This window comes from Panthera leo, chromosome A3, assembly GCF_018350215.1.
Source record: "Panthera leo isolate Ple1 chromosome A3, P.leo_Ple1_pat1.1, whole genome shotgun sequence".
Taxonomy (NCBI): Eukaryota; Metazoa; Chordata; class Mammalia; order Carnivora; family Felidae; genus Panthera; species Panthera leo.
In genome coordinates, this window is record NC_056681.1 from 90880257 (window position 1) to 91168614 (window position 288358).

General features: G+C 40.0%; 1 protein-coding gene across 1 annotated transcript; it reads right to left on the bottom strand.

Moving 5' to 3' along the window:
- Nucleotides 1-72087: 72087 nt before the first annotated feature.
- Nucleotides 72088-212703, bottom strand: TACR1 (tachykinin receptor 1). The gene is made up of 5 exons (XM_042932813.1): nucleotides 212042-212703; nucleotides 139291-139485; nucleotides 77561-77711; nucleotides 76302-76498; nucleotides 72088-75245 (listed from the first exon to the last, which is right to left on the bottom strand). Exons 1-5 carry the CDS (start codon nucleotides 212428-212430, stop codon nucleotides 74954-74956), a joined length of 1224 nt encoding a protein of 407 aa, XP_042788747.1. The 5' UTR covers nucleotides 212431-212703; the 3' UTR covers nucleotides 72088-74953.
- Between the last annotated feature and the right edge of the window lie 75655 nt (nucleotides 212704-288358).

The following is a 288358-nucleotide window of genomic DNA, read 5'->3' on the forward strand; positions in this document are numbered from 1 at the left end:
ATGTGATCCCTACATAATGAGTCTGTGGGCCCAAGGGAGTGTTTGGCCATAGCCAGATAAGAGGCAGCTCCTGTTGTAAGAGCTCCATACCCATGGGTCCCCAGTGGGAGAAGCTCCAAAGAAGGGAAAAAAAGAAAAGTCAAAACTGAGAACAACTTTGTGTAAAGCAAGCATCTGGAAGATCTGCGTCTGTCACACTCTAAGAAGCCATCTTCATAACCTCTGCACCAGCCACAGAAACTACCCTCTCTCTCCAGACCCTCTTCCCCCACATCTCAAGGTGGGGTGAGGGCATGGTCAGAAACCATAGCCAGCAAGTGGTTTGGAGAGGTTAGTGGGGAAGAGGGAAACAACCAAATCCACCCCTGCCCCAGCCCCAACAGCACCCACCTGCAGAAAACAGGCCCAGACTGACAGAAAAACAGAAATAGTACACTGGACAAGACTGGAGTTTTAGTTGTTACACTGAATGGTTAAATTACTAAAATGAGGTTTTCCTTATAAGTGAATGTGACTAGGGGCTTTCAAAATTATCTAGGAGTAGCTAGAAAACTATGGGACCTGCAAGCAATGTCATCCTAGAACAGAGCCAGAACAAATCCACAGTGTGAGTTTAAACAGAAGTGGTGGGAAAGAATGAACTTACTTTCTTCATGCACCCTGTTCCAACTGAATCTGGCTCCATCCCCAAAACAACACCCCCATATCGTGCCCAGACTTTTGTACCTTGCTTTTTACCTGGTGTTTTCTTACCAGCACACACATGCACCTATTTTTTAAAAATCCTTATTTATTTTGTGAGGGAGAATAAATGTGAGCAGGGGAGGAGCAGAGAGAGAGAGAGAGAGAGAGAGAGAGAGAGAGAGAATCCCAAGCAGGCTCTGTGCTATCAACACAGAGCCTGACAAGGGGGCTGATCCCACAAATGGGATCATGACCTGATCATTATTTATTGGTAAATAATTTGGATTTTTCCAATCCTTGCTTTCAAACAATGTTGCAGTGAATATCTATGTTCAGTTTTTTTTACTCACATGTGGGAAGATAGAATACATTTCTAGAAGTAAGATTGCTAAATTAACCAGTATGTAAAGTTTAAATTTATGATCCTCCAAAGAAATTGCACCAATTTGTATTGCTACCAACAGTTTCCTCATAACCATGCAGATACAGTGTGTCATCAGATATTTTCATCTTTGCCACTATGAAAGGTTAAAAAAATAGTACCTTGGTAATTCATAAATAATAAATAAGATTGAGCATCTTTTCTTATGTTTGTAAGTCATTTGTATTTATTTTTCTATAAATTGCATGTATATGTCTTTGTAGATTTTTAAAAATTGTGTTGTTAGCTATGTTTTTGACTCAGCCAGTGAGTGAGTGGGTAAGGAACAAGAGGGTGAGCTGAACCCCGTATGGGGGCATTGGAATGTGGCCAGGATCTTTAATCTGCTTTTTTCCCTTCCTTCTGTCATTGTGTTTGTGTCTAGACATCGGGGTTTGAAATTCGGCAAAAACCAGATTACCCTGGTTTTGTCTCCCCCTCCTACCCTGGCACCAAGCCCTCTGGGTACACATTGGGCAGAACCATGCAGGTGAGTGATGTTGTGCTACTAACAGAGGGAAAGGCACTGTGCAGGACCCTTCTCCACACTTCCCTGTGTCCTGGGAAGCCAGCCTGCAGGCCCTACATCACTGGGCTGCTTGCCCTCCAGCTGCTGGTTGGGTTGTCAGTGAGGAGCCCCACAGGAGATTGGAAGGAGATGGAAGCCAGTGTAGATTTCCTTTCTCCCTGTGGGATTGCCACAGTCTCCTTTGTACCTTGACCCAAGGTCTCAGTTATTTGCAACCACCTCGCAACTTAGCCACCCCATCTTTAGTTCCTTTATTCACACCTTCCCTCATCCCTTCCCGCCTATGGGTGAGATGGAGGCTATTTCTGATTTGGGGATACCACACTATTCCTTGTGAGTTCCCTACTTCTTGCCTACACCTTTGTAAATAGTCTCTTTAGTAAACTGCCCACAAATTGTCCAAAGTTGCACATGTTGTTTCTGTTTAGGGACTGTGACTGATGCAGGCACCTTGTGTTTAGCTGCATCCATTGGGTCCTATATCAGAAGGAAAGTGATTGAGCAGCACCCACAGCTGGTGTTAGAGTCTTCAGCCACGCCCAGGAGGGGCCACAGAGTAGTACCAGAGGCCAGTCAGCTCCATGCTGTCCCATAGAGCAGCCAGGACCAGGTGGATAAAGGCTATGGCACCCAGGCAGTGAGTGCTTTAGACCCTGGTGACCACAGAGCTGAGAAGGTTGTATTGAATGGATGGAGCTCTGGACCAGCAGAAGGGGTTCTGTGTCTGAGGAAGAGGTGACAGCCACACTGCAGCACTGTGACCCTTCCTGGGGCTTGGGAAATTCTGGCTTTGGTGAGGATCCCAAGGGTAAGAGAGATGAGGACTCAAGGAGAGCTGGGGGGTGAGGGGGAGAGGATGGGTTGGTGGTGGGGGGTGGGGTGGGGGAAGCTGACCAGAATGTCTCAGCTGTAGGGGGACTGGGCAAAGTTTGGGTCAAGTTCAAGGTATCCCTAAGAGACCGCTAGTGGGGCTGGTAGTGGGGCCCTGACTGGGTGAGATCCAAGAAGATGCTGGAACTAGGGAAGAGGTTAGGATGGTATAGCCAGCGGTGCAGCTTTCAGTCCCTGGCTCACATTCTGTGGTCTGGTAGGGGTCCAGACTATGAAGGAATCTCCTCCTTGCTGTTCCTGCAAGGCTTCAGGGAATCCCACATGCCCTCCACAGCCCTTCCTTCCTATCTGCAGCCCCAGTCAGTGTTTTGGCCCTTGTGCAAAGCAGCTCTGCTGGTCAGTGCTGCTTGTTACAGTTTTCCCAGGTGACTACGGTACTCACTGTAATGTCACAGTCCAAGAGTGACCCACTTTTTCTTTCCAGAAAACAGCTTAGGGCAGGCTTTCACAGAAGGTGTGGTGAGAAGAGGCAGTGATTACAATACAGAAAGGAAAATCCGAAGTACCTTGCAGAGTTTCTCCCTGGAGGTTTCTTTCCTCCCCCACCTCTGTCTCTAGCTCCTTGGCTGGGCCATCATTTTATTTTTCATTCATTCGTTCATTCATTCATTAATTCATTCATTTTATTGTGATAAAATACACATAACATCAAATTTACCACTTTGACCATTTTAAGTGTACAATTTAGTGGCATTAGTTGTATTCATAATTGTGCAACCATCATCACTCTCTATTTCCAGAACTTTTTCATCATCTTGAATAGAATTCTATACCCATTAAACAATAACTCCCCATACCTCCCTCCCCACAGCCCCCTGGTGATGTGTATTCCACTCCCATGAATGGGTGATCATTTTGCAGGATCTAGGTTAAGAGTTCTCCAGATGCTGGGTCCGGACCTCTACCTCTTCCAGGTCTGGACAGAGGAAAGCAGCTTGTTTTTCCTTTCTTCAAGATTAACAGAAAAAACCCAAAACAAAACAAAAAAGTGATGCAGCTTAGCATATAAAGCAGTATCTGTAATCTCTGAGTTACTATGTATGACAAATATGTGATTTAAGCAGAAAAAAAAGACACAGTTTAGTCAGTTTGTGCATTAACAGGAGTTACTGTTCTAGAGTGGAACAGTTTAACGTTGTACCAGTGGCCTCAACTTGTGCTTTTAAGAGGTGACCATCTGTCTGCTTGTTATAATGTCTGATCTCTCGTAATTCTCCAAATTTCTGCTTTCTGTTTGCTGTGGACTGGTAATCCAGACAGGTAAGCTTGTTACTGTGTGGTATAAAATAAGGTTGATAAATTCTGAATGAGAGCTTGAAGACTAATCCTGTAGGTAGAATGCGTTAATGTTAACACCATTGTTTTGGTTGTTTGGAGGCCTTTATGATGATGTTTTCTCAGACTTGACTTTCAGCTATATTCCAAGTAAATGAGGTGACCAAATAACCTAGTTCTAGGTTGGGGGTTTGTGGTGTATATTCTTGAAGGAACATGGCTGTGGTGGAATGGGGGAAGGGGATGTGGAGAGCAAAGAAAAGCCCTTGATGTAGCTTCTGGTCTCCTTAACTGTGTGTATTGGGTCCAGGATGTGATCACTTGTTATGTCCAAAGGGCAATGTGGCCATCAGACTTAGAAGAGGTGCTGTGGGCAGATGACCACCCTGATAGACTGGACCCCAGGCACAGTTCTGTGGGGGTCCTGGGCTCTTTGTTTTGGTGCCCTCCTTGATATTTAGACCACCCATCTCTGGGGTTTTTTTCCATGCTCCATTATTTGTCCCGGATCTTGATTTCTTACCTGAATCTACTATTTCTGAAATTTTTTCTTTTTTTTTTTTTTTTTCTTTCTTTCTTTCTTTCTTTCTTTCTTTCTTTCTTTCTTTCTTTCTTTCTTTCTTTCTTTCTTTCTTTCTTTCAATATCATCTTGCTTCATTCTGACTCCAGCCTTCATAGTAATATCATAAACCATCACTATTTTTGGTTCTGATGTCTTGGCACTTGCTTGGACTTGATAGGCCCAAGAGTTTCCTGAGCTTGAATAAAATCACATGGGACAGCCAACTGGTATATAGGGAGAGATGTATATTTTGCAGGTCATAAAGATCTAGCCAGAAGATTCTAAGAAATGTAGGGTTTAATGAAAAAATGGCTGGTGCTGTGCTAGCAAGCACCCATTTGTGGTCCCCAAACCAGACTCACAGTAAGTGGGTAATGGAATTCTGATACCATCTCTCCTCATTCTTAGAGAAGAAAACACAAGCCTCTGGGAGGAAAGATTCATGTCCCGAGGCAGGTGAAAGAGGGGATCTTCCTTGAGGAGCTCCTTATCTCTTCTCTATCCCTGTTGGTATTGCCAACTGACCTTCTAAAACCTTTTAGGAATGGGTGAGGTTGGAGGAGAGGGGCAGCAATACAGAGATTCTGAAAGGACTTTTGAATTAGAATTGCATTGTCTGCAAGAAGACAAGTTGTTTCTCCAGTGTTTGCTAGGTAGGTTCCTTTTTAGCCATTTACTCTTGCATGAGCAAGTGCTGACCCAGTGGGCCAGTTTGAAGTCTACCTGGGGAGTCCTGCAGGCAGATCTGTTAGCCTCACAAGGTGATGACTTAGCTCAGAGCAATACCACTGTCTTCAAGGCCCTGATATTGTCTACTGCCTAGATAATTTCAAACATGGTCTAGACCAGCAGTGTCTAGTAGAACTTTCTACAATGATGAAAAATTTCTGTCTGCCACCAAAAGAGTTTTCCCTAATATACTCTAGTCTGGGTTGGGGACCACAGATGGATGCTTGCTGGTGTAGCATCACCCATTTCCCAGTAAACCCCATGTTTCTTAGAATCTCCTGGTTAGATCTAGACAACCCAACCATCCTCTGTCCAGCTGGCTGTGAGGCCAGCGGGTTTTTCTGGCTCCAGCCAGATGCTGTGATTGCCTCCAGCATGCTTGGGTCACCTCTGTCCACAGCCCACATGCTGAGCCATTTGCTCTGCCTACTTTATATCCCACTTCTTGCCCAGTGCCTTATCTTCCTCACTTTCCAACCATGTTCCATCTTTAGTTGTGCTCGCTAAGAGGGACTTTGGAAAAATCATACTTCATAATATGTAAAACAGAAGCATCCAACAGAAGAGACTTGAAGGATGTAGCCCCTTGCTCTGAGGTACACTAGGTGATTTACCAGATTCTTCCAGCCCTGATCTTGCTCTCTATTAAGCTGAAATAGCAATTAGGGTAACAACAATAACATGAATGATAACAAGCATTCCTGCTGTCCTGCTAGAAAAATACAAAGAAATAAAACATGTAAAATGACTTTGAATAGTTAGAAATGCTCTAACAGTAAAGATATCAAATAGCTATCAAATCCTTGCTTTTCTGTCAGGCACTCCACCAGTAAATACTGCTCATTTTATCCATCCCTTATGCATTTTATTTCTCTTCCTTATTTTTTTCTGGGCCAAGTGTAGCTGATCAAAAAGTGCCTTGGACTGGACAAGCTTCCCTCTGATGGTCACCATCGAAGTGCTTTCTTGTTGTCTTCTTTCATCTGGGTCACATTCAGAAATAGCTTTCTAGCTGGTTTAAAGAAACAACTTTCAAATTACTTCATAGAAAAAAAAATCATAAAAAAAAATCAAGGCTCTGACACCTCACAAGGCTTTGTGTATCTGGCTGGCCATTTCCTGAAATGACATAAGATGACAGGCAAGGCTTTAGTGAACACATCCACCAAAGTTGGACAAGTGTCAAAGGACCCAGGACATTGAGGATGATTTAAAAAATCACTCAGGGCTCCAGTAAACACATTTTGAGGAGAGAATCTTACAGAGATTTTTATACAAAGTATTATCAGAAATATACTTTAAAAAATAACCAGAACATTTTCTTTCTTCATATTTTACAGCACATAGAAAGAATTATTTTAGGTGAGCAGACAGACACTGAAGGTACAGAACATAAAGAAAATTCTCTATAACTCATTTATCTTGCTGAATGTAGAAGGGTTGAATGACAGTTACAAATGACAGCCCTCCTAGGTATTCAATTTTCTGAGGTCTTTAAGTGAGGAAATGTATTTCTGGGAATATTTATATGATGATAACAAGTGGTGTTCAACTTTAGGTGATAAAAAATGGAGTTAATTAAAATATTTAAAAAATTTAAACTGGATTTGAAAGTTTTGTTTAAATATTTTCTGTTCATTGTTGGCATTAAAGAGAATGGCAGAGGGGGTGAAAGGGAAGAAGGCCATCTAGATGCTTAGATCAGGGCCCCAGAGGCATTGGGCCATACTGTCCATGGCTAGGTCTTTGTGTGCTGGAAATTCAGAGACAGTCTCATGAAAACCAAATCCACAGAAGACTTATGCATATGGGTACTCCTTACCTCTATAGGAAGAAGGACCTTGGAGGTCACCCCTGCATAAGGCTGTGGGCAAGGATGAGAAGGCACTTTTTTGCCCACTGTTACTGTCCTTGGTCTACCCCTTCTTGACCCACCCATGGCTTCCTTTGGCTGAGGTCCCTAGCTGGGCCATTTGAAGGACTTGTCTCTTCTACTTCATCTTAAACTTCAGTAGCTAGCTAGCATTGCCTAGGTTTTCCATCAGAAAACCAGATAAACTAGATAAACATGCTGTCTAGGGGAAGATGTTTCCACATAGGGAGAGAAAGAAGCAACCCCTATTATGTTCAGGTCTGTGTCATTGATTTGGTGCTCCCTACGGAGACCGAGGTCAAGGCTATTGACAAGTCATCTACACTTGCTCATGGAAGGACTTCATCAGGTTTTCCCTCTCTACCAGCCAAAATGCCAGTAAGGTGTGGGAGCTTTCTGGTTACTTGAAGGCATCTAGTAATTCCTGGATGGGCTTCATGATAATTACAATGTTTTGTTCTTTACTTTCCACTCAGTCTTCTAACCAAGATCCTCAAAAAAGAAGGGCAGGTGAGGTAGGGTCCTGCAGTTGCAGAATTCTAGTGACTCAGACAGCTGAAAACTATAGATCCTCATGAATTCTAGTTTCTCTGACCCTACTTAGGCTTGCATGGTCAAGGCCAATGCCCACAGAATAACACTGAGGGTCATCAGGGAGATCTGAGGTCTGATAGTCTCTGTCCTGTTGCTTCTTTTCTTGGGAGCTTATCCTGGTAGAGGTAGAGGTCAACCATCTGGTTTGGGGATGGGAGTTACTCACTGTCAAGCTTGCTTCCATCTTCCCAAGAGTCTACCTTGCAGGAGCCTGAACCATGGCAACTGGCAGAGCAATGCTGGATCAGGAAGCCCACCTCAGGCCAGCCATGCTGGCCACAACTTTTAGTTTCTTGAGCCCTCTCTTTATTATTTGCATATATGGTGTGTATGTGGTTTCATACATAATATGATGTATTAAATATTATATATAGCATATGTATTTTATATATATATTTGGGTGGTGAGTTCATGTGGGTGAATACAGGTAGATACTGTATATGTTACAATCTTAGCTAAAATCAGGGATATGTAATCTTAAGCTTTTCATTCATTTACTTATTAGTTCAAACAAGTATTTATTAAATGCTTAAGAGTGCATAACACTGTACTTAAGAATTAAGCTGGGGTGTGAGGCACAGAAAGGTAAAAAAAAAAAAAAAAAAAGACCCAAGTACCCTGTCTTCAAGAAACTCAGAATTTATGGGGGAGACAGGCATCAGATTTAAACCTGACAAAAATTGTCAAGAGAGAGGTGTAAATCAGGCAACATGAGCTTTATGATGAGAAAATGACCGGTTATCTCTGTGGGGATTAGGGACCATACCCATGAGGAGATAACCTTTGAGATAGCCTTGAAAGATGAATACAATTTCATTTTAACAGCTTATAAAAATAATTAGTCTTGGCAGCCAAGCTCTTAACAATTTGTATTTGTATGGCAGTTCCTGCTGACTGAGCAGCCTCACACACTTTATCTTATTTAATTGGAACAATAACTTTGCAAGGTTAAGTAAGGGGATATTACTATTATTTTTTAAAGGTCAGATTGAGGCTTAGAGAGCTTTTATGACTTGCCTCAGGCGACCTATTATTTAGCCAGGGGAGGAAAAGATATTGTGCAGCCAGTATCTTCGATCTGCAAGTATTTGAGAGCCCTTTCCCTGCCCACCCCTGTCTCCCGCCCCACACACCCTCTACCTTTCCAGAGGTGCATTCCAGGAGTTTGCCAATAGTTGGTCACTCATAGCCTTACCTACCAGCCTCAGGGACCATCGATGATTCTCCACGTGTTGTCCCTACCCCAGCAGCATCAACATCACCTAGGAGTTTGTTAGAAGTATAAAGTCTCAGACTTAGTTCCATACCTGCTGGATCAGAAATCCCAGCAGTCAGTGTTTCAACAAGCTTTCCAGGTGATTCTGATGCAGGTTCAAATGTGAGAACCACTGGCATAGGTGATTTAAATAACACAACTTTGAGGATACTCTTAAAATGGAATGAGTGCCCCCTTTGATAGCTCAGCTGGTAAAGTGGAGGACTGTAAAATGGAATGAAACATGAGAGCTGCCTCTTAAAAAACCCAATCAATCCTTACAGTATCAGATTAAGGCAAATTGTGTTTTCCTTTTCACTGTCTAGGGATTTTTATTGAGCAGGGTGATATGGCATAGGGCTGGAATAAATTTGGTATTAAAACTGCAGACACTTATTTCTCATTGAGAAAACCAAGATATACTCAAAGCCACAGGGAACATGGGGCTCAGTCCACAAAAGTCAAAGCCTCTCAGAGCTGAAATACGAGGTCATACATTACTTCAGAACACAGTGGGATGTGTTTCTGATAAGGGTTATCCACAAAAGAGGGCCCAACCCCAGTAACTTGTGAATCTGCTCTTGAGAACATGCAGGTTCTAAAGAAATTCAGCTGGGAAGTGGGAGAACTCCTGGTGTCATGGCATTTCATTCTTTTGAATATTTTGTGAGAAAAAAACAGAGGGATGAGGGTATTCTGTTACCATGGCAACTTGGAGAGGCCCAGGCTGGCTGATGACACTGTGGAGCTGACAAAGCTTGGCATCCTGATTCTAGATGAGAAAAATGGGGCTGTGGAGGCCTGGAGATTGGGTCAAAATGAATATTCTTTTATGCCTATATAGTTCTGCCACACTGCCTGATTTAAAAAAAAATTCATTAAATTAAACAGCTCGCACAGTGACTGTGATTGATGAACCCCTAATCGCATGTTCCCCTTACCTAGAAGGCACTCCACTTTGGTTTCTACCCTCCTTCACTGCAGAGCTCCCAACTCACTCTCTCAGGGTGGCCTTCCTTATGGTACCAGCCCTCAGCGAACCACAGCCCTGAAAGTCTCCCTCATGCCTCTTGTCCTGCGTACCAGTGTTTGTTTTTACATGTAAACTATCCCCTTCAGTGGGGACAAAAAAAGTGCCTTTGGGGTCTAAATAGCAAAACTGTCTATAACTTTTTTTCTCTTTTTTCTTTTAAAATAAAAATAGCTGGGGCGCCTGGGTGGCTCAGTCGGTTAAGGGTCATGATCTCGCGGTTTGTGGGTTCGAGCCCCGCATCTGGCCCTGTGCTGACAGCTCAGAGCCTGGAGCCTGCTTCAGATTCTGCATCTCCTTCTCTCTCTGTCCCTCCCTGCTCATGCTCTCTCTCCATCTCTCAAAAATAAATAAACATTAAAAAATTAAAAAAAATAGCTGACAGTTATTGAGTGCTTATTTTATACTACCCCATTGCTATTTAACATGTGGTCGAATGCCAACAGCATCAGCATCACATGCAAATTTGGTAAAAATGCAAATTTGAGGGTCCTCCCTGGACCTGCTCAATCAGAAATTCTGGAGCATGGGGTCTAAGAATCTCTTTTTATTTTTTATTTTTTTAATTTAAATTTAATTTTTTAAATGTTTATTTTTGAGAGAGAGAGAGACAGAGAGAGAGACAGAGACAGAGCACGAATGGGGGAGGAATAGAGAGAGGGAGACACAGAATCCAAAGCAGGCTCCAGGCTCGGAGCTGTCAGCACAGAGCCCGATGTGGGGCTTGAACCCATGAACTGTGAGATCATGACCTGAGCCAAAGTTGGACGCTTAACTGACTGAGCCACCCAGGCATCCCGGAAATCTCTTTTTAATAAGTGTTCCTTCCCGACTTTTGTGATTCTTATACACACCAAGTTTGAGAATCACCTTACTAGATGCATCTGAGTGCTTTGTAATTTTTCTCACTTAATTTTCATAACAATCCTTAACCTAAGAACTAGTATTACGTCCTCTACAGATGGGGACTGAGGCACAGAAAGAATGAGTAAATTGCTCAAGGTCCCTGAGGTGTATTATTTTCAAAGATGTTGACAACAATCATTCCTACTTTTCCAATATGACTTTGCCACTTCTAGCAAGAAGTGGGGTCTATTTCTCTTCTTGAATTGAACTCATCTGTAACTTGCTTTGACCAATGCAGTGCACTGAAAGCATATGGGGCACCTCCTGATGGTGGCTTTAGGATGCCTTGAAGTATTGTTGTTTTGTTTTTGTTTTTTAAAGTTTATTTATTTATTTTGAGAGAGAGAGAGCATGAGCTGGGGAGGGGCATAGAGGGAGGAGAGAGAATCCCAAGCAGGCTCCGCACTGATAGTGCAGAGCCCCATGTGGGGCTTGAACCCACATGGGTTCGTTAATATGAACCCAGCCGAAACCAAAATGCTTAACCAACTGGCACCCAGGCACCCCGCAGTATCTGTTTTTATTCTCCTAGTACCCTGACTTCCATGTAAAGAAAGAAGTCCAGGGTATCCTGCTGGAGAGGGAGGTCATATAGTAACAGGGACTGTGTAGAGAAAGAGGCCATGAGGAGGAGAACCACAGTGTGCCAGTGGACAGCCCTACCTAAGCCCAGTCCTGTGGGGAAGGCCATTTTGCAGGAGCTGTGGTAACACCACACGGAGCAGAGACTTGCTTGTTGAGTACTGCCTGAATTACTAGCCCACAAAGTGTGCACAGATAAAATGGTGTCATGTTAAGCCGCTGAGTGTTGGGATAGCTTGTTGTGCAGTGATAGATAATTGAAACAGTCATGTAATTTGCCAGCCATAGATCCTGGAGTCCAACCTAGGCAGTTGAGCTTTGTTGTATATCTTAACCATTGTTCCTTGTGTCACTTAATTAAAAAAAACTACACATGCTATTTTATTGCTATATAGGGCTTTAAACCCAAATTCCAATATAGAGAATCTGGTTAGTTTTGGTAAACCATGTAGCATATGTAGCACCCATTTTTTCCTACTAAGCTAGGTAATAATAATAATAACAATAATAGCTAACATGTATATAGTACTTATAATGTACCAGACAAATCCTGCTTTGAATATATTTTAATTTGCTAATTTTTTAACTTTTAAAATATATACTTAGATCATTGTTTTTTCAGCCTTTTAAAAATGCAAACATTTAAAGCTCTCTATTTTCTTCTAAGTACTATTTTAGCTGCATCCTAAAAATTTTGATATGTTATATTGTAATTATTTCATTTAGAATAGTTTGTAATTTCTGTTGTGATTTCTTATTTGACCTCGTGCTTTTGTTTTTTTAGAAACACGTTGCTTAATTTGTGATTTTTCGCATTATCTTTTTATTAATTCTTTCATTTTTTATTTTCCTATGGTTAGTGCGTATATTCTATATGCTTTCAAACATTTGAAGTTGATTGGGACTTATTTTATGCCTAGTATATTTTCGGTTTTGGCAAATGTTCTGTGTGTATGTACTTGAATAAAAATGTTCATACTACCATTGATGGCCGACTTCCATAAACTTTTGATATTGTTGTTGTAGATAATTATTCCCTTAAGGAAATTTTCCTTTACAGACTCCTTCAAATAAAGAAGGATTATGTTGTCTTGCAAGGGTCTGGAGGTCCAAGGTTGGGATGGGGGAGCATAACCATTTTTGAAGGCTTCTATTTTATCTTCAAAGTTTTTTGACTTGTGCTCTTGACTCACTAACATATCTGGGTTTACTCTGAGGTGGAATTATTTTCCTAACACATGCATCTGGAAAACACCACCTCCTAGAACAATGTCTGACACATAGAAGGCACACAGTATGTATTTGTTGAATGATTGAATGATTGAGTTGGTTGACCCTGTCTGCAGTCTCAGCCACAGAAGACTCTTCAAGGCTGCCATGGGCCTCACTGGTCATATGAGATGCTTCCCTAACATCTGCTTGGAAACCAGTGTTACAAATATGCAAATTATGATATCTCTAATGCAAGTGGGGTTCCTAGAGTTGTGCAGTATCTAGCATGGTCAGTTGCACCTGTGGCTCCAGCTGGGGCCAAGTGGACCTATTTTCAGCCTCCTGGTTAATCTTTTCCCCATATGAGCCAAGAGGTGGGAAAGCCCATACCTGTTGGGGGTTTCTCCTTAACTTGTCTGGACTCTAAGCAGAGGACCTGAATTCTCGTGAGCAGTGTTGCAGCAGGCAGCATGCCTCCATGGGGTAAGCCTTAGCCAAGTGGTTGTGTATAACTGTGAGTGTTCCCTACAAGGAAGACTGAAAGCAGGACTGTGATGTATCTTCACAGATGCTGAGAGTTTTATTTCGAATGGAATAAAATCAATAGTCCCATATGTCTCACTAAATTGAATATATAATTATAAATATTTCTACAAAGAAAACTCTATGCCCAAATGGTGATTTCTAGCAAATATTTTTAAAATGTTTTTATTTATTTTTGAGAGAGAGAGAGCATACAAGAGAGAGCAGGGGATGGGCAGAGAGAGAGAGAGGGAGACACAGAATCAGAAGCAGGTTCCAGGCTCTGAGCTGTCAGCACAGAGCCCGACGTGGAGCTCGAACCCACAGGCTGCAAGATCATGACCTGAGCCAAAGTCGGATGCTCAACCTACTGAGCCACCCAGGCACCCCTATTTCTAGCAAATATTTAAGGGAGAAATAATGTCAATTGTATATAAACTCTCTCAGAAGTTAGAAGAGGAGAGAATATTTTCCAACCCATTTTATGAGGTCTGCATTACTCTGGTATCCAAACCAGACAGACAGATGTAACAGGAAAAAAAATGTGGATTAATAACCCTCTGAATAGAGCCACAAAAATTCTTGACAATTAGGAAATCAAATACAACAATAAAAAAGGATAATATTTCATGACCAAGTAGGGTTTAGTTCTGAGAATGCAAGTTTGATTGAACATTCAAAAAAGTCAGTCCAATAATCATGTTAACAGAATAAAAGAGAAAAATCGAATAGCCATTTCAGTAGATGCAGAAAAGGATTTGAAAAAATGCAACACTCATTTGTGATTAAAAACTCTCAATTTTTAATACAATGGAAATACAAGGGAACTTCTTTAACCTTATAAAAGATATCTTAAAAAAACAATTGAATGAAAGTTCTTCATTCTTTGGTGACAGATCTAGGGTAATAATATCAGTACCTAACACCTATTGAATGTCATCCCCCAATTCAGTTTCTGTATAGATGTCATCTTATTTGATCCTCTGAATAACCTTGTCATACTACCATTATCCCATTTTTAGGATGAGAAAATGCACAGAGACATCAACTAACTTCCTTAAGCTCAGCTAATAAGGGGAGGAGCTAGGACAGACTGACTCCAGAACCCATGCACTTAACCATTGCATTGTACTTCCATCTTCCCATCTGAGGTTTGACTTTGTGGCATAAGCCAAAGAGCAAGAGTCTAAAGCAGACATTGAACACCGACCATGTAGTAGAAATACTTGTAGAGTTTTCAAAAGCCACGTAATGTCTTCAGGGCTGTTCCATTTTGTTGCATCAGCTGTACACAGTTATACTTGTTGGACCTGCATTTTAGATCCCCAACCTCTGAGATTCTGATTCTGTGGCACAAGGGTTTGGTGTGGGCATCTGCATTTTCAAAAATTCTGCAACTTGGGAAGAACCATCAGAGTAATTGTTTTCTGTGCTTGTTCCTGGATTGGGCACCATAACCTTAAGAAGCTTTGAGTATACCCTTTGCAAAGGAATTGCTGTCTTAAGTACCTTATTAAGGTTCAATTTCTCAGGCATGCTCCCAAGGATACATTCTGTGTTCATTATGTACCCAATATTCATTCACTATTGCTCTCTTTTTTCCCCAAATTTTTATTTAAATTCTAGTTGCTTAACATACAGTGCAATACACTTAGTTTCTAAGAAAACACAGATTTTGTTCAAAATGGCAATGTGACCAGTGAACAAACATTGCCCAGTTGTCCTTGCAGCTAAGGGTGGTCACGTGACATGGTTCTGGCCATTGAGATGTAAATACAAGTCTGCTAGGAATATATTTGGAAAGTTTTGCACTGATGAGCTGATACTCCAACCTCTAGACTTCTTAAGTCTAGGAAAAAATAATTCCCGCAAATATTTGTTTGTGTTTGTTACATGTAGCTAAACAGCTTTTTGCTAATTTGCTTTCAGTAAAAATTTACTGAGTACCTGGCTCTGTGTTGGCTGTCATGGACAAAACAGCGAATAAGCCAGAGTCTTTTCTTCAGGAAGCCCATGGTCAGGTTCAGAAGGAAAATAAAATAGTAATACACCCTGATAATAGCTACCATAGAGGTAAGCAACAGTGATCAGGATAATCAACTCTGAATGAGCCAAGAAGGCTACTGAAAGACGTCTGTGTTTTGAAAGAATGAACTGGAATTTGCTAGGTGGATTTAGGGTGAGGTGGCAGAAAGGACGTTTCTGATAGGTGGAAGAGCATGTGTGAATGTATGAAGTCTTGAAACAATATGGCGTGCTCAGACAGCTCAATATGGTTGACCTGTGGGCTGAAGGTAATGAATGAGAGCTGGACTGGCTCAGACAGGGTTATATGTGCCATTTCCTACCAGATGTGCCTGGTGTTGGGAGTCAACAAATTGTTTTTAGCAGGGAAGTGATTTGATAAGATCTATGTTTTTGAAATCTACTCTGGTGGCAGTGTGGGAAGTGGGCTGGAAAGTGATGAGACAGAGAGATGAGTTACAAAGCTATTTCATTATTAAGGCAAGAGAAGTCAAGAGCCCATGCCAGTGGCATAAGGCTGGGCAGGAAGGGATGTAGAGGAGATAAAGGCTTTTGCTTGCTATTTAAATTCCTTAAAATGACATTTTGGCCTTCTTTGAAGAGTTTGTTCATTGGGATTTTGTACTTCATATTAGGAGTTTTTAAATTTTTATTTAAATGTTCCATTTTTACTTATTTTACTGCCTTTTAGACTTGTGTTCTAGTAATACTTTCTGTTCCCAAATGATGGTGGTTGGTTGCCTTTTTCTCACTGGATTTTTTTCCTCAGTTCTACAAGGACCTTCTTGGCATCCACCTCTTGATCTTCATTCAATTCACAAGGGAAAGCTCAAGATTAATTCACAGGAGAGTTGCAGGTCAGAATCCTCCTCTGGAGATGGACTGTGTCCAGCACTGGCATCAGTTCTGGAGAACTGCTGGAAAAATACTGCTAGCTGTTGTTCTGTTTCTCTGAGAGGAAAATTATGACCTTAAATCATGTTCTCTATTATGTACACTGGAGGATGAGCACTTGGGAAGTTCAGCTCAGAGGGACAAATATAACCGTCTCCTCAGAATGTATTTTCAGAGAACACGTGTAAAGCACCAAACCTCCCCTTACATCTCTTTAGAGGGAGGAAGAAGAAAGATTCATACAAATGTTACAGCAATTCTTTTCATGTCACCTACCATTAGATAAAAGCTGTGAAACCAAACCAAAATGATTGACATGAACCCCTTCCTCCAAGTTCCCAGGTGATATGCTTTCCTGGCTTTCATCTGCAGGTAATTATAGGTGCACACACGTGTGAAGAGTTTGAATGGGGACTGATTAGGTGTATTGGTTTCCTATTGCTGCTGTAACAAATGACCGCAAAGTGGCTTAAAACAATATCATTTATCATCTTACAGTTCTGGAATTTGGAAACAGGGTCTTATGGGGTTAATATCAGATGTCAGCATAACTGTGTTCCTTCTGGAGGCAGTCGGGGAGAATCTGCTCCTGGCCCTTAACATCTTCTAGAGTTGCCCACTTTCCTTAGCTTGTAGCCACATCACTCTGCTTCTAGCATCACATCTCCTTCTCCGCCTTCCTCTTAAAGAACTTTTTAATTACATTGGGCCCATCTGGGTAATCCCGGATAACCTTTCCATCTCAAGATCCCTAACTTCATCATATCTGCAAAGTCCCTTTTATAAAGATAGCATTTCATAGGTTCTAGGGACTAGGGCATGGACATCTTTGGGGGAGCATTTTTCTGCCTCCCACATTGGACTCAAACCAGAGGGTCTTGTCTGAAACAAGTGCTTGGGAAACCAAGCCTGCTGCCACACAATGAAAGATGGAAAGTTGGAAGTAATGAATGATGGAGGTTATCTTACCTTCTAATCTCAATGAGGTTTTTGTCCCATAAAACCCAACTTTCCATTCATAGCAATTAATGCAATGTGGCATAATATATTTAAGAGTTGTTTTCTGTCTGCCTCTATCATTAAAGTATAAATTCCTTTAGGGCAGAGACTATGTGTATTGTGTTCATCACCATGCTGTTCATGCTTGGCTGTGGCAAACAGTGTGTGTAATCCCCCTACAGCTGCTCTACTTCTTTAGTGATCGAATTTCAATTTATTCCCAGGGTACTGTGCAGATCCCTAAGAAACAAACAGTGGGTATCTAAACCAATGAGGTAATCCTATTCTCTTCTGGTGATTGGTCTACAGGTGGCCATGTGACCTAGTTCTGGGGTTCTGGAAATATCCCGTGTTTCTACTCATCAGTCTTTAGCCCCCTGGTTTCTCCATCTTAGCAAGTTACCAAATGGGTAACTCCTGCTTTGTCTCTATGTCTTCAGACTGAATGTCTCAGTTATGAACTGTTTCCCCCTCTCAGATGCTTTTTGGAGCACAGCATCTCAAATTTGTACATTATTTGCATGCTGTAATCATTAGCAGAAGTCACTACTGTGTTTCATTTGGCTTGAGTGAATCCATTTTTTATGGCCTTCCCCTAAGGCAAGAGATAAGGCAAAATTGAATTTTAGGTCTTACAAAGTTAAAGACCTGTTCCTGGATTCTGGGGACCCCACAGAAGTGTCATTGGGTGGGAAGGTTTTTCCACCTGCCCACTCTGATATCTCTCTTCCTCTGGACTATAGCCCAGCAAAAATGAACCTTTTTAATGAGTAACCATAAAATTGAACATTCAAAGCTGTTATGTTTACATGATCAACAAGAGCACCTGCATCTTGCAGGATGATGAGAATTCAAGATTGATGCTGAAAAGGTGGCTCTAGTAATAGAAAGAGGCAAGAAGATGGGATATCTTTGGAGAGTAGGGATTTTAGAGAAAATCCTACAGTATAATGAAGCTATAGATACACTGCCTTCTCCTTAAGATCAAGTAGCCTGAGGGATTTGGCCACTCCTGGTCTAAATTCTTAAGGTAACTAAGCACTTTAAATGGGAGAATAACAAGTGTCTCTACTTCCACTTATGCACTACTGGTGGCAGTGGAGGCTGTGGAAATGCTTTGGGAGGCAACTTCGCAAAATGCATCAGGAGCTCTAAAAATATTTAAATTGTTTCACATAGAAATTCCACTTCCAGAAATAAGTCAGAAGGAGATAACCTCAAATAAGAAAAAGAATTAATAGGCACAGAAAAGTTTATTGCATTCCCTTATAATAAGAAAACATTGAACCAACGTAACTATTCAATGATAGGAGGATGGTTAATTAAATCATACTATATTCCCTTGATGAAATATTATCCAGTCGTGAAAATTTTAACTATGGAGATAATACCAACATAGAAATATAATGATGTAAATTTTATGCATGCTCTTGATTGCAATGCCCTAAAAATACTTAATCATGAAATCAAAGAGTGGAAGGGAATGCATAAAATGGGACATAGCTGTGTTAAGGTAGTGGAATTATTAGATTTTTTTCCTTTTATATTCCTATCCAGTGTAATGTTTGTATATGTTCTTTATAATATATAAAATAAATACATAAAATGCATATGCTCTAGGAATGGTTAAGAACTAGGGCAAGAACTAGCATTCATTGAGGGGCTATTATGTTTCAGCTTGGGCTAATATTATTTTACATATATTATCTGATATAACTTTCTTTTGTCTCCTAAGAGGTATCTGTATTTACATTTAAAAAAAATTTTTTTTAACATTTATTTATTTTTGAGACAGAGAGAGACAGAGCATGAACAGGGGAGAGTCAGAGAGAGGGAGACACAGAATCTGAAACAGGCTCCAGGCTCTGAGCTGTCAGCACAGAGCCCAACGCGGGGCTCGAACTCATGGACCGCGAGATCATGACCTGAGCCGAAGTCAGCTGCTTAACCGACTGAGCCACCCAGGTGCCCCTACATTTTTAAAAATTTTTTAAAATTTACATCTAACTTAGTTAGCATATAGTGCAACAATGATTTCAGGACTAGATTCCTTAATGCCCCTTACCCATTTAGCCCATCCTCCCTCCCAAAGCCCCTCCACTAACCCTCTGTTTGTTCTCCATATTTAAAAGTCTCTTATGTTTTGTCCCCCTCCCCGATTTTATATTATTTTTGCTTCCTTTCCCTTATGTTCATCTGTTCTGTGTCTTAACATCCTCATATGAGTGAAGTCAAATGATGTTTGTCTTTCTCTGACTAATTTCACTTAGCATAATACCTTCTAGTTCCATCCACGCAGTTGCAAATGGCAAGATTTCATTCTTCTTGATTGCAGAGTAATACTCCATTGTATACATATACCACATCTTTATCCATTCACCCGTCCATGGACATTCGGGCTCTTTCCATACTTTGGTTATTGTTGATAGTGCTTCTATAAACATTGCTGTCCCTTTGAAACAGCGTACGTGTATCCCTTGGATAAATACCTAGTAGTGCAATTGCTGGTTGTAGGGTAGTTCTATTTCCAATTTTTTGAAGAACCTCCATACTGTTTTCCAGAGTGGCTGCACCAGCTTGCATTCCCACCAGCAGTGCAAAAGAGATCCTCTTTCTCTGCATCCTCACCAATACCTGTTGTTGCCTGAGTTGTTAATGATAGCCATTCTGGCAGGTGTGAGGTGGTATCTCATTGTGGTTTTGATTTGTATTTCCCTCATGATGAGTGATGTTGAGCATTTTTTCATGTATTCGTCGGCCATCTGGATGTCTTCTTTGGAGAAGTGTCTATTCATGTCTTTTGCCCATTTCTTCACTGGATTATTTGTTTTTTGGGTGTTGAGTTTGATAAGTTCTGTATAGATTTTGGATACTAACCCTTTATATGATATGTTGTTTGCAAATAAGATATTCTTTTCCCATTCCATTGGTTGCCTTCTAGTTTTGCTGAGTGTTTCCTTTGCTGTGCAGAAGCTTTTTATTTTGGTGAAATCCCAATACTTCATGTTTGCTTTTGTTTCCCTTGCCTCCAGAGACGTGTTGAGTAAGAAATTGCTGCAGCCAGGGTCAAAGAGGTTTTTGCCTGCTTTCTCTTTGAGGATTTGGTGGCTTCCTGTCTTACATTGAGGTCTTTCATCCATTTTGAGTTTGTTTTTGTGTATGGTGTAAGAAAGTGGTCCAGGTTCATTCTTCTTCAGGTCACTGTCCAGTTTTCTCAGCACCACTTGCTGAAGAGACTGTCTTTATTCCATTGGATATTCTTTCCTGCTTTGTCAAAGATTAGTTGGCCATACATTTGTGGGTCCATTTCTGGTCTATATTCTGTTCCAATGATCTGAGTGTCTGTTCTTGTACCAGTACCATACTGTCTTGATGATGCAACTTTGTAGTATAGCTTGAAGTCCGGGATTGTGATGCTTCCTGCTTTGGTTTTCTTTTTCGAGATTTCTTTGGATATTTGGGGTCTTTTCTGGATCCATACAAATTTCAGAATTGTTTGTTCTAGCTCTGTGATGAATGCTGGTGTTATTTTGATATGGATTGCATTGAAAATGTAGATTGCTTTGGGTACTATTGACATTTTAACAATATTTGTTCTTCCTATCCAGAAGCATGAAATCTTTTTCCATTTTTTTTGTGTCTTCTTCAGTTTCTTTCATGAGCTTTCTATAGTTTTCAGTGTATAGAATTTTCACGTCTTTGGTTAGATTTATTCCTAGGTATTTTATGGTTTTTGGTGCAATTGTAAATGGGATCGATTCCTTGATTTCTCTGTCACCTCATTGTTGGTATATAGGAATGCAACTGATTTCTGTGCATTGATTTTATATCCTGCAACTTTGCTGAATTCATCAATCAGTTCTAGCAGTTTTTTGGTGGAATCTTTTGAGTTTTCCATATAGAGTATCATGTCATCTGCGAAGAGTGAAAGTTTGACCTCCTCTTGGCCGATTTGGATGCCTTTTATTTCTTTGTGTTGTCTGATTGCAGAGGCTAAGACTTCCAATGCTATGTTGAGTAACAGTGGTGAGAGTGGACATCCCTGTCTTGTTCCTAACCTTAGGGGGAAAGCTCTCAATTTTTCCCCATTGAGGATGATATTAGTGTTGGGTCGTTCATATCTGGCTTTTATGATCTCGATGTATGCTCCTTCTATCCCTACTTTCTTGAGGGTTTTGATCAAGAAAGGATGCTGTATTTTGTCAAATGCTTTCTCTGCACCTATTGAGAGGATCTTATGGTTCTTGTTCTTTCTTTTATTGATGTGATGAATCATGTGAATTGTTTTGCGGATATTGAACCAGACCTGCATTCCAGGTATAAATCCCCTTGGTGGTGGTGAATAATTTTCTTTACTGTATTGTTGGATCCAGTTGGCTCATATCTTGTTGAGGATTTTTGTATCCATATTCATCAGGGAAATTGGTCTATAGTTCTCCTTTTTAGTGGGGTCTCTGTCTGGTTTTGGAATCCAGGTAATGCTGGCTTCTAGAAAGAGTTTGGAAGTTTTCCTTCCATTTCTATTTTTTGGAACAGCTTCAAGATTTTAGGTGTTAACTCTTCCTTAAATGTTTGGTAGAATTCCCCTGGAAAGCCATCTGGCCCTGGACTCTTGTTTTTTTGGGGAGATTTTTGATGACTAATTCGATTTCCTTACTGGTTATGAGTCTGTTCAAACTTTATTTGTTCTTCTTTCAGCTTTGGTAGTTTATATGTATCTAGGAATTTGTCCATTTCTTCCAGATTGCCCATTTTATTGGTGTATAATTGCTCATAATATTCTCTTATTACTGTTTGTATTTCTGCAGTGTTGGTTGTGATCTCTCCTCTTTCATTCTTGATTTTATTCGTTTGGGTCATTTCCTTTTTCTTTTTGATCAAATTGACTAGTGATTTATCAATATTGTTGATTCTTTCAAAGAACCAGCTTCTGGTTTCATTGATCTGTTCTACTGTTTTTTTGTTTGTTCGTTTGTTTCGACAGCATTAATTTCTGCTGCAATCTTTATTATTTCCTGTCTTCTGTTGGTTTTGGGTTTTATTTGCTGTTCTTTTTCAGCTCTTTAAGGTGTAAGGTTAGGTTGTGTATTTGAGACCTTCCTTCTTTAGGAAGGCCTGGATTGCTATATACTTTGCTCTTATGACTGCCTTTCCTGAGTCCCAGAGGTTTTGGGTTGTGGTGTTCTCATTTTCATTGGCTTCCATGAATTTTTTAATTTCCTCTTTAACTTCTTGGTTATCCCATTCATTCTTTAGTAGGATTTTCTTCAGTCTCCAAGTATTTGTTACCTTTCCAAATTTTGGTCTTGTGGTTGAGTTTGAGTTTCATAGCGTCATGGTCTGAAAATATGCACAGTATGATCTTGATCTTTTTGCACTTGTTGAAGGCTGATTTGTGTCCCAGCATGTGGTGTATTCTGGAGAATGTTCCATATGCACTGGAGAAGAATGTATATTCTGCTGCTTTAGGATGAAATGTTCTGAATATATCTGTTAAGTCCATCTGGTCAAGTGTGTCATTCAAAGCCATTGTTTCCTTGTTGATTTTTTGATTAGATGATCTGTCCATTGTTGTGAGTGGAGTGTTGAAGTCTCCTACTATTATGGTGTTACTTTATGTTTATGTAATGAGTTTCTTTATGTTTGTGATTAATTGATTTATATATTTGGGTGCTTACACATTTGGTGCATAGATGTGTACAATTGTTAGGTCTTCTTGGTGGACCCCTTGATTTTGATATAATGCCCCCCTGCATCTCTTGATAACAGTCTTTATTTTAACGTCTAGATTTTCTGATATAAGTGTGGCTACTTCAGCTTTCTTTTGTTGACCATTAGCATGATAGATGGTTCTCCATCCCCTTATTTTCAATCTGAAGGTGTCTTTAGGTCTAAAGTGGGTCTCTTGTAAACAGCATATAGATGGATCTTGTTTTCTTATCCATTCTGTTAACCTGTATCTTTTGATTGGAGCATTGAGTCCATTGACGTTTAGAGTGACTACTTAAAGATATGAATTTATTGCCATTATGGTGCTTGTAGAATTGGAGTTTCTGGTGGTGTTCTCTGGTCCTTTCTAATCTTTGTTGCCTTTGCTATTTATTTATTTATTTATTTATTTATTTATTTATTTATATTTTCATCTTTTCTCTGCTCAGAGAGTCCCCCTTAAAATTTCTTGCAGGGCTGGTTTAGTGGTCACAAACTTTTAAAATTTTTGTTTTTCTGGGAAACTTTTTATCTCTGTTTCTATTTTGAATGACAGCCTTGCTGGATAACAAATTCTTGGCTGCATAGTTTTCTGATTCAGCACACTGAATATATCCTGCTACTCCTTTCTGGCCTGCCAAGTTTCTGTGGATAGGTCTGCTGCAAACCTGATCTGTCTTCCCTTGTAGGTTAGGGACTTTTTTTCCCTTGCTGCTACACGATTCTCTCCTTGCCTGAGTATTTAAGTATGATATACCTCGTTGATGGTCAATTTTTGTTGAATCTAATGGGAGTCCTTTGTCCTTCGTGGATTTTGATGTCTGTGTCTCTCCCCAGGTTAGGAAAGTTTTCCGCTATGATTTACTCACATAACAGTTCTACCCCTATCTCTCTCTCTTCCTCTTCTGGGACCCCTAATGTTCTGATGTTGTTCCTTTTTAATGAGTCACTGATTTCTCTAAGTCTTAAATCGTGCTCTTTTGTCTTAATCTCCCTCATTTTTTCTGCTTCATTATTCTCCATAAGTTTGTCTTCTATATCACTGATTCTCTGTTCTGCCTCATCCATTCTTGCTGCTGCAGCATCTATTCAAGATTGCAGCTCAGTTATAGCACTTTTTATTTCATCCTGACTAGCTTTTACTTCTTTTATCTCTGCAGAAAGGGATTCTGATCTATTTTCAATTCCAGTTAGTATTCTTATTATCGTGATTCTAAATTCTGTTTCAGTCATCTTGCTTTTATGTGTGTTGGTTAATTCCCTGGCTGTCATTTCTTCCTGCTCTTTCTTTTCGGGTGAATTCCTTCATTTCATCATTTGGAAGGGAGAAAAGGAATTAATTAGGTAAAAAATTAAAAGTAAAAAAATAAAATTAATAAAATATTTAAATTAAAAATTAAAAACACACACAGAAAAAAATCAAATAAATGATGCTGGATCCTAGGTGTGTTTTGGTCTGGGTGTTGAAGGGGCTTGCTAGATTAGAGAAAAATGGGGAAAGAAAAAGAAAATAAAAAAGGAAATTGTTTGAAAATTTGAAAAGATGAATACACTGAAGTAGACTAAAATGAAATGATGGAAGTAAAATATAATTTGAAAAAATTTACACAAAAGTAAAAAATATAGTAGAAAAAATTAAAGAAAAGCATTTTTAATAAAAATTGAAAATTGAATTTTTTCTCTTTCTGTATTCAAGAAAAAGAAAAGAAGCAAAAAAGAAAAAAGAAAAAAAATAAAAAGGAAAGAAAATTGAATAGATGGACTGGCAAACAGACCAAAATATGAGTGAAATTACTTTGTTTTCCCCTAGAAGTCAAACTATGAAGCGATTTATAGTCCATAAATTAAGCAGGAGGAGAGACTTGTGTTCCTGAAGAGTGAGGTTGGCCCAGTTGGGCAGGGCTTAGTGTAACGGCTCCATTCTCCATTAGATGGCGCTGCTTAGCTTACCGGGGTGGATTGTTGTGGTGCTTGTAGGTGAGGTACGTATGCGCATGTGTGGGAGCGGTGAAAATGGCATCACTCAGCTACCCAGTCTCTGCTATTGGAACTCTGTTCTCCTTGATCAGAATTGTGCACCTGTCCTTTGTTTTCAGCTTCTGTCCACTCCCTGCTTTTACACAGTTCGTGACAAAGCCCCAGGCAGCACCTCCCTCCTGAGTTTTGTCTCAGATGTGGCTGTTTTTCTGGACACCTTACTTCTGAGGGACTGCGGCTTTGACCTGTTCTGCCCCTCTGTCAAGGGTCTCACCGAGCAATGGCCGGGTGCCAGCTGCATCCAGGAACGTTTGGGGGCCGTGCTGCTGTGGGTGCCCAGAGACTGTGGCTGGGTGTCAGCCTTCCCCAGAAAAAGTTCAGGAGATAGTGTTGCTGCAGCATTTCAGGGATTATGGAAAATCACAACACACATCTGGCACCCGGCTTCACCCTTAACAACCTTGTTCTAGCACCAGCGAATGTGGTTGTTCTCCCAGGTCCATTGGGACCTTGCCTTTGGGGGACCCACACAGCTTCTACCAGGTGTTCTTCCAGCAGGGGACCACCTCTCTCCATGTGGCCTGAAGAACCCCAGACTCCACTTTGCTCCTGGGGACTCACCTTTCCTACCAGAGCACCACCTGGTATCGAGCTGCAGAGTTTCATACTCTTTGCTCCCCCTGTTTATAGTCCTAATGGAATTTAAACCCCCTCCTTTCTCCCTTTTTAGTTTAGTTCCTGTCACTGTTTCCACTTGTCTACTTTCTCTCCAGCTGCTTTTGTGGGGGGGGATTTTCCCATATTCTCCCCCCTCCCTGTCTTTGTTCTCTCTCCTCAGGCAAAAGTGGCCCCTCCCCTCTGCGGTTTCTCTTTTCCCAAGTTCACCTCTCCGTGCCACGTACCTGCTGAATTCTGTGGTTCAGGTTGTGAAGATTGTTGTGTTAATCCTCAGATTAGTGTTCTAGGTATGCAGGATGGTTTAGTGTTGGGCTGGCTGTATTTCATGGATGCAGGACACCAAAAATCTTCCATGCTTTTCCGCCATCTTGGCTCCTCCCCTCTGTCTTTACATTTTTAATGAGAGGAAACTGAAGCTGACAGAAGCTGATCAAGGATGAATAGAAGGTAGGAGGAGGGCAGATAAACAGCGTGATCATGATTTTCATAGTGGCGAGACAATTAAGGAGCGTCAGGAATTAGTCCATTCTATTCATTGGCTACATAAGATGATGGGTGCTAATTCTCTCTTTGGCTCATTTTCTTGTGTTTCTATTCCAGCAGAGAGTTGAGGGAGAACTATTTGCAGTACCCAAATAGACTGCCAGAATCCTTCACATCTTTTAGTGTCTTAGAGGGCCTCCTAGAATGGGTGACTTCTCATTGGGCATCACTTCAGCACTTGGAGAGACAGGATGTGATGTGAACTACACCTGTGAATTCTCAAACACACATTTCTTGGAGAGGGCTTAGAAACGGTGAGTCAATAAATATGTCGAAATGCTCAGACCAGAGACTTATGGGGCATCAGTTATGGGGTCCAAGAGAAGAGGGAAAAGGAAGTGCATGAGTACTAGAGAGCTGAGGAGGTGATGATAGGAATGGAGGAATCTGGGGAAATCAGAGAACAGATGTGATGAGAGTGAGGGCATCAGAGAGCTTGCAGAAGAGGAAATTATGGCTGGTATTAATGTCTACAGATGATGACATTTTCAGATTGTGACCCTGGAAATGTGTGCATATTAGCGACTGAATAGCATTTCCCTAAATTTATGTATTCAAGCTCCAATCCATGATGTGACTATAGTTGGAAATAGGGCCTTTAAAGAGGTAATTAAGGTAAAATGAGGTCATAATGGTGGGTTCCTAATCTAATAGGATTGGAGTCCTTATAAGAAGAGACACTGAAGAACTCTCTGTCCCTCCACATACACACAGAGGAAAAGTCATGTGAGAACACAGTGAGAGGGTGGCTGTCTACAAGCCAGGAAGAGAGCTCTCACTAGAAACCTTGATCATGGACTTTCAGTTTTCAGAACTGTGACAAAACAAATGTCTATTGTTTAAGCCACCCAGTCTGTGATATTTTATAATCACAGCCTGTGAGCAGACTTATACAGTGCCTAAATCAGAGTGGGATGGGAGATCTATGTAGCTAAGGTGGTCAAACTGTAAGGCTAATGTGTGGGATTCATCTATATGGATGAAAAATATTCCCATAAAGATGATTATAAAGTGAATGATAATGTTAGCTAAACTTACTAGGCACTTATGGACAAAGAAATCTTTTTTTTTTTTTTTTACAAAGAAATCTGCTAAACACTTTACATGCAATAACTCATTTAATCCTCTACCAGTTCCATGACATGGATACTACTATTTCATCCCCATGATACGTGGAAAGGCAATGAGGCACAGAGAAGTGAAGTAGCATGTCTAAAGTTACAGAGACAGACATAGAGGTGGTGCTTGAACAACACACTCGAGCTGTAGAGCCCACATCCTCAACCACTGCTCTGTATTAGGATATAGGACATGTTACAAGACAGGAGCCAAAGAAGGGATGTGCACAGAGAAGTGAAGGAAGAAAGATTCAGCAGAGTAATCAGCCAGAGCAGCTGGGCAAATCTGGGTGACTAGTAGATGATAGATGTAAGACGATGGCCTATTGCCTCTCATCCAGAGGGAGATAAAAACCTGTGGTGTGAGCTTGAAGGGATGCAGGATTTTTGTATGAGGATGAAAGAGAAATGATGTGGAGTCAGTGGGGCACTGGGCTCATATTCACACCACCTTGCACTTGTGCCCATCTCAGAGGGTTGTAGTGTGGCAGAAGCTTCATGTCAACAGTAGGTGCAGGCCGGGAAAGGTGCCTTGAAGACCTCTGCTGCAGGCAGAACTGGAGTTTCCTCCTGACCCACCCCTCAGGGATGGCCTGAGTTCTCAGCTCTCTGCAGTTCCAAGGAAGAGATGTTAGTGACATTCTCAAGCGTAGCAGTCTAGATCAAGTCAGGTGATATAAATCACACACTATGTTAAATGGGAGAAGTTTAATATAAGATTTATTAACTAAAATTAAAGAGTCACTATAAGATATAAGGAAACTTTATGATACCCTAGAACTGAGAGAGGGTACCCAAGAAAGGATAAACTTCGAAGGAGTTTAGACCTCATTGAAGAAGGTGTGATTCAGCTCACCTGGTAGCATAAAAGTTTTCTGGTTTGTCCAGTCTGAAGTGAGCAATAGGGTGAGCAATAGGCTAAGTTCTTGAATGCAGGTGTGGGAACAGGCAACCGGCAACTGGTGGCAATGGCAAGCAGTGGGATTCTGGACACTGACAGGGGCAGGAGGCCTTCAGACCATGTGGGCTGCATAGGGGTTTGCAGAAGCACTAGCAGCTCTCTGTGGATATAGATGCATAAGTCCTACTTACAATATCTACAACTTTAATACAGTCATAAGTTCAAGAGCAGCTTAGCTGGGTGGTTTTGGCTCAGGATCTCTTACGTGGTTACAGTCCAGATGTTGGCAGGGGCTGCAGTCATATGAAGATGTGACTGGAGGTGGAGGATTGAACTTCAAGGTGGTCATTTGTAAAAGGCTTCAGTTCCTCACTGGTTTTTGGTAGGAGGATTCAGTTCCTTGCCATATGCACCTCTCTATAGGCTGCTTGAGTGTCCTCATTAACCTGGTGTCTACCTTCCCCCAAAAGGAGCAACCCAAGAGACCAGCCAAGATGGAAGTCACAATGTCTTTTATGATCTGGTCTCCAGTGTCAAACCTCATTTCTGTTTATTCTGTTAGTTAGAAGTAAGTCACTAAGCTCATTCCATGTTCAAGGGGAGCAGAATTAGGCTCCACCTTATCAAAGGAGTACCAAAGAATTTGTGGATGTAATTTGAACAGAGATTCATGATTTTTCCATTGGTCAAGTCAACCTCATGGACGTTATCTGGTTTTGCATCATCTAGCTAGTATTATACCTGAGATGTTACTTACAACAGGTGTTTCAGTAGCAAAATGCTACCAATTGACAAAATGTAGCACTGGTGGTGAGAGAAGAGGCAGGAAGGAAGAGATCATGTGGAACGTCTCATCAGGGTACCAAGTGGGTGAATACACTTCAGGGCTTTCTGGAGAACTTGCACATAACCCAGTGTTGGGGCTGGCATTTGGATATCTGCTACTCACAGGGCTTCTGTGGCTGTAGTTAGCAGAGGAATTGCTTCCCTCCATTCTTCCTTTCTTTTCTGTCTTCTCTCTCTTTTCCTTTTCATGAGGAACATAAATGGGTAAGAAACAGCAAAACTAATAAGAAACAGTAAAACACTTCACAGTTGTTTTGAGGGTATCTCTCATGGTCTACATTTCTTAGAAGGCAGAGCCCGAAGCAAAACTTATGGCCTAATACTTTGTCGGGGGTGGGAACTAGTGGTGTGCTGGGCTAGCTTGTACTGACCGTCTCACAGGAACTGATTGTTTAATTTTCAGGGATTGTTGTTCAATACTGCCATGATGAAAATTAAGTTACATAAATTTCCAATTAAAGAAATTATATAAGAAACAAAAGTAATAACTAGCCTGAACTCACCACTTCCTAATTATATGACTAAATTTTCCTATTATCTATATTCTTGAGGTTATTTATGTTTATTATATGGATATGGTAAGGATAGCAAATAATGGTGTGCTAACTGTGCATCTCTTTCCAGTTGCACTTCCAGTGACATTATGTTAGCAGCCTGAAATCGGTCTTGGTGGGAGTATCTACCCCACAGAAATAGGCAAATAGTACAAATAAGGGCTTGACTTGTCTCGTTGACTCTCTAGAATCTAGAGTTGAGAGATGGAAGAAAGAAGTTAGTAATACAAATTAAACTTAAAAGCATGTCATGTCTGCAACCACTACATTGTGAATACAGCATGAAATTGAAATGGTCTTCCAGTATTCAAAAACTACTATCCAATATAACAAAGAAGTGTCTCTTACCATTGATAAATGAATGGAGTTCAAGCATATGGCTTTGTAGTTCCACTTCCATGTTGCTCATTCATTTAAATGAATGTATCAGTCAACATTTACAATGAAACAACACTTGGAAAGCCAGCTGTTGAACACTCACCAGCACCACACTGAGCAAACCCTGGGAACCAGGAGTGAGGGAAAAGGGGGAGCAAGGCAGGGAAGGGGGCAGCTCAAATACAAGGAAGTGTGAGTATATACTCCCCAGAATTGAAAATACCATCTCAAAGGAATATTTGCACACCCATGTTCACAGCAGCATGATTCATGATATCCAAGAGGTGGAAACAACCTAATGTCCATCCACATATGAATGAATATAGAAACTGTGATCTGTACACACAATGGAATATTATTCAGCCTTAGAAAAGAAGATAATCCTGTCTTAGGCTAAAAATATGGATGACACTTGAGGACCTGACACTAGATGAAATAATCCTGTCACAAAAGGACAAATACTTCATGATTCCACTTATATGAGGGATCTAAAGTAGTCATTCTTAGAAACTAGAATTGTGGTAGCCAGGTGCTGGGGAGGAGGGAAAAGGGGAGTTGTTCAAAGGGTATAGAGTTTCAGTTTTTCAAATGAAAAGATTCTAGAGTTCTTTTGCACAACAATGTGCATGTAGTCAATACTACTGCACTTAAAATTAGCTAAAATGGTAAATTTTATGTTATGTGCTTTTTTTAAAAAGATCTCAATTTGAAAGCAAAAGAGACAGAGAAAAAATACAAGGAGGTTTGTTACTTAGCTGATCACAGAGTCATAACAAGCACAGCTAATTGCTTGGTTTCATAGGATATTTTCTATGCACATAGTCTGCAAATAGTCTCTCTGGGGGAAAAAGGGAAAAGAAATGATCCCCCCAGCTCCGCCACCCACTATGTCTCCCACACCCATGAGGTGTCACTCCACCAAATTCTAGCTTGTGTCACTGGCCTCGCCAAGCAGCAGGCTGGTTTGTAGGGGAAGCCCTGTGCATTGAGCTTCCCAATCTGTGGCAGTGGTGGCAGCAGCAGTGACCTGAGCTGTTGGTAGCACCAGGAGCAAGGCACGTGGACAGACATGAATGGCGCAGAAGCTGAGACTGGTATAATGTTTGTGTGACCTCTTAATTTAAGCTGAAGTCAGGAGAAGAATTATATGAGAACATAGTTGTTTGTTTTCAGAAATGAGGAGGAAAACATAGGATTGCAAATTGGTGTGTGAGGGTGCTCACTGAGGAAGCCATTCATCAAAAAAGCAGATAGGTGCTGATGAGCCAGGTGAAATACTTCATGCAGAGGAAAAGCATTTTGATAGTTTCTATTCAGAGTCCCGTGCAGCAGAATAATGGCCAGTACTACCAGTGACTATTCTACTGTGGCTGTAGTAAGTAGTTTCCAAAATTCAACTAATGAATGGAAGAGAATTGTATTTACTAAAAGGGCATGATGTTGATGGGAACACATTTTAATTTTCAAAATATCACTTTGGAGAGTAAATTCATCAGTGTAACAGAGCTGGTTGGAGGCTAGATTTTATTATTCTCCACTCTTGGGAAATCAACAATGAAAAATAGGGTCAAATCCCTTTTACTTATATTGCATTTGCATTGTGTTTTGGAGAGTCGGGTGCGACGCTAATTAAGCTGAGCAAATTCTTGTGAGAACTACTTGCTTTTATTAGCAAGTGTTTATTAATCAAAAGGTTTTCCCTACATTTAATCTGTTGTCACAGCTACTCCCCAGGGTGTAGCAGTTTTTATTTCCATCCCTCTTTAGAGGTGCAGAAATTGACTGAAGTTCATCTAAATTGATCTAGAAATAGGAGAGATGATGGTTTCCCTTAACTATGGTTTAGGATCTTGTAACACGAGCAGTCCTTGGAAGAGTGAAGCAATTATTAAGACAATGTGGTTGTCATGAAGGTGTAATTGATCTCCTCTGCCTTTTTTGCTTCCCTGTCCCTTCAACCACTTGAGGTTGGAATCCCTGTAGCAACTCCAGAGATCTCTGATGTCTCCTAACTTTGAAAAGGGACTTTCTTCACCCCAGCGCCCACGTAGCTTTGCCATTCCTGGACAGCATCCAAGGGCTCAACGTTGCTCCTTCTCAGTTGCATTTCAGAGGCTGCTTCTCTGCTGATGAGACTATAGCAGGTCATACTCTCATCTAGACTGGAAACAAATCCCTTTTCAAGTTTTATGTCACCCAGAAAGCAAATGAGCCCATCAGTGACTGTGGTACTGTTATCAAGCCCAGATAAGACATTTATTGCAGGCTGAAGGGAAGGAAATCCGGTGCCTCTATGGCAGCTGTAGGACACTCCTGTCCCCTCACTCTCCACTTCCATCTTTCCTCGCTCTTACCCTTATCATTTAGCCCACACGGATCTGACTCCTGACTGCCAGCATCGGTATTTCCTTACCTGTGGTCTTTCCTGTGCAAGCTGCAAGTGGTCCCTACCCTCAGCAGCCCTTAACCAACTGCTAGGAGTTGATGTATCTATAAATACCCCACCTCTGTCCCCACTGGGTTGGGACAACCCTTAGGCATGAGATGTACACCCTCCCCCCCCCCCCCCCCCCCCCCATGCCCTGCTGCAGAGTTCCACAGTGGAATCAAGCCTCAGTGGCCCATAGATGTAACTTGCTTGAAAAATGCTCCTCCATGTGTTGGCTTCCTCCCTTCCTTGGCTCACTTTCCCACTCCTCTCTAGCAATGTTTCCTGAGATTCCACTTAGGAATACTGGCCTCAGGATTGGCTTCTTGAGGAACCCAGATGAAGATAGCCTCTAAAATCATAAGACAGATCTGAGCTGAATAAAAGACCAACCTTTATTTCCAAAAGAGCCCTTGCTGATTCATATTCATGTTAGCTGAGCTCTTCCCTGCCTGTCACAGGACTTCGATTTGCCCAGAGCTGAAGGGAATGTGGGTGTTGCAGTTCACCATACCTCCTAATTTTGCAAAGTTGCTTTTCAAAAGTCAGTTGTTCTCTATTCTTATCTATATTAGCTTTTTTGATGTAAAGTTTAATACATTGCATTGTATGGGAAAAGCAAGGAGGCTGAAATTTAGTGAGTTAATCCTTTTCCCCCTTTCTTTTCTCTAGTGATGGAAGCATTTTGGCATTTAGCCAAATCCCATTCATTTTGATGTATAGTTGAAAACATGAAAATAGATGAACTAAAGGCCTAACCCCCAAATTAGAAAAAAATGATGGCAAAGTACATGCAAGGAGAGCAGGAGGAAAACTATAGTGAAGATAAAAGCAGAAATTAATGAATTAAAATCCACAAAAATCATAGAATTGATAAATCAAAGAGCAGACTCTCTTAAAAGAACAATCAATTACATAAACCTCTGGCAAGTCTCTTTAAGAAAAAAGAAAACATAAACAAACAGTTAACTATTACAATATATCACATTAATAGAGTAAAGGATGCCTTTTTTTTTTTTTTATCACAGCCATTTTTCAACCTTGTTTGGAAGTTGTTATCCAGAATTACTCTAACTTCCATCCACAAACACAGGTTTTACGAGCAGAGATGATTGTAGAATTTCTAGGTAGGAAAAGCTAAGAGGACATATGCTTGTAGAATGAGGGTATTTGAAACTTTGATTGCCATTGTCCTGAGGTATACTAATGGAATTCTTCTGGGGTACTAGGTACATTAGCTATGCAGGGTTAAATAAGTTTATTTATTTTTATTTAAAAAAATGTTTATTTATTTATTTTGAGAGAGAGAGAGCGAGAGAGCATGAGTGGAGGAGGGGGAGAGAGAAGGGGAGAGAGAATCCCAAGCATGTTCCCTGCTGTCAGTGCAGAGCCCAACTTGGGGCTCGATCCCACAAACTATGAGATGATGACCTGAGCTGAAATCAAGAGCTGGACACCGACTGAGCCACCAGGCACCCCAGGGTTAAATACGTTTAACTAGGTTTCTTTACCATATGACTTTTCATAGCCCCCAACACTGAAGTGTAAGTTGTGAATCTATGAGAGGAAGATAAAGTACCAGCATTTTCCAAATTCCTGGGACACTCAGGTTCTGGGGACCATGGACTGGGCAACACTGTTCTAGGGATGAAGTGAGGCAAAAACTGAAAAGGAAGATAAAAGAAGAGCTGTAAGTTTATTTACAAAAATAAATCATTATTTTTAGCTGATGTGATTCTCTGTAAAATTTAAGAAAATCAATTGAAAAATGATATGACCAATTATAACATTAATAGCTTTACAATATGTCAGCAACACCAGTTAAAAATAAAATAGGAAAAATATCATATTTAAATAGCATTAAACATTTAAAATACCTAGGATTAAAGTTAATAAGAAATGTACTAGTCTGATATGAAGAAAACAAAAAAGGGTTCCTGAAGAGCAGAAAAGAACAAGTGAAGAATGTTTTCAGGGTTTTGAAGATACTAATTTCTCAAATTAAACTATGGGTATAACATAAACATAATTACACTATTTACGTGAATTTATAAGGAATTTAACACAATAATGATAAAAGTTACCTAAAGATTTTCTATTTTCATATTTGAAATAAAAATCTATATTTATTATTTTTATAATGAGAAAAAATATAGCTATAAAAAATAAATGAGTAAATACCGCTCAGAATTACTTGGAAAGGGAGTTGTATGAGGAGGACTTACCTTACTAGATATGAACATATATAAAAAGACTATAAAAATAAAACAATTAAAATGTTATGGTATGGGTTCAAGACATCCATATTCTAGAACACAAAATAGCTTAAAATGTAGTAAATAGGTCATCACAAATAAATAAGAAATAGATGAGTTATGTAGTAACTGGTGTTGATAAAATTGGTTATTTTCAAAAGTAATACACTTGGAACCTGACTTACAAGTATATGGATACACCTTAATAGTATATATGGATACACTTTACAGTGCTATATGTTAATCATATCTCAAGAAAATTTGAAAAAAAGCACATGTAAAGCCTTACTTGAAGCTTTACTTGAAGAAAACTGGTAAATATGTATTTAATCTCTGAATAGATAAGAGGTTTCCAAGTAGAAAATGATAGAATGAACAAAAAAGGGAAAACACAGATTTGGTTACATAGAATTTAAAAATATTCCACCTTATAAAACTATATAAATGAAAAGAAAGACAACAAATGGGGATTATGATTTAAAAAAAATTTTAATGTTTTTATTTTTTGAGATACAGAGAGAGAGAGAGCATGAAAGAGGGAGGGGCAGAGAGAGAGAGAGAGAGAGAGAGAGAGAGACACAACCTGAAGCAGGCTCCCGGCTCTGAGCTGTCATGACAGCACAGAGCCCAACACGGGACTCAAACTCATGGACCACGAGATCATGACCTCAGTTGAAGTCGGACGCTTAACTGACTGAGCCATCCAGGTGCCCTGAAGATTGTGATTTTTAATCATTTAGGTCCTCATAAAAATGATTTAAAAAATTCCAAGACCTCAGTTGAACGATGAACAAAGAATACAAAGATAGGAAATTCAGAGAAGAGAGATTATAAGTGGCTAAGAAACATAAAAAGTACACATCAACTTTGGTGTCACATAAATGCACAATAAAACAATAATGAATCACTAACTCTTGCTGGAAATTGGAAACTGTTTCCTGTCTGAGGCAGACATAGCCTGTTGTCATCTCCCTCATTCCGAATCTGTGTCCTCCTTCCTTCATAGTGCAGAATGCACAGGGATTACATATCCCAGTAACCCTTGCAGTTGAGTGCAGCCATTGGCTGGGTTGTAGCCAGCGGATTGTTAGTGGAAGTGATAGGGTCTTTTTTGGGCCTGGTGCATAAAAACCTCCCATGAAGAAATACACCATGCGTTTTGTTCCTTCTGACTGGTTGGAATGAAGGCAACCCCTTGAATGACCTTGGAAGACACATGTTGAAGAAAGCAAACAAAGCCTTATCAATTCTGGGTCCCTGAAAGACCTGCCTATTCACATGCCTACTATATTATGTGATCAAGAAATAAATTTCTGTTGTTTCTGAGCCACCACGCATTTTGGGGTTAACTTGTTATAGTAGTTAGCCTACGGTAACCAATCCAGCACCCCAGGAGACTTTGGACTTTCCCTGCCCTAAGAGACTGCTGCCAACACATGGGGCTTTGTGGGACACATCTTCCCTGTTGCAATATCTCAGCTCTGCCACTGTCGAGTGAAAGCAGTCATAGACAATGATGTGGAAATGTTGGGGTTTGGAGCCTAAGACCAAGAAAGAATTCTTGAGACATCTTCAATGCCAAAAGGTGTTTTTATTAAAGTATGGGGACAGGATCTGTGGGCAGAAAGAGCTGCACTGTGGTTGTGATGGGTGACTTATTATATACTTTCAAGTTGAGAGGGGGCTAGGGACAGCGTAAGTCTGTAAGGAATTTCAGAAGCAGGGTTTTCAGGACCTTGAGGAGCTGGTTATTTTTTGGAAAAGGTCATTTACTGCTGTCTAGTAAAACCTCGGTTATGAGATGCTTCAGATGTATATCAGTGGGCCCTATGCTTGGAGGATGATTGCTAACATATACTTGGGGGGTAGAGATAAAGCAAGTTTCCAAAGAAATTTTTGTATGTTTAAGTAGACTTATAGGATCTTGGAGGTCGGGATAATGTTAAGCTAAGATTGCCTTTTGCCCTTAGCAAAGTGTCATCATTAAGGCAGCTGAGTTCCTAGAGGAAGGTCACTCTGCCTATCTCAAGGACTTGTCAATGGGCTGTGAGTTGTAAGGAAATTTAATTTTTTTCTTTTGCCTTTGTTTCGCACATCAGACAATGGAAAATAAATAGCCGTGGCTGTGTTACACCAGAACTTTATTTGTGAAAATAAGTAGCTGGCAAGATATAGCCTTGGGGGCTACCAGAGCACAGCTCTATGCCTTTGGCCTAACTTACTTTCCTTCACAGCACTTACTACATGATATATCATATATGAAAGCTTCCTAAGAAGAGAAATGTTTTCTGTCTGTTCACTAGTTTATTTCCAGCATATAGAATAATGACTAGCTCATAATAGACCCTTGATAAGTATTTGCTGAATAATGATTATAGGTTTTGGTGAAATTGGCCCATTCATCTGCTGCTGCTGTAATTGTTAATTTTAGTATCATATTTCTGCAAAACATTATCGCAGAACTGGGTGCTCTCTTTTTGCCCACTGTTTCTCTTCATCTTACCTTATTGACATCTCACATGTTGTACACTTGCAACTACACAATAGCCACACCTCTTCCTTAGTGTGCTCTCTGTGAACAAATACATTCATCAAACTTATAAACACTTGGTGGGCATCTTCACAGAAGCGAACACCTCCGTTTGTAGTAATTTGGCCCTGGATGGTGATACTGGATATTTATTCTGCAGAACTGTAGTCTCTGCAGCGTAAACAGTCTCAGGCAACAATCACAAAATGATACCATTGTTTTTAAGTTTATTTATTTGAGAGAGAGAGAGAGAGAGAGAGAGAGAGAGAGGGGGAGAGAGTGCACAAGCTGGTAAGAGGCAGAGAGAAGGAGAGACAGAATCCCAAGAAGGCTCCATGCCATCAGCTCAGAGCCCAATGTAGGGCTCGAACTCACAGACTGTGAGATCATGACCTGTGCCAAGATTAAGAGTCAGACACTTAACCAACTGAGCCACCCAGGCACCCCCAAAATGACACCATTTGAAAAAAGAACAAAATAGTTTTTGGAGGGCAAGCATCTTATTGTCTGTAACCCAGGCAGGATACCCCTGACACATGGACAATGTGCCCATGTGGTATGTGTTTACCACAGAGACAGTGGAGGTCTCTTCATTAGTTCTCTTATTGTACAGAGGCATCTTTCTTCCACTTAAATGTTTCATATTTTGGGCTCCTGAAGACCAGAGACTCTGAAGTTATAGAATTCCAGTATTTTTTTAGGTGTTCATCTTACCTAAGGAAGAAAAAAAGCACCTCTGACATCTGGAAACTGGCCTGACCCAATCAGCTTTGGTGTTGTTGGGTGGTAGCCAGGCACCCATGGCTGGGTTGTGTTTGTCTGTTGGACATAAGCAATCTACAGAACACAGACATCAGGTAGGGCCACTCCGTGACTGACATGACATGAAACAAAACAAGGCCATTTAATAATTTTATGTGAGCTCAGACAAGAACAAGGCCACTGGGCCGCTCTATATTACCAAACCCCTCCTTGCCCCAGCTAATGAGTTATTGCTGCTGCTTTCCTCATTGTAGCTGCATCCCTGCTCCAGTCCGTGCTCCCTGTTGATGAAATATATTGAGATACCCAGTCACAAAATTGCCTGCACTTTCTGACAGTTTTCTGACACTGAGTGAATCTCTGCCTCTTTAAACCCTCCCCAAATCACCAAACCAAAGCCCCAATTCTGTAATAAGTTATTTTTAACACCCTCTTCCTGAGAGGCCCCACAATAGTCTGTGGCGTGTATTCTCCCTTGCTGCCACATGACACAAACCCAACATGTTTAACTACGGACATTCTTGTGGTGTCTGACTGTAGGGTGTTGACACGCCCAGAGGAGATAGGATGCCTTCTTAGGAGGGAAATTGCAGAGCTGCATTAGGGCTCCATGTCCTTCTGGAAAATTGCTAGAGTGAACATCAAACCTAATCTACTGATTTCTTTTTTTTAATGTTTATTTATTTATTTTGAGAGAGAGAGCGAGAGCATGAGCATGAGTGGGGAGGGGCAGAGAGGGGAGGAGGGGCAGAGAGAGAGAGAGAGAGTGAGAATCCCAAGCAGGCTTCATGCTGTCAGTTCAGAGCCTAACTTGGGCTCGATCCCATAAACCGTGAGATCATGACCTGAGTCAAGAGTGGACACTTAACTGGCTGAGCCACCCAGGCGCCCCTAATCTACCAATTTCTATCCTTGGAATTCTAACAGCAAGCTACATAATAGCATGGAGATACAGCCACAGCCATGTAATAGGAAATGAGGATAGTTTTTCTCCTCTGGAAGGAGGGAACATTTGGAACCTTAAAACATTTGGAACCTTAAAGTTAGGCAAACCATGGTGGACTGTCTCCATGCTGTTTCATGGGATCACTAAGACCTTATTGTGAAAGGATTTCAAGCAATTTGAGGAGAAACTTCACAGACAATGATGATGCAGTGGCACCCAGTCTGGCGTCTCTGCATCAAGCTGCCCCATTAATGAAGCATCTGTCTGCTGAAGGGTCATACTTGAAATAACCAGTCTAGCAGCTGGCAGTTCCTGCCCCTGCTCACCCTGATTATGAGTAAAGAGCTCAGGATAATTCTTGTGAACAATTTTAGGAGCTAGCAGGGTACATGTATCAGTCAGGATTCTCCAGAGAAACAGAGCCACTAGGGTGTGTGTGTGTGTGTGTGTGTGTGTGTGTGTGTGTACGTACGTAAAGAGCTGTATTTCAGTGAATTGACTTACGTCATTGTGGGGGCTGGCAAGTCTGAACTGTGTGGCTGGCCAGTAGGCTGGACACTCTTGGGCAGAAGCTAATGCTGCATCTTCAAGCAGAAGACTATTTTTCAGGGAAACCCCAGCTTTGCTCTTACGGCCTTTCAATTGATTGAATGAGGGCCATCCACATAATCAAGAATAGTCTCCATAAGTTGACTGATTATAGATTTAGCCACAACTTCAAAATACCTTCACACATAGATTAGTGTTTGATTGAATAACTGGGTACTATGGCCTTGTCAAGTTGACACATAGAACTGGCTGTCATGGTACAGCTCTTCTCCTGGGTAGTTAAGCCTCACTTTCCTGAGCAGGTAAGGAGGGGTGGGGCAAGGGTGTGAGGAGACAGGGATTCAGTTTACTCAGAACACATGTTGGTAACTTCTAGAAGTCAAGAGGTGAGAGACAGATTAGAAGAAGGGTCTGCTCATTTTCCTTCAAACACACATTGGGTAGCCAGAGCTCCTTGGTTTCCTCCAGTAGGACAGGCCAACTCCACTGCTGGGTTATGCAGGTGACTTGAGATGTTAGAGGTCAGAGTTATGGGTATTTTGTGGACACTACAGTGAAATAATCTATGTAAAGCACTTAGTGTTTAAAACGTTGGCTACTTTGTTGTTTTTTTAAAGCACTTATGTAAAGCACTTAGTTTTTAAAACATTGGCGTCTGGGTGGCTCAGTCAGTTGAGTGTCTGACTCTTGATTTTGGCTCAGATTATGATCTCACAGTTGTGAGATCGTGCCACACATTGAGGGTGGGGCACAGCCAGGAGTCTGCTTGGGATTCTCTCTCTCCTTCTCTCTCTGTCCCTCCCCCACTCATTCTGTCTCTCTCTCTCTCTCTCTCTCTCTCTCTCAAAATAAATAAACTTAAAAAAAAACATTGGCTACTTTATCATTATTAATATGTCTTTCCTTTCTTTTCTGCTTATGAGATTGCAGTCATCCTTTAGACTCAGCTCAAATGCCAGCCTCACGGCTGTCTTCTCTTCTTACTTCCCTGGTGATCTCAGATAGTCCTATGGCTATAAATACCATCTATTATGCTGATGCTTTTCAAGTTGATAACTCTGCTCTGACTTCTCCCTTGAACTCCATATTCAAATAACTAACTGCCTATATGATGTTTCCACTTGGATGACTATTAGGCATCTAAAATTTGACATGTCTCAAACAGAACTTTTGATTCTCTGACCCAAATATGCCCCTTCTGCAACCTTCCCCATCTCACAGGACGGCAGCTCTATTCTTGTTACTCAGGTCAAGAAGTTTGCAGTTATTATTGTCTCCTCTTTTTCTCTCACACTGACCTCCAATTCACCAGCAAATTCATTTGGCTCTACCTGCCAAATATAACTAGAAGCAGGTCACTTCTTTCCACCTCGGCTGCTCCCACCGTGGTCCAAGCCCCCTTCACATTCTGGGTTATTGCAGAAACCTTGCCACTGGTCTCGTCGTGTTCACCATTGCGCCCCTAGTGGCTGTTCTTAACACTGCAGCCAGAGTGATTGGAAACTTTCGTCCTTGCGTTACATCTCTGCTCAAAACAGACATCCTGGCTTTTCATTTTGCTTGAAATGAAATCTCAAGTTCCTAATGTGGCCTCTAAGGCCCCACGTGTTCTAGCAGTAACACCTCCTTCCCTCCCAAAGTAACATTGATGAATCTGACAAAAATAATGACTGAAAGAAGCCAAGTACAAGACAAAACTGTATGCTTTTATTTATATAAAGTCGTAAACAGGACTTACCTATGCTTGTATTCAGGATAGTGGCTGCTTTGGGAGGGTAACGGGTAACCTGTAAACGGGTATGTTCACTTAGTGACAAATCATCTAGCTGTAACCTTAACGATCGGTGCAACTTTTCTTTATGTTTGTTATACTTCAGGAAAAAAGTTTAAAATCACCCATGAGGTTTCAGATCTATAGGCTGAAAGAATTTTTTTGCAAGATTTAATTTTTAAGTAATCTCTATACCCAGTGTGGGGCTCAAACTCACACCCCAAGATCAAGAGTCACATGTTCTATCGACGGAGCCACCCAGGTACCCTAAAAGACTCCACTTTTACAAATTATTGCCCAGGTATTTTAAACCCTGTATTGGTGACTTCAGGGCATAAGATTGTAAGTCAGGATTGGCAAGCCCATGTCCCATGCCAACTCCACCCAGTTACTGATGGGTGCCTGGAGCATTGCCCAGAGAGGGGCTTGGGGTCAGTTTCTGGGCTCAGCAGCAGCAGTGTGCTATGGCCAAGAAGAGACTTATGTCATGATTGAGGGGGAGAGAATTGGCCACATGTGTGCTTAGTACTAGCTAGTCCCATTGATGGTATAGTCAGGTATAAGCCAATTTCTGTCTCACAAAACAGACCCTGATTTATGCCAACATAGAGCTTATTTGAGATTTCAGAAGCTCCATTATGAATCACAGACATTCCGTCAATCTCTCTGTCTCTGATTTCTTTGATGATCCACCAGTTTCTTAACCTTGCCACCATACCTCTCAAATAGCATCCTCTACACTTGAAGTGCTGTCAGGTTCTGGCAGCAACCACTTGAATAGCAGGTGTTCATTATTTCATCTTCCTTGTGTCCAGTCAGCCTCCAGCTGCCACACTGGCAGCCCACAGCCAGACCCCTAACCTTACATCCAGATGCCACCTTGGCCTGGGTAGCCAGGAGGCCCCCAAAATGCCACCAGAGATTGGTGGATGGCCTCCCCCTGCCTTGTGAACAGAGGACTACAATGGACAGATCTCTACTGTTAGCTAAAGTCCAGGTGGTTTGGCCTACCATAGTTATCCTTAAGCCTCTTTTCACTTCAGATGAAGGAGAGATGGGTGCCAAGATGCCCTTCTTCCTGTTCTTTAAACACAGGAAGCTTGCTTGCATCTTAACGTTTTTATACTTGCTGCTACCTTTGTTTAGGACATTCTACACATAGCCATCTCCTTCTTCTCATTTAGGTTTCGGCCTTCAAGTTGCTTCCTCAGAGAGGCCTTCTCTCACCACCCTGAGTCATTCATTATCTCACTAATTCATTCAACAAATATTGTTGGGCACCCACTCATTGCCACCGCTGTTCTCAGTGTAGTGATAAAGCAATGAACCAAGGGAAGCAACGGAAGCATATATCTACAGGGGAGAGTAGAACAGTTAGTAATTCAACATATAAATATATAAAGTAGCAGGTGGTGACAAATGCTGTGAAGAAAATTGCAAACAGGGCAAGGAGACAGGAAATGAGAACAGGGATAGGAGGAAGCGCCATTTGGGTCGGATAAGTTAGGGGAGGCCTCCTTGAGTAGGTGACAGTTGAAGCTGGATAAGGTGAGAGAATTAGCACAGGAAATGTCTGGGAAACAGCACTCCAGGCAGAGGGAGTAGCGAATGTGAGGGCCCTGAACAGGGCTGCTGCCTCTCCTCTAACATATGCTCTATCATGTTGTCCCATTTATTTTCTCCATAGTACCTACATAGTAAATAAATAAATAAATAGTTTATTATTTATGACTTACTTATTGTTTGTGTCATGTTAAGGAGGCTCAGTGAGAGCAAGAATCTTACTGACTGTTCACTGCTTTATTTCCTGTGCTTAGAATTGAGCTTTGTAAAAAACAAAACAAAACCAAAAAAACCATGCCCAATAAATGGGAATGACTTATTAACTTTCTGGTCAATGAGGCTCTCTTAATACAAGCCACAGAAACTTACAAAGAAAAATACAGCAAAACAAAACCAAGGAGAATTTATTGGAAGGAAGTGAGAGTTCACAGAATTACAGGCAAAGCTGGAGAACAGGACAACAAAGCCTTGGAAAGCAAAGGGCCGAAACCAGGGCAGTCCCTGTGGTCTACTTGCAGGAATGAATGGGCGTCCCCATGCAACTCTGCCGAGGATGTGACTCAGCTTCCCTGTTTCTCATCTTGTGACTCTTCTCTCAGGAATCCAATGGGACAAAGAGGCTGGCTTCATGGGCACACAACCATGCTTTGAAGAACGCCAGCTTGACTTAATGCTCTGCTGTTGCCATCTTGAAATTTTTAATAATCATTGAATAAGGGACTCCGCATTTTCATTCTAGTAAGACTTTAATTTGTTTAGAGAAGTTTTATGTTCACAGCAAAATTGAAAAGAAGGTACAGCAATTTCTAGTATGCTCCTGACCCCACACATGCACAACCTCCCCCATTATCAGCATCCCCCACCAGAGTGGTGCATTTGTTACAACTGATAAACCTACACTGACACATTATAATCACCCAAACTCCACTGGGTACATTAGGGTTTACTCTTTGCGGTATTCGTTCTGTATAACATCATGTATTCATCATCATGCTATCATATGGAGGATTTTCACTGCCCTAAAAATTCTCTGTCCTCAACCTATTCATCCCTCACCATGTCCCCCCACCCAAACCCTGGCAACCATTGATCATTTTACTGTCTCCATAGTTTTGCCTTTTCTAGAATGTCATATAGTGAAATCACGCAGTATTTAGTATTTTCTGATTGGCTTTTTTTCACCATGTAATAATATGCATTTTAGCTTCTTTTCTATCTTTTCATGGCTTGGTAGCCCATTTCTTTCTTTCTTTCTGTCTATCTATCTATCTATCTATCTATCTATCTATCATCTATTCATAAATATTTATTTTGAGAGAGAGAGAGAGCACACATGCACATGGGGGAGGAGCAGCAAGAGAGGGAGAGAGAGAATCTGCAGCAGGTTCCTCGCTGTCAGCACAAAGCCCCACACGGGTCTCGGTCTCATGAACCATGAGATCATGACCTGAGCTGAAGTCAACAGTTACATGCTTAAGTGACTGAGCCACCCAGGTGCCCTAGTGCTGGGCTAGTGCTGAATTTCCTTTCAATGCTGAATGATATTTCATTGTTTGGAGATACTACAGTTTATTTATCTATTAACCCACTGAAAGACATCCTGGTTGCTTCCAAGTTTGGGCATTATGAACAAAGTTGCTCTAAACGTCCAAGTACAGTTTTTGTATGACAGAAGTTTTCAACACTTTTTAGTAAGTACTGAATCATATGATAAGTGTGTGTCTAGTTTTGTAAAACAAAACAAAACAAGAAAACAAAACAAAAAAACCTGCCAAGATGACTTCTAAAGTGGCTGTCCCATTTTGCATTTCCACCAGCAATGAATGAGAGTTCCTGTTGCACCACGTTCTCCTTAGCATTTGGTGCTGTCAGTGTCTGGATATTGGCTGTTCTAGTAGGTATGTACTGGTACCTCAGTTGTTTCAGTTTGTATTTCCCTGATGATGTATGATGTGGAACATTGTTTCATTTGGTTATTTGCCACCTGTGTATCTTCTCTGGTGGGGTGTCTGCTCAGGTGTTTGACTCATTTGTAACTAGGGTTCTTATTATTGAGTTTTAATCATCTATTTTGGATAACAACCCTTTATCAGCTGTGTCTTGCAAATATTTTCAACCAATCTGTGGCTGTCTTCTCACTCTTTTGACATTGCCTTTTGCAGAGCAAACATTTTTAATTGTAATGAAGTCCTGCTTATCAATTATTTCTTTCATAGATTGTGCCTTTGGTGTTGCATCTAAAAAGTTATTGCCGTACCCAAGGTCATTTACGTTTTCTCCTATTTATCTTCTAGGAGTTTTATGGTTTCGCAGTTACATTTTTAAAATGTTAGAAAAGGAGTAATTCTTTTTGTAGGCATGGTAGTGATTCTTTTTGCTTTTTGTTTTCATTAGTACACATGTGTAACAAGGAAGTGGTCTGTGGAGCAACATTTTAGAAACTGCAAATATAGGTTTGAATTAAATACTAAAAAAAGATAAATCTTTGATCCATTTTGAGTTAATTTTTGTGACTGTAAGACCTGTGTCTAGATTAATTTCTTTTTTTCTTTAAAAAAAATTTAAAATGTATTTATTTATTTTTGAGATAGAGACAAAACACCAGCAAGGAAGGGAAAGAGAGAGAGGGAGACACAAAATCCGAAGCAGGATCCAGGCTCTGAGCTGTCAGCACAGAGCCTGACGTGGGGCTAGAACCCACGAACCATGAGTCAAAGTCAGATGGCCAGCCGACTGAGCCACCCAGGTGTCCCCCCCCCCCCCCCCGTTTTTTTGCATGTGATATCCAGTTGTTCCAGCATTATTTGTTCAAAAGACTGTCTTTGCTCCATTATATTGTCTTTGCTCCTTTGTCAAGAGTGATTGATTATATTTGGGGGGGGGGGGGTCTATATCTGGACTCTGTATTGATCTACTTGTCTGTTCTTTTGCCAATAATTCACTGTCTTGATTTTTGTCTCTTTATAGTAAGTCTTGAAATTGGGTAGTGTCAGTCCTTCAACTTTGTTCTTCTTCAATATTGTGTTGGCTGTTATGGGTACTTTACCTCCCTATAGAAACTTTAGAATTAATCTTTAGTATCCACAAAATAACTTGCTGGAATTTTGATTGGGATTGCATCAAGCCTGTAGATCAAGTTGGGAAGAACTGACACCTTGACAATATTGAATCTTCCTAATCATGAATATGGAATATCTCTCCTTTAATTTAGTTCCTCTTTGATTTTGTCATTAGAGATGTATAGTTTTCCTCATACAAATCTTATACATATTTTGTTAGATTTATATCTAAGTTTTTAATTTGGGAGGATGCTAATGTAAATGGTATTGTGTTCTCAACATGCAATTTCACTTGTTCATTGCTGGTATATAGGAAGGTGATTGAGTTTTGTATATTAACCTTATATCAGTGCATTTTCATTTTGCACTGCAAATTTGTGTGGTCATTCCTGGGGCCAGCTTGTGTTGTGCACCTACCCTTTTGTCAGAGAAGGGCAAGGGCAATATGCCTGGCAGCTCCCCCAAGGTTTTCCTAAAGGAAAATGGAGGGGAGCTGCTGGATTGGGATGGGAGGCAGGCATATATAGCAGTTATGCTGGAATTCAATTATATACTGGGTTTGTTAGGGGATAGAGGAAGTGGAATTGGCCATCTGTTTGTAAATTAGGAGACAAATCTTATGCCTATATCCACTCTCACCCATAAATGCTGTTTTACCCAGGCCAGGCAGGGTTTGGAAACCTGCTGTTTGTTTCTCAGTGTCTGTGAATGGTTTTCCCAATTGTTCCATGTGGTTCAGAGAGGGAGTTCCGAGTTCATGTATGTTGAATTCTTGTTTGTAAATTATATATAATGTAAAAAGTAGTATTTTCTCAAAAATTTTTTTTGTTTCATGAAAATCATAAGAAAAAATTAGTCTTAATTGTATGCATAATTATATATTATTTTAACTTCCCCTATGGTTCTATTTCTACCTCTCTGTGGTAAACTTTTGGGTTTCCAAAGGTGTATTCCCGTAGTTCTCTTGTATAGCATCCCACTTATTAGGCGCTTATTGGCACTTTTAAAAAAGTGTGCTACTGTTCTGTTCCTTTTTCATGGCAAGTTAAGGATAATTGTATGACTTTGGGTTCTGTTAATTGAATGGGCTTAAAAATATATAACCAGCTAAGTCCTAGAGACTTTGAAAACTCTCAGCCTGCTTTTATTGTTAAACGAGTTCCCCAGTTTTTGGTTCAATATGGCCAGCTGGCCACTCACTTTTACCTCCCTGCCCTCCCCAAATCCTACTGAAATGTCAGAAAAAGGAAGAGAAATGCATCCAAAAAAAGCACTGTAAATTGTAGACGTTGAGCATTTTTAAAAGATAGAAGGTAGATATAATCAAATGATGGAGAAATGAGCCTAGAGAAAATGGCAACTCTGAACAGTCTTGGGCATGAGTGGGTAGAGGGGTAAGAACCATTCTTCCTCATGGACTCTGGAGCACTTCTAAGCTTAGAGGCAACACAGTTTACCATGTCAGTGACAGAGAGCAGATGGTGAGAAAAATTGCAGCTTACAGAATAAATATATAAATCAACATATATATATATATATGGACATAATATATATATGGACATGTATACATGTATATACATATATATATATATGGACATAATATATATATGGACATGTATACATATATATACATATATATATATATATATATATATATGGACCTCCTACAATAAAACATCAAAATGCTCAGTAGGAAAATACATAAAAAGAATACAGAAAAAGGAATGAAAATGGTAAAAAAAAAACTATAAATAATGTGAACTTGACTAATAATCAGAAAATTGCAGATCGAAACTAAGCTGAGATATAATTTCTAGCTGAAGAGGTGTATTAGTCAAGGTTCTCTAGAAAAACAGAACCAATAGGCTGTGTAAGTGTGTGTGTGTGTGTGTGTGTGTGTGTGTGTAATAGATTTACTGTAAGGGATTGGCTCATGTGATATGTGGAGGCTGGCAAGTTGAAAACTTGCAGGGTGCGCGGGCAGGCTGGAGACCCAGGCAAGAACTAATGTTGCAGCTGCAATCTGAAGGCAGTGTGGGGGCAGAATTCCCTCTTCCTTGGGAGGCCTCAGTCTTTTTCTCCTAAGGTCTCCAACGGATACGAAGTCCTGCTCACATTATTGAGGGTCATCTGCTTCACTCAAGATCTACTGATTTCAACGTCAATTTCATCTACAAAACACTTTTAAAGCAAAATCTATCTAGATTGAGGTTTGACCAAATATTTGAGTACCATGGCCTCGCCAAATTAACACATAAAATTAACCATTACAATAGGCAATTTTTTTTTAAAGATTGATAATATACATTGCTTATAAGAAGTAAGAAAAAGAGAAATTCTTTTATATTGTTGGTGGGAGAGTCTATAGAATGACTGGGAACAGACAAAACAGCCATTTGGCAGTTTCTACAGAAATTTAAAATATGACATAACTTTCAGTCTAGACTGGTTTTGCTGGCTTGTCTCTGCTGGCTGTGTTGTTCCACCTGAAGTGACTGCTCCTGCCTTGGAGGCCCCTGTCCTACAACTTTTCCTTCTGGGTCCAGTAACTGCTCCCTTCCCTTGTGCCTTCAGGGCTGGGAGTGGCATTGGCTCCTGCTGCAGAGCTGTGCCCTGCACTGATGTAAACAATGCCCTTATTAGCCTTCTTCCCGGTCTCCTGATTTGAGTGTGCTCTTTCCTCCTGAGGCCTTGCCGGATACACCCAGGCATCATTCTGTGTTCTTCTCTCATCCTTTTTTTTTTTTTATTGTAATCTCCTGTCTACCACCAAGACATATCAGTAAAATCCTTTTTACTCTTACTTCCTCCTCCAACCACAGAACTAGTTTCTTAACAGACCATTATTATCTTTTGCCTGGATTTCTGAAAAACTTTCCTGTCTACTTTCCTTGCTTTCAATCTTGTCTTCCACCAGAACATTTTTCTGTTATTGCAAAAAGATCTTTCTCAGATGAAAACCTGATTGTACCGTATTTCTCTACTTAAAATCTTGCAATGGTTCTCCAATGCTCGTAGAATAAAACTCAGTCTCCTAAGTGAGGATTCTAGGTCCTGTGCTACCTGGCGCTTGCTCACACATGGCTCAATGGTTCCCATCTCACACAACTTAATGCTCCCTATCTTTCCCTGTGGCCCTCTATTAACTCACAACCAGGAAGTGCCAAGACAGAAGAGACAATACTAAGGATTATCTGTGCCCTAAACATGAGAGGTTCTTACCACCCAGCAAGCCCCTACTGGTTTTGAATAAACTCATTCCCAAATTAGAACTGCCATTCTCAACCCAGATGATACTGTCACCCTAACGACGGTCATCTGGAGTGTTCTCACAGCCTGACACCCACAGAGTTTTATAACACTCAAGAGTTACTGGACAGAATTTCTCCTGAGAAGACAGTGATACTCTCTGGACCTATGCTGTATAATGTAGTAACTACTAGTCATGTGTGGCCACTGAACACTTGAAATGTGGCTAGTGTAATTTGAGATGTGCTGTAAATGTAAAATACATGATTTTGAAGACTTAGTATGAAAAAAAGAGTGCAAAATATCTAAGTAATTTTTGTATTGATTGCCTGTTGAACTGATAATATTTGGTTATGTTGGGGTAAATAAAATAGATTGTTAGATTATGTCCACTTGAACCTTAAAATTTTTTTTTTTTTTTCAACGTTTATTTATTTTTGGGACAGAGAGAGACAGAGCATGAACGGGGGAGGGGCAGAGAGAGAGGGAGACACAGAATCGGAAACAGGCTCCAGGCTCCGAGCCATCAGCCCAGAGCCTGACGCGGGGCTCGAACTCACGGACCGCGAGATCGTGACCTGGCTGAAGTCGGATGCTTAACCGACTGCGCCACCCAGGCGCCCCTAAAATTTTTTTTTTTAATGTGGCTACTAGGATATTTACCACTACACCTGTGGCACACTGCTCTAGACCCTGCAGGTCCTGGCTACTCTAAGGGCTGTGGGTCAGCACCACCACCAGCAGTAACTGGGAGCTTGTCAGGGTCACAAATTTCAGCCCTGCTCCAAACCAGCTAGCTCAGATGCTGCAGTGTAAGAAGCAGCCCAGACTTCTTGCACATTACATATTCATATGCACAATGTACATATTCATATGCACATTACAGTTGACAAGTGCTTGTCTAAAGGGGAAGAGGTGCAATGAACAGAGACTTTGGTAATTCTTCCTGGATGCACACATTTATTACATCTCTTTATTCAAAGGCTCTAAGTGTGTTTTTTGCTTTGTGGGAGAGGGAGAAAAGAGTATCTCATTAGATAAGAAATTCTTTAAATCAGATGCACATTCCCAGACCCTAATCAAGCACTCTGAGCACAGAGGTTTAAGAGAAAGTAAACTGAACACATCAAGTCTTCAAAAACGATACAAATTCATGATAAATCAGACTGATCATTTGAAGCATAAACTTTCAGAGAGAAGAATCAGAACTCCTTTGGAACACTGATAAAGCTAGAGATTCTGAGCATTCAAAATTCAGATTGCAAGCACTGTTTCCAAGAACAGTTAGAGCCATTGCAGTGATCACAGAGTTGGTGTCCAGAATTCTGGAAGGTTTGCACTGAACTGCAGCATGAACTGGCTCAAAAAAATCTAACTGGAGTCACAAAAAGAAGTGCAGCTGGTTTTGATGTCCTTCTCTCTCAATTATTTTATGTTTAGTTATTTATTTTTCTGATGAAATCTGGATAATAACTACATTTATTATTAAACTTTAAACCATCTCTCCCAGGGAATTATAAGAATCTTAAGGGGGACAAGAACATATTTCTATGGTCATTATAGCTGCTAAAATAAACACTTGGCATTTCTAGACCCATTGCTTGAGGCAAACTGCAATACCAAATGCTTCTTAGATAAAAAGAGAGTTGTGGTATGCCTTGTTTATTCTGAATGCATTATTTTGGCTCTTATGGACAGCTATACTTATTTGCCAGAGAAAATAGAGTGTGAGAGTTACCCTGACCCCTCACAATACATATGTGTTTAAGGTCAAGTTATTCTATAAATAAAATATTTTCCTTTAATAATGTATTCATATTGCAGTAAGAGACACATACAGATGCTTATTCACAAAGATACCTCCTTCTGACATGGTTCCTGTAATAGCCAGGCATTCCCATTCTCTCTAAAGGCCTTGATGTTCTGGCCAAAAGGTTTTTCATTCAGGGCTCTCCCTGGATGGTATCCAATAACTCCATTTTTCTCAAAATATATGAATAGCCACTATATCCCAGGAAGTTTGGGAGAAGATATTTGGTTTCCAGAATTGTTCCAAATTTAGCCCAAGTGGTGTTGTGTTCTCAATCTGCATTCACCGATTCCTTAGACATAATGCTCTCAGGTTAAACTCAAAGTATGTATTTTTGTTTGTTTAACTAAGTTGATTTCTAATTTTCTTGTTTCCAAAAAGTTCTGAGGCAATTAGTATACAACAAAGCAAATAAAGTGGAAATAGAAAGTCAGTACACAAACAAATAAGTGGAAATAATATACTTATGACAAGATGATATCATCCTATGTAGAAGACCCAAATTCTACTGCACATTTCTGGAATCCAGGGATAAAAGGCAAGCAATAAATATTACCCTACTTATTATCAGGAAGTAGGAGGTATACTAGTTTCCCAATAGAGATAAAATTTTTCTGGCAGTAAATTCCAAAAGAAATTCTTAAGCAGAGATTAAGGAATATTGTGTGACATTGGGGTTAGATGGATTAATGATACTACCTTCCTCCTCAGGGATATGCAAAGACTAAATGAAGCAAAACATGCTAAGCCCTTAGAATTGTGAGTGGCACATAGTGAACTCAAACATTAACTGTTATCCTAATCATGATTATATAAAAATTATATATAAATTACATAGTAAAAACATTGATAATATTCACAGTGACTTTTATAGCAAATGTAGAAGTGTATTTCATTTAATTGTTTCTTGGAACAACTCTAGCCAAGAGCATGACATTAACACAACTCAATGAAGGTGGCCAACAGGAGCCACAGCTAATGTGGTCCAAGTGTGGGGCTGTCTGGTGTCCTCACTGGATCAAAGGACAGAACAGAGGAGAACTGGAGAAATGGTTGGATTGCACACCTCCTAGACCAGTAGTCCTCAGATATGATTCTTAGTCATCTGGTAAGCCATGAGGATCCTTTAGATGATCAGGGAATGAATCCAAAAAACCCAAGTTCTTATAGGCAAATGGCAGGCAATTCCATAGACTTTTAGTAAGTTGTTTACTAATAACTACTAGGTGTATTATTGAGGGTTACTAAAATTTGGTACCCAAGAAACTCACATTAATACTGTGCTAGAATTTCCCGAGGATTCTAATTCAGCATTCTGCCAATAAGTCTGATTACTCCACGGTGCCTGACAATGCTGCAAAGACCAGAGAGAGGGATGGCTTGTTATCTGTTTATCATTAACAGTATCCCAAGTTTATGGGATGGCAACTGAATGCAACTCTTCTTGATTCTTAAAGTATTAATTTTCTTTTCTGAGGGTTGTTTGGTTAACCCTACAATGTGTTATGATTTACATTTGCATCAAAGTATTGCTAAAGTTAATGTCTGTATAATTCCCTCGAAATGTGCTTGTGTTATCCTCGTGGTTCTTTGTCTATTGGAGTAGCTTTCTCTGACTAAGTGAGAGTCACAAAGGTTTGAGAGCAACTGCCTTAGATTCTCTTACCTGGATGTCGCACAGTCAACTGGACTATCACTCACTGCATGTTGCTCTGGAAACCAGCAAGGACAGGGTAAGGTTAACTCCCTAATGTATATTTATTTATTTATTCAGTAGATCTTTATTGAGTTAACCTATGTATTCTAAAATCAGCCCATTGTGCCAATACTGTACTGGGTATACGTTGTATGATAAAATGAACTTGAGCTCCTCATAGGACTTACAGTCTAACAGTGATACAAACTTAAAAATATAATACAAATAATTTATACTTGCAAGTGGGGATTGTGCCATGAAGAAAAATAACAGGATGGTATGAGAGAAAATAATGATGGGGTCTGTTTGAGGGGGAGATCTATTAATGTCAGAGGTTGGAGAAACATTTCCAAAGAAGTAGCATTTAATCAGAGATTTGAAGGATCAAGGGGTGTTGGCCAAGCAAAGAATGAAGAACAGTTCATTAAGAGAATGACTGGAAACCAGGTAAAATCCTTTCTAGAGCTCACTTATCTGTCTTCAGGCTTCATAATCATGGACAGAAATGATTTATGTGGCAAGATGATCTTTGCATAGTTATAATGCTTTTTCAAAACTTGTACCATTATTCTTCCAAATTAAACTGCGTAAAGCTGGTTCTGATCTATCTTGCTTGAAATTTATAGTTAGGTATTATATTCAGATTTTAGATTGTGTGCATACTCATATATTGTTACCTTTTGACAAGGGTCATACCTTGGAATTCTCATAAACTAGATAATGACTAACATTGTAACTTACAGTAATTCTGGCAACGGAAGGGTTAAGTAGAGTGGGGCATGGTTTAGAGACTAAATACAACCCTGGTTATTAGAACTAGGGCCTAAAGTCAGAATAAAAGACTAAGTTCAAGTTCAAGTTGAGTTGCCTCAGAACTGAATTAAGATCTATTAAATTTCACAAAAGGTCAAGAATAGCTTCAGAGCTGCCTTGGTCAAATAGCCCTCCTGGGAGAGTGGAGCCATCTGAGGACATAGAATTATACAGATTGTCATGTACACCAGTACAATCTTCTTGGAAACACTTGTTTCTTCCATTCTTGATGGCGAGTTTCACATGGGGACTTAAAAGGGTACATGTCCCCATGCTGGTGTTTCCCAAAGCCTGGTCCCAGAAACACATGTTTCAGAATCAGCTGTAGTTTTGGAGGCACCCCTCCAGAACAACTGAAACAGAGTTTCTGGATACTCTGCAATGACTATTTGAAATCTTCTATATGCTCTGCCAACCATTAGTTTGTAGCCCTGTTCCCCAACTTCCTGCCCCATTACCAGTGATGACCCTCCTTTCTGTTTCTTAGAGAAAATTGAAGCAATCAGCTAGAGGAATTTTTTTGATATCCTGCTTTCAGATCTCCTAACCTACCCTCACCTTTTGTCTCCCATCTTCCACCTGTGCTCTCTGCATGCCACCACCCTCCTGCTTTCCCAGACATTGTTTGCTACCTATTTTCTCTTCTCTCTCCTATGCATTCAAGTGCTCCTCAAAAGGATCATTCTTGTCGGCATTGAATTATGTCCAAGTCTCTTCTATTAAACAACAAATACAAATCAAAAATACCTTCCGTGGTCCCACATTCCCTCTAGTTACCACCATCTCTCCCTTTCCTTCTAAACTAGCCTTTAGGTCTGGGTCTTTATTTCTTCATCAAACATTTCTTCCACAGCTCACTGTGATCTGTTCATCTCAGGACCCCACTCAAACAATTCTTGCTATGGCCACCACTGATCTTTTCAACTAAACCCTCTGGGCATTTTCCATGTCCCCTCTTCCTCAGTTTGTTAGCAGCATTCAACATCACAGAATACTTTCCTTGAAACATTCTCTTTCATTGTTGGCTTCCTAGACACCACATTGTCCTGTTGTTGTTTTCTCTTTCTCAGCACAATGTGACTCCTCTTCTCCCCAGCTATTAAATGTTGCAGTTGATTACCTGATACTACCATACTTGGCAAGCTTATACATGCTCATGGCATCAACTGTCATCTATAATTGACCTGGAAATCAATGTCCTCAGCCCAGTCTGCTCCTGAGCTCCAAATCTGCATATCCAACAGTTTGCTGGTTATCTCCTTTGCTCTCTCTAAGTTACCTCATAATCAACATGTTTAAGATCAAACTCATAATATTTCTGCCTCTCCTCTCTCCCCAAGTTGATATCCCAGTGTTCCCTGTTTCAGTAAATGGCACTAACATTCAACTAATCACATGAGTAAGTATCACCAAATTCACCCTCGAGACCTCCTCTTTATCCGTAACCAGTGAAGTCCATCAACAAATAAATATTTCTCATACAGACTACAGAGGATTTCTCAAATCCATCCCCTTGTGTCCATCTCCTCTTATTTGAACTATAGAAATGGCCTCCTAATTGGTCTTCCCGTGGGTAGAGTGGTCTTCCAAAAGCAGATTGATCCTGTCACCTCAAATCTTTTGCTGACTTGCTTTGCTCTAAGACTGAAGGCCATAATGCTTATCAAGGCCCATAAGGGTGCCCAAAGTCCTCTGCCTCCTTCTCTTCCAGCCTTGCCTTTCACTATGTCTCCTCCTTCTTCCAGCCAGGCTCATTGGTCTTGTGATTTCAGTCCCTCAAATATGCTGTAATCCCTCCCATCACAGACCTTTCTCCAAGCCATTCATGTGCTTGACGAATACTCTTTCTCTCCTCTTTGTCTGGGTTACTCTTACTCCCCAGGGCCTCACTTTCTCAGAGAACACTCCCCTGCTCTTAGATGCTGGGTCCAGTTCCTTTGTAACAGAACCTTTCTTTCTCTAATAGCTCTTATCTCAGTTTTTAATTATGCCCTTCTTCATGGGATTATTTGATCAGCGTGTCTTTCCATTAGCCTGAAAGCTGCTTGCCAGTAGGATCCATGCCTTTTTTCACTCTCATTGCCTTCCTGATGCCCAGTACAGGGCCTGGTGTATTGTGGGAGTTCCAAGAATGAAAGGATGAGGAACTAGGCATGGCCAGACCTGAAGGAAGCTTCATATTGCTTTTCACAAGGACCATCAGAGATTATTTCTCGAATACCAAAGCACCAATGTGGCTTCTTTAGAAATTACTTATCATCTGAGAGGGAACATTTCTAGGAACTCAGTAAATGTTTGTTGAAAGGGTGAGTTTCGGGGAAGCTTGCTATTAGCCCTGCCCTGATTATGTAGCCAAGAAAGGGCATCCAAAGATCCTATATTCCTGCTCTCAATCACACACCAGGTGCTCCCTCTGCATTCACAATGTCTAGGGGCACATCACATTGTCTATTATCTGAAAAGGGATAAAATTGGAGATAGTTATGGTTTATAGTCTCTTTACTTGTAAAAAGAAAATATATCCAACTTCTGCTGCTTTTGTCTTAGTTACATATCAACTCCCCCCCACCCCCATCTCGCTCACTGTGCACATAAAAAATGTTGCTCTGACCTGTAGACTCCTTCCTTTGCTTGGATATGAATCTGGGTTGAACATAAGGGGAAAGTTGTAAATAATTGAAAAAAATCATAAAATTGGAATGAGTGTTGGGGCTGTATAAAAATAAATTGCGTTCCCATAAAATGCTCTGGGAATTGTTTTAGATTTCAGGGAAAACAGCTCCATCCTGAGCTGGATACAGTTCAACACTGGGGCCTCCCAGAAGTTGGCAGCTATGGCACATGTCTAGAAATATGGGAAGTAAAAATTCTGTACTTTAAGTCTGATTTTGCAAACTTGCCTGAAAGAAGACCAGAACAGAGGCGGGAGGTATGTGGAGGATAGTAAGCTACTCTGTGTTGGAGGGATAGTTTTGGAATGCTAGAAGGAAACACTGCGAATGGGGGCTCAGACACGGCAAAAGTGAAAAGTGGGTTGAGTTGTAACCCCCTCTTACATCTCCACCCTTTGTCCCTCTCCCTTCTGTGGCACCGACCCTGGAGTCTTTCTCTCAACTGCCTTCTTTATCCTAGTTCTTTGAGAGTCTACTTTGACTAAGTGAGGCAAGACTGTGTGTTAAGACCCCCTCCATTCACTTGCTTATAATTCATCCTTTCCTGTCAAAACCCTCTCTCACTGACTTTACAGTCTGTTTTCTGTTTAGGTTTTGTCTTACCCAGTGGTTCTATGGCCACCCGCATCACAATAACTGACATGTTTTTAAAATGCAGATCTACTAAGTCAGGATCTCTGGGAATGAAGCTAGGAATCTAGCTCTTGATAAACTCCCTAAGTGATATTTTATGCCCCTTAGGGTTTAAAACAATTGACTTGGTCCCTCCAGTTTCCAACTTCCTACTTCCTTTACTTGGGTATTGAATTCACCTTTCTTTCATGACTCAGCAATCCTGTGGACAATGATCTGGTTCAGGCTGTCTCCAGGACACCCTCCCTTTGTGCACCATTTTCACAGCCAGTCCAGTGATCCCCACCCCTCCATCCAATACCTAGCTGATAGAGAGTCTGGCCTGATAGAACATAGATTTTTAAGTTATTAGTTGTAAACATAAGATAATTGTCCTTCCCAGTGACATTTATCTTTCTAAAAGAAGGCTTTATCCTCCAGAGAAATGCATAACTAGGAAATTCTGTGCACCCAAGGCTAAATGTGCCAAGATTAATTACAGCTGGAAATCTTTGATAAGCAGTCTTCAAATCAGAGTTAGAACCTGGCCACATACCACACATAATTGTAAGAATGACTACAGAGAATATGAGGACAATTTACCCTTTGTAATGTTTTCCTGATGATTTAATGAGACTATGGAAGTTTGCTGCTCCTAGAAACAACATCTCTTGGTTAGCACTTTGGCGGTGTGTTTGGGGTATTCCTTCCAGCCTGGGCTGTGGCACCTTTAAAAGTAGGAGAGAGGCCTAGGAATACAGTGAATGAAAGACAGCAGAGGTCTTGCTCAAGACTGTGGGCTTTGTAATTGGGCAGCTCTGAGAGTCGGTCCTGGCAATAGGATCTCAAACAAGTCACTCTTTATGCCCCATTGTTCTCCTATTAAATTAAGACCAATGATAATATTTTATTTTATTTTATTTTTTATTTTTTAAAATTTACATCCAAATTAGTTAGCATATAATGCAACAATTATTTCAGGAGTAGATTACTTAGTGCCCCTTACCCGTTTAGCCCATCCACCCTCCCACAACCCCTCCAGTAACCCTCAGTTTGTTCTCCGTATTTATGAGTCTCTTATGTTTTGTTCCCCTCCCTGTTTTTATATTATTTTCTTTCCCTTCCCTTATGTTCATCTGTTTTGTCTCTTAAAGTCCTCATATGAGTGAAGTCATATGATTTTTGTCTTTCTCTGACTCATTTCACTTAATACCCTCCAGTTCCATCCACATAGCTGCAAATGGCAAGATTTCATTCTTTTTGATTGCTGAGTAATTCTCCATTGAATATATATACCACATCTTCTTTATCCATTCATCCATCGATGGACACTTGGGATCTTTCCATACTTTGCTATTGTTGATAGTGCTGCTATAAACATGGGGGTGCATGTGTCCTTTTGAAACAGCACACTTGTATCCCATGGATAAATGCCTATTAGTGCAATTGCTGGGTCATAGAGTAGTTCCAATTTTAGTTTTTTGAAGAACTTCCATACTGTTTTCCAGAGTGGCTGTGCCAGTTAGCATTCCCACCAACCATGCAAAATAGATCCTTTTTCTCCACATCCTCGCCAACATCTGTTGTTGCCTGAGTTGTTAATGTTAGCCATTCTGGCAGGTGTGAGGTGGTATCTCATTGTGGTTTTGATTTGTCTTTCCCTGATGGTGAGTAATGTTGAGCATTTTTTCATGTGTCGGTTGGCCATCTGGATGTGTTCTTTGAAGAAGTGTCTATTAATGTCTTTGCTCATTTCTTCACTGGATTATTTGTTTTTTGGGTGTTGAGTTTGATAAATTCTTTATTGATTTTGGATTCTAACCCTTTATCTGAAATGTCATTTGCAAATATCTTCTCCCATTCTGTCAGTTGCCTTTTAGTTTTGTTGATTGTTTCCTTTGCTGTGCAGAAGCTTTTTATTTTGATGAGGTCCCAGTAGTTCATTTTTGCTTTTGTTTCCCTTGCCTCTGGAGATGTGTTAAGTAAGAAGTTGCTGCAGCCAATGTCAAAGAGGTTTTTGCCTGCTTTCTCCTCGAGGGTTTTGATGGCTTCCTGTCTTACATTGAGGTCTTTCATCCATTTTGAGTTTATTTTTGTGTATGGTGTAAGAAAGTGGTCCAGGTTCATTCTTCTGCATGTCGCTGTCCAGTTTTCCCAGCACCACTTGCTGAAGAGACTGTCTTTATTCCATTGGATATTTTTTCCTGCTTTGTCAAAGATTAGTTGGCCATACGTTTGTGGGTCCATTTCTGGGCTCTCTATTCTGTTCCAATGATCTGAGTGTCTGTTCTTGTGCCAGTACCATACTGTCTTGATGATTACAGCTTTGTAGTATAGCTTGAAGTCTGGGATTGTGATGCTTCCTGCTTTGGTTTTCTTTTTCAAGATTTCTTTGGCTATTTGGGGTATTTTCTGGTTCCATACAAATTCCAGGATTATTTATTCTAGCTCTGTGAAGAATGCTTGTGTTATTTTGATATGGATTGCATTGAATATGTAGATTGCTTTGGGTACTATTGACATTTTAACAATATTTGTTCTTCCTATCCAGAAGCATGGAATCTTTTTCCATATTTTGAGTCTTCTTCAATTTCTTTCATAAGCTTTCTATAGTTTTCAGTGTATAGATTTTTCACGTCTTTGGTTAGATTTATTCCTAGGTATTTTATGGTCTTTTGTGCAACTGTAAATGGGATCGATTCCTTGATTTCTCTTTCTGTTACTTCATTTTTGGTGTATAGGAATGCAACCGATTTCTGTGCATTGATTATATATCCTGCAACTTTGCTGAATTCATGAATCAATTCTAGCAGTTTTTTGGTGGAATCTTTTGGGTTTTCCATACAGAGTATCATGTCATCTGTGAAGAGTGAAAATTTGACCTCCTCCTGGCAGATTTGGATGCCTTTTATTTCTTTGTGTTGTCTGATTGCAGAGGCTAAGACTTCCAATACTCTGTTGAATAACAGTGGTGACAGTGGACATCCCTGTCTTGTTCCTGACCTTAGGGGGAATGTTCTCAGTTTTTCCCCATTGAGGATGATATTAGCATTGGAGTGTTCATATATGGCTTTTATGATCTTGATGTATGCTTCTTCTGTCCCTACTTTCTTGAGGGTTTTGATCAAGAAAGGATGCTGTATTTTGTCAAATGCTTTCTCTGCACCTATTGAGAGGATCATATGGTTCTTGTTCTTTCTTTTATTGGTGTGATGAATCACGTGAATTGTTTTGCGGATATTGAACCAGACCTGCATTCCAGGTATAAATCCCACTTGGTCATGGTGAATAATTTTTTTACTGTATTGTTGGATCCAGTTGGGTCATATCTTGTTGAGGATTTTTGCATCCACATTCATCAGGGAAATTGGTCTATAGTTCTTTTTAGTGGGGTCTCTGTCTGGTTTTGGAATCCAGGTAATGCTGGCTTCCTAGAAAGAGTTTGGAAGTTTTCCTTCCATTTCTATTTTTTTGGAACAGCTTCAAGATTTTAGGTGTTAACTCTTCCTTCAATGTTTGGTAGAATTCCCCTGGAAAGCCATCTGGCCCTGGACTCTTGTTTTTTGGGGGAGATTTTTGATTACTAATTTGATTTTCTTACTGGTTATGAGTCTGTTCAAACTTCCTATTTGTTCCTCTTTCAGTTTTAGTAGTGTATATAGGTTTCTAGGAATTTGTCCATTTCTTCCAGATTGCCCATTTTATTGGCGTATAATTGCTCATAATATTCTCTTATTACTGTTTGTATTTCTGCTATGTTGGTTGTGATCTCTCCTCTTTCATTCTTGATTTTATTTATGTGGGTCCTTTCCTTTTTCTTTTTGGTCACACTGGCTAGTGGTTTATCAATTTTGTTAATTCTCTCAAAGAACCAGCTTCTGGTTTCATTGATCTGTTCTACTGTTTTTTTGTTTGTTCGTTTGTTTCGACAGCATTAATTTCTGCTGCAATCTTTATTATTTCCTGTCTTCTGTTGGTTTTGGGTTTTATTTGCTGTTCTTTTTCAGCTCTTTAAGGTGTAAGGTTAGGTTGTGTATTTGAGACCTTCCTTCTTTAGGAAGGCCTGGATTGCTATATACTTTGCTCTTATGACTGCCTTTCCTGAGTCCCAGAGGTTTTGGGTTGTGGTGTTCTCATTTTCATTGGCTTCCATGAATTTTTTAATTTCCTCTTTAACTTCTTGGTTATCCCATTCATTCTTTAGTAGGATTTTCTTCAGTCTCCAAGTATTTGTTACCTTTCCAAATTTTGGTCTTGTGGTTGAGTTTGAGTTTCATAGCGTCATGGTCTGAAAATATGCACAGTATGATCTTGGTCTTTTTGCACTTGTTGAAGGCTGATTTGTGTCCCAGTATGTGGTGTATTCTGGAGAATGTTCCATGTGCACTGGAGAAGAATGCATATTCTGCTGCTTTAGGATGAAATGTTCTGAATATATCTGTTAAGTCCATCTGGTCCAGTGTGTCATTCAAAGGCATTGTTTCCTTGTTGATTTTTTGATCAGATGATCTGTGCATTGCTGTGAGTGGGGTGTTGTGGTCTCCTACTATTACGGTATTACTATTGATGAGTTTCTTTATGTTTGTGATTAACTGATTTATATATTTGGGTGCTTACACATTTGGCACATAAATGTTTACAATTGTTAGGTCTTCTTGGTGGATAGACCCCTTGATTATGATATAATGCCCCTCTACATCTCTTGAAACAGTCTTTATTTTAACGTCTAGATTTTCTGATATAAGTATGGCTACTCCGGCTTTCTTTTGTTGACCATTAGCATGATAGATGGTTCTCTATCCCCTTATTTTCTTTTTTTTTTTTTTTTTAATTTTTTTTTTCAACGTTTTTTATTTATTTTTGGGACAGAGAGAGACAGAGCATGAACGGGGGAGGGGCAGAGAGAGAGGGAGACACAGAATCGGAAACAGGCTCCAGGCTCCGAGCCATCAGCCCAGAGCCTGACGCGGGGCTCGAACTCACGGACCGCGAGATCGTGACCTGGCTGAAGTCGGACGCTTAACCGACTGCGCCAACCAGGCGCCCCTATCCCCTTATTTTCAATCTGAAGGTGTCTTTAGGTCTAAAGTGGGTCTCTTGTAAACAGCATATAGATGGATCTTGTTTTCTTATCCATTCTGTTACCCTGTGTCTTTTGATTGGAGCATTGAACCCATTGATGTTTAGAGTGAGTTCTGAAAGATAATAGTCCTTTCTAGTCTTTGTTTCTTTGTCTTTATTTTCCTGTTTTTGTTTTTTTTTTTTTTTTTAATCTTTTCTTCCCTCAGAAAGTCTCCCTTAAAATTTCTTGCAGGGCTGGTTAGTGGTCACAAACTCCTTTAATTTTTGTTTGTCTGGGAAACTTTATCTCTCCTTCTATTTTGAATGACAGTATTGCTGGATAACAAATTCTTGGCTGCATAGTTTTCTGATTGAGCACATTGAATATATCCTGCCACTCCTTTCTGGCCCGCCAAGTTTCTGTGAAAAGTCTGCTACAAACCTGATCTGTCTTCCCTTGTAGGTTAAGGACTTTTTTTCCCTTGCTACTTCATGATTGTCTCCCTTGCCTGAGTATTTTGTGAATTTGAGTATGATATGTCTTGTTGATGGCCAATTTTTGTTGAAACTAATGGGGGTCCTCTGTGCTTCCTGGATTTTGATGTCTGTGTCTTTCCCCAGGTTAGGAACATTTTCTGCTATGATTTACTCACATAACCCTTCTACCCCTATTTCTCTCTCTTCCTTTCCTGGGACCCCTATGATTCTGATGTTGTTCCTTTTTAATGAGTCCCTGATTTCTCTAATTCTCAAATCATGCTCTTTTGCCTTAATCTCCCTCTTTTTTTCTGCTTCGTTATTCTCCGTAAGTTTGTCCACTATATCACTGATTCTCTGTTCTGCCTCATCCATCCTTGTTGCTGCAGCATCTATTCATGATGGCAGCTCAATTATGCCATTTTTTATTTCATCCTGACTAGTTTTTACTTCTTTTATCTCTGCAGAAAAGGAGTCTAATCTCTTTTCGACTCCAGCTAGTATTCTTATTATCGTGATTCTAAATTCTGGTTCAGACATCTTGCTTGTATCTGTGTTGATTAAATCCCTGGCGGTTGTTTCTTCGTGCTCTTTCTTTTAGGGTGAATTCCTTCCTTTCATCATTTTGAAGGGAGAAAAGGAATTAATGATGTAGAAAAAATAAAAAAATTAAAATTAAAAAATATTAAAATTAAAAAATTAAACACACACACACAAATCCAATAAATGATGGTAGATTCTAGGTGTGTTTTGGTCTGGGTGTTGAAAATGGTTTTATAGATTAGAGAAAAAAGAGGGGAAAGGAAATCGTTTGAGAATTTGAAAAAATGAGTACATTGAAGTAGACTAAAATGAAATGGTGGGAGTTAGAATTTGAAAAAATTAACACAAAAGTAAAAATAATAGTAGAAAAAAATTAAGGAAAATATTTTTAATAAAAAATTAAAAATAAAAATGAATTTTTTCCATTCTCGTATTCAAGAAAAAGAGAAAAAGAAAAGAAATGAAAAAGAGAAAAAAGAGGGAAAAATAAGGAAATAGTTTGAAAATTTGAAAAGGTGAATACAGTGTAGTAGACTAAAATAAAATGATAGAAATAAAATAGAATTTGAAAAAATTTTACATAAGAGGAAAAAATGTAGTAATAAAATTAAAGAAATATATTTTTAATAGAAAATGAAAGTAAAAATGAAATTTTTCTCTTTATTCAGGAAAAAGAAAAGAAATGAAAAAGAAAAAATAAAAAGAGAAAAAAGGAAATCGTTTGAAAATTTGAAAAAGTGAATACACTGAAGTATACTAAGATAAAATGATGAAAGTAAAATAGAATTTGAAAAAATTTACACAAAAGTAAAAAGTATAGTAAAAAAATAAAGAAAAATATTTTTTAATAAAAATTGTAAATAAAAATGAATTTTTTCTCTTTTTGTATTCAAGAAAAAAAAGAAGTGTAAAAGAGAAAAAAAAGAAAATTGAATAGATGGACCTGCTAACAGATTGAAGTAGGACTGAAATTGATTTGTTTTCCCCTAGAAGTCAGTCTATGTAGTGCTTTATAGTCCATAAACTAAGCTGGCGGTGAGACTTGTGTTCTTGAAGAGAGAGGTTGGCCCAGTTGGGTGGGGCTCAGTGTAACAGCTCCATTCTCCACTAGATGGCGCTGCTAGCCTACTGGGGTGGAGTGATGTGGTGGTCATAGTTTCGTATGTGCATGTGCGGGAGCGGTGAAAATGGCGTCACCCTACCCAGTCTCTAGTATCAGAACTCTGTTCTCCCTGATCAGCAATTATGCACCAATCCTCTGTCTTCAGCTTTCGTCCACTCCCCACTTTTTCACTGTCTGTGACCAAGCCCCAGGCAGTACCTCTCTCTCGAGTTTTGTCTCAGGTGTGGCTGTTTTCCCCGGCCCCTTACTTCTGAAGGCCTGCGCCTTTGACCTGTTCCACCCCTCTGCGGGAGGGTCTCACAGAGCAATGGCTGAATATTGCCTGCACCCAGGAACACCCACTGGACCCTGCTGTTGCTGGTGCCCCGAGACTGCAGCTAGGTGCCAGCCTGCCCCAGAAAAACTTCGCGAGACAGTGTAGCAGCATTTCAGGGATTATGGAAAATCACAACACACATCTGGCACCAGGATTCACCCTTAATGACCTTGCCCCAGCACTAGTGAATGTGGCCACCTTCTGGGGTCTGTTGGGACCAGGTGGCTTCAACAGTCTCTACCAAGTGCCCTTCCAGCAGTGGAACCGCTTTTCTCTGTGTGGCCCAAGAACCTCCCGGACCCCACTCTGTGCCTGGGTATTCACCTTCCCACCAGAGCACCTCCAGGTATGGAACTGCGGAGTTGCAGACTTTGCACTCCCCTTGTTTACAGTCTTAATGGAATTTAAACCCTCTCCTTTCTCCTTTCTCCCTTTTTTAGTTTAGTCCCTGTGGCTGTGTCCAATTTTCCACTTTCTCTCCAACTGCTTTTGGGGAGGGGTGCTTTTCCCGTATTCTCCCCCACCCAGTCTCTGTCCTCTCTCTGCCCGCAAAAGCACCTCCCTTCCTGCGGCTTCTCGCTCCCCAAGTTCACCTCTCCATTCCGCGTACCTGCTGAATTCTGTGGTTCAGGTTGTTCAGATTGTTGTGTTCATCCTCAGATCAGTTTTCTAGGTGTGCAGGATGGTTTAGTGTTGGTTTGGCTGCATTTCATGGATGTGAGACACACAAAAAACTTCCATGCTGTTCCACCATTGTGGCTCCTCCCCAAGCCAATGATAATATTGATTTCATGGCATGTGAAGATGAAATCTGATAATGCACATGAAATACTTGGCACAAGAGATCCGGAGCGTAAATCTTGTTATCACTGTTATCATCTTTATTATTACATTTGAGTTGGGAGAGGGGAGGAAGGAATTCTTCTGTTCTGCTTTTCAAACCTTCAAACTTCTAGAGCACACATTTCTGCTTTCACTCACATGTCCTTTTCCTTTATCAAACAAAGACCTTGGGGATATCGTATTCCATTCCCCTTCGCCTGCACCATGTTGTAAACAGATGCAGTACAGGTAACATGAACACCCAGGACCAAAGAGTTCCAAGCTTTAGGGGGATATATAGAAAAAGGCAAGGGCTGGTCACTCATCCTGGCTTCAAGATAGCTGGGAGTAAGTTTATGCTGGTGTAAAAGCTCAATGTCATCTTTTTTTTGAAAAATTAGCTGACAGAATCATGTCTTTTTCAGGCCATGGGACCATGAAGCCAGTGCAGTAAGAGAGGTCTTCCAGAACATGCAGAATAGGGTGTGGGTCTTCCCATTCTGCCTATTCTGGTCACCCTTTTGAGGACTTATTCTCAGTCCCTTAGGAGACATGGATACCAAATTCTGTGCTGGAAATCTACAAAAAGATCCATGACAGTCATCTGGTAGGGGTAAGAAGTTGCTGGGGCTTGATGCTTCTGAGCCAAGGCATCCAGTTCCAAATCCAAGGCCAGTGTAGATTGAAGCCAAGAGTGGTCCTGATAACCTAAAGTATCCGATGCAAAATAAATGCTTCTTATCCCATAGATATTGCCCTAGACAAGCACCTGAGCCTGCCCAGCCACAACTTGGCATCATCAGCAACATGAGAAGCAGAGAACCTTATTGTTTCTTAAAGAGAGGGCCTTGCATGGCATCTGTAGGTGGGCTGCTGGAAGACTGTGCCCTACAGTCTGCATATCTCTGGGTGGTGGGCATAGCCATACATTGATTTTCAGCCTACCAGTATGACAAGTCCCACTGAAATACTAGGACCATCATGAGGCATCTGGGAATTGGCAGAATATACACCATGATTAGGAATGTGGGATAGTCAGATAAGAGGTGGGGTGGTGAGGAAAAAGGCATAAGGAATCCATTGTGGATCCCCACCATTGGCTTGCATGATCAGACTGAGAGTTGTCCTGGTGGGAACAGAAGCACATGTGACTATATGTCCATAATGATAAGTCCCTATTTCCAGGCCCCATGTAGTCTTTATTTTATTTTATTTTATTTTATTTTATTTTATTTTATTTTATTTTTTAAAATTTATATCCAAGTCAGCATATAGTGCAACAATAATTTCAAGAGTAGATTCCTTAATGCCCCTTACCCATTTAGCCCATTCCCCCTTCCACAGCCCCTCCAGTAACCCTTTGTTTGTTCTCCATACTTAAGAGTCTCTTATGTCTTGTCTCTCTCCCTGTTTTTATATTTGCTTCCCTTATGTTCATCTGTTTTGTATCTTACAGTTCTCATATGAGTGAAATCATGATATTTGTCTTTCTCTGACTGACTAATTTTGCTTAGCATAATACACTCTAGTTCCATCCATGTAGTTGTAAATGGCAAGATTTCATTCTTTTTGATTGCTAAGTAATACTCCATTGTGTGTATATATATATATATATATATATATATATATATATATATATACACACACACCACATCTTCTTTATCCATTCATCCATCAATGGACATTTGGGCTCTTTCCATACTTTGGCTATTGTTGATAGTGGTTCTATAAACATTGGGGTGCATGTGCCCCTTTGAAACAGCACACCTGTATCTTGTGGATAAATGCCTAGTAGTGCAATTGCTGGGTCATAGGGTAGTTCTACTTTTAATTTTTTGAGGAACTTCCATACTGTTTTCCAGAGTGGCTGCACCAGCTTGCATTCCCACCAACAGTGCAAAAGAGATCCTTTTTCTCCACATTTTCGCCAACATCTGTTGTTGCCTGAATCGTTAATGTTAGCCATTCTGACAGGTGTGAGGTGGTATCTCATTGTGGTTTTGATTTGTATTTCCCTGATGATGAGTTATGTTGAGCATTTTTTCATGTATTGGTCAGCCATCTGGATGTCTTCTTTGGAGAAGTGTCTATTCATGTCTTTTGCCCATTTCTTCACTGGATTATTTGTTTTTTGGGTGTTGAGTTTGGTAAGTTCTGTATAGATTTTGGATACTAACCTTTATCTGATATGTTGTTTGCAAATAACATATTATTCTCCCATTCCATTGGTTGCCTTTTAGTTTTGCTGATTGTTTCCTTTGCTGTGCAGAAGCTTTTTATTTTGATGAGGTCCCAGTAGTTCATTTTTGCTTTTGTTTCCCTTGCCTCTGGAGATGTGTTGAGTAAGAAGTTGCTGCAGCCAATGTCAAAGAGGTTTCTGCCTGCTTTCTCCTCAAGGGATTTGATGGCTTCCTGTCTTACATTTGGGTCTTTCATCCATTTTGAGTTTATTTTTGTGTATGGTATAATAAAGTGGTCCAGGTTCATTCTTCTGCATGTCGCTGTCCAGTTTTCCCAGCACCACTTGCTGAAGAGACTGTCTTTATTCCATTGGATATTTTTTCCTTCTTTGTCAAAGATTAGTTGGCCATTCATTTGTGGGTCCATTTCTGGGTTCTCTATGCTGTTCCATTGATCTGAGTGTCTGGTTTTATGCCAGTACCATACTGTATTGATGATTACAGCTTTGTAATACAGCTTGAAGTCCGGGATTGTGATCAGGCCCCATGTATTCTAATGTGTGTCTTCCTTTCTTCAAACATATAACCAAAATGATGCCCAGGCACAGGAAAATCATGCTCATGGTATTGACTCCTAGGCTACTTCAAAGTGAGCTCCCTACCAGCTGGCAGGAATATACATAAAAGCATATAACCTTAGTGTTGGGTACTTCATTCATTTGAATCCTTAACCTGCGAATTTTTTTTTAACAATTGTTTATTTTTGAGACAGAGAGAGACAGAGCATGAACAGGGGAGGGTCAGAAAGAGAGGGAGACACAGAATCCGAAACAGGCTCCGGACTCTGAGCTGTCAGCACAGAGCCCAATGCAGGGCTCAAACTCATGGACCGCGAGATCATGACCTGAGCTGAAGTCAGACCCTTAACTGACTGAGCCACCCAGGTGCCCCTACCTGTGCATTTTTAATAGGGTCCTTTAGAGGGCAGCAGAGACAGTCCTATGGCACCCATGAGGAACCTGACCAGAGGTGGGGCTAGAGGTGGTGGTAGTCACATTCCACTGGGATTGCTGAGGGACTGGCATTTGATTTAGGAGGATTTGAAATTAACAGTAGAAAGGAGGATGTGGCTGATAAGGGAGTGGAACTTCATGACCTTAAAAACTTGGGGAGGTTTGAAAGTGAGTCATTGCAATGGGCAAACATTTCCTGTGAGTGATTGTGTCTGCTTTGCCACGGAGGAATATCCTAGGCTTAGGACTTTGTGATCTTTTAGTGACATTTAGTGAGGTATGGCATTGAGTGTGTTTTCTACCATCTCTGCTTTCACATTCCTCCCACTGGGCTATAGTGAACATCTGTCTATTCCTCTGGACTCGAGGGCAGAGACCAAGTGCTACAGAAATTTATATTCCCAAATCCCCCCAGCAGGGCACCTGCTACCTCATGGGTGCCAGGCAAATGTTTAGTGGATGAGGTTGAATTATCAGCTGCCAAATCTTGATAGGTATAAAATAAACTGAAAATGTCTTCTTCCCTTTTTGAGAAAGTGTTTGTATTGTCCCCAAATTTCTAAGGCCAAAACAGAACGATGATCATAATCATCCTTCACAGCATCTCTTTTTGACCATCTGGACCAATCAGGTGGCTGCCATCTTTAAGAAATAGTTATTGCCCCTAGGACCCTTCTGCCAAAACAAGTACCCCTCCAGGTGGTGGTTAAGGAACAAGAGGACAATGCGCATGGATCAGCGAGGATAAACCAAGTCCAGAAAGAACTTTGTGGGCAGTGAGCATGCACTGCCTTGCCCTTCTTCCTCCACTCTGTTTGGTGGTCTCTTCATACACTGATGTTCTCCAAATGGTTACACTGGCATGGTTAAGAGTTGAAGGCACAGGAATCTGGCAGCCCTCTGGAGATTGCCGTTCTTCCCTCCCAGCCTGGAGGCTGGATCTGTTATGTCAGCTGCTTCTTTTAAGTATAGGGACTAATTCAGGAGTTCTGTTCTGAGAGCATCTCAATTAAGGAAAGTGGGTGAGGGGGAGGTGGGGTTAGGGGATAAAGGGAAAGTGTGGGTGGGTGGGTACATGGACTGGGCAAGCGGGGATGTGGGGAGATGGGAAAGGGAAGTTGTTAGGGATGGTCGTTCTCACTATCACACCAAATCCTCTTTATTGATGAGCACACCAGGAAGGCATCCCAAGTAGTGGCATTAAAACCTAGAGATTTCATCGTGGTTTGTGAATTCGAGCCCCACTTCGGGCTCTGTCCTGACAGCTGGGAGCCTGGAACCTGCTTCGGATTCTGTGTCTCCCTCTCTTTCTGCCCCTCCCCTGCTCGTGCTCTCTCTCTCTCTCTCTCCCTCTCTCAAAAATAAATAAACATTAAAAAAAGTTAAAAAACAAACCTCAAAATTTCAGCAGGGAGAGTGTCAGGTGAGGGCTTCCAGGGATGGGAACAATGTTGGAGTAAAGCATGGAGAACAAAAGGAAACTGGAAATAAACAGAGGCAGAAAAAGGGAAAGGACACAGGTGTATGCAGTTCAGAGGACCTGGGTCTGAATCTGCATGAAAATCTCTGGAGCTGGTGTGACATATGCTGCTAACATGCCATGGAAGAGTGACAGGGCAGGGGCAGCCGCCCATCAAGCTCATGTCAGTGCTGATACCTGTGAGGTACTTGCTTCTAATCAGCAGTGTGTTCTCCTTCCTAGCTTTGCTGCTTGAGAGGGAGGCCAGGATCAAAAGTCTTTATGTTGAACGCAGTGCTTGTGAGATATGCCCTTCCAGGGCCTCATTCTCCTTCCTCCCTGTTTTCCTGAACTGGATACATGTAAAGGAGGGTGTCTCAGCACACTATGGGGGGATGGTCAGGAAAACAGTTTCTATAGCCAGATGCTCCCCTCACCTTTGAAGATGAATGAGGGGAACATGCCTGGAGTGTCCCCACCTGGCCCACCTCTGCCTGGGGTCTTGACTGAAATCCCCCCTAAGGTTCCAGAGCTAAGGAGATCTCAGATGCACTTGCATCTCACATACACTTGCACTCTGGCAGCCCCTGGGGGTGTATCACTATAGGCAGCTGTGGCTCCAAAAGCTAAGCGTCTGTGGTGTGTATGTGGGCCACATGTGCCCACACAGGACTAGATGAAACGTCTTTGCCTTTCCACTGGAAAATCTGTACTCCATAGCTGGTGTGATCTGTTTGCCCATAACTCAGGTTAGTCCTTCCTCACCTAACAAATACTAGTTTTCCCAGGGAGAAGTGTCAGCACACCCCTTAATCATGAATTTGGTGTTTTTACTGCCATGGACATCTTTAATGATGTTCTAACAGCTTTAACTCATCTGGGCATCTGGGGTGAATTATGATTTTGTTCCAAAGTGGTTTCCAGTTTCCAGGAGCTGCTCTGATTCTCCAGGGCAGCCTATACCTGTCACTGTGCTCTGAAGGTCTCAAGGCTGCTCATCCCTGTCCTATAAACACTATCATTTTTCTCCTTTTCTGTAGAATGGAGGGCGACTGATTTCTCTTGACAAGATTCAGGTTTTGCACCTCTTATTACACACATGCACACAAACACGCACTGGCGATGTGTTATGTATGACTTGTAGAAATCTTGAGGTGGTTTGTGTATCCCTGGAAGCTTCTACAAGAATATCAGTTTAAGGTGCTTTGGTTTAAATGGAAACATTCTTATTATTTGCATCTGATACTGCATATGCATATGCAGTTGGACAGTTGGGTAACTGTCCATATGCTCCTCAAAAGTCGCTCTTTCAATACCTTTACAACCTTTGTGTCATTGCAAGTCCACTGACAGCTCTCCCCGCTCTTTTGAGGGAGGTGCCTGAGAGGTGAGGTGGTATAAGGTGGCCCCAGTAAGTAGGAGGCAGGTTGCCAGGGTTCGCAGACATTACCATTAAGGTTTCGAGTTCTGCCAATTATTTCCTGACATGAGTTTTTATTTTTATTTTTTATTTTATTTTTTAACGTTTATTTATTTTTGAGACAGAGAGAGACAGAGCATGAACGGGGGAGGGGCAGAGAGAGAGGGAGACACAGAATCGGAAGCAGGCTCCAGGCTCTGAGCCATCAGCCCAGAGCCTGACGCGGGGCTCAAACTCATGGACTGCGAGATCGTGACCCAGGCTGAAGTCGGATGCTTAATCGACTGAACCACCCAGGCGCCCCTGACATGTGTTTTTAAAGACAGGGGGCTGGACCAAAGCTCTGGTGGCAGTCATGGGGGTCCCAGCTCTCATGTCCCTTCAAGAGAGAACTGGGGTTGGGGAGAATCATCTGGTAGCCTCCAGCTGCAGTGCCTCAGATGCAGCCCACTCTCTCCCAGGAGAGTTCCCAGTGACAACGTGTGGCAGGGGTGCCAGACCTGGCCATTTATGCCATTGGCAACTTTTTTTTAATGTTTATTTATTTTGAGAGGTTGGGGGGAGCAAACATGAGCAGGGGAGGGCAGAGAGTGAAGGAGAGAGAGAATCCCAAGCAGACTCTGCACTGTCAGCACAGAGCCTGACATGGGGCTTGATCCCATGAATCGTGAGATCATGACCTGAGCTGAAACCAAGAATCCAATGCTCAACCAACTGAGCCACCCAGGCTCCCCTCTATGGGAAAACTTTGATGTGGTTGCGCCATCTGAGACTTTTCATAGCTTCACCATGGTCTGAGGCTCTGCCTGCCCATCCTTCCCACCCCCTTTCATCACAGGTGTCACATCTGTGCTGTGCTTCAGGCTTCCCCTGCCTGCTTCTGCTTCCTCTCCTCTCTTTCCCAGGCGTCCCGCCAATAAACCTCTTGTACTTCTAACTCTGTTTTGGTATCTGTTCTGAAAGGGCCTGCATGGACACAGCTCTGTTCACAGGTGACATTGTTGGGCACTTCACACAATCCCACCTTACCTTCCCAGATCCCTACCTGCAAATAGCCACCAGTTTGCCAACCCATTTTGTCACAGAGTTAAAAGTCTATTAGGTGTTAGTTTCCATCCTTGTGGCTATGCAAGTGAGCAGGGTTCATCATACCATCCCATTCAGCATCCTGTAGGGTGCTGAGGTTCCCCAGGGATGAGACAGAGGCGTGAGATGGTCAAACACACACTTTATTTCTGTATGGAGATTCTTTCCAGGATCCCAGGCTGGATAACAGAAACCTCAGGAACGACCGCTGTCCACTTATAGACTCTTCTTGAAAACCAGGTCAATGAGGTCAGCTCCTGAGTCCCCTTTTCCCAGGAGACCTCTTAGTCCTTCCAAGAGAAAGGACATTCCAGTGTGTCTTCAAATTCTGGTGGGGGTGGGGAGGACAAGGATTCCTGGCCTTCAGTTCCTCCCAGAAAGGTCTCCCACCCACCCCTCAAATACTATGATTTGACTGAGTTTGTGATATATGTCTCAGCTCCTTTCTGTGACGAAATGAAGAGGAGGATTGGCACAGTACAAATAACACATTGACAGCAACTGGATCCCACTTTTTGGAAGTAACATAATAAAGATGGCCCCATGATATCTTATATTCTTTTACTACTGAACACTATACCAAGGAAAAACACTCGGGAGATAAACACAGGGTGACACATTTCTATAAAAATGAGACCCATGCACAGTGCAAATCATGGTGTTTCTCACACATGGGAGCTGACAACATTTTAATAAGTTCAATGGAGAATGGGTTAGAGGAAGGCTTGCTGGGCTCTCTCAGTAGGATGTTCTGCCATAGTTGAACTAGCCAGGACCATCCAATATTCTCTCTTCTTATGTGTGGTGTTGATGCTGTCCAACCACATCCCTTCAGTTCCCTTGGTGGCTCCCTTTGCAATGATCTCAGAGAGCTCATTGCAAAAGTCTCTCTGAAGGTGCTAGGTTTTGGCTTGATTACCGCTGTTGAGGGTAGGTCTTTAAAATCCTGGGGAGAATGTGCTTCTCAGTTGCCTCCATGCCTGATGGGTAGTCTCGACCTATTAGGACAGGTGAGCTAGCCACAAACCAGTCTGGTAGGTTCCTCAAGAGCGGAGGAGCTTTGTGTCCCCAGCTCAGGGCTAAGCACAGAGCAGGTACTCAACAAATTGTTGAATTCAACTCTAACCTCTTCAACAGAGAGGATGTTCCCAAGTCCTAGACACTTTTCTTCTTGGGTATTTTTTATAATCATTCTGGTTCCTTATATACCCCTCTGGAATGAATAACATGGTGCAGTTTTTATTGGAAGTATAATTAATGCTTTGGGCATTGATTTTTTTTTGCCCCTAAATTATGTCTTTCATCCATATGTCTACACTGAAATAACTTTATTTAATTTATTTAATCCTTCCCATGCTGCTCTGCAGAATGTGGCTATTGGGTTATTTTGGCGTATACTGTTGCTATACAACTTTCTCAGGGCTGCTGATGCCCTGGTAGGGTTATAGCCCTCATGGCTAGTAAAGGCTAGAGAGCCTGTGGGCAGCATTGGTCTCTGTCAACACCACAAATGCAGCACATGTGCATCCATTCTTCAAACCACAAGGAAGACATTCATGGATGTTACATGAGACTTCTGCTTTCAGCCACATCTGGACAAAGCACAAATCTGGGAGACATCAAGAAATTGTGTGCTCACCTGCTGGAAACCTCAAAGCTTTGCTGAGACATGGAGGATTAAATTCATGGCTCTTGGTAGACTGACTGTCCTGTGGGGTTGGTGGGTCTTCCCACCCCTTTCAGACAGGAGGCCAGTTAAGCCATGGGGGCAGGAAGGGAGATTCAGAGAATCTGAAGGGAAGATATAAGGTGGCCTCTTCCCACAAGTGGAGCTGCAGGGTCCAGCCTCCTTGCTCACTGGACATCTGAGAATAAAGCTAGAATAATAGAATAAAGCTGAGACTGCATTAGTGCCCCTGCCCTAAGATACCCCAAAAGGCCAGAGCAGGGAGCCCACATGTTTATCTTCCTTGATGGCATCTCCACCTGTGGAACTTGGCCTGCTAACACTTGATGGAGAGATGCAAACTTTGACATGAAGTCCTCTGCTCTGTCAAATACCAAAACGTTCCAGAAGAAGGAAAATACTCGTGGTTTTAGGATAAATCCGAGCATGTTTGATATGGATATTGACACGTTGTAGCAGTTGCTACTCTCCAGAAACAGGGTACTAAGTCACTAGACTTGCTGTTCTTATTCTTTTTGAGATTACCAATTGATAAAACTAACAAAAAACTCATACAATCCTTGAACCACTGAATGTTAAAAGGAGTACTTAGGTTATCTAGCTCAGCCCCATATTTTACAAATAAGGAAAGAGAGGCTCAGATAGATTAAGTATGGCACAGGCCTCCTGACTCTTGGTCTGTAGCAGACATTAGCTGGCATCACTGGACCTATTTTGCCATACTGGTTGTTCAGGACAGTCCCTGGGGATATAATCCACATGGACCTGAGGCTCTCAATCTCAAGAGGTGTTGATGCACTAAATATTGAGGTCTCTAAAGGAAGGCATCCATGCTTCCTTTTCATGGATGCTTAGAAGACAGAGTTAAACCTTTCCTTTGGATTTTATGTGGTTCCTTCTTTTGTTTACCCTGATGAGTGAAGGTTGATGTGATGTGCTCCACCAGCTAAAGGAGAATAATGTGAGCACGACTATGGACAACTTCACTGAAGTTCATGGAGGCTCCAGGCAAATCCAGGTGCTGTAGGATTCATCCCTAAATGAGCCCCCACATATAACCAAAGTTAATTTTAGAATCATGGAAGAGATTTAGGGGAAATCAAGTCCAACCTTGCCATTTTACAAGCTCAGAGAAGTTCAGCAGTTTGCCTTGGGTCACACAGCATGGAGGATATCAAAGTCATAGAAGAATCCAGATTTTTTTTTAAACTCAGGATTGGATGTTTTCCCTAAAAAATTCTGAACTTTTTCACAAACCCCAGTGTTAGGGAATTTCTGATGGTTTCTAGATCAAGGCATTATCCATGCATGAAGTGAAGCAAGACAAAAATGGTGGTGGCTGCCCCTGCTGAAGACCTGCCGTCTAGGAGAGCATGTTGGAGTAGAAGCTGAAGCTCTCTGTCATGGTCTTGGAGTTGCTGCGAGAGGAGCCATTGGAGGTCAGATCCAGGGACGAGGGTGTGGTCTTGGGACCATCCTCCAGCTCCTCCTCATGGGCCCCCACCACCGTGGAGATGGTGGTCTCCAGGCGGCTGACTTTATACACGCTGCCCTGGGTTTGGAGGTACCGGGTGGATTTCATTTCGAGCCCCTCGTAGTCGCCGGCACTGATAAAGGGGCAGCACCGGAAGGCATGCTTGAAGCCCAGGCGGAACCTGGAGAGACAGAAGATGGGAGAGGTGACCCTTTGGGACAGTCTGCTTCCAGAGGGCATTGTCACCACTATGTCAGCTCTTTAACGCATAGACAAGCCTAAGTATGACTCTCTGTTGTTATTGTTATTATTATTATTTAAAGCTTATTTATTTTGAGAGAGAGAGAGAGCAGGGGAGGGACAGAGAGAGAGGGAAAGAAAGAATCCCAAGCAGGCTCCACACTGTTGGTGCAGAGCCTGATGTGGGGCTTGAACCCATAAACTGTGAGATCATGACCTGAGCCGAAATCAAGAGTCCGACACTTAACTGACTGAGCCACCCAGGCACCCCGATGACCACCATTCCTGATGGGCTCTCCCTTCTCTTGCTTGTCTAAGGTTGGCTTCTTCTGCCAGAACAGCTCTCCTGATCAGTGTGACTAAGTAAGGGCCTTCCAGGCACTGATTCCTCTTTGCTTACCCTGTCCTGCTGGAACTGCTAGAAGAAACTGGGTAAAGCTGCCCAAATTGTATGATGAGATGAGATGGAAAGAGGAAAGTGAGAGGCCAGTGAAGGGAAAAGATGCCCTATGGAGAATGGTATTCTGCGGCCATCAATCTCTCTTTGTGTCTTACTCTCCCTGTCTCCCCCCCGCCGCCCCCCACTGCATGCACAGCCCCCTGTGCATGGATCCACAGGGCAGAGGGAACAAAATCACAGGCCATGAACTAGATCCAGCTTTCAGGCCTGTTTATATGCATCAATAACAGAGGTTTGTTTTTTTTTTAATGTGCACCCCCACCCCCACTAACTTAGTTGCCAGTGTCCAAAAGTCAGAAGATTCACACAAAAGTATGGATGTCTGGTTCTTCTTGGAGAAGAAAAACAAAGTCCACTTTGGGCTCATAAAGCTGCATGGCAATAATTAGTAGGGATGGAGTAGTGTGGTCTTTTTGCTGCAGTCCCTCCCACCCCCTCTTGTCTCACAAAGATTTTGCTCATTTAGGTTGGCTGTTTGGCTGCTATAGAGACAAATGATCTTGTCCCTGGAGAGAGTGTGGGGGATGAGGTCCTCACCTGTCATTGAGGCAGCAGTAGATGATAGGGTTGTACATGGTGGAGCTCATGGCCAGCCACATGATGGCCAGGTAGACCTGCTGAATAAACTTCTCAAGGTAGAGATCAGGGTTGATGTAGGGCAAGAGGAAGAAGATGTGGAATGGCAGCCAGCAGATGGCAAAGGTGCACACCACGACGATCATCATCTTGACCACCTGGCAGGAGGATGGGGCAGGTGAGGTCACCACCACAGCCAACTTTTCTCACGGCTACTTTCTCTCTCCTCCCATGCCCCTCACTGCACACAGTGTAGTGTGTGGTGGGAAGTGTCTATAATAACCCCTTTCGAGGAGGAGACAGGACCATTTATATGTGGTATCAAAGGACTTTGATTATATCAGTAGTTCTCAGAGTGTGGCTCCGGGACCAGCTTTGTAACCATCATTTGGGACTTGCCAGAAATGAGAATTCTTGGACCCCATCCCACACTTACAGAATCAGAAACCCTGGGGGTGAGACCCAGAATTCTGGTTTGACAAGCCCTTCAGATGACTTTGAAACACAGTCATGTTTGAGAACCTCTGTGTGATATCACCCCTCTGGGCAGTGGCTGCAGAAGCCAAGGGAGAGCAGACAATGACCCAGGGGAATGGGTATTCAGTGGGGAGAGACTCAGTAAGGAGGAGGAAGCAGTGAGGGCAGGGGGGTGGGGGAAGGTGGAGAGGAGGGGCCAGGGTAGTATCAGAGGAAAGAAGAGGAAGGGAGGCATCTGGACAGCTGCAGCTAGGGAGCACCAGATGGTTAAAAGGGATTTAAAAGGTTTTTTATAAATAGTAATGTGACCCACTGTTTCTGTTCTCCATCACTAGTTTTGTTCCTTTTAAAACTTTTTGATGTTTGAACCAAGTGAATGTATTATTTTGTCAAACTTTAATAATAAAAGAGGACTTAACTCTTCAATGCATTTGTAGTTAAGTGTGTGTGTGTGTGTGTGTGTGTGTGTGTGTGTGTGTGTGTGTGTTAATGGCTTGACAGGTTGCAATTACTCTTAAGGCAAGAAAGAAGTGGCTCTTGCCTATACAGGCAGGCCTAGGTTACAAATACAACCAAGAAAGATCTCTTCCCTCCTCTGTCCCACATCTCCTCTCCTCCTTCCACTGTTCCACAGACCCAGGGATGTTTTGTGCCTGCTGCCTCTGGGCCTCCTGAGGTTCTGAGGCTCATATGCTTGCCAGCCTGAGCCAGGGCGGGTTAGGTGCTGCTTGCTCTTTGCTTACCTTGCGCTTGGCAGAGACCTGCTCATGGTAACGGTCAGAGGAGTCCCCAGGGATCTCGCTGGCCCACAGTGTGATTCCCACAACAGTGTACGCATAGCCAATCACCAGCAAGGGGAGGAAGTAGATCAGCACAGTTACGCAGATGTGGTACCTGCAACAGGAAGGATGGGAGGGTTCAGTCTAAGGACAGGGATGGTCAAGGCTTGCCAACCACCTTTCTCAGCATTTGCCATTAATGAGCTTGGATGATAAGGCAGCATGGAGTCTGGCCACCTGCATTGGGTGGTTGGCTGATATATGAATGGATAAACTAGAGAAAGCAAATCTCTTCAACTTAGGTTTTTCTTGTGGACTTTTTCCATAATAGAGATTCCTGTTGAGATTGAAGAAAGAAAAAACATTGATGAAAGGGAACTGAATCTGTTGTATACTTATGACAATTTCAGTTGATGGTAAGTTCAATATTGCTTACATTCCCCCTCCAAAAAAAATGCAACCTTAGGCTGCATTAATAAAAGTGTATTCTCTAGAATGCAGGAGGTGTTTGTACCACTCGGTTAATTCCAGTCAGATTACATTTAGGCTGGGCTTTTGTGCAGGAGTGTAGACAAACTTGTACATTCAGGTGAGAACCACTAGGTGGTTGGTGAGCTCTCATTCTTTCTGTAGGACAAGTGGATTCACAGGTATAAGAATAATTAGCTTGGAGGAGAGAAACAAAATTTATCCTAGAACTAGGATCAGTGGGTGAAAGCCACAAAGTATAAGCTAATTCTAAGCCTGGCCCTTAAAAATATATCTGCAAATGGAAGCTTCCTGGGTCTCTGGGTTACAGCTTGCAAAATAGATACCAATTGACTTGAGTTTGACTGGGACAAATTGACATGGGCAGGAAATAAGCTTTTGCAGTATTAAACCACTGAGAATTTTTTCTCCAAGATTTTATCTAAATTCAAGTTAGTTAACACATAGTGTAGCATTGGTTTCAGGAGTAGGATTTAGTGATTCATCACTTACATACAACACCCAGTGCTCATCACAACAAGGCCCCTTCTTAGTACCCATCACCCATTTAGCCCATCCCCAACCTCCCCTCCAGCAACTCTCAGTTTGTTCTCTGTAATTAAGAGTCTCATGGTTTGCCTCCCTCTCTGTTTTTATCTTATTTCTGCTTCCCTTCTCCCATGTTCACTTGTTTTGTTTCTTAAGTTCCGCATATGAGTGAAATCATATGATATTTTCCTTTCTTTGACTGACTTATTTCACTTAGCTATAATACACTATAATACACTGTAGTTCCATTAACATCATTGCAAATGGCAAGATTTCATTCTTTTTGATGGCTGAGTAGTATATACATACCATATCTTCTTTATCCATTCATTAGTCAATGGACATTTGGGCTCTTTCCATAATTTGGCTATTGTTGATAAACTACTGAGATTTTGATGTTTGTTGCAACAACATAACTTATTCTATTTTGTTTAAGGCAAGTGTCCTTCTAAGTAGGATGCTTAAATAATTTTTTGAATTTTGAGAAAGGATATTTTTCTCAGTGAGTGCTTTGTATATCTGGTTAGTTATAGCCCTTTTCTCCTGATGTGAGTTTAATGGAGAGGATCCATTAGTAGTAATAGTAGTAATAATAGTGGGAACAGCTAATATTTCAGGGAGTTCACTCTAGATCGCTATGTTGATAATAATGTTAATGATAGTATTAATAGCAGAAACGATAGTTAGATTTTATTTAGTGAAGAGCACAATGCCACTCACTTTACCGTTATTCTTATTTAATCCTCAAAAAAAAATGATTAGGCGTGTACTATCATAATCCCATTCTGTAGATGAGGAAACTGAAGTTAAGAATTTAATTAACTTTCCCAAATTCACAGCAGGTAAAAAGAGGAGGGTGGAATAAGAAGGCAGGACTGTGACCCCAGAACCAGCTTTTTGTCACTGGAGAAAAGTCATCCAGTGATGACTCTGTTTATGCTTATTCTCTTAAATGATTTTTTTTCCAATAAAGAAAACCTACTTATTCATTTAATTTCTCTTTATCGGTACTATGTTTTCATTACTTCTTTGCAAAGCTCCACAGTTTTACTTATTCAGCTTCCTGTGAATATTAAAATTTGCAACTTGAAGACACTTGACGAGCTCTTAAATAATGCACAACAGCTTCAGCAAAGCAGGGTGCTGAGTGCATCCGTTTTGTGCAGACAGGCTGCTCCAACAGTCTCAACAGGCTGTTAAGGTCCCCCTTGATTTTCACCTCCTCTGGGAGCCTCTGGGTTCTCCAGTCACCATGGCAGTGAGTGCATACTGAGTTTCCTACCTGATCTCAACCTCTCCCCCGATTGCTGTACTTATCACTTGGATATAAGGGGACAGGGAGACCCTGGGAACCTTCAGGATACACCTGCTTCTCCTACGTGGAAGAATAGTCCTGCCTTATGCAAACCGATACTTAGTTGATGATCAAAACACAGTAGTTGAGCTTTGTGGGGCCAGTGCCTCAGAGTGCTGAGCATCTATATGGGAGTCAGGGACACGATGGAAGGACACTGCAGTCCAGTCACCGGTGCTCCTAACCCTGGACCAGTGGATCCCAAACTTGAGCCAGCTTCAGAATCACCTGGGGGAGCTTGTACAAACACAAAGGGCTGGACCCCACCTGGACTTTCCCACTTAACAAGTCTGGGGTGGGCTTGAGAATCTGCTTTCATAACAAATTCCCAGTTCATGCTGCTGCTGGTCCAGGTTCAGACTTTGAGAAACACTGTCCTAAACCAATGATTCTTGAGCCCGGAATCACATGAGAATCACCAGGGGAGCTTTTAAAATGATCAGTGCTCAGAGACACATTAAATTGGCCTTGATTGTAGAAGCAGGAAACCACAGCTGAGAAAAATTTCCCAAGTTATTCTTGCATATGGTTAGCACTGAGAAGCACTGTTTCAGGTCCAAGTCTGCAAGCCTGTTGGAACCCCATTGTTTGAGATTTTATGACTTCACTAAGATGTGTGTTAACCATATTTTTTAGTTTCTGTATCTGATGCTTTGAGGTCTAGGCCTTGTTGACCTGGAAAGGACTGTGCCTCTTTGGGTTAGTTAATTCCTAGAGATAACTCCTGCTAGTGTGCCTTTCCTATGCAAACTAACGAACCCAGGGCCTATACTCCCCACCCACTTGTTTTCTCAGGGGCTCTTACACTGTGGGATGCTATCCAGCTGCCATGGTCACCCCACGGCCACTTCAGACAGTCAGGGGCACAGAGCTCATGGAAATGATTCAAACTAGCCAATTCTAAGCCTGTTTATCCTGCCTCACCCATTCCTTCTCTGGAACACACAATAAAAGCCTTCCTGAAGTCTCCTGCGCTCTCTCTCTGCCCGTGGCCCTATGTGGTGCACTTGCCCCTTTGTCCTGGGAACTATGAGTAATAAACTATCTTTTCAATGGCAATCATGTCCTTATCTGTTGGCCTCACCATACTTGAATAGAATATAAAACATACACTTTAAAACAAAGTACCCTTTGGAAAAATCACAGATCAGACCATTAGGAAAATGCTAAAATGAATCAATAAACATAAATTATCAGCTTCTATTTTTTTAAAAGAAGGAAAAGTAATTTTCTTATTTGTAAACAACAAAAAGTATGAACTTAATTTCAGTTAAAAAGTACTTTAGTCAGGGAGAGCATTAACTTGTCCATTGTAGAACAGGGATAATTGAAAATAACACAGGAATATCACCCAGCAATTCCACTTCTAGATACATACCCAGAAGATTTGAAAGCAGGGGCTCAAATAGATACTTACACACCAATGTTCATAGCAGCACTATTTCCCATAGCCAAAAGGTGGAAGCAACCCAAATATCCCTCAAAAGTTGAGTGGATAAACCAAATGTGGTATATATTTACAATGGAATATTACTCAGCCATGAAAAGGAATGAAGTTCTAATACATACCACAACATGGGTAAACCTTGCAAACATGTTAAGTGGATAAGCCAGACACAAGAGGACAAATACTGGATGATTCCACTTAAATTAAATATCTAGAATAGGCAAATTCATAGAAACAGAAAGTGGAATAGAGGTTACCAAGGGCTGGGGAGAGGGGATGGAATAATAGGTACAGAATGTGGGATAATGGAAAAGTTCTGGAAATGGATCGTGGTGATGGTTGCAACAATATGGTGAATGTAAAATGGTAAATTTTATGTTATATGTATTTTATCACAATAAACTTAATTTAAAAAATCCATGAGAAAATTCTAGTGAAGCTGGGGTCTTACATCTCCAGATGAGTAGTTTTCTGCTCCCTTTGGGAGCCCCTCAACAATCTCCCTCCCTCCCTCCCAAATCATAAAAAAACAAACAAACCTGTAGGTTTGATTCTTGGATGGGATCAAAGGTAAAATGTATCCTCCTAAATCTTGCTCAGATAAGCCCCTTTTGCCTAGAAATTGCAAGTACTCGGGATGCCTGAGTAGTTCGGTTAAGTGGCTGACTTTGGCTCAGGTCATGATCTCACGGTTTATGAGTTTGAGCCCTGCATCTGGCTGTCTGTTGTCAGTGCAGAGCCTGCTTTGGATCCTCTGTCCCCTCCCCTCTCTCTGCCCCTCCCCCAACTTGTGCGTGCACGTGCACGCGCTCTTTCTCGCTCTCTCTTTCAAAAATAAACAAAAAATAAAAAATAAAAAAAGAATTGCAAATACTCAATCCAAAAAATGTCCAAGTTACTAAAAATTCTAAATGACTCTACATTAAAAAAGTTCAAAAAAATTCTAAGGTCAAATGAATGAAATTCCATCATTAGAAAAAATGAAAATAAATACATTTCTTCCATCTTGACACCTTCTTGAAGAAATTTTACCATATTCTTGTAGTTAACTGGAGATAATCCTGTTTTGTAATTTTTTTTTCCATAATCATTGTTTTAAAGAGCCCGCCAATGGAATTTCGTGTAATCTTATTATGTGAGGCTCCATGCTTTTTTTTTTTTTTTTTTTTTTTTTTTTTTTTTAATTCTCCAATCTGATATTCCTAGGTTCCTGCCAGGCAGGGTTTAATCAGCTCTCAGAGTTAGTATCCGCCTTGAGAGAAGAGAAGAAGGGGTCAGGGGTGCATCTGAAGTGAGTGAGAGAAAGGACCAGGAGTGACAGCAAGAGGCTGTGACAGCAGGGGTGGCTTGGTTCCCACTTGATGAGATATGTCGGTGGATTCCAATCATTAAATTTTGCCAGTGGACTTACCGGTACCCTCGGAAGGCAAGTGCATGCAACAACCTCCTACCTTTGTTCCCTCCAGGTCACCCCTCTAGAAGCGGCACATATTACAAGATAAAATTGCTGTATACAGACTGTGTCACCCCAAATCCTGCAGATTCGCCTGTCCTTAATGCCGTAATGCTCACTAATCCAGGTTTACTAACGTCTCACTATCTGGAGTCACTCATTGCTCAAGCACCAACAGTTCCAGTCTCTGAAATAGTCCTCAGCATCTGAAATCAGATAGATGGGTTTATTAAATCGTATCCAGTGTGTCTTCTAATGCACTTCATGGAGGCTCTAGGTGCCCTGAGGTGGGGGAGGAAGGGAGACAAGAGGGCAGAGCTCTGGGGTTCCTGCTGTCCCTCTAAACAAGCAACTCTGCTGGGTTTATATGTGGCTTTCTGTGGATCAGGTTGTTAGGTGGTGGTGGTGGGAGATTTCAGCTGTCACAGAAAGGTGGATGAGCACTGCTGTGCTTATCTGATTCAATGCGTTAACCCTCATTCATTGTGTCAGCCTTCTCTACAGTTTCCACACCATGTAATCAGCCCCTTACTTCTTGAATACCCCCTGTGACGTGCTGCTCACTAGCTATAAAGCCAGCACCATCGGCAATACCTGGAGCTTGTTAGAGACGAAGATTCTCAGTCCCCACCCTGGATGGGCCAAATCGGAAAATGTGTACTTTAATAAGACTTTCTGGTGATTCATGTGCAAGTTCAAGTTTGAAGCACAGTGCTCTCCATCTTGGCTGCACACTGGAATCACCTGGGGAATGTTGAAAACTTCCAGTGTGTGGTTTCCAGTCTCAGCTTCTGACTTAAGACTGGCCTGCAGTGCTGCCTGGGCATCAGAGTGTCAGAAGCTCTCCAGAGGGTTCTCCTTGTGGCTGGGGCTGAGAGTCATCGTCGTTGAGCCTACTCCTGCTGGCAGCTGTGACTGATGTCGTTCCTTCTTTAAGAACCTGTGGCCTGGTAGCTTTCACTACATCCTATGTCACAGGCAACAAGCTGAACCTGCCTCCTGGGATGGTCCTGCCAAGTTGAGATAACCAGGAACACGCCTGAGCCCTCTTTGCATCTCGGACTTGTGGGGCCACCCCTCGATAGACATGAGCTGAGCAGTACCCCCTTCCTGCCCTTCCTTGAGCAGCCCTCAGGCTGTCTCTTCCTCAAGCACAGTGCTAGATGCCTGCTTAACTTTTTACTTCCTTCCAAAAAATTGTCATCTTTGCAGATAAATGTGGTTTCTTCCTAGTAAAAGAAAAAAAAATCCATATATTTTTTTGCTCACTTTCACTTCTAGGCATTAGACCAAATCCCAAAGCCCTTGCAGTCCTATTGGAGACAAAAAGAAACTGCAGTCTACTAATTCATAAATTCTGTGGCCCTGTGTGAGGAATCCAAGCCTCTGTTCCCATTACCAGGAGCTCAGTCTTTGGGGGACACAGAGAAGTGCCGAAGAATGTAATATGGGAAGTGACTGACAGTGGCTACCTCTTCAAGTGGAGTGGAGACACTGAGAAAGGCGTCAGGGGCCTTTATAAATATATATAAAATATAAAAAATACATACATATGTAAACAATTTTTAAAATTACCCTGAAAACAGTAGGCATTTTGCTACTAAGTGCATGGAGAATAATGGGAATGCAGAAGTGAGACTCTCAACCAATCCAATCAGGGAAGCTTCCTGTAGGAGGTGTGCTTGGCCACGCCCTGATATGTGTGCAGGAGGTGGGCACTACAAGTGGTGAAAACAGCAAGTGCAAAGGCACCGAGGGAGGACCTTGGCATGATGCGGTGCTGTGCTGTGACTCAGACTAATGGAACATGGCTGTGTGAGGAAGTATCAGGAGACTTAGACAGAAAGGTAGACAGAGGACAAATCATGAAGTGCATTTTATGACATGCTGGAGAGTTTATAATGTATTTTGAAGTTGATGGGAAATCACAAAATGGTTTTAAACAGGGAGTGACATGATCAGATACTTGTGCTCTGGCCACAGTGGGGCTTGGATGGAAGCAGGAAAGGCTAGAGGCACCAGCCTTTAGGAAGCTGTGCAAGGAGCCAGGCTGGAAGCGGCAATGACCTGAGCTAGAGCCATGGCAGACTGGATGGATGGGGAGGAGAGGAAGACCCCAAGGGGTGCTGTGGCTGGGAGGAAAAGCTGGTGGGCTTGGCTGCCATTCGGCACTTTAGCTGGGTTTATGGCCTGTGTGAATGGGGGAGAGTGAGGCTGACTGTTGCAGGTATGGGGACCCGGGAGGAGGAGCAGGTTTGTTGGGGAGGTCAGCAAGCTGACGTTTGGACATGCTGACCTTCAGGGCAAGCAGTTGAATGTCTGAATCTGGCTGGAACTAGAACAAGAGGCCTGGGTGGAGATTAGATTTGGATCCCTTGGGTATCCCCAAACCCTGAGAAGATGAGGGGAGAGAGGGGGCTGGCAGAGGAGGCCCACATGAGGATGAGCCCAGGGCAGGAGGGAAGGAGGAGAGTGAGGGGTGGGAGGTGCAGGGCGGGGAGGGAGAGTCCAGGGTGGAGCCTGCCTGGGGGAGGAGTGTTGGGAGGCGGAGGTGGGATGAGGACAGGAACTTGCTCTGTGGTTTTGGAAATAGGAGGTCATGGGCAGATTCCATTTTTGTGGTGTGGTCAGCGATGATTAGAGCAGGTGGGCCAGCTGATGGGGAGTGAGGAGTGGGGGCAGTAAGTGGGGGCTCCATTCCTAAACTGCTGGGTCACAAAAGGGAGGGAGAGGTCAGGGGACAGAGAAAGACATTTGCATGGGATAACAAAGCCCTCGTGTACCCTCCCCTGCTTGTGACCAGTCTACCCTGGGATATAGAGATGTGAGGACATGTCCTCGCTGTCCTTGAGAGAGGGCTGGGATCATACTCCCATCAACTGCATCCAGGCATAAACTTGGGGCAGAAATGCCCCCAGGTCAGCCTCTTTCAGGATGTGCTGACCAATCAAGGCAGATGCTCAAGTGTATTCATTGAATTCACAGAAAAATTGGGTTCCCCAGATTCCTACCCCCAAATGGTGCTGCCTCCTGAAGGCAGTGGCTCAGCTCCTGCCAGTGAACAAGAGGAAATAAAACATATGTTTTTCTGCAGTCATTATCCAAACCACGCAAGTCAGAATTTTGATGTGTTCTTCTCCAGGCTCCTTTTTATGTTTTATCTGCTTCATTAGATGCTATGGTCCTTGGAGACAGAGCCCAGCGGTGTCCCTCTTTAATCACCCTTGCAGAACTGGCCCCAAGGAAACTCTTCATAGAAAGATACCATCTCAGGATTGGAAGGACATTAGAATTCTCACCCGCTCCATACCCACAGCCAGCAAGAAGCCCCCTTGAGGGCATCCTCTTGAATACCCCGCAGGCACAGAGCCCCAGGCCTGACCATTTTCCATTTCTTCATTTTTTTCTTCTTTCTTTCTTTCTTTCTTTCTTTCTTTCTTTCTTTCGCGAGCAAGCACAGGGTAGGGACAGAGGGAGAGAGAGAGAGAGAGAATCTTAAGCCCCATCTCAGGGCTTGATCCCATGACCCTGAGAACATGACTTGAGCCAAAATCAAGAATCAGACGCTTAACTGATTGAGCCACCCAGGCACCCCGATTTTGTAATCAATAGTTTTCTTGTTGCAAGCACTATATATTCATTGTGGATTTGAAAATACAGGCAAGCATTAAAAGAACACCTTTAGAAGTTCTTGTGAGCCCATGACCTAGAAATAAATCCTAATAAAGTTGACATCTTCCTATACCTAGCTGCACATTCACACTCTTACTTGTACATACATAAGTATATTTTATATTACTTCAAAAATAACACTGTGCCACAATCATCTTTTTATGTCAATGAATCTATTTCTTTGACAATGTTTCTAACCATGCCCCATATTATAGAAGTACATGGGTATTCAGCCTGCCTTCTAATTGGGACGTTTGAGTTATTTACAATGTTTTTATATTTAACTGATACTGTAATTAACATCTTCAATACATATCTTTGCTCTCATTCTCATTTCCCAACAATTAATTAGCCAGAATTAAAGTATTATTAAAGGTTTGGCATATATTGTCCCTCTTCAGAAAGTATCTGCTAACTTATGGCCTCTGGGCTTTCTCTTTTTCCTGCATGGTGGCACTGGGTGTTGGGATGTGTTAGTCTTTAACAACATGATAGCTTACTTTTAATATTCTTTATTCATTATAAATTGAAATTTTATAATTATGCCTTTTGTCATTGTCATTTTTTCTTTTCCAAATTGACCACTTGTATAATTCGCTCGATTTTACATGGGGTTGTTCATACAGTCCTTACTAATTTGTGAGAATTCTTTATGGCTTCTATCATATTATACTTAGAATTGCCTTTTCAATATCATAGTTATGAAAATATTCACCCCTGCTTTCTTCCAGTTTATTTATTTGATTATTTGTGTTGTAACTATTCAGTCCATCAGGGATCTATTTTGATGAGTGTTATGACAAAAGCTGCCACATTGTTTTCTTCACTAATTGTCTACAGCTTTCCCAGCACCGCTATTAGATATTGCGTCCTTTCCTTGCTGAATTGAAATTGTACTTATACCTTATACCACTAACATGTATCCTTGGCTCTGTTTGGGCTTTTGTTCCGTTTCCTTGATCTTTCTTTCTGGTGCTAGCTCCACACAATCTAGTTTTTGTGGCTTTGTAGTATATCATTTATCCATGGCAGTACAACTCTCGTATTATTTTACTCAGTTCTCCAATACGGAATATTTCTAGACCTTCTTAAGAAGAGGGTCAGGGGATAGTTTCAGTTATTTGCGGCCAGGATTTCAGCTTCCCAGAAGAAATCATATGGCAAATCCACTGGCCCAACCCTGCACTGGTTCTCATGATGTCCTGGTTTCAGAGTTTCTCTTGGTCAGCTCTCTCAGACAAAGAGAAAGGTCCTAAAGAGGATGTGTTGCCGGGAATGGCTCCAGAGTTTGGAAATGCTCTAAGAAGAGACATGTAAACAATGGACTCCCAAGCAGAAAGAAACCAAGCTCCCTTACCCACACCCCTCCTCCTTCCAGTCTGCTCATGGGAATAGGGTAGAGACAGGAGGACTATACCCCTGCCTGAAATTTTCACTGGGCTATATGTTAAAGAACAAAATAAACCCTGAATTACAAAGCTTCTGCAGACTTCATAATGCTGAGAGAAGAACATAAATCAGATGGCCCTTGGTTTAGCCGAGGACCTTATTGTGTTCAGGCACAAGAAGATAGGCTAGAAGTTTAATTTGAGGAAGGGAGACATATGCTCAACCTGTCTCTGCGTAAGAGAATATCAAGAGTATAGGTAACAAGAAAAAAAGAGAAAGATGAGAGATTAGGCATGAGAGGGAGGGGAGGGGGCCGGGAGAGACAGAGAGAACAAGAGTGAGCGTTCCTGAACCCCATGACTGAAAGCAGGGATTAGTAAAAGGGCACAGCCAGCAAGAGTTTGCCTGTGGTGAGGACTGTTCAACAGAGTACAAAGAACAGTGGTATCTGAGGGTAAATTCAAGAAGGTATTATCCTGTCTTGTGCTGTAATTCTCCAATTTCTATAATCACTCCTCTCATGTTCTGTAAACAGCCTCGACAACTCCACATCAGTGGGGCCTTGAGGAAATTGAGGAGGAGGAGTTGTTTCTGGAGTGGGGCCAAGGGGGCTGGTCTGAGCTAGTGGTGGCCAGGAAGATGCCGTGGTGGGTGAAGGTTCTTACTTCGGTGGGATAGGGAATGTGGTGGAGAAGGAGACTCTGTCTCAGGAGGCAGGGAGACAGAGAGGGAGCCCCTGAGTCTGTATTCCATTCCCTGGTCAATCTTCTCTGTCTGGCAGATGACATCAAATCATGTAGATATTCCTGGAATCCCCTTAGTAGTTTTGGAAGCCCCAACCACGCCAGACAGCCCAGATAGCGACGTTTGGGCAGACAATCACCACCAAGTGGCGCCAAACTGAAACCGGCACCCGGGCCAATCAGCATTTCCTTGAGAGTGCAGGCATTTCCCGGTAACAGGGGCCTTAAAGCATCGCGCATTTTATGTGCTTGCATTCGTTGCACAGGGCCCAAGTCACCACCCCCCCCCCCCCCCCCCCGCCATCCCTTACCATGTCATGATGCCATTTTCCAGTATGTACCTCGGTCCAGTGTTTACCAACGTAGCACGAGCTTTGCTAGCCTCTTTGGTTTATTACAATCCCATTGAGAACAAGACTGCATTTTTTGTCTGCGACATGTTTTTTACAAGTATTGGCAGGCACTGATGAATGTTTTGCTGATACAACTCACCCACCCTCAACCCCTCCAGATAGTTAATACGCTCTGCTTGAGGTTGGCAGACTATCACTTCAGCGAATCCACCTTGCTGGATGAGTAACCAAGGACAGATCTGGGATGTGCTTTTTGCCCTGGCTGCTGCAGCCTCTAATGAAATTGGAGTTGAGGGGGACTCAGATACATGCAGCAGAACTGATGCTTGTACTTTATCATTCTCTTGAACATTTAACATACAGTTACTTATGTATTTATTTTTTGGTGGGGCATTGTTTTAAAACTGCTCCAATCGGTGCCAAATGGTATCGGTTAACATTTCCTGATGTAAGTAAGTTGCACCATAAATGTACGTGTTGGCTGGTTTTTACACTCTCCCTTGTCCCTGGGATCTGAGGAACACTTAAAATAATCAAAACAATCCGAGTCATAATAGCCTGTCCACCCTGTCTGGACTAAGTTCCCAGACTCATGGTGCTCATGCCAAGTGCCCCTTCTCGTGCTGTGTCTGCAAAGTATCTCCTCTTCACAAAGCAAATCTTAGCACTAACACCTGCTAACAAATGGCCAGTTAGTGGCCATTTTCCTTTTCTTTGGGAGATATCTTCTGATGAAATCTAGTTTGAAGCATGGTACAATATAAACAGCTGTTGGCTTGTAAAAGATGTAGAAATTTCACATTGCCTGTGTGCAGTAGTTTCATTGTAAAGGTGTTTCTGCCAAGTGGATTTGTCTTTGTGTGATTACCTCTGGGACTTGGGGTAAGAGACAGTTATTGCTAACCCCATTTTAAATTGAAAAATTAAAGTACAGGGAAGGTAATTGCCTTGTTCAAGTCACTCAGGGTTGAAATGGGAATAGAAAACAGATCTGTCCTTTTCTCTTTGCAACCCTTTGCATTTTTTCCTCTTTCTGCTCAGATGAGCTCAGAAGAAGAATGGATAAATGTCATGCAGAGCAGGGAAACCATAGTTTTTAAAGAAGGAACACATACACCAAGCACAAAAATTATCCACAGCATTTGATAAAGGCAGGTAATTTATTGAAAAATAGCATAGCTAAAAACATCAGGCCTAGCATTCAAGTTCATCTACATGGATGACTTGGAATGTGGACAAGTCTTGGATTCCGGTTTACACCTGAATTCATTCTTGTATTTCTACTGTCGTTTCTTGTCTTGAACCCTGAGCCCAAAGAGGATCTCAATTGGCTGAAACATGTGGGAAAGACAAACACCCTACTTTCTGTTCCTCAGCCAAAAGTTAGTGTCTTCTTAGCATAGACACTAGACCATTATACTATGAGCCACACAGGCCGCCAGTTTGTAGCTTCCATTAACAAATTGACAATGCAATTTATGTGTCTCACAAAAAATATTCAAGGAGACTACATTAATCAATTTGAAATCGGATGGGGATTGTATATGAGAGGACAAACATTTTTAATGTGGGAGTATTGGTAGATTTTCATGCCTCTCCAAGCTGGCCAAAGAGAATCTAGTAATTTCTGCAACCAACTTTTATGAGCCTTTCCTCTTACAAAAAAATGGGTCTTTATTGCTGGAATAAAAGCTAAGCCGACCTGTGCCTTAGAGACAGACATTCTGTGTGGACTTGATGTGGGAAGGAGGTTCTGACTGGGGAGGGCCTGAAGGGGGCAGTGATGCGTATGAGAGCAGGAGGTAGGAGAAGATGAGGAATTGTTTGTGATTATTGCTGTGGACAACGGTTTTTGCCTACTTTTTAATAGCGTTCCTATCTTTATTACTTTTGCCTATTAAACTAGGCTTCCTACTAAGACCGATGCTTTGTTATTAAACAAAGTTCAAGACTGCTTGTTTTTGACGACTTTGACAGTTTTGAGTCAGGCATTTTGTAGAGTGTCCCTTAGCTGGGATTTGTCTAATGTTTTTCTCATTACAAGATGGGGGACATGGGTTTTTTGGAGGAAGACCCCAGAGGTAAGATGCCATTCTCATCACATAATACCAAGGGTACATGCTATTAATATGGCTTATCATTGTTGGTATTGATTTGGATCACTTGACTGAGGTAGCATTTGTCAGGTTTATCCATCCTAAAGCTACTCCCTGCCCCTTTCCATACTGTACTCTTTGGAAGAGAGTCACTACACACAGCCCACACTTGAGGATAGGGAGTTATGTTCCCCTTCCTGGACAGTAGGGTATCTACATAAATTATTTGGAATATTTCTGCATGGGATAATATGGGACCAATAGAATATTTGTCTGTTCTTCCTCACCTACTTGTTTATTCAATCCTTTATATAAATATGGACCTATGTATATGTATTCTATACCTTGGATTATAATCCAATACTACTTTATTTATTTTGTTCTAATTGCCCCAACTTCAGTCATTGGGAGCTCTTCTGATTGCCCCTCCATGTCTCTTGACTTCCAACATTGTTTGTTTGTGTGTGGAGGTGTGTGTGTTGGTTCCTTTTTGTTAAAGCCAAAATTAGAAACCAAGATCTGGGTACTGGGTGATACAAAGCCTCATTACCTTTTCCAAGTGCAACCATATTTATTTTGTCATTTTCTCCTGCCCACCTCCTTCCCTCCTGCCCCAGCCAATCCCCCTCAGAGTGAGTAAAATCATTCCAACTCTACATAAGAGGAAACTAAGGAACTGCCCTTCAAAGATCATGCAGCAGATCTCAAACGAGACCCTAAATCTCACACCTCTGAGTCTCAAGTTATTTCCCCATCACACCTATGCTCTGTACTCTGTGCTCCTCTGTGCCTCTGGGGAAGTTTCATGGGTTCAAGACTTCCTGCTCACTTAATCTGCACAGCAACCAGAGGAAATAGATGCTCCTATCTTTATCTCTACTCTGAAGGTGAGGAAGCTGAGACACAGTAGCTTCTGCATAGCTGTGCATCTGGTGAGTCGTGGTGGTGGAGGGGAATGGTCAGGTGTGGACCCAGGTCCCCTGACACCACACGGGACTCCGTGCTTTAGTCCTCCATGGCATGGGCTACAAACTACTGCCCATTGGTCAAGTCAGGTGACCACCTGTTTTCATAGGGTTTGTGAGCTAAGAATGATTTTTACATTTTTAAATGATAAAAAAAAAATCAAAAGAAGATTATTTCATGTCATGTGAAAATTATGTGAAATTCAGATTCAGGGACCATAAAAATTCAGGGACCATAAAAATCTCTTGGAACACAGCCATGCCCATTGCTTTAAGTATGTCAGCAACTGCTTTTGTGCTGCAGCGGCTGAGGGGAGGAGCTGCGGCAGAGACCCCAGGTCTTGCAAAGCCTGCAGTATTTACTACCGGCCTCTTAAAAGCCACGGGCCCCTGCTCCACTGCACTGTGAAGAGAAGGGGTTGGGTCACAGCCACTGCAGAGGAAAGCAGTGCTGGCCAGCGCAGTGCCTTCACCAGTCTCATTTATGCTCCTGGGCTGTGCTTCCTTGTGGCACCAGCCCTAGCCCCACCCTTCTTCAAGGGTAGCTCCAAGCTTCTGTTGGAAGCTTCTCTGGTCTTTTTAACCCCTCCAATTCCTCTGATCTTCCAGACCACTTTCCCTCGACTTAGTTTTTGATTACTTGACGCCTTATACTGTTCTTCATTCCATGCACACGAGCTTTATCTTCCAAGTTACCTGCAAGTTCTCTGAAAGCAGAAGCAGAGAGTATCTTTCTTCTCCACTCCCTAAATTATCACCCATAGATTAAGCTTGCCTGAAACCCAGCTCTGATCAGTGATACAAATGACCTCCCTGTTCAGGCTTCCATCTGCTTACCAGAGTAAGCATAAACTCCTTAGCAGGATGCTTAAAGCTCTCTGTAACATAATCTGCAACCCCTGCTCTTACTCATGAGCTGGTGCCCAGATCAGTGCTTGGAACCTGGTGGATGCTCAGGAAATGTTCCCTCCTGCTCTCACCCACATTGTTTTCTCTTATGCTCTTCCCACAGTGGAAAAGAACTGAGGACAGACTACTGGATTTGACAATGATGAGGTCACTCATGAGCAATTTCAGCGTCAGGATGGGGACAAAAGCAGATAGCAGGAACAAAGGAGTATGTCAATGAAAACTATAACTTCAGTGAGCATCACATAGATGTTTGTGCTGAGATGGGGTAGTGGTGAGGCAGCCAGGAGGCCAATGTTTAGTCTGGGGAGAGCTCTGCATGGATTTGTGAGTGAAGACAGGAGTCAATGGTGCTATAAAGAGGGGGTTAGCTGGGGATAGCTCAGAAGGAGCAGGACCAGGCCTCAAGTGTAGGGGGAGAGAGGGAAGGGAGGAAGGAAAGGTCCAGTTTCTGTCTTCTCGGTGGGGTTGAAATGAATAATCTGCTGAGTCAAAGATACAGGGAAGGAACAGAGACCTGAGGAGGGCAGCCACAGGAAGGCAACTCATGACATCAATATGGGAGGTGTTGGTAGGTTGCCGGCAGTGTGGACTAATACAGCTATACTTAGCCAGATTTCCTGATTTCTGCTGGCATTCCTGGGACGTGCAGGTATGCTAGGGGAAAAAAAATGTAAGAATATGAGGTGGGAGTGCAGAGGCTGCAGATGGGCCATGGACACTGTGGAAAATGTAGGGAGTGATGCCTTGGTGAAGTCATTTTTTGAGCTCCCCTTGGTTTAGCACCAACTGCAGGCCAGCAAGTTACCATGCATTACCCTGTTTAATGCCTACACCAATCTGTTAAGGTGGGGTTTCATTACCTCAGTTTTCCACTTAAATTTGAGGTGGACTGATATCACAGTACTAACATGAAGTTTGAGCTGGGATTTTAATCTCTTTCTCTTTTTCCACTCTACCATTCTGCCCTCACACCGTGGAAATGAGGTCCCAAGAGGCCCCAGGGTACCAGAGATTAAAGGAGTAAGAGAGGCCTTGAAGGGTTAAGAAACTCTTTAGCACTCTCACAGCTGTCCCATCCTGTGTCCCTCCTCATTATGAAGCCATTCACAGAACCCCTCCTGGCTGTCTCTTGTGTTCTGCTGAATTGTCGGTGAAAAGCAGAACCCTGAGGCCACCACTGTCCACCTGGGGGAACCACGGGCAGGTGGATGGAGGAGGCCACTTGTTGCATTCCTCTCTCTCCAGTCCCACAAAATCAGGAGTGGGAAGGGGACCGGTAAGGGTCCAACCTCAAAACCTCTTTGCTTTTCACTGTGACTCTCCAGCAAGAGCCCTGCTATGGACTCAATGTTTGTGTCCCCCAAATTCACATGTTAAAACCTTAACCCCCAATGGGATGGGATGGGAGGTGGAGTCTTTGGGAGGCAATTAGGTCCTGAGGGTGGAGCCCTCATGATAGGATGAGTGACCTCATAAGAAGAGGTGCAAGAGAGATAATCTGTCTGTACCAAGTATGGATACAGCAAGAAGGCGGTTCTCCTGGGTCTCGCCAGGAACGAAATAGGCAGGCACCTTAAGCTTAGACTTCCCAGCCTTTAGAACTGTGAGAAGTAAGTGTTGGTGGTTGTAGCCGCCCAGTGTATGATATTCTGTTGGCGGCAGCCCTAACTGACTGAGACAACCCAGGCTTATTCCAGACTCTGAGTTCATTCCTTGGGTCAAAACCTGTTTTGGTGCCAACTGGACAATAACAAAAATTTGTTTTAAAGATAGGAAATAAGTTGGCTTCCTGGGCCTAGGAGGAGAAAGCCTAGAGGTTTTTCCCATCGTGTGAAATCCCGTTGGCTGTCTTCCATCTCTATGGCTGTTGTTCTCAGATAGATTGCCTAAAACAAAAAATCACCATGGGCATGTTTTTAAAAAGCTGATTCCTGGGCCCCACCCCAGAGATTCTGAGGGAGGGCCTGGGACCTGAGTGTTAACCAGTGCCTCAGTGGTTCTGAGGCAGGTGGCCCCACCTACATGTGAAGACAACTCAAAGAGGGAACCCAAATCCATCTGCTTAAAACAGTATAGATCCGGATTCAAGTCTAGCTTAGAGCAATTGTCCAAATTCCTCCCTAGACAGATTAGTCAGTGAACTTTACTGCAGTTTGAAAGAAAATGGGTGTCTGTGGCACACAAAGATGTCTCTGGGGATGGCTGACTGGTTGGCTACAAGAGACCCCCAAAAGGCATTCACCTTGCTGAGCTCTTTCGAGTGCAGGAGCTGGCCCCAGGCTTCGGGCCCCAGAACCCTCATTTGTCAGCCTCAGAGGCATGGGCATGCTAACCGTGCTCTCAGGAATCTGATTTGTATGCCATCTTCTGGGAGAGGTATGATTGGTAAGCAGACCAGATGCTAGTGCTGGCCAGATCCACAGGCTGCAGATCACATAATCAGATGGGGCACTGGGAGGGTTGCTGGCTGAACGGGGCCTCCTGGCATCAGACTCCAAGAGGCTGAAATGCAGTGCACCCTCCTTCACAGTGGGGATCTGTCAGGGGTGCGAACACGCCTGCCCCCCCAGGGGACACCCGCAGCTCGTAAGTGCCTGGCACACAGCTGGTGTCCTGAGGATGGCTTAGCAAGGTGAGGTCAACTTCAGGACACTTTTGCTCAAGCCTTCAAGGTCTGTGGTTCACAGACGTCTACATTTCGTGGAAAAAGTTTAACAAAACTTGTGGACTGATGTAGGTTTTCTTTCTTTCTTTTTTTTTTTTCAGTCTCTTGCTGTGTCAAGTAAGGACATTACAAATACTAACCTAAGGTAAGCCAACCTAAGCTAAACCAAAGGAAACTAAGCTAAGCTACTGACTCCTGGCATCATTACTATATTCAGTAAGTTACATTTTAACTACGGAAAGATGTAAGGGCATAATTTCTGCAGAAGAGGCAGACCTTTAAATTAAAACATCTCACTACATTAAAAGAGAAAACTTCACTAGCCACCGGCATTTAGACTGGGTGTCTGGAAATCACTGAGAATCTGGCCATTGTTCAAGGACCATCATTCCGTGTTTGCCTGTGATCGCCATCCAGATGAGCTACCGTCCGTTGACTTCATTTCCCACTCCTGGCTCCCAACTGCATTGCAGCCCCCCACTCCCAGATGACCCTGACTGGGTGTTGAGGTGACCCCCAGCCCTGCAGCCTGGCTTGCACAGACAGCTCTTGCATCCTGTGTGTGGAAGTGCCCAGTGACATCTAAAGTCAGAGGGTGACTTCATTTCTGAGAGGAGGAGGAGGGATGAGAGGGGTTGTGACTGTCTGCAGGTCACCAGCCTTGGTTCCTGTGTCTTCTGTCTGACCACCTACCTCCGAGGGAGTGTGTGTGATAAGGGGCTGCACGTGATGTTGTTGCCAGCCAGAAAGGCAGCAACTGGTGTGAGCCCAGTTACTAAATGGGGTGAAGGCCAAAGAGAGAAAGAAACAAGAGGGACTGAAGGACGAGGGCATAGTGGTTGCTCACAGGTGAGGGTGCTCCAGGGACTTTCCTTGCCCAGAGTCAGGTGGGCGCCCACTGAACTGGTCTGGCGGGGAGGGAGCTGTTAGCCTGCGGGGAGGGTAGGCTGGCATAGGCTTCTCTGTCTGGAGATACTCAGGGGGAGGTAGGAAGACAGAGAAGAGAATCCCCCTGCCACTTCCTGAGACACTCTTCTGGCCATTTAATGGGATTCTGGGCAGATTCCTTTTTGGACTAAGAGACACAGGCCAAATAAAGCAAGGCTCCCAAACCTGCCGTTTGGGACCGTTTCTGCCAGGCAGGATGAGGCAATTACAGAATAGGTTCTCCTGGGCCCACCTGAGAAGCCCTTTCCTACCCTAGGGCTTTGAACCTGAACCTGAAGGCAACTTCACAATCCCTGAAGTGAATAAAGGATGCTTACAGTGGCCTCTTGCCATTCTGTGCTCTGCCCAAATAACAACAAAAAGATGTCTTGGAATTATATTGCACCTACAGTGTCTGAGATAAACCACACATATTAGAATTTAGGTCACTAATTAGTGACTATTTTTTAAAAGCATTTCTCATGTTACACTATTTACCAAACGGATGGAAGTATCAGACTACTTTCACAACAGGTGCAGCTGTGCGCATGCGCTCCCGCTAAATGCCAGCCCAGCTCACAAGAAGCACCAAGCCTATTTGCAAGATGAGGAACTGTTGACACAGGTGTTGACTTGTGCTGTCATAACTTGCTGCAAGGGAGAAAAACTGGCAGTGGTGGTTCCTGTCGTCTTTGTTCCCTGAAACCCCCAACTCTGGCAAGAGCCCCATTAAGTCTGCTTTGAGACACAGGCATCCATCAGGAGCTCCTGGGTGTACTCAGACCTTGTGGGGGAGGCAGAGTTTGGATTACATGTCCGCATAACGTGGCTCTATAGCATGTGGCTGATTCTCCCAGCAGACTGGCCCTGGGGCCTGTACCATTTTTGAGATGTGTTTTCGAGCCATCACATTTCCCCAGCCGGGGGAAACAGGGATTTTTAGAAAAACAGCTACTAAGAAACTGGCATACGATGCAATGTGATCCAGATTTTTCTTTTGAAGTAATAAATAAAATTCTTTCACTCACCTTATTCACTGAGAACAGGGATGGTCCTTTGGAGCAATGTTTTCAGGTGAGAAGGTAGTTCAGATTGCAGCTATATGCTGCCATCTGCCCCCATGGAGACCAGGCCTGTTTTGTGTGTGTGTGTGTGCGCACGCGCATGACAATTAGGCTCCTTGCATGGAGTAAAATGTTTTAGGACTAATAGGGTTGGAAGACAACAATATGTGTAGTGTGAGTATGTGACAAGCTTGTGGCTTGCTTGGGATTTTTTCTGGTTTTAAAACAAAAAGTCCTGCATCTGAGGAAACCTGTCAGTTCTAGGCAAATCCGAATGGTTGGTCACCTTAGATGTGGGGGCACTGTGAATCTGCTCCTCTTCCTAGTTGTCTCCTCTCTCACTGGCCTGTGATAGTGCTGATTATACACTACTTAAGATCCATTCCTTTGAGTGCAGACATTGTCCCGCATTAAAATGCAGACATCTTTGAGAGGGGTGACCCATTAAGCCATTACATCTAGAAGCAGCATTCTATGCAGCTGATCACTTCCTGCTCCTGAAACAACTATGTCCTTCCTCAGGAAAGGCAAATTCAGACCACAAAAAGATTGCATTTCACATTTACTAGATAAGCAAAAATAAAGAAGCCTGACAACACCAAATGTTAGCAAGGACATGGAACAAAAGGAGCTCTTATTCACTGCTGGTGAATGTGCACTGGAACACTCACTTTGGAAAACAATGATCTTAGGGGTGTTATCTTACAAAGTTGAACATGTACAAACCCGTTGATTTCACTTTAAGATATGTGCCCTAGAGAAACCCTTCTACTTGCAACTCAGGAATCATACATAAAAATGTTCACAGTAGCAAAAAGTGGGTAACCACCCAAGTGACAATGAGTAAAAGAATGGATAAATAAACTATGGAGTCCTTACACATGGAATAGTATGCAGCAGTTAAAACTAATAAACCACAGCTACATACAGTAACAGATAAATCTCAGAAACACAAGGTTAAGCAAAAAGTTTAAGCTAATCATGAAAACTACTTGAAGTAGGACACCATTTTTATTAAGGTGAAAATCAAGCAAAACTAAGCAATCTGTTGTTTAGGACTGCATACAGACCACATATGGGAGGGAAGGAAGGAGGATTTCTGTGGCTTAATAATGCTCTAGTTTACAAGATGCTCATCTCATGTTTCAAATTATTAATATGTCCCATTACTTATATATGTGCCATATACATTCATTTATAAAAATAAAAAATATACATAATAAATGTTCTAGGAAAATAAAAAGGTAGAAATAAAAAAACATGTCAATGATCATGATAAATGTAAAGAGACTAAATTCACTGGCTGAAAGGTTGGGACGGTAAGATTATATTTTAACAACAACAACAACAACAACAATGATTCCAGCTAAATGCTCTTTATGAAAGATACACATAAAACTTAAGGATACAGAAAGACTGAAAGGAAAAGGACAGAAGAAAATATTCCAATAAGAGGCACTATGTTAACATCAGACAAACAGACATTAAGGCACAAATTAGGAATATCTAATATCCTAATGTCCAACATTAGGAATCAAGAGAGTCTCTATAAAACCACCAGAAAGTTATAACTTATTTGAATCTGTACAACATAGCTCCACTATGTTATACTATGGGTATAAAGCAAAAGCTAACATTAATTACTAGGAGAAATGGATAAATGCACAAACACGGTGGGCAGGAGATTTTAACACCGCAAGTGAGTGGCAGACATAGGTTTGTGCTTGGATCTGCTCTGCTGTTCTGTCTCTCCTAATTTCCTATGTAATCTTGAGCAAGTCTTTTCCTCTTGCTAGACCTCAGTTTCTCATATCTGAAAAGAAGGGAGTGGGCCATTTGGGTCAGATTCTATGAAATACTCATACTCCCATGTCAGGCAGTGTCTGGGGAAAGACCTTGTCACATGATGGATTCTTCTGAGCCCTGTGGCAGCTGGTGCTCTTTACTCAGCAGGTCTTGGGAGAATCTATCACCTGCAGTTTTCCCTGACAGTTTCACCTCCCCAATTCCCCCCACCCCCATCCCAGGCAGCTTTACACATACAGAAGTTTATAAAGCTCTTTGTCAGCTGAAGAACAGCCTGGTCGATGCAACTTCTGGGAGCTCCATGTCTGGTTTGCCTCTTGAAGTCAATTAGGAGGTGACAGAGTGAGGAAGGCCGTCCAAGCCGCCTCCACTGGAAGGCTGGCATTAATACAGAGCAAATGCTTCTCCAAACGTGGAAAAGGCCATCTGTGAAAACTGGGAGTCTAAGCCTCCCTAAGTGGCAATTCCAAGTGCAGCATAAAGGGGCTAACTGGGCATGGCTAGTGTGGTAACAGGGGCTGGCTTTGCTGGCCTTGATTATCACTGTTGCATCACCGGGCTAGCTGTGGCTTGTCTCTGCATCTCTTCCTTATCTCTGTAGTGATGGGTTGGGTTCTCACCTCTGAGGCCTCCCCAGCTCTCATAGACACTGGAAACTCTAAGTCTTGGAGAGGTAACTCTTTTGTTTATTGACTATTTTCCTCAATAGGAAGACGGGAGGAAACTAGCATATACCAGGTGCCTACTAGATTCCAGATGCTTTATACAAGTAATTTCACATAGTTCTCACCACACACCTGTTATTACTTTAATTTTACTGATAGACCGAGGCTCTGGGAGGGAAGACTCTGGCAGTAATACTGACAGGATTCAAACTCAAGTCTTTTGACAAACAGAGACTGTGCTTTTTCCGCCAATCAACCGACAGTGGCTAGGACATCTCCCCTAAGAGGGGAGATGGTTCTGCTGTGAACTTTTCTTCCTATATGATGAAACTTTCAGAAGGGGCTAGAAGGAAGAAGAGATTGTTGGTAAATGCCTGACACAGTGCTACAAAAATCCATAAATATCTGATGATTGACTTGGTAACAACAAATACATGAATATCCTGGCTAGAGATCTTAGGAGGTCATCCCAAGGCAGAGAGACCTGTAGTCAACAGGTCAGCATGTGCGTTCATTCATTCCTTCACCCATTTGCCATTTTCTGTGCATTTACTGTGGAACAGGTCTGGGATGCTGGGGGTATAGTGATGAATAACGCGGACTCTGTCCCTGCTCTCTTCATTCACCTGCTAAATTCTTGGCAGCCTGAGTCCACTGAAAATTCAGAGGATTCATGGAGGGAAGAATGGTGGCTCAGAGCTGTCAAGTTGTGATGATCAAGAATACAAAACTCAATAATTAAGGAGCCCAGTATTAAATTCAGTGTCCCTGTTCAGATTCCATTTGGATTCTTGGTTATTGTCTCATTTGGGTTGGGAGTAATGGATTTTGCATGAATTTGCAAGTTGTGTGACCTTGAGTGAATCTCTAAACTTGCCAAATCTCAGTTTATGTATCTATAAAGTGCAGATTATGTTATAGTTCCCCTCATAGGAGTTTCTGAGAGGCAAATGAGATTGCTCATTTAAAGTGATATTTTCACTTTATTTAAAGCATATTTTCTCCTCTAGGATTTTGATGGTTTCCTGACTCACATTTAGATTTTTCATCCATTTTGAATTTATTTTTGTGTGTGGTGTAAGAAAGTGGTCCAGTTTCATTCTTCTGCATGTCACTGTTCAGTTTTCCCAGCACTGTTTACTGAAGTGACTGTCTTTTTTCCATGGGATACTCTTTCCTGCTTTGTCAAAGATTAGTTGGCCATACAATTTGTAGGTCCATTTCTGTTCCATTGATCTATGTGTCTGTTTTTGTGCCAGTGTCCTACTGTCTTGGTGATTACAGCTTTGTAATGCAGCTTGAAGTCCAGAATTGTTATGCCTCCAGCTTTGGTTTTCTTTTTCAACATTACTTTGGCTGTTCGGGTTCCATACAAATTTTGGATGTCTGTATCTATATATCTATATGATCTATATTTATATCTATATCTATATATATAATGGAATATTTCTCAGAGATAAAAAATGAAATCTTGCCACTTGCAACAATGTGGATGGAACTAGAATGTATTATCCTAAGCGAAATAAGTCAGAGAAAGACTATCATATGATTTCACTCATATGTGGAGTTTAAGAAACAAAACAGATGAACATAGGGAATGGGAAGGAAAAATAAGGTAAAAACAGAAAGAGAGGCAAACCATAAGAGACTCTTAAATACAGAGAACAAACTGTGGGTTGCTGAAGGGGAGGTTGGTTGGGGGATGGGCTAAATGGGTGATGGGTGTTAAGGAGGTCACTTGTTGAGATGAGCACTGGGTGTTACATGTAAGAGATGAATCCCTGGATCCTACTCCTGAAACCAATACTACACTGTATGTTAACTAATTTGAATTTAAATAAAGAAATTAAAGTAATTAAAAAACTAAATAAATAAATAAAAAATAAAGTGCCTAGCATAATACCAGGCTCACATAAGGGCTTGACAAAAACCCAACATTATTTAAAATAAAAAAAAACTTAATTTCTATTAGTTCCCTCTTGCCTCTGTTTTATTATTTCTCCTTTCTATTAAGATCCTTTTCTTCCAAGCAGAATATCCAATGTCATCTTGGTTTGCTTTCCCATGTTCTACCCCAACCTGTTTCAATCACACCATTCAACCACTTCCAACCTCATGGAGGCAGCACAGAGGTGTAACCAGGACCCTGGTAGGGATGTATTCAGGGGAACTAAAGATCTTCTTTGGGCATCAGAAAAGCAAACTGTAACTCATTTGTTCCTTTTCTGATAATTATGCTGTGTGCAAAATTCTTAGCACCATGACTTGCCTCTTGTAGATTCTGGATAGATGAGAGCTCTTTATCCCTAGTTCTTCTTCCCCTTCCCACCATCTTTTAATCTATTCCATCATAAATCCTGAAGATTCTCAGAATTATAAGGGGAAAATGTGACAAAACAGTTCTAAAGTTCAAGTGTAGTGAACATAGATGTTGAACCATACATCCACAAGCTCTCTGGCAAACCTAACAAAGCATCAAAATCCTGTCTGTACTTGAGGCCCCACCAATGACAGGGAGCTCACCACTTCACAAGGCAGCCTGTACCATTACTTCTCAGTAGTAATTATTCCTGAATTTATCTTTACATGGAAGCCACATGAAGTGCCTCCATGTCACTTCCATTCATTGGTCCTAGTTTTGCTCTCCAGAGTGACCCAAAGTCAGTCCCACACCTGCTCCATGTGGTAGCTTTTTACTCCCATTCTCCTATTCATCCCTTTCTGTCTCAACACATGATTACTACTGTAGGTTGTCCATCATAGTTGAAGGGGCTGTTGTAATAAGTCTTCTTAGCATGTATCTTTGTGTCTAGTCTCTCCCCTCCAGGCTTTCTTCCCTATTCTTTCCAGATTCTCTTCCCCAACCTGGATTACTTTCTCCTGGTTAAAGTTCAAATGTTGAACTTGGCCCGTGAGCCAATGCTACCACCTACCCTGTCCTTCATGCCCTCCACTGCTGGTCCCCAGCTGTCCAACCTGCCTTTCCTGCCTCATCTCTCACTGACTGTTTCCACCAGTGGTACCAGTGGTATCTCTAGTCACCATGGACAACTCGTTGCTAAGAATGCCTTGTGATTTTCTCCTTCCTTGTTTTCATTCATTCCATACTCATTCGTTCTCTGGAATGTTATCCTGCCTCACCCTCTATGTTCAAATGAGACTTATTTATATCTCAGGAGAAGTCTAGGTTGTGCTTCTAGACCTAATACATTTTTGTTCATTATAAAGTAAATCGTTTCCATCCATCCTGAGAGATTATTCTTCAGGGAGATGTCCCAGTTGTAGCAACATTCTGGAAGATGGATACCATGGTTGTCTCTGGGGTTATCTGAAGGGAAGAAGACTGAAAGTGGAGAAACCATTTCATTTCCTAAGCAGCCATGTCATGTCGGGCAGGCTGCTACCATCACAAGGTGCAGAGAAGGTTGCCAGAAGCTGGATTTGAAGTAATTAAGCTGATACTGACAGCTCACAGCACAGAAGGAGGTAGTTACTCTCCAATCTTACAGAAGATTGTTCCATGTCTATTACTTACACTTCAGGATATTAAGATTGGGACAGAGATAATTCTTACTGAAATTAGAAATCGAAATGCAATTAGAACTTCCTAATTAAGTTGTTATAAATATTTATAAGAGTATAATGCACATTTCAAATGGCTGTAACACTGAATGTCTCTTTGAATGTTCTGAGCAAGAAAAATGTAGTGCTCAGTCACTAATCCCTGAATTGGATCCCCAAAAGGCTGAAAACACACAGAGCACATACATGAAAACACACTCCCACACACACGATCATCATCTCTTCCCTTGAGCACCTGTCACCGTTGGTATGCTCAGAAACAGCTCTTCATTTGGACTTTTAATAGTCACACAGTCACTGGCCCATTGGGCCAGTTATAGCTACATTTTATAGTCTTTTTAACTCAGAACTTTGGAAATATGTTGCATTACCCACCATACAAGAACATTATTAGGAGGCTCAGGAAACTGATGTGGTGTCTAGAGCCATCACTTGGTTTAGGGAAGAAAACATTTTACTCTAGAGGTCAGAAGACCAGAACTTCAATTCTGGCTTATTTACTCACCAATCCTATGAACTTGAGTAAGTGTTTTCTCCTTTCATACTTTCAGACAGGGCTAATAGGAACATCTCTACCTTTGAGGGCTTTGGGGAGGATATGTAGAAATAACCAATGTGAAGTACTTAGGAAAGTTAAAAAAAAGAATGAGGCACCAGGTATTATTGTTGTTGATGTAATTACTACTCAGCCCAACTAGCTGATGGATTAGCACACACAGAAGAAACACTTCCTAAAGTGTAATACCTGAATGGGGAAGGTTGGAGGAGGGAAGCTGTGGGCAGGAGCTGAATGTGAAAATAGGGGATGTGCCATGAAAATGGATGGATTAGTCAGGAGGAGCCAGGGAGGAATCCTCTTCACAAAGCCAATTGGGAAAGTGCCCTGATTCCAGGCCACTGACAGACTGCTTGTGAGAACAATGGCATGTCAATCAATGCATCAGTCCCTCAACCCATCCCACCACAGATGCTGGGAGGAAGACAAAGAAGCACTAAGCCTGCCCCTGGGGGAAATTACCATTGAGTAGAGAAATATGATGTACACTCAGGAAACAGAATAAGACTGTATAATAAATGATGTGAAATTGTATAAAGGGAAAGCACATTAGTGCTGCTAGCCCTACCCTTATGCCCTGGGAAGAAGGGGTCACCATCTTGTGCCCTATGCTTTAGGACACATAGGTCCTTGTATGACCAGGCCCACCTACACAGATTGAAGAGTCTATGCCTTTCTTGGAGTCAAGAAGACATGCCCACAGGTGACCCCTTTACCCTTGTCATGCTGATGTACTTGGGACCCTGGAATTCCCTACAGCCTACTTCTAGGGCCTGTGTGGGCCTCTTGCTTTGGGATAGTCTTCCCAAGGATGGACAATGCTGCTTGTGTTGCCTGGGGTGGCCAAGGCACCAAGAAGTTGGGGAGGCACCAAGGCACCTGGGGTTGCTCTTGGGGGCTGGGGGTGGACAGAGCTTGGATTCAGAGATTGGGGTGTCACATGGGTAGGGGGCAGAGGCAGGGGTGCGAAGGGAAGTGGGCCAGGCTGAGAGCTAGAGGTTGGGCTGTCCTGCAAGGCCACGTTCCCACAAAGAACTCCAAGGATTAAAAGGTTCAGACTTGGCCTCCAGGTCCTTATTAAGGTATAAGTTTTCAAGATAAGAGGATAGAGATTTTAATTAATGTTTATTAGCTTGATTTATAATTTGTTAGTATTTATACAGGATATAGTGGCTGCACTCTTATTTTTGGCCTGCAAATGTTAGCAGCAGATCTGAGTGCTAAGGTAGTTCCAGAAGGGAGAGATCAACATTTCCTAAGCATCTGCATCACCTCAGGCAGACTGTTGCATCACAAGGTGCAGAGAAGATTGTCAGAAGCTTGATGTATCCATCAAGGCTGGGAAAGAATTCCAAGGCACATGAATGATTGAGGCAAGTCTTGGAGGTAATGAGGTGACCTGGCTGGAGTCAGTCATTGCTGATTCCTTCCAGCCTCTACCACTGTCGCTACTCCCCATGTGGCTAAATTCCTGACCATTTCTTTATATCTTACTGAAGTGCCACCTCCTCTATGAAGACTTCTCAGATTTTTTCATCCCATAAAATCACTTCTCTTTCCTGGTCCCTTTAAAATACTCTATCCACACCATCAACATGCACAACATTTTTTCAGAGAACATACTGTGTACATGGGCATTACTAGTTGGCAACCCTGTTGAGAATTTAATTGTGAAATAATAGTTTCAGAGATGTTAGCTTTGTCTCCCTAAAACTCAAACTTCCAGAGATCAAGAGCCCTTCAGCTAAACACAGAGTGATTACAAGAACTGTGGCAAGCTCATTCTGACAGCTCTGTGTTGTTTGGGTTGAGGAAAGGGCAAATGGAGAAGGAGGAACAATTACTGGTCTTAGACTTTTTGATCAAAGTTGCTTCTTGCAGCATAGGAACTGGGAACTTGTATCCTCCTGGGATTCCGAGGGCATAGCCCAAAGCTATGCATGTCGAGCCTAGACATTTATGTGAAGCCTCTTGTTTTATCTCCAAATTTCATGTAGATTTTATATTCTACTCCATGATACATTTTTGTATCTGTTAAATTTTTAAATTATTTATCACTGACTCTTGGAAGATTATCATGCCTGTTTTAAAGAGTGTGAATTATTCTCAGGCTAAGCACAGCACTTGGCACATGGTGGACATTCAATAAGTATTTGCTGAATGAATAAATGAACGAACAACACTGGGGAGTCTCATGTCCCCAGTCCATTTCATTATATTCCCTGGAGGAAGCATGCCAGGTTTGAGTAGCTGGGGATTACATCACTGTTTCAGTGGTCCATGCGTGAGAGAAAGGACCCAGTCAGAGTACTGGAAGTATAGGGGAAGGACAAATATGAGAGATGCTTCATAGGAAGAATAAACAGGAATAAAACACTGGCTGAAAATGGAGGCCAAGAGAATCAGAAATGGGGAAGTTTCAAAAGGGAAGGAATGTTTAATTCAGCTTTGCCATTTGAGTTTGTGATCATGGAAGATTCAGATACTCTAGGGTCATCTTTTCCAGGCAGAAGAAATTGTCAGCTCAACATGCAACAGGCAGAGAGTCACTATCACTGTGACCCGGAAAATATGAAAACTTCAATCTGATAGAAGAAACCATCACTGTCTAGACCCCATCCCGTCCAATATGGTAGCCACTGGCGACATAGGACCAGCAGGAATTGAGCTGTGCTGTAAGTGTAAAATACACACTGGATTTTGAGGAGAGTATATGCGCACACACACACCCATATCCACATTCAAAGAATATAAAATAGTCCATTAATAAATTTTAAATTGATTTACTATGTATATGTTAGGTTCAATAACATATACTATTAAAATTAATTTCATCTGTTTCTTTTTACTTTAAAAAATGTGGTTACTAGAAAATTTTAAATGATATATGTGTCTTGAATTTATAGTTTACATTATGTTTCTATTGGGCAGTGCTGGTTTAGACTGAGGAAGTAAGACAATTTGGTCACAGATCCAGGAAAAGAGATCCCAGTAGCTCTTCCCTAAGGACTACCAAGGACAAGCCTTTGCAAACTTCCCTCTGCAAAACAATGTTTATCTCTCTGGTGTATTTGGAACACACTGTTAATAGATGGTTGCAGAGAATGATCATCATTCACCACACACATCTGATAGGGTTTACTATTGAGAGAAGCTGTAGAAGTGTAAATTCGAATCGAAACTAATTAAAACCTTTGCCTAAAGAAGCCCTATCAGTCACAAACAACTTCAAGCAGACATGTGTGATTAAACTCTCTTTTGTGTTAGTCAACACTTACCCAGCTGTGTCTTCAGGTTGTCATGGACTCCTCCACCCCTTGCCATTTTAAACAGTAAATAATTGGACTTCTGCGCATCTCCTTGCCATTACTTAGCACTTCTCCCCTGCTGAGACCTGGTTCTTTAAATGAGTCTTATTCCCTTGGAGGATGTTGCTTAAATATCTGTCACCAGTTCTAGCAGATTTAGGATTCCAATCGCCTACTTCCTGTTTGTGGTATTTTCATGTAGCAAAGTGCTACATGGAGTTACATAGAGAACCTGTAAGGAACTTGGCCCCCCCGACCCCCAGCGACAGGCATCCAGGGATGTTTTGGGAATCCTTCCAAGGGAAATTCCCGTCTGTGGTGGAATGAGCTTCTCTCATCTGCAGTCCTGCCTTGCCTGGGTCCTTGCTTCTCTCTCTGACCTGTGCCTTGTAGTGTGGTCCTGTGGTGTGAGGCTCCAAGCCACCCCTCTAGTGACAGGTGGATAGGCGAAACCCAAACCCTCAATGTGGCCAGCAATGCTTTGTGTGACATGCCACCCCAGGCCACTCTCCCCTGCACCCACTCCAGCCACCCCCGCTGGCATTGGCTCTTGTCCCTGTCCTACTGCTTCCAGCCTTAGTGTCTCTCCTTGCAGTGCTTCCAGCTTGGAATGAGATCCTCTTCCCTCCTTCGTTAGGCACCAGCTCCTTCCCAAAACAGCCCCTCTTTCTTGAAACCTCCAACCTTTTAATTCGCTCTCATACAGGCCTGGGCTAGTCTTTCAAAGTGCTCATCACAGTTGATGACCTATGGTTTCTGTAGTTGTGTGCTTATTTGATGCCTTTGCCACTTGATTTCAAGCACCTGGAGGATGGGGATAATTTTTGTTTTGTTCACTGCTGTAGAGACTTAATAGCTATTTGTTGAATAAATTTATAAATGTGTTTGTTCTGTTCCCCCTGCAGACTGCCTGGAATAGCCCTAGTGGGGGTACTGACCGTGAGGCTGGGATGTGGGGGTGGAGAGACACATGGTCCTTCCTTCTTCCATCAGGTGGGGACCCCTAAGGCTATAGACCTTAGGGCAATGGTGGGGTAGCTAGGTCAGTTCCCAGCAAACACATGGAAAAGGTAGGACTTCTGGTGTAACCTGCACCTCTCAAACTTCCAGTCACTGCCCCCTTTCAATTCCTTGGTCCAAGCTACTTTCCTTCCTTCCCTGAGATTTCCTTCTCTTTGCATTTCAAATCTTCTCCCTTTCCCTGTAATTTTCTGCCCCAGCTGCTTTCAGCTTTTTCCCTCCCTTTCCATCTTTAAGCTAGTCTGGCAGTTTCCCACGGAGAGCTTCGAGCTCTCAGGGCATGTGGAGGTAATTTTCCATCTGATCATAGTGGTTTCTAGTTTTAATGCACCCGCATAAGGCAGCACAGGCTCAGCGAGCTATCTTGGAAGCTCATCATACGGTCCTCTCTTTGGCATAGCACACAGGGCTGGGGGCCTGGTACAGAGTTTCAGATAAGGCCACTGGTTAGAGCTCTTCATGTTCCAGAGATGGCATCTGCCACCACTTTTTACAGTAAGATACCTCATGGCTCACCTGATGCATAAATGCAAGATTTTTCATATGCTAGTTCTCCCTTCAAAGATATATCAGGAATCAGATCATTGCTCACCACCTCCAAAGGCAGCATCTTGGCCCAAGCCACTGCCATCTTTCTACAGAATGACTGTCATGCTCTCCTTGCTTCTGCCTTTGAGTCCCTAGTTCAGCACTGCATTCTGCATGATCTTATTGAAATGTAATTCCACCATGCCATTTCTCTGCTAAGATCCTCTAACATAAGGAAATGCTGCCATTTGAAACAACATGGATGGACCATGAGGGCATTGTGCTAAGTGAAATAAATCAGAGAAAGACATAGAGCATATGATCTCATTTATATGTAGAATCTAAACGAATTTATAAATCAAAAAATTTTTTAAAATGTTTTATTTATTTTTTAGAGAGAGAGATTGAGTACGAGTGGGGGAGGGGCAGAGAAAGAGGGAGATACAGAATCTGAAGCAGGCTCCAGGCTCTGAGCTGTCAGCACAGAGACCAATGTGGGGCTTGAACCCACAAGCTGTGATATCATGACCTGAGCCAAAGTCAGATGCTCAAATGACTGAGCTACCCAAACGCCCCAAAGAATCTATGCAAATTTAACTCATAGAAACGGAGTATAGATCAGTGGTTGCCAGAGACAGGGGAGCTGGGAGTGGGAGAAATGGATGAAGGTGGTCAAAAAGGTACAAACTTTCTGTTATAAGATAAATTAACCCTTGGGATGTCATGTACAGCATGATGACTATAGTTAACAATACTGTTTTGTGTGTTTGAAAGTTGCTAAGAGAGTAAGATCTTAAATGTTCTCATCACGCACAAAAAATTTGTAACTATGTGAGGTGATAGATAGATGTTAACTAAACTTACTGTGGTGATCATTTGGCAATATAAGCATATATCAAATCTTATGCTGTACATCTTAAACTAATACAACGTTATATGTTTAATTGTATCTCAATAAAATTGGGAGGAAAAAAGATCCTTCAGTGGATTACCCGCTGAGAGTGAAGGTGACATTCATGCAATTGCTCCCCACAACCTCCCTCTTACTGCTCTCCTATTGCTCATTCCACTCCTGCAAACACTGACTTCCTTCTGGTTCCTGGACTATGCCAAAAATGTTCCTTCCTCTGCACTATGTATTTGCTGTGTCCTCTGCCTGGAATGCCAGCTCTTCAGTGTGCACACGGCTCATTCTCATCTCCTCCAGGACTCTGCCCAAATGTGATCGTATCAATGTGTGGACCCTGCGTCTTTGTTCTAACCCTGTATTTGTCTCCTCTTGTCTTACCTCTCTGAAAACAGACAGGCACACTGTTGAGATTATGGGGAAACATTGTCTGGCTCAGAGCCCCCCTCCAGAAAATCAGCGCTCCAGCTTGAGGGCATCTGTAGATTTGTAAGAGACCACAGACACTAGGGCGATGGTTTTAAACTTTAAAAAAATAAATGGAACCCTTTCATCAAATGAAACCATATGTCGAAGATCTTACTTTGGCAAGTTTTAGAGAAATGAATTGTATGAACACATGAACACACTGCTGGGAATAGAAGCTGTCACTGTCTTAATTGACAGATTAAGCGAGTGAGGCCAAGCCAAAAGAAGTTAAATTCTTAGTGTAGGAGCTGGAAGCAGTGAGGGGAGACTGGGCTTGGAGGCCTTGGATTTGTCACTACCACTGCATGTCCCACCCTCCCCCCTCCCCCAACCAGAGTGCATTCTAAGGGTTTTATGAATACTAAAAAAGAAAAAGAAATTTCTAGAAAGCACAGCATTAAATGGCTTAAAAAGTCTGGCTTAAAATGAATGCACCAAATATGGCAGCTCATCACCACCCTCACCTCCATCAAATCTTTATCATTACTGTTAATCTAATTGTCTGCGTTGTATCACTTTGTCCAGAGGGATGGTATGAGGACTCATCGCATGCATTTGCTAAAACAAATGTAACTCCCCACCTCCTTCAGTTCTGCTCAAAGTTCACTTCTCAATGATATGACCATCCTACTGCAAAGTGGGACCCTCCTTTACCCTCCCCTGTTCTCTCATTCCACTCACTCCACCCTGCTTTGTTTTTCCCATAGCGCTTTTCACCTTCTAACATGTTTTATAATTTACTTATTTGTTGTTATTTTTTTTGCTCCCCTCTGCTAGAATGTAAACTCAGCATGTGCATCCCCTCTGTCTGTTAGCATTCCATTCTCCCTTCAAGTTCCAGTCAGGGCCCAACTTTCTTTCCTGGCTCTGGTTTGCATCCATTCTGCCTCCTGATTTCTCACACATTTCGGTGTTTGATAGAATTACTTATTGTAATCTTCCATTTCTTTTGTGCTTGGAAGTAGAAAAATAATTTCCCACTGAGCCTCCACTCCTAACTGTGCCATTACTCAATGGTGACCTTGGGAAATTATCCAACCACTCTGAACTTCAATCTCTCCATTTTATAAGAAGCTGAATTAGATGATATTCCAGTCCTCCCCAGATTTCACATTCTAAGAGATTAAAGCAATTTGATAGTAGCATCCATGAACAACAACAACAGCAACAACAACAACAACAACAACAACAACAACAACAACAGCTCCCATTCAGAAATGGGAGGACCCTTCAACTACACCATTTCCAATTCTCTCAATGATCCAATAAAGGAAGTACTATTATACCCACTTTACAAATTAGGAAAGTAATAACTCAGAACTTAAAAAACAATCAGACTTGCTTAAATGACTATCAGTGAGATAGGGCCTGGAGTCTATCTTGAGTCTGTCTAACTTCTAAGCCCATGTCCATTTTCCACTTTGACATGGTCTCTTGTATTATATTTCTTTTATATTACTTTTGGTTATGAATGAAAGACCTGGGCACAGTACATGGTCTGAGGTGACTTTTGAGTCATACTCCAAAAGAGAGGAATCCATTTGCCTTTTCTTGCTTGGCTCTGACACCTGACTGTTGCATGGGCTGGGCTGTACCCTCTAGGATCTCCTTGATGCTGGCAGTTGGGCAGAAGGCAGACACATGGGGAAGAAGTCATTGTTTTACTCACTAATGTATGACTGTGGACATGTTACATAAGTTTTATAAGCCTTAATTTACAAATTATTTTCATCTATTAAATAAGGACAATAGCATCTACCTCCTAGGATTATTAGGAGAAATTTAAACAAGGAGATGAGTGTAGCATCAGCATGTTGTGTTTTAAAGTTTTTTTAAAAAATTGTGATAAAATATCCACAACATAATATTTATCATCGTAACCATTTTTAAGCCTACAGTTCAGTGGTAATAAATACATTCATTTTGTTACGCAACAAACACCTATCTCCAGAACTCTTCTCATCTTGCAAAACTGAAACTACATGTGGTGTTTGTTTTTGTTCCAACTCAATATAGATGCAGAACTAAGCACACTTTCCAATTCTCTCAAAAGCACACACGCACACACACACACACACACACACGCACACACACGCACACACACACACACAGAGAGAGACAGAGACAGAGAGACAGAGAGACAGAGACAGACAGAGAGAGAGGCAAAGACCTCCCTGATGATCTTACAAGGTGATACAAGAGTGTTTAAATCACATTCACTGTAGCAAACAACTAAATGCCCACATTCTGCATTACCTTTCCCCAATCCTCACGGGTTCCCAACTCTTCCATTCCTTCCCAACTTCAAATACCACCCCACCTTTGATTATGCAGAATGCAATACCACCAGCTTTAATCTCCAAACTTATGTTTCCAACTCATTATGGTGCTCAGAAATCAAGGTCCCCAAAGTTAACAGGATTCACTCTCTTTGGACAGTAATTGGGATTATAAATAAAAAATATTATTTTCCTTATGCATTATCATCATCATTATCTTCATCATCAAAAACTCTGGTTGGTAAGCTGGAAGAGCAATTCAGAAAAAGACAGGACAGTTTAATCAATTTTCAAAAGAGTTACAGAAAAACAGATCAAGAGAATCCAATGCTGAATAAAGTAGCTCTGAAACGCAGCCTCCTAAGCTCACAAAGACTGAACCAACTACATCCAGCAACTGAAGCTCATCTATCACTCCACACTGGTTGAGTATACTGATCCTGCACCTACCCCAAATTCTGGGTGGGGTGAGGAGGTCTCCAAAGACCACTTGGCACTGTCTTACCAGGACGATCAGAGCCCTCCTCCCTGGGCTGATATGTGGGGTCCTCCATAACCTGGTTCATGAGACCAAGCTCAAAGAGCAACACTCCCTATCATGGACTGTCTGCCAGGAACTACCATATCAGTGTGACTACCTCTGGAGGATTCCTTCCAAGAATTAGGTGGAAATCCAATTTATCTGGATAGCTTTACATGAAAGCTATCTGGAGTTGTGGAGAAATGGAGAAATGGAATTAAAGCTACCAAAATAAGAAAATTCCTGATCAGGAGTCTTTGACTAGTCTTTGTCATCTACAGGCCAAGTTATTTTTTTGTGTGGTAAGCTAAATTTGTTTCTGATACCTTAGTGAGCAATAAATCACACCAACAATGGGTAGTATGCAACAACAGAAAGCAGACTGTGTATCTGGGCATGGGGTCCTTTAAAAGTACACAGGAGGAGAGGACAAGAGAAAGGGCAAATATGTTGCAATTTCATATTTACAATTCACAACAACCTACCAATGTTTAATTCTGACTTTCTTCTTCCTCACAAATTAATCTCCCATTTCCTCCTGTATGACTTTCCACAGAACCGAAAAAGGATTTACCTGAATATTGAAGATTTTATCTTCTATTTTTGCACAGTATCTATGCACCGTAGATCGTAGGAGTTAGAGATGAGGCAATGGAAGGGACAAGAGGTTTGTCAGCGACAGCTGTAAGCTTTGCTCTCTTAGCTAGATTTTCTCCATAATTAAACTTGGAGCAGAATGAATCCGATCTACTCTTAATCCCCCTGTGGAATTCTCAACAAATTCAAGACTGAGCTGGCTAAAGGCACTGACAACAGGCTATGGTGCAGGTATTAGAGATGAAAGGCCTTGATGTCTGGGAAGAATAGACAGGAGTCTTGCAGCCATTCAGTCTGCCCATCTGTACCACCAGATGCCTTGCATTTGGTAGTTGGTAATTCTAACTCTTTGTGCAGTTATGGCTGCCATTTTCTGTTTGATTTGTAACACCTCAGCTATTTGAGGAGGGAACTTACTGAAGGGTGAGGAACCTGGGATAACTTCATGGAAGAGGTGATATTTGATCTGAGTCTTGAGAGAGGATAGAGTTTGGATAAGCAGAGAGGGACGGTGTTTCATGGGGAAGAAAGCAGGGGCTGAGGTTTAGGCATTGGAATGAATGGATCAGTTTCAGAAGTGGAGGCCCATGAGATCTGTTGGATAGACTCACTGTGGTCACACTAGGGGAGACCTTGGATGCTCAGGTAAAAAAATCTGGGCTCCCTCTTAGGGCAGGGCTTCTGAGTCAGGACAGTTGGTGCTCATCTAATATCTCTGGGTTCCCCTTCATGTTGAAGGGGCCCTGTGAGTGTGCTCTGGCAAACAGGAATGTGGCACATCACTTTCACTCAGGTCACCTTGTCTGACCCCTCTGCCTCTTCTGACCCCTGGGTGCCTTTGAAAATTCTCCAGGTGATGCAGCTACAAGATGGCAGAATCTTCATTACCCAGGACCTCGACTGTAAACAGAAGGACCCAGGACACATGCTATGTGTGAGAAATAAGGTTTTGTTGTGATAAGGGCCTTAAGTTTGGCAGCAACCTGATAGTTTCTAAGGCTTGGGGTCAAGCAGAGTTGGGGGTTGTGGGTGGGTGAAGGGATATGTACAAGGTCACATCCTCTTCATCGATGAAGCTTCCTCTCATGTGCAATCAGATGGCGCGTTACTCTTCTGGGCCCTGGGGAGAGCAGTTGATTATAAATCTATGAATGCCTCTCCTTTTCGCTAGGCACCATCCCTCTCTCTGTGCTGCTCTTTGAACACCTTGGAACAGCGGGGTTGACATGGAGAGTGAGACACTTGAAAGGAAGTGTGATACTCTAGTTGAAGCGGGAGTTTAGGAACCAAGACCCTTTAGTTCTTTCCAAATATCAGCCAGTCAATGGAGATTCTTTAGAACTCCTAGTGCATCTGAGAATCCAGTTTGAAAATACCTTGGTAGCATGGAAAGTGCACAGGAATTGGATTTAGAAGATCTGGATTTGACTCCTGGCTCGACCAGTTACTAACTGCATGAATATGGGTAAATTTCTTCATCTCTCTAGGCCGCATTCTTCATGTGAAATTGGATACAATAACTGCACCTCCTACTGTACAGGCTATTGTGTGTGAATGACGCTTTGTGAACTGTGTAGAACTCTGCAAATATGTGTGGTTTGTTCATTATCATGCATGCATGGCTGCAAAGCTGTTTCAGTTGGGGCCTCGTTGCTCCCTGTTACATTGCTTATGTTGTACATTCCAGAACCTTCTCCCTTCTTTGTGTGGATGACCTTGCCTTCCGTTTCACAGAGACTATCAAGAACTTCCATCTTCTCTCTATACCTTTGTACATTCTCTTATTGTTCTCTCCCATTTCAGGGGAAGATAGTGTTTCTCTCTGTTCCAGCACCAAACCCTCCACTTGGGCTCGCAGCCCCATTTTAGCACAGCTTCATAACTGCTCCATCCATCAGCATCTATCTCCTATATTACAGTATTTCTGTCCTGTCAATCAGAGAATGTGTTCAAGTCTTGTACCCTAAAAAAATTCCCTTACCATATTGCCTCATAAGGCTAAGTCTTATCTTCTCTCCTTCTCTTTACTACATATACTTCTGAAAGAATAGCCCATGTTCTCCACTTCCACTCCCATGCCCACTTGGAGCAGGAAGAATGGAAGTAGATATTTGTGGCCACAATTAAAGGGACAGCTAACTTTTTGTGGGTGTGATGAATGTGGGTAAGGAAAGGGAGGTGGTTCTTCAGAATCTTTTATTCTGAGTAGGTACACAGTATCACCAACAGAAAACGTTTCACAGCCAGAGAACTAGACAAAATAACTCTGTAACTTTTCTTTACACTTTGGGTTTTCAACAACACTGCTGCTTCATTGATTTTTTTTATTGTAGGTGATGAAACTATTTCTGTTCTTTGAAGTGTATGAGTATATGAGTATTTGGAGACTTGAACCAAACATCCCCTCACCTAATAAATAGCACACTCAGGATAAGAGCTAACCTGGGTCTTTTAAAATAAATGACAAAACCATGGAACTCAACATGGGAAAAGCAAGGGCAGTGACAGATCATCATATGGGGGCAAGAGTCAAGTTTATGGGGGCCAAGCCAGTTGCAAGTACCCTTTCTCACTCCCAGTTTGGGATGAGCAGCCAACTACTGTTTTTGCCCTGGTTGGGGGGGGGGCACTCGATTTAGAGGCAGACATTATGTACCCACTAAATCCAAGAGAAAGACTGTATTTCTTCCTATTGCTCAGCTAGGACATGAACAAGTTGTTTCTCTCCTCTCTAGGGATCTGCATCAGGGTAGAGACATGGAGCGTTCAGTCTCTCAAATCTTTGCCTGCTCCTGGGTCTACCCAGATTTTCATCAGGCACCCCTGGTTGGTGGTGACAGCTAGTGGTATGTTGGTAACATATATCTTTGTAAAGAAAAATCCCTAATTGGTAGCATTCTGTGGTGTAAACACATTTGCCATGGCCAATTTCAAGCCACGCCATGATGTCACTGGATATGGAACTGGGAAGAGATGTGCACAGTTGGAAGCTGGAAGCACACTACTGAATAGGCCACACATTCTGTTAACTAGGTAGTAAACATACCATAGAAAATTTGAAAATCATGGAAATGCACGGTAGTTTGCAGAGAGAAAAATGTGCTAGGAGCTTTATTACCCCCCACAAATATAATTTGACATATTCCATTTTCAAAAAGGAAAACTATACATAGATTGCTTCCAATGTTTGGTTCTGCATATTTGTCATCATCATCCTGCAGTTTGGTTTCCTTTTTATGTCTACTGTAACATAAGCAGTGCCCCATGTTATTACAAATTTGTCCTAAACATTTTATTTCTTTAAAGAATTTTTTAAAGTTTATTTCTTTTGAGAGAGTGAGGGTGAGTGGAGGTGGGACAGAGAGAGAGGGAGAGAGAATCCCAAGCAAGCTTCTCGCTGTCAGCAGGGAGCCAGATGTGGGTCTTGATCTCACCAACTGTGAGATCATGATCTGAGCTGAGATTAAGGGTCAGACACTCAACTGACTGAGCCACCCAGGTGCCCCTATGCTAAACATTTTAGGAGCTGCTGAATATTCCAATGCATGAACAAACCAGTACATATCATGGGACATTGAGGTTGTTTCTGATTTGTGATAAAAAACAATCTTGTTTACCATAATAAACATCCTTAAATCTTCTAGAAATACTTCTGAGGAAGCCAAGGGAGCAGCTGTCCTATGAGTACCTCTGTGAATAGCTGCCTCCATATTGGCCAAACTCCGGGGGATCACAGGGCCTGAACTGAGGGACTCTTGTCTACTAAAAAACTTACAAGCATTGTCCCTGAAACCACATTCCTGTTGACCTTGCTCCCAACCATTAAGGTCACTCTACAAGTTGACTCTCATCTCCCTACTTCTGGGTTCATCCCATTAGCTAATCTAGTCTCTCTCACTTCCCTCTCCTGCTCTGCCTTTGAACTCCTCCTTTGCGGCACATAAACTCCCATCTATCCTCACAGTTTTAGGAATGTTCCTTCACTTCCAGCCTTACTAGAACCCTGGCTGGCCCCTGAAAACATGTGTTCTCTGTACCTCTGTTCTCTGTTTTTCTTCTCATTCTTACATTTACTCTCCTCAGAGCCAGGAGGTGGGTGCTCCTCATTGCCACTTCCAGACCACTTCCTCCTCTGTCCTATCAAATACTATCCCTTTGAGGAACATTTATCCAGCCACAAATCTCTCTCCTTCATTGCTGTCATCCTTCAATCTCCAGGTCACTCTTCCCTTGTCACTGAGGACTTTGCTCTAGCTGGAAGCTTTCTCCTCCATCCTGCCTCTGTCTCACCATGGTGACTTCTTTCTCCTGAGGAAGACTGCCCAGCACTCTGGCATCTCAGCTCTCAGACTACTTATCTGTCTCCTCAATTCAGTTATTGGTTATTGGCTTCCTGGTCACACCTAGAGAAAAGTGTATACCACTTTTGAGATATGGTTTTCAAACATCCCCTCCATACATATCTTGTCCATCCTCCTGCCTCACTTGCCAAAGAACCTCCACTGTCACAGTTCTGTCTCAATGGAACTCAAATAAATTGAGCCTGCCACTTTCTTCCTATCCTTCAGCCTCTTCAAGTTTTATTTCCCTCCTTGTCCATCAATATAATCACTCTTTGCAGCTGCCACCAATTCCCTTACCCTTTTCCACCCTGTATGATATTCACAGGATAGCATCTCAGGCCTAGATGAACGAACCACTCATATTCTTGTCTGCTGCTTCTCCAGATGCTGAACACTGGGAGAGGTTAGCAGAGCCAGACTGACTTGATTTTCAATTTCCAGGTTCCTTTCATTCCATGATACCATGACTCTACACCCTGAGTTCCTTTCCTATCCTGCTGGCCACTGGTTCACAGTCCCCTTGGCTGAGTCCTCCTATTCTTCTGACTTTCTCCTTTGTCCAGAACTTCCATGATTAACTCTCCCCAGGTGACTCATGTATCTCAAAGGTTGTAGAACCATCTATGAGCTCATGGCTCACATTTTTATATCTCTAACTCGAACTTCACTCATGAGCTAGACCCATATGTCCACTGGGATGCACCTCACAAAGTGTCTCATAACCACCTCTTGCTTCAGGGTTTTCTGTTCCAGAATTTACTCCCCACTGTTGTCAGGGTAAAGTCTAAATTCCTCAGTGGGTATACATGATCTCTAGCCTGGTATTTCTTCATTTATTCCCCATCCTGCCCCACCCTCCACACCACACACACATACACACACACACATCACTCAAATACACAGAATTTCTTCAGAGAGGCAGGAAAATATATAGTAGCTAATGAGTGAGTTCCATAGCTAGAGTTCCTGGATTCAAATTCTAGTTATGCCACTCACCACCTGGCAAATCTTGGACAATTTACCTACCTTATTGAGCTGCTATGAGGATGAAATGAGATGAGGCATGTAAAATTCTTGGTAGAGTGCCTGGAACACCATAGGGGCTTAATGAATGTTAGCAATTATCATTTTTAAAATTCAGTTTTTTCAGCATAACACATGATCTCTCTTTTACAGCATATTATTGCTTCAACCTGGAATTCTTTCTTCCACTGAACCCTGAATACCCTTAGCCCTGCCCCATCCCTACCACATGCTGTCTGACTAACTCAGACTCAACCTCCAGGACTCAGCCAGTTACCTACTTGATCTGTTGAACATTTCATGACCCCTTCTTTGTGCTCTCCTGGCACTGTAGGCTTTTTCTTGTAACACCTATCACCCACCACAGTATTTGCATGCACCTTTACCTCCCTGATTTCCTAGTAGACTCTGAGAGCATTGAGGGCAGGAGTGCATCTTGGCCATTGTTGTATTTCCAGCATAGTTCCTGCCATAAACTAAGTGTTCATAAATAGTTGTTAAGTGAATGAATGAAATGATAAACTGAGTAACCATAGCTCTCCTCTTTTAAGAAGAATAAATCAAAAGAGAAAGTTTATGGGAACTAGGAAGTAATTTTGCGATTCAGAGATGCAACCCCTAATTCACTAAATATCCTTGGTGATATGAATAAGTGTTCCCTGAAATGGATAACTACAAAAAAAAAAAAAAAACGATACTGGTGAAATAGCTAATTTTTGTACTCAGAAATATTCAATAAGATTCCATCTTTAAGAAACAAAAGGAAACTTACATTAAATGAGTTCCAACATCTAAATCTAGCCAACCATGATGAGAATCATGGTTGCTGAATTAAAAAAAAAAGAAAAGAATAGTAAACAACATATTGGACAAGGCAGAAAACTGAATTAGTCAGGCAGAGGACAACTTGACTATTTTCTGAGACTAACTTAGATAAAGGAAAACAGGTGAAAATAAAGGTATGACATATAATAGGAATAGAAGTGAGATTGCAAGAGACTCTAGTTACCAAAAAAAGATAAAGGAATAAAGAAAGATGTTGTATCTTTTTTTAAACAAGTTTTTCCAGAAGTGGTGCTGTAAGATTTTCATAATTGTAATAATAATTAAATAAGCAACTTAAGAAATAGTGGCTATCTGCATTTATTGGATGATTACTATGTACCAGACACTGTGCTAAGGGTTTTACATGCAGTATATCATCTAATCCTCCAATAATTCATGGTGTAGGTACTATTATTATTCCCAATTTTCATATGGCAAAAGTGAGGCTCAGAAGCAAAATGAAGCAATTTTCCCAAAGTCACATAGCTGGTGAATATTGGTCCTGCTGTGGATTACTTCAGGAGTGAGCTCTTGACCCATGTTCGGTAAATCATCATCATAATTCTATAACTTTACCTTAGAAATAAATGCCAGGCTCTCTTCAGCAACTAAAAGTAAAGACATGACCATATTTTCTGCCATATGGTTTGGCCAACAGCATGTTAGCAAATGCAGGGCAAGCAGAGATTTGAAAAGCACTGGTGCAATGGGGCTTATCCTCTCTTGCTGTTTTTGGAATCCAACCACCATGTGAAGAAAGCTTAGTGTTCCTGCCAGATGATGAGAAACTCATGGTTCAGACACCTCTGTGACCTAGGCTGGCAATCTTCTAAGTGCCAGATATGGAAGTAAGGGTTCCTAGGTTATCCAGCAGCCAGATGACCCACAGCTGACTGAAGACAGATGAGAGAGTCCTACAGAGTTCACTTGAGTTGACACAAACCAGATCAGGAAACCAATTCACAAAATCATGACCTACATGAATAGTTGTTACTTTCAATAACTGAGTTTTGGAATAGTTTGTTACTCAGCAGGTCTAACTGATACACTTTGCAAAGTCAGCTTCTATTATTTGCAGCCAAAAGAGTACTAATTATAATTGTAATTATAATAAAGTTAAAAATTTTTATATCTAAAATATAGGTTGGCCAGAAACTGTACAGTGACAATCCTGTTAGGGGAAAACATAATATTTCAATCCTGTTTGGATTTCCTAGATTAATATGTAATCTGATAAGTATCTTGGAATACATTTCAGGCTAGTCCCAAAAGAAGAAAACATTTTGACTTCAAACAACAAAAGAGTGACCGTTACAAAACTTAAAAAGACGCAGGATACTCCACCAATATACACCCAAACTATTTGTATGTATATGCAAGAGAAAGGTATTTTCAAATATGAAGGAAAGTACTCTTTTCTGCAAAGAAACTACCAAAAGACATGCCCTAGGACAATGAAAGATGAATCAAAATGAGAATTCAAAATCAGGAAGCCCTGGAGCTAATAAACTGGTGATGATTAATAAAACACAAGTATATAGAGACAACCATGGGTCATTGTTTATAAACCATAGTTATAAAATGGAAGAGAAAATACTTGTAAGACAGGTCTGTATCAGTTGTTCTCAACCTCTTTGGTCTTAGGGCCTTTTTACACTCAAAAAAAATTACTGAAGATCCCAAAGAGCTTTTGTTCATGTGGGTTCTACCTATCAATAGTTACAACACAAGAAACAAAAACTGAAGAAATTTGAGTGTTTGTTAAGTCGTTTAAAAATAACAGTAACACCTCTAGAGCCCAGATCTTTGTTTCTAATACCATTCTCCTGAGACAGAGGAAAGGAGCAGGAAGTATGATTTGCTATGATTTTCATCTTCCCTGCTCCCTCTCCGCTGTAGAGGGGAGATTAGAGATACTCAGAGCCCAGTCCCCCTTCTCTGGTCATCAGGGTTCATGACTACAAATGTTGAAGCCATTGGGAATCTGGGCAATGGCCCCTGAGCTGGCAGTTTCTTCCCCTGAGGCCTACTGCACATTCCAGAATTGAAAGGTTCAAGGTCTAGCCTTACCCATTCCCTCAAGCCCTTCCTTAGCATCACCGTGCAGCCTTCTGCACTGACAGATTCCTGACACTTGTTTTCCCTTGTGAGTCGTTCTTCTTCCATCTGGCTGCATCCTCCCTCTATCAGGTCTCAGGTGCTCAGCTACCTGAAAAACTTGGACCCTGTCCAATGGGTAACACCCTGCACTCATTTTCTAGAGCTGAAATGGGTTTCTACATTTTTCTGACAATTTTAGGGGCTATTCCAGAAGGAGAAGTAATTAACTATATTGGACTTAAACTAGAATATTATATTCAAATTTTGAAATGATCCCTTTAGGATATAGGAGTGCTGATGCATAGGGGCACACGTACCCCAATGTTTATAGCAGCACTTTCAACAATAGCCAAATTATGGAAAGAGCCTAAATGTCCATCAACTGATGGATGGATAAAGAAGATTTGGTTTATATATACAATGGAATACTACTTGGCAATGAGAAAGAATGAAATCTGGCCATTTGCAGCAACGTGGTTGGAACTGGAGGGTATTATGCTAAGTGAAATAAGTCCGTCAGACAAAGGCAGACACCATATGTTTTCACTCATATGTGGATCTTGAGAAACTTAACAGAAGACCATGGGGAGCGGTGGGGAGAAAAAAGTTACAAACAGAGAGGGAGGGAGGCAAACCATAAGAGACTCTTAAATACAGAGAACAAACTGAGGGTAGATGGGGGGGTGAGGGAGAGGAGCAAGTGGGTGATGGGCATTAAGGAGGGCACTTGCTGGGATGAGCACTGGGTGTTGTATGGAAACCAATTTGACAATAAATTATATTAAACAAAGAAATGATTCCCTTTATATTTTTCAGCTGGTAACCACAAATTAAAAACCAGTAATAGATATGGAAAATATTAAATAGAGAAAGGAATCCAAGCATATCACTAAAGAAAGCCAGCTAATGGTGAGGAAAGAGAGCAAGAGAAGAAAGGAACAGAGGAGAACTATAAAAACAATCATAAAAAAGTAACAAAATGGCAATAAGTACACACCTATCAAAATTACTTTGAATGTAAATGGACTGGACACTGTAATCAAAAGATGTAGAGTGACAGAATAGATAAAAATGTAAGACTCACCTATAAGAGACCCATTTCAAACCTAAAGATACATGCAGATTGGAAGTGAAAGGATGGAAAAGCATTTATCAGGCAAATGGAGGTGAAAAGAAAGCCTACATAGCAATACTTACATTGAACCAAATAAACTTTAAAATAAAGGCGATAACAAGAGATAAAGAAGGACACTATACAATAATAAAGGGAATAATTCAACAAGAAGATATAACAATTGTAAATATTTACTCAATATGGAAGCACCCAAATACATAAAGCAGCTAATAACAAACATAAAGGAAGAAAGTAATTGATAGTAATACAACAATAGTAGGGGACTTTAACACTCAACTTTCATCAGTGGATAGATCATCCAAGCAGAAAAATGTCAAGGAAACAGTGCCTTTGAATGACACATTGGATCAGTTGGGTCTAACATATATATTGAGAACATTCCATCCTAAAACATTCCGTCTACTTTTCAAGTGTACATGGAACATCCTCCAGAACAGATCACATATTAGACCACAAAACAAGTGCCAACAAATTAAAAAAGATTGAAGACATACCATGTATCTTTCCCGAACACAATGCTATGAAACTGGAAAGAAGTTACAAGAAAAAATCTGGAAAGAACACATAGAAATCTAGAAATACATGGAGGTTAAATAACACGCTACTGAACAATGAATAGGTCAACAAAGAAATCAAAGAAGACATAAAAAATGCATGGAGACAAAAGCAAATGAAAACAGAATAGTCCAAAATCTTTGGGATTCAGCAAAAGCTGTTCTACGGGGGAAGTTTATAGCAATAGAGGTCTACTTCAAGAAGCAAGAAAAATATCAAATAAACAACCCAACTTTATACCTAAAGGAGCTAGAAAAAGAACAAACAAAATCTGAAACTAGTATAGAAGGAATAATAAGATTAGGGCATACATAAACAAAATAAAAACAAAAACAAAAAAACTCCAGATCAATGAAACCAGGAGCTTGTTCTTTGAAAAAAAATCAGTAAAGTTGATAAACCTTTAGCTAGACTCATCAAGAAAAAAAAGGAAAGAGAACTCAAATAAACAAGATCAGAAATGAAAGAGGGAAAATAACAACTGACACTAAAGAAATACAAAGGATTGTAAGAGAATATTATGAAAAATTATATGCCAACAAATTGGATAACCTGGAAGAAATGGATAAATTTCTAGAAACATATAACTTCCCCAAACTGAATCAGGAAGAAATAGAAAATTTGAACAGATCAATTACCAGCAATGAAATTGCCTTAGTAATAATAAAAAAAGAAACAACAAACAAAAGTCCAGGACCAGATGGCTTCACAGGTGAATTATACCAACATTTAAAGAAGAATTAATACCTATGCTTCTCAAACTGTTCCAAAAAATACAAGAATAAGGAAAGCTTCCAAATTCATTCTATGAGGCCAACACAACATTTCTCTGATGCCAAAACCAAATAAAAGCACTACAAAAAAAAAAAAAAGAGAGAGAAAGAGAGAGAGAACTACAGGCCAACATCTCTGATGAACATAGTTGAAAGAATCCTCAATAAAATATTAGCTAACCAAATCCAACAATACATCAAAAATATCATTCACCATGATCAAGTGGGATTTATTCCTGGGATGCAAGGGTGGTTCAGTATTCACAAATCAATCAACGTGATACATCACATCAACAAGAGAAAGAATAAAAACCATATGATCATCTCAATAGATTCAGAAAAAGCATTTGACAAAGTACGACATCTACTCATGATAAAAGCCCTCAACCAAGTATGTTTAGAGAGAACATACGTCAACATAGAAAAGCACATATGAAGAGCCCATAGCTAACATCATACTCAATAATGAGAAACTGAAGAGTTTTTCCTTTAAGGTCAGGAACAGGACAAGGGTGTCCATTCTTACCACTTTTATTTAACATAGTGCTAGAAGTCCTAGTCACAGCAATCAGACAAGAAAAAGAAATAAAAGGCATTCAAATTAGTAAGGAAGTAAAACTTTCACTATTTTCAGATGACACGATACTATAGAAAACCATAAAGAGTACACCAAAAAACTACTAGAACCAATAAATGAATTCAGTAAGGTTGTAGGATACAAAATCAAGGTACAGAAATCCATTGCTCTTCTATACACTAATAATGAAGTAGCATAAAGAGAAGTTAAGAAAAACAATCCCATTTACAATTGCACCAAAAATAATAAAATACTTAGGATAAACTTAACCAAAGAGGTGAAAGACCTGTACTCTGAAAACTATAAAATACTGATGAAAGAAATTGAAGATGACAGAAACAAATGGAAAGACACTCCATGCTCATGGACTGGAAGAACAAATATTGCTAAAATGGCCATACTGCCCAAAGCAATCTATAGATGCAATGCAATCTTTATGAAAATACCAGCAGCATTTTTCACCAAATTGGAATATTTATTCCTAAAATTTTTATGGAGCCATAAAAGACCCCAAATATCCAAAGCAATCTTGAGAAAGAGGAACAGAACTGGAGTTATCACAATTCTAGATTTCAAGATATACTACAAAGCTCTAGTAATCAAAACAGTGTGTTCCCAACACAAAAATAGTGAGATCAACGTAACAGAATAGAGAGCCCAGAAATAAACCCAGAAAAGAGAGCCCAGAAATAGACAATTATATGGTCAATTAGTCTTCCACAAAGGAGGCGAGAAAATGCAGTGCAAAAAAGTCAGTCTCTTTAATAAATGGTATTGGGAAAACTTGACAGCTACATGCAAAAAAAATGAAACTGGACCACTTTCTGACACGATACAGAAAAATAAATTCAGAATGGATTAAAGACCTAAATGTAAGACTTGAAACCACAAAAATCCTGGAAGAGAGCACAGGCAGTAATTTCTGTGATATCGGCTGTAGCAACATTTTTCTAACTGTATCTCCTGAGGCAAGGGAAACAAAAGCAAAAATAAGTATTGAGACTATATCAAAATAAAAAGCTTCTGCACAACAGAGGAACAATCAACAAAACTAAAAGACAACCTACTGAATGGGAGAAGATACTGACATATCTGGTAGGGGTTAGTATCCAAATAATGTATCTAATTAAAGGTTAGTATCCAAAAAATATAAGGAACTTACACAACTCAACACCAAGAAAATAAATAATCTAATTTAAAAATTGGCAGAAGACATGAACAGACATTTCTCCAAGACATAAAGATGGCCAACAGACACATGAAAAGATGCTCAACATCACTCACCATTGGGGAAATACAAATCAAAACCACAATGAGATATCACCTCACGCCTTTCATAATGGCTAGAATCAAAAAAAACACAAGAAACAACAAGTGTTGGTGAGGATGTGGAAAAAAGGAGCCCTCTTTCACTGTTGGTGGGAATGCAAGCTTGTGCAACTACTGTGGAACAGTATGGAACTTCCTCAATGCAATTCCTATCAAAATAATGCCAGCATTCTTCACAGAACTAGAACAAACAATTCTAAAATTTGTGTGGAGTCACAAAAGACCCAGAACAGTCAAAATAATGCTGAAAAAGAAAACCAAAGCTGGAGGCATCACAATCCTGGACTTCAAGTTGTATTACAAAGCAGTATTCATTAAGACAGTATGGTATTCGCACAAAAAGAGATGACACATAGATCAATGGATCAGAATAGAAAACCCAGAAATGGACCCACAAACGTATGGCCAACTGATCTTTGACAAAGCAGGAAAGAATATCCAATGGAAAAAAGAGCCTCTTCAGCAGATAGTTCTGGGAAAATTGGACAGTGACATGCAGAAGAATGAAACCGGACCACTTTCTTATACCACACACAAAAATAAATTCAAAATGGATGAAAGACCTAAATGTCAGACAGGAAACCCTCAAAATCCTACAGGAAAAAACGGGCAACCTTGTGCAATGTTATTTTTAATGGCTGCAAAGTTTTTCTTTGTGTGGATGATATATTGATGATTTAATCAGTCCTGTATGATGGCATTTGTTTCTAATTTTACACTTATAAACCATGGTGATATCAATATCTTGCATATATATTCATGCCCTCTTGACTTTCTGTGTATAATTGCTGATCCAAATCAAGTGCATATTTAATCTTTTTAAGTTCTTATTTTAATTCCAGTTAGTTAACATACACTGTTATATTAGCTTCAGTACAGTATAGTGATTCCATATTCCATACATTATCCAGTGCTCATCATGACAAGTGCACTCCTTAATCCCCATCATCTGTTTAACTCATCCCCCCATTGCCTCCCCTTTGGTAACTATCAGTTTGTTCTCTATAGTTAAGAATCTGTTTTTTGGTCTCTCTTTCTCTCTCTTTCTGTTTTTCCCTTTGCTTCTAAGTGTCTATCAGTTGAATGGATAAAGAAGATGTGGTATATATAAATGTATATACAGTGAATATTATTCAGCCATAACAAAGAATGAAATCTTGCCATTTGTAACATGGATGGATCTAAAGAGTATAATGCTAAGTAAAATAAGTCAGTCAGAGATAAATACTATATAATTTCACTCTCAAGTGTATATTTAAAAACCTTGATGGATATTTTCAAACTGTCCTCCTGAAGACAGTGCTCATCTTCCCCACAACCTTGTTAACATTTAGAATTTTCTTTAAGTTTAATCTGGGCTAATAAAATAAAGAGAAAATTGGAATACAGTTTTTCATATCCTTTTATGAGCTATTAGTTTTTTGATTAAAAAAGCCTTATTCTTATTGATTAGTCAGAGCTTCTCTATGTTAATTATATTCATGGTTTGTCTCATACATTGTATTTTTCTCTTAATTTGTCATTTGCAGAACTTCCTCACAGAGTTTCTTTAATTTAAGAAATATATCTATATCTGTATTCAAACCAGCAATCTCTTTCATTTTGGATTTGCCTTTGATGTTAGGAAAACCCCTTCTCCATCCCAACTTACATGGAATTTATACTGGTCTTAAGTTGTGAGAAAGGAATACAGCTTTATGATTAGCCCAGAGGTTCCCCAGAATATGTTTTATGGACAATGTTTCTGTGGAATGTTAAAGATATTAATCAAAAGAAGGATTCTATGATCAAATAAGCTTGGGGAACATAAGGTTTAAACATAAGGTTTAAGGTGTCAGTTTTATTGACTTCGATACTTAATCAGGGTGGAGCCAATTTATTGCAGTTTAACTTGAAATAGGTAAACACTAGGAACAATCCAAATATACATGAAAATCATAGCAGATAAATAAATGATGTTTTATCCACATGGAGGAATACTACACAGCCGTAGAAAATGAGAATGCTTGCTCCATATGGTGAAAAAGGATATCTGAGATAAATTGTTTATTGAAAAAGCAAGATTCAGGTATATTATATATTTTGTACAAGAAACAAAACAAGATTATATACACAAAATTTTAAAGATAAGCATAAAGAAACTTTAGAAAGCTCCCAAGAAAGTAAGAACAGTGGCTAGAGGGAGAAATCTTCTACTGATTACCCTTTTACACTAACTGTTTATTTTAAACCACATGAATGTATTTCCTATGAAGATAAATTTAAAACATTTTTGAATGAAAAGCCTCTCAGAGGCTTCAATATGCTAATATATATTGTGACTCTCTCCAAGTTGTTGGCAGTGGTGGGTTACGCAGTTGCCTATAAAATCATTTGAGTTAGAAAATTCCACAGCATTTTGGTTGATCAGGTTTCCCTCCAAATTTATGGAATAATACTCACAGATATGACATGTCATCTGTAGCATATAGTAAAGACAACATTTTAGAGTCTTGGGTTTCTGTGTATGTGTATGGGTGTGTGATTTCTGTTCTGTTTTTCTATTGATTAATTCTATCCCCAGAAATGAGTATTTTCATATCTGGAAGAGCATGCCATTTCTTTTTTTTCTTTTTTTTCTTTTTTTTATTTTTTAATATATGAAATTTACTGTCAAATTGGTTTCCATACAACACCCAGTGCTCATCCCAAAAGGTTCCCTCCTCAATACCCATCACCCACCCTGCCCTCCCTCCCACCCCCCATCAACCCTCAGTTTGTTCTCAGTTTTTAACAGTCTCTTATGCTTTGGCTCTCTCCCACTCTAACCTCTTTTTTTTTTTTTTTCCCTTCCCCTCCCCCATGGGTTTCTGTTATGTTTCTCAGGATCCACATAAGAGTGAAACCATATGGTATCTGTCTTTCTCTGTATGGCTTATTTCACTTAGCATCACACTCTCCAGTTCCATCCATGTTGCTACAAAAGGCCATACTTCATTTTTTCTCATTGCCACGTAGTATTCCATTGTGTATATAAACCACAATTTCTTTATCCATTCATCAGTTGATGGACATTTAGGCTCTTTCCATAATTTGGCTATTGTTGAGAATGCCGCTATAAACATTGGGGTACAGGTGCCCCTATGCATCAGTACTCCTGTATCCCTTGGATAAATTCCTAGCAGTGCTATTGCTGGGTCATAGGGTAGGTCTATTTTTAATTTTCTGAGGAACCTCCACACTGCTTTCCAGAGCGGCTGCACCAATTTGCATTCCCACCAACAGTGCAAGAGGGTTCCTGTTTCTCCACATCCTCTCCAGCATCTATAGTCTCCTGATTTCTTCATTTTGGCCACTCTGACTGGCGTGAGGTGGTATCTGAGTGTGGTTTTGATTTGTATTTCCCTGATAAGGAGCGACGTTGAACATCTTTTCATGTGCCTGTTGGCCATCCGGATGTCTTCTTTAGAGAAGTGTCTATTCATGTTTTCTGCCCATTTCTTCACTGGGTTATTTGTTTTTCAGGTGTGGAGTTTGATGAAGAGCATGCCATTTCTTATCATTGTTTTTCATTACCTTGCTGATATCAAAATTAATTCTTCTTGTTCAAGGTTTTGTATTTTTTTCCAAAAACAAATTTTTATTTATTTATTTATTTATTTATTTATTTATTTATTTATTTATTTATTTATTAAAATTTACCTCCAAATTGGTTAGCATACAGTGCAACAATGATTTCAGGAGTAGGTTCCTTAGTGCCCCTTACCCATTTAGCCCATCCCCCCTCCCACAACCCCTCCAGTAACCCTCAGTTTGTTCTCCATATTTATGAGCCTCTTCTGTTTTGTTCCCCTCCCTGTTTTTATATTATTTTTGCTACCCTTCCCTTATGTTCATCTGTTTTGTCTCTTAAAGTCCTCATATGAGTGAAGTCATATGATTTTTGTCTTTCTCTGACTAATTTCACTTAGCATAATACCCTCCAGTCCCATCCATGTATTTGCAAATGGCAAGATTTCATTCTTTTTGATTGCTGAGTAATACTCCATTGTATATATGTACCACATCTTCTTTATCGATTCATCCATCGATGGACATTTGGGCTCTTTCCATACTTTGGCTATTGTTGATAGTGCTGCTATAAACATTGGGGTGCATGTGCCCCTTGGAACAGCACACCTGTATCCTGTGGATAAATGCCTAGCAGTGCAATTGCTGTGTTGTAGGGTAGTTCTATTTTTAGTTTTTTGAAGAACCTCCATACTGTTTTCCAGAGTGGCTGCACCAGCTTGCATTCCCATAATTTTTTAAGTTTATTTATTTATTTAGAGAGGGAGACAACAGGAGTGGGGGAAGAGCAGCTAGAGAGGGAGAGAGAGAATCCCAGGCTGGCTCTGTGCTGCCAGCACAAAACCCGATGTGGAGCTTGAACCCACAAAGCCATGAGATCATGACCTGAGCCAAAACCAAGAGCTGGACGCTTAACCGACTGAGCCACCCGGGCATCCACAATCTTTTCTTGAATTATTTTTACTCATTTATTATTTCAAATGATTTGCTTTATCAGTTACCTAAATATGTTTGTGGGAAGTTTGTGGAGAGCTGATAGCTTTATGGAATTATACAAAGACAGAAGGGTGTTTCCACCTTTTGACTATTGTGAATAATGCTGCGATGAATACTAGTGTACAAATAGCAGAAAAAAGATGGAAAAGGAGACTGTTTCCTATACGCCCTTAGATACTTTCCAGGGTTTGAGTCAAGTGAAATGCACTTCTCAAATATTCTCTTATGCCAATCAGTAAAGTCTAAAATAGCATGATGTTTTTCATTTTCTTCATGTAACTCCTATTTCTTAAATACTCAAAGTGTTATTTTGTTTCTGTTGTAAAGGAGATCTGTTATTCATTTATTTTCTCAAGGATTATTGCTGATATAAGCTATTGTTTCTTTAGTAGATATTACATTTTAACAAATTTATTTTGACATTTATTGAAACAGATATATGATGTTTTCCTTTTACCAATTAGTTGAATGAAATATAATAGATTTCCTGATAAGTTACTAACATTATTTGCTGGAAAAAGTCATGCTTAAAAACAAACCATTGTTATTTTAATATAATTTTGAATTTTGGGGGTGACTTTTAATTAGGTTCTTTGCATCTATGTTTGTAAATGGAATTGGCCTGAAGATTTGTTTTTGAAGTTCTCTGTCAGTTTTTTACAATTATGTTGTGCCAAATGCATATAACAAATTATCAAGTTCTCCATATGGGTCTGAACTCTTGAAGAGCTTATAGGGTATTTGAAAGAATTTCTCTGCAAAAATTTTGGTACCAGTGCCTTTTATAAATGTAATTCTTGAGCAGTATTTTCATCCCTCTCCCCTCGAGCAGCATCAATTTGATATTTGTGGTTTTGTAGGAAATCATCCATTTTTATCTTACTGTGAGTTACACTCTCTGGCCTGTGTGTGCTTTGTCCTCAGTCTAAGAGCAGCTGCTTTTGGAAGCTGATGGTGGCAGCCCAAAGGAATCTCCAACTAGGGTGGTGGGTTCCCATCTTTCTCAGGCCTACACTTTCCTCTCCTAATTAGGGGCTGCTAGTTTATGTCTTGCCCATGACAGTCCTTGGTGGCTGCCTCCTCTTTGGCTCTTTCTGCACAGTGTCTACCAGAAAACCGAGTGAAATTTCTGGCATTTGTATGGCAACCTTCCTAGTTTCTGCATTAATGCAGGCTTTTTTCCCCCTCCTCCTCCTCCTTCTTCCTTACTTTGCTCACTCTAATTTCTTTATGGAGTCAAGGTTGAGGGATTGTTTTTATGCTACCATCTTTCCCTGAAGTGTTAATGTACTTTTCATTCTTGGTTTAACTGCTTTTCATCAATAGCCGAGACAATACCAGGGGCCCTCAGCTGTATCTATAAATGTAGCAGGTGTCAGGGGAGGAGATTAATCATAACAGCTAGCATAAACAATCAGTCCCTGGAAACACGAATATGCTGACACCCCTTTGGCCAAGGCCTGGAAGAGCTTGGCAAAGGATACACATTTCTTTCCTTTCATTTATTTGTGAAATAGTCAAGGAGGTGGAAAATTTGAGAAGTAATGTTGCAGATACGTTTTCTGATATTCCCTTTCCCCCTCTTATTCTGTCAATTAGTTGACTTTCAGTTTTCAGTGCTGTTAATGAAATTAAAGATCTGTATAAATATAAAAATTTCAGCTAATTTCTGATGATGGAGTGTAACACATAAAAGACAAAATGCTGCAAAAAAATAACAACACATATTTTTATAGTCTTTGTTACAACTGGTACTTATAGAGAAATATATTAGAGTTAATATATACACATTCATGTACACTTCTACAAATTTTCTAAGTAACAGAGTCATGAATGATGCTATTTTCTGGCATCACCTCCTTCCCAAGTACTACTGATAATATTTGGAATTCAGGATAGGCATGTCTTTCTTCTTGCTACAACTCTACTGCATCGTTCGGTACATACAAGTTTAATTAATAGAAAATGATATATGACCAATATTAATAAATGATTCAGGAAAACTGAAATTCCCCTGGCTGTCTCAATCTTGTTCTTTTGGATGTCTTTCTCATTTTTCATCCTCATTACAGACTTTTTCTTGGCCTTGATGGTGGGCCCTCTGATAAAGAAATGTTGGCTCATTCATCTTCCTTGTCCTCAGGGGCCTTGCCCCTTCTGGGACCACTGCAAACTGACAGCCTGTATAGCATCCTCAAGTGTGAGTTTGGCTCTGAATGACTTTGAAAGCTATGGCACATTCCTCCGTGTTTTAACAGAACGGGGAAGTCTATGCATTTTTCAAAGCCAGTGGTTTCTCTTTTATACTTGTCCCTTCATGTGCATTTTTCTAGACCAGGAGGAGTCACTTTGGGTCACCCAGGAAGCCAGTCAATCCACTCCCCCTTCATAGGACTTCCTGGGCAGTGTCACAGTTCACCAGAGCAGCAGCAGCAAAGCTGGCAGCTTGCAAATTATGGCAGGATTCCCTTACAGATGATGATATTATTGCATTAATAATGAGCCCACATCTTCACTTTCATCAATGTTACAACATTAGGATATTTTCTATAACCATGCATTGTAAAAATAAGCAGAATGGCAGAGGACCCTGAAGTAGTCCCTGCAAGGATCTAGGAATATAGCTAGAAGCAGCTTATTTTAAAGCTTAGTGTTTTGGAGGCGCCTGGGTGGCTCAGTTGGTTAAGTATCTGACTTCAGCTCAGGTCATGATTTCATGGTTTGTGAGTTCCAGCCCTGCATCGGGCTTTGTGCTGGCAGTGTAGAGCCTGCTCAACGTCGCTCCTCATCAGGGAAATACAAATCAAAACCACACTCAGATATCACCTCACGCCAGTCAGAGTGGCCAAAATGAACAAATCAGGAGACTATAGATGCTGGTGAGGATGTGGAGAAACGGGAACCCTCTTGCACTGTTGGTGGGAATGCAAATTGGTGCAGCCACTCTGGAAAACAGTGTGGAGGTTCCTCAGAAAATTAAAAATAGATCTACCCTATGACCCAGCAATAGCACTGCTGGGAATTTACCCAAGGGATACAGGAGTACTGATGCATAGGGGCACTTGTACCCCAATGTTTATAGCAGCACTCTCAACAATAGCCAAATTATGGAAAGAGCCTAAATGTCCATCAACTGATGAATGGATAAAGGAATTGTAGTTTATATACACATTTGAGTACTACATGGCAATGAGAAAGAACGAAATATGGCCCTTTGTAGCAACGTGGATGGAACTGGAGAGTGTGATGCTAAATGAAATAAGCCATACAGAGAAAGACAGATACCATATGTTTTCACTCTTATGTGGACCCTGAGAAACTTAACAGAAACCCATGGGGGAGGGGAAGGAAAAAAAAAAAGAGGTTAGAGTGGGAGAGAGCCAAAGCATAAGAGACTGTTAAAAACTGAGAACAAACTGAGGGTTGATGGGGGGTGGGAGGGAGGGGAGGGTGGGTGATGGGTATTGAGGAGGGAACCTTTTGGGATGAGCACTGGGTGTTGTATGGAAACCAATTTGACAATAAATTTCATATATTGAAAAAAAAATGATTTTCCAGGAAATTGACCAAGTCTACCTGTAGCATTTTTTAGCCCAGAGGTATATGCTTATGAATACAGCAGCAAGGGATCAGGGCTGTGGAGACTGTCTGGGTCTTATTTTCTGGTGAACATTTGTCTCTCCCATCAGGGACAACATCTGTCCTATATTCTCTTGAACAAATTGGGAAAATTCCAGGTGGGCTTAAGCGTAAAAGTAAGCAAGGCAAAATGCACGAGGTCAAGTAAACATGAGAATGAAGTTGGCTTATTCAAAGGTAAATACTTATGAATAATATCATTCCAGGCAAAGTCCCACACCTCAAAAGGTAGTTTCTTATGAAGGAACTCTTAGGATTGTTCCAATGAGAGCAGTTTCTTAGGAGCTTGTAAAACCAAAACCCTTTGAATAACATTTAATTTTAAGTTAAAAAATATGAAACATACATTCCAGAAAAAGTGGATGAAAACAATTACCTGGTGTTAGGAGTAATTTTTAAGCAAACACTCATGCTACTACTATCTAGCTCAAGAAATATAATAGTGCCCGCCCCTCAGAAGCACCTCTAAGTGCATCTTCTTGATCACACCCCTTTCCTCCCATGAGAGATAAACATGCCGTTGCTTTCATGGTCCCTACTTCTTTGTTTGCATTTATAGTTTTGCCACCTACTGATGTGCCCTTGAAGATGTACTTTCATTTTGTTTTAAATTTTTGTTTGTAAGGGCCATCCATGTTGCATGGAAATACATTTTGTTCGTTGTATTAATTACATAGTATTCTGTAACATGCTTGTACCACAATTTTTACCCATTGTACTGATGATGGACATTTGGAGTATCTCCAATTCCAGGCATTAAAAAAAAACACTGATATGCTTTATATGCTAGATGTTTCTGGGTGTATACATGCGTGAATTTCTCCAGGGCAGTTACCCCTCAGTGAAACTGTGGGGTTATGGTGTATGGATAGTTTCTGCTTTTCTAGATACTACAAAACGTTTTCCAATATGGTTTTATCAATGTATACATCTAGCAGTCTACAAAGGTTCTCATTGTTTCCTAATTACACCGAAAGTTCTAAATTCTTAGTTGAGTCTGACTTCTTAACATTTGCTAGTCTAATAGGTGTGCAGTAAGATGTCACTGTGGTTTTAATTTATATTTGACTGGTGATGAATGAAGTTGTGTGCCTCCTCATGTATTATTGGTCATTTGGACATTTCTTTTTGTGAAGTGCATGTTCAAAACTTTTCCTTTCTTTTATTGGATTGCTTTTCTTTAATAGTGCTTAATTTAATCCATGTATTAATAAAGAATCTGAATGATGAATGATCAGGACTGGGGTTTCACCATGCAGCCAGAAGGCAAATGCAGCAATCTAAGATTTTTCACAAAACCCTTTTATATGGTTAGCTGACACAGATTTTTCATCAGGCAAATTGGGCTTAAGCACCTGCCCACCACACTGCCAGTCATCTGTCTGTGCATCCAGATCAATGAATGATGCTGATGGCTGTAGTTAACACTCACCAGTCTCTTCTCCTGTGCCTGGCACCGGGCTAAGCATGTGCCTTATTTACTTCTCTCAATACCTCTTTGTGGAATGTTCCATTAGGCTCAGAGGCTTAAATAACTTGACTGTGATGACTCAATTAGAGTGTGATATGGCTGGGAGTTGATCCTTCATTTAACTCCAGAGCCCATGTTCTTATCCTACTCTTTATACTGTCTTAAATGAGGTTTCTTTCTGGTTTCAAATTTGGGATTATTGTGTGCTTTGGAAATGGCAATCAGTTTTAGTAGAAGAGAATATAAGGGAGTACTTAGTTTAGAGCTAGTAAAAAAAATCCCTCAAAATATATCATAATGCATTATGAAGGATATTGACAAAAAATTGGCTTACATAAAGCTTACTATGCACTTGAGATATGTTCACTTCACTTCACAGTCTGTACGTGGATGGCAAATACGGATTCCTTTAACTTACTACTGCATCCATAAACAACTGACACATCTTGAATAGATAAAATCAGATGCTCTTCTCCAGACTCATTTTTTGAGGTTAAAATCATGAAATAAACATATGGTATTGTCTTTCTCTGACTTATTTCACTTACCATTATACTCTTTAGCTCCATCTGTGTTGTTGCAAATGGCAAGATACCATTATTTTTTATGGCCAAATAATATTCCTCTGTGTGTGTGTGTGTGTGTGTGTGTGTGTGCGTGTGTGTGTGTGTATACCTCACATTTTTATCCATTCACCCTCACTCATATATGGGATTTAAAAAACAAAACAAATGAGCAAAGGGGAAAAAAAGAGAGAGAGGGACAAACCAAGAAACTAGAGTGAACAAACTGAGGGTTACCAGAGGGGAGGTGGCTGTGAGGATGGGTGAAATAGGTGAGCACTTATCATGATGAGCACTAAGTAATATATAGAATTGTTGAATCACTGTTATGCTGTGTATCCCTGAAATAAACATAACACTGTATGTTAACTATACTGGAATTAAAATTTAAAACTTAATAAAAACAAATAAATAGAAAAGAAGTTTAAAAATCATGCAGTAAACAATGATGGCAAATCTAATCATGCATCCAGTACAGCCACCCTAAATTCTCCTAACCGACTGAGCCACCCAGGCGCCCTGCCCTAAATTCTCAAAGCAAGGAAATAAGACAATCTGGCACACTTTGTTGAGTCTCAAAGGGCTTTCTAGTCATTAATAAGCATAAAACAGCAGAATGTTCAAAAGTAAAACTTTAAATACTACTGTTTCTTGGACAAAACTCCAGAGATCTGTGGAAAAATAAACCTTTATTTCCACATTAAACTTTGAATTTGTTGGAAGATAAATGAACTATATTTTGAAGCAAAACTTTAGAATGGTGACCAGACTTGGAAAAGATCTTGATAATCAAAAGCTGTGCTATAGTCCACACAGTTGAGGGCAGTTTCTAAGCAGTTTATAATGGGATTTAATTCAGAGGGTTTTTATTTTTCCCTTTTCAGGGAACCTTCTGGTTTGAACACATTCGCAGGCCCTGTATGGTTTGCAAAGCTATGTTCTTTCTCCCGCTGAGACCCCGCTCAGGCTTGTGGTGTCATTTGAAAGAATAATTTCCAATGTCTCCTTCTAGGCTGAGCATTAATCCCCCCACTGCTTGATCGATTAAATCCCACTGCCTGTGTCTGGAAGGCGAAGTCTGAGCTTTATGTATTGCTTTCTGGCAAGCCCCATTTCCATGCTCCCCGGGACAGATGCAGCAGTATAACTCTATGCAACAGGCTTTTGGACCCTCAAATCTTGGGGGCAACAGGTAATGTCTCATGTAACCATCTAATGAGATTAAAGGCCTATAATGACTATACTGCTACCTGATGAATTCGGCTCGATAATAATATCTTGCCTTTTGTATGGCATTTAGTTGCTTACAAGGTGAGGATACATTATCTTGTTTGCTCTTCACAATAGTTGTTTATGGGAAGCAGTGTTTTATCATCTTGCATTTTAACAATGAGGGGAGATTGTTATCCTTGCCCAGAGTCACATAGCTGGTAATGGCAATCTTGTTATTAAAACATAGATCATCTGATTATTAACACCAGTGTACTTTTATGATTCACATAATAAATCCAAGATTGGAGGATTATAGAGAACTTTCAAAAGGACCCACATTATCCATGTGCTCTGAGTCCAGAAAACTGATGGTAATATAAATGTCACATTGCCGCTCACCTGGGCAGAATAAAACAAAGAATAAGCCATTTCAGTGTCACCTGTAGGAGAAGTAGACTTGGAGAAAATTGCCAGAATTTCTTTGGAAAACCTTAAATGTGATCAGTCAGGCCCCGGAAGATAAGCAGGCCTGCCTTGTAGGAAACTTGTAACTCATAAGGTCTCAGTGCCCTGGCCTTGCCTTCCTGTGCATTTTGAATGCACCTGGAATGCATTTTCCCCACCTGGAAAGCCCTAGAGGATAGGTGGTTTGGCTTGATTTTCCCCAGAGGGACATCCTGAGATAAAGATTCAAGTGCAAGTGACTTGGTTAGGGGGAGAAAGAGATACTAGTAGGGAGTGGGCCGGTGGTATAAGGAAAGGTGTGTCATTGAGCCAGCTGCCACTGGGGTGACTGGAGCTTAATCCCAAGACAAAACCTTGGGTATAGTGTAAAACCCACACTTCAGAGACATCCCACTTGAGAGGTGAGGGAGCTGGGGTGTTCATACACCAACTCCTATCAGTTGTTGAGAGCTGCTGCGTGCAGGGGATAATTCCCCCACCTTCTGGCATGCTGAGCAAGAGGGTAGAGTAGTGTTCTATAGGTGAGGAAAAGGCTCCCAGGCAAAGCAATGCAGACACTGGCAGGGCAGAGTTGTTGGTAAATGGTGGGAGGATATGGAAAAACACCTGGAGGGTAGGCTGTAATGGGATGCAAGTCTGACAATTTTTCTAATTTTCATTCAAAGTCCACAGTAGTATTTGGGATATAATAATCCCTTGATAATTATGGACATATCAACTTGACATCAAGAGTGGCTATGAGAAATGCTTATAGATGGACACTAAATCCTAACCAACAAAATAACATGAAAAGAAAGAAGAAATAAGAAAAGGCAAAAGAGGTACCGGGGAATCACCCCTACTCACACTTTCTCATAAATCTTGTTGGGATGCTCTGGCCATTCAATCATGCACACCACTCTGTTGGGCATGGTCTCCGTGGTCGAATAGTAGCCCTGGGGGAAGGCCAGCAGGAGAGCCAGGACCCAGATGACACAGATGACCACCTTGGTGGCCGTGGCTGACAACCGGGGCTGGAGGGGATGGATGATGGCCATGTACCTGGAACAGAGAAGAAAGGACAAATTTTTGACTTGGTCACCAAAATTTGCATTAGTGATTAGCATTGTTCCTATCAATGAAAAATTCCAGGGAAACCTTTGACTTCTGATGATTTTTACAACTATTTTCTGATCCCTTTTTGCATATTCTATCTTTAAGTTTTATGACTCTTAGGACATAAACCCCTAAAATCCATGAGAAAAGTCATCCAGGTTCTTAAGTATTTTAGAGCCCATCTAGCAACATTCTAGGAGAGAAGTTTTCATCACTAGAACACTCATGGTCTGTACCCAAGTATATATCAGTGGCCTACAGTAGAATTAGAAGAATAAGAACAATGTTGTAAATTTATTCAGTATAAACACTACCTTTATCCTTTTTGGATTAAAGAATAATGCTGATAGAAATAGTGGTTTTTAAAGTCTTTATGTGGCAATTTAAAAGGTGAGATGTAATTTAAAAGGTGGCAATTTAAAAGGTATATGGTGAGAAAGTAGTAGCCTAACAGTAAAACATCAGCCCCTGGATAAATCTTCAAGTTGAAGTTCTCTGAACATCTACAAGTCAGTGTGTGGCTCACAACACATGCTTCACGGAGGAAAGTCTCCATTTGCTGAAACAGACGCACTTAAGTTTATTATAGTCCAGGGTAGATGGAACGTCTACCCTGAAGGGAAACAGAGTGAATGATGACCCAGGACTTGGAATTGCTCCCTCCTCCATCTCCTCTCACCTGGGATGGAGCACTGAATGGTGCCAGTTGAACAAGTGTGTCCACCTCTGAAATGCAGCAGAGATCTTAGGAATAATAAATATTCCAATCAGCATTTCATACCAATTATAATCCCATCAATTCTGCATCTTCCCTTTTGAAAGGCATCCTGCCCTGCATGTTTTTCTTGCAAAATTTATGGATCCATCCCTTAAAATATGCATTTTTTTTGTCAGAGTAGAAATTATATCTCACCCTGCCTTTGGGACTTAAATATTATCTGACAAAGCCTCGTATGTGATTTTCTGACACGCAGGTATTTCTGGCTCCTGTGGGACAGAATGGTCAATGGAGACTTCAGAAATGAGCAGACAAATAGCATCCCAGCTGTCAGCTGTCTTCACATAATTCCACATAATTCTTTTTCTACACTCTTTGGACTCCTAGGATCTGTAGGCCAGAACTGGTGCCACGGTTGCAAGTAAAGCAATTTCATTCAGTATGTGCTCTACACACTCACACTGGCACCTGCTGCATGTGGAACACAGCTTTTCCTTCTTGGCTCCATGCTTCTAATTTCTTCAGGGAGAGTAGGCGCATAAATAAACAGCCACAAAACATGACAGTGGGATATGTGATCTCAAGTGGTAATCTGATAAATACCTTAGAGCCTTACTGAGGGTGAGGAGGTAATCAAGTTGGTATGGCAGGGGGACTGCTGGAGGGGCTTAAAGAGGTGTGCTTGCTGGATTTGGGACAAGTCTGCTGAGCGTCCAGCTTGAAGGGCCCGAAACATTCAGAGCCTTCCTCTCTTCTCTGTTATGATTAGATCTGACTCCCTGTCTGGGGAGCTTGATGGCTCAGTTTTTGCGAAGGTTCGTTTGAGTGTCCTATCATAATTCTCAATTTTTTTAAGTTTATTTATTTATTTTGAGAGAGACAGAGAATGCGTGAGTTGGGGAGGGGCAGAGAGAGAGAGAGAGAGAGAGAGAGAGAGAGAGAGAGAATCCCAAGCAGGCTCCACACTGCCAGCACTGAGCCCGATGCTGGGCTCAAACCCACAAAACCAGGAGATCATGACCTGAGCTGAAACCAAGAGTTAGACACTTAACCGACTGAGCCACCCAGGTGCCCCATAATCCTAAACTTCAAAATACTTTTCTGGGGCGCCTAGGTGGCTCAGTTGGTTAAGCATCTGACTTCAGTTCAGGTCATGATCTCACAGTTCGTGAATTCAAGCCCCATGTCAAGCTCTGTGTTGACAGCTCAGGGCCTGGAGCCTGTTTCAAATTCTCTCTCTCTCTCTCTCTCTCTCTCTCTCTCTCTCTCTATCTCTCTCTCTCTCTCCCCCCCCCTCACCTGCTCATGCTCTGTCTCTCTCTCTCTCTCTCAAAAATAAATAAATAAATATTTTAAAAAATTACAAAAATATAAAATAACTTTCTCTACATTTTCTTGCTAGGGACCTAGGCTTTCTTCTTTGGTCTTTTATAGTTATGCTCCCGAAGGTGTTCAGTGTGTAGAGGCTGGATATTAGGGTACCTCAGGTCAGCCTTTACATATATGATCAGAAGTGATAACCTTCAGGAAGGAACTCCCCAGAATATTTACCTTCTGCCTCTTTTGGAAAGTGAGCAGGCAGTCTGGAAGTCAGGAGAGAGTAGAATTAGGAATAGATTTGGAACAGATATTTTGGTGGGGGCAAGCAGTAATCTATAAATCTTTGGGCAAATCTCCTCAGTTGAGTTGGTGGCTATAAAGGTAATCATTCAGCTGTTCTCTAGAGCACCAAAAGGGCAAAGACGACTCTCAAGATACTGTGAATCAAGCATTGTCTGTCTTCTTTAGGTGACTTCAAGAGGAAACTAGCTGTTTCCTAGTGAGGTCCACTACATAATAGACCTGATGACCTTCCATCCTTGGGGTGGTCTCCTGAAAAAAACCCTGAGAAGTCCTGGTTTCCCTCCTGAAGGAATTTCTTGCTGCCTGAAGGCAATGAAGCACTGGTTTTGTCTTCAGTCATGCGGTGGCAGTGGATAGGGAACCCAGAAACAGAGCCGGCAGAGGTGAACTGTGAAACCACTATTGTCCTTTCCGATTTGGTGAAGAGCTGGACCTGGATAGTCAAGGCCAGAATCTCTTTGAATGTTTGCATTAATTTAGGATTTCTTGATCATTTCCCAGAGGCAAGATCTTTCCCCTACAAAGCTGGACACATAGCCATAAAGATGTCTTTCCTTTCCAGCACCATCCAGGCTTCTGCTCTCACTGTAGCTGTGCCATTCTCAGGCCTCTGCTCTCACTGTAGCTGTGCCATTCTCAGGAGCTTGAGACCCCACAGAGGACAACGTGCTAATTATATTGCCCTCTTTTAATATTATCTCAAACGCAAGATTTTAATTTTCATTTCACTCAGCATAAACATTCAATCTTAAATAAACATACCTTACAACCCATCCCCAACCCCACATTGGTGATACACTGTTCAGAATCAAATGTGACTAGGGCTTAAGGGGAACTGCATCAGCATATTGGTGATATAGCTCCAAATGGGTTGCAGAAAGTCATATTTTATCTTTATTGCAAAAATTACAACTTGGGAGCCCATTTCAGTTAACTCTGCCGTTTCTTGAGTGTAGGAGCCATTTCAGTGACAGATGAAAGCATTACGCACATAAAGCCAGAGAGAATACAGAAGATTGGCCTTAAAAAATGTATGTATTTTCATTTGTTCAGAATAGAACCATTTATAAATCTCTCTCTTTCCTTTCATTTTTTCTCCCCTTCCTTCCTTCCTTCTTTCTTTGGCAATCCTCACTTCTGGGGCTTAAGAGACACGCTTCTCTCTTATTTACACCAAACCTAGTACCACTCAGGTAACTTGTCCACTGATGAATGTGTGTTTTCTTTCCTGATGACCATTCTGAGCTTGGATTCCATTAATATACACTTATATAATTATTTGTAACCCCCCTGAACAATTCTTGCTTATTCAGTTATGAGTTATCATTGAGCAAGTGCTCTAAGCCTTAGGAAAACGCATTCAATAAATATTTATTGACTGCACTGTGCTCAAGAGACCAGAAGGCAGTCAATGAAACGTCCTCCTGGTTTACACATTAATCATCAGGCTGCCAGAGACAGGGGTCCGGAGGCTGTGTGGGGTGTGGATTATGTTTTCCACGTCAGGTTGCTCCAGTCCCACGGAGGGCCAGTGGCTCTGATTTGAATTGCATGTGGCCTCTGAGCTGAAACATAGCACCTGAGGTGCTATCTTCCTCTCGCGTGATCATGCTTTATAAAAAGAACTCTCCATAGAGTCCCTGAAATCTGGCAAAATATAAGGCTGCACATTTTTGTAAAGCCAGAGTGAAATAATATTACTGTGAAAAGGAATTCCAATCTTCTGACAATGCCCAGTATCCTCATAACGTCCTCTTGTACCAGCCCTAAATCACCTGGCAGAGAGGATGTCTTTCCTCTGCCAAGAGACCCGACCTCCCAGGCCCTTCCTCCAGGTCCAGTCCCTGCCCTCCTTTACCCCCACTCCCTCCCTCCTGGGATGGTAGAGTTTCTGTCAAGGGACTACATCTTCCTGGGTTCAAATGATGAGGAATAGTGGCAGCTGAGAGCATGGCTGCTATGGTCTGGTTCAAAAGTTGGCAATCTTTCTCTGTAAAGGGCCAGATAGTAAATATTCTAAGCTTTGTGGCCCATAAAGTTTCTTTCATAACTACTCAACTCTGCCTTTGTAGTGTGAAAGCAGACAAGGCAACTATTCATGACTGTGTGTCAGTAAGACATAATTTACAAAACTGGTGGTGGCTGGGCTTGACTGTGGGCCATAGTTTGCTGACCCTTGGTCTGGTTTATGGGAAGTGAAGAGCAGGAGGAATTAGAACCATAGGAGAACATGGTGTACTCTTCAGAAACACTCTTTAGCTTTGGCAGACTGAGGACTCTAAGACTTAAACTCACTGGGTGGATAGATCTTAATGCCCACAAGGAGTTAGTAAAGTGGTCAGCTACCATTCATGACCCATAATCCAGCCCCTTGTCTGAGTATAGTGGTCACTAACCCATGATGGTTTTACTCCTCCTGGATGGCTCCTACTTATTTTCATGAGTTGGCCCATTTATCATGTCCCATGACTGGGTTTAGGTGCCCTGCCTTTCCTGCTGTGAAGATCTCTAACCTTGTATGGACCACATTTCAGTTTATTTGCCTGTCTACCTTGTCTCGATTCATCCTTGACAGATTCTTTGGAGATGGCAGCTGCTGTGACTTATTCAAGCAGGTTTCCTTGGCTTCCCTCAGTGCCCAGGACATAGTAAATACTCAGTGAAAGCTTAATTGAATAAGTGAATATACAAATTTCTTGGTACATAGCAGGGGCTCCATAAATGGCTGTTGAATAAAAATAAATGCAACAGAACTACATTCTTACTATACCTTCATTCGTCCCAGTCTGAACATACGTGAGACTATTATGTGGGAATAATTATTCCTTAGTATTTTCTGTCATACAGACATCCAGGATAATCTTGCAGGAAGGGCTCACTGGACCTAGGTCTTCAGAAGTTCCTATCTCTTGACATTAAACCCTTAGGTAAATTCTCAATAAGTATTTGCTGACTAACTTCCACATTGACCACTATGTAGAAAATTCAGTCTTTCTACATGGCATCACCGTCCAACTCTTCCTCTGAACAAGAGGTTGCCCCATGCTTTTCCCTCCTACTACTCACCCCTTTCCATCCCAGGGAGCACCTGTTGGGGCGTTAGTTGGGGTTCTCTTCTAGGACATTTCTTTAATCATCAAAATCCTCATTTAGCCAGATCACTTGACCAGCAACTTTGTCCATTCAACTAAGCTTAAGCGTCACACAACTATAATCAAAGAGGCCTTTGAGCAGCCAACAGATGTGGCCTGAAGTTCACATACTACCAAAGCATTTTTGTTCATGGCAAAGCCCCTTGAGTCCTCACTGCTATGTTATGCACAATTCTAAGCATGACTTTTTGACCTCCAAACCCAACATAGATTCACATCACTGTTGGTGGACTCATTTCAAAAAGGGTTAGCTGACAGCAATGGCACAGTCAATAAAACCATAATAAACAGATGCAAAGACAAGTGGAACTGAGAGCCTGGAACAATTTAGAGTTAATTGAGTGGGGGGAATTTAGCTAACTGATGGCTGAGCTGTCCTGCCCTGTGTGTGATCAAAGGATCTATGTGGTCCAAAGGTGATGCAGATATAAAGTCTTCAGTCAGGGCTACCATAAAACTATGCATGACTTAGGCCTGAAATGAACTGTGGGGGAAAAAACAGTAAAGATCCAAACCAAGTACAATATCTGAAGGCTTCTACCTGTAGAGGTGGGCCAGATTTGCATGAAAACTTAAAGCAGGGGCACCTGAGACAGAAGGGTTGGGTGAGGGGAGGGGCGGTTCAGAGAACGGCATGTTCCCATCTCCTCCACCAGAGCACCCTCTCTTCTCCCACAGGCCTCCTTTCTTCACCAGATAAAGGCAGGATCATGTGAGTGAGGCACTCATTGCCAGGCTTGTACAAATACAGAGTTGGCTCTTTGTTGATAATTTTGATATTTTGCTCAGCATATATTTTCTGCGTTAATTTTTTAGATTTTAAAATATTGCATTAAAATATTTTATTTTGATTGCTGAATCATTTGTGCCAAACTTAAATTTGCACCCAAGGTTAATGCCTCCCTTGCCTCACCCTAATCCCGGCCCTGATAATATCTCCCACTCAAGTACATTAGGCGGGACAATCACTGGTGAAGTGAAATATACTTGGACTTAGGTAGTGGTGGGACTATTGTTCAATGTTTCTAGTCCCATCAACCACCTGATGAACAGTCAGTTATGCTGTGTCTTCTCCCTATAGCCTTGTAATGCCCAGGTCACCAGACCATGGTTGGCAGGGTTGATATGAGGCCTGGAAAATTATCACTAACATAAGCAGAATAGAGGCTGAATAATTCTACTGTATAGAGCAATTTGGACACTCTTTCTGTAGTGATTTTGCCTTTTGTTGTACATGCAAACCATCAACTATTTATTTTATTGACTGATTGGCTGATAGTGCTTTCTTAGTTAAAAAAAATTCTCTGACAGCAGTAATTTGTTAACAAACAAAAGTGTATGTTTAATGACAAATTATAGGCTTGATTTCTGCTTTTCACTAAAATTGATGATGAATGTATAACCTGAACAAAGGGATTGTAGACATGTACCTTCGTGTGAAAATCTGAGGACATAAATCTGCTGAAGAAGCAGCATCATCTCCACCAAAAACTTAGTAGTTATTTTAAGCCAATGTGTCCAAAGATGTTGATTTAACATATGCAGTGAAAATGGTGTGTTTGCCCATTACTCTGTGAACCCATTATTTTTCATTTAGAATAAATAAGTGTTCTAAATTAATTCCACCAATTTTCAGTTCTAATTTTTCTTGTGCATGTACAAAAGTTCCAGTGGTAGCTATTAGGATCTTGGCTCGGTTAGCAGAAGAACTTGGCAAATAGCTAAATGATTCTAATTTTATATGACTGTCATCAGATATTTCAAATAGGAAATCAGGTAATATCAATTATGGTTCAATTCTTTTGTAATCTAATTCATGGAGTCAAAGTTTTTGGAAGTAGAAACAACTGGTATTGTGAATATTATCATAAATTCACTTCAAATTTCAACAGGGAAGATAAATTGTTTTGTTTTTATACTAATGTGAATAAATGTGGTAAACATAATGTCCTTACTAAATTAAGAAACCTATGGAACAGAAATGTACTTGCAATAGATTGTGAGACATGTAACTTGCAAAACAAGCTCTGATACTTTATCAACTTAAAGCTGATGTTGTTGAAATTTACAAAAACTTTTGCAGGTGCAGGGTAACTGAACTAATTTCTTTTCTTCTTTTGGTAGTAAATTTGATGATGAATATAAAAATATACTTCAGTAGGATTTTGGACACGTTGACGCCTTTGACAAACTGTTTTGTGAATTAACCTATGTAATAGTACTAAACTTTTTGCACCTGAGTCCTCTCAGTTTTGGTTGCACTTGTTTAAGATTAGTTGAGTATCTTCAATTGCAAATATATTTTTTAAATGTTTTTTTTTTTTTTGGGGGGGAGAGAGAGAAAAAGCACATGGGCACAGGTGCGCAAGCTGGGGAGGGTGAGAGAGAGAGAGAGAGAGAGAGAGAATCCCAAGCAGGCTCTGCACTATTAGCATGGAGTCCAAGGCGGGGCTTGATCTCATGAACCATCATGAGATCATGACCTGACCTGAAATCAAGAGCTGGGAGCTCAACTGACTATGCCACCCAGGCACCCATAATGCAAATATTTTAAATGGAGTATCCCAAAATATGAGCTTCTGAAACTTTTAGAAATTTGTAATTTTTGAATACAAATATGATAAACAAAAAGACATTGAAATTTATCCCTATAAGGGCAAGAGAGGAACTGCGTAAAGTAAGCAATGGAAGCTCGAAGGTGTGCACAACTTAATTTTGGAATTCTTGAATTGCCTTTAGGAATATTTTGACCTGTGGAAAGACTCTTTTGATCTCTACTTTTTCAGTAAATAATTTGTACTCTGTCTCAGAATGGACTGGTATGAAATTGGGATGGATTATAATTTTGCAGTATCTAAATTTGGTAAATCAATAAAAAGAAACAGAGAGACAACCTATTTACTAACTTAGATAACTTAGTTTTGTCTCTTAAATCTATGTTTTTGTGTCTTTGTGCTGCCTTCTGGATACTTATTTTGGATCAATCTTCCAGTTCCCTGATTCTTTCTTCAGCATATGTAAGCTACTATTAGACCTGTCCGTTAATTTACATTTCAACTCTTATTATTTTTCATTTTTATAATTTTGACTTGCCTATATTTCAATATCCCTGGTCATTCTTTATATTATTCCCCTGGTCCTCATATTTTCAAGCTTTTTTTATAGGTTCTTTTATATTTCTTTATACATAATACACATAGTTTATATTCTGTCTCTGTTAATTCCAATAACTGAAGTATCTGTGGATCTGCTTCTAAAGGTTCTCACTCACATTGATTTATTTCATTATCTGTCTCATTTTGACTGCATTGTTTTCCATGGAACTTTATCTGTGAGAATTCATTGATGCCTGGATTGAAGGCGGTTTCCTTTAGAGATTTGCAGCAGTTTCTGCAAAGAACCTGGGAACACTTCCAGGTTGGGACCACTGCGAACTAGATTTCTGTGTGAGATTTTTTTTTTAGATCAATCAACTGATATGAGTTTGGCCTGCATACCATGTGTGGACTCCTTTTCTGCTGCAAACTTTCAAAGTATTTTTTTTTTTTCTGTTTACTCGGCACCACAATTAGAAATGAATAATTTTTCTTGTAGTCCCTGGCAGGGTAGGCATTTATTTGCAGGCCTTTTTTACACTGAGAATGTAGCCCTTTGTGTCTCAACTTTAAGCGAACTTACCCTGTTAGACAGCCCACAATGGGCAGGTCTTAGGCTTTGAGTCTTGTCCCTGGTACTTTACCTTGTGAGTCAAAGTCAAGATCAAATACCCTCAAGACAAAAGCTAGCTTTACTACTGTGTCCAATAATTAGAATTGCTGCCCTCATTTAAATTTTGACCTCAGTATTCCTGACTTTCTTGCATGGTAATGAATGCATTGAAGAAGTTTGTGTGTGTGTGTGTGTGTGTGTGTGTGTGTGTGTGTGTGTGTATGTGTGTGTGCGTGCACATGTGGTATTGTATCCAGAATTTTTTAATTTAAAAATCATCCAACCAGGATATCTAGTCTGTAATTTGGCTGAAAGAAGAAGTTATGATGTCTTATTTTTATTGTATTTTTTTGTTTTATTGTCAAATTATTTGGTGTAAAATTTCAAACAATACAGGAGGAGAAAAAGGGAAAGCCTCTCTCCCACTTCTGTTCCCTAAGAGAAACACCTAGCTAACATACTGAGCACTTGGGAAGTGCCAGGCTCCATTCTATGTGCTTTCGGTGTATTAACTCATTTTATCTTTCACCAACTCTTCAAGGTAGGCCATTTTTATGACCCTCATTTTCCAAATGAGCAAACTAGCTCAGAGAGGTCAAGTAACTCATCCACCAAGTAGTGGGGCTGGGTTTGAACTTGACCAGTCTGGCTTCAAAGCCTTTGTACTGCTTTGTCCCCCCCTCCCCCACCCGCCTTTTGCTTTGCTTTTATTTATTTTATTTTTTAAAAAAATTTTAATGTTTATTTTTTGAGAGAGAGAGAGAGATAGAGCGTGAGTGAGGGAGGGGCAGAGAGAGAGAGGAAGACACAGAATCCGAAGCAGTCTCCAGGCTCTGAGCTGTCAGCACAGAGCCCAACAGGGGGCTTGAACTCACAAACCCCGAGATCATAATGCATGAAGTTGGATGCATAACTGACTGAGCCACTCAAGTTCCCCTGCTTTGCTTTTATATTATGGCACTATCTAGGACTCTCATACCTACTGCTAATAATCGATGCAAGTCTTCTTTTCTCTGCACATATAAACCTATATATTCATACTTTTCCCTGATTGATTCCATCCATTCGGTAAACTTATGGATTCCTTTCTATGTGTCAGGTAAGAGTTCAATATGTCTCTGTTTTGAAAAAGTCTGTCTAGTGGGAGAGGCATACAGTTATACTGTAATGAAGACACAATGCCTGTGTACTGAAGGAAAGTTGCAATGTGTAGGAAGCATGGGGCAAATAGGTTGCCATTTTGGCCTGGGCACTGAGGTCAGGGAAGTCTCTCAGTGGAGTTGGTATTTAAATTTGACCCTGAAGGATATATTGGTGTGTACATCAGCAGAGAGCTGTATGTAACATACTTTTCTACGAGGAGGCAACAGCATATACAGAAGTCTGCTGACCTGAAAAGAAATGGCTTGTTTATAATCACTTTAAACATTTTATTAGATGTTTCTCAGGAAGGAGCAGCTAATACATCTTCTATTCTTACAAATCCCTGGCTGGGCCCAACATAGGCCCAACATAGGCCCGCAGTAATCACCCATTAATTGACTTAACTCACTCTCCCCCCAGTCTATTAAGCAAGCAGATGTTGGCCTCTAAGTTTGGTCCCTCCACATGTTGATGGAAAAACAAGGATAGAGGATTGAATGAGGAAGGACACGGTCCTGTGGTCTCTGTTGAGGAAAGTGCCCAGAGAGAAAGCTAGCATCCAAGGGAACATATGGAGGATGCTGAGACCAGGGCTGCCAAACAGAGCAAGATCCCAAGAGAGAGAAACATGCTTTCTAGAAAGCAAACACTCCTCAGGCCTGTGTTTACAGACCACCCTGTGGCCTGTCCTGCTGGTGATGTTGGACTTCCTCAGTCTGCATTGCCAGATGCTGGAGACCCTGCTGCCTGAATTAGGACTTTCTTCTTCCCAAGGAGTTCTCAGCACAGAACATACTTCTTTTCCTCTCCCCCTTGCTCTTACTTACTTCTTTTTCAGCTCTTTAATCTCTCTCAAAGTGATTTCTCAGTGTCAGTTTTCTCCTTGTGAAGTAAGGACATCTTTGTTGACGAACATTCCCAGAGGCAACATAGTATCTTCTCAGAGGCTCAGTGCCTAGTTTAAATCCGGCTACCAGGTGCAATAGACACACTGCATAAACGTCTGCACGTCAGCAAGACTGCCCAGATCCAGGGTCAGGTGCCCAGAAAGTATTCAAACAGCAAAAGGCTGATGAGGCAGTGGCCTCAGCTCAATAGCTGTTGTCTATAATGGAAGTGCTCAATTTACAACTTAAATAGTATTTCATGGGAAAAATATAAAGGGGAGCAGTATTCATTTCCCACAGTTCCCATGACTCTACTGAGACATTTAAGCATGACACTTGCTGAAACATGATGTCACAGACTGACAAGGGGCACTAAACTTCAGCCAACTACACATCAGACCTTCTCTAGGGTTTGCTGGAATGAACGGTCTCCCCTGCAGGGGACCCCAAGCCCCAGCTTGCCTGTGGAAGAGGAGCCCGATTCACCCTCTCCCCATCTCCCAGGACTCCCCCTCCATGCAGCATCCTGTTTCACTGCTTTTTTTTTTTTTTTTTTTTTTTACAAATGTCATTTCTGAGAGTGGTTGCTAGAGGCCCACCAGACAGCCACTGTAATAGCAAGGAACTAGCAGGGTGTTGTCAGAGGACAGAGCACCGGCTGTGAATGTGGGGACTGCACAGGAGACAGCATCTTCTCAAGCAAGAAGGAGCGGGTGGAGAAGGCAGGAGTTGGCAGGACAGGGGCATGTGGAGAGGGGACCAGGCACGTCATCTGACAGGGCACAGCCCACCAGCTAGCATTTCAAGTCGTCTGTCCAGCGTTCCTCTCTGGCCTTCGGAGTGGTGGTTGTTCCCTTGGGACGTGTGGGTTTGACTCTAAGGGGCTTGGCCCTCACTCCTTTCCAAACAGCCCACAGCAGGGGACTCAGCATTTCACTCACTGGTGCCTCAGAGTAACAAAAACAAAATCTCCTTGGACTAGGAGTCAGAAAGAACTGAATTCTAGTTTTGTAAATTTCTCTGCCCTGACTGGTGTGAGTTTCTGGCAAATCACCTCCTCTCTGCATCCTGACGTCCTTATTGGTGAGCAGTTTCTGTAGAGTTCTGTGAGGTCCGAGTACAAGTCTGGCTTTGAGTCTTGGCCCAGAAGGTGGAGCAGGGCTGCCGCTCCCAGCTCCTGAAGGCTTTCCCCCTTCACCCCTGTCCCACCTCACAGGACCTCTCAGCCAGCAGCTCTCAGAGTCCCCTCACTCCCATCAGAAAGGATCAAAGTCATAACAGGGGCTTTAATTTTTTTTTAATTTCATGTGCTCATGGTGAAAATCAAATAAGAAAATAAAAAACTGAGGCCTGGTAATCATTATAGAGGCATAGTTAGGCAGACTCCCCAAACAGGCTCCCCAAATAGGCCCCGGTAAGACAGGAAAAAAGGCAACTCATCAGGTGTGTTATGCCACCTTTGGAGCTTTAGATAGATCATGGACAAGTAGAGGTGGATGACAGCAGAGGGGGATGCCTGGCTGAACCCGTGGTGCCCACACTGGCTCAGGCAAGGACCTCAACGGATAAGGATGTCCTTACTACAAGTTTCTATGGTCCCTTAGGAGAAATTGTTAGGTCAACTATAAGTCACTATGAGAAGCATAGTGGATCAGGTGAGCATGTCCATGTTTCTTGCATGCTGATGGCACATGGGACCTCAGTGACTATGTAGGGCTGTTAGGGCAGTGAGGGGGATTAGAGGTTGTTTAGTGCAGTCCCTTCACTAGACATGGGAGCTCACCAAGGCCCAGAGAGGTGGCATGAAAAACGAAGGTCAAGTTTAAGGCTAAGTGGTAGCTCTGGAATTTCTATACTGGAAGGACTAAGGCGAAGATACTGGGTTGAAGGAAGGTGGGGGGATATCTTGAAGCTGCTTTTATGTAAGACTTTACATAAAACTGGAAAAATGTCACTTGTCTAGTTTAGCAAGTAGGAGGAAGGAGCTAGTGCAGCTGAGAGAGAACTAAAGCCACTCTTGGGCACCAACACGACTTCATGCCCAAGAACTCTGCTCCCCTGCTCTTCTCCACTAGATGTGGCCACCTGAACATTTTTAGGTGTAGGGGAAAGAAGACAGTTTCTCCTGTGTCCACAACAATGAGCCCACCGTCTGGACTAGGCAGCCCTACCCCCCCACCCCTGCCAGGGTCACGGGAAGCACTTGTGATAAGCGGAGTGGCGTTTGGCCTTGGCAACCGATGTTCACTGTATGGAGACACCTGCACTTCGATCTCATGCCCAGATTTGGAAGATCAGGAAAGTGATTTCTAGCAACAAACTCATTAGTACCAACCTCTATTACCCAAAAGCAATTTGGAGGGCTGATGAAATTCATTAAAATGGGATTTTCCTGATAATATTAACTACAAACAGAAAAGACAGTGACTTATGCCCAGCTTTGCAATGCCCTTGGGGAGGTGTGTGTGAAAGGATTCTCTCTCTCCCACTGAGTCTTGAAGGGCTCTGACCTTCTGGGACCTTTTCTGTGCCTAGGCGACAGGTGTCTCAAACAGATTAAAGACATTTGTTTAAACAGCTTTAATGGTTTTGTTTGTTTCATGACTACCCAGACAGCTTTTGAGGTCTCTCTTTCCAACATTTGCTTGCTTGCTTTTTCTTTTCTTTTCTTTTTTCTTTTCTTTCTTTCTTTCTTTCTTTCTCCCTTCCTTCCTTCCTTCTTTTCTTTCTTTCTTTCTTTCTTTCTTTCTTTCTTTCTTTCTTTCTTTTTTTACTATTCACTCTGAGTGGTTTAAATCCCCTGGGTGACTGACTAACTGACAGCTATGGCCATGGGCCACTCCAGGAGCTGTTGTCCAAAAGGAAACGGATGCTTTGTATTTCAAGTGGCTCCTGGAATCTCACTACAGTCCTGTCACCAAGTCTCGTTCCCCACCTGAAATGAAATGGGACACTTTGCTTCAACAGATTTGATATGGTGTTGTTGTTGTTGTTGTTTTAACATGGTTGGGGCAACATGTAGAAATGTTGTTCTGATATCGAATAATGTGCAGGAAGTTACTTCTCTACCCCCGCCCCCACTCTTGCTTATCTCTCTCCGGCTCCATCTTTAAGGGAGGGTTGGTGAAGATGTGAGGCTGAGAGATGGGATGAGGTCCAGCAAGGGGATGGAGGAGTCCATTAAAGCACCTGGGATAATGATGATTTGATTTCTACCAACATGTCTTTGCCATCAAGTCTCGTCTATTTACAGCTGCTTACTTCTGGGTATCCATTGGGTCAGAGAGCATCCACTCCTCCTCTGGGAAAGTAGTGCCCCTTCAGAGTCTCTGAGAACAGTGCCTTTTGTATCAGATATCCAGTTTATCATCCTCTGGGATATGATGAGCAGAGCCAGCTGGTGGGCCCACCCAAACTATGTTCTTTCCCTCTTCCTCAGTAACAAAACCTTAATTTGAGTCATGCAAGTTCTGGCCAAATGGATGTAAGTGGCAGGTTGTGTAAAAGTTCTAGGACAGAGTACTTTTCTCCCTTCTCCTTTCATCCTGTTTGCTGCCTACCACGTGGGTGCAATGATTGGAACCTCAGTGGTCACTCTGGACCATGAAGTGGTCTGAGCATGGAAGCCATGTGTGGGAGAGCAAAAAGAGAAGGAGTCCAGGCGTCTGATGGTTTCACAGAGCCATTATACCTGTCCTTCTGTGGCCACTGACTTTTTAGCATTTGCCTTCCTCTGGCATCCTTAGACTGTCAGCCTGCCTCCCTCTGGGACTATTTTATGTAATAGAATAAACCTCTGTGTGTTTAAAAGTAGTAATCAGTCCTCAGTTACTCTTAGCTGATGTGAATTCCAACTGATACCAGATTTTGGCTCTTGTAAGTAACAGAAACTAGAATAAGCCAGCCCCTACGGCAGGGGCTGGGGGTGCAGAGGCAGGGATCATAAATACAACCCCTGACTTTAGGGATCTCTGGTCTTATGAGGGTGAAAGACAGTAATCAACTAAACCTACAAATAAATGTTCAATTACAGCTGTGGCAAGAAGTAGGGCCATGATATTATGTAACAAGGGATATTTGGACAGCCTTGGGGGTGAGGAAACATTCTCTGAGGAAGTAACATTTGGACCGAGACCTATAAAGTGAGTTGGATCTGGTAGGTGAAGAGCGATATGGGAGTGGAGTCATTCCAGAGAGGCATGGAAAACAGCATGCTCAAAGGTCCTGCGGTGGGAGAGAGGTAGTATGTACAAGGTACAGGAGCACAGGGAGTGACAGGGAGGGGTGCGAGATAATGATACTAGCTAATACCACTGGGTGCTTACTCTGTACCAGGTGCTATTTTTAAGTGCTTTATGTCTATAAACCCATTTAATCTTCACAACAACCCAAACAGGTAGATACTGTTATGACCCACATTTCACATACGAGGAAACTAAGTTACAGAGGGATTAAGTAATGCACCCAATTTCATATTGTTACTAAGCAGTTTGAGTCCCCAGAAGCCAGTGAGCAGAGCAGTGAGCAGGGTGGGGAGGTGTCTTTACCCAGATGGGAATGGGAAGCCACTGTATGTTCTTAAGGTGAGAAGTAGGGTGGCCAGGTTTGCACTTTGAAGGGTCCAGTCCACTCTTGGTGCATGACAGCTTTGGGTGGGGTCATCTTAGACCTTCTGCCTCCAGTCTTCATGACCTCACAGGATATGTTCTCAGTAGAGATAGGCAGAAGAATGATGCTAAGTTATAAAAACCACAGTCCCCTGCATTCTATGTCCTAAGGGTTCTGTAGCTCAGGCCTCAAGAAGAACAGAGGTTACTAAGAGTCTGAATGAAGCCTCTGCAGGCATTGAGAAGTCCATCTACCATGCCTCCTTGCTCCAATGGGAGGGATGAGCAGAAGGCAGGCTGTCCCTTCTCTCCAAGTCACTGTGATAGCCTCTCACCCGGGACCAGGGGCCTTGGAGGCTGCAATGGCTCCCTGCTTGCTGACTGGCCTCCCTACCTACAGAGTGTCATGGTGGCCTAGATCACTGCTTCCCACGCCAGACTGCTCATCAGTTACCCAAGGAACTGTAAACAAAAGTTAGATGCCATCACCCCTCTTTAGATCTACCAAATCAGAATTTCTGGGAGGAGGCCCAGAAATCAGTATTTTGAAGAGCTCCCAGGCTGAAGCAAATCGCTTCTAAGGCCTCTTCTTGCTTCACAATGGTGATTTTTGTCTTCCTCTACATTTATCAATTGAAAGAGGAATAGGAAGAATGAGACACAGTGCTAGGATGCTTTATATATTTTCTATTGCTGAATGCTCACTCCAGCCCTCTGAGGGTGGTAATACCATCATCACTGGATGGATGATGAGACTGGTTCAGGATGTTTACTTCCCATTCAATGCCTCACACTTGATAAACACTGGAGCCACTGTTTCTCTAATACCCAGTCTCCTTCCACCAACCCGGGTTAGGGGGTGGGGGCAAGTGTTTTCTTAAAGGGTCAAACAATCAATATTTTTGACTTTGTGGACCACATGGTCTTTATTGTAACTACTCAGCTCTGCCTTCACAGAGTGAAAGCAGCCACAGGCAACATGTAAATGCATGTGCAGAGCTGTGTCTCAGTGATACTTCATATATAAAAGCAGATGGCTGAATGGATTTGGCCCATCAGACGTAGTTTGCCCACCCCTGCACTAAACAGTTAAAGTGTTGATTTAGCCTTCTTAAGGAAAGGGAAATGAAATGAGCATTTTTTTAAACATTCATTAGGGGATGTCTAACAAACAGGCTACCCAGGCATCATGCTGGACTCTTCATGGCTTTTATTTCCTATAGATGGCTTTGTCACCCAGGTGCTATTGTCCATATTTTACTCATTAGGAAACTGAGGCACAAAGCAATTAAATTATTTGTGTAAGGTCACATTGCTAGTGAGGCAAAGAGAGTGTCTGAGTTGGCCTATTAGGCTGGAGGCAGGGATCTGGCAGGATTCGAAACTGGGTTGCCCGACTCCAGCATCTGTAATTTTTCTGCGAAAATGAGAATGGCAGAGGAGAATCTATGCAGCTGGCTTCCCTGCTGTGGTCACAGAGGTGAAGCTATGGATCCAGTTGCTTCTGTCTGACCCGGGGGCTTAGGTGTCCTTTCCTCCCTGCTCAGGGAAGTTGTGTAAAGCATCATCTTCCAATGCACTTCGGCCACACTGGGTGCCCCCACCCCCCGCCCACAGAGAATCAGGAATTGTACACGAAACTGAATATTTCAGAGCTTTCTTCCTTCCGTATATAAACAAGTAAAGCATCAGCATTCAATATTCTGGTAACAAAGTAATCTCCTTCCTGTTGAGCTGAAGATAAAGGATTTGAGAGGCTCCACTGGGGGAGAAATAAGAACCTTAATTGTAAGTTTATTTGAGACACAGCCAAGATACTAACATCTCATTCAGAATGGGAAAACAAGAGGTCAAGAGGTAAATACTTTCAGACATTAGGTAACACAACAGCCCTTGTCAACACCCCCAACAAATGAGAATAAAAATTTAGTTTATTAATTCTAGATGCATGTCCAGGTTGTTAATGGGGAAAGAAAACATATAATTCAGAAATCTGTATTTGTTCCTTTTAAAACAACATGCTTTCATTAAAACTAAAATTGAAGTCCTGTGATATGGGGGGTTATTCTCTGGACTCTGTAAGATTATCTCTACCTTTCCAGGTCACGGTGGAAAGGGAAGTACTCAATTTCACCCATTAGATTTTGGAAGTTACAACTTTGAATTTCTTTCTTTCTTTTTTGTTTTAAATTTGTTTTATTTTATTTATTATTATTTTTTAACTAATTTATTTCAATTCATGTTAGTTAACATACAGTGTAGTAATGGTTTCAGGAGTGGAACCCAGTGATTCATCACTTACATGGACACCCAGTGCTCATCCCAACGAGGGCCCTCCTTAATGCCCACCACCCCTTTGGCCCATCCCCTCACCCACCTCCCTCCCATAACCCTCGGTTGTCTAAAGTAGCCTGCTTTCCTCAGTATTGTTTGTAGACATCTACTTATTAACAGCAAGGGCTGGGTGGGTGGTGAGTGCCTGCCTTCCTCCCACTCACCGTAATTCAGAAAGGCTGAGAGCAAATGAAAGTGGCAGTCGGGTGCAAGAAGTGGCATAAAAGGGTTCTGTTTTGTTGTTGCTTGTTTTTGTTTTGTTTTGGGAAAAGAGCAGAGGCAGGTAAATGTCCGTCTGGAGAAATGATTTTAAAAAGTCATCATAAAGAAAAAGGAAGCCAGATTTGCTTGTGAAGGTTACAGGCAGATTCTGTGAGGCGTGAGATTTAAATGGGCAGGGGACAGAGCTGCTTTTGTCTGCCTGGGTGCTCCCTGGCTGGTCTGTTTTGGGAGGTTCCGACAGGGAGCTCCTGAAAAGGCTGTTCCCATATTCTGCCAAACCAATCCGGCATCTCCCTTGTAAGACACAACTCAGGGTGACCCTCAAGAAGCCCTTCCCAAGGCCTTTCTCTAATCACCTCCATCACTCTTTACTGAAAAAGTAAAATGCAGCCTGAAAGCCGTTGTGCAATGGCTTTATATCTTGTCTGCACAATGAGACTGGAAGCTCCTTGAGGAGAAGGCCAGGTTGCCTGTTAAGTATGCATTCCTCGTGGTATTGGCAAGAAGGATGGCAAATTCAGAGGATTTAGGAGTCACTTGAGAAGACCCTGCTCTGCCCTTCAGAGGTCCAGATTAACTTGGATCAAATTGTCAGTTTTATAATCTCAGCCCTACCCATGCATGATATGTAGAGATTCTCATGGTCTTTCTTCTCACGGTTCCCGTTGTGACTAGTTCTTCAATGCATAGACTATCTTTTTTTTTTTCTCCTCAGTCACCTGGATGCAAAATTCTCACTTTTCTGGTTGGTGAGTCTAGTAAGAACTGGGGATGTAGAGATCACGGGAGGCGCTCTGGGTAACTCACATAGTCTTGGTGGCCCTCTCTTTCTCTTTCATTTCCTCTTAGATTGCCCTAGAAGTCTCAAGTCATTCTCCCTTGAATATATGGACTCCCCACCCCCTTTCCCCCAGCTTGCAAATCCCCATCTACTGGGTCTCAGCAGAACAAAGCTAACTCATCCTCCTTAAAAACAGAGCTTGAAATGATAGATAACCTTTTCTTGCTACATTAAACAGGACTTGCCTCTCTAACAAGAATCCCTCCTTAATAGAAGTGCTTTGCAACACTGATGATTTTATCTGAGAGCAGGAAGTTCAAAGTCTCGATGCTGGGAGGGGCAGGTTTGATATTTTATATTTATATTATATTTTATATTATACAGAGATTACATTGGGAAACGAAAGTGGCACAACAAAAAGTCATTATCTTTAAATGACTATTTCATAAAGATTCTACAGGAGAAAATTGATCTCTTAGTCTCAAATCTTAACATTTTTTGTTATAATTTAAACTACATTTATTTAAGCTCACCTAAAACTTTATGCATATCAGGGACTCTGTGAACTATGGACACCTCAGAAAACAGCAGAGGAAACAGAGCTCTGTCTGGGATGGCTTAACCACATCCAGATGTGGAGGCCAGGGCATGGACTAAATGGCTTGTACCATCTTCAGTAAACAACTCATTCCCATCACATATAGTCTAGAGGACCAAGGAAGTAGGAAAGAACAAGGGAGAAATGGTGTCAAGCTGTGTCTTTGCCCTCCCACTGCTCAGTGTACAAATACTTTCTGGTCCTCTCTCAGGCACTCTCCTAGATATTAGGACAACACAGATGAATGAAGTATGGGCCTTTCCCTGAAGAGCACTTATATGTGCTGGAAATGTGTTCTACCATGTCTCCATGAGTATTCTTGGATATCCTGAGAAGGTAGCTTGCTTGGTCTATCTCAGTGGTTTGGTTTTCATATCTTCTGCAACTGCGGTCTGCTTGCTAGACTGGACTCTATAGTTTCGGGCAGCTGCATCCCGCACCGTCTACTAGTCTCCCCACAAGAGTCCAGGCCCAGGCCTGTGGCTGCTTCCCATTGTTCTGCTGCAACATTTAGTGTATTATACTCAGTGCTTCCATATATATTGCTTCATTTTATTCTCATAACAACACTATGACAACCCATTTTTGGCCCTCTTTTATGAGGACACTGAGGTTCAGAGTGCCTAAAGTAACAGCAGGTGGAGGCTAGTGGAGGAGAGATGGGCTCAATCGCAGTATCCTCAATCTGTTTCCCATGTCCTGTCTAGCACACTGTTAAGCCCATTGAAAGCGCTGGCTCGTGCTTTCTGGCTGTTCAGTGTTTTCATTCTTCATGCCAATCCTCATGCCAACCTTGATTGCCAGATATTTAGGTCTCAGGAGATGGCTGTTATAATATAGTCCCTCTGATCTCCTGGGCCTCCTTTCTCAAGAAGACAGAAGGTTCACAGTAAGTTTGGCAAACAAGTCTGGTATATGTTGCCAAACGAAAAACAATGATTTCTGTCTCACTTTTAAGCTCCTAAGTCTCTGAAAGTCAAATGGGGGTGGGTAAAAGCAATGAACAACAAAGGATGGAAACACCTAAGAGGCTGGCGGCTCAAACATTTGGGGAAGAGGCGATTCAGTTATTCATTCATGCAACACATTTCTGAAGGCCTGGGGCTATGTAAGTTGCTGGGGACACGAGACGGGTATGACATGGTGCCTGCTCTAACAGAGTTCATGGCCTATTACAGAGGGGAAGGCATGCTAACCACAAAGGAGGGTAGATTAACCAGAGAGAAGGCATGTTAACCAGAGAGGATGTATTATGTAGCCTAAACTTGGCTCGTCCTCAGTTGTTTTATAAACATACGGATTCCTGGGCCCCACTCCTAAAGAATTAGAATCTTCCAGCACCATCATTTATATTTTTTAATAAGCTCCCAAGTTGATTCCAATAATCATGGCAGTTGGGAGTAAAGCCTCACAGTCACATTATAGAGAAACCTGCACTGGGTACAGTGTGGACCAAGGAGGGGTCTGTTGCTGTAATTCTGGGCTTCACAGAGAAGATGATACCTGCAGTGAGCCTTCAGAATTGCAGTAGAGGAAAAAATGTGCACAGGTGTGTGGAAAAGGGGAAATGGTGGAGGGCTTCCAGGTGGAAAGCTCCTAAGAGCAGAGGCCTGTAGTGTGAAATACCATGATAAGCCAGGAGGTGTGGGTGGGCTGGAGCCTGAGGTGCAAGAAAGGACTAGGTTAGAGAAAAGGCCAGAATGTGGTCTAGATCCCAGGTAGCCTTGTTAATTCCACCAACAAACTTAAATTTTACCCTCTTTGAAATGGACAACCATTCAGAGATTTAAATCAGTGAGTGAACTGATCAGCTTTCATTTCGGAACAATTACTTTAGAATTTCTGGAACAAGATGGAATTTTGAGCCTACACATTTAACTCTTCTCTTCCTAAAATTTTCATGGAAATATCCAAACAAATATAAAAAGGAGAAAAATCAGGGAAGGATGCCCTCCTCAAATTCCAAGTGTTGACACTCTTTGTATTAGTTAACATTGACCCAGCATTACTGGGTGTGGGCATTGTCTGGAATGCTTGGCATTACAGTACTCCATGAGGGAGGTGCTATCATTATCCACGCTGATGGGCTATTATTATCTTCTATTACAGATGAAGAAATCACAGCACAGGGAAGGTAACTGAGTCCATCAGTCCCATAGCTCGTGGCATAGCTGGTATTTGAACCCAAAGAGTCTGGCTCTAGAGACCAAACACTTACTCACAGCATTATACTGCTTAAGATATTGTAAAAATATTGTGCTAGTGGTCTTCTGTGACTTGTGGACCAAGGTCCCTAATTCTTTACATATGATGGAGAAGCTGATCCAGGTGGTGGGTGCATCAGGTAAAGAGTGCAGTCCCACTAATTTCCAAGCTCGGGGGGGGGGGGGGCCTTCAAACAAGGGAGGCCATGAGCAGGGTGCAGAGGGAGTATTATAAGACCAGAACCTATGACAACAAGAGAAGAGGAACATTCTCCAACGGTTCAACAATGAAGTGCCCTTCCAGCAGTCTGCCTGCAGTTATAATTACTTTCCTAGTTTCCATGGTCAAGGGGAAATCAAACTTGGCACAAATGCTCCTAACTTTGAGCAGTGGGGCCAGGACTCCATGGGGCCATTACTGGGACAAAGGACATGGTCTTTCATAGTGTTCAGAAAACACAGTGGGAGCTGCTAGACGGAGCCCTCCTAGTCTTGGGAGGTGAGATAATTACTAGAGTGTGGGCATAGCCTGTGGGGTTCTGAGATAACCATGGGCTTCACCGTACACTGGAAGGAATCCCTCAGCACCACATGCGTTTCTCTTGTGCAGATGTCTCTGACTGCAGCCTTCCCTCACCTCCCCATCCCCTATGGCCAACTAAACCTGCAGACTTCTCTTTTCTCTTTTTCTTGGACTTGAGATTTTACATAAGCATTCCCATGATCTCCGACAAAACCACTATAACTCACAACCCTGAATAGTACTTTCTCAGGAAAGTTGGGCAAACAGAAACATCGGCAGATATGTGAAATGGTTCAGCAATTTGAAAGAAGGAAATTAATCTGAAGACTCAGACAAATGCTCTCCTCTGAAGGAAGCTTACTCCAAAAAGTGAGACAGAACCAGAAGCAAAACAAAATGGATTCATATTCTTAGTGAAAAACATCGCTTAAACATTTTTTTTAATTTTTCAATACATGAAATTTATTGTCAAATTGGTTTCCATACAACACCCAGTGCTCATCCCAAAAGGTGCCCTCCTCAAAACCCATCACCCACCCTCCCCTCCCTCCCACCCCCCATCAACCCTCAGTTTGTCCTCAGTTTTTATCGCTTAAACATTTTTAAGAATTTAAACTTTTAAAACTTCAGATTTTAAGTTTCAAATTTTTATTTGCAAGTGGTAGCTGTGAATAACAGATTAGATAGTACCAAAAATCATATCAACGATTCAAAAGTCCAGTTTGAGAAATTTTCCAAAAACCCAGAAGCAAAATACAGAGATGAATATAATATACAAAAATGTAAGAGATACGAGGGTGTAGGTTTAGGAGATAAAATACAGTATAATGGGAATTCTGAAAGGAGAAGCAGTAATTAATTAATTCATAATGTAGTCCCCTGAGCTGAGTAAAATTTAAGTTCTTAACTTAAATGGGATCTTTCTAGAAAAAAATAGACTACAAAGATAAATTTAATATTAAGAACTCTATTAATATCACTTATCATATAACTAGATCAAAGGAGAAAAACTTCTAATCATTTTTTGGGGTAACTAAAAGACATTTAATAAAAATTTAACATCATTTCCTAATGTGAAATAGTGATAGAATAATATGCCATTAGTAATATAAAGCATATATATTTAATTTAATGATGAAAGGGCTTTTAACTGAATGATGAAAAATAGAAGTGGTCTGTTCTTATTAAAGTCAGAAACCACACAAATGACCATTATTACCAGCAGTAACATTGTTCTAAGCATACTACCCAATGCAATTAAGATAAGAAAAAGGAATAAGAGGCATAAAATGATGTAAAATAAGAGAAAACTATCATGATTTGCATATGACAGTCTATCTACAAAACCAGAGACAATCAATGTAAAAACAGAGATAAATTAAGGATTTCAGGAGGTGGTTTCAAAACAAATGCATAAATATCAACAGCTTTCCTACATACCAGCATGACCATTTATAAACCATAATGGAAATAAGATCACATCACAAGGGCCATAAAAACATACAACACTTAGAAATAAACACTTATGGAAATATATAGGGCCCCCATAAAGAAAACTACTAAATATTCTTTTACTGAAAGAAATAATGGAAACTTGAATAAATGAAGAAGGATGTCCTGCTGAATGCATAGATGCAATCCTGCAACATTATAACAATCTCGTTTGTGGAATTTGAAGTTCTTATTGCACGCCCAAGTGGAGGGATACGGAAAGCACATAGGATATATATTTTGAATTCAGATGGGAGGTCTGGGTTGGCAACAGAGATTTGGGAGCTAACACTATAGAGTGAATGTTTGTAGCCATAAGCTGTATGAAACCCCTAGGAGTGTGGAGTGCAAAGAAAAAAGGACCAAAGACCAAATTTGGAGAACATCAGCATTCATAGGGTGCACAGGGACAGAGAAGCCAGTAAATGAGATTGAGATGGTGGGCATTAGGATGAAGGAGAAAAACCAGGAGGGAGAACTATCACAGAAACCAAAGGAGACAGCCTTAAGAAGCAGGGAGTAGTCTACATGGTCATTTGCTACAGAGGGGTCTTGCAAGAGAAAAAATGGAAAGAATCTATGTTATTTGGCTTCTAGGAGATTACTGGTCACAGTGGCGAGAATAGTTTCAGTGGAATTTGAGGATTCCAAAGTTGAGGCGAGGACTGTTGAATTTCTTATGATGCTAACAACCCCATGGACTCTACCAGTTGATGTGGGAAGTCACTAAACCCTGACAAGTCCCATTTTCCTCATCTATAAAGTGGAGTTGCAGTTGCAGGAAAAAAAAGTGTGATGACTGTAAAATATTTTATAAACTATAAACCACTATATAAACAGACAGCGTTATTTTTAGTTCTGATGATCTTCCAGGCAATATTTTAACATGAAATGTGTTAAAGGTGATGGCACTGAGATAATGGCCCTGAAAATTTTCCCCATTGCTTCCTCTGTAGTCCCAATTTTTCATCCCAAGGCAGGTTCTGCAGGCTTGTTAACACAGAAACATAATCTGCTATGTGCTTCTGCACTGACGCACTAAGCTGCTGGGGAAGCCAACTGATCTGAAATGTTTTGCAATGCCATGCATTGTTTCAGCCATCGAAAAGGGAACAGAATTCCAGCTCCAATAAAGTGAGGTGGCAGAATGTGTTCCTGTTTGTCTAAGTAGATGCCAACACTTAAATAAATACCATGTTCCTTCCCAGAACTTAGTTGGAAAGCGCTCCCTCCAAACGTAACCCTGAGATGCTTGGCACATGGCCCAGACCATCTGACATTTCAATTGTCCTTCCCACCATTGTTGGGATCTCAAATGGCCACAGAGCTGGTATTTCTCTAGACCCTCAGTGGGAACATTTCAATGACAAACTATCAATGATCATATCATAATGGGCTTAGACCCACTTTCATTCCTTTCTTCATCCATCCCTACAAAGTACATTTGTTAAGCATCTATGAAATGCCAGGCACTTCACCAGGGATAAGGCTCACAGAGATGAATGACACTGAGTTGCCCTTGAAGAGTTCGTTGTTTAGTGAAAAAGAGAAGCATGGTAGCACTTCATTAAATACAGTGAAATAAAAACTTTAATAGATGAATGTCCAAAGTGCTATGGGAAGCTTGAAAAGGGCATCTATCCTGCCAGTTCAGACAAAAGTCAAGAGTTGAAGTGTCAGAGGTCTGACTCCTTTTAGCTCTGAAAACAGAAAGTGTAGTAGTTGGTACATAGTAGCTGTTCAGTTAATGCCCAATAAATGACTGATGAATACTACTAAACATGCCTATCGACCACAGCTCTCCTAATCACCTCACATCTATTCCCATAAGGGTAGTTGATTTCTAAAGGGATAGTGACTGATGCTCCCTCAGAGAAGAGACTATATATCACACTCTGCCATCCTCAGTAGGTGAGCCAATGACCATTAATCCCAAAGAAAGATGGGGCCAAAACCCCTTGTAAGAGTTATTTTAGGCAAAAGTTCAGCAGGAGAGCAGGCCCGGAATGGCACCATGGTCATGATCACCCTGATTGAATCTAAAAGACAACATGGCACAAGATGGAAGCAGAGGTCAACGGGAATCTTCTGAAGTCATCCAGAACTCAGTGGGACATTATGAAAGATTGCTGCTAGGAAGATAGCCCTCCTGACTCTGAAATGCGGTAACTCGCCCAGGACAAGCCCTTGTCCCCCTTGAGGGTCGCTGACCCCATTTGTCACATCCCAGTGCTGCCTGGCTATGCTCAGATATCTCTTCCAAATCTAAGAAACTAGGATTTGTGTTTTTGAATCAGGAAAAAATATTAAAACGAATCTCTTAGTTCTTAGAGTAGTTGTGACCACTGGGGAAGAAGCGACGGCAAGATTCTTGAAATCTACCCAACGCATTCCCCATTTCCTTCCACATGGCTGCTAACACTTTAACTTGTCAGGGCAAAACATCCAGGTAGGACAGCCCAGGAGACAATTTTAACTCCTGTGTGCAAGAATTAGATTTCTCACACGTCGTCTCTCCCTCCTCACATTAATTCCAGGTTGTCAGTGTCATGTAAATAGTGTAACCAGGCCCATTTAACCTTTTACTGGAGTTGCTGGCTGTGGACAGCACTATTCAGCTCCATTCAGGGTGTCGTACTAAGAAAATCACTGGGGTGTCCTTGCTGTATAAGGACATCATCAGCCTTGGTAAGGGGCTGGCCTCCCTATAAGATTTCAAGAAAAGCTGTGCCTGATGGCTAATGGGTTAATTGAAGGGCAGGGTGGGGGCCTTGCTGTGCTCCCTCAGGTGCTCTATCAGGTGCCCCCTGCTAGTGCCCAAAGCAGTGCCTGGCCCCACAGGAAGGCTGCCTTTCTCCCAGGCTCCTGGCTTCCTCTCGGATCCCAAGGATCAGGGTCACACTATCGCTGCTGAGGCATGAACATCTTGTTCCTGAAAGCCTCCAAATAACAATACCCCTGAGGGGGACCACCAGGGAGTAGTTAGACCTTTCAGACTTGAGCATGTCACAAGGGAAGACTGCATTACTAAAGCCTCTCACTCTGGGAGATTTCTAATTGGAAGTTTGGCCCCAGGGAGGTAATCAGCCAAGCAAGAAACACTGGGGATTCAGGACCAAATCCAGCATCACTGAGTGAGAAATGCCAGGCTATCAGCCACCCAGCTATGGTGCCTCTCTCTGACAAGTGTTTACCATCTGTCCCCTCCCTTTCATCACCACTGTAGGACAGGCGCTCGTGCATCCTGCCTGCACTCTGGCCAGAGTCTCCTGATTGTCCTGTGTTCTCTGATCTTCTTGCCCCAGTCTCTCCCTGTCCACCTGCCCTGCATTCCTGTTGCTATCAGAGGAGTCCCCTAAAGCACTCTCCAAAGCGTTGCTCAGCTCCTGTTCTATACCCATCACTCCTTCTTTCTCACTATGTGCTGCTGGCTTCAGAGGCTGCATCCAGTCCATTTACCACCTCAGTCATGGGGGGCAGCCTGGGGAAGCCTCCCTCCTCCTCAGCACTCTGGGCTCTGCCACTCCTTGGATCGCCCAAATTCAGACAGAGCACGGTCATCTCTGACCCCACTTCTCCACATCAAAGGAAGGAACCGGGCAAATACAACTTTATTTATTTTAGAAGGTTGTTACGCCTTGACTTCCATTTTAAAAATAATAAAAACAAAACCAAAAACACTCAGGAACTTTCCCCAAGCCTCCTTGCCTGTCTCACCCTCATCCTTCAGGGATGCTCTTTCCATTCTTGAGATTTCAGCTCCTAAAATGCCTGAATTCTCTTCAGCTCTAATTGCCCTCTTTCCTGGTATGGCCTAGTAAGCCTCAAGCTCACTTAGCATCCTCTAGGTTTAATTTCCTCTCTTGCCATAAGCAACCTCATTTCATCTTTCTGTCTCTCTTCTCTCCCTTCCTTTTCCCATCTCCCCTGCTCTTTGCTTACATCCTCTCTACCCCCTTTCTCTCCTCTCTCTGCTCCACCTCCCTCACTAATGTCATTAGTTCCTATCAACAGCCCGTTCATCTCACCCTATCTCCAGCTCATCTGGCCCCTCTCATCTGTCTGTGTAAGGTTCTATTCCTTCCACAGAGGTTCCATACCCTGTTCTGACAGGTCACAGAGCTCAGATACACATAGATAGGGTCAAGACCATCACCTTCCTGCCATGGGAAGTCACCATATTAACTCTCCTTTATCGTATTTCTCATGAAAGTGCATTTACATTTTATCATATCCACATGGCTGGAGGGAGAGTTTTGGAAAGGAGAGGGGTCACAACATGTGTCGAAAGACATAGAAATCTTTAGATTAACAAAGACAGAAAAGATAGTTGGCCTTAATAGAAGGTTATTAGAGAACTTTGAAAAGAAATTCAGATGATTTAAAATATATTCAAGTACCCTAACCCAAGATGGGCAAATTATAGTCCCTGGCTTGTTTTTTAGATGGCCTATGGGTGAACAAAAGATTTTACATTTTTAAATGGATGATAAAAAATAAAAGGGGGAACATTTGATAATGTGTGAAAAGTCTATGAAATTTGAATTTCAGTGTCCATAAATTAAATTTTCCTCTAAAAAAGCCACACTCATTTATTTATGTATTATCTGTGGCTTCTTTCATTCTAGCTACAATGGCAGAGCCTAGTAATTGGCGTCACTGGCGAGACCCATAGGCCCTCTGAACTAAGGATTGACCCCTGGAACTCAGGAAACTTCTGGAGGCATCTGCCTGTTAATTTCATCTTTTAGGAACTAACTAATTGTTGGAAGAAGAAAAGAAACATTGAGGCAGATGGTGGTGCAGATGAATCAGAAAGTACCTGACAGTTACCTCAGCTTCATTATCATGTTAAAATCCCATCCCTTTCTGAATATTCATCCCAAGCCTTAATAAAAGGAGCCTGCTTACCCCTTTCCCAGGAGTGATGGCTTTGGGCATTATTCCCTGTGATCTCCTTGTTTGTACAAATAAAGATAACTTTGTGTGGCAACTCCATCTGGGATAATCTCTGTAACTCACCAAGAAGCAGATCCACTTTAGTCTAATCACGTTGAGACATAAAGTAGTTACAACAATTATAGCCCATAAACCCTAAAATATTTACTATCTGACTTTAATAGGTTGAATGCCCCCCCCCCCCAAAAAAAAAACATATATCCATCCCCTGATACCCAGATCCTGTGCATATTACCTAATTTGGAAGAAGAGTCTTTGCAGATGAGATTAAGGATATTAAGATAAATTCATTCTGGATTACTGGGGTGGGCATCAAATCCAATTTCAAGTGTTCATAGAAGAGACAGAAGAAGAAAAGATAGAGGTGGAGGAGGAGGCTATATCCCCAGGAAGCAGAGATGGACATTACATAGCTGCAAGCCAAGGAAAACTGGGAGTCACTAGAACCTGGAAGGGGCAAATAAGGATTCTCTTCTAGAGCCTTTGCAGGGAATGTAACCGTGCTAACACTTTGATTTTAGGCTCTGACCTCTAGGCCTGTGAGAAAATAATGTGTTGTTTTAAGCCACCCAGTCTGTGGTAACTTGTTAAAAAAGCCTTAGGAAACTGACACATTGACCTTTTCCATAAAGTTTGCCAACCTCTGTTCCTACTTGTATTCTACATTGCATCTTGTTATGCTCCTTCAAGTTTACTTTATTCTTAAAGGACTTAGTGGATACATTGTTTTTCTATGAACTTAAGATGAACAAGAAAATGTGAAAGCTGGCTGTGTGTCTGGCTGGCACCTCTTGCCTTCCCAGGTGGCGGTGGGAAGGGGGACCGGGTGTGCTCCATTCATCTCTCCAAAGGACTCATCCCTCCAATGTATCCCAGCACTGCCCTGAATCAATGATGGTTGGAAACTGAGGCTGGGAAGGATTATCTTCTCCGCTTTTACTGAAGTTTGTGGTAGTGGCAGGATGAGGTTTGGGAAGGGATAAGTAGGAAAGAATACTCCTTGGAGCAAACTGATAACTGAGACTAGACTCCACTCTAAGTCTGAACAAATCACCTTTCCTTCCATTTTCCTTTGCACCACCTGCCCCCTGCCGTCCTCCCCATCCACTCATGGAAGCAAGGTTCACTCAGCCGCCAGAGAAGGTACCCACACTTCTCTTTCCTACACTCCCCAAAGAGAGACTCAGGTCCCACAGATAAACCTTTCACAGGCAAGATAAGGACTTAAAGGCAAGGATTGGACTTAGTGGAATCAGAGAATGAACTGGAAAGAACCTTTAAAGGAGGACTGCATCCACTTGGTTCCCCACTGTTTATGTAGTGTGCTGGAGAAGGGCACATAAGTAGCCCACACGGCCCCCAGATAGCCCAGGGCCAGCACCACGACAACTGGCATCAATGGGAGCCCCACCCCTGCCCCAGGTCAGAGGCTAGGCACATGGATGCACTGCCCTCACACCTTGGTGGATTTGTCCCCCCCCCCCCCCAAAACACACACACAACAACAACAACAACAACAACAAAGGAAAAGGAAAAGGAAAAAAATTATAAATGCACTGTATTTCTTTTACTAAGGAAGAGATGGGTCTGAAGCAATTTAAATATCTTATTCTGTTCTTTCAGTTTTGGCTTCTGGCCATTATTAGGAAGATGTGGGAAGAAGCCTGAATGAAAATCTTCTCATTATGGAGAAAAAATTCACAGCAGTGAAGCAATTTACAGCCTTTCTACCTAGAGACAGGGAGGTAAGAACCTTCTGAGTCCAAGTCCCCATGGAAATGCTCTTCAGAGCTTGTCTCTCAAAGAACTTGCATATAGACACATGGATTTGTGCAATTCTCATCATAATCTCATAGGTTAGCTCTAAACCACTTTTGATATTTGAGAAAATGGAGCCTAGCTTTGTTGAGAATTTATCTAAGGTCATAGAGATAGTTGAGGCCGGAGAGAATATGAGTGTCCACCTGTGACCCAAGTTGGTTTTCCAACACTCCTCACCACTTTGGGATCTAATTCATTTCAGGTTAATGTCTCTGAGAGCTTCAGATGGGCAAAGGTCTGGGAAAGGCATTATTCCAGGTACCTGATCAGTATAGTTTCAATTAAGCAAAGTGGGCATGGAGAGATTTCCAAGATTTACTAACTCCCTTTTGTTCTGTGTCTTCTTCGTAGGCAGAACATGCATATTGTGTATTCCCAGGGTCTGATTTAATAAAAGGGATTTCTATGAGAGGCAACAACAAGACAGCTATTTTCCAAGATAAGACACATACTTAGATAAATAGCAAAAATAGAAATGGCCCTAACAGGGGGTTCTATCCCAGGCCTCAAGCAAAATTTGAACCTTACAATCTGTTAGTTTTTAACAGCAGGGTTAGAAGTTGTTTTTGTCAGCTTTGGGTGATCGCCATATATTTTCATCAATTAATTTTTGTTGAAATGCCTGCTGAGTATGTGGTGTAGCACAGGGAGTCAGCTGACTGTTGGCATCATAATCTAATTTGGCAGCTGGGCCCTGAAAGCTGAGTATTACTCAAATTAACATGCCCAGGATAGCAGAGGAAGCAGAACTGAAGACAGGAACCTGGTCAGTGAGATGCTTGCTGTGCAGTTATTAGTGAGAATTGAGGCTCTGCTTTGAACTCGGATGGTCCCCCATCCCAGCCCTGGCTCTGCCTCGGATCAGCTTCCAACAGGTTACCTCAGTCTCTGAACATCTGCTTCCTCATTTGTAAAACCGAGATAGTAATCACACCAACTTCTAATGGTGTTGTACTAAGTGCTTCGGATGTATTATCTCATTTAATTCTTACAACCACCAGCTGTGATAAATAACTTTTTATTGGTACTTTTTTGGCAGAGGGGAATAAGTAAAGTACCTAATTTGGTTGGAAAGGCTAAGGAAGAGAAGACCTGATTTCTAGTCCAGCTTGGCGATTAATTCTAGATCTTCAAGGCCTCAGAAAGCAGATCCTAACAACATGCCTTCTCCATTTGCATTATTTAAAGTATTAAGTACTCCAGCCAACTGAGACACAGCAAAGTAAAGAATTCAAATGGGGAAGGCATGTCATAAAAGGTCAACTGGTAAGTACTGAACCCAGTTAAGTTTAGATAATTGTTAGCTGTTGTAGTATTTTTTTATTAAAAAAAAATCAAATTTTTCTTTCCTCCAACTTACTGAGAAATAATTCAGGAAAGAAAAGAGAAAGAAACTAGTTTCTATAAAACTGGAAACTCTGAGTATTTCTCAATGCCAGGAAACAGAAAGAATTTCTAATAGTCAAGGTTCTGAGGAAGCTTACAGGCAGGAGAAAGGAGAAGGGTGGTAGGACACTCTCTAAAGCTATGTCTCCTACAGATCTTTTCCTTCAAAACATGGAGTCTTACCACTCCATGTGGTAAGGGAAAGACAACCTAGAATAATTGGAGCCATTTTAAGCACATTTTCCTTGGCATTAATTGCTGTCTTCTTGCATGAATTCTGGAACTGTAATTACCCGCAAAGCTGTGTGACGGGAGGTGCTTATATCTAAGAGGGTCAGGTTGGCAACTGTTAGGAGCTAAGCCTGACAGAGTTGTGGTGTATTCTGGGAGTTCCATCGAATACTGGAAGAACTATATACTAAGCATTTACTATATGCCAAGCAAACATACCATTCCCTAGGTTAGGTAAGTAAAAAATTAGAAAAGATGTCTGACTATGCAGGAATCACTTTGCTCATGAAAATATAAAACAGGCAGTGGGACTGGATTGTCTCCTGGCAATACATTTGCACTAAATAAAAGACTTCAAAACAATAAAAAAATTGGCTAGAAAATATGAATATCAAATGAAACTTGATCTTATGATCTGAAATGATAATTCTATCAGCAATTATGTGGACTGTGAGGTGAACCAAGTTAAAAAACAACAACAGCAGGGGGCCTGGGTGGCTCAGTCAGTTAAGCCTCTGACTTTGGCTTGGGTCATGATCTCACTGTTGCTGAGTTCAAGTCTGCATCAGGCTCTGTGCTCACAGCCTGGAGCCTGCTTCCGATCCTCTGTCTCCCTCTCTCTCTGCCCCTCCCCCACAGGCTCCCATGCACACAAGCTCTCTCTCTCACTCTCTCTCTGAAAATAAATAAACATTAAAAAAAAACCCAACAGCAACAATGTACATACACATGGAGTTTACAGTAAAACCTAATCTGAGAAGACCTCTCTATATTAAAGGATGAATAAAGGGGTGCCTGGGTGGCTTAGGTGGTTAAGCATCTGACTTCAGCTCAGGTCATTATCTCACAGTTCTTGAGTTCGAGACCTGCATTGGGCTCTGTGCTGACAGCTCAGAGCCTGGAGCCTGCTTCGGATTCTGTGTCTCTGTCTTTCTCTGCTCCTCCCCCCTTGCTCTCTGTCTTAGAAATAAATAAAACATTAAAAAAAAATAAAGGGTGATTAAATAGAAAAAATGAAATTTAGAACCAGTGACTTATGAGTGTGTATTATAAGAGGGGGAGAACATAACACTCAAAAGGCAAGGGAAGAACATAGTTTGAAATAACAATTTACTACAGGTTTCAAAACAAATTCTTTTCAGTGGTAGAGCATTTGACTGCAGAAACAAAAAGAAAAAAAAATTTTTTTGAGAGAGAGAGCATGAGCAGGAAAGAGGGGCAGAAGGAGAGACAGAGAGAATCTCAAGCAGGCTCCATGCTCAGTGTGGAGCCTGATGCAGAGCTCAACCCCACAACCCTGGGATCATGACCTGAGCTGAAATCAAGAGTTGGACACTCACCCAACTGAGCCACCTGGAAACAAATTTTACAGTACAACTGCTTTGGGCTTTAAAAACTATTCAAGATAACAAGAACTCCACGAAGCAGACCAAGGATGAGATCAGAGAAATTAAAGCTGAGATAAGGAAAGATATAGCTGAGGGGGAAAAGGCAGGAATGAAAAAAGAGTTGATTGACATGAGAAACCATTTTTCATTTTTCTGAGTTAAAAAGTGATTCAGAAGAATCAAATACTGAGAAGAAATTTTAAAAATACTTTAAACATATTATTTTGCTTATAGTCATCTCTTCATATAGGCATAACAGTGATATATTATTTAAAAATAATGTATAAATACATCCAACATAGTACTTAGGATAATATACAATGCTAAATGATAAAAAAATGAATTATATTTGAAGCAGCAATGTTTTTCTTTTTCTTTAAAAACAATTTTTTTTGTAACGTTTATTCATTTTTGAGAGAGAGGGAGACTGAGCATGAGTAGGTGAGGGGCACAGGGAGAGGGAGGCACAGAATCCAAAGCAGGCTCCAGGCTCTGAGCTGTCAGCATAGAGGCTGATGCAGGGCTCAAACTCACGAACTGATCATGACCTGAGCCGAAGTCAGACACTTAACCGACTGAGCCACCCAGGAGCCCAGCAGTGTTTTTTCTTTTAGTGGTATATAAAATAGTTTGTCTTACAATCAATATTATCATAGATTTGATGAAACAAAGTATTGCAAATATTATAATTGAGGTCTGGATTTAAATAATATGTCACTAGTAATAAAAATATTGTTCTATATGAACAAAAATATATAATTATAAAATATAAATTGGAGCAATTCTCATAGGAAAGAAATTAAGGTCACATAGACTACTAGCCTTTATAAAAGCAAAATTATCAAGAAAATTTAGGGACTAGATTAGTGGCATCTTAACCTTAAAATTAGATTAAACTGTTTTTAGATCAAGGTTAAAAAAAAAGAAACCTACAATATCTTCATTAGTCCTTAAAATATACATATTTCGTCTTTACAGTTGCTTGCTGGAGGAGAGACAATTTTGAAGGAGTTAAGAATGCAGCTACAGAATTAAACTCAGCATTAGAATAAATAAATTTCAGAAAAGCAATATATAAACCAGCTTTAGAAATTGTTCAGAATGAAACAGAAAAGGAAAAGAAGATAAAAATTATGAAGAAATTGGGAATCTTGAACAGGAGAACTAAACAATTTGAACAGAAATAATGATTTAAGCTGTAATAGAGGAAAAATGTTTCTGATTGAGTAAAGAGCTGGGGCTGCTTATACTAAGCAAAATCAATGTATATGAGAAAGACGTGCACACCTAGAGATATTCTGATATATTTTTTTTCTTATTTCAAGAGTAAAGAAAGAATTCCACCAATCAATCAAGAAGATAAATATATTTTGCCTGTAGGGGGAAAAATGCTGGCCTCATAATTCTCTCCTACTTTGATGCCAGAAATAAAGGAGCCACACTTATAAAATTATGGGAAGAGAAATCTTATAGTCTAAGAATTTTCTACCTAAGGTGTTATTTGTTAAGCCAAAAGAAAAAAATCAGGAACATAAAAGTTCAGAAAGCATACCAGCCATCCCATCCCTGAGATAACAACAGCAAACTCCTAAACACCACTCAGAGATATTATCCAATTGGAGAGAAACAGCTCAGAATAGTATAAGAAAAGAGAAGTTGTTCAGTAGAAGGGTTATGGTTAACACTGTAACAACTTAAATAGGAAATTAAGGCTTAATAATTGTTGTGATATTATTATAAGGCTTAACAAAAGTATTAAAAATAGCTGCTAAAAAACAAAACACATAGCATAAAATACAACATAAAAATATGAATTAAAATTCCATATATAGCTTTTGGCTACTACGGCGGGGCTGGAGAGATCCCAACCAGGCTGAGGACATTAGATCTCGCTGTCTTCCCAGCCCTTTGACCCCTGCCCCTACTGAGGTCCTCAGTAACATGGTTTGAACCCAGGAAAAATTCCGTATAATAACAACAACAACAACAACAACAAAAACTGAGAGAGTGAGAAAAAGACAAAAAGAAATTTAAAATGCATGCTAAAATATCCCATAGACTTAGCCAATAAATACAGTTTTGGTCCTGGTATTTACATCAATAAAAACAGTTTCAAGAATTTTTTAAAAAATGTAAAATTAACCACTAGAAAAATAGCAACAGAGCACAAAACTTTCAAATCACTAGAGAAAACAAAGTTAAAGAAAATTTAGTCCATCTAGTAAAGGATGGGGGGGTAAAAATAAACCCAGTAAAACAGTAAAGAGACAACAACAAAGAAATCATGAAAAACAGAAGCAGAATCAGACCAGGCATATTCATTAGGACAAGAATTAATGTAAAAACACTTTTACTGAAAGAAAATGAACCTAAAGATCAGCAGCATATAGTTGCTAAACATGCAGTTTTAGGAAGTATAGACTTCCTAAAAAAAAAAAAGCAAAAACAAAAAACCTATTACCTGGGAAAAGTTGCAAATAAAATGATGGACACTCTGTGTATAAATTCAGCTTATGGAATGGAGTCATATCTCCTCATCAGCTGGAGAGAAAAACATTGGCAGTATTGGGTCAAGAACAAGTGGGTGAATCAGGTAATCATTAATCCAGAGTGAATATTTGGTGAATTTATCAAACCTGAAGCAGAGAAGCCCAACCAAGACTCTAATAAGACTATCCTTAAAAAAAAAAAAAAAAAAAAAAAGAAAGGAATGTTGGAAATCTTCCCATCAATATCACTTAGGAGCATATTGGAAATCTATTTGCAGAACATGAGCCAAAGAACGTTATGGAAGTGCTTTTTAGTATAAGATATTCTTTTGTGACATCTACAAATTCAGAAGACAGTCATGCTATAAAAAGTTTAAATAATCAGATTTATGAAGGTCAAAGGCATCTCAAAGTATTGTATGTTTTCATGACCCCACATAAATATGTATTTAAGAAAGATTGACCGAATTTTTAAGTGTGGCAGAAGCACACACTATAATATAACATACCTTAACTAATTCAAGCCAATGGCCAATGGTCCTAGAGTCCCAAATAATACCAGAAGAAAGCCAGTGCCTTCAGATAAAAGTCTACAATATTTAGTTCCCTTATTTTGGGGAAGAAAGCCATGGGACAAGAACAATAAAACATACCAGTGGAAAGGAGAACTTCAGCTAGAAGTGAAGGCTATATCAAAGGGAGTCGGTTCATTTGAGCTCTGTTTTACATCAGGCATATTTAATTACACTTCATGACTTTCTTGGTTGAGGAGACAATTTCCTGTAATTGAAGGTCAATATGATTATATTTTTAGCATATTTTTGTGTGTGTACTATTTATGTCTGGGTGACACTCAGGGTGCCGACTTTTTTTTTTAATGTAATTTATTGTCAAGTTAGCTAACTTACAATGTATACAGTGTGCTCTTGGTTTCAGGAGTAGATTTCCATGATTAATTGCTTACATACAATACCCAGTGCTCATCCCTACAAGTAAGTGCCCTCCTCAATGCCCATCACCCATTTTCCCCTCCCCCATCCGCCCATCAACCCCACTTTGTTCTCCGTATTTAAGAGTCTCTTATGCTTTGCCTCAGGCTCTGTTTGAAACTATTTTTTCCCCTTCACTTCTCCCATGGTTTTTGTTTGTTTTGGTTTTTTTTTCTTTTACTTAACATCTTTGTGTGCCTCAATTTTATGTTACCATTTCCTTTAAAGATAGATGACTCAGAAATTTTATTGATATTTCAAGGTTGTTAAAATTTCATGCTAGGATTCAATTTACATCTGAATATGAAGCACTATGTGTTTTTCACTTGTAGGAGACACTGCTGAGGCCCTCCCATATCCAGTTATTTTCTCTGTCCTAGTTCTCTTAGAGATTAGAATTCTCAGTCCCATTGCAGCTGGGCAAGGTTGTGTGGCTAAGTCTAGCCAACAAAATGGGAGTGGAAGCAATAAGTGTTATTTCTAAGTGAAGACAGTTTAATTGCTGATATACCACTTCCACTTTCCCTCTTATCTTGTCAGGGCAATCTTGGAATTCATATGTTAAAATGGCAGTGTCCCAAGATGGAGAAAGATTTGATTCCTGAGTCACCAGATGGAGGAGAGCCTCCACTGACAAAACGTGAGACTTTGGGAGAGCAAGCAATAAACCGTTGTGCTCAACTACTGAGAATTCAGGGTTTGTCTACTGCAGCTGCTACTGATGACTTGCCCTAACATGAGATTTTTTTGTGTGCTTCCTTTAAGCTTAAGTTACTTCGGACCTATAAATATTTTATATGAACGAAAATGTGAATCAGCTTCTAGCAGATAAAATGTATAAAGTCTAAAATAAAGGCAGTTATATCGTCCCTAATAATCAATTTAATGTTTCATTTACATGTATTCTATGAAGTGTAACTCTACATTGATTGTTTGCTAGGGCAAATATTGCCAGGTTTATTTATTTACTTATTTTTCACTTAAATCTTTATCAATACCCAGGAAAAAAAAAAGTGGAGATAGGAACAGTGAACTTCCTAATGACTTGTTCTCAGAAAGCTGGTGCACAGGTATGTTAAAAATATGATATTCAACTTTACTTTCCCTCAAAGTATTTTGTGATTTATTTTGAAGAAGATTGTCTATTTAATATAAAAATGTAGATGTCATAATAACAAGGGAGGTGAGACAGAGAGAGAGATTCTTATTCTAATATTGCACTATTACTCTTCATGACCTTATTTATTCTATTCAATGAAATTTCAAATGAATCACTTAAGGGACACCTGGGTGGCTCGCTCAGTTAAGTTTCCGATTCTTGATTTCGGGTCAGGTCACAATCTCACAGTTTGTGAGATTTAGCCCCGTGTCAGGCTCTGTGCTGACAGCGTGGAGCCTGCTTGGGATTCTCTCTCTTTTTCCCTCTCTCTCTGCCTCTCCCATGCTCTCTCTCAAAAATAAATAAATAAACTTCAAAAAAATAAAGTGAATCATTTAAGTTTCTCCATGTAGGTTAATCAGTTTATATTTTGTACAAATGATTGTTCTATTTCTTTGGAGTGTTTCATGAAGTAGTGTGAACAACTGTCCTCTTACCTTTCACTAAAAACACATACCCTTCAAAAAATATGGATGTAGAAAGATAGATCAGGCATAAACTGGTGATCTAAAAAGAACAACAATCTTGGAAATTATTTGTGGAAAGACTGGGCAGTTTAATAGGTAAACTTTTATTTAAAAAGATTATATGATTCCTATGATATATAAACACAAAGAAAAAGAGGCAAAGCTCCCAATTCATTTCATGAAGTACAATCTTAATGAATCATCAGTCTGCCCTCACGGGTCTTCCCTCAACTCAAAAAAAAGCTAAATAAAATATCTGCAATACCAATTCACAAATACAAGGGCAAGATAATATATCATGGCCTAAGCAGAATTATCCATGACTATAATTAATGTGGCTACTAGGGTTTCAGGAAGGCCTTGTCTGTCGGGCTCCTAGTCCACCAAACCCACTCCTATTGGTCCAGCTTGAGCCTGGACTTGGCCTCTGCAGAGGCTCTTGACAATGCTTAGTCTCAGGCTCCATCAACACTTTATGGAACTAATTAGTGGGTAGGATAAAGCCAAGGCATGAGGCTGGGACCATGACAGCCTGATACTGAACTAGCACCAATCCTGCTCAAGATTTCATGGCTCTTCCTGTTACGGTAGGTGTGTTGAACTAGAGGGGTGGATGTGATGCAGCCAGCAACAGCAGGGACTCTGGATGAATTGCATGAGCACGGATATTCATCTTAGTGTCCTTCCAAAGGGACTTGTCAGGCGCTAGACTAGGGTTCAGATTCCCTAGATTCTCATTAGGAAAACCACTAAGAAAATGTCTCAGCATAAATTGGCCATAAGTCCCCTTCTTGCCCTTTCTGAATAAAAGATCATGAAAGAGCAAGGGGAACAAGGATCTATCTGCTCACTACAAACTATAGATAGAGAATCAAGGGATGATCCTCACTTGAGGCTGTTGTCCTACAGTCCCTTCTTTGGAATGGAATATCAGGCTGCTTGGGTAGGCTGGGAGGGGCCTTTGATTTCTCTGCCCCTAGAAAATGAGTTCTCATGATACAAGGTGTGCCCAGCCTAACTCTGCCACTCATCATTGATTCTTTTTTGCCTTCAGGTGTCTGTCCATTAGTCCTCTGCTCCTGATATCACAAGTGACCACCAGTAGAATCAGGAAGATAGTCCACATTCTGTCAAGGTCTCCTCCCCAGCTCATGTTTCCCTGTCCCTCTGTTATATAGTGAACTCTCCATCAAGCTCATAGCTTTCAAAATGACTTTTTAACAAGGAGAAAAACTCGATACTTTAATGAGCCAATTCAAACAGTTAACATCTATTATGGAGGACCCAAATATCTCTTTCATCTTTACCCCTTAATTAAAAAGTCATACAAATGAGCATTCCCTAAAGGGATGTTTTTTCCCAACACTGGGAGTAGGGACTGTTGGACAATCCAAAACATGTAATCACAAGCACACTGCTCTATTAATAAGAAAATGTCACATCGTTAGGTTATGGGAGAAAAACATGTGGCCATCAGGATAAAGACCAGAAATGGATTCAGTAAAATTCAATGTCCATTTTTTTAAGTAATCTTTATACCCAATGCGGGTGGCTTGAACTCACAACCCCAGGATCAAGAGTCACATGCTCCCAACTGAGCAAGTCAGGTACCCCTCAACATCCATTTTTGAGGTAATCTTAGAAACTAGAGGAGATCCTTCCTTTACATGATAAAAAGCATCACAAATCAACAACAAAAAATATAGAGTGATAAAGTTATAAAGGTATTTTTATTTTGGTTCAAATGCCCACTATTACTACTACGGTTTAATAGTGAATACATACGGTGAATTGCTTTAAGCAATTCAATACAATAACATTATTATTTAACTTGAAAATTCAAGAGGATTGCAATGAACGCTTACTTGACTGTTGGCCAAGTAATCAGCACCCTCCCTTACCCCAACTTATGCTGTCATTGGTCTTTGGCCTCTGGGCCATCACTGACTCTTCCAGGAGTACAAACTGCAGCCCATCTGACTGATAGTCTCTTCCCAAGGCATTTTGGAAGAGACAGAGACAGAGTGAGGGAATAAGAACACAGCAAAGCAGTGAGCTAGAGATTATGGGTGGTTGCAGTTGCAAAATGTAACATTTGAATGCTTTTGGAGGTTATATCCTCTTTTATTTGGTTCAAGTTATGAGGTATGCTATTTGCTGGGAGACAGAATGAGAGATGGAACAGCACACAGAGAGGTCCAGAGCCAAGAGACAGGAAAGCCCAGTTTTAGTTCATTCTGAGATGAAGGTGTAGTCCTGCTTTTAGGTTATGTGAGATGCCTTAGTGTTCTTATAACAAAATATGCTTTCTGCTTGTGGTAGTTTGAGTTGAGCTAATGCAGGGAGGTAGCCAGTTGCAAACTAGATATGAAATAATAGATTTTTCATATGTTCACACTAATAAATAAGAACATATATGATAAAAATATTTTTCCACGGTAGCAACAAAAAGATAAACTATAGGAACAATCCAATTAAAATGTGCAGGATATTTGTATAATGAATACATTGAATACTTACCAGAGGTAAAATGGAAAACTTGAAAATGGAGGGCTTATTATGTTGAGGGAGTGAATTAACTGTCAATCATTTTGTATTTTAATACAATTCCAACAAAACTTATAGTGAGATTTTTCATGGACCATGACTTATTGATTCTAAATTTCATCTGGGAAAATAAACTGGCAAAAAAGTGCAGCAAATCAGAAACAGAGAGGAGCATGGCATGTATAGGGAGGTTGGTGGTGGGAGGCATCTTCCTGCCTAATCAGATATAAAAGTTAAGTCCTACTAATGAGAACAGTAGTGTCAACACAAGGATTAAAATATAGGTCAAATAACTATAATAAATTGCCTAGAAACAGATTCTACTACATACAAGAATTTAGTATAAAATACTCATGACATTATAAATTTATGGAAAAATAAATCCTTTTGGGCATAATTGGTATACTGTCTAGAAAAAAAATATTCCATTAACTCATCCCTTAAAAAAACTGAAAGGAAATATGAATAAATACCTAATCTTGGAGTGAAAGAGGACTTCCTAAACTTAAAACTAGTGACAAAAAATGGTTAATAATGTAAAACTTCTGAATGTCAAGAAATATTTTTAAAGATATTAAGTAAATACCAAAGTTGAAGTATGTTTGTATCTTATATTAAAAAGGGTTAATATTGGGGCACCTGGGTGGCTCAGTCGGTTAAGCCTCTGACTTCAACTCAGGTCATGATCTCACGGTCAGTGAGTTCAAGCCCCGCGTCGGGCTCTGTGCTGACCGCTCAGAGCCTGGAGCCTGTTTCGGATTCTGTGTCTCCCTCTCTCTCTGACCCTCCCCCATTCATGCTCTGTCTCTCTCTGTCTCAAAAATAAATAAACGTTAAAAAAAAATTTTTTTTAAAAAAGGGTTAATATCATTAACATAGAGATAACTCTTAGAAACCAATTTAAGAAACAAGCAAGTAAACCCCAATATAAAAATGGGCAAAAGAGTTAATTAAGCTAGTTTAAAAATGTAAGAAATACAAATGGCCAATAGAAATATGAAAAATAAAAAAAGGTTAGGCTTATTAGTAAGCAAAGAAATGCAGTTGGTACAATAATATGGTAACATTTTTCACTCAGCAATTTGTCAAATATTAAAGTTTATTTACATAGTCTCCAATTGCCAAAGTACAAGATGAGGCATTTCATATGGCACTGGAGAGAGATGAGTTTAGACCTTTCAAGAAGTAAATTCAACAGCATGTCAAGAGCTTTGGCATTTGAAAAAATAACCTTTGACTTGAAATTCCAATTTTAGAAATTTGCCCTATGGAAATACACAGTTTGCCAGATGTATGTGGAAGAATATTTGTTATTTAATATTTTTAAAAATCTTGAAACCGATGTCCAACAAAAGGGAATTGGTTTAATGAATTATGACCATAAATAGTGTGGCAGGCAGAAAAATGCTCTCTGCCCCTAAAATGTCCAAGTTATAATCCCAGGAGCCTGTGAATGAATACATTATTTTACAGGATAAAGGGACTTTGCAGGTGTGATTAAATTAAGGACCTTAAAATGGGGAAGGTTATCCTGGATTATCAGATGGGCCCAACTTAATCACATGGGTTCTTACAAAGAGTCTTTCTCAGCTGTGGTCTCTAGGGGGCATGACATCAGACATTTGGAGAGACTCAATGATACTGGCTTTGAAGATGGAGGGGCAATAAGCCAAGGAATGCAGTTGACTTGTAGACCCTGGAAAAGGCAAGGAAACAGATGCTTCGCCAGCATGCCAGAAAAGAACAGAGCCCTGCCAACACCTTGATTTTAGGCCACATCCCATTTCTAACCTTCAGGTAAGAGAATACCTTTGTATTGTTTCCAGCCATTAAGGTTGTGGTGATTTATTACTGTAGCAATAGAAAACTAATACAAATGAGATACTTTGTGATCAGAAATCAAAAATCATATTGGATGCGAATTTATTTAAAGTAAAAAGCAGATTACAAAATTGTAAGGATGATAGCCGAGTTCCAGTGATGAAATGTAAATAGAGCAGCATGATTATTTCTGGGTGCTGTAATTATCAGACTTTTCCTTGATGATCTATTTTCCAGATTTTCTAAATTAGCTCTCCTTTGTAACCAGGAAAAAATACATATAAGTGTGAAGTAAAATACTCTTTTAACTTATATTTCTCTAATTACTTACTCAACAATAATAATCTAATTTACAATGGCTTTACTTCAATGGCACCTTCCCCACCCTACCTAAATCCTAGTCTTAAGCATTTCAGTAGAAACATAACGTAATGGAATTCACTTCTCTTCACTAAAATAACACTTTTCCTTCCTGGTATCTTTTTAGAAACATCTTAAAAATCCAGTGAAAGCTGCCCTCATACACTGGCATATGCTCAGCTGTTACCCTGAATATCCAATGCTATTGCAGATTTCTGTAATTTTGTCTACTTTGCTGGATATTATATTGTAAGCACAAGGTCTGAAGAGGCTTTCTCAGGAGTTATTGACTGACTGCTAGATTAACTGTGAAGCTACAGTCACCAAATATTTGTTGATAATGAGTGATTCTGGAGTGTGTCCCACTGTACTCCACCACATTTCTACTTTTTAGTTTATTTTATTATTTTATAAAAAAATATTTTATTTTATTTTTTAAGATTGCCAAATAACTGAGAATGCACAAGGGGCATATATCTTCCTGTAATAAAGACCTTGGGTCTGATTTAATCTCATTTTTAAAGCCTTAGCAATCAATGAACCAGCCACAACTAAAAGGTAGCAGCTTTGCTTGGGTGGAAAAAACAGTCTGGTTTGGTATAGAGCCCATTTCAAATCATGCCCCTCTTCCATTTTTTCCTTTCTTGAAATGTCTTGATAAAAAGATACCTGGCAAATGAAATCTGCCTTTAATCAATCATTACATTTTTTAAACATTTACATTTTTTAAACACATTTTTTAGACATTTAAATAATTTACTTAAACCAAAAAAAAAAATCAAACAGTTCACCCATTTCTCCTATCCCCTATCCCCAGCCTCTGGCAACCAACAATCTGTTCTCTGTACCTATAAGCTTGGGTTGTTTTGTTTTGTTTTTTAGATTTCACATATAAGAGAGATCATATGGTGTTTGTCTTTCCTTGTCTGACTTATTTCACTTAGCTTAATGCCCTCAAGGTCCAACCATGTTGTTGCAAATGGCGATATTTCATTTTTTTTTATGACTAAATAATACTCCATTGTGTATGTATATCACATTTTTTTAATCCATTCATCAGTTGATGGACACTTAGGTCCATACCTTGGCTATTGTAACAATGCTTCAATGAACACGAGGGTGCATATATCTTTTCAAATTAGTGTTTTTATTTTCTTCAGATAAATACCCAGAAGTGGAATTGCTAGATCGTATGTAGTTCCATTTTAAATTTTTTGAAGAATCTCCATACTGTTTTGCATACTGCCTGCACCAATTTACATTCCCACCAACAGTGCGTGAAGTTCTCTTTTTTCCCACATCCTTGCCAACACTTACTTCTTATCTTTTTGATACTAGTCATTCTGACTGTGTGTATCTCATGGTGGTTTTGATTTGTATTTCCTTGATGATTCGTGACATTGAGCATCTTTTCATGTGCCTGTTAGCCATCTGGATGTCTTTGGATTTTCTGTCCATTTTTATATCAGATTGTTTTTGTTTTTGCTATTGATTTGCATAAGTTTTAAAAAATACATTTTGGTTATTAGCTCATATTATATGGTTTGCAAATATTTTCTCCCATCCAGGAGGTTTCCATTTTATTTTGTTGATGGTTTCCTTTTGGTGCAAAAGCTTGTTAGTAAGATATAGTTTCACTTGTTTATTTTTGCTTTTGTTGTTATCTACTACGCTTTATTGTTCTGGGTTGTTTTACTGCTCTCTTTGGGTTATTTATTAAATCATGAATAATAAATAAAGGTCACTTTTTACTTAGGAAGTTGGCTTCTGATTTGGTTGAACTCAAGGAGTGTGAAAGATGAAGGAGGGATTTAGTAGCTGACTTCTCCATAACGAGCCAGGCAAAACCAGCATAAAACAATTATTTTTCTAACCTTCACATAGGGGTGAGCACAGAGCAAATCATAAAGTGAAGTCTTGTCTAATTATACAATAATTATCTACTCTTTTAATTTGAAGGAATATTCATCATACTTCTCCCTCACCAAGAGGAACATCCTCTGACTTGGTAATGATCAAACTATATTCTTAAGTAGAGAGAAAGGCAGAAATTAGACCTTCCTGTTCTTATGCAAAGAACAGTTCTGTAATGAGCTGTCTTTACCTGCTCCATTCTTTGGAGCCATGTGACCTTCCAGCAGGACAGACGCCTGATGTGCTAAACAATATGATGGTGCCTAGTCTCTCTGGTGAGGGCTAATTACAGCACCGTGGCTCAGGAACTCAGGAACAAAGCAATCACTCTCTTGTCTTGACTCCTCTCCCACTCCTATGCTACACCACTAACCCAAAGACTTCCGTGTCTTGGCTCCCAACATGTGCATTACCCCCTCTGAATTCTGTGTTCCTTTCTTTCCAAGTCATGCTGAAATCCCCCAGTGGACCCTTGAATGGCACTGATGTATTACATCCACGTAACACAGAGGTCTATCATGTATTGTTTCCTAACATTTTTCTTCTGGAAACAGTTGCTAAGTATGCATCACTTTTGCAGATAACAAATGGCTGCTGAGGGAGGAAGAGGTATTATATAAAAGAAGATTCCTTTTTTTCTCCATAATCCATAGTAATGGAGACTGAAAGAAGAATGACTCCTTTCTTCGTCTTTGCCATTTAAACTGAATTAATTCTCCCCACTTGTGAATTTTTATAAATGGTTCGGGATTTCCATTAAAGACACTTCCCTGGGAAACTAAAAGGTTGTGGATGGGGATGGCTTCTATGATCCAGTGGAAGTTCTATTCTCAGACCATTTCAAGGGGAGGGGAGGAGGAGGGACTCAACACAGGCTTTTAAGAAATCATTAAGGAGTCTTTATTGATCAGTCAGAATTCTGATAGTTTATTGACCTTTACTCTGAAACAGTGTCTGCTTTGAGGTGACTGTGTGCCAAGTAACTAAAAGTCCATGAAAGCATCTTTGAAACTGCATTTCTAGCTCAAAGAAGTCCTCAGATATGAATGCCCAGCTTTCCTTGCTTCTAGATAATGGGTACTTTCTTTTGTAAAGTGAGTATTTGTTTTGGTTGTCGCAGTAACTCCAGGGTGCTGCTGGCGTTTAGCTGTGGGGGCCAGGAATGCTGGTTGTCCTGCCCTGGGTGGTATGGCCCTGCACAAAGGAATACTGTCCCACATTCCAAATGATCATTGGCTGCCTCTCCAGACAGTCATGCAGGTAAAAAAACCTACTTATAATTATCCAAATCCAGAACCTAGCGTTGAGTTTTATATAAAGTAAATTAATTTCCTATTACTTAAAGTGATACAAATTTATTATTTTACAAGTCTAGAGATCAGATGTCTGAAGTGGGTTTTGCTGTACTGAAATCAAGATGTCAGCAGGCTGTTTCTCCTGGGGACTCCAGGGGAGGATTCATTCCCTTGTCATGTCCAGCCTCCAGAGGATGCTTGCATTCCTTGCCTCATGGCCTGTTCCTCCAGCTTCAAAATGAGCACCGTGGCATCTTCAGCTCTCTCTCAACTTTGACCCTTCTGCCTCCCATTTTCTTTATAAAGCCCTTCTGACTACAACCACATAGCCCCGGACAAACTCCTCACCTCAAGGTCCTTAATTTAATCACACCTGCAAAATCCTTGGTGCCACATAAGGTGACATATTCACACGTTCCAGGGGTTACGATGTGGACTTCTTGGGGGATAACATAAAGAGTATTCTCGAACTTAAAAAATATCCTAAATTTTCTAGGAGACTGCCATAGAATTAAGAGAAGATTATCTTTTGCTTTTTTCATGACCAAGAATTTATCCTTTTTCCCATGTCAAACATCGTGACACTGACAGAAGCATGGCTCACAGTATTTGAATTGCCAAAACAAACAAACAAACAAAAGTAAAAAAAGAAACCCCGCTGCTGCATCTGCCTGCATCTGTTCCTGTCACATTCTCTTTATTTGAAATAACGGCATAAGCTTAGCATACTCACCTTGTATCTTCATGTTGTATGCCTGAGCATTTCCATATTGAAATACATATTAATTTATTATAAACTGCTTCTTATTTCTCTTTTATAATATACTTAGGACATTATATTGATTTTTTCCCTTGAAAATATATGTATAGCTAGATTATAATATCTATGAATTTTATTTCTAAATAGTAAAGGGGACATTACAAAATATTCGTTGTAAAAAAGTAGAGCATTGAGTCTGATGTGTGCATGTCAGATTCTACTGCCCCTTTCATTTGAAGAAGTCTCTTTTTTCCAGGTCAATGCTATCTATGCATTGGATTTTACTCCCTTCAATCTCCTTCAAAACCCTACTGGACCAATTCTTGCTAATGGCATCAAGCAAGCCCCCCATGACATATTCTATAGTTCTGGTACACACTCTACTCCCAAGATCATGAAAATTCTAGGAAAAACCTCTAAAGGAGTCCCCCAGACCTTCAAGAGCCACTACAAGATGTCTCAGTTTCCAGTACCAATGGTTCCCCATTGGTGCTCTAATTAGGAACACTATGGACCTTCCTCATAATGATGGCCATGACCAAAACCATCGCTCCCTACTTCTGTGTGTCTGACCACCATCCGAGGTCTGAGCTTCTCTCGTCAAGAGCTACCACCCTGGCTCTTATCTCCAATATAGCTCAAAACATTTTCCTAGTCTGATGCACCCTCCCACCCTGCCATTCCTATGGAACACATAGTCCGTCATCAACAAAATCCTCACCTCTTCTTCAAAGGTTCCCTTCACCTTTTGCTACCTGCAACTTGGCTGTTTCAGAACACCACGTCCACTACTGTAGTAGTCTTAAGTGCGTTGGGCTTCCTCCAGAGTCCACGCACCACAGAGCCAGACCAAGGGCAGATGTGCACACTGTCCTCATTCCACTTCTAGACCATTATTCCTTCTTTATCTTTTAAGCTCCATGCATCTTTGATACATGATAATGGACTACACTTGTTGTAGCCACTCGCTGACTCATCTACTGCTCATTCTCCTTCATCCTTTGGAGATTTTAGCTATGTTCCCATCATTGTCCCTGTCTTCACTTTTGGGGACTGTGATATACACAAACATGATCAATCCAACTCCCTGACTCACTTCCTTGACTTCTTCACTTCCTGTTATGTTTTCCTCCACTTGCCTCCAACCTTCCACTCTCATGGTGAATCATTACCTGTGTCATCCCTAGTAATTACATAATTTCCAAAATTTCTGCTTCAAACCTCTTACTCTCTATCACCTCCTATCTTTTCAGTTCATGCCCTCTTGTACTCCAAGTCCAACAACTGTTAGTACTCATTAGGATCTCCAGCTCCTCAATCTTACCACTTTTTATTACCTATCACCCCTCATATCCTTGCTTCTCTATTCCTCTAGCTAGGACCCCATGGTTCACCCCTGTGGTCCCTCCTTGCATAGACCCTTGACTCCATTTTCCTCCCTCTCTCCATTTCATCCATATGACAAAACCCAGTGCTAATAATCTCTAAGCCTGCATTGTAGAAAAACACACATTATGTTGACTGGTCTTTAAACTTTCTGTCAATTCACAAATCTCAAGTGGCCCTTCTGTATTGCTCAACCGTCGTAAAGTATTTTATAGTCACTTCACTCTTCAGCTCTGCAACAAGACTATTTCAGAGCTTCTCCCCTCTTCTCTACCCCTAACACTTCCTCCTTCTCACTGTCAGCTGATGACCTTGATTTTTATTTTCTGGGAAACATAGAAGCAATAAAAATGAATTATCTGATTTTATCATCTTTTCCTATCTTTTCCTCTACCCATATGTCCATTGTTCTTCTGGCCACTGTGTATGGTCTCACCTCCTTTTAAAGGCCATATTTGGACATATCCCCATTTGCACACTCAAAAACTTTGCTCCTATGTTCTCCACTCCACTCACCAGTATCATAAATTTCTCTTTCAATTGCCCCACACTTATCACAATACATACATGCTGTAATTTCCCCTTAAAAAAATCCTTCCTTAAACTTATGTCCTTTCTGCCTACGAAGCTTTTCCTCTTCTCCCACTTATAACTCTCTTTTCCCCTCACAGTCTTCTGTCAGCCTATCCCAGCCAATCTCCACCACTTTACTAAAGCTTCTTTTGTCAAGGTCAATGCTGATCTCATCTTGTCAAATCCTTGACCCTCATCTTGCTTAACCTCTCGGCAATTTATGACACTGGAGGCACTTCTTCCTTCCTGAAAAGCTTTCTTATTTAGCTTCCAAAATACCTCACTTAATAGTTCTTTTAATTCACTGGCTATTCCTTCTTGGTCATATTTGCTACTTCCTACTCTTCTTTCCTGCTTTTCTAAATTAAGAGTTCCCTAGGGCTCAATCTGTGGCAATATTCTCTATTGCTCTTTCCACTAGGTGGTTGTATATAGCTCCTAAGTATATGCCAATGACTCGCACATTTGTATCCCAGGCCTTACCTGTCTTTCTGAAGTTCAGATTTAAAAATCAACTGTCAGTCCAAACAAGACATACAGGTGGCCAACAGGTACATGAAAAGATGCTCAACATCACTAATCATCAGGAAAGTGCAAATCAAAAGCACCATGAGATACCACCTTGTACCTGTTAGAATAACTATTATCAAAAAGACAATACATAACAAATGTTGGTGAGGATGTGGAGAAAAAGGAACCCTCAGGCACTGTTGGTGGAAATGTAAACTGGTGCAGCCACTATGGAAAACAGTGCAGAGGTTCCTCAAAAAAATTAAAAATAGAACTACATATGATCTAGCTTCTTCTGGGTGTTTATCCAAAAAAATAAACACACTAATTTGGAAAGATATATGCACCCCCATGTTCATTGCAGGGTTATTTAGAACAGCCAAGATGTGGAAACAACCTGTGTCCATCAGTGGATGAATGGATAAAGAAGACACACACACACACACACACACACACACACACACACACGAGTATTATTCAGCAATAAAAAAAGAATGAAATATTGCCATTTGTGACAACACAGACAGACCTCAAGGGGATTATACTAGGTGAAACAAGCCAGAGAGAGAAAGACCAATACCATATGTTCTCACTTATATATGGAGCTAAAACAAAAGCAAAACTGAAAAACTCCCAAACTCATAAATACAGAGTACAGATTGGTGGCTGCCAGGGGTAGGGTATGAGGGATAGGTAAAATGAGTGAAGGGAGTCAAAAGGTGCAGACTTCTAGCTATAAAATAAATAAGGCACAGGGATGTAATGGACAGGACGGTGACTATAGTTAATAATACTGTATTGCATATTAGAAAGTTGCTAAGAGAGTGGATCTTAAAAGTTCTCACCACAAGAAAAACATTGTTTTGTAACTTTGAATGCTAACAGAAATAACTAGATTTAGTGTGGTGATCATTTTGCAATATATAAAAATATTAAATCATTGTTATACACCTGAAACTAATATAATGTTACATGTCAATTATACTTCAGTTAAAATAAAATAAAATAAAATAAAATAAAATAAAATAAAGTAAAAAAAAATCAACTGTCAGTTCACTCAGTATCTCCACTTGTCTGTCTGCTACCTTTTTCAAACTTATCAGGGCCAAAAATCATTCCTGATTTCTTCTTCTGAACCTATTTCTTCTCCATTCTTCCTCCATCTTAGTAAATTAAATCACCATTCTCCAAGCTGCTTAGTCTCAAGCCCAGGAGTGATTCTCGATTGCTTTTCTCTTTTATCCCACATCTACTCCACCAGTAAATCATTTGTTCTACTTTCAAAACATATCTCAAATCTGATCAATTACCACCCCTATCATTATATCCTAGGTTAAGTCACCATCATCTCCCTCCTGGGGTCACCACAGGAGAGCTCTTAACTGGTCACCCTTCTTCCACATTTGCCTCTCTACTCTCTATTCTCCACATGACTGCCATATAATCTTTTAAAATTACAGATATGATCATGCTCCTTCCCTGCTTCTTATCTTCTAATGACTTATCATCACATATAGAATGAAAAGCAAATTTATGTTGCTGTGGCAGAAACTTTTAATGCTCACTGAACATTCATTTGCTCTCCCACATTTTCTGGAGCCCATGCAGTTGGACCTGACCATATGACTAGTTATTGCTAATGGATTTTGAGGAGACAGTGATCTGTATTACCCCTGGACTGGGTCGGGTTAAAGCTCCCATGTGGCCTCACCTCTTTCTTCCTTTAATGTAGCAACTGAGCTGCTCAGGTTGTGATGGCTAAGCCACAAGATGGAAACAGCCCGTGACCAAGTATTGTTTTCAGGGGGCTTCCCAGCAAAGAAATTGAACCTGTAGTAGACTTAGAGTGAGTAATAAACAAACTGTGTATTAAGCCATTGCGATCTGGGGGTTTGCTTGTTACTGCAGCCCATCATAGCCTACCCTCACTAATACATGTGATCTACATGGCTTTCTTATCTAATTTCATTGGCCTTTCTTCCAGACTCACTCCCATCCCCTCTCACCCAGGTTTTATTGCCAAACCCATTCTTGCCTCAGGGCTTTTAAGTCTAGCTGTCCTTGTACCTAGGAAGTCCATTTTCAAGATCATCATACCACACTACTTTTCACCACTCTCTATCCTCTTATCCTTTTCATTAAAGAAGTTCATAGTATTCAAAATTACATATTTTTTAGCTTGTTTACTGCATATATCTCTAAATAGAGAATAAAGACTTTTTGTTGTTGTTCTCTATTGTATCCTCGGAGTCTAGAACAGTGCCTGGCACACAGTTCACATACAGATTAATTGCACTAATGGTATCAACTACTTATTCCTTACTATATCCTTGCCCTAAACAGATGGACTTTGGTTCCCTAAGTATGAATCTGGTTTCTTCTGAGGGCTTGTTTTGCCCAGTGGGGCATTAGTAGATGTGACACAAAAATAGACTGGAAAAGTGCTTGCATGTGTCTGTTTACCTTTTGTATCTTTGCCATTGCCATAAAGACATACCTTGGCTCGTCTGTGGAAGGATGAAAGACACATGGAGCACAGCTGAGCTGCCCATCATCTTTGCTGAGGCCAGCTTAATCAGTTGGCAGCTCACTGCCCCCAGACATGTGAATGAACCCAGCCAAAATCCAGACAAGCCTAGGCCAAATCAACTGAGTGTTTCAGACTAATGAACTAGACAATTGCTTATTGTTTTACACCCCTGAGATCTTATGGTTGTTTGTTACATGGCACTACCATGACAATGGATAACTGATACAACAGGGACTCAATAGATAGCTATTGAATGTTTACAGTGTATATGGAGATGTTCTACGGTTGGTATGTAGATACTCTTTCCTAACCTGCTCTCCCTCCTGTATTCATGATTTGACTATCCATCTACCTGTTCTCCCAAGTTAGTAAACTGAGAGAAGCCTCGATTTCTTCCTGTCCTTCATTTTCAACTCCTACTCCCTTCTAAACATTGAATAGCCCGCAACATTTTACAATGCCACCCTAAAATCTCTGGAATCTGGTTTCTCCAGTCCCATAGTTCTAATAATATTTTACCTCAATATTATAATAACTTCCTATTTGGTATCCCTACCAACAGTTCTTTTTCCCACTCTAGAACATCCTCCAGACTGCCATTAATTTTGCCAACCTCAAAAACAAATATGGATTTATAGTTATATAAAAGATTGAGGGGTCACTTTGAAATACTGCTTTCCCAAATTCCTTAGAAAAATACCTAAGAAATAATTTTTAAAAATACAGCCCATTGTTTCTTAACTGTCTGAATAATCAATTTATTATTCCTCATATAATATCAAATATTGAGATTATGGAAAGTAAACAGAAATGGATGCAACATTATCCCTATGTTCATGTCACTCATGCATTTGCTCTGCTGAGCAGGAAATAAAGGGTAGACTTACAGTGAGCATTTCCAATAACTCTCTGCCTATTTTGTCTGCCCCACAGCCTGCAGGGAGCTTCTTTTATTACTGAGACTCCATTAATAGTTGTGGTGGTAATAAATTACCATAGTGCTCATCAATTACAATTTTATGTTTCTTCCATTTTCTTTTAATTTTATCCATGGATAAATTTGTAATATGAAAAATGGCAAGCGTAAATGGAAAACATTGGCTTTTCTAATGTATCATACTTCCTCTTGCCCAGGGTCTTCATAAATGCAGTTAACTTTTCTAAACTCTTTCCCCTCCACACAACTTCCCTCTGTTTATCGTGGGCTTAAAGAAATAGAGGTTTCATTGTTTTTCATAACAAGAAGGCCAAAGCCAGGTAAGGTAGTTTAGGGCTGGTATGTGGGTCAGTGATATGCTCAGGGCTCTAGGCTCTTTCTAACTTTCTGAACCACAATCCTTAGTGTGTAAGGGTTGTTCTCATAGGTAAAATGTGCTGCTAACATCCAGGTCTCTTGAACCGGTTCTAGAGAGGAAGAAGGGGAGAGAGCAAAGAGTTAAAAAAAAAAAAAGTGTTTTTCCTTGTAGACAGTGCCTTTTTGTTCAAGCAGAGAAGTTCGATCTAGAGACTTTCTCCTGCACCCCACTGGCCACAACTTTGTCATATGACCAATGCTCCCTTCAAGTAAGACTATGACATTGACAATATCTCTAGTAGAGGATGGGAAAGAAGGGGGCTGTAAATGGCTTTTGTGTAACCAACCCAGTGTCTGCCACTCTGCTCTTCCTAATTCCTACTCATCCTTTAGATCTCAGCCCCAAACCATTCAGACTAAGTGAATTTTCATATACTCTCATAATATTAATATTCTTTAATAGCTGTTAGGACACTTTGCACACTGATTTGAATAATCAGTGGATTAATGTCTTATTAATATCTGTTTGAGGGCAGAGATCAGGTTTGATTCTTGCTGACCACTGTATCCCTGGAGCCAAAGTATGTGTGGTATTTCACTTAGCAAAATATTCTTAGCTCCATCCATGTCATTGCAAATGGCAGGATTTTTTATGGTTGAGTATAATACTCCAATATATATAGATATGGGTATAAATATAGATGTAGATATAGATCATATCTTCTTTACTCATTCATCAGTCAATGGACACTTGGGCTATTTCTGTAATTTGGCTATTATAGATAATGCTGCTATAAACATTGGGGTGTATGTATCCCTTTGATTTAGTATTTTTGTGTTTTTTGGTAAATACCTAGTGGTGCAATTGCTGGATTGTAGGGTACTGCTATTTTTAACTTTCTGAGGAACCTCTATGTGTTTTCTAGAGTGGCTGCATCAGTTTGCATTCCTACCAACAGTGAAAGAGGGTCCCCCTTTCTCCACAACCTGGCCAACTCCTGTTGTTCTTGTGCTGTTGATTTTAGCCACTCTGACTGGTGTGAGGTGATATCTCATATTGTAGCTTTGATTTGCATTTCCCTGATGATCAGTGATGTTGAGCATCTTTTATGTGGCAGTTGGTCATTTGTATGTCTTCTTTGGAAAAATGTCCATTCATGTCTTCTGTCCATTTTTTAAATGGACTATTTGTTTTTTAGGTATATAGTTTTATAAGTTCTTTATGTATTTTAGAAACTAACCTTTTATTAGATATGTTATTTGCAAATATCTTTTCCCATTCCATTGGTTTCCCTTTAGTTTTGTTGACTGCTTTCTTAGCTGTACAGAAGCCTTTTATTTTGAGAGTATTATGCTAAGCAAAATAAGTCAGTCAGAGAAAGACAAATAACATATTTCACTCATAGGTAGAATTTAAGAAACAAAACAAACAAGAAAAGGGGAAAAAATGAGAGATAGAGGCAGTTAAGAAACAGACTCTTAACTCTAGGGAAAAAATTGATGGCTACCCCAAAGGAGGTGGGTGGGGAGATGGGTGAAACAGGTGATGGGGATTAAGGAGCACACATGTGATGAGCACTGGGTGTTGTATGGAAGTAGTGAATCCATTACTATATTGTAACCTAAAATAATATTACACTGCATATTAACCAACTGGAATTTAAATAAAAACTTTAAAAAGAAGTATGTATGGTACTGACTCTATAAATATTTAGATCTACATCTACACAGCATGAGAGAGTTCAGTGTTAATGGAACATAAAAATGATTGTTTTGTTATGTGATGAAATGAAATGTTTCCCCAATCAATTTACATTAATAACAACATGTTAGAAACCAACAAACTGTATATATAATGATTTTTTAAGCCACAAAACAAGATTTATTTATACTTCTTTGATAGTATCTCTTTGTTTGCCTTATTCATATTGCTTATAGGAAGGGAGAATCTGGAAAAAATAAAACCGGATATTTTAAAGATAAAGCTTTGGGCGCCTGGGTGGCTCAGTTGGTTGAGTGTCCAGCTTCAGCTCAGGTTATGATCTCACAGTTTGTGAGTTCGAGCCCCGCGTTGGGCTCTGAGCTGACAGCTCAGAGCCTGGAGCCTGTTTCGGATTCTGTGTCTCCCTCTGTCTCTGCTCCTCCCCCACTCGTGCTCTGTCTCTCTCTCTCCCTCAAAAATAAATAAAACATTTAAAAAAATTTTTTTTTGAAAAGATAAAGCTTAATTCTTTTAAACTGCAATTTTTATTTTTCCCTCTAAAATGCTAAAATGCTAATTACTGAGGTCCTTAAATAAGCCATTTTATTAATCACGGTCTTGTTAAAAATCTTATAAAATGCATATCCAAGCTGAAAAAGTCTGTGCTGCTCCATTTTGCTTATCTGTATATTTTTCTCAATTTTGTAAAATCTGTGTCTACCCACACGGATGTGTCTCTCTTGGGATACTCTGTAGTGTGCCAGAAAAAAAGATGAGCGTTGAGGCTCAGCCTCTTTCCCGAGCTAGGAAGCTCCACTGCTGGGCTCTTTCCTGCTCCTTGGGCTGGCTTTTACATTGATCATTGTCATAAAAAATGTGGCTAGGTTCTCTCCCTGCTATTATATCATTGGCTGGCGGGACTCCTAACCTGAGAGGGTAAAATCTGTTAACTACTTTGTAGACCTTACTTCCACTGTTTTTCTGAATCAATAACCTATTGTGTTATTTCTTTTTTCTTTTGCTTGACATGGAGGACCTGGGGAATGCCCTGTACTACTGTGTGATGGCTACACAGAGAAAGAATTGTAAGCAATATCTTCTAGGAATATTTCTCGCCACCAAGTTCATTTATTTCAGAAAACATAATACATTTCAGAAAATGCTTATTTCCTCATAGCCCTGAAACCAAAACTTGCAAAGACAGCACCAAAAAATGAAATGACAGTTGCACTTTACAGCAAAGATACAAAAATATAAATTAGGGGTGCCTGGGAGGCTCAGTTGATTAAGCCTCTGCCTCCTGATTTTGGCTCAGGTCATGATCTCACAGTTTGTGAGATCAAGCCTCATATAGGGCTCTGTGCTGTCAGCTTGGGATTCTCTCTCTCTCCCCCTCTCTCTGCTCCTCTCCCCACTCACGCTCGTGCTCCCTCTGTCTCAAAATAAATAAATAAATATTTAAAAATGTAAATAAAATATTAGCAAGCAAATCTAGCAGTATAATAATAGAACAAAGCATATAACCAAATACTGTCTATTCTAGAAGTTCTACAACAGCTGAAAACTAGGAAATAAGGCAATAAAAAAAAAGGTTGTATCCTTAACACAGTTCCTGCAATTCAATATGTCACTTAAAAATGAAGATTTAAATTTAAAAATTTCCAAGGTCATGAATAGGTTATTCATAAAAAAGTAAAATATAAAGGAATAGCAAATATACAAAAATATCCAATCTCACTAGTAAGAAATGCAAACATAAATAACATTTTAAATCTTTTAAATTGGGAAAGATACTTCTGAAATTGTTAGGAATATGAAGAAACACTTTCATGTAATGGGTGTGTATATTCTGATTCACGCTACTAACTTGCTAAAGCTTTCTGAAGTAAGCAAAATGAAGCCAAAGCTTAAATGTCCAGCACTCTGAACAAACTTTTCTTCTAAGAATCTATCCTCATAACCACGCACATGTTCGAGTATAGCTAGAGCACATTGATCACACAAATTATATATTGTAGCAAAAGCTAGAAATAAGTACAAAGCCTCAGGATGAGCCATTATTTAAATTATGATACTTTGTAACCATAAAACATGATCTTTTAGAAGAACATTTAATTACATGAAATGTTCTTTATTATGTTAAAATAATTTAAAATATGCCATAGGAGTATAGTTATGTAAAATATACTATGCATAGGGAAAAAATCCTGTACTGAAATAATTTCTAAGAATTGACAATAGTGAGATGAGGGTTGATTTTGCTTTTGTTCTTCATCATACTTTATTTTCTGTAAGGTGCTAATTCTCCTTAGTGTATACATAATGGTTTATAGTGTTAGAAATATATATATTAAATGTTATCAAAAGGGAATTTACAGTTGTGCAGATAGTATTCAACAGTAAGTTATTTTTCTTTAAAAAGTAGCATAAGTATATCTTAATTTTACACAGTGTTATAAGTCAAATACATTCCATTTTTAAAAAGTAGCTTAAGCTTAAACCTAAATAAATAGCCTTAAAGAATATGTTCAGGACCCTTCTGGACTCATCTGCTTAATCAGAATCATAGTACTTTGCATTTTTTAATTTTTAACATTTTTTATGTTTATTTTTGAGAGAGAGAGAGAGAGAGAGCATGAGTGGGGAAGGGGCAAAGAGAAGGAAACACAGAATTTGAAGTCTGGCTCCGGACTCCAAGCTGTCATTACAGAGCCTGATGCAGGGCTCAAACTCACGAACTGTGAGATCGCGACCTGAGCCAAAGTCAGACACTTAATCAACTGAGCCACTCAGGCACCCCAGTACTTTGCATTTTCAATATTGCTGTGTAAATCTACTCTTCAATCGTTTTATGCACAACAGCTTTTGTTTTTTTTCTGCTCCAACTCCATTTTTCAGGCAATGATATTTATTGAAGTCATGCAATTTTCAAACCGTTGAAGAGGAGTTGAGAGGATATAAGCAAGGGATTTTTGATCCAGGTGTAGAGAGAAAGGGAGAAAGGAAAGACAGAAAAAGGGATGCGAGCTTTAGATCAAGTGTGGGTCCAGACAGGTGCTAGCAGAAAGCTCAGCTCTTGGAAACCTGGCCCTACCCCAGGATTTGTAAACAGCACAAATCCACTGAAGATGCTGGAGAGGTAAAGAATCATCTTGGCCATCTAAACAGGACTTCACTGCCCTGCTGCCCTGAACCCCAGCCTACCAGACCCTTAGGACTGGCTGGGACCATGACCCAAAGTCCCTTCTGATGACGATATCCAAGCTACAAAATTGCTACATATTCATCAAAGAGAATCAGTGACTTGCAAAGAAGTATGAAGAACAGAACAGAAGCAAATTCAGCTTCCACCACCTAAACACAAATGCAGAGTTCACAGGGATTGCAGCACTGAGACAGTTCCAATTGTGACAGGAGAAGGTCTTTCAGCAACAGTCTGGGCTCATGACAACAGCTCCTTGTGCTTCCCAGCAGTCTCCTTGGTAGACACATGGGGCCATGTTGTAAAAGTCAAACTCTGGATACCCTGAAGTACCTAAATCCCAGCACTCCTTGCATATATGACTCAGTCCTCAAGACTGTTTGTCTTGGTTCTTTATACTCTTTCCTGCTCACGAGGAGGTAGCTGGAAAGGAGTATGTGATTAGAATGAACACATTCCCATTTTAAAATACAAATGGAACTTGGAAGGTAGAAGCCCAGACCATTCCCATCTTAGTATGATTTTAATTGGATACTCTTCCCTTGATTCAACTCAATTTACTAAACTGGATCGGGCTGTGAAGAGAACAGAGCAGTAATTTGGGACCATGCATTTGTGAGGCAGGATCAGGGAGTACCTTCTTGCAGACTTAGAGCATTATTGAGGGAAATGGCCAGAAAGGGAAGAGGATAGTATCTTTGCCTTCTTTGCATTTTGCCGGGTTTTAGGTTGGCAGTGCCTTAATTGGGCCACTGGAAACCCCTGATGACTGTGATATGGCTCATATTCTAGCTGAGTCTTTAACATATTAACTTCCAGACCCCTTATCATGCCAGCTGGAAAGAGAAAGGAACTGGTCTTAAGGATTTGGATACAGGGTTTCTAGGTTATTGTCTAAGTTCCTCTTTAAGAGCTCAGATAAATTGTTGAGCTAACTAGTTGCATTTCAGCCTCAGGACTGCTTCCCTTTTAGTTCCCATCATGAAGTGAGGCATTTTTAAGCACCCCCCCCTTCCCACCCCTGACACCCTGGGACTATTTGGGAGAGTATTTCAGCTGTTTGTGGGGCTTTCTTTTGTTTAAACATTTTCAGAGTCAAAAAAATCCTCTTACGAGAGCATATTAATTATTCAAGAGGACCTTTCTCCACAGTAAAATAAAATTAATAAATCGTACAAGGTGAGTATTAAGCTTATGCTCCTAATCTCCCCACATGCCACTAAATGTGTACATGAGACTTTTCAAAATTAGTGTCTCAATTATACTCTATGACAGAGCAGAGGGGTAGCTAGCACGACTGTTCACCCTTCCTGCACGAGCTCAGGCAGAAGTGTGATTTGTGAAGGTGGCTGCTTGTTAGTCCATATACGGCTTAGGGCACTGAATTAAGCTGTAAGAACAGAGCACCACTTATTTTTTATGATCTGAAATCTAGGGCACTGAGAAGGAAGAGAAGGGAAAGGAACTCAGCACTTCTAGAGCTATAAAAAAGTCATGAGAGTCTGTCCTCGGAGGAAAACCCAACTGAAGAAAGAACATCTCATGATCCAATTGGAGGATGCAAGGGCACCAGTTCCCTTCCAGGCTCTGAGAAGAAAGGCCCTCCCACCAAAGACTTCATGCCAAGAGGAATGGAAGCTGCTGTGTTGACCTTCTATATAGGATGAACACAGTGTCTCTGGGCATAGATCTGAAACATGCTGACGGCCTGAGTTTGTCAAAACTAACAGGCACTACTTTTCCTTTTTTTTTTTTTTTTTCGATAGGTATGCACTTTTCTTTTTAAATTTGTTAAAATTTATTTTTGAGAGACTGAGAAAGACAGAGAATGAGCGGGGAGGAGCATAGAGAGAGAGGGAGACACAGGATCTGAAGCAGGGTCCAGGCTCCTAGCTGTCAGCACAGAGCCTGACCTGGGGCTCGAACTCATGAACCATGAGATCATGGCCTGAGCCGAAGTGGGATGCTTAACCGACTGAGCCACCCAGGTGCCCCACATTTTCTGATGATTCATGTGAAGAAACAGGATACATCCAGAAAAATTCTGACACCTATTTTCCATGACCTCAAAGTCTCAAAAAAGAAACTGAAAGACCCAGGACAGATGGTGATTTTTTGGTCACTTTATCCATGGCAATGAGCCAGTATGAATGAATGGAGGTCCATTAAGAAGGTAAAAACATAAGAGAGTATGGAATGCAGCTAATTCTACTCAGGTAGCAAAGTGACTGAATGCAAATTTGGGGTGGGATGAAGTTTTGCATGATTCTATCTATGTAATTCAGATGATAAGACTTTTTTTTCAATATATGAAATTTATTGTCAAATTGGTTTCCATACAACACCCAGTGCTCATCCCAAAAGGTGCCTTCCTCAATACCCATCACCCACCCTCCCCTCCCTCCCACCCCCCATCAACCCTCATTTTGTTCTCAGTTTTGAAGAGTCTCTTATGCTTTGGCTCTCTCCCACTCTAACCTCTTTTTTTTTTTTTCCTTCCCCTCCCCCATGGGTTTCTGTTAAGTTTCTCAGGATCCACATAAGAGTGAAAACATATGGTATCTGTCTTTCTCTGTATGGCTTATTTCACTTAGCATCACACTCTCCAGTTCCATCCACGTTGCTACAAAGGGCCATATTTCGTTCTTTCTCATTGTCCTGTAGTACTCCACTGTGTATATAAACCACAATTTCTTTATCCATTCATCAGTTGATGGACGTTTAGGCTCTTTCCATAATTTGGCTATTGTTGAGAGTGCTGCTATAAACATTGGGGTACAAGTGCCCCTATGCATCAGTACTCCTGTATCCCTTGGGTAAATTCCTAGCAGTGCTACTGCTGGGTCATAGGGTAGGTCTATTTTTAATTTTTTGAGGAACCTCCACACTGTTTTCCAGAGTGGCTGCACCAGTTTGCATTCCCACCAACAGTGCAAGAGGGTTCCCGTTTCTCCACATCCTCTCCAGCATCTATCGTCTCCTGATTTGTTCATTTTGGCCACTCTGACTGGCGTGAGGTGATATCTGAGTGTGGTTTTGATTTGTATTTCCCTGATGAGGAGCGACGTTAAGCATCTTTTCATGTGCCTGTTGGCCACAGATGATAAGATGTTAAGATGAAAATCGGAGAAGGGTAACACTTGAAGGAAGCCAAGGAGATGCAGGGCACATTGAACTATTCGATTGCAGTGGTAAGGTGTGGGTGGGTTCTGTGGGCACTGAGAAGGCAGAGTTCCACCGTGAGAAGGGCTCAGGGCTCTGGGCTCCTGGAAGACACACCTGGATTCCGATCTCCAACACAGTCTCCGAGGCCCCTTATGGAGAAGATGATTCTGCCACTGCTGCTTGTGTAACTGTGTAACGTGGGAAAGGCGTTTTGTAAAATCAAATTGGCGATGAAGAAATGGCATTTCTATATAAGAAGTGTGTGTATAGTAGTGAACTTTATGATCAGTATATGTTACTTGTGTGTGATTTGTTTTTAATATGTTGGAAATGAGAATCTGATATATTAGAGAATTTGACTCACCACATTTGTAATTTTAATTGAAACACTTAGGAGGATTTAACTAATTAGTTTTGTAGTCAATATGTAGAGGCTCGTAAGAACCTCATTTACTGAACTTGTAAGTTCAATTCTTAGAAAGTTGAAATGCTTTAAGAGAACTTACTATGCTAAATTAGAAGTTTTGATTTATTAGATTTACCAGAACTATGCGAGTCCTGAGAAAGATTTTGTTTCTCCTACTTATAAGTCATCCTGTTAGGGATTTGAAGTTTTAAGAAAACCAGATGTATTAAATTTGTGTATTACATTTGAAATATTTAAGAGAATTTAATAATCAACTTTATAAGTACAGTTTACATTATTAAGATTATTTGATTTTAAAGTTTGCAAAATTTGTGACTAATTGGAAATATGTAAGATTATTTCACTAAGTTTGAAAAAGTTAAAATATTTAGGAGGAAGTACTCCATCTCATGTTTAAGAGCTAATTGAATATTAGCCAAAATACAAGGGAAAATGAATGTTTAACACTTTAACTAGATTTATAACAAAACTTCCAAGATTTATAAGATGTGTTCAAAGGCAAAAGAAACACAACTTTAACAAATTTAATATCAACTAAAACACATGCAGCTGTAAGAGGTTGTTTTGTTTTGTTTTGTTTTTTTGCTATTATCCTCCCTTACACATTTTTGCTATGACTCTCAGATGTTTTTATGTCAAACATTAAACACTCAAATGATGCTCCACGTGAGGGTGGTGACTTTGTGACATACAGGATGTGGGAAGTGAACATGTGGTTTTGGAGATGGTATCAGTGAAAATGATTTAGTTTTTCTGGACTGTGATATGCAAATCCACATGCTAGGCTTCTGGTAGAGTGAGTATCTCCACAGGTGGGAAGGATGATGGATAGCGTTTGGCAAGAGGTTTGCTGTCCCAATTGGAAGGATTTTAAACTATAATTTAGGCAGGGACATAAGTGCTTCACCCTATTGCTGTTATCCCTGATGTAGAAGGAATTCAAGAGGAGATGAGATAGGAATGGTGTGTAGAATAGGTCTAATGGTGTGTCAGGGTTTATTATAGATCATAATATAACCATTAACTGAGATCTTACTGGATTTCAGGCAATGAATCAGCAACTTCCCATACATTTCCATACTTTCCCTTTCCCCCTCTCTCCCTGCAACGATACTCTACAAGGTACCTTTTATTATATCCCTTTTATCCGATGGGGAAACTGAGGCCCAGCGAGGTTGAGTGTCTTGCCTACATTCGCATAGCTAGTAAATGGTAGAAGCACTGCTGGGACCATGGCCTGTGCTCTTTCCTACACTAAACTGCATTATCAAAGGTGAGATATAACGTTATTAAAGGACATTCTTATACAAAAGATATGCAAGGCACTATGTAGAGTATCCCAAATGTTAAATATAATGATAAAGCTGAATTGGAAGGTAGATCAAGTAAAGAATTATAAAAGAGAGGAGCAAGGAATCAGGCTCAGGGCTGCTTAGATAGATTTCCTAGAGCTTCACGTGTTGCATCAGTACTCAAGCTGAGATTTATCTCTTAAGGACATCATTAAAGTGTCTCTTCATCCCTGGGGATTCCTCATCCATAGAGCCTCATATGTCCCCTTTGAGTGAGTTGGAATAATAGCTTCTCAAGGTAGCAAGAGGTTTGGGCAATATAAGCCGGTTCCTCAGTCTGTCCTCCAGGTCTGTGATTTTCTCAGGCTCTCTGCTGGAATTTTCCTGTGTCTGTGGTATTTTAATATAGTATAGACTAGCTGTTCAGACAACTGCTGTGGATATGGGACTTGGAGTGTTAAGTGGAAGTTAGGCTTTTGCTTTTCCTGACTCAGGAAGGACAGGTAAAGCAGAGAGTACACTTCCTGTTGGTAGTAGGGGTGTTGGAGAAAAAGCTAAGGGGTTGACAATAGTTGGGTCACAGAGGGGTCTATGAAATACCTGAGTTTCCAGTATTCCTGGATAGACTAGAGGTAAGATAGAAATGATAAACACTTCCTTTGATTAGAAGTGTTCTCCTGAGGTGCAAGATCTACTGGGGACGGGGTGTGGGTTAGGAATCCAATAGGGCCCAGTCAAGTGAAGTGTGGAGGAGGCAAGTGTGAATTAGAGCACATAGTTACTCTAGAATAGGTTCAGAACACCTGTTCTGAACCAAACATTCTGTAGTGTAGCAAAACTTCATTGTAGGCATACATTTGGCCCAATTTTTATTTTCCTTCAAGGTAGAACATCATAGGTATGTTTGAGGTCTGCCTGATGCATTTGATCTGGTTTTCAGATTTTGGCTGATGTGTGCAGAACAGAGGTACAGTCAAATCAACCACTATCCACACATTGTAGTGAATATCTGTTCTGTGTCAGGCAACGGGGTAGCTTCTGGGAACAGGTATAAAGTGTCCCTGTTTTCATAATGCTTGTAATCTAGCAGGCAAGGAGGTGTGGGAGAGACCAACAAGTTACAGAAAATTGTATAAATAACATGGGATTAGGTAAGAAGGATACTTTATCGAGACTTGAAGGCTTAGTGCAGGTGGTACTTGTGCTAAGTCTAAGAGGACAAAGTAACCAGGTAGGATGCCATCCCTATAGCAAGTGAAGCCAGACAGAGTAACATTAATAAGGCAGTGCACAGTTCTGGGTATTAGTTAACCTCTCAGTTAAGGGGTCCATTAACAAATGGGAATAGCCAGTAGAGACTAAGGAGGATGGAGAGATGAAGAAACTAAGGGCAGTTAACCAGGGATGGAAAAGCTTTAGGAGGGATATATCTAAATGACTGCCACATAGAAGAGGCATTATATTAGTAGGAGCAGCCCATAATCAGAGGCAGATTTCAGTTCAACAAAAGGAATAATTTTATAATGAACCAAAATGTGAATTTAACAAATGAGACAGATTGAGTAAAATATTTAAGCAGAATTTGATATTCTCATAATGGCCCTGTCTAGAAAGTTGTGGGGTTGAGTTTTTGTTTGGGGGGAAAATTTTCAAAAGAGCCTGTAACATCCTTTCTGGCACAGTAGGACCCTTATGTCACTTTTCAGCCTTCAGTGACAGCTTTCTTTAGATGATATAACATCCAAAAGCCACCTTGAGTGGGAGTATGTAGGCAGATGTCTAAGGCACAGGAATGCAAATTGCATGGGTCTCCAAGCTATGAGGGAGTAAAGAGTGGGAGGATGACGCTAAAAGAAATAGTTTCTAATGGTCTTTCATGGCAGAAACAGAATCTCCATTGCTATTGAGGATTAGATGAGACAATGGATTGGAGAGGATGGAAACATAAAGTATCATTATCAATTTTATTAACATGAAATCTCTTTTCTAGTGTCCAAGTGACAAACACTTATAAATCATTATAATTCCCAGTCGAGTGTTCCTGAAATTAATTTAAAAAATACAAACTCCACATTGTTTTCTCTGCACTTTGTTGTTTCTTTTCTCCTCCTCTGCTCCTTCTTCCACTCCTTCTTCCTTCTCTTCCTTTTCTTTATTTTACCAGTAAGTTTTTCCCATATTCCCAATGGCAGTTCTTCCCTCTGTCTCCAAGCTCCCTCAGCATGGTATTAATTACATTGGGTTAAATTGGTATTCATGACTTTATCATCCCCCAAAACTGAGAGCACAAGGGCAAAGGCCAGTTTTACTGCCTCAGAATTTGGCATATGGTAGGTGCTCAGTAACGGTTGGATGGATGGATGGATGGATGGATGAGGAAGAGGACATTCTCCTCATTGTCATCTAATTTTATCCCTCCTTATCATATTCTGCTAATACTACCTTTCATAGCTACCAGTGTTCTTTAATTACCAAATCCAATGTCCTCATCAGCCTAGGATTCTAATGACACTGATGAACAGAACCAACCACAAGTCACCTCTCTTAACCTTTGTCACTCTACATAGCCTGATTTCTCCACTACCTCTCTGCTTCTTCCGCCATCCTCCCCCCCGCTCCCACCCCATTACTTGATGGACATTCTCACGAATTGTTGATGTCTTTGCCTCTTCTCTGGAAATGTGTACAGGTAAAAGAGATGTTTTCTTCTTTCAAACTCAAATAAGCCATCTGTTTGGAAAACTCCTAAATCCACATTTTCATCCCTGGCTTCTTAGTTTCTAGTCCCATATCTCAAGTTGCCTTGTTGGGCATTTCCAACCAATTGTTACATTTTCACATCAAATCCAGCCAAAATTGTATTCATCTCTTTCCTCTCCATTCATTTCCTGATTTACTAACCTCTGCATTCATTCCCTGATTTACCTGTGAACTCACTTCACTTGAGTCAAGCAGTCATTCTTCCCAAACATTTTGCAACTTTTTGCTTCCATAATTTTGTCAAACAGTTTCTTTTACCTGGAAGGTCACCTTTCTTTATCATCTTCTCTAAAAAATTTGATCTAGGGGCGCCTGGGTGGCTCAGTCGGTTGAGCGGCCGACTTCAGCTCAGGTCATGATCTCGCGGTCTGTGAGTTCGAGCCCCGCGTTGGGCTCTGTGCTGACAGCTCTGAGCCTGGAGCCTGTTTCAGATTCTGTGTCTCCTCCTCTCTCTGACCCTCCCCCGTTCATGCTCTGTCTCTCTGTCCCAAAAATAAATAAACTTAAAAAAAAATTAAAAAAAAATAATTTGATCTAATCTTCAAGGTCCAAGTCAATTGCCACTTTTTGAAGTCTTCCTTAATCATCACTGCTGGACATAATGTTCTTCCTCTTCTCTCATATTCAATTTGTCTATACAATCATATAAAACATATTCTAGCACCTTATATTGTAGCTACCTCTATATCAGTTCTGTTTGTTTCAATATGTAGCATAAAGCTCTTGAGGGAGGACATGAGACTTTGAGTTAGGAAACATCACCTTACCTGGTGGCATTATCCATCAATGGACTGAAGATCTTTGTCCAGATTTAACTGAGTGTTTCTACCTCAGGATCCTCATTCAACATTTGCTAATTTGACATCAATAATAATAACAAAGTCTTGTGGTCCTACTACATGCATTTACATTGAGAATTACTCTTCATTTCCCTTCAATTAAACCTATGTTTCTGCCAGTTTTTTTAAAAACAAGGTCCTTGACCATTTAGCATACTGGGAGCTCCCATGAGTAGGGACAGGATGTGACAAGTGCAGTGCGACAGCTCCAGGGAGAGAGTAGGTGGTCATTGAATTTCTCCAGGAAAGATCCTTCAGTCTAATTGACCCATCCAAGATGTTAACAAGCTCAACTTTGATCTATGTCAACTCAGACATTTGAGGTTCTGGATTTGAAAAGACAGGGTCAGTTGTGATGGATAAGCTTCTAGTGAATGACCATTCTCAGTATCCCAGAGATGCTTGGTCATGGGTTGTAAGGTTCATCTAAATTAGTGAAAAGATTCTAAAATCTATGTTTGACCTCTGGGCAGTGAAGAATTGACCTGAGATATACAATGGGATCCAAGTCTAGTCAACAAGGTGGGGTTCAAGGACAGACTACAGGTCTGGTGGAGACCTGGGAAGCAGGCTATTTAAATTTGTAGCTGAGTGTGGCTGGGAGAATGGGACAGACATCACAGAACCATCAGAAGTTTTTGTTGTTTATGCATGTCTTTGCTTTTGGTTCCTCTTTTACTCTGTCAGAGCGCTCACTCCTTCTTTTGCCTTCAACCATTGCCCCTATCTGGGCAACTGTATATTTGGTCCTGATCATATTTCATATTGTTCAGAGACCATCATAATTTAGATGTTTCCTTTCACTCAAACACAACATCCAGGACCAGTCTGAGGAGTGAGCAACCTTCTCCTTTCAACTCGCTGAAATTACACTTGCCCCTTCCAGGTAGAGAAGTGGTATTACCAGCCCGGTGCTTTGCTGAGCTTCCTGTTGCTGTGTGTTTAATTCCCAGTCAGGTTGCCTTTTACCTCTATAGTCCCTCTTGTGGGGCTTAGGAATTGGCCTATTTCCTTCCTTCTTAGTGCTGCTCTTCAGTACTAGAACTGACAACCATCATGGGTCTTTGCAAAATGGTGGTGTCACTTCTTAGTGTCCTCCAACTTCTGATTTTATAAATCACACATACCTTCTAATTTTTCTAGTAGGGAAATTTTTTCTTTTTTTAAATTTTTATTTAAATTAAGGCAACACTATCAACAATAGTCCAATTACAGAAAGAGCCCAAATGTCCATTGGCTGATGAATGGATAAAAAAGATGTGGTATATTATATACAATGGAATATTACTTGGTGATCAAAAAGAATGAAATCTTGCCATTTGCCACAATGTGGATGAAACCAGAATGTATTATGCTAAGTGAAATAAGTCCATAATAGGGAAAATTTTTTGAATTTCATTTTAAGTGGGAGAAATTATAGTTTCAAAAAGTAAAATCCCTGATGTGTTTTGGAGTTTAATTAGAGTTAGATCTGATCTTATTTAGGTATATTTGTCTCTGCAACCCTTTTATTCTAGATAACCATTGCCTTCAATAAATAAGTATTCCTTCTTCAGAAGAAGAAACACTCTTGTTCTCTCTCTCTCTATGTCTCATTCCCCACTCTATGGAAAGATAACAGAAAATAATTAAATTAGTACTGTAATTTACAGGTGAAAGTCTCTTTTTTCTCTGTATATACGTTTTAGTTCTAGAAGAAAATTTGGCAAAGTTTACCAGGACAGTTTGAACTAGCAACTCTATATCAAGGAGTTTATTTTGAGGAGAGAACAAGGAATGCTCTCAAAGATTTATATCTGGGATACTTGTAGTTATTAAAAATGGAAAAAATTTACATATGAAAATAGGGGAATGGTAAAATAAATGATTATAGCCACGCAGTATAATGCATCCATTTTTAATAGATCAAAAATTCTATTTTGCAAACTATTTCATGACATGGAAAACACACATGAGATGATGGTAAGGAATGAAACAAAAAAGCAACTATTGAAACTGTTTTTATTATGATCCAAAATTTAGCCTTAAAAATGGGAGTAACTGTTTGTGGCATAAATAACACAGATAGAAAAAAGCCAGTATAAGCTAGCATTCCAGAATTTTAACAGGTTTACTGCCAGTAGTGGGATGGTAGATAATATTTACATTTTCTTTACAATTTTATGCATTTTTCTAAATGTTCTTTTGGGAAGATGTATTATTTTGTTCATTCATTCACTTATTTAACAAATGTGTAGTGACTGGTGACAGTACTGCCTTGTGCTGAGGAGATAAAGTAAACAAGACAGAACAGACGTATTCCTTGCTTTGCTTAGAGTTTACAATCCCTTAAAATTAGGAGGAAAAATGTGTTTTTTTTTTCCCTTAATTCATTTCATTTGACCCAGTAATTCCACTTCTGGGAATCTATCCTAAAGAAATAATCAAGAAAGGAAAATAAAATTACCATATAGAAATGTTTATTAGTGCATTAACCATAAAGCAAAAATATTCAGAAATCACCTAAATACCCAACAGTAGGAGGGCAGTTAAAGTAATAATAGCACATGCATATAATGGAATAATATGAAGCCATTAATATTGTGTTACTGGAGACTTTTTAATAATATGGGAAAATGTTACTAATGTTTTCCATTACTATCAATGGAAAAAAGTAAGCTGCAAAATTATACAGAACCTGACCTCAATTATGTAGTGTAATAGTCATAAAAGAGAAATTAAAATGTTAACAGGTGTTATTTTGGCATGGTGAAGTAATGGCTGATTTGTATTTTGTGTCTATGTTCTTCGTATTTCCTGAGTTTTTGCAAGAACAGGTTTAATTTTATAATAAGGAAAACCATAATGCTTTTGTTTTTTAAGACTTGATTCAGATTATCTGTTAAAAATTCAAGGAACATACAAAAGATAATTTAACATTTCCTTAAAGTTTGCACTGCCTTGGTGGAGAAAGGAGAGATAATTGATATGATGACTGCTTACAGCCCCTTACCTTTCTAAAATATTCTTGGGAGAGAATGGATGAAATATACATGCAGTGGAGCTACCTTCATCAGAGGGTCTGGGGGGATTAACTCACTGTGCTCATGAGGCTGAGCAAGGAAAATTAGAACAAGCACTTGGATGACTTGGGGACAGAGCCCTGAAGCCTAATCCCAAACTCTACCTTGGATTATAACCTTGAGCATGATGTTGATAATCTCCCTGGGCTGTATCTGGACATTAGGGACTTGGGGGCATTTCTTGCTTCTGTCATTTTCATCAGCTCAGGCACCAGGGCTCCTCTGACCTCACTAAGCAGCTGTCCTGCAGGGTCAGGGTCCCTGTCTATGGTTTGCCTAGAGAGAATAATGGAGCCTGAGATGCCAGGGTCAAGGCAACTAAAATCTGGCTCCCTACCCATTCCAATGTGAAGACTTTGACCCTGGCTTCTGTCCTTAGCCTTCTAAGTTCAAAGGGAAAGAGCATGGCTGTGGAACATGTCATTTCTGGGTAAGCTGGAGCAAGAGATCTGTCTGCTGAATGCTCAGAAGCACACTGACTGACAGGTCTCCCTTGAGCTCACACAAGGCCCAAGTGCATTTAAAATACCAACTTTCCCTCTGATTTAAAGTTCATCAAGGCTGAATGAAATCACACCACATTTCACTGCACCTATATTCATTCATATGTCATGCTATGGGTTTTCTAAATTTAAGGGGTCTGCTGTCCAGTTAAAGGAACAAGTCAGTGCAGAAAGACTTACAGACATACTTCACGTTCAACAAACTTAGTATCTGAACACTAAAGTAGCATAAAAGATAAATTTACAAAAGAACTCCTTTCACTACCACTTTGAGTAATTGGTTTACCGTCTACATTTAAAATATAAATTGATTCACCGCAATGTGTCACCACAATGTACCAAGCACATAGAGTTGCATAAAGGGAGTTGTACATGGAATTTAGAAGCCAGCATTTGGTTTGGACACCACTGCAATGATTTCTTACATTTCTCTGATTTTACAAGTGTTCATTGACTACAGAAGCTGAAAAAGACCTCAGATCAATTGCCAATCATAAACAATATTTATGCTAAAAGAATTTAGTAGTTTGGGAATTTTGAGGGGGGGGATTCTTCTCCTAGGTCCTTCTTTGGGTTTCTCATAATTCATAGATCTCAGTAAGGCCATGAAAAGAACTCATTTCAAAATCACAGTGGCAGGTGTTTTAAACATACCTCCCCATCCCAGGTAAGCATTGAATATTTGTGCACACATAGATACACACTAAAGACCTATAACACCCACAAAAATATCCACACAGAGGAAGATGTGCTCTACTAATTGATTTTCCATCCTGCCACCTGAGGAGCCATTCGTTCCAGAACGCAAGCCCTAGTGTTCGAAAATGCCAACATTTTCCTTATCAGCCAGCTTCTGAAACCTTAGTTGGGTGCAGGAAAAAAGAGCTTTCAACTGCCTTTGCCAAGTACATTTCTCTGTAGATACAGACAGGTGAAAAACATTGACCTTACATGACAAGAGAAATTTAGAAAAACTCCTGGGTAAGCTCCCTGGGCCCCTATTTGCGGAGTTCCTGAGGAACAGCCTAGCAGCATCTCATTGCTGAATGACAGCTCCAAGCAGCATAGATGGAGCTGAATTAGAATCCTGAGTATCTTATGATTCTAATGAAATGCTCTTCACATAGAAAGAATATTGGAGAGTTGAGGTGGGAGCAGTAAGTTCCTGAATATCCAGGAAAAAGTGAAAAATGAGAAATTTTACCTAGGCACGCTTAAAACTGGAAGGCACCAAGAGGCTGTCCAGCAGAATAGTAGGCTTGCAGGGATTTACAAAGCCCCAGCCAAGGGCCAGTCCCTTGGCCAAGGCTGGAGTATCCCCTTCAGGCTTTCAGGGTAAATGAGAGGAAGAATATATGGAAAGAAGCAAAGCAGTAGTTGAAAGAAACCTATCAAGAAGATGGGTGCAGAAGGGGTGAAGAAATAGAATTAAGTGAAGGAAAAAGGAGGTGTGTGAACAAAGGGAGACTGGCAATGAATGAAAAGGAAGATGAAAGGAAAGAAAAAATAGAAAAGCAAATGGTGAGATAAGATCAACAACTAATTCAACTAGCTGTCAGTAATAACCCCAGGGTCCAGGTGACCAATCTCCACCATGAACCAGGCGCAGTGCAACCCGGAAGCTCACAGCAATGCTATGGTATGGACAATTTATCCCTTTTCCAAAAAGGGCAAGCTCACCTATCGAAGGCCACAGCAGTCATGGAATAGATGCTGGCGAAGACAGCGGCGATGGGGAAGAAGTTGTGGAACTTGCAGTAGAACAGGCCGTAGTACCATTCGTTGTGGACAGCATAGGTGAAGTTCACCACCGTGTTGAACGCAGCCATGGATGCCTCTGCAAAAGCCAGGTTCACCAGGAAATAGTTCGTCACTGTCCTCATTCGTTTGTGGGCCAGGATGATCCACATCACCACCACGTTGCCCACGACGGAGGTCACCACGATGACCGTATAGGCAGCTGCCCAAAGGACAATTTGCCAGGCCGGCTGCACGAACTGGTTGGGCTCCGAGGTGTTGGTGGAGATGTTTGGGAAGAGGTCTGAGTCAACCTGGAGGACGTTATCCATTCCTCTGCTAGGCGGTTAAGCCCTCTTCTCTGCACACACCCTGCCTTTGCAGCAGGCCCTGAGGCTGACGCCTGGGGTCAGGGTCCTGCTTATTCAAGACAGGAGGGCTGCAGGCTCTTTCTGGGCAGAACTCTTTCCTTGCAAGCAGAAGAGTTGGCTCTCAGAAGATAAAACGCTTCTAGATGCGCTGTCTGCTCCTCGTGGCTCTGAATTCCTCCACTTTCAAGCTTCAGGAAGCATTTGAGTTCAGAAATCCGGAGACAGCGTCTCTCCTGCGTGGGACTAGGAAAAAGAAAGAAATCCCAGGGGTCACGCTTCCAGGAAGCAGGAGACCCTCGCCTTTTTGCACCTGCTGCTATTTGCAACTCCTATTCCCCCTGCTTGCAGCTGGAAATGCAAAAAAAAAACCAAAAAACAAAAACAAAAACAAAAACAAAAAAAAAAAACCTGTTCTGCAGGAGGACTGGGGGCAAAAGGGTGTGTTCGTCACCACGCGACCTGTAAAAGTTCTGAGTCTATAGCCAGTATTCTGGGGCCCCGTATCTGGCTGGAGATTTTTTCCTTTGCTTTCGCTGTGTTGCAGCTGCTGCTGCCGCCGCCGCCGCGGTCTGCAGCTTCGCAGGAGCCTCTTTGGCTCGGGTCCTGCTCTGCTCCGGAGTTAGCAGAACCTCGGTAGGCTGCGCGCAAGGTTTTTATAACCCTCTGCAGAGACGTCACCGGGAAGGGGCAGTACCTGGGCTGCCAGTCCCGGTGCTCAGGGCAGCAGCTGAACCAGCTGTTGGCAACTGTCTTACTCCACTAACGCAGCCACCGCGCCTTTTGCTGTTACCTGCTGTGGGAGTCTTTAAGCCGGGGCGGGGGAGGGGGGAAGGGGGCCACGCACTCCGCGAGGGGGCGCTAGGTAGCCTCGGAGTAATTGCGCCAAACGAAGTCTGCAGCTGGAACCACAGAAAAGGATTTGAGAAAGAGCTGTAGTGATGGACACACAACTTCCAGGGAGAGCAGCCCGGAGCGCTGCGACAGCTCTGCAGAGGCGCCTGCCCGTGGCTGTGGGAGTCCGGCAAGAGTGGGAGCGACGTGCCAGAGCTGCTCTCCGGGCCTCTCTCCAGCCCGAGTGCACCACGGGCTCGCTCTGTCGGCTACCGAGAAGGAAGGGGCAACGATGCCCAGTTGCAGGTGTCCGAAAAACAACTTTTCTGAGAACGTATTTAGGAAATATCCCCAAATACCTAGTTCCTTTTCCTGGGTAGACCGCTTCCCCAGAGGAAGCAGTGATAGACTCTAAGCTTTGGGGACACCTTCCCAGGCTCTCTGGTGGTTTGGCCCCTCGGTCCATGAAAAGCTCCAGCTGAGCTCTACAGATGAGCCCCAGCGCAGGCAACAGGGACTGGGCTGGGCTCCCTGCGAAGCTCAGTGAGCCTAGGAGCCACCTACAAGCAGTGTGTCTTCCAGACGCGCCTCTTCTGGCTCTCTGCCAGCACTCACTGCGGCCTCGCGTTCATCTCCCAGAGACCTAGCAGCCTCTACCTCCGAGCCTCCCGGGCCTGCCGGCCACAGCCCGACCGGGTGGCGTCGGGGTCTCCTTCCCCTACCCCGTCTCAGGTTTGCAAAGGGACTGGAGGGCAGGTCTGTCTCCCGTCTCTCTCCACCTCCACCCTGCCCCCGGCGGGCTTCAAGGCTTCATCTGTCAGTCCAAGGCCATTTCAAAAGGCCGAGCTGGAGTCAGGCGCTGGGAAGAGGTGGGAAAGGCTCTCCAGTGCGTGCGCATCATCTTGAAGAAGCCGAGATGGCATGAGGTTCGGAGCGCGGTCCAGCCAGAATGTCTACGAGACACGGTTCCGCGGGTAATCGAATCTTCCGAGGCTTTCTGGGGGCCATCTACCCCTTTGCCTCCCCTCGCTCCTTGCCCCCCTTTTCCTGCGGGGCACTCAGAACTGTGAGACGCGGGTGGGGATGGGTAGCATCGCTCCGCGTTGAGGCTCGGGATGGCGCAAGCCTGCACTCTCCAGGGAGCAGCGTTTACGCACTAGTCCTGCCTGGTTGCGCGCCTCTCCTTCGAGCAAGCATGTATTTGGCAGGAAGCGCTTTTAAGGCTTAGAAATTTATTGTACCGATTTATGCCGGGCTAAAATCGAATCCATTCACGGTGCGAGGGTGAGGGGCCGAAGTGGAGGTTTCTGTTAGTTCACTTTGGTTTTGCTGAAGGCGAGAACTTCAGCATTTATATGAACCGCACCTTGCACTGCCTGTTCCTCCAGGCACCCCTAAATCGAAAGAGAAAACTAATTTAGCCAATAGATTGTGAGTGGAAATGATGTATGTCACTTCTAGGCTGAAGCATAGAAGAGAGAGAGAGAGAGAGAGAGAGAGAAAGAGAGAGTGAGAGAGAGTGTCAGAGGGAGAAAGAAATGTCTCTTCGTATTCTCTCCCAGCCAAGTCACAAATGATGCAGCCACAAGAAGACAAGTCTTGATTACCTTGAATTCCCAAGTGACTGTATAACCCAGGCCACTGCCCAGTCATTTTGGACATGTAGCATGAGTAGGAAATAAATTTTGTTGTATTAGGGCACTAGGGTTTGGGATTAGTTTGTTACTCACCATGATCTAGCTTATCCTGAATAATATAGGAATAAAATATTCTGATATCTGGTAAGGCAGGTTCATCTGGATGCTCATTTCATGCTTTTTAAAATCCATTTGGAACATCACATTTAAATTTTAATATTTTAAATTCAATTTAAAAATTAAACAAAACACACTGCATCAGTATTCTAATTGGAATTGTCTGGAATTTATCCAATTTTGACAAAACTGAATTTTTTTATATTAATTTTTTAAATCCAAGAACATGGTATGCTTTTCCATTTATTCAAGTCTTATTTATGCCTTTCAAAAAGATTTTATAAATTTGAAAATAGATTTTATATTAAAATTTGAAAATAAATTTTAAAATAGATCCAATCTTTTGGTTAAATTTCTTTCCATATATTCTGTAGATTTTGTTTCTTTTTTAAATGAACTACTTTTTCCTTTTTTATCCCAGATCAAAGAAAACCCATTGACTTCTGTGTGTATGTATTTGTGTGTATGTATGTATCCTAGTCATTTTACTAAATTTCCTATTTATTTTAGTGCTTTTTATTTGAATTCTTTACATTTTCAACCACATCATTAGCATATTCTTGTCTCACTGAATTTCCTTTACCTTCTAGAACAATGTTAAATTAAAATTGATGATAGCAGATATTTCTGTATAGTTTCTGAATTTAAATTTAGATGACTGTGAATTTTAACCATTTAGGATAGTATTTGTTGTAAAATTTGCTAAATAGTCTTTAATGTTTAGTTTCCTTCTACTTTATTTTACCTGGAAGTTTAAATAAGAATGTCTTGTAATTTCTTTTATTTTAAATGTCTTTTTCAGGATGTCTTGCTATGATTGTATAATTTTTTTTTCACTAATTTGTTGACATAATGTATTAAATGAATAGATTTCCCAACACTGACTAAACATGGACTCACCCTAGCATTCCTGGCACAAACTCTGCTTAGTCTGAGGCTATATTATTTCTTGATATATTGCTGAATTCAACCTGCTAATGACTTATTTAACATTTTTACATCTGTTTTTCTAGTTGAGATTGATGTAGATATTCTTTTCCTTTTTTTTTTTTTCAGATATTAGTGTTATGCATCAAAAAATGAATTGGGAAGCATCTCATCTCTAACTACAGCAAGAAATAGTAGTCCTTGTCCCTGAACTACCCAGGAACCAGTCAGAAGTGTAAGTCCTTGGGCCAGCACAGAACTACTAAACTAGAATCTGCATTTTTGTAAGACAGGTTATTTGTATGCACATTAAAGTTTGAGGAACTTAAAATAGGTCCAGTGCTTTCTGGATTTCTTAATGATAAGAATCTCTTAGTTACTTGTTAGTAAACATTATCATGTTCCCCTGAAAATTCTCATTTGGTAGTTCTGGGTTGGGACTCAGCAATTTGTGTTTTTACCAAGTACCCTGGGTCAGTCTTCTCTTCAAGCAAGTTTTATAAATATGTTGGCCTTTTACTTTAAACAGCATGAAACTAGATGAGTCCTTTCTTCATCTCAAGGAAATTTTCAGCTAGCATGTTTTTGAAATTATTACTTCTTCTCCATCAGTCCTTTTTTCTCCTTTTGAGAGTCTCATTGCTGTCATGCTAGGTCTCCTAGATCCATCCTCTGAATGTTTTAAAATTTATTCCTGCCCCCATTCTCAGATTTGAGTACCCAGGCCCTTCTCTTTCGGTTCTTTCTCCACGTTCCAATGCTGATCTCCCAGCAAAGCCTAGCCTGTCCAGTTGAACTGTTCTCTTAGCTCAACCCCCACAAAGCCCCAGGGCTCCCTTATGTCCAGCTGTCCTTAAGCTTGAAACCACGTGGCTGATTGGAGAGGACATTGGAGTTGGCTGGGAAAGGGAGGGCAGCTGCGTTCAGGTCCCCATCAACTCTGGTCTTCTGAAGACCAGAGTTGTGGATGCAACTGATGTGGATGCATCCCCTTCATCCTCCACAGTGTGCATGAGTTGCTACAATTGGTCACTGGCTCCCATCCTCAGCCATCCTTTTACAAGACAAACTGGTGTGCATTATATCTCTTGGAAATTAGATTGTTAGTTCCCTGAGAGCAAGAACCACGTTATTCAACTACTCATTTGCTAGAAGTGCCTTCCACACAACACAGTGCTTGATCAATACACACGTATTAGGTTGGATTGAATTGCTTGACAATGGTTGAATTTAGAAAGGTGGTGTGAGGCAGGGAGGCAGCAACAGATTAGGATTCACCAAACTGTAAATCTTCCCAACACAAAACAACAATAAGCATTAATAATAGTAACAGGAAGCAGAGGGAGAAAGTAGAGGGTAGCTGGCTCTTAAACAATGTTTACCATGGGCCAGGAACAACTGTTCCATGTGCTTTACATATAGTCACTCTATTTGCCAATACCTTTAGCTTTAGCTTTCTTGAATCACTCTGTTTTATTTGTACATCTATATATACTGTAGCATATAGCATAGATTTTGAGTTTCTTCTCATAAGCCAGTGTAAAAATCATTTTCTTTTAAGTGAGTTAAACCTGTTCATATCTGATGTTTGATCTTAATTCTGTTACATTATTTTATGTTATATTCCTGAGTGCATTTTTTTTACATTATAGGCAAATGTATATGTTATATTTATGGTCTGTTTGCTTTAAAAATATTAGTGTGTTGTATAGAAAGATTTTTGTGTGTGTTTTTCCAGTAGCTACCTTTATACTAGTACCTTTTATAATGTTCTCAGCCTCTTTTGGCTCATATAGGCTTCTATTATATGGTTTATCAGCTTTATTTATTTATTTGAAATTTACATGAAATTTATATGAAATTTATTGTCAAATTGGTTTCCATACAACACCCAGTGCTCATCCCAACAGGTGCCCTCCTCAATGCCCATCACCCACCCTCCCCTCCCTGCCACGCCCTATCAACCCTCAGTTTATTCTCAGTTTTTAAGAGTCTCTTATGGTTTGGCTCTCTCCCTCTCTAACTTTTTTTTTTCCTTCCCCTCCCCATGGTCTTCTGTTAAGTTTCTCAGGATCCACATAAGAGTGAAAACAGAAAGAATGAAATATGGCCTTTTGTAGCAACGTGGTTTATCAGCTTTAAATGACATTGTAAGTCTTCTACCTGTTACCCAGGTAGTGATCTATGAGCCTTTCTTATTCAATTGAGCCATACTAACCTGTTGTCTTTGTAGGTAAAATATGGCTGATTATCAGCAATGTCATATGGATTAATCTGTTAATACTTCTCCCTTTTTATTTTTTGCCTTCTCCCACTTTGGAAAGTTGTGTTATTTCTACTTTGACAACATATTTAACATGTACTCATAATTCTTTGACATGTATCTTCACTTTTTGTTTTGGTTTTAGGTCTATAATGAAATATATTCAGTGGTCACTATCAGTCCTTTTGCTGAAATTTCTGCATTAATCTTTAGGTTGAAAGAAGCTCGTTCTGTAGTGAGTTCTTCAGAAAGAGTTCATAGGTAGAGTTTTGCATTGTTAAGGCTGTTTTCTGTCGCGTTCACACTGGAAGTTTAGCTTCAGTGTATATGTATATTTTTTACTTTAAAATAAATGTAAAAATGACACATACTCCTTGGCACCTTTTACAGACTTCTATGATTTTACAGACGCAAAATTTTCACAGGGCTTTGTATACCTCTCATTTCTTAAAGAAAATCACTATTTTCTATTACTGGAGAATATTTTCAGATCTGTTAAGTTGTTCTAACTGTTTAAGTATTTCTGTTCTATTACTGGAGAATATTTTAGGAGAAAAGTTAAAGACCATCTAATACTTGAAATGAAAATGTGTACCATTATTTATCTTTTAAATACAATTTCATTGAAGTATGTATCTATTCAGAAAAGGACACACATCATAAGTGCAGAACTCAATAAATCACAGAAAGTAAACATACCTGTGATACACAACCTAAGGGAAAAATATTCTATTACCAGCATGATAGAGACCCCTTTATACCCTCTCCAAAGGTAACCACTACCATAGCTTCTAAAACTGTGGATTCAATTTGCATGTTTTTGAATTTTAAATTAATGGAATTTTGCCTGTCTAGCTTCTTTCATCCACATTACAATGGTGAGATTCATTAATGTTGTTTGTAACAGGCGTTCGTTTTTATTGCCATATGACATTCCATTGTTTGAAAATACTAGTTTATTCATTTACTGTTGATGGACACTTGATTAGTTTTTGTTTCTGGCAGTAAGAACAACGTCACTATTTTTTAAGCACATGTTCATGCATTTTTGTTGGCAATATGCCTGGGAATACAATTACTGCGTCACAGGTTTGCATATGCTCAGCTTTAGTAGATACTAACAAACACATAGTTGCTTGTGACAGCTACACTCCCACAGCAACACACATGAGTTTTCCAGCTGCTCCACATCCTTGCAGATAAATGGTATTGGCAGTTTTCTTAATCTCTGCCGTTCTGACAAGTGGGTTATGCATCATGGATACCCCACTGTGGTTTTAGTTTGTGTTTTATTCATGAATGAAAGAATGTGGTGGAGCACCTTTTCATACAATTTTTGGAAAGTGTCCATTCTGGTTGTTCATTTTTTAAAAAAATTAGTTTCTCTCTCTTACTGATTTGTAAGAACTCTTATGTGAAATAGGTCCTTTGTCAGTTATATGTATTGCAAATCTTTTTGTATTCTGTAGTTTGCCTTTATGATGGCCAGAAATTCCTAAAATTAATGTATCCCAATTTATCACCTTTCCCCCTCTTTTTAGTCAATGCTTTTCGTGCTTTAAGAAATCTTTGCTTACCCCAAGATCATGAAGATGTTCTTATGTTATCTTCCATTAACTTGATTGCTTCAACTTTTACATCTAGATCTAAAAGCTACTTGGAATTGATTAATATGAATGGTATGAAGTAGAGGTTAAGATTCATTTTCATCTTTATTGATATTGAATTGTCCTAGAACAGTTTACCTAAAAGAATGTTCCTTCTCACTGTTTTCAATGGTGCCTCTGCCATAAATCAAGTAATTCTGTATGTGAAAGTCTATTTTTGGATTCTCTATTTTGTTCAATTGGCCTTTTGAATATCCTTGCCCCAGCACCACTATAGATCTATAATAAGCTGTCTTGTAATCCAGCAGTATAAGTTCTCAATTTTTTTTTTTCTTCAAAGTTGTCCTGGCCATTCTTATAGCCCATTTGCATTTGCACACAAATTTTGGAATTTATCAGTTTTTACCAAAAAAACCCAACTCTGCTGCAATTTAAATTGGGATTGTTTTGGATATCTAGATTAATTTGGAAAGGATTTACATCTTTACGATATTGAACATTCCAAGCCAAGAATGTAGTGTATCTTTAATTAATTAGATCTTCTTAATGTTTCTCAATTAAGTTTCATAATTTCCAGTAGGGAGGTCTTCCACATCTTTCATTGGCTATATTGCTAGATGTTTGATCACTCTGATGCTGTTATAAGTGGAAATTTTTCAAATTTTACTTTCTAAATGCTGCTGTATATAGATATACAATTGATCTTTGTGTTTTTATTTTATATTTATAACTCTGATAAATTCATTCATTAATTCTTAGGTTTAATTTTGGAATCCTCTGGAATTTCTATGAATACAGTCACTGAAAGGAATAAATACAGTTTTAATTCTGTCAGGTTTTGCTTCATATATTTTGACATGGTTATATTATTAGGTGCAGACAAATTTAAGATAAATATGTATATATTTCTGTTAACTTCACCCCTTTGTCATTATGAAATACACCTCTTCATCTCCATTAACATTTCCTTCCTTTGAATCTACATTGTCTGATATTGGTATTGCTGTGCCTTTATTTTGGTTAGTATTTACAGAATATATTTTATATTTTAGTTGCAGAATCTTCATTTATTTCTTTCATGGTTTCCAGTTCTCCACTGAAAATTTTCATCTTGTTATTTAATATCTTAAACACATTATTATGATATTTTTAATGTCCATGTTTGATAATTATAATATTTTGATATCCTGGGGGTTTGTTTATGCTGTCTATTTTTCTCTTGATTTTTGGTCAATTTTTGTATTTTTTGCATGCTTAATTATTTTCATTGTATGACATAAAAGGTGTCTGCAAAATTATAGAGCTAATTTTAGGCATTGGATAATGTTATATTCCCCCAGACAGGAGTTATTTCTGCTCCTGGCGTGTGGTTAGAATGACTTTAATCCAATCAGGGCTTGAGCTGATTGAAAGTGACAGTTTGGTCTTTGTGAGGTCTGGTCTATTCTCCGTTCATCATCACTCCTTGAGTAATGGTTTTTGGGAGTCCACGCTGAATCCTTGGACATTTACAAGGGTCCTTCCTTCTTTGTGCACTGAAGTCCATTTGTGTGGGTATTCCTTTATTTTTAAAACATTTTTAGTATAATTGACATGCAATGTTATATTAGTTTCAGGTGTACAACACAGTGATTCGACAATTTTATACATTATGCTGTGTTTACCACAAGTATAGCTACCATCTGTACCCATATATCTCTATATCAATATCATTGATTATATTCTTTATGTGACTTAAACATAAAAATAAAAAAATTTCATAATTGAAGCCTGTATCTCCCACTCCCCTTCACCCATTTTGCCCAACCCCCCATTTTTTGTCTTGTCAACACCATGAAACTACTAACACCTCTGCTCAGCTCATCAGCCTCTTAACCACTGCTTAAGAAAAGGCAAAAGCTTTGAGGGAGAGGGGTCAAGGTGATTGGTGGGAGAGGGAGGCAGCTACTGGGCAATGGGCAGTGCCTATTTAACAAGTATGGCAGTGTTTCAACTTTTTAAAGTTAATTGACTTTATATTTTAGAGACATTTTCGGTCTTTTATTTAAAAAAATGATCAGCATATACAGAAAGTACCTATATACTCTGTCCTGCCACCATTGTTATTAGCCTTAATTGTGCACAGCAGCTAAGTAGCTGCTCTGATTTTTTGCCAGTGCCCCTGTCTCATGGGAGAGGAGCCCAGAGAAGCTCAAAGTTTTAGGGTCCTTATCTGTTCCCACCCTGATGACTTTTGGCTTCTATCTGCTTGTCTGAGGTGACAAGCTGGCACTAGTAAGCACATAGGTAAGGGGTATTTTGTCAGTGAATATCTATGAAGAGAATTGATCCCCCACTTCAGAGCCAAAATTCTATCCTATAGACATGGTGTCAAATCATGCTGACAGACGCGTGCCTGCGGAACCATGGGCATTTTATTCCTTTCATCTTCCTAATACAGTGTTACTGGCAGTAGTTTAAAAAAAAATTAAAAAGGAAGGCTTGTGAGGATCAGCTAATGCCTCCACTGGAGCCTGAACTAAGCAAAGCATAAAAAGCTCTCATATTCCTCTTCCTACTAGCCTCCAAAAAGGGGAAAACATTTCCGACTTAATTTCCTAAGTATTGATCCTGCTTGGACCTGATGCCTGTCTCAGATTTAAAAAGAACTTTGTAATATTGAAATGTTGCCTCACAAATATCCTTTGAGTTAAACTTCCACAGAGCCCTTTAGTTTAGAACTTTACAGGGGCCTTAACTATCAATAGTAGTTATGACATGGACAGAAGGTAATAGCAGAAATCTTTTCTGGGACAGTTCCCACTCTTACCTGGACTACTATTATACTTAATATATTTCATAAAGTCTAGATAAAACTGGCATTGGTCAAGGATAATTTCAAAGAAATTTCAACCAGGTGATTTAAGACTTTTGCCTGTCTAATGTCTTTCTGTGTGCCATCAAGTAGTTTTTTCATCCACCACCTTCTTCATTAAGCATTAAAATTGAGAGGGGCTCTGGAATTCTTCAGACACCTTCTTAAATGGATAAAAGCTTTCCAGGAAAATGCAGGCTATTTTTTTCCTTGTCTTCAAGACCCATGTGCATCTGGTGTATCTACTCTGAAATAGTAACACAGTGAACTGCTTGCTTCTTATCAAATAACCCAGTACATCTTGTACCACAGGGTGCTCTGTAATCATCAATATTAATCATATAATTAAAAGCATGGTATTCTACATACATCCAACTGTTTCTTCTTTCTCACAACCACAATGGGAAGGTCCATGGTCTGTGGGTTTTGGTAATGATCCAGTTAAACATCAGTTCTTAATATGATTCCTCGGATCATTAATTGTCAATAGATCTTCCCTTGAATGCTTGAGTCATTTAGTTTTATGGTGTGCAGGTTGACTTGAACACACCCCATACCACATTCTTGTGGAGAAAATTGTCTTGCTACCGCTCTAAGCACTTTATTTCCATCTCTCCTTCACATCTCAGAAACTGAAAGCTCATCAAAGTTAAATCTGTCTGAAGTCTGTTCATGGAATTTTCTAGAACAGTACTTGGGATGAAAGTGATTTGGGAGTTATTTTATTTCCTGCTTGTCTCCATGTTCTAGTATGAAGACTACTGTGATTAATGGAGAACATAATGAAATATCCCATCTTCCACCGCCTTTAAAGGTATTAGTGTTTGCTCCAACTAAGGCTTTTTCTCTCCTACCAATTCCATGGACTATGAAAATATATAACAGCTGGCTCTATAATCTGTTCAATGAATTTCAACCTCATCTGTGATTAATAATCATCTTTGGTTTGCTCCACAAATATCTGAGTGCCAGACTCTATGATACATATGGTAAATAAAGTAAGTATGATCCCTGTCCTCAACAAAGGGGCAAATAAATAGCAAAGACAATATAGCATGATAAGCACCATGTTTGAAAAAGCATGGAGCATATGAAAAGGGGACCTGCCCCAGGGCTGGGGAGTCAGAGCAGCGTCACAAGGGGAGTGACATCTGAGCTAGCTAGGTCATGCTATACTAACAAACAGTCTCTATGTCCCAAATAAAATAAAATTTTATTTCTTGCTTTTGCAAGAAGTATTTCCTAGGTCAAAACTAGTCACACGGTTGTACCAAGCTGCAAGGTAGTTACCATGTGCCCAGAAAGAAGAAATGTAAAATAGAATTTTTGACTGCATGACATTGTCTCTGCCACAATTGATCCTTCTGGTCATCATATATTCATTTCATTTTTCCTTCCACACACAGAATACACTGCCCAAGGAAGTTAATTCATTATCCCATCCAGTTAGAGCACCAAGCTGCAAGGTAGTGACCATGTACCTAAAAAGAAGAAATGTAAAATAGAATTTTTGAATGCATAGTATTGTCTCTGGCACAGTTGATCCTTCTGGTCACCATATATTCATTTCATTCTTCCTCTCACACACAGAATACACTCCCGAAGGGAGTTAATTCAATATCCCATCCAGTTAGAGCATCAAACTGGATAGAGGATCTCTGGATAAATCAGGTATGAATGTGGATTCCATTGGTCTGGAGACATATGAACTAAAAATAGACAAATATCTGTGTTTTCACCCTACACCCTATATGCAATTCTAAAACTGGATAGGAGAAACCATAATCATAACATTCTCATTTGGAAAGGAGAAAATAAGAAACACGCAGTCATCACTACTCAATGGCAAGTCTAAAAAATCCTGCTTTGCAGACCTTATGGAGTTCCTCCAACCTAGGATGGTGGTTCCAACCAGGAGCAATTTTGCAACAAGAACATTTGGCAATATTTGGAGACATTTTTGGTTGTCACAACTGGGGAAGAGACACTACTGGCATTTAAGTGGGCAGAGGTATGGATGCTGTTAATATCCTAAAATGCATAACCCATAACAAAAACCTACCTGGCCCACAGGTCAATATTGCCAAGTCTGAGAAACTCTGACCTGGGGGTAAGGAGGATTCCTTGATGAGGCCCTGGTCCTACTCCCGAGTTCCCTATGGCCTGTGGCTCCTAGTTACTGCCTTCCTGGAGCTTCCTCCCTTTTCCATCTTCCTTTATGGCCACATCTAAATTGTGCACCGAGGACTACATCCTCCTTGAGTACTGCACAGTTGTTACTCTTGTGAGATGGCATTCGAGTGTCTTTTTAAGTCTTGAACAACCACAATTTCTTTCTTTTTTCTCAACTGTTGATTTTTTTAAGTTTCTTTATTTATTTTGAGTTGGGGAGGGGCAAAGAGAGAGGGAGAGAGAGGATCCTAAGCAGGCTCCACACGGTCAGTGCAGAGCCTGATGTGGGGCTTAATCCCACACACCGTGGAACTATGACCTGAGCTGAAGCCAAGAGTCAGATGCTTAACAGACTGAGCCATTCAGGCACCCCTTGATTACTGATTTCTTAAACAGTTAAGCCTTTTCCAAAACATATCTATTTGATTCTGATCAGTTCTTTATATCTGTACCTATACCTGCAGTACTTGATAAGACATATCTGCTCTTTTTCTTTGCTTTATTATCCCCTAAACTCTCTTAATGGAGACTCTTGAATTTCTATGGAAAGGCTTCACAGTTAATCTGATCTCTGACAAGACTGAATTGTAATGGGCCTTTGCCACTCCAAGACTTTCTTAACACCATCTATTCCTGTTTGGGTATAAAAGAAATTGGCTTTTCTAGTTCTTGCAGGCCATGAATTTTTGTGCTATTTATTCCCTTTCATTTCTGCTTAATCCCTTTATGATTTCACCTCCTCTTGTAATTCCTTGCCAAACATAGCCAAATAATATTCAACACATATTACTAAGTTTCTTCCTTTCAATGTTTTCCATGAGAGAGGTACTTGGGTGGCTCAGTTGGTTAAGCGTCCAACTTTGGCTCAGTTCATGATCTGTGAATTTGAGCCTCGTGTCGGGCTCTGTGCTGACAGTTCTGAGCCTCGATTCTGTGCTCTCCCTCTCTCTCTCTCCCTCTCTCCCTGCTTGTGCTCTGTCTCTCTCACTCTCTCAAAAATAAATAAACATTAAAAAATTGAAAAAATTAAGTCAATGGTTTCCTCATATGAGAACCAAAACTCCATTAATCACACAAAAAAACTGACTAAGTATTTTTCCTCTTTATAACATAAATTAACATTTCCTAGCCTTGAGTGTCAATTTTCTTACCTCTGCCACCCATCTGCTAAGCCAATGTGACATATATTAGGTTTTTCTGTGTAGTACCCAATTACTAATACCATTTTCTCTATTAGCCAGAGGATACTAGACCATGTTATGGCAACAGACATTCTCGAAACCTAGTGAGTTAACAAAATGCCTCCTGGTTTTTTGCTCACAAAGCCTGCAGTGAGCTTGGATGACTCTCCTCCTTATAACCACTCAGAGATCCCACTTCTTCAATCTTACATCTCTGCCTTCTCAATATGAGGCTCTCAGTTTTCCAGGATAGGAGAAGCCAAGAGACATGACAACCAGGCAGAAGCTTTCAACTGCCTCACAATGCATATGACACATATCACTTCTGATCATATTTCATTGGTTAAAGCTGGTAATATGGCTCCACCTAACATTAATCACTAGGGCTGAGAAGTGTACTTCTGTGTGTGTCCCAGAAGAGGGAATATGAAATTGGACTTGATGAGTACAGAGTATTGTCTCTGCTTAGCTGAGAACTTGAAGGATTAGGAGTCAAGTCAGATGAACAGATGTGAGGAGTATTCTGGGTAAAGGGGATTACCTGTGTGAAAGCCTGGAGGCTAGAAAGAAAGTGAATCATTTCAGAAGTGACAGAAGTGTTCTGTGGTTGAATCTTTGTGAGGGCAATATGGGATAAAGGAGGTGGACGGGAGTAAAGGAAAACCAGCTAGGGGCTGCTATCATGCAAAGCCTTGTAAACCATAGTAAGGAGGAAGGACTTTATCTTATGTCAAAGTGTTATAAGCAGGGGAGTGATAATTTCATAGATACTTATTAGAAAATCATTCTGGCTCCACGGAGTCCAGAAAAGATTGGAGTGTGTAAGACGTGAGACAGGGATACAGTTAAGACATTGTTGCAGCAGTCCAGGCAAGAGATTGCCTGAATTTGAGTAGTTTCAGAGAGGATAGAGTGATGCAGATATGTATGAAAGAGTCATAGGAAGTAGAGTCAACAGGAATTGATGGCTAATTAGCTCTAAACAGGCAGAGGAGTCAGGGATAAAACCCAAGTTTCTGATTGGGCAACTGTGTAAACTGTAGCATCATCACTGATGGTAAACATAGGCAGAAGCCCTTAGACAGTTACCCCAGCCTGTGATATTTTATAGTAGAAACCTGACCTGATGTTGACTGCTGAAAAGACTTGAAAATTACATTAGCCACCTGAACATCAGGAGGAGGCAAGGCCTTCTTTCAACCTAGCTTTTGTTTCTTTTGTGGTTTTGTGTGTGTGTGTGTGTGTGTGTGTGTGTGTGGAGAGAGAGAGAGAGAGAGAGAGAGAGAGAGAGAGAGAGAGTCTGGAGGGGGAAAAAAAACACAGACTGCTTTTCAATATCAACCCTTTCCTAACAAGAAACTGAAGGCTCACTAATGACCCTGTGTTAGTATAGCCACTTTGGAAAAATAGTTTAGTATTACCTAAAAAAGTTAGAATATATACTATAATGGTTAATTTTATGTATCAATTTGGTTGGGCCACGGTGCCCAGATATGAGGTCACACATTATTCCAGATGTTTCTGTGAGGGAGCGTGTTTTTATTTATTTTTTTCTTTTTCTTTTTTTTTAATTTTTTCTTTTTTTCTTTTTTTATTTTTTTTCAATATATGAAATTTATTGTCAAATCGGTTTCCATACAACACCCAGTGCTCATCCCAAAAGGTGCCCTCCTCAATACCCATCACCCACCCTCCCCTCCCTCCCACCCCCCATCAACACTCAGTTTGTTCTCAGTTTTTAAGAGTCTCTTATGCTTTGGCTCTCTCCCACTCTAACCTCTTTTTTTTTTTTTTTTCCTTCCCCTCCTCCATGGGTTTCTGTTAAGTTTCTCAGGATCCACATAAGAGTGAAAACATATGGTATCTGTCTTTCTCTGTATGGCTTATTTCACTTAGCATCACACTCTCCAGTTCCATCCACGTTGCTACAAAGGGCCATATTTTTAGATGAGATTTACATTTAAATCAGTGGACTCTGAGTAAAGCAGATTGACCTCCATAATGTGGGTAGGGGTCATCTAATCAGTTGAAGGCCTGAGTAGAATAAAAAACAGATATCCTCCAAGCAAGAGGGAATTCTACAGCTGATGGCTTTTGGACTTGAATTGCAACATCAGCCATTTCCTAGGTCTCTAGCCTGCTGGTACATCCTGCGGATATTGGACTTGCCAGTCTCCATGATCATGTGAGCCAGTGCTTTAAAATCTTTCAACAGATAGCTAGCTAGCTAGATAATAGATAGTATACCTATATATATTAATTTATATAAGTGTATAAACATCCTATTGGTTCTATTTCTGTGGAAAGCTCTGAGTAATACATATACTAACCATGTAACCTAGTAATTCTACCCCTTGGGATATACCAGAGGAAGACAAGCAGATGAGTACCATTCTTGTACACATACAAGAATGTTAATAGTAACATTGTTCACATTTGCTAGCATTGTTCACATTTGTCCTATACTATAACTACATAAATGTACAACAGTAGAATATATAGACAAATTGTGCTGTGGGCGTACAATGGAATGATACACAGTGAATGAATGGAATGAATAGCATGAATGAAGGCACACACAAAAACATGAATGAATCTTATGAAAATAACACTGAATGGAAAGAAAGCAAGATACAAAAAACTATACATGATAAACTCCATCCATATACATTTCAAAAACAAACAAAAGTAAATTATAATTTTAAGGATGCATACTTAAGTGGTAACACTATAAAGAAACTAAAAAAGAAGCGATTACCAAAAAATGCTAGAGAATAGTTATTTTTAGGGGATATAAAAAGAAACATATAGGAGACTTCTGAGTGCTGGCAATGTATTTCTTGTCCTGGGTGGCGGTTATGTGAATCTTCACTCATAATTATTCAATATACCATTCATTTATGTTTAAAGCATTTTATATATATTTTCCCTACAATGTAAAAAAGTTTTTAAGAGAAATCTACTTATGATACTTTTCTGAAATGCTCCTCATTTTTTTTTCAATGAGAGGGTGTTTTGTTCTGACCACTGGATCAGATAAAATGTGCCCATCTTCCTCTCTGCTCCAGTAGAATGGTGTTAGTTTGTGTGTGGTGGTGGGGGGGGTGGGGCTGGCTAATCCTAATACGGATGGGGCCTGGTCACTCTTATTCCCTAAAAAGATTAACAATCCCGACATGACCTCAAATTGCTGGGCAATATTCACTTTAACTTCTACCACTAAAGCCTGTAGCAGAACTTCTGTGTCTTTAGGCTTTTCCTTCTGTTCATTTGCTTTTTCTAATTACAAGTGACAATGAGGATCTAAAGAGGCCTTGAGACATTAATACAATCTGAGTGTCCACAATACCAAGTCACTGTTTAGTCTCTGTTGTCACAGGTTCCAAATAGGCCTGCTTTGGCCAGTCTCCAATTACTGGCCTTTGTTCACTGTTTTTGTTTTTGTTTTTGTTTTTGTGATTAGCACTTTTGACATAGTTCCAACTGGTAGGTGGTTTTGCCTGCATTTTGATGCAGTGTTAAATGTCCATGAATTTTTGCTTAGATAGTCACAACAAAGGCTCTAGTAATTTTGAGGTTATATATGACCTCTAGTGCAGAAAACACTGACTTTCTACAATTTTTCTTTTCTTCCCTGTGTCAGGAACCTGCCAGTAGGGCACCATTTCAGTAGCATATTGTAGATACAATTTTAAAATCTCTTTCTGCATGAATTAGGCATCACAGAGTCCCCAAACATGCATATTTGGTGTACCATTTGCTTCCTCCCTGAATTTTTACTGCTTTCCCTCTTGCCTGTCACAGAGGCTTATCCCAAGGGATTCTGCCCAGAGAAATGAAGCAGGACAGGGGATTTGGATCAATCCAAACTTAATTGCTATCATGAGTCTCTCTTTCTCCACTTAAAAAAAAAAAAAAAAGTAACAAATTTGGTTTCAGTTGATGCTGGCTTATCCATAGCTTCTAGGACCTCTCTTCATTTGACACTTCTCCTACCTAAAGCAATTCATGCAAATTTGTGATTTTCCCATTCTATGTTGGCCATATATAGCCATGAAGTGTTCGGTCTAAATTCATAAACAATGTTTGTCCCCAGGAAATTAACCAACTTCAACAACTATTCTCTTTCTTGGGTAGGACTGGCCTAACCTTGGGAATTAGCACGTATTTTGAGGCATGACTCTGTCAGTGGTCGAGCAGTCATGATGCAGATGCCCTCCTGACTCTATTTTCTGGAAAATGATTACTTTATTATGCTGATGGACATTATTTCAGAATTCATCTATAACCTTGGACTTAAATCCTCCAAAATATAATCTTCGTTTACAGAAGCCATACTTAAATGTGGGGTTGTGTTAACTACAAAAAAATCTGATTACAATGGTTCGTGGCCCCATCCATTATTAAAAGAACCATTTTGGCCCCTGCAAACTCTCCTCCAGTTATTTCTAGAAATTTCCAGGAAGTCTTTTTTTTTTTTTTTTTTTTTTTTTTAACATTTATTTATTTTTGAGAGAGAGACAGAGAGAGAGAGAGAGACAGAGCATGAGCAGGGGAGGGGCAGAGAGAGAGAGAGGGAGACGCAGAATCCAAAGCAGGCTCCAGGCTCTGAGCTGTCAGCACAGAGGCCCACAGGGGGGTCCAACTCATGAACCGGGAGATCACGACCTGAGCCGAAGACAGGCGCTAAACCGACTGAGCCACCCAGGCGCTTATTAACAAATCCTGTCAGACTCCAGTTCAAGATGGCGACTTCGGAAGGCTCTGAGCTCACCTCCTCCACAGAGCACACGGAATTTACACATATAAATAGGATAGTTCCTCCCGAAGAGATCTGAAGGCTGATGGAACAGCTACTGAACAGCCAAAGACAGGAAGAAGGACAAGGCGGAGACACGGTAAGAAAGGGAAAACCCACCCCGACCCTGCGAGCCACAGTGGGGAGGGATAGTACTGAGGAACCCGGAACAGATTCTCTGGCCTGGGACACAGAAAAGAAGCCACGGTCTACAAGAGAAACAACACTAGAACTCTGCCGAGCGGTGGAGGAGAAAGCTGACCTGGTCAGAGGGGCGGGAGAACGGTGCGGTTTATGTTCCCAATTCTACCTTAAAAGCCTGGGCCAGAGCAGGGTCACCATAACGGGCAGTTCCAGTCCTGACCGGGAGCTCTCGTGACGGGGAGCTCACGACCTCAGTGAGCGGAGGGTCGGCAGGCCCACGCCAGAAAAAAAGCACAGAACAAAAGCCACAGACTAAAAGGGGCCAAGGAACTGTGGGAGCGCTCCCTAGCCGCTCCCCACCTCAAAAGTCCAGACCGGAGTGGGGTCTGGCCGCCACAAGGGGCGGTGTCCAACACCATTAGTAGTGTGTCCTGACACCATAACTGGTGGGACAGATGGTCACAGAAGGCTTGCCACCTCAGCAGGCTCAGGGTCTGCGGGCACACAGAAGAAAAAAAAAAAAAAAAAAAGCTTAAAAGAGCCAAGTTAACTGTGGGAACGCTCTCCCCTCCCCCTACTTTGAGCCCAGACTGGAGCAGGGTCTGGATGCCTTAAGAGGCCTGTTCAGTGCCATCGTTAGTGGGCCGTGATGCCATAACTGGTGGGTCCCGTGGTCACAGGGAGCTTGTGACCTCAGCAAGCCCAGGATCCTGAAGCCCGTGCGAGCCCCATTCGTGCTGGGGCACAGAGAAAAAAACGCACAGTTTAAAAGGGCTAAGGCACTGTAGGACCTTTCTCCCCTCCTCCACCTTAAAATTCTAGACCAGAGCAGGGTGCAGTGCATGGTGAACTTGGGACCTCAGTGTGCTCAAGGGCCACAAGCCCATACGGGGCCCATCACCCTGTGGTGCTGGGGCACAGAAAGCAAGCCACAGTTTTGTGGGCTGTTTGGTTTTTGTTTTTACTTTTAAAATTTTGTCTTTTTATTCCCTTTTCCTTCCCCCCCCTTTAAAAGTTTTACATTTTCTATCATTATTATTATTATTATTATTATTACTATTACTATTACGATTTCTTTATTCTTTCTATAAAACACCACAGTTTAAAATAGTAATTAGCATATTCAGCCACAGCTACACCCAGCCAGCAAAAGTCACCAAGCACACACAGTCTGCATGGGGGACACCATATACAAGACCATGCCTTCAACTATAGAAGAAGTAGGCATTTCGCCTAATCCACAGAAACAAACACAGAAAGTCAAGCAAAACGCGAGACAGAGGAAGATGCTCCCAAAGAAAGAACAAGAAAAAAAAGCCTCAAAAAGAACTAAATGAAACAGAGTTAAGCAATGTACCTGATAAGTAATTTAAAGTAATGATTGTAAAGATACTCACTGGGCTAGAGAAGAGTGGAAGAACTCAGTGAGACTTTTAATAAAGAGATAGAAAAATATTAAAAAGAACCAATCAGAGTTGAAAATTCAATAATTGAAATTAAAAAAAACAAAACAAAAAACAGTAGAGGGAACCACCACTAGATTAGAGGATGCAGAAGGCTGTATCAGCAATCTGGAAGACAGGGTAATGGGAAGCACCCAAGCTGAACAGCAAAGAGAGAAAATAATTTTTAAAAAAGAGGGTAGATTAAGAGATCTCTTGGACAATATCAAGCAAACAAACATTTGCACTATAGGGGTCTCAGAAAAAGAAGAGAGAGAATGTAGCAGAAAAATTATTTGAAGAAATAATAACTGCAAACTTCCCTAATCTAGCAAGGGAAGTAGATATACATATCCAAGAAGCACAGAGTTCCAAACAAAATGAACCCAAGGAAGTCGACACTATGGCACATAAGAATTAAAATGTCAGAGGTTGAAGATAAAGAGAGATTTTCAAAAGCAGCAAGAGAGAAACAAAAAATTACCTTCAATAGAAAACCTTTAAGGCTATCCACTGATTTTTCAGCAGAAACTTGGCAAGCCAGAAGGGAGTGGCATGATATATTCAAAGTGCTGAAAGGTAAAAAAAAAAAAAACCTACCGCCAAGAGTATTCTACCTGGCAAGATTTAAAGGAGAGAATTTCCCAGACAAACAAAGGGTAAAAGAGTTTATTCACCACTAAACCAGCCTTACAAGAAATGTTAAAGGGACTTATTTAAGTGGAAATGAAATGGACATAATTAGACATAAGAAAAATATGAGAGGTGCCTGGGTGGCTCAGTTGGTTAAGCATCTGACTTCAGCTCAGGTCATGATCTCGTGGGTTAGTGAGTACAAGCGCAGCATCAGGCTCTGTACTGACAGCTCAGATCCTGGAGACTGCTTCAGAATCCGTGACTCCCTCTCTTCTGCCCCTCCCCTGCTCATGCCCTGTCTCTCTCTGTCTCTCAAAAAATAAATAAATGTTTAAAAAAATAAATTAAAATAAGAAAAATATGAATAAAAAGATGTAAATTATAACAACATATACACAAATATAGAGAAGGGAATACAAAGAGAAAATAAGGGGAAAAAGATCTTTTTCTGTTTTTTTAAAGAATGTTTGTGAAATTAAATGACTATCAAATTAATATGAACCGCTATTTACTTAGGATGTTATATATGAACTTTATGGTAACCACAAACCCAAAACCTATGATAGATACACAAAAAATAAAGAGAAAGGAAGCCTAACAAAACACTGTAGATACTCATTAATCACAAAGAAAGAGAGGAAGAGAAGAAGAAAGTAACAAAGAAGAACTACAAAACCAGAAAACAAATTTTAAAAATGATAATAAGTACATACCTATCAATAATTACTTTAAATGTAGTTGGCATAAATGTTCCAATCAAAAGACATAGAGTGGAGGAATGATAAAAAAACAAGACCCATCTTTATGCTGCCTGAAGAGACTCACCTCAGACATAAAGATGCATATAGACTGAAAGTTAAAAAAAAATTCACTGTGCAAATGAAAGCCAAAACAACAAACAAACAAACAAACAAAACCCAAACCCAAAACAAAGATGGAGTAGCAATACTATCTCAGACAAAATTGACCTGAAAACAAAGATAGCAGACAAAGAATTGAATAATGATGAAGGGATCATTCCAACAGGAGGATATAACAATTGTAAATATCTATGCACCCAACAGTGGAGTATATATGTACAGAAAATATTAATAAACATAGAGAGAAATTGGCAGTAACACAATAATAGTAGGGGACTTTAACACCCCACTTACATCAATGGATAGATCATCCAAACAAAATCAATGAGAAAACAATGTTTTTGAATGACGTATTGGATCAGATGGACATAATGAATATATACAGAAAACTCCATCCAAAAATAACAGAATAAACGTTATTTTCAAGTGCACATGGGACATTCTCCATATATATCACATATTAGGCTGTTAAACAAGCCTCAATAAATTTAAGAAGATTGAAATCATACCATGTATCTTTTCCAACCACAACAGTATGAAGCTAGAAATAAATCACAAGAAAAAAACTGGAAAAAACACAAACATGTGGAGACTAAACAACATGATACTAAACAACCAATGGATCAAAGAAGCAATAAAAAAAAAAATGCATGGAGACAAATGAAAATGAAAACACAATGGTCCAGAATCTCAGAGACACAGTGAAGCAGTCCTAAGAGGGAAATGTATAGCAAACAGGCTTACCTCAGGAAATAATAAAAAACTCAAGCAATCTAAAATGACACCTAAAGGAACTAGAAAAAAAGAACAAAGCCCATAATGAATAGAAGAAAGGAAATAATAAATATCAGAGCAGAAATAAATGATGTAGAGACAAAAAAAATAAAAATAAATTAAAAAAAAAAACAAAAATTAATGAAACCAAGAGCTAGTTCTTTGAAAAGATAAACAAAATTGACAAACCTTTAAGTAGACTCATCAAGAGTCTGGACCCAAATAAATAAAAGGAACCAAATAAATAAAAGCAGAAATGAGAGAGAAGTAACAACTGACACCACAGAAATACAAAGAATTGTAAGAGAATACTATGAAAGATTACATGCCAACAAACTGGACAACGAAGAAGAAATGGATAAATTTCTAGAAACATACAGTCTTCCAAAACTGAACCAGGAAGAAATAGAAAATTTTAATAGACTGATTACAGCTAACACAATAGAATTGGCTATTTAAAAACTACCAAAAAAAAAAAAAAAATCCAGGACCAGATGGATTCACAAGTGATTCTGTAAGACATTTAAAGAAGAATTAATACCTATTTTTCTTAAACTATTCCAAAACCTAGAAGGAAAGCTTCCAAATACATTCTATGAGGCCAGCATTACCCTGATACCAAAGCCAGACAAAGACACTACAAAAAAAAAAAAAAAAAGGAAGAAGAAGAAAAGAAAAAAAAAGAAACATACAGGCCAATAGATGCAAAAATTTTTAATAAAATATTAAGAAACTGAATCCAACAACACTTTAAAAAGATCATTCACTGCAATCAAGTGGGATTTATTCCCAGATTGCAAAGATGGTTCAATATTCACAAATCAATCAATGTCATACACATCAATGAAATGAAGGATAAAAATCATATGATCTTCTCAATGGATGCAGAAAAGCATTTGACCAAATTCAACATCCATTCATGATAAAAACACTCAACAAAATGGAAGTAGAAGGAACATACCTCAACATAATCAAGGCCATATGTGAAAAACTCACAGCTAACATCATCCTCAATCATGAAAAACTGAGAGCTTTTCTCCTAAGGTCAGGAACAAGACAAGGATGTGCACTTTCACCACTTTTATTCAACATAGTCCTGGAACTCATAGTCACAGCAATCAAACAACAAAAAGAAATAAAACCATCCAAATTGGTAAAGAAGTAAAACTTTCACTATTTTCAGATCACATTATATTATATATAGAAAATGCTAAAGACTCCACAAAAAACTATGAGAACTAATAAGTGAATTCAGTAAGGTCATAGGATACAAAATCAATAAACAGAATTCCATCCATTACATTTCTAATAATGAAGTAGCAGAAAGAGAAATTAAGAAAACAAACCCATTTAAAATTGCATCAAAAATATTAAAATACCAGGATACCTGGGTGGCCAAGTCAGTTGAAGCATCCAACTCTTCATATCAGCTCAGGTCATGATCTCACGGTCATGATATCAAGCCCCACGACTGGCTCTATGCTGAGTGTGGAGCCTGCTTGGGATTCTCTCTCTCTCCCTGTCTCTCACAAAATAAATAAACTTTTTTTTTCAAAAATCTTAAATAATAAAAAAATATATCTAGGAATAAACTTAACTAAAGAGGTGAAAGACCTATATATGAAAACTAAAAAACACTGATGAAAGAAACTGGAGATGACACAAACAAATGGCAAAATGCTCATGGATTGGAAGAAAAAATATCATTAAAAGGTCCATATCACCCAAGGCAATCTACAAATTCAATGCAATCCCTATCAAAATACCAATGGCATTTTTCACAAAGCTAGAATAATCCAAAAATTATATGGAGCCATAAATGACCCCAAATGCCAAAGCAATTCTGAGAAAGAAGAACAAAGCTGGAGGTATAATAATTCTAGATCTCAAGATATACTACAAAGCTGTAGTAATCAAAACAGTATGGTACTGGCACAAAAATGGATACATAGATCAATAGAACAGAATAGACACCTCAGAAATAAACCCATACTTATATGGTAAATTAATTTATGACAAAGGAGAAAAGAATATACAATATGGAAAAGATAGTCTTTTCAATAAATGGTGCTGGGAAAGCTGGACAGCTACATGTAAAAGAATAAAACTGGACTGGTTTCTAACACCATACACAAAAATAAACTCAAAATGGATTAAAGACCTAAATGTGAGACCTGAAACCAAAAAATTCTAGAAAAGAACACAGTCAGTCATTTCTCTCACATCTGCCATAGTAATATTTTTTAGATATGTCTCCAAATGCAATGACAGCAAAAGCAAAAATAAACTATTGGAACTACATCAAAATAAAAAGCTTTTGTACATAAAGAGAAAATAAAAAAGACAACCTATTAAGTGGACAGATAGATATGTAAATTATATATCTAATAAAGGGTTAATATCCAAAATATATCAAGAACTTGTACAACTCAATATCAAATAATCTGATTAAAAAATGGACATTTTTCCAAAGAAGAAATACAGATGGCCAACAGGTATATGAAAAGATGCTTATAATCACTGATCATCAAGGAAATGCAAACCAAAACCACAATGAGCTATCATCTCATGCCTGTCAGAATGGCTAAAATCAAGAAGGCCAGAAGCAATAAGGGTTAGTGAAGATGTGGAGAAAAAGGAACTCTCATGTGAATTGGTATAGCCAGTGTGGAAAATAGTATGGAGGTTCCTCAAAAAATTAAAAATAGAAATAGCATATCATCCAGTCTTTCACTATTGGGTATTTACCCAGAGAATACAGAAACACTAGCTCAAAAAGATATTTGCACCCCTATGTTTGTTGCAGCAGCATTATTTACAATAGCCAAGACATGGAAGCAACCCAAGTCCATCAACAGATGAATGGATAATAAAAGTGTGGTTTACACATGCACACACACAAACACACACACATTGGAATATTACATAGCTATAAAAAGGATCAGATCATGCCATCTGAGACAACACAGATGGATCTACGGGATGTTATGCTAAGTGAAATAAATCAGACCGAGGAGGACAAATACCATATGATTCCACTCCTAATGGAATCTTAAAAAAAATGATTAAACAAACAAAAAGCAGAAACAGCACCATAAATACAGAGAACAAACTGATGGTTACCAGAGGGGAGGGAGGTGGGGGATTGGGCAAAATGGGTGAAAGGGAGTGGGAGAAAGAGTCCTGTCAGCTATCACATAGTGCTTGCTATTTCTTAACTCCTGCTCCAGCTCTCTTTCATGAGACCTGCCATTGTCCCCCCATCTCGGCTGCCCACTAGTGAGCAGCCACCCTCTAAGATCTCTAACCCCAACATGCCTCATTGAGAACTAGTCTAATCAGAAGTTGGGGTGCTGTTCATGCCCCCTTTGAATGGCTTTCTTTGCACCTCGGTGTCCTACAGTGTTTCAGTGAAATACTTCACCCCATTTTGTTTGCAGCCGATCTCTCAGGACACACTCATGAGCCTTCGCAGAAGTAATTTGATTCTTCCTCAATTATGCCTTCTTTTCAATCATTTACATACCCCCAAGAGTTCTAAATCCAGCCCTGTTGACATCAGACTTACATTTTACTTTAAAACTTTTTCTGCATTGAGATGCTTCTTCATAAGTGGAGGAAATTCAAAGACCATGACAATAATAGGAAGAAGAAATAGAAATATCTTTAGGATCCAAGTAATCCTCCCCAAAGCAATGTATTAATCTTGTCATGCCATTTGAAAGTTTGAGTTCTGGCTTGAGAGTGATTCTTGGTGAAAAATTCAGAAAACTATTTGACAAGGCTTAATCATCCATATTCTCTTTAGACATAAAATTACTCTAGCATAGAGCTGTATTCTGGAGGATAAAGGGTAAGAAGCTCTGGTGGTAATTGGAGGACACAGAAAGTGACTCTCGGGGGAATAATAAAATTGATACAGGAATAGAAAAAACAAGATAGTGCTTCCAATGATTGTAAAATAAATTCTATTTGCCATTATTGAAGAGTGTGCTGTCAGAGGGAAAGTAGACTAGAGAGGCACAAGCTATGGGGTTTTTTTGCAAAGTGAGAAGTGAGTAAAGATACTGAAGTCTAGACATCCAGGGAAGTTTGGTTCAGGCTGGTGGTGGGGATGCCAGTGGAATGAGATGGTTATGGTTCTGCAGATCAGCAGTAGCAGGAGCAAGGGCTGAGTACACAAAGCACTTGCTCTCCCATGAGGGCTAACCTGTAGCTTTCCTGTTACTTGTGGCAGAGTTAGGTGGAGTGGATAAAGTGAAACTAGTATAACCTTGGCTTTCCACAGATTTAGGAGATAGAAAACCTTCCAGCACTTAGGTGTTAGAAAACCACGTGGCCTGCTTGGGCTGCAAACAGGTCTTTTAGTGAGTATGCATCACTTCCCATACTCATAGGAACATTAGGGTCCCTTCTCTTTTTATCTTCATTGTTAGACAACCCCGTTTCTCTTTATCCAAGTTTCTGCTTCATGATATCCCTACTTTTGGCCAAAATCTCATGGAATGTGCATTTGCCTCAGCAATGGCTGACACTGTGACATTCAGAGTGGTTTCCAAAGGCAGCAACCATCACGAATGCCTCTTGGTCACTATAGACATGCAGAGCTTTATTCTCTGCTTGACAGGTTAGAGCCTGAAGTTATCTTAGAAATCAACTTCTTCCATGTGATAGTTTATAGTTTATTAGGCCAACAGTTATTTATTGATGATCCCCTACGCTAGATGCTGGAGCTACAGAGATGAACAAGACAGAGTGAATCCTACACTGATGGCATTTACAATGGACAGACAGGGGTAAGATTGGGTGTGATGAAATTCCATTGGGGCAGCCCCTACCCTTGCATTGAGGGATCAGGGAAGGTTTCCTAGAGCCAATGACAGATGAGCTGGAACCAAAGGATGAGAAGGAGCAGCCAGGCAAAGTGAAGGCAGGAAACTGAGGTCAGAGAAATTAAGAGTAGAGCCAGGACTATTTCTCAAACCCTCAAATTCCCAGTACCTTGTTTATTCATGGAACATAGAATGGTAAATCCTAAGCCGTAGAGTTACAGAGAAGAAATCATACCCTCTTCCTTCAACAATCCCATTGTCTGATAGAGAAATAAGTACATAAACAAACACAACATGATGAGATAAACACTTTGATAGCTTCAAGCACCAAGAATTTATTATGTGTTCAAAGGTGACATTTTACTCTGACTGTGGTCAGGAAGGGGGATCAGGTGATTTTGGAGGTAAATTTGGATGAAAATTAGGTGGTCACCAGGTAAAGGGACCAAGGAAAGCAGTTCAGATACTTTCCTGGGAAGCCTCCTTTTCCTTTGGAAGGCTCAGAAGCACCCAATCCAGTGGCATATTTGATGAATTATGAGTCATTCAATATGACTGGAACATGTGTATGGGAAAGGGAAGGAGATCAGGAAATGGGACTAGAGAGGCAGGCAGAAGCCACATTCCCGAGGGATTTGTAGTGGGTTATGTTAAAAAGTTAGAAATTATCCTTGAAACAATGGAAGCTAGTGAATGACTTAATTTGAGACTAGCCACATTTTTTTTCCTTGAAAGAACACTTTATCGATAATATGGAGAATGTGTGGGGAAAGGTAAGATTAAGGTAGGGAGACTAGAGGAAAAGCCATCAAAGGAGTCCTTGTGTCTGTGGTTGTCTGAATTAAAGCAGTGTGAATGAAGGGAAGTAGAGGATTTTGAGAAATACTTAGGAGTGAAATTAAGGTTCTGACTTGCCTGAGACCTTCCTGGTTTTAGCAGTGAGAGTTCAAAATGCTAGAACTCCTCAATCCTGGGAAAAGTAGGATGATTGGTCATCCTCGATGGAATTAACCCTGCAGTGAGAGGGATAGGTAGAAAGAGAAGTCAAAGGTGACTTTCAGGGTTTTAGATGGTCATCTCGGCCAACAATGGCAACATTTATTAAGATAGGGAAATATAGAGAAGAGTTGCAGAGTTGGGATCTGGATAATATAAAAAAGTTATTTTGGACATGATGGGTTTAGGTGATTATGCTATATCCATTGGAGATTTTTAGATGGTGGGATATGGTTCTAGAGCTCAATCATCAGAGCTGAGTTGCAAATAGAGACTTGGGAGTCAAGTACAGATAAATAGTATTTGGAAAGACTTCTGGTCAATATGGAAAACAAAGCAGACACAGGAAAACCTCTGTCCTCTGTCTGTTAACTATCATCTATCTATCTATGCCAGATAATTTGGAATCAGTTTACTTTAAACATATAGTCAATATTTAAAATATAAAAGTAAATTTTTAGGGATCAGAAATGAAGAGAAAATCCTAAACCATTGTGCTGAGCTACATTGTAAACAAAGATCCAAGAGACGAATAGGGAATCTTGTGGACACTAACTTTTTATGTAAGGTCTAAAGTCAAGGATCTAAACTGAAACAGGACCCTCTGTATGAAGTTGGACATCAGGAAGGGGCTGCCTTATCTCTGAATGAGCATGAAGCAGGCCACCTGTTCTGAATCATTCTGGGAAAAGGGTAATTTCAGAGAAATCAGAACCTCAGTCTAACGCTGCATAGATTTCCTTGTGATGGATGTCCTGTGGGAAACATTCCTGCTGAAAAAACAAAGCACATGAGGCAACAGCATGAGGGTAGACAATCCCTAACATGAGAATCAGAAAGCACAAAAAAATGACAGAATTCACAGATAATAAAGCATTCTGGAAGAGACTTTAAAATAAATTTGTTTAAAAATTTACAGGAATAAGGGAAGGAATAAAATATCTAAGACTAGCATGGGGCATTATGAATAAAGAACAAGTAGACAAAATAAATATTTAGAATAAAAAACATTTATTGAAATTAAAAAAATCTGAATAAATAGGTTAAACATAAGACTAGATAGCTAGAGAATTAGCAAACTGAAATATATGAAGAAATGACCCAGAATGTAGCACAGAGGGATAAAGAGATGGAAAATATGAAAAAGAAATTAAAATATATTTAGAACCTAATGAGTAGCTTTAATATACATCTAAACAGCATTCAAGGAGGGCCTAAAGAGTGTAAGGGAGAGAGAATTTCTAAAGGAATATTGGTGAACAGTTTTTCAATATTAAAAACTGGTGTGGGTCTTTAGAGAAAAATGATATGCCAAATCCTCAGCAGGATAAGTCAAAGAAATCTATACTTAGACAACTTGTAATAAAATTTCAGCCATCATGGATATTGAGAAAACCTTAAAAGCTACCAAAGAGAAAGCACAGATTATTTATAAAGAAATGACATTCAGACTGACAGCAGATTTCTCATCAACAGCAGATGCCAGGGACAAAGAAAAACCATCTTCCCAGTGCTGAGGGAGGAAAGAAAACCCAGAACTCTATGTAAGATTAAATGGTCACTCAAGAATAAGGGCTAAATAAGAATATTTTCATAAAGAAATTTATTGCCCACAGGCACATCCTCAAGCAATTGCTGAAGGATTCACTTCAGTAAGAAGTATATTGAAATCAGGAAAAAAATGGTGAGAAGAATAATAGTTGAACAAAGATATTTGTAAAATGCAATCTGATAATGATTGACTAAAAAATATTTTTAAAAAGTTTTATTCAAAAATAAGGTGAAATTATGTGTTCAACAACAACATGGAATATGGGAGAAGTTTTCTTTGTGGAAATGTTCTAAGGTACTTATGCAGGGGGGTGATAGGTATATGAGTAATTTTGGAGTAGAGTATGCACTTTACAATTTAAGGATGGCATGGAAGCAGCCTCGGTATCCACTGATAGACCAACACACACAATGGAATATTACTCAGCCATAAAAAAAATGAGATCTTGCTATTTGTGACAACATGGATGGACCTAGAGGATATTATGCTATGTGAAATAAGTCAGACTAAGGAAGACAAATACCTTATGTTTTCACTCATATGTGGGAATATAAAAACCAAAACAAACAAATAAACAAAAAAAAAAAGCAGCATCAGACCTATAAGTACAGAGAAAAAACTTATGGTTGCCAGAAGGCAGGGAGGTGGAGGATGGGCAAAATTGGTGAAGGGGAGTGGAAGATACAGACTTCTGATTATGGAATGAATAAGTCATGGGGACAGAAATCACAACATAGGGTATATAGTTAATGATATTGTAATAGTGTTGTATGGTGATAGATGGTACCTATACTTGTGGGCATGGCATAATGTATAGAGAAGTTGAATCACTGTATTGTACATCTGAAACTAATGTTAACATGTGTCAACTATACTCAAATATTAAAAAAAAAATAACATAGAGTTTAAGGATGGCAACAAAAATAATATAAACAAAATAATTTCCAAAACAGTAAAGGAAAAAAAGGGAAAGAAAGGAATTAAATAAATTCAACAAATGACAGGGAGAGAGGAAAAAGATACATCATAAAAAACACCAAGTAAAATGGTAGAAATAAGGGACACCTGGGTGGTTCAGTCGGTTAAACAACCAACTTTGGCTCAGGTCATGATCTCACGGTTTGAGTTTAAGCCCTGCATCAGGCTCATTTCTGTCAGCACAGAGCCTACTTCAGATCCTCTGTAAATAAAAAAAAAAAATCATTAAAAAAAGAAATAGGATCTGGGGTGTCTGAGTGGCTCAGTTGTTTAAGCATCTGACTCTTGATTTCAGCTCAGGTCATGATCTATCTCACAGTTTGTGAGTTCAAGCCCTGCACCAAGTTCTGTGCTGATGGTGCAGAGCCTGCTTGGGATCTTCTCCCTCTGCCCCTCCCCTGCTTATGCACACACACACTCTCTCTCTCAAAATAAATAAACTTTTTTAAAAACTTGGGAATTTATTCCAACATGATTGATGTATTAGGGGGTATTTGGAGCATAATAGAAAATTTACATTTACTTTTGTATGATTCTGTCTGCAAGAAACACTGGATGGATACTGAAAAGGACACCCTACTGGACCAAGCTGTGTAGGAGTACACAGGATGCAAGTGTTCCAAACATCCATCGGCTCCTCGGTTCACCCCAAGTGCTGTAAGCCACACCCATCCACACCTGCTTCTAGATGGCCCTCCTTCCACAGCGTCCTAAGAACTGCCAGCCTCCTGACAGCTACTTCCACAAGCAAACTTCAGGTGTTTTCAAGGTAAAATGTCAAATCTTTTGCAGTATGTCTGTATTTCTTTTTTTTTTTTTTTTTAATTTTTTTTTCAACGTTTTTTTATTTATTTTTGGGACAGAGAGAGACAGAGCATGAACGGGGGAGGGGCAGAGAGAGAGGGAGACACAGAATCGGAAACAGGCTCCAGGCTCCGAGCCGTCAGCACAGAGCCTGACGCGGGGCTCGAACTAGGACCGCGAGATCGTGACCTGGCTGAAGTCGGACGCTTAACCGACTGCGCCACCCAGGCGCCCCTGTCTGTATTTCTTAACTGAATAAAACCTATAAAACTGTGCTACTATGTTTTTCTATCTTTTAAAAAATATGCTACTGATGATGTTTTTGAGTATTGTTCCTCTAAACCCACTTTTCTGATAAGCCCTGTGATTTTTTTTTTAAATTGTTACTGTTTATTTATTTTTGAGAGAGTGAGCGTGAGTGGGGAGGGGCAGAGAGAGAGGGAGATGCAGAATCTGAAGCAGGCTCCAGGCTCTGAGCTGTTAGCACAGAGCCCAATGTATGGCTCAAACTTGAAATTGATGAGGTCATGACCTGAGCCAAAGTCAGACATTAACCGACTGAGCCACCCAGGAACCCCATAAGCCCTGTGATTTTTACTGCCATCACAGATTTTTACCATCACAATGTGGTAATTTTAAGAATGTATATGTCATATCACAGTGGAAGTCACTGTATATTTAAACATTAACTACCAGAGTATAATAACATAAAAGGTTTAATATTAAAGGAATGAGCTATACTAGCAAAAATAAACCAAAAGAAAGTTGAGGTAACAATTTTAATATCAGACAAGGAAGAATTTAAAATAAAATGTATTAATAGAGTAAAGATGTTTGGGTTACAGGAAAAGATTGGGGGGGTCAGTCTTTATTGGGAAGAACATCTCCACTGAAACTGGGAAGGAAGAGGTTAGGATGAGCCGGAATAAATGTGTCCCCAGAGGAGTAGGGATGGATATTGGGGAAACTCCTGCCTGGTACCTGTATTCTGCCTTGGAAGCAGGAAGAAATCAATGTGGCAGTATGAACAATAGCTCCCAAGGGTGTCCCTGTCCAAATCCCTGGAACATGTGAATATATTACCTTGTATGGCCAAAAGGACTTTGCAGATGTGATTAAGTTAAATGTTTTCATATGGGGATATTATCCTGGGTTATCCAGGTGGGCCCAATATAATCACAAGTGTCTGTAATTAAGAGGAAGGCCATGGGAGCAAAGTCAGAGTAGGAGATGTGACCACAGAAACAAAGGTGGTAGTGATGTGAGAAGAGGGGCGGGAGGGAGGCCTTCAGAAGCTTTGAAAAGCAAGGAAACAAATTCTCTCCTGCAGTCTCCAAAAGGAACACAGCCCTGCCGGTATCTTGATTTGAGACTTCTGACCTCCAGAACTGTAAGAGAATACATTTATACTGTTCATGTGAAGTCACTACCTCTGTGGTAATTTGTTACAGCAGTAGCAGAAAACGAACAACACCAGCTCCCGTATGTAAGAAGAAAGCCCTTATGACAAGGGCTTGAGGAAAGTGAAATGCTCACTGTAGAGACCAGGAGAGGAAGCTGGGGAGGGACACACACACAGGTTTCTAGGCAGCAACAAAGCCCAGCATATATTGGCAACCTTGAATGTATCATGAGACCAGTGGTTGTGCAGGAAAAGAAAAGGCAGAAAACTGGGTTCATTCGGAACCGGAGTTTTTCTAGGCAAGTGTGGCAGAGGAATTCATAGGCAAGAGAGAACTGCAACATGCAGCCTCAGCTGGCTACAGGATTTGTCTAGAAACCTCCTTTGATACTACAACTTGAGTAGTTGCGACAGGGAATGTATGTCCCTCAAAATCTAAAATATTTTCTATCAGACCCTTTATGAAAAAAGTTTGCCAAACCCTGCTCTGTAGTATGGCTGCTTTGGCGAAGTTGAATGTGAAAATCTTCACTGGTCATATCCTTTTTTTTTCCTTCTGTTTTCCTCTCTTGGTTCTTCTGTCCCATTAAGTGGGTTGTTACTTTCTCTGTTGCCTCACCTGAGCTCAGAGCTGGTTATTAGAACACCATACGCAGCAAGCATCCTGCTGCTGGCAGGAGGCCTGTTCTGTGGAAGCAGACCAACTGTCGACCTCTTCTGAGGAAGCTCCCCTGACCCCTGGGCTCTGTGTACTCTTCACACTTCTGAGGCAAGAAAACTCAGTCCATTCAGATCCCCCTTCACCTTTTCTGAGTCAAGTGACCCATATACTCATGTAAGGACAATGTCAAATCTCTCTCCCTACTCTAGATCTCTAGGCATCAAGTTCTTTCCAAGATTCCCTGCTTCCTGATTCTCTCATCTCTGGGCTGTGATGCTCTTCTCCTGATATGTGTCCTTCCCATGAGGAGAAAGACCCATAGCAGTTCTCTTTGCTGAGACTTCACAAAAAGTCTCAATCATTATACTTAAAGCCCACAGGCCTGAGAAGTTCTTTGGCTTGGGAGAAGCAAATAGCTCAGAACTGGAAATTGGGAAGGAAAGGAAATTATTGTCAAATCCTGCTGTTTGCAGAATCTTTATTTGTTCAATAAATACTTACTGAAAACCTACTTTGTTCCCAGCACCCAGCTAAGTAATGAAAACATTGTGCTGAGCAAAACAAGAATGATGCCTTCCTTCGAGGAAGCTAGTGGACAAGACAGACATTGAAAAAGTGATCCCATAAATAGATTCATAATTATGAATCTCGATAACTGCTTTGAAGGAAGAGTCTGGGATGATATAAGAAAGCACAATTGAGAGCTGAGTGAGTCACACACATGCCCACAAACTGATTAATGCTTAAATCACTCAGTTTTGCCACTGTAATCCCTCTCTGAGAATATTTTTGAATTTGCTTTCAGCACCGTTTTTCTCATGAAAGCATCCTCTGCCCTGGCCATGTTCACTGAGGACATGCTATATTAATATTTACAAGCAGTAATAAGCCTCATAAGGTTAAACCTTTTGGAAACATCTGGCTTTTCACTCTAAAGTGATCCCAGGTTGAAGCTATGTTATCCTGAATTACTAAGCAGAACAAAAGTGACAAGACTGTTCATCACTGATAAAATATTTCCTCCAGCGAACAAGCATGAAGATTCTTAGATATGTTTACAAGATGTTGTGGTTGGGGTGAGGGAAGGATAAGGGATAAAGGTGGGGGCACAGCTGGCTTCTGAACTAATTTCCCGGAAATATAAAGCTCAGTAGTAAATGACTGTGACAAAGCATCATTTCTTCATCAAACTGAAATGAATGAAAGTGAAGGTGATATTCTTTGAACCAGTCATTGTTACAGCCTTTGCTTTTTATTGCTGGGAGGAATTGTGCCATAATAATATAATAAAATAATATAATTTATATATACTCACTTTGCATATATAAATTACGATTATATGTATATATATAATCTCATATACATATATATGTAATTATAATCATATATATATATATATATATATATATATATATATATATCCACAGTGACTATACATGGAGGAGAATGGTGAAAAGGAAATATAATGTCTAAGATTAATCCAGGATTTCTGATTTTTAAAATAGTTTTAATTTATATTAATTGATTATAAGTAAGAAAAATTATTTCCAATATATGTTTTGACCATTTGGGGAATTAAATTGTTAGTTCATATCACTTATCTATATTCCGCTAGGGGTTTCAGGTTTTCCTTGTTCCCTTATGTTAATCATTCTAGATGGATAGATATGGATATAGATATAGATATAGATATAGATATAGATATAGATATATAGAGATAACATCATTTTATTACAGTCAAAAATACATTACATTCAAAATGTTAGCTGTCTTTTACAGTACAGTAGTATTAACTCTATGCACATTGTTGTGTAACAGATCTCTAGGACCTTTTCATCTTTCTAAACTGAAACTCTATATCCATTAAACAACTCTCCTTTTTCTCCTCCCCCAAGTCCCTGACAATCACCATTCTACTTTCTATTTCTAAGAGTTTGACTATTTTATTTTTTTAGTTTTTTAAAAAATTTTTTAATGTTTACTTTTAATTTTTTTTAATGTTTATTTTTGAGAGAGACAGAGACAGAGTGTGAGCAGGGGTGGGGCAGAGAGAAAGGGAGTCAGAATCCAGAACAGGCTCCAGGCTCTGAGCTGTTAGCACAGAGCCCGACGCGGGGCTCGAACTCACAAACCCTGAGATCATGACTTGAGCTGAAGTAGGACGCTTAACCGACTGAGTCACCCAGGTGCCCCTTTTAATGTTTATTTTTGAGAGAGAGAGAGACAGAGAAAGACACAGAGTACCAGTGGAAGAGGGGCAGAAAGAGAGAAGGAGACACAGAATCTGAAGCAGGCTCTAGGCTCTGAGCTGTCAGCACAGGGCCTGATGTGGGGCTGGAACTCACAAACCATGAGATCATGATCTGAGCTGAAGTCAGACACTTAACTAACTGAGCCACCCAGGCAGCCCTAAGTTTGACTATTTTAGATATCTCATATAAGTCAAATCATTCAGGCTTTGTCTTTTTGTGATTGGCTTATTTCATTTAATATCCTCAAGATTCATCCATGTTATATATAGCATGTGAAAAGATTTCCTTCTTTGTTAAGGCTGAATAATATTCTATTGTATATATACCATGTTTTCTTTATCCATTGACCTGTTGATGACATTTAGGTTGCTTCCACCTCTTAGCTGTTGCAAATAATGTTGCAGTAAACATGGTTGTGCAAATATGTCATTATGATTCTGTTTTCGACTTTTTGATAAATACCTAGAAGTAGGATTGCTGGATTGTATGTTAATTCTATTTTTAATTTTTTGACAAATGTCCATATTGCTTTCTATAGCAGCTGCATCATTTTACATTCCCACCAGTAAATAGTGCACCAGGGTTTCAGTTTCTCCACATCCTCATCAACATTGTGGTTTTTCAATTTTTTTTTATAATGGCTGTCCTAATGGGCATGAGGTGATATCTCATTGTGGTTTTGATTTATATTTTTCTAATGAGTAGTGATATTGAGAATCATTTTAGATGGTTGTTGGTCATTTGTGTATCTTTGGGGAAATGCCTGTTTTTTGTGTATTTTGTTTGTTTTTTCCTGTCTTTTAAATTGAAAAATTTTAATTATAAGAGTTCTCTGTATATTCTGGATATTAACCTCTTATCAGATATATGGTTTGCAAATATTTTATTCCATTCCATAGGTTGCCTTTTTACTATATTGTTTCCTTTGCTGCAGAGAAGTTTTTATGTTTGATGTGGTCTCATTTGTCTATTTTTGCTGTTATTTTTTGCTTGTGTTTTTGATATCACATCGAAGAAATCATTGTCAAAGCCAATGTGCCAATGTAATAAAGCTTCCCCCTATGTTTCCTTTTAGGAGTATTGTGGTTTTAGGCCTTACATTTAGATCTTTAATCTACTTTGTGTTAATTTCTGTACTTGGTATAAAATAAGGGTCCAACTTTGTTATTTTGCACTTGAATATCCAATTTTCTTAACCTTATTTGTTGGAAAGACTCCCCTTTCCCTATTCTGTAGCCTTAGCACCTTTGCCAAAGATCAGTTGACTGTATATGTGAGGATTTATTTTCAGGTTCTCTACTCTGTTATGCTGGTCTATATGTCTGCCTTTATGCCAGTATCATATTTTTGTGATTACTGTAGCTTTGTAATATGTTTTAAAATCAGGAAGTGTGAGGCCTCCAGCTTTGTTTTGCTTTCTTAAGATTATTTTAAATGTTTAGCGTCCTCTGAGATTACATATGAATTTCAGGATTTTTTTTTCTACTTCTACACAAAACATCAATGGAATTTTGGTAGGAATTACATTAAATCTATAGATCATGTTGGGTAATATGGCTACTTTAACAATATTAAATCATCCAGTCCATGAATGTAGGATGTTTCTATTTATTTGTGCCTTCTTTAATTTCTTTCAGCAATGTTTTGTAGTTTCAGAGCACACATTTTTGCCTCCTTGATTAAACTTTCTCCTAAATATTTTATTTTTTTTGAATGCTATTATAAATGGAATTTTTTCTTAATTTTTTTTCAGATTATTCAGTTAGTTTATAGAAATGCAACTGAGTTTTGCATATTGATTTTATATCCTACAACTTTGCTGAACTTTTTTATAGTCTAACAGGTTTTTTTGTGGAATATTTGGGATATTCTACATGCATACAAGATCATGTCACCCGTGAACAGAGATAATATTACTTCTTCCTTTCCTATTTTGATGCCTTTTATTTCTTTTTCTTAGCTAATTATTTTGGCTAGGTCTTCCAGTAATATGTTGAATGGAAGTGGTAAGAATGGGTATCCTTACGTTGTTTGTGATCTTAAAGAAAAAAACTTTCAATTTTTCACCATTGAGTATGATGTTAGTTGTGGACTTTCCATATATGTATGACTATACATAATGTGGTAATTTCCTTGTATTCCTAGTTTGTTGAGTGTTTTTATCATGAAGAATGTTGAATTTTGCCAAATGCTTTTTCTACATTGAGATAATCATGTGGTTTCTTTTTTCGTTCTGTTAATGTGGTTTATTACATTGATTGATTTTTGTGTGTTGAACCATCCTTGCACTTCAGGAATAAATCGTACTTGGTCATGATGTACAATCTTTTTAATATGTTGTTGAATTTGATTGAAGTATTTTGTTGACGATATTTTTTATCAATATTCATCAGAGATATTGGTCTATAGTTTTTTGTTTGGGCAGTATCTGTCTGATTTTAGTATCAGGGCAATACTGGCTCATCTACTGAGTTTGGAATTGTATTTCCTATTCAATTTTTTGAAAGAGTTTTATATGGTGGCTTCACTGGTGAGTTCTACCAAACATTTAAGCAGGAATTAATACCCATCATCTGTGACTCCAAAGAAAGAGTATAGATTTTTCTATTTCTTCATGATTCATTCTTGGTAAGTTGTATGTTTCTAGAAATTTATCCATTTTTTTCCTAAACTATCTAATTTGTGGACACATAATTGTTCATAGTTGACTGTTATGATCCTTTTCATTTCTATGGCATCAGTTATAATGTCTCCTCCTTCATTTCTGATTTTTGTTATTTTGAGTATAGTTTTTCCTAGTCTAGGTAAGAAATTATTGGTTTTGTTTATCTTTTCAAAAAATCAACCTTTCATCTCACCGATTTTTTCCCCATTGTGTTTCTATTCTCTATTTCATTTATTTCTGCCCTAATATATATTTTTCCTTTCTTCTTCTAACTTTGGTTTAGTTTGTTCTTCTTTTTTCAGTTCACTGTGAAAGAAAATTTTATAGCATTAAGTAAAAGGTAATTTAGAGAGTTCAATAAATGGAAGCTACTTGATCATTTTTATAATCTATGAAAAGAGATAATGATACAAGTTGAATCACAAATCAGTGAAGAAGAGATTCAATAAATGGCTCTAGAACAATGGATTAATTATTAGGGGAAAAATCAATTTATACCTTTACCTCATATTACAAAACAAAACACATCCCAAAAGAATTAAAAAGTTAAGTGCAAAAAATAACTTCCAACAGTAAAATTCTGATTAAAAGCAAGAAAAAATAAGAATGCAGCCAATGCTATTTTTATTTGATGTTGCTCTAGAAATGCTAGTCAATAAACTATAATGAACCTTAAGTGAAGTTGAATACTGGAAAAGGAAAGTCAAAATATGAAAAAAATATTGACAAAAAAAATTAACTATAAATTATGAGAGCATAAAAAATAGAAGAATAGTTAGTATAAATATGAGTTGAGTAAAATAGCCAGATATAAGGTAAATATTTTTAAAAAATCAGTTGCTTTCCTATAAATCAGTAGTAATATAAATATATAATGGGAATAGATGCCACTCTTAATTGCAATGGCAGTGAACATACACACAGAGAGATTAGTTAGAAATAACTTTAACAAAAAGTGTGGGAATTACTAAAAAGTCTTTATAATTTTACTGATTATTACAATGGAATTAGGAAAACTAAATAACAGTGTAATTTTATCCTGACATTACTCTACAGTAATTGTAATCAAATTTGCAATGAGTTGTTTTGAAACTTGTCAAAATAATTCTATAGTTAACCTGGAAGAAGAAACATGAAAATACTAAATGAGAAATCTTCAGGGGAAAAAGACAGCAATGAATGGGAATGGGAATGTGTGGAAGGGTAGTTGGTAACACAGAAGAGTAAAACATGTTATTAAGCTACAATAATCAGTGTGAAACTGCTGCAATAATTGTTAGATTAATAACATAGACACAAAAATGGACACAAAATGCATTATGATAAAGGAAAAATCACAAACTAATGATAAAAGAATAAATGAATTTTTCAAGAAGTGATGTGAGGAAGATTGATTAATTGGGGAAAGAAAGTTAGATTCTTCACTTATGGTTCTACATCCCCAAATGCAAAATTTTAACTACAAAAACTTCAACAATAAAATAATCAGAATAAAACAAAGGTGTACATTTGTTAGGTCTTATATGGAGAGTATCTTATTAAACAGGATTCAAAAATGTTACAAGCCTTATATAAAAATACATAGGAAAAAAGATAGGGGGAGATATACCAAATATTAGCAGTGTCTATCTAAATGGTAGATATTGGGTAATTTCAGTATTTTTCTTGATACATTTCTATAGTGTTCAAATTTTCTACAATGAACATGATTTACTTTGATTATGTAATAAAGTTTTTTATATAAAAATAATCACAACATTATTTATAAATGTTAAGTGAAAATTCAAAATATAAATGTAAAATTAAGAAGTATAAAATATAGAGGGGAAATTATTTCCAACCTAGAATTCTATATCCAGCAATATCGTCAATAGAATATGAAGTAATTAAATTAATTTCAGAATTCAAAAGGTTGATAAAGTGTGTCTGGCTGATAGAGTTGGGTAAGTACTGGCTAATTCATCAACCCATTGCTTAGTCTCCTTGGCCCTCATTATGTCTCTACATTTATCCTAAGGGGAGGATATCAGTATCTGATGAGTTCATGCAGCTTCAAAGGCTTTTCTACTAATGGATTCATTAACCTCAAGTAAAACGCAGGATAGGGCCTGGTCTGTTTTTTAGGTTTGTAGTAGCCTGGAAAGATGATTGTTCCAAGGATCAGAGGGAGTGAGTTCTATACCAACTCTTCCAATACAAAGCTGTGTAATCTTGGGTAATTTGTTTATTTTCTGTTCTTATCTTTTTCTCCTTGGCTAAATACAGTTAAAACTACCATAATAAAATTCTATAACTTGTAAATTAGCTTGCATATTACTTTCAAAACCATAAAGCCCTGTAAAAAAAAAATCACTATTGAAAATTTTCTATCTACTCAGATACCGTCTTGCCACATAAATCTTCCTACTGACTTCTGAAAGGAATTATGCAAATGTTTTCAGTAACAGTTATTTAAAAATTGCTGGATCTGAGGAGAGTTGTTATCTAGAGACAATGTTTTATTTATAATATTTGGGATTAATTAAGATGGAAACTGATAGTGAAATGGGCCAAGTCTAATTTACACCTCTTTCTTTAGTATTATGGAATTATAGAAGTATGGTTTTCTTGGATCTCTGGTGCCTCTAGGATTGTTAGTTAATGGATGGGCTTAGTTTCAGGGATGCTCGAATTTAATGAGTAGCTGCATTATACAGGGACTTAGTCAGGCCTTCACCTGTGTATTTCTACAACCTAAGAGAGTGCAGGGATGGCTGCATTTGCTTGTGGTGGGCCAATCTTTTTTAAGTAAATAAATAATTGACAAGATCCAGAAAAGTCAGCTACAACTAGGAGTGCATGTGTGCTTACCAGCAGAGGATTAAAAACCAATTTCACACCTGATAAATAAGGTACAACTGATCTGATTACACTATAAAGATTTCAAACAGTCCTTCCCTTTCTAAGGCCACATTTCTTTGTCAAAGGTAGGGAACATCACAGTCTTGCTTTCTTAGCAGCAGTTCATGTGGAAGAACAAATATACGCAGGGGCTAAAAGTTTTAGAGCCAGGCACACCTGGACTTAATGTTTTAGCTCTGCCAAACACAAGCTGTATAAACACAGGCAAGTTAACCACTCTGAGCCTCAATTCACTCATCTGTAAATTGGGAATGATATTGCTATTATCTTCCTCAAGGGCAGTTTGGAGGGGTAAAGGAGATAATGTGTATGTCTTGAGCACTAACTACATTGATCACATACATGATAGTAATAGCAATATAATACCCACCTACCTAAATATCTCATTTGTAGTATCTATACTTCCCATGATGCATAGTAAGTGTTCAGTAAGTATTTGTTGAATGAAAGAAATCTAGTAACTGCTTCCTCTCTTTGCCCCTTCAGATAAGGGATTGATAATAGCTCCTCTTGACTACTATCCCAGGTTACTGTCCTCTCTGTCTAACAGGTTTCCTTAAACTCTGCTCACTCTTGGTAAATAGTCTCCCTCTCTTTTTAAGACTCCTCAGTTTACCCCATTTGAGTTTGCTCCTGTTTTCTGCCAGGACTCTATCTGACACAGCAAGTCTATAATACAGAAAAAAATATTTATAGTTTCAAATTTTCCAGTAATTCTCTGATTTACAAGACGGTAAACTGAAGACCTTTGGACAAATTGTTCCTCAGCTCTAGGAAACCCACCTGAAAGGGCCTCTCACTGGTAGGCAAGGGTCAAATGAAGACCTTATGCTGAGAGGTGTCCTCACATTATTTAAAATAGACCAAAATCTTGGGGTGGGGGATAATTAAATGTTCCACAATAGGAAATTAGTTAGATATATTGGGGTACATCCACTGGTGAATTACCAGAATGTCAAGGTTTCAGTACTAGTAAATTATGTTAATCTAGACAGAAAGTACAGACATGGTTTCCCTTTCACCCAGAGAGATGAATGTGGGAAAAATTTCAGGGAAGTCCAAGGTACTGAGCACATGGTTAAGGGTCCCTGTGTTGAAAATGGTGACTCTGAGTCCTGACACCCCAGAATAGGTAAGAGAAACAGCAGAGTCTACTGCTACACCAGGGAATCTCTGTATTTTTAGTCATCATGCATGGGAAATGAATAATGACTTTCAAAATGAATGATTTGGGTAGCATGGAAATCTTTAGTATCTGTAAGCCCATTTTCATAAGGACCTGTAGACATCAGAGATACAAACATGAAAATAAATGATGACAAAATCCATGAGGGCAGGGATATTATTCACTGAAAAATCTGCAGCAATACTTTTTGAAAAATGCATTCTCCATGTATGTTTAGTATCTGTGTCTTTTACTAGAATGTCAGTCCCCTATGAAGGCAGAGATCTATGACTGTTTTTTTTTTTCACTACTATATCCACTGTGCCTCAGTATCAGGTACACAGTAGAGGCTTAAAAAATGTTTGTTGGAAGAACAACACTTTTTATAGATTCTTTTTCAATTAAAACAACTTTCTAATAACTTTTTATAGAGCTTTATTGGTATGTAATTCACATACCATAAAATTCACTCACTGTAAATACACAATTCAATGGCTTATAATATACTTACAGACTTGAACAACCATCACTATGATCAATTTTAGAATGTTTTCATCAACCCCAAAGGAAACCCCTTACCCGTTAGCAGTTACTTCCATTCTCCCTTTTCTCTTGTCCCTGGAAACCACAATTTGCCTTCTTTTTTCTATGTATTTGCTTATTGAAGGAATTTCATATAAATGGAATCATATGAGACCTTTGTGACTGGCTTCTTAATTTAACCATGTTATAGCATGTATCAGGACTTCATTCTTTTTTTTGCCGAATAATATCCCATTATATGAATATACTGCATTTTGTTTATCCTTAATTTGATGGAATATTTGGGTTATTTCATATTTCTTTCAGTTTTATTAAAAATAATTGTTATGTAACATTGTATAAATTTAAGGTATATAATGTGATGATTTAATACATGAATATAATGTGAAATACCACAGTAAATTAGTTAACCCATTCTTTACCTCACGTAATTACCATTTCGTTGTTCTTGTTCTTGTTTTTGTTCTTATTAGTATGTTGAGAACATTAGCAACTTTCAAGTATGTAATACAGTGTTTTTAGAGTCACCATGCTGTACATTAGATCCCTAGAACTTATTCATACTATAATTAAATGTCTGTACCTTTGACCAATATCTCCTCATCCCCCCCACCTTCTGATAATCAGCATTCTACTGTTTCTATAAGTTCTATGTTTTTATATTCCACATATAACTGAGATCATGGTTTTATCTTTCTTTAACTTATTTCACCTAGCATAATGCCCTCAAATTTCATCCATATTGTTGCAAGTGGCAGGACTTCCTTCTTTTTTATGGCTGAATACTGTTACATTTTGTGTGTGTCTCTGTGTGTGTGTGTGTGTGTGTGTGTGTGTACAAAATGGAATATATATAATATATAGTAAGTGTTTACATATTTAACGTCTTCTTTATCCACTCATCCATAAGTGTACACTTAGGTTGTTTCATGCTTTGGTTATTGTGAATGATACTGCCATGGACATGGGAGTGCAGATATCTCTTTAAGATAGTGATTTTATCTCCTTCAGTTATATACCCAGAAGGGGAATTGTTGGATCATATGGTAGAATCCTTGTATGTGACAAGTTACTTTTCTTTTGCTGCTTTCAAGATTTTCTCTTATCTTTGGCTTTTTAAAAATAAAATTTATTTATTTATTTTGAGAGAGAGAGAGAGTGAGAGTTCACATATGCATGAGCTGGGGAGGGACAGAGAGAGATGGAGAGAGAGAATCCCAAGCAGGCTCTATGCTGACAGATCTTATGAAACATGAGATCATGACCTGAGCCAAAGTCAAGAGTTGAACACTTAAATGACCTAGACAGGTGCCCCTGTCTTTGGTTTTTTAACTCTGATGTGTCTGAGTCTAGATCTCCCATATTTATGCTATGGAGTCTGTTGAATTTTTGGCATGTGTAGATTAATGTGGCTTATTTTTTTCAATTTGAGAAGTTTTCAGCCATTATTTCTTTGAATATTCTTTCTGCTAATTTTTCTCTCTTCTTTCCTCTATTATGAATATGTTTTAGTGCTTAATGATGTCTCATATTTCTCTGAGACTCTGCTCTTTTTTCTGTCTCCATTATTTCTTTCTGTTCTAAATGCTTAATCTCTATTCTTCTATGTCCAACTTTGCTGATTCTTTTGTCTGCCAACTCAAATCTACTGTTGAGCCTTCTAGTGAATTTTTTCATTTTTGCTTCTGTAGTTTTCAGTTCTAAAATTTCCATTGTTTTTGTTTTATAATTTCTCTTTACTGACATTATCTATTTCATGAGACATTGTCATCTCCTTTCTCTTAATTCTTTAATCATGGTTTCCTTTAATTTTTTGAACATGTTTATAATACCTGCTTTGTCTGCTAAGTCCAACATCTGGGCTCTCTCAAAGGTTGTTTCTACTGCTTACTTTTTCCTGTGTATGGGTCACACTTCCTTGTTTCTTTTCATTTGTCATAGTTTTTGTTGAAAGGTGGACATTTAGATAATATACTGTAGCAATTTTGATACTGATTAACCCCCTATGTACGTGCACACACACACACACACACACACACACACACACTTCCACTGAACACAGCGGCTTGGTGGTGTTATGTGCTTCCTTGTTTATTTAGTGATTTACCTGGACAATTTCAGTCTATTTCCCTCTGTGGGCAGCCTCTGATATCAATTCCAGCAGGGTTCTATCTAGATATCTCTTCTATTGGTTCTCTAGCTAAAATTATAGCTGCTCTGAAGTTGAATTGGTTGTTCTCATTGTTTTGACAACATCCTTGGGCTTGAACTTCTACATTCTGTTCCAAATAAATTCAGTTCCCTTGGTTGGGAACTGAAAAGCTTTCTGTTTTTATGGTCTGCATTTCCCCCTAGACAAAATTTCTACACCACTGTTCCAGGGCTGGATGTGGGGACAGTGGGCCACTTCTCTTGGAATGACACCCTTGCTTTATGAATGGGACATTGTGTGGGGACATTAACTCTGGTCTTCCTGACATCCCTCTTCTGGAATGAAACTTCAACCCTGTGAGCAAGCTGGAATAATTGGGCCCAGTATTCTCATCCTGATACACAATAGACTTCCCTATAAGTGGGGACTAACTGGAAGAAGAGAGCTCCAGATCTCTCAGCTGCTCTTGCCTAGAATAGAGCTTCTGCAACAGGAAGCCTGGAGTTAACAGTAGGGATGGTTGGTGGCCTATTTCTCCTGGGATGATATCATAGTCATGGACTTGGAGCTAGAGAAGAGGCAACCTGTGTTCCTGGCTTCACCTGCCCATAGTGGAAGCTCCCATCATGCCAAGCTGGGGGACAGAGGAGGAGCAGGTCATGGATCAAATGCCACAAGTTCTCACTCTTCTTACCAACATATCAAATTTTCTTGAATGGATGTTTCTCTATTTGCCATATGCCCTTGGGACAATTTCTAGAGACTTGAAAAAGAATTTTTTAATAGTTGTCACCAGTTAACAGTTATTTTCCTGAGGAGAGAGTTTGCAGAACAACTCACATTGCCATTCCAGAAACCCTAATAACTATGTGTTAAGAAAGATGTTGATACTGTTTCAAATTTCACATATTCACAAAAGTTATAGGAGAGGGGAAATGCCAACAAAGACAATCATAGGAGAGGCTAATTACATGGAAGATATGCAGAGGATTGCACACACACACTTTAGATTGTATTTCTAAAATGTGTGGCCTCATTTTATTAGCCCTTCTCTGTTATTCAAGAAGCCTCAGGGTATCATAAGACCAGATTGTTATAATAATATCAACCAACATTTGTGTGGCACTTAACAGTGTTAGTCTTTTCATTTACATAATCTTATGGCTGCTATATGATACTAAACTTTGCTCATGATGGAGTCTTTCAGGCTTTGTCATCTCTGCCTTATCTTTTCCTGCATCTGCTTTGCATATAGTACTAAGAAGAGTGAATTTAAACCCTGTTAGAGAAGAAATGGCTATGCCATCCTTTAGTAATTTATTTTTACTTTCTAAAGCATATGGTTTATTGGTATTTGTTAGGAGCACACAATGTACACAGCATTATATGTGAATTTATGTATGATTTATTCATACTGCACTTTGTTTCATCAAGAATGTAAGGCAACTTTCAGAATCTTGTACAACAAAATAAAATAAATAAAAAGAGACAAAGGGAAATATCAGTGTAAAAAAAAGTAAGCTGGTGTGCCTGGGACTGTCCTGCTTGTAACACTGAAAGCCCACATCCAGGGATATCCCTGAGTCCCAGGCAAACCAAGATAGTCGGCCATCTTAATAATACAAGCAAACCATTTTTTGGCTCTTTCAGTTTACTGAACCCTGTTCTAAGCACTTTATATCTACTATCTCATTTTATACTCCCAATGACCCTTTGAAAGAAGTTATTACTTTCATGCCTACTTTTTAAGAGGAAACTGAATCACAAAAATGCTAAATAATTTGTTCAAAGTCACACATCTATTAAATGGCAGGGCTGGGATTCAAAGCCAGGACCCTGAGCTCCAAAACTGAAGTTCTCTACCACAAGCCATAAAATGCATTGAGGTCCTCCATAAGTGCTCTAAATTTTGCTCTAAGTTTCCAAGTAGTCAAAGTAAAGAGGAAAATGTGATCAGTTACAAAATTTACATTGTCCATAAACCACTTCTAGGAGCACAGTAATCTCTAGTGCTAAGACCATCTGTTTGCTCAATAAATATTTACCAAGTTCTTATTAAATATTATTTTTTAAACGTTTATTCATTTTTGAAAGACAGAGAGAGACAGAACACAAGCAGGGGTGGGACAGAGAGAGAGGGGGAATCTGAATCTGAAGCAGGCTCCAGGCTCTGAGCTGTCAGCACAGAGCCTGATGTGGGGCTCGAACCCACAAACCATGAGATCATGACCTGAGCCGAAGTCAGACGCTTAATTGACTGAGCCACCCAGGCACCCCTACCAAGTTCTTATTATAAACAGGCATCATTCTAGGTGCCGGAGATATGACAGTGGATAACACAAATGAAACCTCTATCCTTGTGGACCTGACATGCCACAAAGACATCTCAGAGATATGTCATAGAAAGAAGAAAGCAGGAGGAGGATGGGAGCTTCTGGGGAATGAGGAGGCTACAATTTTAAATAGGATGGTAAGGGTATAACTCAATGAGAAGATGATATTTGAGGAAGGTCTTGAAGGGTGAAAGAGAGTCTTTGTTTTAGGTGGAAGAAACAGCAGGGACAAGGGCCTTCGCTCAGTGGTGTCAGAAAGGGCCCTGGTGAGTCTGAGGCACTTTGAGTAGAATAAGTCAAGGGAAGAAGAGTAAGATACAAGATCAGAGAGGACATGAGATAATGCAGGTCTTTGTTAGGCATTGTACAGACTTTGGCATTTATGGTGAATGAAATGTGGGTTTGATAGAGGAGTGATATGACCTGGCTTCTATTTTAAAAGGATATTTCTAATTGTTATACTACAAATTGATGTAAGAAGGAAAGGGGAATCAGAGAAATTAAGAATAAGGCTATATCAATCACCCAGGTGAGAGAGGAGAGGACTTGGACCAGCAAGGTAACAGGTGTGATGAGAACATATTTTGTCAATATAATTTTGGAGGTAAAGTCAATAGGATTTGTTGATGGGTTGGATGCAGGGTGTGAAAGCCCTGGGACAAGCCCCAACTCCAAGATTTGGGGGTAGCTGAAAGTATGGGATAGGCACTAACTAAAATGAGGAAGCCTACAGGGGTCAGGTGGTCAGGTTTATGGACAAAGATCAGAAGTTCAATTCTGGACAATTTGAGTTTCAGGTGTTTGCTAGAGTCCAACTAGAGATGCTTAATAATGGAAATGTAATTCTGTAAGTGGGAGAGAGATTTGAGCTGGGAATAAAAATTTAAGAATCACCAGCATATAAATTATATTTAAAACCATGAAACTCAATGAGATCACCATGAAATGAAGTGAAATATAAAATGGAAGTGGTCCTGAACCTTGGCCCATCCAATACTAAGAATCAGGGAGAAGATGAAGATCTAGTAAAAAAGGCAAAGAAGGAATAGCCAGTGATGTAGGAGGAAACCAAGCTGGACAAGATGCTCTGAAGGCCACAGGAAGAAAGAGTTTCAAGGAAGGGAGAATGATCAACTATGTCAAATACAACTATTGGAAAGATTAGAATAGGGACTGAGAATTGACTATTGGAATTAGCAACATGGAAGTCATTGGTCATCTCGATAAGAACAGTCTCAAGAGAGTGGGGAGGTCAACAGTTTTAAGACTGAACAGGAAATTAATGATATAGACCAGGGTTCAGCAAACTGTGGTCTAAGTTTGGCTTGCAATCTGTCATTGTAAATAAAGTTTTATTGGAACACTGTCAAGCCTATTCATTTATGTGTCTGACAATTTTTGCATTACAGTGGCAGAGTTAACAGAGCCCACTGGCCTGCAAAGCATAAAATACTTCCTGTCTGGAATTTTACAAAAAACGTTTGCTAACCTATGCCATAGACAATAATCTTGAATTTTATTTCAAAAGGGGGCAGAAATTAGGCTGTATTAGGGAAATAAAGTGGAGTCAAGAGAATAATTTATCCTGAAGAGAAAGACTATAATGTACTGAACTACATCTTTAGCTACAACTCTAGAAGAAATACAGCACTGGGTTTTAAAAGGCTATTTCTTATAACTGATACCACAGAAGTACAATTGTAAGAGAATATTATGAAAAACTATATGCCAACAGGTTGGATAACCTAGAAGAAATGGATACATTTCTAGAAACATATAACCTACCAAACTGAAGCAGGAAGAAATAGAAAATTTGAATAGACTGATTACCAGCAAGGAGATTAAATCAGTAATTAAAAACTCCCAACAAACAAAAGTTCAGGACCAAATGGCTTCACAGGAAAATTCTACCAAACAGTTAAACAAGGGTTAATGTCTATTATTCTCAAGCTATTTCAAAAAATAGAAGAGGAAGGAAAACTTCCAAATTCATTCTATGAGGCCAGCATTACCCTGATACCAAAACCAGATAAAGACACAACAAAGAAAAGAGAACTACAAGTCAATATCTGTTTTTTAAGTTTATTTATTTATTTTTGAGAGAGAGAGAGAGAACGCATGCAAGCAGGGAGAAAAGGAGAGAGAGAATCCCAAGCAGGCTTTGTGCTGTCAGTGCAGGGCCCAACACAGGGCTCTATCCCATGAACCATGAGATCATGATCTGAGCCAAAAATCAAGATCGGACGCTCAACCAACTGAGCCACCCACGCACCCTGCAAGTCAATATCCTTGATGAACATAGATGAAAAAATTCTCAACAAAATACTAGCAAACAGATTCCAACAATACATTAAAGAAAAATAATTTACCATGATCAAGTGAGATTTATTGCCAGTATGCAAGGGTGGTTCAATATTCACAAATCAATCAGCATGATATATCACATCAATAAGAGAAAGAATAAAAACTATATTATCATTTCAATCAATGCAGAAAAAGCATTTGATGAAGTACAACATCTATTTATTGTAAAAACCCTGAACAAAGTAGGTGTAGAGGGAACATATCTCAACTTAATAAAGGCCATATATGAAAACCCCACAGCAAACATCATACTCAATGGGGAAAAACTTAGCACTTTCTCTCTAAGATCAGGAGTAGGACAAGGATGTGCACTCTCACCACTTTTATTCAGCATAGTACTGGAAGTCCTAGCCACAGCAATTAGACAATAAAATAAATAAAAGCCATCCAAATTAATAAGAAGTAAAACTTTCACTATTTGCAGATGACATGATGCTATATATAGAAAACCCTAAAGACTCCACCAAAAAACTAAACCTGAATAATGAATTCAGCAATGTCACAGGATACAAAATCAACTTACAGACATCCATTGAATTTCTATACACTAATAAAGAAGAAACAAAAAGGGGTACCTGGGTAGCTCAGTCAGTTAAGCATCTGACTTCAGCTCCAGACATGATCTTGTGGTTTGTGGGTTCAAGCCCCACGTCGGCCTCTATGCGGACAGCTCAGAGCCTACAGACTGCTTTGGAGCCTGGAGACTGCTTTGGATTCTGTGTCTCCCTGTCTCTGCCACACTCACACTCTGTCTCTCAAAAATAAAATAAGACATTGAAAAAATTTTTTTAAATTTAAAAAAAGGAAGAAACAAAAAGAGAAATTAAGAAAAAACTTCCATTTACAATTGCACCAAAAATAATAAGATATCTAAGAATAAAACTAACCAAAGGAATGAAAGACCTGTACTCTGAAAACTATAAAACTTTGATGAAAGAAATTGACAACATAAAGAAATGGAAAGACATTTCATGTTCATCTATTAGAAGAACAAATATTGTTAAAGTGTCTATATTACCCAAAGCAATCTACAGATTTAACATAATCTCTACCAAAATACCAAGAGCATTTTTCACAGAACTAGAACAAAAAATCATAAAATTTATATGGAACCACAATTCTGAATTGACAAAGCAATTTTGAAACAGAAGAGCAAAGCTGAAGATACCACAATTCAAGACTTCAAGTTATATTACAAAGCTGTAGTAATCAAAACAGTATAGTATTGGCTGAAAAATAGATACCGAGATCAATAGAATAGAATAGAAAACCCAGAGGGGCGCCTGGGTGGCTCAGTCGGTTAAGCGTCCGACTTCGGCTCAGGTCACAATCTCACACTCCGTGAGTTCAAGCCCCGCATCGGGCTCTGTGCTGACAGCTCAGAGCTTGGAGCCTGCTTCGGATTCTGTGTCTCCCTCTCTCTCTCTGCTCCTCCCCCGTTCATGCTCTGTCTCTCTCTGTCTCAAAAATAAATAAACATTTAAAAAAGAATTTAGAATAGAAAACCCAGAAATAAACTCACAATTACATGGTCAATTAATCTTCAACAAAGCAGGAAAGGATACCCTGCTTTGGAAATAGGACAAGGACAATAGGAAAAGGACAGTCTCTTCAAAAAATCATTTTGGGAAAACTGGACAGCTACATGCAAAAGAATGGAGCTGGACCACTTTCTTATACCAGACACAAAAATAAATTCAAAATGGATTAAAGACCTAAATGTGAAACCTGAAATATAAAAATCCTTTAAGAGAGCACAGACAGTAATGTCTCTGATATCAGCTGTAGCAACATTTTTCTAGATATGTCTTCTAAAGCAAGGGAAATAAAAGCAAAATTAACTATTGGGACTATACCAAAGTAAAAACTTTCTGCACAGTGAAGAAAATAATCAACAAAACTAAAAGACAGTGTACTGAATGGGAGAAGATATTTACAAGTGATATATCCCATAAGGAGTTAGTATCCAAAATACATAAAGAACTTATATAAACTAACACCCCCAAAACAAATAATCCAATTTAAAATGGGCAGAAGACATGAACAGACATTTGGCCAAAGAAGACATCAAGATGGCCAATAGACACATGAAAAGATGCTCAACATCACTCATCATGGAAATGCAAATCAAAAGTATCTTACACCTGTCAGAATGGCTAATATCATAAATGCAAGAAACAAGTGTTGGTGAGGATGTGGAGAAAGGGGAACTGTTGGTAGGAATGCAAACTGGTATAGCCACTCTGGCAAACAGTATGGAGAGTTCTCAAAAAGTTAAAAATAGAACTACCCTACCATCCAGTAATCATGCTACTAGGTATTTACCCCAAAAGTACAAAAACATTAATTCAAAGGATACATGCACTCCTATGTTTATAGCAGCATTATTTACGATAGCCAAATTATAGAAGTAGTCCAAGTGTCCATCAATAGATGAATGGACAAAGAAGAGATGGTATATGTAAGTATACGTATGAATGTAAAAGATATATATATATATAATATATATATTATATATATATATATATATATATATAATATATATATTATATATATATATTATAATAGATGAATAGATGAACAAAGAAGAGACAAATATATGTATTTGGAATATATATTCCAATATGTATATGGAATATTATTTAATCATAAAAAAGAATGAAATATTGCCATTTACAATGACATGGATGGAGCTAAAGAGTATAATGCTAAATGAAACAAGTCAGTCAGAGAAAGACAAATGCCATATGTTTCATTCATATGTGGAATTTAAGAAACAAAACAAATAAGCAATGAAAAAAGAGAGAAAGAGAGAGAAACAAGCCAAGTAACAGAGTCTTAACTATTGAGAACAAACTGATGGTTACCAGAGGGGAAAAGAGTAGGGGGATGGGTTAAATAGATGATAGGAATTGAAAAGTACACTTGTGATGAGCACTGGGTAACGTATGGAAGTATAGAATCACTATATTGTACACCTGAAACTAATATTACACTTCATGTTAACTAACTGAATTAAAATGAATGAAATGAAATGAAATGAAATAAGACAAAATGAAATGAAAAAGGCTGTTTCATATAACAGTCCTCATATTGGCCAAAGGCAACTCTTCAAAATTCTGTTAGTAGAAATATTTTAGAGGTGACAGTGTGCTTCAATTCAAGGATCTGTCTTCCCAGTACCCTAGTTTAATGTGAGGGTAGCATTTATGTATCTGGGAAGGAAGTCCTCTATACATTTAGTTCAACCTCTGTTGATTTTTTTTCTTTTTTTTTTTTTTTTCCTGATAAAATTTTAAAGGATGGACAGTTATTTTGCTTACTTAGCAAGTACCAGGAGTGTAGCTAGTGTGTGTTGCAAATTTGGAATTTAGCCATATTGACTGAACTGGGTAGCATTGGGGTCAGTTTAAAAGAAGAATGTGATATGGTCCCTGGTCTTAAGCAGTTTACCATCTGGAGAAAGAGATAAAACAGGCACATGCATTTGCAACAGTACAAGGGGGCATGTGATATTAACAAAAGTAGCTAAGGTTTCTTGAGTAACAAGACTGAACTGTTGCTCTCTCCCACCCACAGCCGTCCACATTCCAGCAGGTAACATCTTTCCAATTGCTCACATTGGATGCCTTAACTGTTCATCTCACATTTCATATCTAATTCCTCAGGGAAGGCAGTTAACTTCACCTTTAGTTACATCCAAGTCCAACCATTTCCTACCACCTCCGTGGGTATGCCCCTCTTACCTTCCCTCTTCCACCCCTCATCCCAAGCTCCAGTTTGAGCCTCCACCACTTCTCACATGAGATACAGTAGTAGCAGCAGGTCTCCCTGACTTCACTTTTCTCCCTTACAATCTATCTTTAACAGAGAACCAGAGTGATTCCTTTAAAATATAAGTCATATCATGCCACTCCTTCCCTCAGACTCCAGCAAGATATCACTCAGAGTGAAAGCTCAAACTCTGAGACCAGCCTTTAAGACTCCAAGTGATCAGAACCTCTTATTGGTTTGCCTTCATCTCCTACCACTCTCCCCTGGCTCCTTCTTATCATGCTGGATCCTTGCCATTGGGCTTTGGCTTGAGCTTGGAATGCCCCCTCCTGGCTCTCCATTCAGTTCACTCTTTCACCTCCTTTGGGTCTTTGCTCCAATTCCACCTTGATGAGGCTTCTTGATTCCTACACAGTGGTGAAACTTGCCCTCCTTCCAGCTGAATCCTCCCATTACCTCACCCTGCTTTACTTTTCCTTTTGTTTCATCCCAGCTATCATTGTCCAACACACTCTAACATTTACCCATTTAGTCTATTCATAGTTAACAGTCTGTCTCCCTCGCTGGTGTATAAGATTTGTGTCATTCTTGATGTGTTTTGATGGCTATCTAGAACAATGCCTGGTCTACAGTAGGCTCAATAAATACATCATTGTTTAATAAATAAATGAGTTCTGACTATGTGGCAGGTAATGTATTAACAACTTTACACAAATTATGGAATTGAATCAACACAAAATTTCATGAATATCTTCATTTTATTGATGAGAAAACAAAAGTATATTGGGGTTCAGCAACTGGCCCAAAGTCACACAGCTAACATGTGGCAGAGCTGGGATTTGAGTCCCGTGAAACAGGGTGAAAGACTTGTCAAAGAGAGACTCTCCACTCCCCAAACTGGGACAATTGCAAATAACTTCAATTTCCAGGAACCTTGCCAGTAGGGCCCTCATCCTTATAAGAACATTTGAACAGGAGGGAAGCTTGCTGGATAATTAGCCTGAGTCTGTTGGGGTATAAACTCCTCAACTGTGCTTTGCTGCTTGCATTTAACATTCATTGCTGAAGGAATAGTTAATAACCTCATTGTACTTTGTTTCAATTAATCATGGAAGAAAAGGCAGGTAGAGAAGTGCAGACTGGTTTTTAGAGGCTTCTTACCCTTTGGTTTGACAGAGCGTGTTTTTTTACACCTCCCATTACAAGTAGGTAATCTTTTCCTGTAAAAGCAGCCGTAAAGCAAGATGCTGACATGAGATGCCACACTGCTCACCTGAATTCTTTGCCAGCATCTGCAGATACCATTACAAAGGGGACATTAGATTACACAGTTTCCCCACAGGAAGATGATCCAAAAGCAAGCAAGGAGTGAGTTCACTGTGAAGGTTCCAGGATGTTTGATTAATCTAAGGAATATTTTCCACACAATAAATTGAAGAAATATACATTGCTTCTGCAGAGGCAGGCTGTGATTTCATGTGAAAAAATAAAAGGAAGAAAAAAACCCCCATGATGAGCGCATTCTGTATCTGTCAAGTATTCTTATGACTCAACATGTAGTCAGTCAGCTAAGAGTTAGAAGTCTGGTTGAGCTGGAACTTCCAAACTTAATAATGCATGGCATAGTGTCATTTATTGGAGATGAGAAGTTTGTTATGTTTTCTGAGTTTTCACCTTTCATAACAGTTCCCCAGAAGTTTTCCTGTCTGCAAACCACAAAGGAACACCTGAAACAAAGTCAAATTGCAGAAATGTGGCAAATATTTTGCCTTTTCTCCCCATCTAGACATCAGCTCTGTTTCTGTTAGTGGAAATGGCCTAATGAACAAATTGGCTTTGTATATAATAATTATTAAAAGAAATTCAAATTTTTCCTCACTAAGTAAACAACGAGAGACGAAAAAATATGAATTTGGAGAGGCACCAAATCATTAGCCTTCCCAGCCTGCCTTGTGGCCCCAGGAGAATAATCACTGTCTCCGATAATGATAACCACTAACACCTGTTTGTGTAGTTACTGTGTGTTAGGTACTGTCCAAAGTGGTCTACACACATTATTTCATATAATCTTGCAACACCCCACAAGGTAGGCATATCAGTCACCTATTTTCACAATAATGCTGCCTGACAAGCAACAACAAAATCTCAGTGTATTCACTCAGTATCTATTGCCCAGGTATCTGGGGTCAGCTGGGTGGAGGGGGATGTCTGTGGTGGTGGCCAGATGGCTCTGCTGATGGTGGCTGGCTCACTCACATGCCAGCCTGTCAAGGCTGGCCTAAGCTGGGACCACCAGGGAGGTTCAGCTTCACTCCAGTACGCCTTTCTTCTTCCAGCAGAATGGTTTGAGTATATTCCCCAGGTGTTGGCAGAGGGGCAAGAAAGCAAGCAGAAAGAAACATACAAGTCCTTTTGAGGTCAGAACTGGTGCACTGTCACTTCTACTTCCTTTTATAGGCCAAAGACAGTCAAAAGGCTGAGCACAGAATCAGACTGGGAAAGTACTATAAGTTTACCTGGCTTGGATACGGGGAGGGTGAGGAATGGGGTACATGAGAGCAATCTATCACAGGAGGGGGGTGTTGTCATTTTACTCATTTTATAAGTGAAGATACAGAAACAGAGATGATAAGTAATACACCTAATGTCACTTAGCTAGTTAGCAGAAGCAGGAAATAAATCTTGCAGTCTGACTCCAGAGTCCATGGCTGTTAACCATTACGCACACTGCTTTACTCCTATTTCCATCTTTAGCCTGAGCTCTTCTCGGGTTAATCAATGCCCTCCTATGGACAGATCCAATAGCCTTGGCTAATTGTCAGCATCTCTATCCACTCTAACACTATTGCAAGCTGCATCCTTGAGGCTCTTGTTCCCTTTGATTCTGCAGGTCCTGTGCCGTTTCTCTTTCGGCCACTCCTCTGCCCGGCCCTCTCCACTCACCATCTAGTACACTCACTTCTATTGCTTGGCATCTCCCTTCCCAAGCCCACCCACTCTTATAGTTTCCATTACTACCTCTCTGTAGATGACTCTCATTCAACTCACATCTCTGGCTCTAAGAAAGCTCACTATAATTTCCAGTTACCTTACTCAGTGGTTTGTCCCTCACAAATAACAGCCCGGGAGAATCAGGCTCTTCTCACTAGCATCTGATCATTTCCTGTCACCTAGCAACTATTCCAGAGCTTAAAATTCCATCATGAGAAACTTCTTACAAAAATATTACCACTGGAAAGTATATTATATCCGAAGGCTCTCATCCTACTTTTGCTCTGTTCCCATGGCATTTAAAACTTAAGAAATTGCCCCAAGGTGACTGTTTTTTACCTATGAAAGTAGCAATTTCACAGGTTTCAGCTAAATAGCACTTGTTACATTGTACTGTAATTATTTATGTACCTGTGTTTCCCCATAAGGCTCAAAGCTCTTTGATTGAGTCTTTTGCTCTAGATCGAGTTGCCTAGTATGTGACACCATATAGGGATTGGACTAAGGAGATATTCAGTAACTATTTGGTGAATGAAAGAATAAAAGAAACTCTCTGCAATCATGTCCCAAAGTCTGGAGACAGAGTGCTAGAAAGAGAACAAGAGGGGGATGGGGCACCAGAGCAGAAGTGGAATCAAAGTCAGTGTTTGCAACCTGACTATTCCTGCCTTGCATCACTCGCGAGCACCTCACATTCTTTAAATAACACTTAAGGCTCTTCCAAGTGGCAAATGCACTGCGTTCTTACTATAAAATAATGTAAAAAGTTCAGTATTTCTAATGTATAAATAATAAAATCCAAGCCACTCATAATTCTGCCACCTTTTTGAAAATAGCCATTAACATCAATATTAGTGAATTTCCTTTAAGGTTTCACCCACAATATTTCTTTATACATGCTATATACACAAACATTTATTTTTGGTCTAAATCTTAATATTATTACATTAGCACTTTCTAATGTTCGTGGAGGTATTTCCCAACTATCACTTTTATTATTATTATTATTATTATATGTTTATTTATTTTGAGAGAGAGAGAGAGAGAGCAAGAGGGGAAGGGGCAGAGAGAGAGGGAGAGAAAGAATCCCAAGCAGGATTCGCACTGTCAGCACTGGAACTCACAAACTGTGAGATCATGACCTGAGCTGAAATCTAGAGTCAGACGCCTAACTGACTGAGGCACCCAGGTGTCCCTAAATACCACCTTTTTTAAATGATGAAGTTTTTTACATGTAAATATTTCTCTGTATTTGGGTTATTTCCATAAGGCATTTTCCCAGAGGTAATACCCAAAAAGTCGTTTTAACTGGACCAAAGAGCACAATTAGTTTTAAGGTACTTTATACACATTTATACAGCACCTGAAAAAAAAGTAGTACCATGGTACACTTCCCCATTTCTAAAGTGTGAGTGCCTGCCTCACCACATAAAAATCAAAGTTGAATACTATTATTTTTACCATTCCTTCATAACTTGACTAGCAAAATTTTAACCTATTTTTAAGTTTGACTCTATTATTATTATAGTTAAATTTATAACTACAGGTGTCAGAGGTAACCACTTTCAATTTTTTTAGGTGTTTCTTCTGTACGTACTGCCATTTTTAAAAATATTATTCTTACTTGGCCATTTTTTGTGGAAGAAAAGAATTTCACTCTCTTTTGTGTACAAATCCCTCACTTTTCCCTCTGCCATCCCCTTCATGTAATTAAAGTGCAATTTTTGGTTAAATTAGAAATCAGTATTTCTTTTTCTTAAAATTTTTAATGTTTCTTTATTTTTGAGACAGAGAGAGAGAGAGAGAGATAGACAGAGAGATACAGAGCACAAGTGGGGGAGGGGCAAAGAGAGAGGGAGACACAGAATCCCAAGCAGGCTCCAGGCTCTGAGCTGTCAGCACAGAGCCCTACACAGGGCTTGAACTTACGAGCTTGAGATCATGACCTGAGCTGAAGTGAGATCTTAACCGACTGAGCCACCCAGGCATCCCAGAATTAAGTGTTTCTAAATGCAGTGTGGAATCCTGTATTGGATCCTGGATCCTGGAACAACAACAACAACAAAACATCAGTGGAAAAAGTAGTAAAGTGCAAATGAGTTTAACATAGTAGTGATGAAGTTCCATGGTTATATAAAGTGTTAACATGGGGGAAGCAGGGTGAAAGGTGCACAGGAACTCTCTGTACTATATTTGCAACTTTTCTGTAAATCTAAAATTATTCCAAAGTACAATGTTTATTACATTAAAACAACAACGAGATAGCACGACACACCTCTTAGAATGGCCAAAAGCTGGAACACTGACAACACCAAATGCTGGCGAGGATGTGGAGTGACAGGAAGTCTCATTCAATGCTGGTGGAAATGCAAAATGCCAGTTTGGTTAAAGGAGTTGTCCACACACAAAAACCTGCACACAGATGATAGCATCTTTACTCCTAATTGCCCAAACTTGAAAAGCAACCAAGATGTCCTTCGGTATATGAATGGATAAATAAACAGTGGTACTTCCAGACAATGAAATATTATTCAGCACTAAAAAAGAAATGAGATATGAAGACCTGGAAGAAACTTAAATGCATGTTACTAAGTGAAAGAAGCCAATCTGGAAAGGCTACATACTGTATGATTCCAACTATATGACATTCTGAAAAGGAAAAACTATGGAGATAAAGGTAGTTGTTGTCAGAAGTGGGGTTGTGAAGGGGGGAAATGAATAGAGAATTTTTAGGGCAGTGAAAATACTCTGTATATTATAATGATGGATGTATGACTTTATACTTTTGTCCAAATTCCTGGAATGTACAACACTAAGGGTGGATTTTAAGGTAAACTTTGGGCTTTGTGTGACAATAATGTGTCAGCATAGGTTCATCCTTGTTAAAAAAAAAACCAAAAACATACCATTCTGGTGAGTGATGTTGGTAAGAGGGGAGGCATGCGTGTGTACGGGTATAGGATATATAAGAAACCTTTATATCTTCCTCTTGATTTTGTTGTAAACCTAAAATTTCTCTTAAAAATAATCTTTAAAATAAAGTTTCAAAAGCAAATCAGTGTTTACATTACTATATACATACATTTGCTGTTGAGCCAAGTAGAATGCCCTTATTATGTTTCTTTTGGAATACAACATTTAAATTTTTTTCTGGAGTTAATACTTGTCTCATTTTAAATTTATTTATGTAACTATTTTTCAAATCCTCTGTTTTCCAAATTATCCAATATGTCTGCTTAACAAATATGGTAAATGTCTGTCAATATTATTATCTAAATGTTTAAATACATCTGATAATCTAGCAGTTAAATATGTTTTCCCTGGGTATCTCCTTCCCTAAGTCCTTGATCCTACTGCTTTAATCTAGTGTGATGGATCTAGGACTTTCCTTTTCCTCTTCCCTGCTTTGAATTTCCTGTATCTTGGACTCCTGTTTTACTTATTCTTAGTTTATTCTTTAATTTTTCTAAAACACATCTTCTAATATTTCTCTAAGAAGGAGTAAATAAAGGATACATATTTGAGTTATATCTAATAACATCCTTATTCTACCCTTACATTTGTTTATAATTTGAAAGGTATAGAGTAATACTTGGAACTAATTTTTCCTCAGGATTTGGAAGGCATTACTCCATAGTCTTTTAGCTTCAAGTGTAACTATTAAATAGTCTAAAACATTCTAATTGCATATTTTTTATTGACCTATTTGTCTTTTCAAGTTTCTCGAGTCATCTCTGTATCCCTGAAGTAATAAAATTTTACCATGGTATATCTTGATTTAAGGTTTCTTTTTTCATTCTTCTGGGTATTTTGATGAGACCTCTTGACCTAGAAACATGTCCTTTGGTTCTGGAAAGTTCTCTAATAATTTTCTCTGCGTTTTATTTTCTCTGATTTCTCTAGAATTCCTACTAAGTGAATCTCCCAAATTGATCCTCTTTCTTTTCTTTTCACTCCTCTCTTATATCTTTTGGGGTTTGTTGTTGTTGTTCACTTTTTGAAACATTTTCTCAATTTTATCTTCAAACTCTTCTATTGCTTTTTACAAATGTGGCTATTTCTGTTTTTTGTTTTGGTAGTTTATTTTTTCATTCTGAAAGTTTTTTAAAAAAATAATGTGATCTTAAGTTATCCCTTCCCTTCTTATTTAATACTTATTCTGTATTAAAAACGTAATTAGGGGAGAACTATTCCAAATGACTTTTAAGTACAATAATTTGACTGTACAACTCTACTGGGTTATAGTTCAAAGACAAAAATGACTACAAAATACGTTTCAACTGCTTTCAGTAATCATATTGTTTGTAGAAGTTTATATTTTTATTCTAAGACCATAGTATATGCATTGTGGGGTAAAGGAAATGAGTAATTATGTGAAATTCTAATTCTGTCATCCTCAGTACTATTGAAATCAGGATTATCTGCATGGCATAAAGGGCAAGATAGAAAATATTTAGCAAAAGCTCTGTCCTGAGTTTGAACTGAAAATATCATTTTAAATTCATCCCGTATTTTACTTTATTTTGAATCCTAGCACTGTCTACTGTAAAGGTCCAGAAATAACGACCAAGCCAGTATCCCTAGCAGCCAGATTATAGTCTTATAATATCATTTCCCATTGAAAGCAACCAGAATTACTTAGAGAAATGGCTCAGTCCTGGCTGGAATAAATCGTCATACAGACAGCAAAGAAAATTATGAGTGACTAATGGTATCATGTCAAAAGGACTCAAGAGTCCACTTTAAAAGGCCCTTTAGCCAAAGATAGAACAAATTGAGCCTCAAAAGGAAAATAACTGCAACATACTAAAACATATCAAATACTTTTAAAATCACGTGCTCCAAAGCATATGAAAAGAAATCTCATTGGTCAACATTAGAGAATAGTGGGGAATCAACTTGTTATTTTGAAAAGTGGTAAATAAAAAAAAAAAAAACAGCATCAACTAATTGATGGGAGAAGTTTCTCTTTGTATAAATGTTTTAGCCAATAAATTAATATAAAATAATAGAATTACAATATAGCAATATTATAAAATTAATGAACTTAAGTATTGAACATCAGTGACTGCTCACATTCAAAAAAGACACAACCAAACATAATTTTCTTCTGATGAAAGAACCCAGTACCACCTATGAAATAGTCTTGTCATAAAAACAAATCTAAATCTGATCAGCCTTAAATCCAACTCTCAATTTAAAGGAAATATATAGGACAAAAATCACATTAAATTTAGTATGACCAATTGTCCCTGGTTTAAATGCTGAAAAAGTCCCATGTCCCAGAAAAGCCCTCAGTCTTAGGCAGAGAGGGACTGTCACTCTATCAAGAAAAGCCATCTGCAAAATCCAGAATATGGGAAACTCCCCTAGTGGGCTAAGGTACAATGACCTTGACTTTAATCATTCCTTCTGTTTTCAGTTCCAAGCTTCACTTCTGATAGTTGTGCCTGGGCCTTTCTAGAGCCCTGTGAAATAAGAGGCCGCCTTCTCTTGGCTGTCCTCTTCCACAGGCATTCACATTTTGTGGCCACTCTTCCATCTACTTTTTCTTTTTAATTTTTAAAATTGTGGTGAAATATATATAACATATTGCTCACGATTTTAATTATCTTTAAGTGTACTGTTCAGTGGCATTAAGAATATCAAAAATATGTGCATTGTTGTGCAACCATACTCACCATCTGTAGTCCATATCCAGAACTTTTTCACATCATTCCAATCTGAAACTCTATATACCCTTTAAAACAATAACTCCCTTTGCTCTGCTACCCTCTCTGCTGGGAACCACACTTTCATTTTCTGTCTCTAATTTTTACTACGCCAGGTCCCTTGTATAAGTGGAATCATACAGTATTTGTCTCTTTGTGACTATCACAAGCACATCTTTATTTCACTTAGCTATGTGTGTTTAAGTTTCATCCATGTGGTAGCATGTATCAGAATTTCCTTCCTTTTAAAAGCAGACTAGTATTTCATTGTATGTGTATCCCACACATTGTTTATCCATTCATCTGTCGATGGACATTTGAGTTATTTCTACCTTCTGGCTGTTGTGAACAATGCTGTAATGAGAACAGTGTGCAAATATTTGTTTGGGTCCCTGCTTTCAATTCTTTGGGGTATATGTCCAAAAGTGGAATTGCTGGAATCTTTTTTAATTTTGCAGATCTCTCAGCTGAAAATTTGACTTCAATATTGCTTTGTGGTTTTTTTTAAAAATTACTTAATTTTTATTAGTTTTTCATTATTTCAAAATATACATAACATAATATTTACAATTTTACCTATTTTTAAGTGTGGAGATCTTTGGCATTACATATATTCGCATCGTTGTGCATTTGTCTACTTTTTGTCTTTTAAAATTTTGTTGAGATTTTATGGTTTCCTCTCCTGTTTGCTTTGTTTTCACAGCTTTATAAAACATATACATGTGCTTCTAAAGTACTACTTGAAGAAGAGGAAGGATAAATGCATGTGGTTAAGCTGCTGTTGTTAACGATGTCTCTCTGATATATATTTTGAATGTGTTCTCTTCGGTTGTGCTTTGTCTTTTAATTTTATGTATAATGACATATGGAAATTGTAAACTTGATGTATTTACATTTGCTTTTTCTTTGGTTCTTTTTTTCATATCAGGTATTATATTATGTTCTCCATTTAGGGATGGTCATAAAATTAATTTCTCTTTTATGTTTGTTTTTCTTTTTTATTCATTAATATTGGACTATTTTAAAAGTCTGAAGTTCACTCTGAAGTTCAGTGGATGACAAGGACCTGAAATTGTTTTTTTCCAATTGAGATAATCAATTGTCCCATTTTATAAATGTTTGTTTCTTTTCCTAACTACTACCTGTGTGATCTTAACCAAATAATATAACCTCTTGCAGTCAGAGTCTTCTCATAACAGTTTATACCTCACAGGACTGTTGTAGTGATTTAGTGAATTAATATTGTCTCTCTCTTTGCACAGTGCGCTCATTAATGCCTCAACTGTCATTAACTGTACATGTAATAGGATATTAAAATCAAATTTTTCCTTTTTTTAGAGTTTTAACTTACATCTTAAGCCTGGAGAAAATGGGTATTAATTACCGCCTCATTCAAAAGCCAGTTCCTCAAATATCTCTTCAGGACTTGCACTAGGAAGACAAAACTAATTCTGCTATCATTAGTGCCTATCACCTCCAGGCTATCTAAGGACAAACCAAGGATTCACCAAGAGGTACAGACGGAGTCGGTGTGCTGGGGTATCCCCCACCCACAGAGGAGAAAATGAGAGCTCCTCAAAAAGTCCAAGATAATAGGTTGGCTAAGTGTTGTGACAGCACAGAGAAGGGAGACACTCCTGACTTCCACTGGATAAGAGAGTATGTTTCCTGTGATACAGATGAGGACTCTGAGTTATCCGGAAGCCAGCAGCTGATGGGGGCATCACAAGTGGCCTATGGAGGAGGCATTGTGCATAACATGGAACTGTAGTTGGAGGGGTCCAGCTGGCGGATCTGCAACCCTGGAGGAGCCAAATGTAGAGTCAGTGGGGAAGATGGACAGAAGATCAAGGTAGAGCAAAATAATGAAGGACCTTCACAGTCCCTTTCCCTATGGTCAATATCAGAATCTGATTCAGACAGAGCTTAGAAAGAAGGGAAGTTTTAGATTGGATAAAAGATTAAAGTTTCAGAATTTGGTATTACAGTTTTAGACTTTTGAATATATAGAAAAATTCTGTAATTTGCCTGAGATTTCATCCAGTGTCACAGAAGGAAGATCAGAAAGACCCGGTTTAGTAGAAACAACAAGAAAAACACACACTAGCTTTCTGTTTACACCCTACTTAGTCCTATTCAGTTATGTGTAATAGTATTATTGTTTATTTGTGGATTTTCATTTATATTCTATTATCTATCTACATTCGTGTGCCAGGAGTAGACTGATATCCATGGTAACTTCAAGCAAATTTTTAAATATCTAGTATATAAAAAAATTAGTTTCCATTGGGAGAGGGTCTACTATGCATCACATATTATCTTTAACCCTCACAGCAAGCATGCAAGGTTACTGTGTTCCTTATTTTAAGGCTGAAATTTAAGGGATTTACTGTAGCTCACAAAACCATCATGTGGCTCTCAGATTCCAAACTTTCACTCTTTACATTGGAGACAAGTCTTTCATTCTTCTTTTTGTCAAAAACTTCATAGGGGTGCCTGGGTGGCTCAGTAGGTTAAGCCTCTGACTTCGGCTCAAGCTCCACATCAGTCTCTGTGCTGACAGCTCAGAGCCTGGAGCCTGCTTTGGATCCTGTGACTCCTTCTCTCTCTGCCCCTCCCCTGCTCGTGCTGTCTCTGTCTCTCTCTCTCTCTCTCTCTCTCTCTCTTTCTCAAAAATAAATAAACATTAAAAAATTAAAAAAAAATTCATAGGTATTCTTGCCTGTTCATTTTTCCCTAAGAACCTAGGGTAATTTTGCCAGTGTATTTTTGTTGAACTAATAGTGTACCTGATCAAGTACACCCTTTTTCCAGGTTCTCTCTTTCAGAGGAGACATATCTTCTAAGAGACACTTAACTTTTTTTTACAAAATAGTCACTCCATACAGGCAGATCTTCAAACTATTGTTGAAAAATGCTTTGTGTATTTTCATACGTGAGCATCTTCATCGTTTCTTTCTATCTGGGTCATTTCCTTGTAACATTGTCCCTCCAAAGTGTCCAATGTTTTTCCCCAACTTTCTGCACTGCTCATATTATTTTTTCTACATTAAATATTAGGAATTAACTGGTCCCTTTTCTCTCCCACTTTTACTTCTTCAAATCATCCCTTTTTTTAAAGTCCAATTCAAGTTTCAAATGCATCACAATTATCCCAGTTAATGGCAGCCATCTTTCGTTCCAAATTTATTATATACTGCTTTATAGTGTTAGGTACCTTGCTGTGATTTTATGTCTGTAATTAACAGCATGGCCCTATCTCAAGCCTTACTGAGAGTTCTCAGTTGTCAGGGGGGCACAAGCCTGTCCATGGGGTGGGGGTGGAAAAGTTGGGATGGATAGGCCAACCTCTGTACCAGGCATGATCAGCTAGCTAGCTGCCCAAATGAACAACTCTAAAAGACACTGCCAACCTGAGTCTGAGTCTAGCCAGTACCTATCTCCAGGTGTCCTTGACTCAAGGATTGAGGTTCTTGGGCATCTGGAAAATAAATATTACATGCCTATTCTACTGGTGGGAGAAAGATAAGTAAAGGGTCAGAAGCTCATGATTACAGTCATGGACTTATACCTTAAGGTAGTCTTTCTGAGTTAATGGAGAGAAATAGGGGAGGGTCTAGAATAGAGATTCTCAACTGAAAGTGATTTTGTCCCTCAGGGACATTTGGCAATGTCTGGAGGAGATGCTTTTGATTGCTATAACTGAGAGGGGAGAAGGTGGGTTCTAGTGGCATCTAGAGAATAGAGGATCTTTTTGAAGCATCCTGCGATGCACAGGACAGCCACCCACAAAAAAGAAATATGCTGTTCTAAATGTTGATAGTGTCAAGGGGGAAAGGGGCTAAAGACATCCGGTCTCTGACTGCACTCCATGGGGCGGGGGGACATTCAGGGATGGGTCCACTAATAATATAAACAGGCACGGGGCACCTGGGTGGCTCAGTTGGTTAAGCGGCCGACTTTGGCTCAGGTCATGATCTCACGGTCCATGAGTTCGAGCCCCACGTCGGGCTCTGTGCTGACAGCTCAGATCCTGGAGCCTGCTTCGGATTCTGTGTCTCTCTCTCTCTGACCCTCTCCCATTCATGCTCTGTCTCTCTCTGTCTCAAAAATAAATAAACATTAAAAAAAATTAAAAAAAAATATAAACAGGCACTAACAAACAAAACAAAAGCCTAGGAACTAGGGCAGAGGGCCAATTGGGTGAATAGTCTACAGGCAATGGTAGAAAGGAAGGTTGTGTAATACCAATTTAATCTCATGCGGCTGTCACTCAGGATAGTCTGGCCATAGCAAATAATTCCCAGAGCACTCTAAGGAAAAAGAATGACACTATAGGTGGAGGTAAATATTGGTAGAGTGAGGTGGGGTCAATAGGATTGATAATAGCATTTCAGCATTTTCTACATAATTTAAGGACAACGACTGGTTCTTATGCATGTTTATGTTCCCCATAATGCTAACACAATGTACTATAGTTTTTCAGTTAGTGCTTATTAGTTGATTAACTGATTGATGATTTTCTTAATTGATCATGCTATTCACATCTATCTATGCTCAGCACCACCAGGACAACTTGGATACATTCCAGTGTCCTGAGGAATTAAATCTCCCACTGAGGACCCTGACAATCATATCACCACAAGACTTGGATTCAGCTCTGCATTTAAATAGAAATAAAACAAGCACACTTCAACCCTCTAGGTGGAAAGTAGCATAATCTGCTTACTTATGTCTAAGCCCCCATGAGAAAGGAAAGTAATAGGCAGTAACTCCAGTGATGAATTATAGAACAGCTTCATTTAGCTCACCCCATCTAGGTAAAGCATCCTGCTGGCCTCCAGAGAAATTAATGCACCTTAATTTTAATTAGTAGATAATTTCAGATCAGCTATTTTACATACCTAGCTGTTGCTTCTTTTTTCCTAGGCTATCTCGTCCCCTCAATCTGCCTGAATCTGGCCCAATAGCACACATTGATCCTAGTTCTGGAGGCTGAATATTGAAGCCAAATATTTTAGAAGCTAAATATTGAAGTAGAAATCAATGGACATGTGTTGTGTCCTTACCCTCCCAAAAGATGGCAAAACTTGTCCTTTCCGCCCAGATCCTTGACTTCTGTTTGTTTGCAATACTGTCATGTAGTTTGTGGAGGAAGTTATACCTCCTCCCAGAGAAGGTCCATGAGAAGAGAGGACCCTAAAATTTAAAAGGGCTTTACAATCCAAAGAAAATTACTCTTTAGTGGTAAGATTTTAAGCACCACAAAGGCAACATGGACAGGGAAAGCCTCAAAATGCCCCTAAAACTCACAACATATCTACAAGTGATTAACAATGCCATCACTTGACCATTAACTTAGGTATGAAACTGCCTCCTTTTGTGTCTCTATTTCTTCTTTCGTGATGATACTTGTTCCCACCAATCCATACTGATCAATAGACATATTTTCATGTGATGAGAAAGCACATCTCCCACTGAAGGGAGCCAAATGCAGTAGACCAAACCAGAACCTGTCTCTTTTTCATAGTAGTTTTATCCATGGTGGTTCGGCATTCCTGCCCCAGACCCTGCTCGGTGCTGAAGGGGTCTTAAATGATAATGGGAACAAAGTTTTCTTTCTTCTAATGTTGCTGCTCCTTATTGCTGTGGTGACTTTTCTTATAACATGTTTGAATAGACATTTAGGCAACCTAGTACAGTGATAGAAAACAGCGAAACTAGTTTTTTGAGTTGAAAACAGGACTTTGGACAGCCCTCAGCATCTCAGTAAACTTTGTTTTTCTATACACTGAAGAGAAATTGCCAAAGAAGCTGCCACTTCATTCTTTTCTGTGAAGTAAAAACAAGGGCAGAGAGCATTTTCTCATTCTAGAGTAAGTAGGAAAAAAGCAACAGTTATTTTTACTTTGTTTTAGAACACTCAAATGGACCGAAAACCATCAACTATCTAGATATATTGGTCTTGGAAAGAAAATCAACTATACGTGTTCAGAAGAAAAAGTGCCTACCTGCAAAGTGAAGTCAGAGTTTCACAGAGGAGTCACTTTACCTGGTCATTGAGTGCTGGGAAAAATAGAACTTTCCTAGACATACCAGGAATAACAGGACATAAGACCTGCTTCTGTAATAAACAACCAACAAACATTAATAGCTTAGAATAGCAAAGGTTTATTTCTTATTTATACTCCATGCTCGTTATGGGTCAATACGCACAGTGCTCACAGTAGTCATCCAGGAACCAGGCTCCTTGTTTGTTGCCCTGCCGGAGAGACAAGTAAACATAGCCAAACAAACTAGCTCTGAAAGTGACATGGTACTTCCACCCAACTTTCACTGGACAAGACAAGTCACTGTCCATGACTGCAAGTGGACAGGAAAGTCATTCTTCTGTGTTCCCAGAGAGTGGAAGCCAGGATATTTGTGACTAGCCTTAATAACTATCATGAAGTATGTTTGAGGCACAGCAAAAAGTTCCATAGTAGGAAAACTGAAAACCTAGGTTAGAAAACCTTGTATGCCACACTGTCTGGAATTTGTTCTGAAGATGTTGTAAAAGATAAAAGTGTCTTTTGTTATCTTAATGAAGTGACTTTTGGAAAGCCCCTAGGTCACCTAAGGAAAGGGACTGGTTGCCAGGGGAAACAACCCAGTAATTATAGGATTAGAACTTTCAGTCCCACCCCTCAGACCTGGGGGTAAGGGAAAGGGGATGGAATTTGAATAGATTACTAATGGCAATGATTTAATCAGTCATATGAATGTAATGAAGCTTCCATAAAAACTCCAAAAGAACAGGGTTCAGAGAGCTTCCAGGCTGGTGAACTTGTGGAGGTTCAGGGAGAATGGTGAGCTTGGAGAGGGCTCAGAAGCTCCATGCCACTTCCCACACACCTTGCCCTATGCATCTCTTCCATCTGGCTGTTCCTTAGTTGTATCCATTTGTAATAAACTAATGATCTAGTAAGTAAAATATTACTCTGAGTTCTGTGAGCCACACTAGCAAATTAATTGAAACCCAGTCGGTGGTCATTGGAACCTCTGATCTATAGCCAGTAGGTCAGACATGGGTGATAATTTGAACTTGCCAATGACATCTGAAGTGAGAGGCCTGTCTTACAGGACTGAGCCCTTAACCTGTGGGATCTGATATCTCCAGGTAGATATTACCTAAATTGAGTTGAACTGTAGAACACTTGGGTTGGTGTCAGATAATTTCTTATTGGTATGAGGAACCCCTGCTCCCCACAATACACACACACACACACACACACACACACACACACCCTAGAATTGGTGACAGGAACTTTAGCCAGGTATCAGAATATCCCAGGTAAGACAATGCCCCAGACAGGACATCTGGTGCTTACAATATATATCAGATAACACTGGTAGGTGTGGGGTTGGAATAGAGGGTCTCCACAAACATAACAAATGGTAAGGAGAAGACATAGCTCCAAACCAGCCAGCAATCCCCCCCCATGCATAGTCTGGCCACTGAACATTTGCCAAAGGATAACCTGGCCTAAAAATGATAGAGGAGGGCATCTGCCCTCAGAACATCTGAGGGCACATCTCAGAACAGTCCGATATGTGTGTTCACAGTCCTAATGGTTTTGGCTTCAAGATGCTATGGTTTATTTGAGTTGGACTCAAGTCACTAACAGAATTTTATAGATGATAGATCAAGTTATGCTCAATGCTTCTTCCAATGGGAAGAGGCTGGCTTCATTTATTTTATGAATTTTTATATTTAATAACATAAATATCATTTATGTTTAATAATTTTAAAATTCCAGGTAGAATATAAATTTGAAAGTTACAGTGGAGAGCTTTCTCCCCTAGAGGTAAGGGCCTATCATCAGGGATCACTAAAGATGAGATGAAGTATGCAAGAGCATGGCCTGTAACTTCAGTTCTTTAAAACATTAAAATCTACCTATATATCTATCTAAAATTAATGAGAAATATCCATTCTCCAAAAATATGGGATAGAGGTTATGTGAACTAGAAGATCAAAACTGCCACATTGCCATCCTTCTAATAAAAAGAAACTAGTGAGAAGATGATCTGTTACTAAGAATTTAATTTGGCCGAGGGGAAAAGCAAGGGTAATTCTAAAACCTAGTCTTTCCATAGCTAAGCTGTAGCCATTAAAAGGTTTAGAATTGGACAAGTAATAATTTTTAAATCATCTTTGAATAAGAGTACTCCAAGCAGAAGGAGTAGCATGTGCAAAGGTCCTGAGAAGGGAAACATGTTTAGTATGGTTGAGGAGCAGAGAGAAGAGCTAGCTAACTAGAGCATGGGTGATGTCAGAAACAAAGGAAGAAGGAAATGGCAGATAAAATTAAATTTCCTTGTAACCTCCAGCCTTTGACAAATACCTGAGGCAGGTGAGTATAACATTTCTCCAGGAACTCCTTACTGTCTTAATGTTAATGCTTTGCTAGAGGGGAAAAACAACCTTAGCTTGACAATAGCTAGGCATCAGTATCCTGTGAGTCTTCTTCAGCATATGGAAAATCCTTTGGAAACTTCCCCTTGCCTTTACCAACTCCCAAGTATATAAGCAGTCTCTCTCCACAATCCTGGGGCAGCTCCTGCCCATGGGTCCTGTCCCTGTGCTTTAATAAAATCACCTTTTTGCACCAAAGACTTGGCCATCGGCTCTGGAACCCGCCGCCACTCCATGACCACATCAATGGGAACCAGGGGAAGGCTGGGAAGAAAATTTTATGTAATAGCCAAGGGAAGATCATGTAGGGCTTTATAGGACATGTAAGAACTTTGGATTTTATTTTAAGCAGAGAAGTGACACATTTTTATTCCTGTGCTACATGTGGCAGATGGACTGGGTGAGAGGGGTAAGAGAAGCAAAAAGACTGCCTAAGAGGCTATTGCTTTTGTTCAGGTGAGAGAAGAAGTGGTTTGGACCAAAATCATAGCAGTACAGTGGTATTAAATGGTCATATTTGTGATGTATTTTGGAAGTGATCTTGATAAGACTTACTGCTGTATTGGATTTGAGATATGAAGAAGAAAAAGGAATCAAGGTTGTGGAAAGAGCTCTAGAGAACTGTAGCCTTTTGAGAGCTGATTGAGAAAAAGATGCCCAAAGGAGATGATAATGCACAGTGCTACCTCCAAAGAAAACAGGGCTGAAGACCATGGCCACTGGGAAAATTATAGAGCAACTAAAAAAGAAAAAAGTCCTCTTTTTCAGGGCACCTAGGCAGCTCAGTCAGTTAAGAATCTGATTCTTGATTTCGGCTCAGATCATGATGTTATGGTTCATGAATTTGAGCCCCACATTGGGCTCTGCACTGACAGCACAGAGCCTGCCTGTGTTTCTCTCTGCCCTCCTTTGGGTGCTTTCTCTCTCTCTCTCTCTTTTTCACTCACTCTCTCTTAACATAAATAAGTAAACATGAAAAATTTTTAAAAAAGAAAAGAAAAATAGTCCTCTTTCTCAATATGGAATTAGAATGTGATTTTCCCATTATATGTTATTCTTGGAGAGAAGGAGACTGACTACGGGCATAAATTGAATTACATCCTCCATAGCTATGCAGCAATTGTATATTTAGCCCAAGCAAGACATATGACATGATCTCCTGTGATAACCTAGTAGATAGAATGGAAAAGTATGGGGTAGATAATAAAAGGATTTATGATTCATTGAGAGAATTTGGCCCAAATGTCAAGAGGCTCAACTTCAGCTTGGAGGAATGTTTCTTATAAGTATAGAAACCTGCCCAGAACTGAGATAAAGAAATAGAGGGTTTGCTGCTTAAATTTGTGTACAACATAAAGCTGCAAAGAAACATGAATATATAAAAGAAAGAATCAGGATCCAAAACCATTTATATTTGTATCTAACAAGATTCATTTAATGAAGGTTCACATAAGATCTTACACATGGGTCCAAAAAGAACAGGTGAACAAATGCAGTGTGGAGAGTCAGGAACGGGCAGACACATCAATAAAAAGACACTGAGGTTTTACCATTCAGAAAGATCAATATTAGTCCTCAGTGTGATGTGACTGCCAACGAAATTAATGCAATTCCAAGGATATTCATGATGTGTTATCCAGAGAGAGAGAGCGATTAATTGTGGCTCTTAGAAACCACAATTTAATGGATACCGAAAAAGAGAAATAAAAGAGTTTAACCATGAGAGAGACTAAAAAACCACATCTAAGATATGGAAGACCTGGGTTATGTTTAATTTATTCAACATAGATTTGCCCTGTAATTACTCTGTATCAGGCACTGTCATAGGCATTAGGAAATAAATCCTAAATCTTAAGAGGATGAGATTTCAGAAAGAGTAATAGCTAACAACTGTCATCTAGGAGAGATAAAAGACACACTCTGAATGGCCCAAAGGAGCAGAAGTTATAATGATTAGGAGCGTTAGGGAAACCTACTTTTTTTCAAAATTAAAAAAAGAAAATTAACAATCAGCCTTTTGTGAAGGATGAGTTGTCCTGACATTAGCAAGTTCTATGTTACTAGAGTCGTTAAGACAAATAAAAAGCTGTGTATTCAGTTCTTCTTTAAAGGCACTTTATGTGCACATTCCAGAAAATGTGAACAGTAGAGTGTAAAAAAAAAGAGAAAAATTGCCTTAATCTGATAACTTGGTATAGCCTCTTTCTCTAGGTATTAGGTATCTTTGTCCTTAAACACATAGACACACACACCAATAATCCTATCTACATATTAAATGGTTAAGATCTTAACTGCAAAACAGCTTTATGTGCTTTTTTTACTGGTGAGGCAATATTTTATTATATGGATGCAATATGACTTTTTGAACTATTCCTCTCACACTGGAAGCTTAAGGTATTTACTCCTCCCCCCCTTTTTTTGGTCATAAATGATTCTGTGGTGAGTATCTTTGTGCTATGTGTGCTCCCATCTGACTGTTTACTTGGAATAGAGTTCTGATAGTGTAATTGCTATGCAGGAAGCTATGGAAATTTGTAAAATTTTGGATACATAGTATAAAATTAATTTCAGGAAGGTTAAGCTCATTTACATACCCATTAGCATGAGAATACCAATATCACCTCACTTTTAGCCAATATTATTATTATTTTTTTAATTTTATTTTTTATTTTTAAAAATTTACATCCAAATTAGTTAGCATATAGTACAACAATGATTTCAGGAGTAGATTCCTTAGTGCCCCTTACCCATTTAGCCCATCCACCCTCCCACAACCCCTCCAGTAACCCTCAGTTTGTTTTCCATATTTATGAGTCTCTTCTGTTTTGTCCTCCTCCCTGTTTTTATATTATTTTTGCTTCCCTTCCCTTACGTTCATCTGTTTTGTCTCTTAAAGTCCTCATATGAGTGAAGTCATATGATTTTTGTCTTTCTCTGACTAATTTCACTTAGCATAATACCCTCCAGTTCCATCCATGTAGTTGCAAATGGCAAGATTTCATTCTTTTTGATTGCCGACTAATACTCCATTGTATATATATATATACCACATCTTCTTTATCCATTCATCTATCGATGGACATTTGGGATCTTTCCACACTTTGGCTGTTGTTGATAGTGCTGCTATAAACATCGGGGTGCATGTGTCCCTTTGAAACAGCACACATGTATCCCTTGGATAAATGCCTAGTAGTGCAATTGCTGGTAGGGTAGTTCTAGTTTTTAGTTTTTTGAGGAATCCCCATACTGTTTTCCAGAGTGGCTGCACCAGCTTGCATTGCCACCAACAATGCAAAAGAGATCCTCTTTCTCTGCATCCTCACCAACATCTGGTGTTGACTGTGTTGTTAATGTTAGCCATTCTAACACGTGTAAGGTGGTATCTCATTATGGTTTTGATTTGTATTTACTTGATGATGAGTGATGTTGAGCATTTTTTCATGTGTCAGATGGCCATCTGGATGTTTTCTTTGGAGAAGTGTCTATTCATGTCTTTTGCCCAGTTCTTCACTGGATTATTTATTTTTTGGGTGTTGAGTTTGAGAAGTTCTTTATAGATTTTAGATACTAACCCTTTATCTATATGTCATTTGCAAATATCTTCTCCCATTCCGTCAGTTGCCTTTTAGTTTTGCTGATTGTTTCCTTCGCTGTGCTGAAGCTTTTTATTTTGATGAGGTCACAGTAGTTCATTTTTGCTTTTGTTTCCCTTGCCTCTGGAGACATGTTGAGCAAGAAGTTGCTGGGGCCAAGATCAAAGAGGTTTTTGCCTGCTTTCTCCTCGAGGATTTTGATGGCTTCCTGTCTTACATTGAAGGCTTTCATCCCTTTTGAGTTTATTTTTGTGTATGATGTAAGAAAGTGGTCCAGGTTCATTTTTCTGCATGTTGCTGTCCAGTTTTCCCAGCACCACTTGCTGAAGAGACTGTCTCCATTCCATTGGATGTTCTTTCCTGCTTTGTCAAAGATTAGTTGGCCATACATTTGTGGGTCCATTTCTGGGTTCTCTATTCTGTTCCATTGATGTGAGTGTCTGTTCTTGTGCCAGCACCATACTGTCTTGATGATTACAGCTTTGTAGTACAGCTTGAAGTCAGGAATGTGATGCCTCCTGCTTTGGTTTTCTTTTTCAAGATCGCTTTGGCTATTCGGGGTCTTTTCTGGTTCCATACAAATTTTAGGATATTTGTTCTAGCTCTGTGATGAATGCTGGTGTTATTTTGATAGGGATTGCATTGAATATGTAGATTGCTTTGGGTAGTATTGACATTTTAACAATATTTGTTCTTCCTATCCAGGAGCATGGAATCTTTTTCCATTTATTTTGTGTCTTCTTCAATTTCTTTCATAAGCTTTCTATAGTTTTCAGTGTATAGATTTTTCACCTCTTTGGTTAGATTTACTCCTGGGTATTTTATGGGTTTTAGTGTGACTGTAAATGGGATTGATTCCTTGATTTCTCTTTCTGTCACTTCATTGTTGGTGTGTAAGAATGCAACCGATTTCTGTGTGTTGATTTTATATCCTGCAACTTTGCTGAATTCATGAATCAAATCCAGCAGTTTTTTGGTGGAATCTTTTGGGTTTTCCATATAGAGTATTATGTCATCTGCGAAGAGGGAAAGTTTGACCTCCTCCTGGCTGATTTGGATGTCTTTTATTTCTTTGTGTTGTCTGATTGCTGAGGCTAAGACTTCCAATACTATGTTGAAAAGCAGTGGTGAGAGTGGACATCCCTGTCTTGTTCCTGACCTTAGGGGGAATGATCTCAGTTTTTCCCCATTGAGGATGATCTCGAGGTATGCTTCTTCTACTCTCTTGAGGGTTTTTACCAAGAAAGCATGCTGTATTTTGTCAAATGCTTTCTCTGCATCTATTGAGAGGATCGAATGGTTTTTGTCCTTTCTTTTATTGATGTGATGAATCACGTGAATTGTTTTGCAGATATTGAACCAGCCCTACATCCCAGGTATAAATCCCACTTGGTAGTGGTGAATAATTTTTTTAATGTATTGTTGGATCTGGTTGACTAATATCTTGTTGAGGATTTTTGCATCCATGTTCATCAGGGAAATTGGTCTATAGTTCTCCTTTTTAGTGGGGTCTCTGTCT

Bases quoted from the DNA above. Each gene is read 5' to 3' on its own strand.
- TACR1 (XM_042932813.1), bottom strand. From the start codon at position 212,430: ATGGATAACGTCCTCCAGGTTGACTCAGACCTCTTCCCAAACATCTCC. The intron at 139,486-212,041 runs GTGAGCTTGCCC...TCTCTGTTCCAG, and splicing joins ACTGCTGTGGCCTTCGATAG to GTACATGGCCATCATCCATC. The intron at 75,246-76,301 runs GTGAGGACCTCA...CTGTCTCTCCAG, and splicing joins TACTGCTGCCTCAATGACAG to GTTCCGCCTGGGCTTCAAGC.